The following is a 288,358-nucleotide window of genomic DNA, read 5'->3' as shown; positions in this document are numbered from 1 at the left end:
CTAAAAGGCAGCACTTTTACAGGCTGAGAACACAACCAGCTGCTGTAGCGCTGAAACTCATTAGAGCTTACTTGGGGCTCTGTGTCTTGAGATGTGTATTTACTGGGACGTCACAAGTAATTACTCGCTAACAAACCCTTGCTTCCCACTGTCATCCGCACCTTGCAATTTCTGCCCTCAGTGAAACAGTCCCAAATAGCCAAACTCCCTGTCCAGCCTGTAACCCAGCACTCACACCATTTCTTTTCCCTTTGGCAGAAAAATGGAGACGCTGGCTCAGACTATGAATATTTCCAATATTTCCAAGGTGGCACTAGATGGCAACTTCACTAACTGCTCCTCCAACTATACGGTTGACGGCTTCAAACAAGTAATTTATCCCATCACATATCTCTTTATCTTCTTCCCGGGTGCTGTTGGAAACAGCCTCTCCATTTATGTTTTCTTCCAGACATCGCAAAGGACCTCAGTAAACATTTACATGCAGAACTTGGCTATTTCAGACCTCATGTTTGTCAGCACTTTGCCCTTTCGAGCCTCATATTACCTCTTGGGATCCCGTTGGATATTTGGTGACATCCTCTGCAGGATCATGACTTACACCTTGTACATGAACATGTACTGCAGCATTTATTTCCTGTCCGTGCTCAGCGTGGTTCGTTTCATAGCCATCGTCCACCCATTCAAACACGGAAAAGTGACCAACACCAAGTGTGCCAGGATTACCTGTGTGGCCATATGGATCTTTGTGCTGGCAGCTGCCAGCCCTCTGTTAAACAAGGGAATCGCTGGCTACCGCAACCCAGTCAAATGCTTGGACCTGCACCCCTCCAGCACACACAAGCTCCTCATGATGAACAGCTTTGTCCTCGTTGTGGGCTTCATCCTGCCCTTCTGCGCAATTGTGTTCTGCTACGTCTTTGCCATCAGAGCGCTGCTCAAGTCCAGGGCTCCACAGAGCAGGAGGGCAATCTGTCACAGGAAGGCGCTGCTGACCATTGTCATCACCCTCATCCTCTCCCTCATCTGCTTCCTGCCCTACCACATCCTGAGAACTGTCCACCTGATGTACAGCAGCTGCAGCCAGGCCAGCCTGCACAAGGCGCTGGTGGTCACTCTCTGCCTCGCTGCCACAAACAGCTGCCTCGATCCCTTCCTCTATTACTTTGCGGCTGAAAATTTCAAAGCAAAAATCAGAAGTTTGTGCTGCAGGTAGCTGGTGCAGAATTGCAAACCAATATATATATACACAGTCCTGATGGGATCTCTAGACTGGGCTCATAGTATTCAATGGCAGAAGCTGCGTGCTGTGCTGCTGGCCAGCCTGCAGCTCTGCTGCTCACTGTAAGGCATATCTGGAGCAGAAATCTCTGGGACAGAGCTCTTTGTGAGTGACCAAAACTGAGTCTGAATGATCTGAAGACAAGTGGCTGGGTATGATCCCTGGTTGTCTTCTGTTTAGCAGTGTAGAGACACCTCTGTTCTTCACCCTCCCCAGGACAAGGCATTGAAAGGAATCCACCTTGCTACTGGAGTTCCATTATTTCATTTCACAATACTGAGTGACTTGAAAGGGAAACTGCTCACCTGACCACTTCAATGTCTGTGCCTGAACCTCTCAGTGCTCCATTTCCCTGCATGTGCAGGGGTTCAGACACTGTGATTCCCTACACATTCACAGTACCCTGACAGTTACTGCAAACACTGTCAAAGGGGTTGTACATTAAAGAAATATTATGCATCACTTATGCTTTCTACTGAGGCTGACTTAAAAAGCAGGAAGAGAGGAAAACAGGACCCAGCACTGGCTCAGGAAGCTCAGAAGTCACTAACCTGTCTAAATTTTCCACTCTGAGCCTGCCACCAAGGTATTCTGCTTAACGTTTCATGGGTTTTCAAGTGAGAGAATGATTTCAAGTGAGTGGCATCGTCCTGGACTGTTGTGAGTAATCTGACTGCTGGCAATGAGGGCAGGGTGAAGGTGCCCAGAGCACTGGGCTGCATCCTGCAGCTCTTCATGTGGAGTCAATTCCTTCAAGGTCATTGCAACACTTGTTTTTATGCCCACTGTTGCCAGTGCTTCTCACAAAGCTGAGGCTAAGCAGTTCCATTCCCATGCAAGGATCGAAAGACAAACTTTAAAAATTATTTTGGTCCAAAAAGGTTGCTAGGGACTGGTTTCCACTGCACAGGTAAGTCAGTCTGACACTAAACAGCTGCCAAAGGCATACCCAATTGCTCATCTTCAGTCTCTTCTGCGGAGGAAACTGGTCCCTTTTTTCATAGGATTAACTTCCTGTTGGTTTGAATTTCCTACATCAAACATGGAAGAATCCAACAGGGAAGCACTAACCCAGGTACAGGAAGGAAAACTTCATCAAATGGCTGTCTGTATTTGTGAGTCTCTGAAAATTTTCTAAAATATGTTTTCTAAAAATTAGACCTAAGTGAAAACAGGCTCCAAACTCAGTTAGACCATATTTAGATTTTGGGTTTAATTACCTCATCTTTTACTAAAAACAGAGAAGAAGTTTAGTCATATTTTCCAAGAAAGCAGCTGGACTTATATGAAAACTAACAAAAATGCTGAAAGCCTTCTCTCGCTGTGAAATTCAACAAAGGAGGGTTTCTCTCTGTGAAGATACTTCTCAATGCTCTGAACTTTTTATGTAGAAAGAACTCCATAAACTGAATGTTATTGCTCCCAAGCAAAAATAACAGCAGCAAGCTATTTTTAGCTCTGTCTGAAATATTCAGAAAACAAATCATTGCTGGTCAGGTGGAAAAGTACTTGGCAATTCACTGGAAAAGGCACATTTTTTCTTGGCTATCTAAGGGTTATGTTCAATCTGTTTCAGTCACTCGATGCTGCCTTTGATGTAAGCACAGAGTTTTATCAGAAGTCTTCACTAAAGTTCGTGCTCCAAATCCTTATTTCAATAATGCAGCAGCATACCTGAGAGCTGACCTGATGATGCCTCGTGAACTCCTTGATCCCATGCTGTTGATGAAAAAGGGAATATTAGCAGTGGTTTGCAATGAGAATTTGATTGAGATGGTAACCATGCAGATATAGCAAGCTCATAATTGGAAGGAAAGGGCAAACTCTTTTTCTGTAGTTTTCACCCATCAGGAGGAAACCTGAACAGCAACAAGTGACCAGCTTGAAGCCTCTCATGAGACACGACTCACTTCAAATACTGCAAGCAAATGCAAAAAAATAGCCACAGTCTAATCTCACCCACATGCTTCTGTCTGTATCTGTCCAGTGCACCTGAATATCAGATAATTTTGCATTTAGAGGCTATATGTATCTCACTTATAAGGTCACTTTTTTGTATTGATCACACTTACCACTTTGTTGGCAATTGAATTAACTGTCAGAACTGTGTTTTAATAAACTAGATTTACCTGTGGCTGAAGAAATGTTTTTTATTGATCGCAGAGCTAACAAGGGATCTCCTCTGAGTGCAGGGGAGAAGGAACAAGAAACAGACACTGAGTTTCTGTAAGTGGGCCATCATTTCACAAGACTGAAATGTCCTTGGATGTGTGAGAACATCCTGCTGCCTATTCACATTGCTGACAAAATAGTGGGGAACATGAGTCAAAATCCGAGGTACAGATAAAGTAATAGAATTTTAAAATTATGATTTAAGAAATTCTAGACTATCCTTGTTAGGGATTTTCTCATGAAGTTTCAAAAACACTTGTATAACATGCCACATTCCCATTTACTGCCTTTTCTCCATTTACTGCTCTTGCATGTCTCTACTCATGGAGCTGAAGATTCGGGGTCTTCACTGTAGAAGTATCATAGTAAAAAATGTAGTTTAAAAGCATTTTCTATTCTAAAAAATAAAGCTCATGACAGTTAAATTGCTTGCAATGCCTCAAGGGACCACATTCTCCTTAAAAAGTACTTTGATATGTTTCCTTAAATTCCTAGGAAGCAAAATCTAAGAATAGCTATGTGCATAGGAAGTTAAAGCAACAGTAATCTTGTGAGCTTGAAGGAGACATAAGAATAGGAAATAAAGCCTTTAAGTGACTGGGACCCCAAAGCAGCAGCAAATGATCTACTTTCACATGCACATTTTTCTGTCATTCAGGGAACCCCTGGTACTTCTAGGCAAAGTTAATTTTTCAGTTCAAAGCTACGCTAGAGTCATAGAGAGGCAGCAGAAGGAAATGCCACTCTTCACGTCAGCTTTTAAGCCCCAGTTTGACACCACGTGTGGCTGTGATTGCCCGATGGGGTCATGATTGTGTGTCTCCCCTTCAACTCTGCTCTCATGAGACCCCACCAAGAGAGCTCTGTCCAGCTCTGGGGCCTCCAACATGAGAAAGACTTGGACCTGTTCAAGTGAGTCCAGAAAAAGGCCATGAAGATGGTCAGAGGGCTGGAGCACCTCTCCCATGAGGACAGGCTGAGAGAGTTGGGGGTATTTCAGTCTGGAGAAAAAGAGGCTCCAGGGAGATCTTATAGCACCTTCCAGTACCACCTTAAGGTGGCTACGGAAGAGCTGGAAAGGGACTTTTGACAGTGTAGTGATAGCACAAGGGAAAAAGGCTTGAAACTTAAAGAGGGAATGTTTAGATTAGAAATTAAGAAGAAATTCTGTACTGTGAGGGTGTTGAGGCACTGGAACAGGTTGCCCAAAGAAGCTCTGTATGCTCCACCCATGCAAGTGTTCAAGGCCAGGCTGGATGGGGCTTTGAGCACACTGGTCTAATGAAATGTATCCCTGACCACAGCAGGGAGATGAAACTAGATCATCTCTAATGTCCCAAACCATTCTATCATTCTATGATTTTACTATTTTTATTTTAATCAATGCATCATCCCACTAATTTCCATGATACATCCTCTGCCTTCCTCAACAGTGTGTTGGGAGAAAGGGGTGCAGATTCCTCTGATCAGCACCTCCTTTCTGAGGTGCCTATTCCTTTATGCTACAACAGCACACTGTGCTGACAGCAGAGCAGGCAGCAGACTATTCCTCCATCTTAGAGGTGTTGACGCTTCTCTTGGTCACTTGAGATGGTCAAGGTAGAAACCACCTGCTGCTGATAGGAGTGGAAATAAGATTTATCCAGAACAACCAGGTGTAATGACAGTCAAGAGGAGTCAGATGCTGTTTCAACAGTGATACCATCCCCGGTCTAGTGTTTTGAAGTCTTGCATTATGTCTAAGGCAGTTTAAATGATGGTCTATTTAAAAGCCAGTGTAAATGATGTGCAAGCACAGATTTCCTGAGAGAGTCCAGGCTTGCTTGATGTGCTTCAGCCTCCTGGCCAGCACTGAGCATGACCTGCCAGGCACTGTGACTGTCCCAACATGCTGTGCAGTCCTGTCCCTCTCACATGTTGTGCTGTGTATATCCAGGAACCTTCCTGGACATCTGCAAAGACAAGCAGTATATTTAATTGCATTCAGCTGATGTTATGTAGCTACATCTGTTCATCTACAAGTCAACAACTTAAGGAGGCCAAGGAAGTTAAGTAACTTTGTTTGTCCCAATTTCCTTTTCTGCCTTTCAGAAAGACTGTCCAGAATTCCACCACTGCTTCTCCCTTTGATGTTACAGCTGAAAGGATGAAGCTAACACAGGGACCTGGTCACACAAGTCACATTCCTGTTCACAGGAGCAAAATGTGAGCCTTTGAAGCTGAGAAATAAAGCTCTGGACCTTAGTCCACCTCTCATATTGCATCAATCAAAGCTTGAATGCTCAGAGTGGTGGCAGGCAGGTTTGCTTGTCATGTTTGCTCTCTGCATTTCCAGATGCTGAGATGCTAAGTATGTTAGCTGCTGGATGATAGTATGTGTTCTGAGCAGCCATGGGAGATGCAACTGGGGATGATACACTCAGCATGGAGCTGTGTTTCATTACAAAAAATTTGGCAAATGAACCCCTGAAGAAGGGATCTTTGTTCTCTGCAGACTTTTCTTACATTATAACCAGCTTTCGGTTCTGGAGGCAAATAGCCTGTCTCTGGCAGGGCAGCTCTAGGAACCTTCTGATATCTAGCCCAAAAACCCCTCCATAACAGATATATACCTTCTTGGGTTTGGTTTCTTCTTGCAAACAGTCTCTCACCAGAGTTTCAGGATATTTAAGGATGTTTTGCTCATTGGTAAGATACTCCTTACATGCTGTAAATTAGCTTTTTGTTGGCAACTGTGAGGACAAATAATCCAGAAGGAATGAGAAAAATAATCCAGTTCAGGAACCAGCCATCATACATCTTCTGATCTTTATTACTGCATCTGGAGCAATCTCTTCTGGTGGTTCCTCACAATTAAAAAAGAAAGCATAAATGCAGATAATGAATGAGAATATGCTCTTAAAAACAATGCTCTCAGACAGGCATCTTTTTTTTTTTTTCTTAATTTTGAGTCTCACTCACCTAACCCCTAAAGACATTGAAGCTTGTAGAATTTCCCTAGTAAAGCTGCTATCAGCAGCACAGGCCCACCTGGATCCTCCAGAAGTGGAGGTGCCATGTGGAGTACCAGGCTCAGAGCTGCTACCCCAGCCTTTCCCAGGCACACAGGGGCAGCCTGTGGAGCCTGGGGGGCAGAAGGATGCCCCATGGCTAGCCAGGTTTGTGAACCTTCCCATTGCCTGGGAACAGTCCAGATACACCTGACTCCACACCAGCACAAGCCCAGCCCTTCCCACACCTGTGTGTCGTGGTTGCCATGGAAAGGAAAAGCAGGTGCAGAGACCAGATGGGAAGGACATGCTCCAGCAGGTCACCAGCATGTGTGACACAGCCAAGTGATGTGTCTGGCCATGCCACCTCCACTGACTTGTTAGTGCCAGCTACAATTCCAGATTGGCTGCTTCCCTGTTCCCTTCCCTTCAAATTCCTAATGGCATCTAGTGACACCTGAGCTAGCTGGGCTATGTAGGTGAAGTTTGCCCTCAAAAAGGTAAGTGGATGGGCACATGGCCCAGTTGGGAATGACATAGGAGAATATGCTGCCCCTTTCTCAGGGGAATGGGATGTTCAAGCCAGTGCCCAAAGACAAAGGAGCAGCCTGGCAATGGGGAGAATATGTTCTTGGGTTGTGCTGTGGGAGAGAAAAAATATGGAAGTGCTGGATGTGCTTCAGACACCAATTCCAGTGATGCACTTCATACTGGCAAGGGTCAAAACATTCTTATTACGGAAAAGTGTTATTGCTGTCTCCCCATGTATTTTCTTGGGATTATCCAAAGTCATGAAAAAAAATCAGGCCACCAAATCAAAGCCACCATCCACCACAGATATATCCCTTGTCTTTCATCCAAGGCACTGCAAATGCCCCTGGGTGGAGGTACCCCTGACCTGTCCTCAGTGGAGCTGACACCATGGTCACCAGCATGCTGAGGCAAAGACAGAGTGCATCTGAACAAGCCTTTCCCAACATCACTTCCCAAATAAGGCCTTTTTCCCTGAACAAGCCATCAGTAAGAGCTTTTAAAAGCCACAGGATCTCTTACTGAAAGGTAACTCTGCTCTTTTAAGACATCTTCTAGAGCAAAACTGTACACAGAGCTACCCATTCAAGCAACCCAGCAAGATCAATTCAGAGAAACCCACTGATAAAAGGAAGCTGCCAAACCAAAACACTGCCTCTCCCGTGCCTCTTCTGGTCTAGTGTTCCTTGCTGTTTCCACCCCTACAGTCTGTACCTCATCTAAGGACAGGGACCACGTGAGTAGGTAGCTTTGGAGACAGTTCAACACATTGACAGAGGATTTGTACCTGATCAGAAGAGAAGGGACAGCAACAAAAATCATTCCTGAGCTGCGTGGCCACCAAGAATACCCTGACACTTGCCCATCATCCCTGTCCCCCTCACCACTCAAACAGATACATGACAACTTTCTTACCTTGAAAGTCCAGTGAGCAGAGAACCAGAGGGAAAATACTGAGCTGAGCATGGCTACAACTGACTCAGCTGCATTTTCCACAGGGAACCAGGGTCACTTAGCAAAGAGAAACCAACAGTCAGGGCATGAATACCAGAGACTTTCTCAGAAAGCTGCAAAAATCAAGAGACTTATGAAACCTCTATGAGGAATACTATTTATAGTATTTCTATACTATATATATTTCCAGGAATTGGGAGGAGCTGTTGACTACCTTGAAGGTGAAGAAGCCCTGCAGAAATATCTTGACAAATTAGAGGTATTGGCAATATGGCTGTCACCAGCCATATGAAGTTTAACAAAGACAAGTGTAGGATTCTGCACCTAGAGAGGGGCACACCTGGATGCACGGACAGACTGGGGAATGAGAGTCTGGAAAGCAGCACCTTAGAAAAGCATCTGGGGCTTCTGATCAGTGGCAATTTGAACACAAGTCAGGAATGTTCTGGCAGCCAGGAGGGCCAACCCTGTCCTGGGGTGCATCAGGCACAGCATGGCCAGCCAGGAAAGGGAGGGGATTGTCCTTCTCTGCTCTGCTCTGGGGAAGCCTCACCTCAAGTGCTGGGGGCAGTTTTGGGTGTCACAATGTAAGAAAGACATGGAACTCTTACAGAGTGCTCAAAGGAGGGCTACAAATGTGGTGACAGGCCTTGGGAGGAAGCCATGTGAGAAGCAGCTGAGGTCACCTGGTCTGTTCAGCCTGGAGAAGACTGAGGAGAGAGATCATCACAGTCACAGCTTCCTTGTGAGGGCAAGAGGAGGGGCAGGCGCTGATTGATCTCTTTGCTCTGTGACCAGTGACAGGAACTAAGGGGATGGCAAGAAGCTGAGTCAGGAGAGGTTTAGGCTGGATATCAGGAAAAGGTTCTTCACTCAGAGGGTGGCTGGGCAATAGAGCAGCTCCCCAGGGAAGTCAGAGCACTAAGCTTGACAGCATTCAGGAAACATTTAGACAGTGCTCTCAGGCACATGGTGTGACTCTTGGGGTGTCCTGTGCAGGGCCAGGAGTTGAGCTTTGATGATCCTCGTGGGTCCCTTTCCACTCAAGGTAATCTGTGGCTCTGTGTTCTGTGAATAGAAAGTCATGGCCAAATCTCCATTTCAGAAATTCATCTGTTTTGAATAGCTGTACCACGAAGGAGCCTCAGAAGTCACAAAGAACTGTGTCTCTGTTGCTTAGACTGTGTCTCCCAGCCAAGAACTTTCTTTGTGTTTCACACACAGTACATTTCAAGACATTTAATTTCTGGCTTACAACACATTATCACTGCCATCACACAGTACTATAATATCCCTGCCTTCAGAGTGCCATCCTGATTCCTTATTTATTCAAGTAGTCAAGTAACAAAGGGAACAGCAGCAAAATTTTGGGATTGCTGTTAAATTATGGCAGTGCCCTGGAGAGGCCAGAGGATGGATCCAGGCCCTTCTTGGTGGTGCCAAGCAATAGGACAAGAGGCAGAAACCAATGCACAGAAAGTTCCATGTGAACATGAGGAAGAACTTCTTTACTGTGTGAGTGACCATGCAGTGGAACAGACTGCCTGTACAAGGCTTCTCATTGGAAATAGTAAAAAATGTCTGGATATAATCCTGACTAACATGCTCCAGGTGAGCCTGTTTTAACAGGGATAGTGGATAGGATGGTCTCCAGAGGTGCTTTCCACCCCATCCATTCTGTGATTCTGTGGTTTATTAGTCTTGGATTTTATACTTCCCATCTGGTAATCGAAGACAGCCAGCAGAAAAATAAAATACTTTAACCACAATAAGTAAGAGAGTTAAGTATATACACATATATATATATATATATATATATATATACACTCATATATAAAAATGCAGGAACATACACACTCCCATATTTATTTATTTATTTACTTATACATTTTAAAATGTTTATATATATATGTACATGACCACAGATCCTAATTTGCAATGTCAATGAATACATATTTACCAATCAGTCTCAAATCTCTCAAAAATAATGTCTTGTATAACCCTATTCCATTAATATCTCATGGGATATTTATAAAATAAAAATGGATTTATAAAAAGAACATATTCAGGACTAATTCTGCTCCATCATGAAATTGCAATGTAGATCTGAAGTATAAGAAAGTGAAGCTTGTTCCCTAAGTGATGTATCAAAATTCAATGCTCTGATGAGCATTCTTCAATAGGGGACAATTCAAACCCAAATACCTCTTGTACTACATCTTGCTAAATTTTGCTTGACATCCCTATTATGAGAAAATTTCTGCTTCCAGTTTCATTGTGACTCTCCCTTTGGCCTGAGGTGACAGGTAAAACCTTTGACATGCTGTCTTTTTTAAGAAGTTGACAAGCTGTCTATTTTTCACACTTGGGAAAACCATGCGGAAAAGATTTCAAAAATCTTTACTGACAGCTGTGAAATGAAGAACAGGTTTTTGGCCTGATGCTGGTATAGTAAAATAATGTTTCTTACTCTGTGGTGTGCAGGCTGGTGGGCTCAACAGACTCTTCTCAGACCACAGTGTATAAGAGAAAACATCAAATCTGGTGTTAGTCAGATCAAATGTGCTATTGGAAGGTTCAGAGGAAAGCAGAAAGCTGCCACAAAGCATCATTCCCAAATGTGCACATGTCCCTTCCCCAAAAGTTAATGTCTATGTTCTGTGAAAGCATAAACAAGAATGTAAGAGCAGCAAGGCTGACATTGCATTTTGAGAAATTCTGCACAAGTTCCTTGGGACATCACTGCTCACTGGCTGGGGTCCTGAGCATTTCCATTTGGATGAGGAAAAGAAAGACATCTAGCAAAATTCAAACCCTTCCACATCCCACTAAAGAAAGTAAAAGGTTCCTATTAAAAACTTAGGATTAAACCCACTCTCCACCACCAAAGTCAATGTTCCCAATTACAACTAATTTATCATTGTGGAGGGCATCAGGAGAATTCCAATCTTTAAAGTAGAATGAAGTGATGAAAATGTAGTACCCAAAAATAAAGATGGAATAAAATTATATTGAAGACACATGAGAAATTGAAATTGATTTGAAGGCCAATATAATCTTCCAAGAGAAGACAGTATTACATCTTCTTCTCATCCACAAATGCATAAGAAGCAATCAAATTTTATCATTTCAGAAAAGATGTACCATAAGTGAAGGTGGTAACAACAGACTCAGATTGTTCTGCTGCTCTGGGGACTTTTGCTCAGGCACTGTGGGATTGACCAGCTGCCTCTAGCAACTGTGGAAACATAGAAAATAAGATACAAATTGCACTGATGCTAGATTTTCAAACTCTAAGAAGAGTATTTAGTAAGTAAGTGTCCAAACCCAAGAAACATAGAATAAGATGTTGATCATTATCTTAATTTCTATGGGATGAGATATGTAAAAATTAAGTCTGAGGAAGAAGAGAAGTGAGGATGAAGAGCATAACTCTGAAGAAATTCGAATTCATGAGCATGAAGTTGTGTCTTGGTGTGGTCAGATGCCTTCCTGAATGGAATTAAGCAAGATTAATTGGAATTAGTCAGGTTATTTAGACCTGAATATTTCTGTACATGCTGTGGTGTACAGTAAACCTATATGGAATGGGTGTCAAGACAAAGTCAAACTTTGGACTGTGACTGTGTGGAAATCCACAGGACGGTGCCCTGAAGAGCAAGAATTTCCTTTTCCCAAACCATATTAAGATAGAAATCATAACAGTGGAAGGTTCAGAGAAATGTGAAGAGGAGACACAGGATGTGGACTTCAGGCATTCCAAGTACGTCTGTCCATGGTCAGCTATAAAACTCCGGTGCAGGAGATTCACCTTGGATAATCTTGGCTGGAGATGCATGTCCCAAGCTGAAGGCCTGTGAAGGAAGCCCCAGTATGTTTTAAGAAAACACTCCAGCACATTAAACATGGTGTCATTTCTTAACACAGAGTTCAGTGCAAAATAAGACATCATTTTCCCCAGATCTTTGGTGTAGGAAACCAGCTCCAGCTCCTCGATGTTTCCCCAATGCTCCCCATTGCAAGAACTGCTTCAGGTTGGCTCTCTCCCTCCAGATGGATTTTGCTCTGTCCTTGCAAAGGTTGACTCCTTTTTCCCTGATCTCTGCCCATGCTGGTTGCCTGCAGCACAGCAGTGCTCACTCTACCAGCCAAACATCCCAGCTGGGGACAGACCCAGGGTCAGTGCTGCTGCCAGCCAGGGCGTCCCCCCTGCTTCCTGAGTCATCCTGACAGGGTCACTCCCATTGCCTCTGATGGCAGCTCAGGGTGGTTAGCTCCATCCTTTTTCTACCTTACAAACAGCTGCTCTTGGGCAACACACATCCCATCTTAAACCTCCCAGTTCTCACTTGTGAGTACTGCAGGCACACAGCTCTGGAAGAGGTCTTCTGGGAAATGGTGCTTTTTGCTAGCAACAACATCACCATGTGTCTGGCTACACAAACGATTCAGAGTTGCCTGAAAAGGGTTACACTACTTAAGAAAAGATTTCTTTGACATTGCTTTTCCAGATGACAGTGCTTTGATGGCAAGAAATAACTTTCCAGTTCCCACTCTCCTGTTTGAGCCTCTCCTATGCTTTGCAAAGCTGCTTTTCCCCATCTAGAGGTTGTCTGCCAGGTATACAATTGAGGGGACACGTTTTTGGTTTAGTTTTTGCTAGGTTAAATGTCACATACTCTTGGCACAGTTTCTTCATTGACTTTAATCGTGCTGATTATCCTCCCCTTGAGACTGAGTGCATCTTCCTGGACATGTATGTTTAGAACTGCACATGGTGTTTCAGCTCAAGTGAAAGAAAAATCAGCAATGGCCTATTTTCTTGCCTTGTCAAGAAATTACTTGACTGGTAAATCTCCAAACCACAAGGGATTTCCTCATGGTTACATCAGGTTCTTGGGGCTCATATTTACTCTGTGGCTACCTAGCATACCTCTATACACCCCACCTTTTTATTCTGCATCAGAGAAAAATAATTTGTCTGCTTTTTGTCATTATTTTTTATGGCAATTCCTACACTGCTGGATAAAGATGACGCCAAGAAGCCCTGACCAGTCACACCTGCATTCTCATGTAGAAGTGCATTGGATAGAAGCAGCTGACATCCTCCAAAATGGAGTTGGGAGTGAAATAACAGGGTGAAGAGAAGCAGATAATCAGCCTCTGGGCTTGGCCTGGTTCTCTTTTATCTAGTGATGTAGAGACACTCAAAGAGTGTGCAGTTTCATGTTTTGCACTGCTAAAGTTGCTCCTGATTTCCATTTCTCACAAGCTTTTTTAAGAGGATGGAAGAGTTCTTTGCTTTAAATACTCTATCGTATGCCAAAGCTTGGTGCTAGGATTGCCAATAATAAGGCAAAAAAGGGTGAGTTTCATGTCTGATTCTGAAAGATCCACAGTCCAAAGCTCCTTCAAGTTTTAATCCCCTTCCCTCTGCACTGCTTGCAGTGACTTTTCCTAAGTGAAGGATAAACTTCTGTTGGTTTTTATTGGACTCATTTACCTCCAACTCTTTTGCTCCTTCTTAAGTAGCAGTACTGACTGCTGGTCATGAAATGCTCCCCCACTTGAGGGAGATACTGAAATGTTTTTCTTCCTAGTGACATCAGAACATGTGAATGTCATCACACCAACTTAAGGAGCCTGAAATGGATCCAGTCAGTGATAGGTCTATAAAATATTTGGCAGGGAGCAGGTTGCTGGCAAGACCACAATGATCAACATGGTCAAGTGGGGGCTTTCCTATCTGCTATACCGACATGCACACAATAAAAAGCAATGTGAAGAGAGGGAAGCAGGGGACAACAGAAGCAAGAAAAAATAGTGGTGAGGAGAAAGGGAAAGGAGAAAGGGAAATGGGAAAGAAAACAGAAATAGAAACTTCTTAGAGCGATAACTCATCATAGCATGAGTCAGCTTAAGGCACCAGACCTGGACTTTCTCATGGGTTCAGGGACAGTTCTCTTTGGCTTTCCTTATTTCTGTCAGATGGCAGTGTCTGAATGAATGGCTTGTCCCAGGAAAGGAAGTGTGAGCAATCAGCCAGACAGACTCGTGTTCCTTGCTGCTACTGCTGGGAGAGGGCCAGGGCCTGGCCTCAGTGAAGAGAATCAGGGAAAGATGATGATAAAATTAATACCTTGGGGAGTAAGATCTTTGTACTGGAATGGATGCAGAAAGAAGTTCCTTGGTTCTAGGAGTATGGATATAATTGTGTTTTGGTGCCAACTTCTGGCACCATGCAAACTTGCCTCTTCTGCAGCCACAGAAAAAATGGAGTGGGGCACAGATCCTAGGAAAGGAAGAGGGAAGCAAAGGGAAGGAAAGCAGACATTGGTGTGGACATGAGGACTAGGAGAAAAAGGAGAAAAGTGGGCAATATGAAAATGTATGAGCAAAAGTAAATGGACAGAAGAGAGAGGGGAAAGGAGGTAGAAAGAAAATCTTGTTGCTGAAGTCCAAAGAAGGAAAGCCATTCAGTGACAGAGAGGAAGATACATGCTGCAATTAGAGTGCTATGGAAAAGCTTAATAGCCATCAGTCACTCTATGGCTGTGACATAAACCCAATACAACTCAGCACTTACAGGCTGCATGTTAGAGAGGTAGAGAGGGCAAGAGGGTCTGGGACACCAGTCTAAGAGGGTTTGCTCACATGGGAGCAGAGAGGAAGAGAGTTCCAGCATGTGGCACAAGCTATGTTGCGCCACTCAGTCTCAGAGTGAAATAAGAGACTCCGGACTGTTCTCTTTAGTGGTATAGAGGTACAGACAGTGACATCAGGGGAAGGTTAGGTTGAGGTACTGAATAGAGTGGAAATGTCTAAAATAAGGAGAGATGAAACTGCCCTGGTGCACTGGCAGCCCACTTTGTGTTGTTCCCTGTGCTCTCTGCGCCAAGTAAACTCTATTACTTCTCCATCATGTGAGTTTGAGCCACTCAGTTAAATGCGCAGCCTTTTCCTTCTCACATAAACAAAATGCAACAAGTGCTACAAAAACCTGTATGATTTAAAACAGCAGCTATGACTCTAATATCCCATTCTTAAACTACAACTGAGGACATTTTTAAAATAGTTTTTACGAGTGTTTGAAGAATTTCAGCTGAAAGTAGGGCCCTGGGAGTATGAATAATTTCACCTTGTTGCACCAATGTACAAATTCTCTGTAGTGCCACAGAGGTCAATGGTGCTTCAGATTCCTACAGGTGAAACTGACTACAAAATGTGAGCAGTCTTGCAGTGAATAAAAATAAATAAAGATAAATAAAAATGAAGCAAATCCTGCCCCAACATGTAGACTTTTAGATCAACTTCATACTAATCATTACTGCATGCAGCCTGGCATTCCTAAACATGATTTTTCAATGCAAGCTTTTCAAATGCAGCCATCGCATAAGCAACAGACAGAGCAAGCTCCTACAAGTAAATCCCTAGGTGCAGATGACACCACCAAGCTCTTTAAGTGGTAAATTTTCACCTATCTGAGCCAAACAAAAGAAACCTATTTTCTTGCTAAAAATAACCTGTACCAGCTGTGTTGCATACAAATTGGATACACTCAAACTACACATTAAAATGCAGAGAGAGCTCTCTCGATTTGAGGACAAATATAGTCCTGTGTCAGCGCTGACTGATTTAAGGTGGTTAAAGTGATGCTGTTAAACAATTAAAAATATCTGCCAGTCCTGTCAGGATGCTCTGCTGGGCTTTTCTGTCTCCTGCCATGCTAGAGCAATTCCACAGTGTTGGGCTGGTGGTGATGCACTGGGATGTATGAGAGTGTAGGGCTGAGCTCTTACACTTCCAGCCTCCAGTACTCCAGATAAAGGACAAGAAGAGAGGTGTTTGCCAGCAATCAGAGTCCTTGGACAGCACAAAGCTGGGAAAGGTGCATACAGAAAGTTAAAAAGAACTGAAATTCACAGCCAAGACTCAAAGCTCACAATACATTTTGAGAACGTAGATATTTCAGGATGACTGTTGAGGATGAGCATTGTGTTCTCCTGGGACAGGAGAATCAACATCTGTTGGCTTGGATTTATAAGCTCCTTGTTTCATAAAATTATCCCAAATAAATTCTCAGTGAAGAGGGGCTGTATTCAAGCATACCTTGTAAAAGTGGCCCTGTGCAGGAGCAGGAAGGTGAGGTGGTGTGATATTATCCAGCAAAAACATCCAGAGCTGACCTTGGCAGTCTAATCCATGGCTGTCATGGATTTTGGACCCAAAATGGCTGGGTGAAGGTGCTGTGGGTATGCTGAAAATCCCAGATTTCCTCGTTACCTGTTTGCATTTCTAAAGAGATTAACTGTCTGAAGACTGAGAGATCAGAGATCTTGCAGGGCAAGAACTCTTCCCAGCAACCTGGGAGATGTGAGATTTTTATGTTCAGGCCTCATTTCTGAGGATCTCTGTCCAGTTATGTATGGCTTTAGCCTTGCCTTACATGGAAATGGAACAAAATCAGTCCTTCAGTGAAATGGCTGCCAGAGGCATGAATAATGTGACCCCCTACTCACATGACAACCCCCTAGCCTGACATGGTTTTCTTTTACTTCATATACCTACACATGTACATGAAGGAATTTATTCTTTGTGGTCTTTTCCTAGACTTCCAGGGATTGCAGCAGAGGCAAGGTCCACAGGACTCTGTCCACATAGAGTGGGACAAATCTCTAGAGCTCACCACTGGGAGCAGAAACAAGAACCTGACAACGTGGAAATCCCCATGATGTTGGGATGTTTTCATGGCTGAGTTCCCTCACCCACCTTTTTGGGGCTATTCAGTTTTATCTCAAGCTTCTGGAACAACAGCAGCAGAACTGGACTGAATGTGGGGGTCAGGTACAAGGAAAAGGAGCTGCACAGGCAGGTGAGACCCTTTTGTAAAGGTTGCTGCAATTAATAATAACCAGTTGTAAGGTTTATGGCTTTATTACCTGTGACCTTGCCTGTAGGGAAAACCAGGGTTAGCTGCGCCAGCCATCACCAGGTGCAGCTGATTGTTCTGAAGGGTGAAAACATATTTTTCACTATATTAGTGATGGATTTTTTAATAGCCTAGTAGCTGGGAAAGCACCCAGGTGAATTAAGACTCCTCATCAGAAAATGAAGTGCTCAGGGAGGAGAAATGCATTGCTACAGTCACTTCTGGGGTCATTTTGTTCTCGTGCTTTCAGCCATATGCAAAGAAACTCTGCAAGGAAAATACAGAGATTAAATGTATAAGGCAATGAATTATTAATTATCACAGACAAATCCCATTACCCACAGACTACAGCCTGGAGGGAGGAGGAGCAGAAGGAGCATGCTAAGAAATGGAGTTGAAGGAAATATCCTCAGCTGATCATAGGTCATTCCTGCTACCTGCTCACAGCTGAAGACTGTGAAGATACTCATGAGTGCTCCTCAGCTGCAACCTCTTGTAAAAGATGAGCCCATCTAATGGAGGATGTAGGAATGAATGAGGCATCTGAGCACCTGCTACAGCTGGTAACTACATCCCAGAAACTTCCAGAGCTGCTGGAAGCAGAGGACCAAGGAGATGAATGGATGGTGTTTCCTAGCAGCCCCTTTGGGGATAGTAGTTATTTCCTGCCCGAACAGTATCACCATCACCTCTGCTTCTCCCCAGGAGCTCAGCCCAGTAAGTGCTTGTTCTTGTCTGTATTGTTACCCCACTTCACTATAAAAGCAAAGTTAAGTGACCCTGTCACCAGCCTGCCATTTCCCTGCACTAATTTCTAAATGTGCAAGCCAGTTATGACCCCATTTGACAATGGAGAGGTGAAGGCTTTAAGAAATAGGTCTTTATATCAAAGGCACGTATACTTTATAATGATGCAGGGGAGATGAGAGACACCCAGATTCACTGCCCAAAGGAGCAAAAGGCTGCCATCACTTGTCCTCCAAACAGAGCATCAACATTCCCTTCCAGTAAGGTACACAACAGGGTGTAGGATTTGTGCACTGGGAACAGGAATCTATAGTGCCATGGTAGAAAATTAGAGATTCAGTGTTTTGTCCTATTGTAAAACATGTCATTTTCCCACAGTACTAGGAAAAGTGATTTTCTGGTGAAGAATTAATGTGTGGAAAACCAGGATGCTTTTCTCTTTATTTAGGATGTCACTGGATCTGTTAAGTGGAGGGAGTCTGGAAAGGTTTCTTCATGGGGATTGTGCAGTAAGGTCTCAAATCCTTCCCTTGCTCACACACGTACACATTCATACATGCCCAGAACTAAAGTCTCATGAGTGGCAGCTTGAAATGTTTTTCTCATCTGTGGTGTCTGGTTGGAGTCAGACACATCACCATTTGTCTCACCCATTCAGCATGCCTCTGCTTGTTCCAGCTTACAGACACCTGCCCACCTACCAAGGACCAAACTCAAGAGAACAATGATCTAAACAAAGGGACACATCAATATAGCCAGCTAATTTACCCACCTATTATTAACAGGATACTTGATAATTTATTTGATTATTAGCTTGAAAACCTGCTATATGCTGAGGACTTTGCAGCTCCAGATCATACTCACCTGACAGATGAAGCGGCAGCAGAATTGAAAAGCTGCTGCAAACCTTGCTTTTATATTGAGTCAATTTGTGGTGTCAACCTGGTGCTGATTTAAATGGTGCAGGATATTCTTCCTGTCTGGTGTAACAGAGCAAGGACCCACCGTAACCACTGTGTCCTCTCTGCCAGCTCTGAGAAGGTGTCATGGGACCACAGGGCATCTCAGAGGGCATCAGGTGAAGAAATGCACCTGGCTGGACCTGGCAGCATAGACACCCAGGTGGATGAACCCAAGCTGGACCTGGATCCCACCCCAAATATCTAAATCACAAAGAAATTTGCAACCACAATGCTCCCCCTGGGTTTCCAGTACATCTTGATCAATATCAGCAAAGCCTCAAATCAACCCACAAAACGCTCACTCAAGCACTTTTATTTTTCTCCTTCCCAAATTGCAATCCACCAAATCAAATTGGTAAATTGAGCTATTACCTCCTAAGACAAAGACTGAACAGAGGGTTTTGGCATTTGCCCATCCAGGATCCTTCCCTCATCATTAGACAAGATGTAATAGCAATATAGTAACATTTTACATTTTAGTGCTGTAACAGATCACTGGTATTACATCTGTGCAGGTAATTGCTTCAATACTGATGAGTACAACCCACGCTGCTCTGCCTGCACAAGGCACCTACTGCTCCTGCCCATACTGTGTTCCAGGTAATCAAATAAACAAATCTAAAATAACTTTTGCACTGTTAGTCCTGTGTTCCTTCCCTGCTAACTCTTCCATATCTCTTATTAATAAGCATGATATTGGGTGAATGAATATCAGGTTTTATGCTCCTAAAAGCTGTAGGCTGTTTGCTGAAATTTTGGTTCCAGTACTTCGTGCTACTTACCTTGCTCCAAAGTTGCTTCCCAAAAGCTGGGGTTAGTTCAGTGTTTCAGCAGAGTCAAAACCCAGTGGGAGATCTTTAGGTGCACCTGGTTTAGGCAACATGTCTTTCCTCCAGTGACTTTCTGAACAGCAAAGTTATGACTCTGACAATCTCACACAGCAAATCCATTCCTGTCTCATTTGGGATGTTCATAAGGACTTAGGAGCTGCCAGAAATGTGCACAGGGACAGGCCACAGTGCTAATGCAGAGCTCTCTAACAATGTCTTTAATATGGAATATGACAGAAATGTACATGGGGAAAAATACTACCATCTGGCCTGCATAAGGACAGACAGTCTTGGTTCTAGCTGCCTCCATGACCATGCCTAAAAGTCCTTCAAGGTCAGAAAGGATAGACCTGATTATTTATTTAGAAATATTTGGGAATTTTAAGCAGTGGGAAGATTAAAGTGAGTGTCCTTTCCCTCAGATAACCAAAAACCCCCTGAAAATACCTAAATATGTTGAACTGTAGTTTGTTTTTAGAAGAGACAGGTGGGTGAAAGACCATATTGTGCTACCTGAGTGTGGACTGTGTTGCCCACCAGGAGGTGAAAGTGGGAGTTTGACAGCATCTGTACAGCCATTGCAACTGGGAGGGGTAGGATGACAGCCCACAGATGGCTCTTGTTTGTCAAAGGCTGAGCTGCTTTATGAAAACCAACCCAGAGAGCCTGAAGGCAGGAGAAATAGCCCTCTGTCTTTTCTGACTGCACAGCACAAAGGATGTGGTTTTCCTTTCTCATGTGGGACTTGCCATGGTTGTCTTTTCTGCCACCTTCCAGCTGGAGAATGCTGAACAGCTTTGTGTGGCCATTTGAAGGGCACGTGGAAATTTTTGTTAGCACAGGATGGATCTCCAAGGCTGATTAGTAATGTTTAGCAGTTGGTACCTTCATTATTTCCTGCCTGAAAATGGAACTAAATCCTGCTGCAGTTTGAGGTGCAGTCTAACCAGCTCTTTTTAATTCCAGTCCTTTCTTCCTGGTGTCCTCTGTTTCTGACAGCTTCCCTCCATATTAGAGAGACAACTCAAGTGAAGGTATTGCCAGATCATCCAAACATCCAGAAAAGAAAGAATAATTCTCCTTATATACATTTAAAATATTTTTCCCCCTCCTGATTCCTCCTCTCGTTTCTCTGTTTTCTCCACTTATATATTCTCTAGTGGCAGCTGTAACTTTTCCCAGAGTTTCAGACACTGTTTCTATGGCTGAGCTTCTAACCAAGCTCAACTTCTCTTTTTCAGCTTTGCCTATAAGTCCTTCTACATTCATGCATGTCTATTCACCATTGAAATGTAAGCTCCTTACAATGAAACCCAGACGTCTTCCCAGATAATGCCTTTTCTGCATTATCTGTCACTGTGGACAACTCTGTTTTCTTGTCTCTGTCCTGTGATCTGGCCTCTCTTCTCTTCTTCAACCACACTAGATCTTGTATCATTAAATCTTGTCATTTCTTTTTTTTTTCTTATAATCAAGATCAGTCTTTTTTCACTGCTATCTCCAGTCTTAACACCTCATTCATCTTCTGTCCTTATGACAATAAATTCCTGTAATACATAGATAACTGGAAAGCTGCTAGAATGTTCAAGTATGGGAATAAATCCTGCTAGTCTACTTTTTTTTTTTGTTCCATATGAATGATTTGTTGTTTTATCGTAGCCTGACTTTTTTTTCATGGACCGAGCAGACTTTAGATGTGGCCCTGTTCTGTGAACTGCTAATAGTATGTCCAGTACCACTTTTCAACATTATTGAACAAAATTTCATGTGCTATTCTGAATTTCCTTTACTACCCCATTGTAGGGTCATTTGATCTGTTTTTTGTTCCACAGTAATTACTTCATTCCACTCACTGTAAGGGAACAAAATAATTGAGTTTATAATCTCTGACACTTCCTGGCAAAACACTTTCTCCAATGGGCAGCTTCCAGCTCGTGTTCTTCTCTGAGCCACTGACTGAATATCCTACATTGGATGTCCTGGAGAGAAAGATCTTTTCTCTTTATTTACAAAATGATTCAGTACCAGCCATCGATGGGAAAGGTGACAATTCCTCTACGACACCTCTTTATTTGAGCTCTTTTGTTTGCACAATCTGTCTCTGGCTTGTGCATTGCCAGTTCAAACCTTTGCTTAGCTGGAACTGTATTGCTCATACTCAGTGCATTTGCAGTGTGTCCATCAGGAAACTGCAAATTGTGCCAATCACTACAAACACCTCTGCTTTTCAGCCACATCCATTCCAGGCAGGCCTTTAGAATCCTGTCATTGCCCTTCAACCCTTAGGAACTGAAAGATCCACAAATCTTGTACATTTATATGTGTATGATGTTGTATTCTGGAGAAAACTGGTGGAGATTCTTCTCCTGAAGAGGTCTAAATCTTCCTCACTGCCAAGAAAATTTCATTTTGTAAGTCCAGGATAGATTTTGCTTCTTTGAACCACTTGGCCACCTGGGAAATTGCAGTGACAGCAAGGATGGAAGGATGGAAGGTGCGTGCAGGTACACATAGATGTGCATAACTTATATATATAAATATATACATATATATATACACACACACACACATCCACACACACACATCAGCCTCTGCCGGAGGAATCTCCAGCACATCTGAGCAGCACAGGACCCAGGACAGAAGCCAAATGTGTCTGATTACTCCCAGCAGAGGTCAGTGGTATCTTAGCTGCCAAAATTGCTCCCTGTGTCCAGGGCAGCCTGCACACACAACCCTGCCCCAGAAAAAGTCACCGTGCAGAGGGATGCCTCAGGCAAAGGTTTACACCCAATATTGGGAAATCTCATATGGATTTCTTGGTCTAGGCTCTTCCCATACACAAAACTGCTTAGTTTTCTCCTGAGAGATGTACTGGACTTTTCATTTTAGAAAATAACACCTGTGGCTCACAGCAGCTTCTCTTTCACATTGGTTCTTTTTTTGCCCTTCAAATCATGTTGAAAATATTACTTTGTCCATTGTGGTCAATTTAATATAAAGATCTTCAGAATACTTTTTTTGTTATTGAAAATACATTATCTATGAAGAACCTGTTTCATTTCATGTTTTCTTTTCTCTTTTTCTGGAAATAAGATGTATGTAAAATACATTCCCTCTTTCATTGTTTCCCCCATTTTTGTGCCTCCTCCAAGACTCATGCTGCCAATATAAACTCTATCTCAGATAGAAGAGGCTAGAGACCTCATTTAATAAATGGCATTGCAGAAGATAATTTTATATTGTACTTTCCAGTATCTCTTTTTCCTTCTTTCTGCAAAGCATTGCAAGTTTTATTTCACATCAGCTTTCAGTACAGTCCAACCATTGGGTCCGTGACAGAAAGTATAAGTGAATGGTAACAAACTTTTAATTAGAGCTCAGTTTGCCTCTGTTAATGTACTTGAAACACTTGATATATGGCCAACACTCTTATAATTCACAGTTACTCATCATTTAAACAGCAATAAAAGAGATGCAGAGCATTTAATAGATATTAATGAGCCTTAGGGACCTGCTTGACCTAAGGCCAAGGCCCAATAACCTCCATTGATCATAAATTCCCAAACAAGTGCTTTGGCCAGAGTTCATCATCGCTATTGGGATCTGAAAGGCAGGGAATGAAATATGCCTGTTTTCTCCCCACTGTCATGTTCTGTGATATGCATGCCCTAAATTGACCTGGAAATGCTGGGAGCTAACAGGGAATTGACTTTCCTTGTGCTAGCTCACCACATTCCACTTTTACATCTGAACTACACAATTTCCCTAATTTAGAGATTAGGTTCCAGTACCAATAAGATTGCTTAGTCCACAAGTTTCAACACACCTTTCTAGTGGTAACAAAATACATGGTATTGAAATGTACTACAGTCTTAATGTTAAAACCAAAGATGTTGAAGTCTGATCACCTACGGATTTTTCTGCTTTCCCTCTGACATAGATTTGTCAGTGGCTTTTATAGATGAATTGTCCTCTGGAAAATAATGAGGATGCCCAGGGCAGAGCAGGCCAGGGAAGGGCACAGTCCCTGGGGACCAGCAGAAGCAATGCTCACAGCTGAAGCAATATCTAAATTATTGATGGCATCAAAGCCCCAAGGGAATCTAGACACTTCCTTAGGATGGACATATCAATCAATGGCTTTGGTGTGTAAGGAATAAATCATGGAAAACCTCCTGAGTGACTGTTAGGGAAAGAGAGCAGCACAAGTTCAGGATTGTATGCTGGCATGTCCCACGCTGACATTGATGTCCCTGTGAGGTCAGGTCTGCCTAAAAAAGGTGTAAGATCATATCCATGGAAGCACATCCTTGCAAATGCTTCTGTGTTTGACCTGGCCAAGGCCCTTCTCTGCAGAGGCTTCAGTGGAGCTGATCAAGGGGGAAATTCCCATCAGGAACCTCCCTCACCTGCTTTCCTGTTGGATTCCAAGGGAGAAGCAGGGATCACCCAAAGGGAAAAGAGTACTGCATGACAGAGCAGGAGAAATGCTGTTTTCCAGGGAGGATGGCTGGGCAAAATCCATCAACCCTGAGGAGGAGCTAAAGCAACAAAGACCTGCTGAAGGACAGTGAGCTGGTAAGGCCATTAATTTTTGATCATGCTTTTGTGGGAGGTGGGGCTAGGAAACTATGAGGCACACAGGAATACAGGGGGAAAGGTGAAGGATGTGAAAAAATTGACAATTTCCTACAAAGATCATTTATTTAGCACTGCTTAGGTGTTCCTAGGGTGTCCTATATTGTACAGAAACTTGCAACAAGATCTATTGCCTATTGTGCCAAAACCATGTGAAGGAGCAAAAATATTTAAATGTTTCTCCTCAGATATATTCCTTTATCAGACTTAATTTTGTGTAACCTCTTCCACATCTATTTCTGACTCCTAAAGGATCACTGAAGTTGCACCTGGAAGATTTAAGCAGATAATCCACCTAAACATTACTGTGCAGAGCTCTTCCCTCCACCGTTTGATGTTACCATGTTTATCATAATGACACAATAGAATCATTAGGGTTGGAAGAGACCTTTAAGATCATCCAGTGCAGCCATCAGCACTAGCACTGTAACCACTAAACCACATCACCCAGGGCCAGATCCAGACTCTTCCTAAACACCTCCAGGGATGGTGGTGACTCATGGTCACCTCCCTGGGCAACCTTTTCCAAGGCCTGACCAATGTCATAGTGAAAGATTTTTTTTCCAGCATCTGACTGCATCTCTCCTGTCTCAGCTTAAGGCCATTTCCTCTGGTCTTCTCACTGCAGGCACAGCAAAAGAGATCAGCCTCACTCCACCTTCCTTTCAGAGAGATGGTGAGAGCAATGGGGTCCCTCCTGACCCTCCCCTTGTCGAGGTTAAACAAATTTCATTCTTAAAACATTTGCATTTCTTACCTACGTGCCTGATGTCAGAAAGCAGAACTCTCTTCCTATTACTTCGTACACTTGCCTGAAAAAACACACCAGAGGAAAGATTTCAGCAGAATTTCTCTCCAAGTTACCTTTCCTGATAATTTCCTAATATTTCAAAAGGTAAACAGCAGCACTAAAGCAGAGTTTTAAAAGCTGCACAGCCAACAACTAGTTGTTTTCTTCAACTAGTTTTCCTGTCAAAAATATACTGGCAGCACAGCATAAATCAGAGAGGGATAGGTTGTCAAAAAAATCTAAAATTAAGATTAGCCATTACCTACAGTTTATTACAGCTGCAACTCGATGTTTTTGGGTTGTTTTTCTGCAAATATTTTAATGGGTTTTTCTGCTTGTGTGGATGGATGAGTAGTTGGATGGATGGATAAACAGATGTCTGGAGAGGGAATTTCGTTCAAGCAAATGAAAATTCAGCATGTGAACAAGTATATTCATGCCAGAATTGCTTTCTTCCCTGTCATGGAGAGAGCCATATGACTAAATATAGGTATATATATATGGTTATTGGCAGAAATGTGAGATAAAAATGAAAGGAGTGTCTTTCACACCATAGAATTTCTGCTGTGTCAGGAGAGAAGACAGCTACTTAGAATCTGGGACCAACATAACAGGAAAACAGAGCCAGGGCAGCAAAAAAAACCTCGATGAAAGCATTGTGAAATGCTTTGATTTTTCCTAGTCTTATATTTCAGCTGCCTGTATCTGAAGTGGTGGAGTAAACCCAAGCACCAACTCATATCTCTGACCATCCCCCTCCACTCAGTTATTTGAAATGCTCACAGACACAGAATAACTAATGACTGAAAACATATTCTCAGTGAAATAAAAGAAGGGGGAAACCCTGCATTTTTCTGCCAGCTTCCCTCCATAACCTGAACACAGCAACCAGCACCCCAAAGCAAAGATTTTGTGACCAGAACCCCCTGACAAAGCAGCAAAGCCAAAACCTGAGGGCTCCAGGACAAACTCAGGTTGCAAATGCAATCACAGCTGTGATGTGTTTTAAAGAACAAAACAACTGGCAAGGGCAGAACACCCCCAGCAAATGAGCAAAGTGGGGAGGAGCAGAGGGGCAGCACCTCCTGGGCAGCTCTGTACTCCTGTACTGGGAACACGAGTGCAGAGGGATGCCCTTACACTGGGCAGCACCAGGATAGCTGCCTGCCTCGGCTGGTACCTGTATCCTAAGGGAGGCATCCGCTGATGCCCAAAGTGATACTGAGATTCAATTTCCTTAACTTTAATAGATTTTCCTCAGGCTCAGGCAGATGCCATCAGAGTATATGTACTTTTAGGTGGAAAATCTGTTCAGGTTTGTTTTCAATCTGTTTCTTTTGGTCACAGGATTTGCACACTGTCGATACAAGGGCAAGCTGAGATCTGAGTAGTGCTCAAATTATTCTTTTTTGTTCAGCATCCCATGAAGATCAGCTAGGAAATGCATTCAGGTTATGGGATGCTGTGAAAAACATGCTGCAAGCGAGTGCCATGATGCAAATATTGCCAACAGCACTGTGGGCTTTGAAGGGGTTTCTGTCGAATTTTGGAGACGATGTCCAACTCTGCAGCCACAGGTAGTGGGGGTGAGGGGGTTCAAGGTACATTAGAGGATGTCTACTAGTAAAAGAGTTCCAATAACAGCAAAAATTAACCCTGGGACATAGCATTCTAAATGCTGATTGTTTCCAGGAGATACTCATGTGTGGTCACTGATGTGCTGCATTTGTTTTAGAAGCACAGATTTCTGATCTCCCAGGTTCACATACTTCACTTTGTGCTGCAAAAAAAAAAAAAAAATCTCATAATTTTCCCCAGTTTTACTGGGGAAAGCACATGCAGAGGCCATGCCTTTACCTCATGATGTGTTTCAGTAAGTTTGGGACAAAAACCAGCCTCATATCAAGGACATAGGCCTTTGTCTGCTGGGATAGAGCAGACAAGGGTGTAAGAGCCTTTATCACTTTACAGAGCCTTATTCAGAGCCTTTATCCCTTTACAGGGACCTGCCCTGTTAACCCCAGGGGACCAAGCTGTCATGTTTGGTGTAATTTCCTTTAGCACTGTTGGAAAAGCCAGAGGGAGACTCACAAAGCAAGCTGATGCCCAGAGGGCTGTGGTTTGTAAGGTGTTTTGGTGCCATGGTACTGGGATATTTTTTCCATGGTGCAAGTACTCTGCTTCAGGGAAACATTTTGAGTCCACAAGCTTCTTGCATGCCTCTTAGTGCTTTCCAAATACAGGAATACAACACCCAGGAGGTCTTTTTATCTCATTTTTAAAACATGGTGCTTAATGCTTAAAGATGAGCATTTAAGATACCCCAATGGACCAGACCTGCCCCAGCTGCTGCTCCATGGCCTGTGCCACTGTTGCCATTCCAAACAGACATCTCAGGTGTGCTGAAGCATTGAGAGCAGAATCAGGTGCCTGTGCAGGTGAGCTAAGATGGGTGTTCAGGGAAGGGTTGAGGCACCAAGCACTGACACCCTGAGAAGCAGTGCCTCCAGCTTGCTGCTCCCAAAGGAACCAGGGCTGTGCTGGGACACCAGCAGAGACAACATTTTCTCCCAGACCAGGACAGCAAATCTGTCTCCTCAGGCAGGCTCATTTCATCTGCCTACTTTGGGCTGAAAAACTCAGTTTTGCATAAACTGCTGTGAAGCCTGGAGCCAGTTCTGAAAGACAAGCCCAGATGTACCATGTGAAGGCACATGAGCTCACAGCAATCACCAGCATTTGCCTTCCATCTGCTCTGATTAAACATGTTTGTGACAAACTGGCTGTGCATTCCTCCAGGAGAATATTCTATTAAAACAAAGATCTTAAATTGAAATCAAAACAAAACTGACAAGGCAAACCTGTTTGAGAACTGGGAGTTCTAATCTGTGTCTTTTTGAGGATGAAGTTTTTTTCAACTTCCCCTCTCTTCCCTCTATTATTTTTATGCAAGGAGGAAATTATCTTGGGAATCAAAATTGTTCAGCTCTTTTTCAATTGGACGTAGGGCACAGTGCTCTTTTAATCTTTCAAGGTGTGCACTGTGAGGGGAGGTTGGGCAGATCCTGGCTGCCCCCTTGATGGGTGCAGCAGAGCCCTGGTCCCCAGCTGGCCCAGCAGCCCCTCTGCCCATGCAAGCAGAGACCTCTGTGCCTCCTGCACAGCTCACCCCAATGGCTCCTGGGCTACTCTGTGGCCAGCATCTCAAGGAGGATGCCAGAATGGGCTATGGAGAGGCTGGTCAGCCATCCTCTAAGCCATCGTTTGCTGCTAATACTGGTTTTGGCAAGAGCTCAGGCTTGAGGGGGTCTGAAGAGAAGCAGTATTGAGGATGAGCCTTGTGTGCCTTAGATAGGGACATTGAATCTCTGCTGTCTGTTAGATACCAGGTAGGAAATGGACAGGTTCACCAGCTGGGATACAGAAGCTCTGGTGTGCATGGAGGTTTTCACCAGCCCCTGCCTGCCCAGGTGCTGTTAAATGGCACCAGGCTTCGTGATGGGATCCAGACCTTCATCTCCTCCTTTTGCCTCCAGCCCATCAGCCCATCCACTGGTAATTAAAAGCTGCCAGAAAACTACTGGTCAAAGTTCCTGCAGCACAGGAGAGGCTGCCCTTGTGTATTTCCTTCGTGGTTTCCAGCAGCCTCTTGTTATGAATGTCAAACCCCTGCATTTCCCTTGAAAAGACCTAACAAAGCCTTCACAGGGGCTGTTAGTTATTCTGCTGCTTTTTTCATCCCTTTCTCCTGACCTTTTGAACGGATTAAGAAACTCTCAGATATTTGTACCTGGGGAAATCTCAGCAGCTCACCTTATATGCAAATTCTGAAAGTTTATAATTCAAACTGTGTTGATTAGGTACAGTAAATAAGTATTGATTCCAACTAGATGGTTTATGTAACTAAGCAGCACAGCAGGAATGAAGCATTACAACTATTACAGCTGCATGTGCAAATTACAGAGCTCTCATTTATTGGAATAGTTGGAATGAACTGCTCCTGCTGTGCTGATTAGTTAAATAAGCCATCAAATCAGGGAACATAACCATGTGCCATAACACCGCGCTCAATCTGGAATTATGTATTGCACTACAGCATTTGTGATTCATACCAACCAGTCATCCCTCTACCAACTCAAGTCAGAGAGCCATTTGTCCTATCCTAAACACACAATGGGATATTTATCCTCCACAGATATTTAAATGAAGCCTTAGCCCCTGGTGACTAGCTAGGGCTCTGAAATGTTTTTGAGCATGAACTACACAGATATTAAATGTTAGCAGAGAGCAGGTGGGAAAGATTTTGTGAATAGGAGCCATATCTGAATTCCAGGCAGGGCTGGCCATCACCCTCCAAATCCAAGTGCCGTCTAATGGTGCCCTGGCAAAGCAACTCACATCTCTCAGGTGTGGCTGATCCCCCAGCTGGTCCTGCAGGAGATAATTGTACTAACAGCCCCATGGTGAATTTTGTAGCGAGTTTACTTTTTGCATTTTTACTGGTTTTTGTTGTCACACCCACACAGCATGTTGAGAAAAAAAGACAGCAATGCATCTCGCACGCAGGGGGTGGGAAGATTTGTGATTGTTCCTACTTTTATGGTCTTAGATTGTTGTTTGCTGCAGTAGGCTTGCTATCCAGCTGGAAAGCTGTACAATGGGTTTTTCCATGCTGTTTTTGCACTCTTTCCTCTGCATCAACTTCCTTCTCCATCCAGAGACCATCAGAATTCCTGCTTAGATGGACTTCTGGTCTGGCCCACCAAGGCTGTCCTCATTTTCTTACCTCTTGGACTGTCACGTCTTGAAAGTCTGCCTTTTGCAAAATGTTCAAATAGAATGAGGTGGAGAAGAGATGCAGGGAAATGTAAAGCTCTGTGTGGCTGGGTGACATTGGACTGAGGACTGTGGGTTGAAAGCACAGAAATTAATGTGAATTGATATTTTAGGCAATGCTGATAAAAGGAGCAGAAAAACCAACCCGGTAGGCTTGTGGCAGCCCTAAGGGATGCTCTGGGAAATGCTGACACAACACACAGCTTTTTACTGGGGTTTCAAAGTGATGAGTTCCTTCTTTGAGCACACCCTCCCTGTTTATTCTTCACTGGACTGTGTGCTTCTCCCATCAGCGAGGATGGAGGGCAAGGCTGGGGTGCTGCCAGCCAGTTTTATGCAACTGGTCCTGCCACAGGCTCAGAGCTACAGAAAGCCACTCCAGCAAAGCCAAGCCTAGTAACTCATTTCATCACATGGATATGCGCTTCTCCCGGACACTTAACTGGGTGGCACACTACATTAAGCTCGGCAGCATGCTTTAGTAAGCTTTTGGGGGGATGCCTGACAGCCCTTGCACAACCCATGTGCATGAGACACCGTGTCTCAGAGGCAGGGAGCAACACACACCAAGCCACAACAACAAAAACATGAGGCACCCATTAACAGACTGGATCTGATTTTGCAAAATCTGCCCAGATCTTTGGCTTAAGCCTTACAGAGATGTGATGAAAGCTGAATATCAAGTAGAGTGGAGTTACATAATGTTTTGCAGTGACTGGTAAGATTGATGACCTGGAAAATAGGATTTGGCACTGCTGGCAGCAGCTGATGAGTGTGCTGCTGTTGCATGCAGGTAACGGTGGCTGTCTGAGCCAGGCTGCCTCTGCCTCAGACCCTGGCTCAGGTTTGTTCCTTCCCTACACTGAGATCCCGCCTCACTTCAGACTGACCTCCACCTCAGGAGATGTTCTCCTGTTTTCTGTAAGCCTCCTCTCAGATGCCTCTCACTGGCCTGGTGAAGGGGATGGACTGCATCCCATCCACGTTTGTGCAAAGCTGGGGAGCGATGAGCTTCAGTGGCCCTGCCTAGCCTGAGTACTGCTCTGGCTCTGTCAGTCAGTAATGCTGCACCTGCTGTGCAAAATGAGAGTTCATGTTTTGCAGGGCAAATGAATCCTATCCTAATTGGAAGCTCAGGGGAACAGGCAAAGCTTTACTTCTGATATCCTCTGGGAAGTTCTGGAGTTTGCCTTCCAAAACAATCCAAGCACATTGCCAAAAAAAATCAACTCAGGCTTAACCATGGGTCTGTAACAGAAAATGAAGCTACAGAAAATGTAAACTTCTGATTTATGTTGCCACAAGCAGGAAGAGGATCACACTTTTGGTCTATCAGGCAGGCTTTGTGCACTATGAGATGACCTCCAGACATCCTTTCTAGCCTCAACTATTCTGTGATTCCATGATTGAAGGTGAAGGTTCCTAAGCACAAGTCATGTGGGGAGCAGCTCAAGGAGTTTGGATTGTTTAGTCTGGAGAAAAGGAGACTGAGGGGAGATTTTATGGGTCTCCAGAACTATGTGAAAGGAAGTTCTAGCAAGGAAAGGATCAGTCTCTTCTCCCGAGTAATAAACAATGGGACAAGAGGAAATGGTTTCAGGTTGCACCAAAGGTTTCAATTGGGTATTAGGAGCATTTTCCTCATGGAAAGAGTCATCAAGTATTGGAACAGGCTGCTGAGGTACTGGTTGAGTCACCATCTGTGGATGGAACCACTTCCCACAGGCACCCTTGCTTCTTCCCCAACCTCTTTTTCACTACCCTTTCACTTTCTGCTGACTTTTTCACTTCTGTTTCTCTCCATGGGACCTTGCTGTGGCCCTGCCTGCTGTATGGGATTTCAGCACCTACACACTGACTTGTGGTCAAGCTGCCATCTCTTGTAAGACTGTAAAAGGGTGGTACAAAAGCCTATATTTACAAACAAACAAACAAACAAAAAAAAACCAAAAAGAAAAAAAAAGGAAAAAAGGAGAAAAGAAAAGGGAAAAAGAGCAGAGTTTACAGCATTCAGGAGAATAAATTCAGAAGTCTATGAATTCTTCAAGGGGAAGGTGATGATCATTTTAGTTTTACTAGTGTTGCATGCCCTTGCTGGCTCTATTTAAGAAGTGGTAGGGGGTTGCCTCGTCTCTGTGAAAATTCATGCTACCTGAGCACTTCCCACAGAGCAGACATGGTTTTGCAATTTCATTTTCCTTTTCATTTTTCCTCCCTGGCCCACTGGGAAATCACTGCAGCAAGCAGAGAGCTGTGTACCACACACACACACACGGCAGGGGCCAGTGCCAGCCCTGAGGAGGGGATGGGGACAGAGAGCACCCCCAAATCAGGTCCCTGCAGCATCATGCAAGGAGTCTGCATGCAAGAGCATTCCCACCAAGGCTTTGCCTTTCCACTGTAAGAAGAAGATGCAGTGGCAAAATAAATTCCAGAGATGGTGGATTTAGCCAAATGTAGGCCTCAATTCAGATGCTTGATAGAAGATCACGCAGTAGCTCTCCTCTGCTGGCATTAGCCAAGGAACATGCAGCCCTCTTGAGTTCTGTCCTATGCTTTTTGGGCACTTTTTTGGGACACCTTCCCAACAGAGAAGGAGGAACAATATGTTTTGTATTTTTAAGTCAGCCTCTGTCCTTGGGAAAGCAGTTTATCCTGGATCATGACATCACTTCCAAGATTGATGGCCTACAGAAGCACTGGGCTGGTTCTGTGTGGCCCATGGCTGGTGCCAGCTCTGGCACCCTCTCAGCACCACAGCTGGAAGACAAGAGATGACCAGGACGATGTGATCAAGGAAGGGGAGCAGGGAGCAATGCTCTGAGGGGTAAAGCTGACATCTGTGGAGATCTATGGTGCAGTCACAGCTGTGACATCCTCTGAACTCTGGTCTGGCTCTGGGAAGCTGCTGACTAGCAAAGAAGTGCAAGCAGGTCTTCTGCACCTCTCCCAGCCTGGTCCCACTGAAGGTATTTCTCCACAATGTTTTTGGATACCATCACCTCCAAGCACTCTGGCAAGGCAAACAATGCCCGTGTTTTTTAGCCTGCTGCATTTTAGCCTGATGCCCCAACACACATCTCAGCACCCATGTGAGGCTGTGTGATACCAGACTTGATACCAGATTTACTGTGCAAGCCCAAACTCGAGTGGGTTTCTGCTTTTGAAGCTATTCAAAGCAATGACTTCAAATGCCCTTGTGCAGCTAGAGAAAGGCAGTAATGTGGGCTAAAGAGGCGATGTTGAGTCCAGAAGAGCAGGTCAACATCTCCTGCTCTTTTACAAGATTCCTGGTATCTTGGACTAAAATTGGCAGGCTTGCCTTCTCCCACATTTTTTTTTCCTTTAGCATGCACTGGTTCCCTGCCTCTGGCTACCCCAGCAGCCCTCCCAACACCTCCCACCTCAGATCTACATCTGCTGACTTTTATTGATTCTTCCATCACCTTTTCTTGGTCCCCAGAAGTAACAATTGTGGCCTGTGAGCAAATGAGCACTGTGAGGACTTATTAAGAAAAATGAAAACAGAGGTTAAAAAAAAAAAGACTCAGAATGTGACTCCTGGCATTTGGAAGGAGCCAGATTTGTGCAGCGAAACATGGAAACTCACAGTGGGAGCTGGCAGAGGCAGCCAAGTTGTATGCGTCACTGGGCTGAGTGGGGTCCCAAGGCAAGCAGCAGACCTGAGGTGACATTCCAGGGAGGAATGTCAGCACAAAGCACAGGCAGCAGGTACCTGGCCTGAAAATCCTGCTGGGTCAGGCAGTGAAGAGGCTGAATGTACTAAGGACAGGCATGGAGGAAAAGGAAGGACATACCACGCTCACTGGGGGCTGACCAGGTCCCCATCACCAGTGCTGGCTCCTCCTTCCCCAGCTCAGTGCATGCTGAGGTCAAAGGCAGGGTCTGATGCAGAGACAGAACCTTTTGGCACCAGTCAAGGGAAAGAAGTGCTGCATGGCCCAAGACTGTACAGAAGGGTGGAAAGCAGCATGTGTGGAGACACCAGGAAGGGGGAAGAAAAATGCAGAAGAGAAGCCTGTGGTAGAGCCACAGCTGGCCAGCCAACAGCTGGCCTGTGGAAGCCAGCTTCCTGTAGGCAAACCAGGGAAAGACAGGGTCTGAAACAGCAGAACCAGGCCAGACTCAGCTGCATGGCTGGATCCATGGACCGTGGCCAATTGTGTGAGGTTCAACAAGGAAAAGTAACAGGTCTTGCCCTTGGGTCACAACAGCCCCTGCAGCCCTGCAGGCTGGGTGGGGGCAGAGGAGCTGAAAACTGCTCAGTAGAAAAGGACCTGGGGGTGTTGGTCAGCAGCAGCTGAACATGATCCAGCTGTGCCCAGGTGGCCAAGAAGGCCAATGGCATCCTGGCCTGGATCAGGAACAGTGTGGCCAGCAGGACAGGGCAGGGATTGTCCCCTTGTACTCAGCACTGGTGCAGCCACACCTCAAATCCTGTCCAGTTTTAGGCTGCTCACTGCAAACAAAGCATTGAGGTGCTGGAGTCCAATGTCATCTCTATAAATGCCTTTAGGCACAACATTTGTGTTCAAAGACCTAAATCTTTGCTGCTACGATTTCTTTCCTTCATAATTAAATGTAATTATAGGTGGATGTCTTGTTAATTGCTCATGTCACATGAGTGCTTTTTCTCATGGACTTCTTGTCATCCTCTGAAAATGAGTCAGCCCTTCCTTGATCCTGTTGGCATTGGAGGAAGGAGGAGGTTTTGCCTCGGCTTCTGTTACAACAAAGGCAGCCAAATTTTGCTGACTGGTATTCTTGGTGTATTCTCAAGGCAAGTAATTTTTAGGGCTGTGCTGCCTTTGAGTGAGAAAGTATTATGAAAACTTTTATTCTCCCCTTTTGGTAGGAGCTTATTGCAACACACAGCACCCTGACTTTCAAATAACAAGGTAATTGCATCATCACCTAATCAGTTGCCTTAGTAACAGATTTCCTAAATTTCCCTGTTGCATTTGCATGTTCATAAGTATGAAAATCAGATGTGGGAAAAGGCAAGGAAACAAAAGGAAATCCAAGGCTTTCTTGTAGGATGTGGTCCTCAATGGGAAGGCACCCATGAGGCAGTTTGCTGATGGCCTGTGCTTTGTTCACTCACCTTTATGGTGGCTGTGGCCCCTCGGTGACACGGCAGCAGCTGGTGTTGGCTAAACTGTGGAGGGAGGGGACAAATCTGGAAAATTACTGGCATCTTCCCTGCAAGGTTTGGAGGCACAGAAAGAATTAGATTATGGGCAAAACGTTGTATTTGTAACTTCCAAAGGGAGAGCTAAGGCAGAGCTGGGAACCCAGCAGACAAGGAATCGTGGAATCATTTAGGTTAGAAAAGACCTTTGATATCACAGAGTCCAACAATTCATTTACAATTTTAAGAAAGCTTGGGATAAAAGACCTGGGTTTTGGAGTGCTGCTTAATCATCAATGCTTGATTCAGCAAAGGTTACCACAGCAAATGACATTTCCCTGGAATTTGCAGGAAGTGTTCCAGATTGGCTCCTGTTCAACACAGATTCAGATGGCCCCTCTGACTTTCACACTTGGAGGAGGCTCTGGAGATGCTGCTGCTTGCAATTTCTAGGGCATTTCTCCAGGCAGACCCTCTGCAGCTCAGTAACCAGCAGCCTTTCAAATCTGACACTGATCTTCAACAAGCATTTTCAGCTTTTCTTGATCTAGCCTCAGATGAGGAACCATGCAGCCTGGGGCTGGAAAGGCTGCTCTCCTCCTTTCTGGCAGGCTTCACAGTAGAAATATGAGTTGGGACTGACCTGGAAATAGTAGTGGAGGAGAAGGTGAAGGTGTTGGATGAGCTCAGAACCAGCGTTCAGATCAGTTGTAATGGTCTGAGAGCAGCAATCCTTGGGGAGGGATGGGAGCTTGTCCTGTGGGCATGAGCCCTGCTTATCCTGATGGAGTCTGCCTTGCCTGGAGATAGGATAATAAGCTTCTCCCTGCCCTGGACACTCACAATTCCAGGCCCCTGAGTCTGTGAAGCCCCTGAACTTCACTTCCTGTTTAACCTTGGGGTTCACAATGTGTGGAGACACATGGGAAATGGTTTCTTTTAGTACTCCTCACAATTTGTTACGTATCTGTCTCCAAGGAGGGAGCTAAGGGCACCAGTGAGGTGCCCAACTGCCCACCTTACCCAGCACTGCCAGCACATAACTTTGAGACCTCTGCAATCAAGAACAAGCAGCTGACAACAGCCACAGAGGTATTTTTCATCAGGCAAACACACCCAGGTGATAAGGCTGAGAACAAGCTCCAGTCACACGTTCTAAAGTACAGCTGCACCTACCCTGTAACTACCCAGGGCTGCTCCTGTGTGGGAAGAGAGCAAAGGCTACAGTGAGGCTGGGAAACACAGCAGACACACGGCCATTGTGACGTGGCTGTGATATCTGGAGCCTTGTTTCAATTCCCATGTTTAGTCTCAAACTAAGTAATATTGAGAACTAGAGCATGCCTTCCTAAAAGGTGAATGTTGAATACAATGAATTAAGAAAGCACAGTATACAGAGAAATCTGTAATTATGTCATCAGAGAATATCATGTACACTGTGCGATGCTATGATTCATGATGTTACAAGTAAATAACAAGAGATTAAAAATGTTCTTGGGTTCTCATCTGTAATATAGCCCAGTTTAAGGTTATACTTATCAAAATTATCAGTGGAAAAATACAATTTCAGAGCTGAGTCATAGAGTCACACCGAGTCAGAGCAGAAGGTCTTGCTGGGAGAGCTGGGCTTTGTTATCACAAGCAAGGTCCTGAGGTGTTCCCCCAGGGACTCCCACATACTGAAAATACTGGGGAAAACATTACTAGATCTTTTAGGAATGGCTATGACAGGCAGGTTTATCCCTATTTTACAGACAGTCGCTTGAAAAGCAGTTCCTCAAGAATAAAGGACAAGGTACTCCCTGAGCCAGGAGAGCAGGAGGGCATATCCCTGCCCCTGCTCAGTCTGGCAGGGCACACTGCCTTTGGTGCTTCCAGCTCCCTTCATTCAAACAAGCAGCCCCTCTCTCCTGCCAGCACTTTTCTTTTCACACCCAACCAGACAGGAGAGAGTTTTCTCTCTGTGCTGTAGAGAAAGGCTTCAGCAAATACTCCATGTCGAGTGGCAAGGATCATCATCCCTGGGAGCTGCTTTGGTAACTCAGACATGTACGTGAGAGAGTCACCCTACAGAAGGGCAGGAGGCTGGGAAACAGGATGCTGAAACTATGCACCAATTTCATCTCCCTGAGCTGGAAATTTTAAGAAATCATTTCAGTAATCCAGGCACAAACTTGCCACAGAAAAAAAGATAGTGCAAATACAAGAAACTTGATGGTATGGGACAGGATTTCCCTGCATATTAAGCTGAAGAAGAAGGATGCTATACATGAAACACTTGACATCTGAAATAAGGCCAGAAATGGATTTGACTGTAAACAAAGGAAATATTAGAACAGGATGTTTAAATAACTTAATGTTCATATTAATTTTTACAGCTAATTTGAGAGGCATTAACCCCCAGCTTGACAGCTAGGCAAAATACTGAGCAGGAGAGGCAGAGAGCTGAATGCAAGTGGGCTGATGACCTGTAAGAAGTCTCAGAAGGTGCAGCACTGACAGTGAGGTGAGCATCAATGAGTTCTTTGCAGCAACACCTATGGGAGAGCCAGAGGTCCCTGCCTGCATTGCAGCTCCATCCCAGTGGTCACCGCAGGGTGGCAGAGCGCCCTGCTGGTGCTCTGCTTTCCCCTGTGGCAGGGGAAGCATGCTGAACGGGGGGCCTGTTTCCTCTCCATGGTTGCCAACATTCAGATGTGGACACATGGTTACAAGTTTTCTTGCTGCCAGAGATGCTCACTACTCACCTTTCAGGCCTCTCAGTATTAAGTACCTTCAATAAATCCAAGACTTTGCACAGATTCAAGGTATTTAATGGTACTGTTGGTCCAGAAAAATGATCTCCCTTAGTGGTAAAGCTGTCTGTGGATTACTGGGTTCCAGCATCCTTGATCTGAGGTCTACCAGAATTATTTGAAAAATGCAGAGGCATTTCAGCCAGGCCCCATCGTTGCTATTGGCAAGACAAGAGACGGACATTAAACCAGTGAGGGGACAGCCATGGGTGATGTGTTCATCCAAATGGGCCATAGCATTTGTGGATGTGCTAAATCCATGAAGAAAATTGCCAGCACAACTGGGCATGTTTCAACTACCAGCTGAATCTCTGCCCTTCCAGCCAGCACGCCAGCAGCAAGGTCTGAAACAGGCAAGTATGCACTGAGCTAAAGTTCCTTGGCAGCTCCTAGATCTGTAGGGGGAATCGTGCCATTGCTGCTGACTTCAGGAACCCATGGGATCTGGGAATGCTGCTCTAGCCAGTTCAAACATGCTGTTAAAGGTATACAGCTGTAGCCAACAAATTGTGTGGTATGCTCCAAGGAAAACCTTCCTGCCTTCCCCTTGCTCCTAAAATGACCAGCATGTGGAATCATGCAGGTATCAGAAATCAGAGCTCAAGAAGAGACCCCAGGGATTGTCCAAGAGAAAGACAAAGATGTATTCCCAAAGGCAGCACCTGGATAGGATTGGATAGCCAAGCAAAGGTGTCACAGGTGCAAAAGTCCTTATGGGCTTTCAACTCCATACAAAAGCTGTATTTGACTCCCCTTGACCTGAAGACAGCAAAAAGAAGAAAACAGTAATAGATTTCCTCTCTGTGTCGTGAAACCTGTAGCAGAGCTTTACTGATGGAAACTGGGCACGTTAATGGTGCTACAGAGAGGTCAACAGTTCTGGCTTTCATTTCACCTCCAAGTTTTGATTCCAGGCACAGTTCAGTGTTGCTACAGCTCTTTCTGCTAAGAAAGGACTCAGGGCCAGCCAATGATGTCAAGTGAACACTGAAGGACATTGCTATTGAGCTGCTGCTGGCCTAAGGGTCTGTCTCAGTTCTATAACATCTCACCACAACCCAGTGGTGACTCTGAGGAAAACCTGCTCACCAGAAACCTACCAAATAATGCACTGGAAACCTAAAAGCGTTTATCCTTCACACTATTAATTAATAAGGGGGTAAACACTTTTTGTAGGCAAGGTAATTAATAGTTGTTACATTAAACCATAAGACAAAACAAGAGCTGGATGACCAAAGTCATTTATCAAAGCTGGTTATAGTTTCATATACAATGAAAGAGATTACCATAGAACAAATGCCAGTTTGGAAGAAGAACCAGAATGGGATGGTTCCCCCTTGCTTGTCCTTGGGGAATGGCAGTGGTAAATTAGCTGCTTGGGGGTGCCCCAGGCCTTTACCACCACCCAGATGTGGTTGGGAAGAGACACCCCAAACAGCACCGCTGTGATGCAGGGCATAAATGCTACTTAGTGCTACGAATAGTGCATAGACGCTGGTGGGCAGGAAAAATACCCTCCAAGGTACTTTTACAGCTATTCCCAGTGAAGTAAAAGTGACCCTTGGAACAGGCAGAGAGGGCTCAGTATCCATTGTGTCAACCATGTCCTTTGGAGCCATGTCCTTGTCAGCCTCTCATGTGAGGGAGGCGACTTCGGTGCCCCATGGATGCCTCCTGTGGTTGCTGTGTGCCCCCAGCAGTGCCAGGAAGGAAACAGCTGAAGGTGGAACTGCTGGAGGTGTCCCCAGGAGCGGGGAATCCTCAGCCGCACTGCTGAGGGTTCAAGGGTGGTGCCTTCCACACCTGCCCCTCTGCACAGGGATCCCTGAAGGAGGAGGGAGCAGCAGCATCCCCAGGCAGCCCTGCCTGCCCGTGCCTCAGTACAGCGGGCTCTCTGCCCCTGCAAGCAGCTCCTTCCCGAGTGCCAGCACAGGCCACGTTTGGGAACGGAGCCCCAGCGAGGTCAGCCTGCGGTGAAACTGCTTTTCTGCAGCACACCGCACAGATGCGAACTGACACGGGCGCTGCAAAGCATCCTTCCACTTTACCCGGACTTTTCACTATTTTTTCTTCATTTTTATCACCTAAAATAAAACTCTTATGGCAGGAGGGGGAAGTATCAGTCCTATGCCTCATAAACCAGGCCTCCAATGCCATTTGGAGCCATTCTGTTCCATGATCAAAGCTAGGCTGGATATTTTATTCATAACAACCATGTTAGGCTTTTTTTCTGATGTTTGTGCTACTTCCTCCTCAGACTCCCCCTTCTGAGGGCACTGACGTGTATAATGATTTCCTCTCTGCAGGAGCAGAGTTCATAGTATAGGAATAAACATGCACTTTAGCCAAGGGTGAATTCATGACTTTAATTCATATTTTAAAACAAGGCAAGTCTTTTGCTTATAGATAAGCAGATCATGTGGCTGCAGTTGAAACTTAGGCATCAAAACACTAAGTGTGACATTTACAGAGCAGTATCCTAATGGAAGTGGCAAAAAAAGGAGCAGGGCACAAGCTGTGTCCCTGTGTCCAGGTCCTGCCTTTGCCATTAGTGACCTTGCCAGGACATAACCCTGCACTGCTTTCCTTGTTAAACATGTGGACTTAATTTTGGTAAATTTAAAAAGGCATGGAAAGGAGATGAGCTCCCTTTGGCTGAGGAGGTGAGGATCTGCAGAGGCTGTTGAGTCACTCTGAAGCAAAAAAGCATGAAAATGAAACAACAAGATCTTTCATTGTCTGCCAGTCACACAGGTATCCTGGGAGCACCTGAGTGGGTGCCCCTTCATACCTGCAAAAAGCCGAGGCAAAACTTGAGAAGGAAGGAAATGCCCTGCAGAAAAAGAAATGTAGCTTTGAAAGAGCAACGAGCAAGAGAGTCTGGTAAAGGGAGGAAATGCAAACAATCTAGAAAGCTTTCAGAGGCATGAGGCTGTCACACAGAACAGTCTCGTTCCTGCAAAGACACACAGTTAACGTTAGAGGCAGAGCAGCCCCATCGGACAAATCTGAGCACACATTTATGCTTCTGCCACATTACCACATCTGTTTGTGGGCTTAAATGCCACCTTGGCAATGTGAAAGGCGGACTAGTCAGCATCTCTGGAAATCCAGAGTTGGGACTGATCACTCAGTGCTCCTGCCTGGATGGCAAAGCTCCCCAAAGAGCTTTGCTCACGTTCCTCTCCCACTTGAGTAGGTGCGCGGTGGAAACAAGGCTTGCACAGCTTCAGGAGTCACATCAAATATATGTCTGAAGCAGATCAAACAAAGCAGCAAACAACAAGCAAACACTCAAAATCAGCTGCATCCCAAGAGCTGAATCCTTTACCCGTTAGTTACCCAGGGTTACGACTGCAGAGATTGCTCAGTGAGCTGCAGACACAGGGAATCTTGTTTATCTGGGGAAATGTGTCCTTCATCCCCTTGCCTTTGCATGTCAACAGCCCAGCTGTCCTGTGGCCTTTAGGACATCCTCCCACAGGCAAGAGATAGCCTGATGTGTTTCAGGCTTCAAGTGTTCTGTGCCCCAGTGGCCTGATAAATAAGCAGATGCCTAGCACCAACCCAGATGCTGTGACAGACAGGGCACCAACAGCTGGATTCACTCTGCCCTTATCTCCAGCAGGAGCTGTGTCCTTCCCTGAGGAACAGCCAATTTTCATGGTACCTGTACAATAATTCACCCTACCATTGTCCGTCCTACCATCAGACTGGAACAAAACAGGGTCACAGGGGTTTGGGGAGGAAGGGAAGGTGGGAGCAATAGACAGCCAGATGGGAAGCCTCATCAGCCTTGTTTATTTAGCAAACCAAGCTAAAAATAATAACAACAAAGGACAAATATTTGAGAAGCTGAGAATAAGGCACAAATGTCAATGATGCATGTGAATCATAGGACCTAAAAGGATGCCTGGGCTATCTCAGGCAACTGCATTGTGTTACTCCTTTCACACGCCATCCTAAAGGATGGTTTGCTCTTTCATTCCACCTACTCAATGGAAAGCTTGAGTTACCCTTTATTCATCTGGTCACTGAACACATCCTCCTAACTTCCAGCTGAATTTGTTTTACTTTCTTGGATAACTTCATTGAAACTTAGACTGCACCCAGTGAATTTTAAGCTAAAAGGAAAATTATGAAGTCAGGAAAAATAACGCCAGCTATAGAAGAGCTTGGAAAAGACAGACTGCAAGAAGTCTGTTGGTTTGCCTATATCTGAATTATGTTTCTCCATGTTTGTGTAACACCTCTCACACAATGTGTTCAGGAAGCTGGACTACCACCCACATTTCTGAAGCCCAGTCTCACAAACATTGGTTTGAGGTTTTCACCCTTTCATTTTCCCTGGTGCTGATGCTATTTCTAGAGTTCACAAACCCTCTGCTCTACAGTGAGATACTGTTCTTAATAGTGCTGGGGTTGGAAAAAGATCATTTTACTGTTCAAAACCCTTTGATTGTTGCAACACATCTTAAATGAAAAGCGAGGCTGAGGGTGAAATAGCATTGAAAAGACAACCAGAAAATATTTTTATATGCTAGGAAGTACTGCCTTGTGCAATGACTTTTCTTATCAGCCTCCACTTGATTTCTTGAGTGGCAGTTTTTCATACAACAGCCACCACTTCACCTGAAATCCACAACAACAGCAGGGCTGGTGTGTTAGTGCTGTGTAGGAGTCCTGACGTTGCTACCTGGAGGAGACAGCCCCAGGATGGGACTGCAGGCAGTCAGAAAACAGGTGCTACTGCATGTCAGATGCATGCTGTGTAGTCAATGCACAAGCTTCAGCAACCTGTATTTATGTGGGTGTGGATCAAGTAAGGCACCTTTGGTCCATCTACACAGCTGGACCCTGCTTTTCCTCTTGCACTTCCCAGCAGTTTGTTTTGTAGCAGCCTGTGGAGGAAAGGGTCAGGTTGAAGGAGCTTCTCCAGCAAGTGATGCAAAAAGCCAAATTTAGTCTGTGCTGTGAAAAGCTCACCGGGCACACGTCAGGCACTGCAGATGGGTGAAATAGTATGAAAAGGAAAATGGCAAAGAGACGGCATAGGAGCAGAAGCTGAGGGACTAATTTTTTCTAATTGCAGTACTTGGATAAGGAGAAATAGAAAAGTTCAGAGTAGACTTCACATCCTAAGGCTGAGGGACTTGGGGTGAATTATTTACAAAGAATGAACAAAAGATTCCTGACTCAGTGTTTAGGTATGACAAGTAGGTGCTGTGTTAGTCAAGGACCTTTTCAGGGTGGAGCAGTCACCTGAGGACCTGTAGAGGATGTGTCATGAAGGAGAAGGCCTGAAGAGTCCTCTTGATGCCATGACCACACCAGCCACAGTCTGGACCTGCTTCGGTGGATACAGTGGATATACGGCAGTGGATACAAATCCAGATTTGCCCACAGCCTGAGGTCTTGATACAAATTCTCTTCTAGTTAATAAAATGCCTAGGCTAAAGCAGCAGTCCCTCCTCAAACCAGGATGACTGCCTCTGATCAGGAAGTGCACTCCATGTGCTTCCCAGAAACCAGCAGTTCCCATTGGAAACAAAAGACCCAGTCCTTTGTGTCAATGTCCCAGCAGCATAAGCCCAGGGAGCAGTGGCAGCATTGGCAGAAGGCAGTGGGGTGGAAGGAGCACTTGAGCACAGATCCCGGGAGAAAACCATGACCTTTCACAGGCTGGCTTTTGTTTGCATGACAGTATGGAGAGAAGGGAAGGGCTGCAGTGACGTGTCAGGTAATTATCACCTGGGTGTGAAGGGCTCTCAGAGAGGTGAACAAGGGCACATCACTGTCTGGGTTTGCCCATGTTTTGTAGCCCATTGGCATCATTGCCCCCTGCAGCTGCAAATGCCAGGCTGACCAGGCCATATGCAGGGAAAAGGCTGCCCAAACCAGGGCATGCTGTGTCTGCTGGCAGCACACAAAATGCCAGGCAGGACTGAACACACTCCCTGGGCTCCTTGCTTGCTGACAGGGCATGAGCTGATCACCCACAGCTCTCCTGGGAGACAGGCAGTGCTTTACCAGTGGAATAGGTTCAAATGCATTTAGAGGGTCACCTTAGGAGAAGAGGAACTGCAGTCTACAATTGCACTTATGCCTGACAAGAAGGGAGTGGATGGACAAATCCTGCTCAGAAAAGATGCAAGGAGAGGTCCTCTGTAAGCATCAGCAGTGTCCACTGCCACCATCCACACCTGCAGCACCATCCCACAGGTGTCCCACAAGTCTGACAGGTCAGCAGGTGGGCTGGCACAAAGCTGCACATCCATCACTTTGTCACAGACCCTTATGTCTGAGGAACCCAGAAACCCTACATCTGGGATCTTCCTCTATCTAAGGCGTTGTCCAGTTGGAGGATGAGGATGTGACTGACCTACCCTGTACAGGCAAGAGGAGAAGACAGTCTCCATATTAATGAGATTCTCTTCTTCTGTGTACAGAAAAATGAAAATACCCCCTGAAGGCCTTTCTTAGATCAAAAGGTTGTGATTCCAAGAAATAATTGGCTACTGTGAATTCCTACATTGATGGAGGTTTTTTGGGGGTTTTTTTGGGTTTTTGTTTGTTTGTTGGTTTGTTTTTGTTTCTGTTTTTGGTTTTTTTTGTTTCTTTTTAAAATAAGAAATACAGCCAATTCACATAAACATAAATTGGGTTTAAAGAGAGTTTTTTTTTTATTATTCCTGTATATTTTTGTTGGGAGGACATCTTCCGCTTCAGCAGAAGCTATCACAGGATGTGAAGCTGGAGATACAGCAGCTCAGTTCTTTGTCAGTTCTACAGCTCTAGTTAACCTCGAGTGAGAACACTGTCACTGAAATATAATAACAAGTTACTGGGCAACATGATCTCCTGTTTCTCAAGTGATCAACAAATTATTCATCTTTCTAGACTGAACGTAATCTGACATCGACCTTTTCATTTAAAGCAAATGAAAGATCTCAGACCACCTAACATAAATGATTTTTTGTTGGTATTTTTCCCCCCTTAATTAAATTAAAGTGGGTTTAGTATTTTAAACATTCCCACACACTGTTGAATGAATGCAAATTTTTTCTGTGATTATTCATGCATTGCAACAGCAGGCTGAAAACAGCAGTGTTAATTCCCCTGTGGTTCCTCCAGAATGTATAGGGTGCATACAGAGTTACAGTAGCTCCTGGAGACCTGCCACAGAGGGCTTTATTGTGCCAAGTCATGCACAGAATAATAGGAAATGGCAGAGTGTACTCCAGCATTTCCACTCTAAAGCAGAAGCTTAATGTGATGAAGAGGCTGGGAGCAACGAGAGGATACCCTCCTTTCCCCACTGCACAGCACTGCACAACATGTGCACGGTGACATTTGACAAAGCAAAGCCTGGACCATTGCACAGCTCCTTTCCTGGCTATGTCCATCCCTGCTTGGCCATGGGATAAGGCAGGGCAGAGGCAGAAGGAAAATGGAGGTTCTGGATAAAGAGGTGAGCTGTGCCATGGCTGGGGTGTTTGGGGCATGTGAGCTGGTCACTCTTGGGGCACAGCTACCTGTAGGGTAAGGCATGAGCAGGGTGTCCCCAATGCCATCGAGAGGGTTTGCAGGAGCAGTGAGGCTGCAAGGACAGCGCAGGTCCTGGCAGCACTGGTCCTGGTCTCTGCTACTGCTCAGCACTGCCAGAGACTGCGTAGTGAGACAGCCCTGGCTACACCAACTCTGGGCACCTGAGCAGGATGGAGCACTGAATGCCCTCAGACGCAGATAACCTCTTCCCCAGTGCCCTGCAAAGAGATATGAGCTCCCTTTAGAAGCAGTGGGAGACAAGGGCCAGTACAGGAGTGTGGCTGGGCTGTCCCAAAGCACCTGCAAGGCTGTTCCTCTCCAGAGTGCCCTAAGGAGCCTCAACTTCCTGTAATCCTTCCCTCAGTATGTTCCATCACCAGCAGGACACCCCACACTGCAGCAGTTTGTGAAGAACTGCAGCCCATGGGAAGTTCTTATGATGGAAAAATTAATGGATAACTGTCTCCTGTGGGAGGGACCCCCCCACTGGAGCAGGGGAAGAATGTGAAGTGTCCTCCTGTGAGAAGGAACAGCAGAGATAATGTGTAATGATTGATCACAGTCCCCATTCCCCCATCCTCCAGCTCTAGGGTGAAGGGAGTAGAGAAAATGGGCAGTGAAGCTGAAGCCAGGAAGAAGGAAGGGGTGAGGGGAAGTAGTTCTAAGATTTTGCTTTGTTTCTCATTACTCTACTATGACCTGATTGGCAATAAATTAAATTAATTTCCCCAAGCTGAATTTGTTTTGCCCATGATGATAATTATTGAATGATCTCTCCTTGTCCTTATCTTGATCATGAGCCTTTCATCATATTTTCTCTCCCCTGCCCAGATGAGGAGGGAAATGATGGTGCAACTTTGGTGAACACCTGTCATTTGGCCAGTGTAAACCCACTGGAATTAGGGACCTTCTGAGCAGGAAATTTTATCTGCAATATCATTCTTAATAATCACAGTCAGAGGTAATTTGTTCAGTCTGCCGTGAATATTTGTGTGATTTCCACCTTCACAATTTGTACAGCAACCAGTTCCATCATTTTATAGGTACTCTGTGAAAAAAGTACTTTGTTTTGTGATTGGTAATTGCCATTTGTTTTGTACTTTTGGACAAAATTCGATGGCTGGAGCCCCTCTAGTTCTTACAATGTGAGAAATAGTAAATGACCTTTACTTCTTTCACCCTTCTCTATGGCATCCCAAGTTCAATGGGCCCCAATGGGACATAGAGACCTCTACAGAACCTCAGCTGCCTTTAACCCAAGGTGGAGACTCCTGACCCACTTTGCTTCTTTTAGTCAGGAAAGCACTTTATATTCATATCCTTCTCTCGAATTTTTCTAGCTCTGAGATGAGGGAAAAGCATTGCATGCTGCATTCACAGTTGGTCTACTCATTACTTAGTAACATAACTGTTTTTTACCTATTCATGATTCATTTCCTAACAATAACCTCACGAAATCTTTAAGCCTTTTAGCTGCAGCCCTATCTTATCTCTTAGCTAACAGATTCAAACTGCATTGTCTGATATTGCATCTCAGTCCACAGGAAATGCGACCTGAGTTTTCAGTGCTTCCCACAGTTCCCACTGAAGTTGTTCTACTCAAATTTCCCTTGAAGTGCAATCAGGTAAAGATATAAGCATTCCTCTATGGAATTAACCTACATATTTCTAGTGAGCAAACAACCATCTGTCTCTAGCTGAAACATGCACACTGCAGAACATGCCTGACTAAGCCCTGGTGTTGCCTGTGCCTCCCCTGTGACAGTCCTGAGCACTGGAAATCACCACACTGAGGATGAAGCACTATTTTACCCTACAGAAACCTGTTGACATCAACAAATATTAGCCAGACTTTAAAAGGAGTCCAATCCATTTGAAATTATTAATTAAATTCCAAAAATAAATACATGCATGTATGTATGTATGTATGTATGTATGTATGTATCTATCTATCTATCTATCTATCTATCTAACTACTATCTATCAGGAAAAAGAATGGTACCTTTCCTCATGAGTTGGAATTAGGTTTAGTTGAAGTGTTAGCCCGGGTGATTGCAATTTGACTTAACCTGGTACACTACAGACCCAGACTGAGCTTGCTGTGTCCACATCCATGCCCATATTCCCCTGTGCATTCTGCTAGGCAATCAGAAGAGAAAAATCCATGTTTTTCTGTGTTTCAGCATCTCAAAACCTCTGGTTCTTCCCCATTCAGCTGCAGGAAAATGCTGTTGAGTAGTGTTGAGTAGAGGAGGGGTGTCATGGGGAGACACTGGGAAAATGCATGCCAAGTAGAGCACAGCACCAATTCTGACCTCTCCACATATTTCTTATCTGGGCTACCCATGGTGCAATGACCTCAGCCACAGTAGAAAGCTGCCATTATGGTTAAGGGTTAGGGTATGGGTTTGGAGAGCCACCATGCCTACCAGCTCCACAGCCCAGGGCTGGAAAAGGCATGTCAAGGGGAGCACATCACTGTACCAACATTGCTCTGTCCACCACTTACAGATCTTGATGACTCATGGGACCAGGGACATCACTCAATCCCAAGCCTCCATTACGGTTAAGGTAACAGTTCAGAGAGCTGCAAAAGTGGTAACTCCAGGGACACCAGGGCTGGAGAAGGCATGCTAAGGAGAGCCCAACATCAGTCTGTCCACCTATTTCTTATGTGGGCAACTCATGGTACACGCGACCTCAGTCTCAACCACAAGTGAAGGCTGTCAGTGGTCTCTGGTGAAATATTTCAGTCTCTCAGCATTGGAAATCTTGGACCTTCCCAGTCTGATGTCAATGTCATAGCCCTGAGAAGGGCTATCAGGGACTTCAGAGAAAGAAGCACAAAATTTAATCAGACCATTGTGGAAATACTCTAACAGAAATTGGTTTTTGCTCCTGTTCATTCAGAGTACAAACATGCCTTGTACTTAGTATCCTCAGCCTTTCCAGAACTCACAGAGGTTTTGCTTATTTTTTAATGTTGGCTAATCAAACTGGGTATTTCTATTGTTTAGAAAAACATCCTGTTTTCTTTTGATCCATACTAAACTCCTGGCCAGCGTGTTATATTAAAGTTCCTAGAATAATTCAGCACAAATTTGGAAATCTGGAATTGAAATTTTGTACCAGGGACCTACCTCACACAAACATTCACAAAAAAACCTATGCAAAATGATGTCTGATTCTTACACAGCACTTCTCCACAGACCTCAAAACTATTTGCAAAACAGGTCTACTGTTGGGAGTTTAGCTGACTAGAGACTGGAAAAGTACAAGGCCATGGCTAATTCCAAGTCCTGCACCTGCAAGATAGCGTGTCCTTGAGCCTAGCTGGGTGTGATAACAAGTAGACAGAGAGACGTGGGAAATAGGGAATGTAGGCCCAAAAGAATGAGGAAGAGTTGATGGTATGGTTTAACCAATAGATCGCTTGGCTTACAGAATATTCATAAGCTTATTACTTGCTGTATAAGTGTCTGATGCTCTCTTCAATAAACGGAACTTGCTGATGACTCATATTGAGTGTCCGAGTTTTCCCTCACCGACAAATGGCTCATCCCCGACAAACAGACCATTCTGCAACAGTCTACATCATTTCACTTTTCTTGAAGACTTAAATGACTCATTTTTATCTGATAAATCAGGAAATTAATTGTGTCAAACTTGTGGTCTCACTCCAGGGATCTACCAAATAGTCTACACAGTCTCTCAGAAAGTAGATGAAATTATGGACAGTGTGGCCATTTGCAGATGTCCTGACACATGTACATCTCCTGGGCACCTTTGTGTTGCACAGCCACACGATGTGCCTGCCCTGGCCTGATGAGTGCCTGTCACTGCTGAGTGTTCCTGTGTAGTGTGGGTCCTTAGGGCAAAGACCAAGCAAACACTGGGCTGTGGTAGCAAAGGCATGGCCCACAGGTCAAGTGAAGAGGCCACTGCCCTTTACTCAGCACTTGTGGGACCACAGCTAGATCAAATGCTGTGTTGGAGTTTGGGCTCTCCCATACTGAAAGGCTTGGGCATAGTATGGCAATGCCAATGGAGAGCCACCAAGCTGGCCAGGTGACTAATCCATGGCAGATGAGGGGAGGCTGAGAGACCTGGGCTTGTTTATTTTGTAAAAGACCCAAATTTTTCCTATGTTTTCATGATTGTGGGTTCTGAAGACCCTAGAAATTGTGCTGGTTTGACAGTGGGTAATAAATCCCTGGATAGGCTCTGTTTACCAGTTACCAAATATTTGAGAAGACTTTGGGGTGAAAAACACAGCATGTAAGTTAAGATAGTTTTCAAGATCTTTGAAGTCAACTCTAATGTGAATTTTGCAATTTTTCCAGCTCTTCCCTGCTAAAGATAATAAGTGGCATGCTGAACTGAGGAGCATTCAAAATACTTACTAATCTAGGCAAGGTGTCTAATGCCATATTTAGCACATCATTTAAAAGGAAGCTTGAGCCCAATCTGTCTTTTATATAACCCATGATACTAAATCCCAAAAGGTGGAATAAGGATACTAGAATCAGCTGATACGAAGTGAAAATGTGAGTAATACTTGAATGTTTCAGAAATTTTTTTTCTCCATAGTTAGCAATGTATGAGTCACTCAGGCTCCCTAGCTACTGCACTGCATGAATGACTCAAAACTCCATCGAGAACGGAGGCACAAGCAGTTCTCTCTTTGTGCCAGATTTTCTCCTTTCAAATCACCCTTGCTGTATCTCACCCACTTCAAAAAAATAAAGGAGAATCTCTTTCCCTATAACTTCCTTCCACTGTCCCCATGCAAGCCCAGATAAAGCATTGTGTACAAGGATGGTCAGTGCTTGTGTTTGAAAAAGCACAGGTTATGATGTGCTAAAGTGAACTCAGTTAACCTTTTTTAAGAAGTGAAAATGTACATAAACTGGTTGTTTTGCTGAGCTCCTCTGAAGTTCTTGGAAGAGCTAGAACATAGCACTTTTAATCATGTTAGACCTAAATGTCCTCCATGGAATTTTCCTGTATAACGGAGCTCAGTCTGGAGTCCTGGAAATTGTAGTCAATCATTTCTTTGAGAGAAAATTTTAAATTCAGTTCACTGTGGACTTTGAAACATCTCAGTTCCCAGAGACCTGTACAGTTTTACAAACTAGTAATCCTCCTTTAGTTTAAATGGGATAAATTGCTGCTGAGAGGACCCATTTTAATTTGTACTAGGTATCTCCATCAGAACAACACACACTACCCCACTTTTACTGATGGCTGGATACATGCCTAAAACCAAGTTCCCTCTGCAGAGCCTGAGAAGCTTTTCAGGGTCACAGGCAAATCTGTTCTTGGTGTCATATTCCCATTTTCTCATCATTTGATGCATCACATGAGTCATTTGCCAGGGACTGAAAGGTGGAGAGGGAAAAATCATGCTGGACTGTACATTAGCTGTCACTTGAAAAAAAAAAGCTGCATAATCTGGCTATTGCCTAGCCCCACTACCTCACCCCTAGACTGATCACCAGCTTCTTATTCTCTCATAACATCTGTGTTGCAATGACCATGGGGTATTTTGGACAGTGATCATTTCCTCTTCTCAAAATCTGTCCTCCCTAAGATCAGTCTGACCTTTTGGTCATATAGTGGGCAGAAGTGTACACAGCCATTTGTCAGAGCAGATCTCAGTAAAACAAGCCACTGGTTTCAGTTCTGCAGTCTGTTTCCTATTTATAAGAAAGTTACCAAGTTCAGAAAGAATGACTGTGAATTGTTTTCCTAAGCCATGTTTCCCATTACACATTTGTAATTCAGCTTTTTCAGAAGCTGTTTGAGTTTAATTCTCTTCAATTCTTCAGCCTTCTGGATACAACATCTTTATACAGACAAAAGCAACAGCTGTCCAAGAGTCACAAGCTCCTAATGCTGTTAACAAAGTCTTTTTGCTAGGATTTCTGTTTCAGAGTTAACCATTTCACTGGTGGTTGCCTTAACCATCTGAATCCAACAAAATGATCCAAGAGTGGGGTATTCTTCTAAGTAGGCAAAAGACTTCACTGCCAGACAAACTTCGTTTGGATGAGGCCCTTCAGCTCATCCACAGTTTATTCTGTTGTCACCATGAAATACAGAATTGCTTTGGATCAGTCATGTGTTCTTTTACCTTGGGCCTTCTGAAACAGTTTTTGATCACAGGTCTCAAATTATGGTCACAGACCGCCGGATTTGTCCTCTCCTTTGGCTAACACAGACTCCTGCTGGTGTTTAGACACCTAATTCAGGAGTCTCTAGTCATCTGAGAATGCAGATATCCAGAAGAACATGGATAGATGAGGAAAAGGAGATGGAGTTGGGCTTGTTCAGCCTGAGGAAGAGATTACTGTTGGAGTAATATCGTTGTTGAGCACAAGTACATTATGGTGTGATAGGGAGAAGGCAAACTCTTCTCAGAGGTGTAGAGGAATTGGATGAGAGGCAACAGACACAAAACTGCAAAACCAGGAATTTCAATTAGATTTTAGGAAACATCTTTTCACTATGAGGACAGCAAAATATTGATACAGGTATTGACATCTCCATTTTGGAGATATTCAAAACTCATCCAGACACAGCCCTGAGCAATTTGATGTTACTGGATGTGCTTTGAGTGAGGGATTAGACAAGAGGACCTCCAGAGGCTCTTTCCTGCCCAGATTTTCCTATAGCTCATTAATTGTGTAAGTTTGCAGGACATCTCTGATAGGCAACAAGAGTCAAAGCCACCCTGTTAAATTGCCTTTCACACGTAGCTTCAGAAATTTTACACGGAGAATTTCCACACCACTAATAGTGAATTTTTCCTCTCCTTTGTCTAGTTCAGTGAAGTTTGATTTTGTTTCAGGTGAGGATCTATTTATTTTTTAATAAAAGTGCTTTAGCCACAATGCTACCTGAAATATTTTGGATGCAAACTAAAATCACTCATTTCTCTCCTTCTTTTTAGCTCTACTTAGAGGATCTCATTTTTCTCCTTGCTCATCTTTTTACCAGTTGAATTATTCCTGTATAATATAATATAATCTCTTCTATTCATTAACTTCTGCTTGTCTGTTGGCTGCAAGGATATTTGGCATTGAAAACTGACAATATCTGTATATGTGGTGGCCTGATAACATGATTAATCAGTGTTTGGAAAGCACTTTGCAATCAGTGCAAGGCTGTGAGGGTTAACAGTGAGATCTTTTCCCTCACTTTTTGCTTGATTTGTTTTATAAACAGTGACGCAAGCAAATACATCAGGGCCCAAATTGGAAAGCCACTTCTAACTATGTTGGATTAAAGGAATAGAAGATCAGTGCTATGATTTTCCTTGCTTTCTGCAAGATATGACAGCTCTGCCTTTTTCTATACATTTGCAGTCAGCTTAGTTCTAATCAGCCTGTGTTTTGTCAGTTAAGTACTTATGTGAAACCCTTGCCCAGCAATCTTACCTAATGATGCCTTTCTCACTACTGCTGCTTTCAAAGCAAAAACTCACACAATCCTGTTTGGCATGTTATCTCCTATCAGCTCTTATTCAATTGAGAAAAATGTCTTCAAAAACAACGGGAAACCTAAGAAAATGTGATAACAAACAGCAGTGTGTTAGGGTTTAGGAAAGTGTGATTACAAGCACCATGGAGACCATTGTCAGGTCAGATCTGTCTTCTTAATTAACTGAAATAGAGAGAAAATATAATGTTAATGAGATTAACAAATGAAATTACCAAATTGTAGGTGTTAATATTGCTAAGTATAATTGTGCTAGGCATCATTTCAGATGATATCAACCTAGAAAATAATTTTCTTTCCATTTTTTTTAGTATTTGTTTCTCACTTATTTTTTTTCTTTCTCTCCATCTCACAGAGATTGGAAAACATTCTGTGAGAGCCTCCTGAGGACTGGACTGGAATTGGCCTTCTTGTACTTTAGCTCAGAGATCAAACTCTTTTGGAGAGAAGAAAAAGACTGCTTTTGGTTTTCTCTTTTTCCTAATGTACCAACTTAAAGGTGTCATCCCTTGGGAAAAATTCTAGGCTGCAGGATGAAGTTTTTCTGTTTCCTTTTGATATTTTCAGAATCATCTCCTGAAAAAATATTTTAGAGACAAGATTATTGGGATGTTTCCCCCCCATTTTAAAGATTCTTAGGGTCTTCCTTTGGAAAGATGGAAAATAAACACCTTAGAGAGAGCACAGATACACATTTCTGTGCAAAGTAGTGGCAGTTTTATTTTATATCTAAAGTCACTGCTGGCAAATGTCATGACTAAGCCAATCACTGAATAACAGATAAGTAATGTGGAAAACAAGCAGTGGAGAGGCAAAGCTAGCCACAGAGACCAATCTGGATTGATCAGCACACCTGCACCATTAAAACATAGTTTGTAATACACCACAGTGAAATTAAAGGATAAGTGTGGAGGAAGACAGATAAAGGAGGAAGGCAGATATGCCTTTCTTCACATTAAGAAGTTCTCCACTCACTATACATTTACTAGGAATATTCACACTTGTAATGAAAAAAATAAAACATGTCACTGGTACCACTGTTAAAAACTGCAGTCTTGCAACGTTTATTATGAGGCAGCAGGTAAACATTGGAAACTGCAGAGAAGGAAAGGACTCCTGCCTCTTTGATGTCTGGCAGCCTTGGCCACTTCCTTAAGCAGTGTTTTGGTGGGACTTTGTAGTCAAGAGTAACAATTCTATTTCAGTCTCATGCACCCTTCCTACTTCTTTATACTAGATGGAAAAGATTGGAAATTCTTAATGTCTTAGAGAATTTTGGCAGTGTCCACATAGATGCTAGTGCTGCTCCTTCTACATGCGCAGTCCTGTTCCAAGCACTCTCCAGCGAAAATTGACTTTCCCTGTGTTTTTTATAGTGCATGTCACAAGAGCTTACCCAAAGAAAAAGTAAATACCTGCTACTATAAGTCATACAATTCCCCTAAACCAGAGGTCTTTTCTTCTAACTGGTTTTATACAACAGAGCTATGAAGCAGGTTATTCTCAATATTAGAGAGCTAAATGCCTTCCTCCATCATGCCACACTCCTGCTTCTCAGTATTAGAGGGACACATGACAAATACAAATATGGTGTGGAGAACCCTACTGAAGTCACTAAGGTTATATGGGGCACATGAGGTCTCTGTGTTTCAATATAATTCAGAGTGCTTGCAAACACTGCAGCAACAGCAATGCCAACCCAATGCCAAAAGATTACAGAAGGGTTCTCACAGCTCAAGGTTCATAAAGGCTGCCTCCTTCAAATAAATTCTGTGGCTGGCAAAGGCAGTACCAAGATTTTTCCAACTAAATTTCAGTATAAACAATGCAAAACACATTTTCACATCATCTTTTACTATACAAGTGAGTTTGAAGTAAACATCCCATGCCAGGAAAAAGACCAAGGTACATTCACTTGCTGCCTCCCTGGGGCCTAGGTAAAGGATGTCACTAAGAAAATTCCCAGACAGGCACAGCCTTCAGACTATTAGCTGTTACTACTCCTGCACCTGGGTGGCAGAGAAGTCCAAGGGTGATGATAAGAGTCTCCAGGGTGTTAGGACAGTTGGCAAGAGAATCAAGCACACAGGTTATTTTTTCCTCTTTGCTTCCAGTTGTGGGCACCAACATTGAAAGAAACAGACAGGCCCAGTCTGCTAATACATGGCTCTGTGGCTGATGTCCCCACCACAATTTTGGGCTGACCTACACAGCACCAGACCCACAGGTGTCAGGTGGGATCCACCTCTCTGACAGGGGAAGAGGGTCTTTACTCACAGGCTTGAGTACTCCTTGGCAGAGCTCCAAACTAGACTTGAAGGGAGAGTGGGATAATGTCAGACTTGCCTTGCAAAGCTGTGGGGATATCCAGAGCAAGTTCATAGGGACAGAGTGCTAGTGAGGCCCCTAGGCCCGCTCCTAGACTGGAGCACACTTGAAATCTTATGGAGATGAGCCAGGGCCTCCTTTGGTAATGGGAGCCAGCAGGGAAACACCAGTGCAATACCTCAAAAGAATTAAGGGTTAATCCTCTAAGAAGGTGACACATTCAGCAGCGCAGCTGAAGTGCCCCTTCACCAATGCACACTGCACAAACAGCAAACAGGAGGACTGAGAGCCACTGTCCTGCTAGAAAGTTAGCTCACAGCTGCCACTACTGAACCTTGGTGTGACAAATCCAGTGTCTGGAGTGGGGCTGCACCCATCACACACTGGTGGACTTGGCAGCCCTGGGGAATATGGGTCAGGCAAAGAGTAAAGTCAGACTCCTCCTGAAATTTAGGAAAAAATTCCAGCAGTTCAAGGAGTAGATCAATAGGGCCACCTGGGAAACTGCCCTCAGGAACAAGAGAGCAGAATAGAGATGACACATCTTTGAGAACTCCACAGAGCACAGGAGTCATTGATCCTCAGGTGCAAGAAATCAGGAAAGGAAGGCAAGAGATTGGCATGGCTGTGTCTAGACCCACTGATAAAACTTAAGGGCAAGAAGGAAATCCACATCCACTGGAAGCAGGGGCAGGTACCCTGGGAAGGGTATAAGGGCGCTGCCCAGTATGTAGGGATGGCATCAGGAGCATAATACATCAATATGAGAACAGAACAACGAGTGTATGGAGACTTCAGGAGCAGTGCATACAAGTTATGCCAATTAATGTGACTGCAGTGAGCCAGTACACCCTCCTGCCCCCAGGGGCAAGGAGGAGGCACAACACACAAAGTCACCAGGTGACACAAGTCCCTCATCCCAGGAGAAAAGTTGTTTGACATTATCTATAGTCCAGGTCCTTCACAGATGATCTTCTTCCTCTTCTGTGGCTGCAGGAGGCTCAGCCTGGGAACTCACTGAGTTCAAGGTGAACTCAGAAGGACAATGTGCCCAGCTCCACACCTCAGTCCATTGGGTTGGTACACAAGGACTTGTTCTTGGGCACAAGCAAGGATTTGGCTGAGCCAGGTAGACACCACCAGTAAATCTTATAAGCTCAAGGTGACAGCATCCCAGGAAATGACAGAGGAGGAGGATATGTCCCAGAGCTCTAGCTACACAAACAGCAAGTAATTTTTCATGAGTAGATGACTTTAAGACCACAAACAAAATCTACCACTCCAGGTATTTTTTCTAGGTGAGCCTTTAGTTTTAAAATTTTAATGTTTAATCTGTCTCCTCACAGACTCAGCCTTTCTACTTTAACTAGATTCATTATGAGTTTGCTAGCAGTACATTTTGTCTTGATTTGAATCCTTTGTCTTCATCTTCTCACTTACTGTTGCCCTGGAACTTCATCACTGGCACAGCTCTCCTACAGGGATACAAAGGCACCAACTCTAGTCATGGCTCTATGGAAAAGTAAAATGACTGTCAGCTGCTTTCTTGGAGGCATTTTTGTTTTATGCAGGGTGGGAAAAATTTCTGAGAGAAGCATTCATTTCTTTAGTAATGAAGTCAGCCAGCAAGTTAAGTGCTTCTGCCAGTAACTGTCTCCTTATTTCAGAAAATAAGATTTTTAACTTTGAGGATGAAATTCTGTGAACAAAGCACTTTTTGGGAGCCTTGTCTAGACACAGTCTTCTCAAAGTATAGGGTTTTTTGTTGTGCTTTTTTTCTGCCAATACATGCTACCAAATTTTTCTCAGTTCCCTAATTGTCCTCTGCCATTAAAATCAACAGGAATTATGCTTGTATACCTGATGAAACATGTGTCTGGTAGTTCTTAGAAATGAGAGATGGATTAATTAAAATTGGATTTCACATTAAAAACAGAGGAATCAGCTGACTGTGTGCTGTAGAAAGGAAAAGAGCTGACTTAGAATGCCTTAGGAATCTGGGTTATCACAGGAATTCTGCCAAGGCATTTATCTGTAGTGGTAGATACTGCTATTTTGACTTGCACACTTCTAAAGAAATATAGACTGCTTTGTTCCCTTGTCCCAGATAGATTAGTCAAGTACTTAAACACTTTATCTTTTAATTAATTGTATCAGCTAAGTGTATATTTAAAAACTGAATTTCTGTGCAGAAATCCTCAAAATATTAATCACTTCTTGTACACCCCTCTTCTCCACAGTCTGCCAAGCACTGAATCATAATTCCATTCTATTTTATTCTTTCCATTGCTGCACAACAATTACACAGTCTATGAGAAAATGATATTTATTGTTTAATCATCAGGGGGGCCAGCCTTTCACAAGAGAAGGAGACAGCAGCCTGTGCAGATAGAGGATGACTTGAGGGAGGGTTGCAGAACATGATCCGGTAAAAAGTCATCTAAACTCAGTAAATGGAAGATTTGGAAGCTGTGGTGGGAGGTCATCTCTTCTGGCAGACTCTTTTGAAAGAAAAATTGTAAAGGAAGCATACAACTGCTGTTCTCACATTGACTGTGCCAACCTGCAAACTTTTTATTTTCCAAAACTGTGCGAACCTAGAAGAAACAGAAACTGTGTGTGACTGCCGATGAGGGTTTGGATTGTAACCCAAAATGCAAAATAAGCCTTTCCTAACCACATATTGTTTTATTTGCCCATTTCAAATGGAGCAACACCAGTGGCTAAACATGGGCATAAGTCCAGTCAGATGACTTCTCAACCTCATCCATGCCAGAAGGGGTTTTTAGAAGCTGTTTTAGAAGCCTAATCCTGAACCTGTCCCTAGTTAGCACTGCAGAGCAATCCCTCCCTCCAGACCACTCAAACAGAAGCAACAAAAAGGACATAGGAAAATTTGGCCACACAATGCTCATTTAAAAAATGCTAAATATATAAAATCTGGCTTCAAAGGTTCCAAGGTTGGACAAATATGTAAAATCTGTTTTCAAAAACTCCAAGGTTGGACAAATGAATGGATATAAAAAAATTTGTTTTCAAAAACTTCAAGGTTGGACAAATGAATGGATATAAAAAAATCTGTTTTCAAAAACTCCAAGGCTGGACACAGTGATCTTCTACTTCACTGTGAGTCAGATTGCCTTGACAAAATCAGTGTTTCAGGATGTGTTTTGCAGATATAAACATAAATTCATCATGAAACTGTTCCTGACTAGACAAATCAGATGCCCTTAGATAGCAGCTCAAAGCAACCTGCCCAGGTCAGGGCTGGGCAGGCAAGTAGCATGTCTTGAAGGATTGTGCCCAGGCTGTAATTGCTCATTAGAAAGCACAATGGAAGGACCGTGCACCACAAACAAATAAATTCTAGCTGTAAGTTTCCGTGGAGTCTTATCCCAGATGTTACTGCTCTCTTCAAGGCAGACCTTGTGGATGGGACTGAGCTCTGCAGACGTGCCTGGACCTGCTGCCAGTGAGGGACACCTGGATACCTTTGCTCCCTGCAAGCCAGCCTGGTGCTCACGGGCTGATGGAGAGTGGGCTGTCAGTGCGGGCTGGACAGACACGCTGCAGGGATGTCTGCTGCAGATCAGCAGCTTCTTCAGCCACTGGGAAAGTGCAGATCTACCATGTTAGAGGTCACACTGCTACAGCTGGTTTCTGGCAGCGTTGAGTTAGGACCAGGGTAAGTCAAACCAAAAAAAGAGGCCTCAGGTGAGAGACTGAAGCTCTGGCAGCCAGGGGCTTGCAGTTACAAACTTCTGACTCATGCTGGATGTGTGAACATGAGCAATGCAGTTGGCTCCTTGCTGCCTAATCAGCTATGCTGGATGATTGAGTCATGGCAGGACCTCCCAGAATCCAGATGCAAGGTCTGAAGTGACCTTTCTAGAATAAATAAGAACGAGTTTGCCTGTTGCCTTCAAACTCAGCATATAAGGGTTAGTCTGTGCTAGAGAGCTACAGTGAAGGGGATGAGGGAGAGGATGACATAAGTTCCCCCTTCCCTAGCACAGTGGAGAGCTTCTTGTAGAAATGAATGGGGCCTTTTCTCCCTAACACTGTGGGAATGCTACTTTCCAAGGAGTTTGCACTCAGCTTGCCTAAATTTACACTTCTCCATAACACAGCACATGAATGCATGTAGGGCATTGGAAGGAGAAAAAACCCATAGAATCATGCAAGAATGGAGGTTGGAGTGGCCTCTGGAAGTCATCCAGGGTGATCTCTACTCTCTTTACACCCCAAGGACTATTTCCAAAGTTAAGTCAGCTGGCTTACAGCCTTGTTGAGTGAAGTTTTTAATGCCTTTAAAGACTAAGAATTTGTGGGGGTTTTGAGAAACCTGTTTTAGTGTTTGACCATCCTCACTGAAGAAGTTTTCCTTATGTCTAGTCAGGATTTCCTTTGCTGCAGCTTGGTTTTCATCTTTCTCTGTGTACCCAGAGAGCTGTCTGGACACATCTTAGATGTAGTTCCCTTTCAGGTTAAAAAACAGTCTGTAGCTTTTGTCTTCTCAGGCCTAATTTCAACCCTCTGGATATTTTAGTGGTCTTTACCTGGACTTGCTCCACCTTTTCAGCATCTTTCTTGCACCGGTGTCCCTAACTGGACTCTGTAATCAGTATACAATCTCAGTGGTGACAAATAGAGGGGACTAGTCTCTTCCCTTGGTCTGTTGGCTATGCTGTTCTCTTTCTGTCTATTCCAGCATGCATCAGCCTCTGCAAGGGCACACAGGTGACATACTCAACTTGGGATCCACTTCTGGTGAGCTGCTGTCTAGCCACCCAGCCCTCATCACAAGCATTCACACAAGGTTTTCTGTCCCAGGTGCAAAACCTCAGGAGTGAATCCATGCTAATTAAACACCTATTGCCTTGGCTGGAGCAGTTCGTAGTCAGGGCAAGCTGCATATGGAGGGTATGGGGGCCCATGGAGGCAAGCTGCATATGGAGGCAGGCTGCTGAGCAACTGGAATGCAGGGTTCTGTCTGGCAAGCAAGCAAGCAGAGACATATATGAACCATGATCACAAGAGAGGGAGAAAGAGGTCAGCTGGGTCAAAGATTTCTTTTTTTACTGGTCTGGCCATCTCCTCACTCTAGATGGGCTCCCTTTACTGAATGGGCCAAGGGCTAAAGCTGGTCCTCAAAAATGGGAGGAAACATCCAAGTATATGCTCCCCTGGAAGCTGAAATCCCTGTTTTACCCATCCTCAAATGAAGCAGGAAATGTATTAGAAGCAGAAGAACTCTCTGGTTGCTGCTCTTACCTAATACAGAGTTTTGTCTATGAATCCTGTTAGATTACAGCTGTAGAGCTGGTGCAGAGGCAGGCAGGGTTTTGACACCTAGTCTGTGGCCATCCTAAGTGGATACAGATCTCAGGATAAAGTCTCTGCCAAGGGCTATGCAGGGAACAAGGGAGCATTCAAAGTCAAGAGTCTACAACTCCTCAGTTTTCAGAATCCTGGTGACCTTTAAGACAGAAAAGGGGACTTGTAATTGGCTCTTTTGAACCAACATGGGAATTTCTGATGAAAAATCCAGTGAGAACATCCTGCCGGCACCTAGTCAGAGATGACTTGAGGAGAGGACTCAGTGCCACCCATGGAGCATGAGACAATGTGAAGACTCTGCCTTCCCAAGCTGGGCCCCAAGAAAGTGTCTCCTCCATGTCTTTTCCCTGGAGTGTCTCATGTAAGTCAGTGTTATGCTCCTGCCACATCCTGTCAGTGTCACAGCAGTGACACCCAAGTTAGATTACAAGTGCCTGGGGCAAATTCACATGAGTCCTGTTCCTAATGTGAAGTCAATTAAAATCAAGTAACCAAAGAAACACATCTAGTCATAGATATTCAGGACAATAAAGAAACCCCATTATGCTACTTGTGCAATATAATTACTAAACAGCAATTTTTGAGATCACATCGGGAAGTAGCCGGAGCCGCAAAACCGAGATACTTGTTTTAAGGTGGATTTCAAGCCTTTTGAGTCTGTAGATAAATAGACTCCATTTTTTCTTCAGATTATTAAAAAGCTAGACCTTAAACACAGCATTGAGCTGTACAGTTAGTTCTGCACTTTGAACACCTACTCTGCAGTAACTCTACCAGAAACCATTACAAAGAAGTCACCTGTGGTTCTGATTTGGAGGAACGACAAAATTAAGAGAGTGTGGAAGCTTTTAAGTTGGGATCCATTATTTCAGTAACACAGAGCAACACATCAACATCTTAGTGACCTGAAGCAGCTAGCTCAGCCTGATTGCTGTGAATTTAACTTAATTTGCTCACTTTGAGCTTTTTTCTCTTTTATAATGTCTATGAATCATTGCACCATCCAGAATGGATACGGACAGAATGCTTCCCTGGCTCTGAGATAACAGAGCCCCTTGCTTAGTCAGGAGAATGATTTAAGAAAATCAATGGCTTTGCTTTGGTTACAAAATAAATTTAGATAATAACAGAGCAAGAGCTGAACAGTTGGAATGCCAGCAGGGGGATGTTTCATTTGACTTCCCTTATATACCAAAAGTTTGCCTGGCAGCAATTAGATAAACATGTTTCTCAGTAACATCAAATCTTAGGCAAAGCCCTATAGCTGTTATTCACTAAATTATATCACTAAAATGTAATGAACAATTGTATTTAGGACTTGCCTTGCCCAATAAGACAGCCCCATGCGCCCTTGCATTGTTCACTCTATTACAGAGATTAAGCTAGGACCAGCCTAGATCTTCAGGCCACATGATCTTGATAGAATGATAACCGTAACCTACAAAATGCTTGCAGTCATCTACAGAGTTGAATGGGGGTGTTGATAATTTTTTAGGCTGAAGCACAATTCAGTCCTGCTCATGGATGTTGACCTTGAGCAACACATGCAGTAATTCTGCATTTCCCAGCTCAGGGACTCCTTTTTTTTCCTGTCCTTCTTCTCCTCCTGCCTGTGATTTCAACTCCCAATATACCACAAGAAAGTGTCTGCAGCACACCTTTCCTTCCTACCCTCTGTAGTAGGACCTGCAAGCCTTTATTTTTGTCTACACTGCTACCAGCAGTGAAGCCTGGTGCACTGCCTCTGACTCCTATCCTCTCTTTGGGATTAAAGGGTGCTAAGAAGGTGTTCTACCCCATCAGTGCATATTGATCACATACATTGCTCATGAGAGATTTTCTCATTTGCTATGAATTTAAACTGTGAAATACTCTGAAAAACCACCCATGACAAAGTAGAGTAAACAATGGAGCATTCAATAACTATCTCAGCTGTCCCATAGGTTAAAATCTATTACTTGCAAGTTCATTAACTTCTAAACAAAGACAAACTTCAAACATACACAGCAAAATAAATCTTCTCTGTACTCCTAACTGGCATGCAGTTGGTACAGAAGCTGAGAGAGGTTTGTATTTCTCACAGCTTCATATTTCTGGTGGAAAAGTGCAAACAGCTGGCATGAGCAGCTTCCTCAGGCTTCAAAAGGGCTGAAGGAGAACAGCCTCATTCCTGTAGAATCCCTGACCTCGTGCTTCCCAGCAAAAGTCCTTCCAAAGTGTTCTTTTTTCTCTCATCATTTCACCTGGATGCAACACACATGGCAGGCACTGGACTAGCTCAGTGATCTGGCATGGATGCTGCCACCACAAGTTCCCTTGGCTGCCCTGGCTGGCCCCTGTAGCCCATGACTGGAAGTCTTACTCCAGAAGATACATCCACCCCTGCTGTAATTCACTTAATTGAGGCTAACCATGGCATAACCTTTCACCATGAGGTCGCTGGAACTGAGTCACCTACACTCTTTTAAAATAAGTCACTGAGCAACCGTGACTTGGTAGAATGTTCAGTCACAACAGATGTGGGCAGAGTTAGGATTAGTCATGGAGGATGAAAAGGCTTCATCAGCCACTCACCCTTAGAAATGACATTTCCATACAAAATAAATTCAATTTAAAGAGCAACCAATTTCTTATATGTGAAGGAAAGCCTCCTCCTAACTAAACTTTAGTTCATTGTGAGCATCAGTGAAGCATTCAGTGAAAACTAGCCTGCTTCGTGCCCAGGGCAGCAAACACCTGTGTTTGAAAAGCTTTCTGTTAGCCTGTAGTCATCATCTGCTTCCAGTGGGTCTGCAGGGGAGAGATGAAAGGGAAGGAAAAGCTTGGTTCCCTGACAGCAACCCAGAAAGAGCTGCCATCTGAGGAAAGTGACAGCTGAATTAACAGAGATTGGTCCCAGGGAGTGCTTATATCTCCATGGTTATACACACATTTCCTCTGGAGAAAGCCCAGGAAAATCCCTCAGTCTTCCCAAGGAGAGCAGACTTTTTGGAGGAAAGATAGGACTGAAGGGAAACAGAAACAAACAAGCCTGAACTCACAAACACCCTTAAAACTTCATGTTCAGGTTGATGTATGACTGAAAGTCAACACCTGCATTACTGTGCTCAAAAATGGAGGAAATAAAATCTAAAAAACCAAGAGGTTCCAACTGAAATCCTGGCCGAAATATTTTTCAGCTGTCTACTCAATACTGGAATTATCACTCCTTGCATGCCTTGGGCACAAATGCCACCCAACAGGGGCTGCAGAGCTGGAGCTGCCCAGTGTCACAAGGCTCTAATCTCCAGCAGGTGTGGCCACCCCAGCCATGTGTCCCTGACATTTCAACACCCCATTACTCCTTGACAAATGCAGAAGGGGTTGTTGTTTTCATCTCTGAGCACTTCTACATCACAGAGACACCTGCAGCACGGCGATTCCATCCCATGCCCCCAGGGAAAGCAAACAACGGTTTCCACACAGCCCATGTTTGTAGCCTACATTGGCAATCATGGTGCGGCCATGGAGGAATTTCATCTCATAAGCAGCTTTTCAAAAACTCACCTTTAAATGGGATGCAACTGTCTCTCCTGCCATTAAAAAAATGAAAGTAAAAAGGACAGCATGAACCTTGCTGGTGACCACTGCAAGCTGAATTCAGTGGAGTCAGGTGGACATCTAAAAAGCAAAATCATAGCTGGGATCTCACTCTTTGTGACCCAAATATTCAGCTAAAATACTTCAAATGAAAAAAGTCAGTTGGCTTGCAGTCATCAGTCCACTGTGGATTGAAGAGAATCTCCAGTGGGAGAAAGTTTATTAAACAGATGCTACAGGATACAGCAATATGGGGCAGAAAGGAAAACAATATGATGAAATTACTTCTATCTCAGATAGCCAGTACAGTTTTTATTAAAGTCAACAGGAATTGCACACATGGCTCCAGGAGCAGGCACAGTCCTTCAACAGAGCGTTAAAGCACAATCTATGGGAAAACTTGTAAGGTTTGAGCTCTATGATGGGTAAATCATAGCAACCCTTGATGCTTTTTACAAACAGTAAGATTTGCAAATCTTATGTGTGCAAAACCCTAAGTCTGACATTTCAGAAGAACTGAAATTTTGCAGTTCCTCTGTGGAGAGGAGCAGGAGAAAACCCACAGGCAGTGCCAGGCAGAGGAAGAAGTTTGGCACTTCCTCCCCTAAAAGAGAAGCAGAAGCATCTGTGTAGATGCAAGCAAGCAACAAATAAAGATTGCTGAGATTTTTTGTGCATCATACAGGGAAGAATTATATAACATGTAGTGATACTAGATTGCTTTATGCACTCTCTTGGTTTTTTACCCAGTCAGACCAGGTGAAGTATTTAGGGAACTTTTGAATTTAATCACCCATGGACTGTGCTGAGTAACTGGTCTGTGTAAGGTAGCAATTAAGTGTTGTGACAAACTCCATAGAATTTGGCAAGATTTAGCTGCACAAAGAGATCCTCTCACTCACCACTGACACACAGTCCTCTTGCATTGCAGCTGCTGAAGGGTGCAAGCAGCATTCCTACAAAACCACAGACAAGACATGTAAACCTACCGCCAGCATCTCCAGTAGATCTACCAGCACCTCCCCACACCACAATGCAGCAGGAGAGCTGTGACACCACCCAGTGCTCATGGCCCACCCCCATGGCAAGTAATGCCACCCAGCAGTAGCTCCCACTGGATCCCATCTCATGGTGACAGAAGGTGGCAACATCATGCATGTAGCCATGTGCACAGGTGATGGCAGCCCAGCTGGTGTGTGGTGAGTGCTGGAGCCATCAAGGGAGCTTAGGTGCAGGGTCCTGGTTAGATACCTGTGTGAAGAAGCACCTTTTTGCTCTGTAGGGACACACTGGCCCAGTGAAAGGTCTGAGAAAGAGACAGAGAGTCAGGTGCCTTCCTCTCCCCCCTGCATCAGAAAGAGCAGCAGCCTAAGCCTTCCATACTGTACAAAGTTACTTCATTCCATGCTCTCTTCCAAAGACTTCCACCTATTTATGCAGTGAAAAAGAAACAGAAGTTCTCAGTGCGGCTTAATGATGTCATTGCACAGCTAATTTGCTGCAAATCATTGCAGGCATGAATTTTGCCATCTAAGTTCATAACAGGTTTGTAATTCACACTGTTGAAGGGCAGCATTGACTCATGCCAGTCAGCTGAGTGTGTGCCAAACAGAGGACTCTAGCCATGTGACAAATCAAAAACACCATTAACAAGGGAAACTTCTATTGCTATGGAATTTCTTGCCTCTGGCATAAAGAACTTCTTCCTTTGGAGGGTAGTGTGCTATTGGAACAAGGATCCAGACACACAGTGGCATCTCCAGCCTGGAAGATTTTCAAGACTTGACTGTGCAAAACTACTTCTCATGTGACCCAGCATCAATGATATTCCTGCTTTTAGTGGGAGGTCAGACTAAAGCCCTTTGCAACCAACATTTCTATGATCCTGTGAGCTCTTCCTGCAATCTCTGTATATTTCCAATGCAAATAATTTTCCACATTAAAAATGAAAGGGAATGAAGGTTTGTATGGGACTAAAATATACTCAATCTTCCAATGATCTTGAAATTAAAATGATGAGCATTTGAGGGAGGTGTGTTAATGGACCCATGCAGCTGTTCACAATAGTGCAGGCTGTTTAGGGGCAGACCCTGAGATGAACATGACTGCTCCCACACGCAGTGATGCCAGCTCTCTTACCAAAGAACGGAATGTTGGAGAGGGACAGTTGACCTTTAAGATGCCAGCACAGTTGTGTTAAATTCCCCTTCACAGTGAGAAGGCTGTCAAATGTCACCATTCATTGTAGAACTGGGCAAAGCTGTTACTGCATTTTTCACACTAGAGCTTTGAAACAAGTAATTTTTATTTTTGTCTCTCATTCAGGCCAACGGCTCTAGCATGAAACTTTCCTCTGCAAAGCAAATTGAGTTGCAGAGACTTTTATACATTTTCCCTGACTTCACGTGCTTTAAGATTTCCATTAACCAGAGAACATCTGTATCTCTGTCCTTGATGGAGATAACTGTCAACACCAAGTCACATGTTATTTCACCTGAGGGCAGGCACTCTCATCTTAATCCAGTTTCATATACCACAAATTGATTTCTCTGCAGGAGAGGAAGAGTTGTTAAGTGTTATGTACTCTTTCATGTTAGAGCTGCCCCTTTTACCTTCTCATTGAAAAGTATCCTCAGTTAATCCAGGTTATGAATCAAACCTCATATTAGTCTCACCACGCTGCTCCGCACCAGTATGACTAATGCTTGCCCTTTAAACATCCTGTGACACTTGTAATAAACTTGTTTGGAACTGACCAAATTCAGCTGGGGAAAGGCAAGACTGAATAGGCCCCAGATTACAAAGCTCTGGATTTGTTCTGTTCCCTTCTCATTCAATTCTAGGGTTACACAGGTCTGGCAGAGTGGGGGTTCCTGCAGTGAAGTCAGCAGGGCAGCAGCAGGGAGTCAGAGGCAGCCTGCCCTGGAGCCCAGCAAGGCAGGGCACAGGGAGCAGGGCTGCTGGGCTTGTGAGTCTCTCTGTGCTGCACAGGCACACACAGGCAGCTCCTACCAGGCTGAAATGTTATGGCACTCAGTGTGGTGCATGGCTTTCAGGAAACACAACATGACCTCTGCTTCCCGAGGGACACAGAGCAGGACCTGGATGTGGATAAATCTTAGAGATTCTCCAACCTCTGCCTTTTTATTTCATTAGCATGTAAACTGAATGTTTTTTCAGAAAAACTCTTGTGTTATTTTCTTTTCTAAAAAGCAAGGCCTGTATTTGCAGTGCCTCTGGAATGACCTCAAAGTATGACATGTGGATGCCTGATGCAGAAGCAGAAGGAGCTTGTAAAGCACCAAACTACAGGTTTTGAGTTTTAGTTTCAGTGGTTCCCAGTCAGATGCCTGTGATATTGATTTAATTGTCAGTGTTGTTAACAATTTCACAGCTGAGAGAGGGGATAAGAATGGGAACACTGAATTGCTTTGCTAGTCCTCAAAATGTGTGTGTGCACACATATGTGCATGTGCATATATACAAATGTGTGAGCAGGGATAGAAAAAAAAGGAAAACTAAATAAACTCTATAGGCCACCACCATACATACAGTGAGTTCAGGGGCTGATTGGTTTGATTTTCTGTAAGGAATTTCCTACAAAGGGGCTTAACACTATAAAAGCTGGCTTTTAGGCTTCTTTGCCATTCACAAAATCTGGCATGAAGTAGAGAGACTCAGCAGAGGTTATGACAACTTTAGAGTGGGCGGTAAAATTAGACAAAATCAATCTTTCCATCCCTCAGAGCAGACACAGCACCAGGTGTGGGTGGGGACTAAGGGGCACCACAAGACAACACAAACAGCCCCCAAAAATCCCCTTACAAGAAACAATGATATCATATGTTGTTGCCAACACTGACATAATGTTCATGCCATTTGCAAAATCATTATGTTTCAAGCAAACCCTCCTGAAGTCTAAAGAAAAGAATAGGCACTGAGAAAAGAGATAAACATTTATTTTAAATTTTCTTCTGCATGGAACTGGCTCAGTTCTAAAGTAAGCATTATGGAAATAGCCAGGGCCCATTGAAAAATTTTTAAAAGGATAAACGTCACCTCCAATTATTTTGTCATGTACTGAAAATATCTTGATCTTAAAATACCTTGAGAAAGACCCTGAGACTGAAAAAGTAATGCTTTTGCTCTCTCCATGTGTCAGTGGTGCTTCTCATACCTCATTTTGTGAACTTAAAATTCAAAGAAAAATCTGTAAGAAAAGAAGAATGATGACAAAGACCTCAATACCCTGAAAATAATTTCTCTGCTTCTCAAGGAATATCACTGTGAAAATGGCCACACAGCTCAGGAGAGGGTAACAATTGTGTTCTGTGTTTTGGTGCTAGCAGATAGCACAGTGAAGAAATGTAAGTTCATTGATTTCTGCTACAATGATAGTGTGAGATATCATCTTATCTTTCATATGCATTAGTGAAGGTGGTTAAAAAACAGTGTATCTTCACAGCATCCTTTCTGTAAGGCAAGTTATTATTCAGTTCCACAAGGCCAAGAGCAAATTACACTAACATGACCAGATTACAAAGAGCCTTAAATCTTTCCTGTGATGTAGCAGCTTGTCCTTATGTATACGTGTCAGCCACACATCTACTGATCTACCTGTGGTTAATGTGAACCTTTTGTTTAGTTAAAGTTACTCTTTTGGGTACACTGGACTACGCAAAAAAAATTGCATGCCACCCCATACCTATCATACCCTGTGTCTAACTTGCAGTACCTCTATCTGGAGCATTTTATAACCGTGAGCATTTTATAGTGTTCAGAACATTATTAACTGGGCCACAGGAACCATAGAAAGTGTCTATTTCTATAACTTTTTTAAACACAGCTGATAAATCATAGAATCATGGTTTGGGTTGGAAAGGACCTTAATAAAGATCATCTGGTTCCAAACACCCTGTCATGGGCAGGGACACCTTTCACTAGATCAGGCAGGTATGTAATTGTAATTAGGTGTATTAGCTGTAATCATGTGTATGAATGATAATTAAATGTAATAAAGGTTAGTATTAATGTACATATGTTTGTAGGAAGAAACTGAAGATCCTTTTCCTCATTGCATGGTGAGTATGTGTGTGCCTGGGGAAGGGGACACACCCAGTCAGAGAGGGATGTGTCTGCCCTTGCACAACATTATTAATGCTTTATTCTAACAGATCCACTGGCCTTCCAAAATGCTCTGGATACAGCCTCTTACCTGGGAGTGCAAGAGCCTCATAAGGATTAATGGTTTTTTCTTTGGCCAGCAAGAGCCCTGGATCCTATTTTATAAGTGAAGAGCTGTAGTACAGAGAAATTTCCCCAACAGTCAGAAGTCATGGGAGAAATCACAGGGAAGTGGACCAGAACACGGCTAAATGAACCCAGTGTCCAGATCATGAGGCACAGCCCTGAAGAGCTCACCCAGCTGTAGCAAAACAAGTGAGGATGACAAGTGTTTATGCAATGGGTATTTGGAATGCAAATGGTATGCGTTGAGTAATGCAGAGCAAAAGTTCCCTGTGATAACAGCAGGGTTTGCTTAAGGGTATAGGGATACTAATGTCCTAAAGTAGCACCTACAATGATTTTATTTCATGTATACTCCCTCAGCCCTGAGGTGCCCACCAGGCACCTCTGACTGTCACTGTAGAGCTAGTAGGTGAAATAAAAGCTCAGTCTCTCCTTGACACTCCATTCAAGGAAATTGTTTGGATTTGGTCATTGGGTTTGCTTGTTTTCAAAGGGATGACGTGACTGTTATTGGAAAGATGAGTCAGTGAAATGAGTTTTGCCATTCTGGAGGCGAGAGTTATTGGCTGCTTTTTAAAAAAATGTAACCCCAAAGGGCCTCAGGGCAGCCTCTGAATGAAGTTCTGGCTCCACACTCTTAACATTATCCCTGAAAAAGACAAATTTCACAAGTCATTTTTTTTGTCTATATCTGTGTTTAATAGAGTTTTCTTTTGCCTCAAGTAAGAGGGGTTTGTTTGATCAAAAGTGGGTGAACCATAAATATATGACACTAAACTGTATTATCTCATAGTAGATAAGCAGAAACATGGTTGAGCACAAGGTAATGCTAAATTTGGCTGGTGCTTTTTGCTATTTTCAATCTCTGTAATATCAGACATGTGATATGGCAAAACTTTCTTTCCCTACAAAAACCCCTCTGGAATCTGAGAGAAGGAAGAAGCTAAATATCAAATTAAAGAAATTACTTCTGACGTGGGCACAGTTTTTAAACTACATGCTTTTAGTCTATTGGAAGATTATTTTTCTTGAATCAGAGTTACAACACTGAATGCAATTATACTAAAATGGAAATGCCTATATTTTAAAAATTTAATAACAGGGCAGCTACAGATATTTTCTAACATTTGCTCTCTCTTCAGGGTTTTTTGGCATATGAGCCCCAAAGCCTTTTCCTCTGATGCAAAACCTCACGTGGAATACCATGTGTGATTTCAGGCTCTCAGTCCAAGACAGACTCTGGAATACTGGAATGAGTCCTGCAGGGCACCACCAAGGTGCCTGGGGTTGCAGTACTAGTTGAATTTTGGAGGGGTGCACATGATCCTTTTCATTTGAATTATTTTATTATTCTATTCTTTCTCCATCTTTTTCCTTCTCTGCGTTCAGTACCACTCTGGTAAGCCTAATTTACTTCATCCTATTTTGGCAAATAAGGATCTATAGCCCAGGAAGTGATTTGACCTCACCAGCTTCTAGGTGTGGTTTGAGACAGTGTTTTTGTACCTCAAAAACTGAAACCTGACCCTGTGCCTGCCTGTTACCAGGCAGAGAGGGGCTGGTAGAAATCCCTATGGAAGTTTGCAAAGGTCAGTGAGGCTCACTTACTGGGGTTGACAATTCAGAATCACCCTTTGCTCTCCCCATTGCAGAGCTTCAGGCAGCATCACTGTCTTTTAGATACAGCCAGACTGGCTCCCTCAAACCCCCTTGGTATTGTCTTTTCTGTATACTAAAGACACTTTATATCAAAATAAGTCTGAATCAAGCTTCCTAGAGCACAGAGATTCTCTCCTTTGACTTTGTTCTCCTTTACTTATTAATTCTGCCTTATACAACTTTATTCTTCACTCTTCCTTTTTTCTTTCTAACATTTTACCAAATTTACTTATTGTTTGTTCTCCGAGAACATTTCTTTAAACCTACTTTTCTTACAAAATATCCTTTCTTCTAACTATTTCTGGCTTAACCTCCTTTTCCACTGCTGCAATTACCTCTCTTGGTCTTGTCTTCTTCCTTTCTGAAAACAAAAAACCAGTTCTTAAGTCCCTTTTCCTAGCTTCTCCATCCTCTCATATTTTCTCACCTGTGTTTTCTGTCTTCTTTTGTGCTGTAAACCTTTTTTTATATCAGCTGGCTTCTCACCACTCTATGCTCTCACCACTCTGTACTCCAAGTTGTTTCTCTGCTATTCTTTCCCAGTTCATTTTCCATGGCACTCACTCTGTTGCTAAATAAATGGCCTTTTCTCCTGCTGGTGTTGGCCATATGACATTATTCTTTTGCCACCAAAATACTCTCAGATTATGAGTGAAGTTGCTAAAACCCCTGAAGTTTTTTCCCCTTCAGGGAAATACACTCTAACTTTATTTCTCCTCTTCTTTGTTTCTTTATTTCTCCTCTTCTACCTAGACCGGTCTTGTCAGAGTATCTGCATCTGTCCCCTTCATTTAGAAGCTGCTCTTCCATGTTGTAAGGGGCTACCTCTGAAAAATAATTAATCCTAAATAATGCCTTCCCAAAGACTCTTGAGCAAACCACAGAGTAAACCCCTCCCAAAAATACAGTAACAGTATCTTCAGGAGCATTTTGCCCAGACAGAAGACACAAACATCCATCTCTCTGTTTTCCTAGCACTTCCACACATGTTGCTTTGAGGGAGGGACTCATGTCACCCTCTCTGTGCAAATCACATCTCAAATATTTTTTATACTTAACAGACTTTTTGACGGCAGTTAAATATACTTCCAGAAAAGCATCTCAGAAAATGAAAGAAAAGCAAAATAATTATTTTAAAACTATGCTTGGCTTTCCGTTTAGGGTTAATTTTTGGATTCTGTGAAACTACACACAGGTGACAAGAAACACAGATTATTGAGAGAGTGCAATAATTTTGTGCAAGCCTCTCACACCCACACGCTCTCCCTTTTCTGTGTCTGGCTGAGTCATACAAGTCAACTTCAGGGAAAAGAATCACTTTAAGAAAGTATCCCCCCTCAGCAACTAATCTCCCCTGGATATGGGGAAGGTGCTTCTTTGATCTCACCTTGCTAGGACAGCCAGAAAAAGACTTAGAAGTACAAATGCAAAATTAGGGAAAGAAAGCCTTGGTCAGTAGCTGATCCCTTTTCCTCAATGATTTTTGTTTTAAGCTGGCAGTGAGGGTTCAGTGGCGCAGTAGGATTAGAAGGTGAGTTGAGTTTAAGTTCAGGGGAGTTTGTAGACCATCTGCTGTGTACTGTTTGATGACATCTGTCTTATCCTTTTGGGCAAGCTCTGTGAGAAGTGTGAATACTTAAGCTGCTGGATCACTCCATTAAAATTTATTTTGCTCACTTCAGGAATAAGACATCACTCCAAACCTGATGAGCCACTTTCTATTAGCTCCTACCCAGAGGTTTTCCATAAAAATCTGGTGGTAACATATCTGCATAATAAGGCATAGGCACAAAGGACTCTGGAGGCTCACCAAACCAGCCCTGAAAACACCAGATCTGGAGCCAGGAACAGGCACATATCCAGACCTAAGGCAAGGATTCTTAATGCCATGCATAGCCCAGACACACCCTCAGATGTACACCTTGGCAAGCTCTCTTCCTCTGAGTGGAGAATTCTGGTAAATCCATTTATGTGATCTCTGATCTCAAGGAAAATACAAGGATATGTCCAGTAATAGCTAATAATCAGTTACTCAGACCACAATTTAATTCTATTGTGAGAGATCCAAGGGAAACTCTCTGTAAAAGCAGGCTTAAATAATCACTAAAATATCTTCTAAAGCTCTTTTTAACAACCAAAACTAACTTTGTGAGGTAGAAAAGACAGGTTTTCTTTTTCTTTTGCAGAAAAACACGGTTTTCAATTAAGAGAGTATCACTGTCATACAGATTTGGACATGAAAACGACAAATTGCTTTCCACATTCATTTCTCAGTAACATCTCCCATTCACCTCTGTGCTTCCCTGCAATAATGGAGATAATTGAATTCCTTCTGTGCAAGGGGGATAAACTGGAACTGTGGATCTGAGCAACTTTTCCCTACACATCCCAAAGTGCTCACAGAGAGCACCAATCAGGAAGGCTAGGACAGGATGAATGTGTATCTTGCTGCCTTGCATAGCAATGGGCAAAATACCAAATCCAAGGGATTCAGTACTGCACAGTTTGGTGGCACCAAGACATCATCTCCAATTTCCTGCTCTAAACTTGGTGGGTCCTCATCAACACCACCATCAGCAAGTATTCACTGGCCAGCACATCTCACAGGAAAATTCAGAATGACAAACCCAATACCATGTCACCATTCATGTCTCACCAATTGTCAGTACCAGACTCAGGTGCCTTAGAGCAGAAAACCACCCTTCCTACCTGCCTTGGCAGCCAGTGGGAAGGGGAAGGTCACTCCCAAGGACCGCCCAGAGTGGGCACTAATACTCAGGTGTGTTCTCTCCACTGCTTGTGTAGGAAGAGGAAGCTCTTTCCCAGACATCCACACTCAGGTTTCGTACCTTTCTTGGCCCTGCTCCCAGTCTGTTTTCTGAAGTTCCTGCAACACCAATAACCTGACAACCTGTCTGCTCTAAACCACCAGCACTTAAAGATTATTTTAAAGGGAAAATAGTATTTTACAGTTCAGATCCAAACTGTTGTCAGTACTGATGCTTCCATTAACGTCTTTAGCAGCTCTTGCAGACCAACAAAGGAAGAGTCTGAAAAATCCCCAAACCTTTCTCTGGGCAGTAAGAATTACTGGAGAGCCTTGACGATGTTCTATGCTCTCAACATGGGGCAGCAGAGCTTAGCTTGGACTCATGCATTCCTCATAACTTATGTCCCCTTTATACCCACAATTGGTTGCTTTAATTAAATATTCAAATAGAAAAAGGAACAGACAAATTAGAAAAAACAGAGGTTATATTAAAATAATGTATGACTTAGCTAGTGGACAACTGTATTTGATTAACCAGTTGTTAAATCTTAACACCATTTCCCTGTTAACTGCTATATTTTAGCCAAACAACTCTATCAAGTAGATTTATCTACTTTATCTACAGACAGCGTCTGGACTGTAAAGTCAATATTGGAGACTATGAGCAGAAGCATTGCTTGAAAAAGCACAGAAGAAGCATCAAAATTTTGCCCTTTTTCTTTTTTTCCCCTGCTGGGAGAAATTTTTCCTCATAAGAGCTGTGAAGAAGGGGAGAAAATCATGGACACATTTAAAAATTTTTGGGCACCAAATCCACTATTTCACCTATGATTCTATCAGACAAAAACACACACACACACAAAAATAAAGCCAAAACAAAACCAAACAAACAAACAAGAAAAAAAGAGTATAATTACATTTGCCCTAAAGCAACTGGAGAGTAGCTATTTTGTCTGCAAGACTGAAAATAGCTCATTTAGGAGACAGGTTTCTACAAAGGCTGAGCATTATTTTCCTGATGTTTTCCTTAAGGGACAATTGGAGAAAACAGAATTTACATGTGAAGTAACAACAATAAAATATTGTGGAATACAGGTTGGAATTCAAAGCAAAACAAGCAAAAAAATCAGAATTATTTTACAAACCTCAGGTAATAGAAATCAAAGGAACTCAATGAAGGCTAACATGAGGAAACACATCAAAAGACTCTGTGCGGATGTTCCAGCAAATATGATGAAGGAAACAAAATTTCAAATGCAACTTAATTTGTTGCAACTGAACACATCAATACATGAGTGACCACAAGAGGAGATAACACTTTCCTTTTAATTATAGGGTCATCAAAAACAACTTTGAATTTCATTAATCCCTAGAAGAAGATACTCTTGGCAAATTTTCATTAAATAGCACCCTGCAAATCAGTATCCTTATTCTTCATGTACTGTGTTTCCTTGCAGTTTTGTAGGAATGACTAAACCCAAGGTAAGAGTTTTTACATACAAAAATCTCAAAAGTCCAGGAGACCACATAATAGCACTGACATAAGAAAAGAAGAGGCAGCTGGGATGAAAAACACTGAACTTCTAAGCAGTGTAATGCAGCATATTTTACAAATATTCTGAGTGCAGAATGAGCTCTACAATTGAGAACACTCATGGTGCGAATCTTGGGGTGAAGGAGAAACCCCTGAACCCAGGAAATGCAGTCCCATAAAGTGAATAATACCTATTCCCACCAAGTAGGATGTCTGGGCATTGCATCCCAGTCACTTCTGCAAGCTGCACCACAGTTGCAGGTAGGCACTGCAGCTCTGAGCAGCTTTGTGCTACACCTGGAACCAGGCAGGGATTGTCTTCAGAACATGAGAAACTCGCAGGCAGAGAGAGCAGCCCACCCACATCTTTGACATGTGTGCCTTCAGTGCAGATGAAATGCAGCCAAGGAGTTCCCACTCCTCTCCATGACTGTAAGGAACCCTAGAGTGCCTGGCAGGAGCACAGAACATTCCCAGCATTGCCACAGGAACCCCTATCAATGTCCATGGAGAAACGACCCTCACAGGCATCAACTGCTCCTATTCTTTACTCAAAGGAACTGCACACTGTCAGATGAAGGAGCTAAGTTAGCTTTTATAGAGGTTTTTGGGCAGAGACTCTACAAGAAACAGAACTTTTTCAGGAAGAGTGGGAGGATAAGTATACATTTTAAATAGTAACAAATGAGGAAATGAGTCTCTTATGTCATGCTAACTGTGAACTCAGCCATTGAAGAATTGTAAAAATGTCACTTCTTTTCCCAACAATGAAAATAGTCTCTAAACCACTTTGAAATGGCAAATCCAGATATAACAAACCTTAAGAAGTATGGCGTTGGCTTATACTCTCAATTGAACGGATCAGAACTTACCTAGACCTTTTGCACTACAGGAATTAATCCAAGAACTTAAAAAATGAAGCAGAGCTTTTATGTGTCTTCCTACAGAATTCTAGCACAAAATAAAATAATGATTATACTTTATATTTTTCAAAAGAAAATTATTTTTAAAAGCATAGGAAAATATTGAAATACTAAGTACAGCTGTATTACATCATCTCAGAATATTGTCTGAGGGTGACAGAATGCACTCATAAATAATATGTTTCAGAACCTTCCATGGCAAATTACTTGAATAAATTGGCTTCCAAGTGGAGGAGATATTACAGCTGAAAAATGATAGAGGGGAGATGGAAATCATCACCATATAAACAGAAATTAAGCCAAAAGCCAGATTAAATAACTTAGACATTAATTCTTCTCTATATATATGTATGTATATATAAAAGGAATACCTAATAAATGAAATTTACTAATCTGAAGTAGTCCTAAGTAGATATCAGAGGTAAAGAATGAAAATTCCTGCTCCGGGGAGCTGCAAATTAGAATCACCTCTACTCAAAGGTTATTGCTGGAGCATTGAACCCTCCCAACAGGGAATGAAAATTGCTGTTACAGTATCAACCTTCCTCAACATTTTTTGGAGAAGTTCTAGTTCTCACTGAAGAGACATTGCTTCGAAATATGTACAACCCCAGTACATACAAACCAGGTAAGCACACTTCTCTGACTGTGGTCAAAGGCAATTTTATTTAGCATATTGAGTGATGAAGTAGTACAAATGCACCTATGCACACAGAATCATGACATAGCCAGATCCTGGGAAAAAAATTCACTTAGATTGTAACATGGGCGTGAGACAATAATAAGAATGCAAAGAAATCCAAGTGGTTCTGCCAGGAGAAGCTAGCTGAAATGTTCCATCAAAGGCTCCAGAGACCAGGGTTGGGCTCCACAGCACACTGCCAGGAAAGGATCACAGGGCTCTGCTGCACCCAGGCCAGAAGACAGGTGAGACCCTGTGAAGGTCTCACACTCCAGTGCTCAAGACCAGAAGGTGTGTGCAATGTCCTCTGCAACCACTATAAGGCCTCTTGGCACAGCCATGTAAACAAGAACCAAATCCTTTCATTTCAAAATTGGTGTTTTTCAAACACAAGAAAGATCCTCTCTGGGAAGGACTATGTCTGTGATAGCTGTGCTATAGTAAACACAAGCTATTATGAGCTATTGACTCCATAAACCCATAGGAATATATCTGCATTTTTGAAGAAATGCTACTTCTTCAAGTAACATAATGGTTTGGCAAAGTTCATTTTTGTTTTCTGTGTGCAAAATAAGTTCTCTTTTGAGAGATCAATTTAAGTAAAAGAGTAAATTATAATAAATACTCCTATGATTTAGCTGCAGGATGATAGCTACAACCCTGTAATTAATCAACCTAATAAAATAAGAGATTTACAGTTTAACTACTCAGAGATACAGCTTTATTGGTGCATGAAAGCTTTTTTCTACACACCTCAACTTTCATGAATCAGCTTTTGGCATACAGCCCAAAATATGTGTGCCATTGCCACATATTGTGATGGAGAAATCACTGAGAGATCACAGAGATCATCTGATGTGGAGGATCAAGGAAAAGAGGATGCTTACCTTGTGAACAAGGTAATTCTTCTTTACAAGTATTTCAGAGAGGGTGCCAAACACAGCATTCATATTAACTCTTAAAGCAGATCAGAAATCAGTGTCTCTGAAAGACCACGCTTGCTTCATATTTTACCACTTAAAAAACTGGCTGAAACAACTTTCAGTTGATTGAGGTTATTTTGTGGAAAATGACAGCAGATTGTTTTCCTTCTCCAAGGACTAATTGCATTTTTCTGCTTTCTGCACTGATGAGTGCTCTATGACCCGTTACCTTGCTGTTGTCCATTTTGGCAGCTTCCCATCCACTTTCTATCTCCTCAAGTGGGACAGACAATAAGATGCATCAGTGATGCCTTTAACAGGTAGCTTGCTCCCTCATGGTAAGTACCAGAGCAAAAAATGTGGGAATATTTAATTGCTCTCACATGTACAAATAAAAGGTACTAAACTAGGGACCAATGCTTCAATCTAACTTTTGTTACTTGGGGTGAATGGAATTCAGCCTACAGTATTTTAGGGAAATAAACTATCAGAAAACTGTCTCTACACACATAATCCTAATTAAACAAGTCAGTGGGCCTGTATTCAGATCAACAGGGAAACTATTTCCTGTTATTTCTTATGCTTGTGTATGACAAAATTAAAATAGGAGTTTCAGGGCACTAAGGTCTAAGACATTTGAGAAGGGTATTTAAATTTAGAAGAGAGCAGACTAGCAGTTGCCAAATGGGGGTTCATCTAGAGAAACACTGTCACAAATGATGACATTTGGATTGAGATAGAAAGCTAAAAAGTTGTGTAATGGACAATTCTTATTACTGTGCTTCCAGAGGAAATGTCTTCCTGACCCTAAATAGGAAGTGTCTAACTTTCATCCTGGAACATTAAGTTTTATAACTTTTTGAATGTAGTTTTCTGTTTAAGGCAGCAGCAGAAATTCTTATTCAACTCCTGCTAAAACACATGCTTGAGTAATGAGTTCTGAAAGTCTGTGTGCTTTTTGGAGAGATACATTTCATCAGTTTGAGGGATATTGCCATTTTAACCTCACCAGGAACTTCCTTGAGCTCATTCTTTCGCAGAACCTAAGGAAATTTTTGCTTATACCTACTGTATCATCCCTTGTTTGTTCCTGCACAGCATCTAATAGCCTGACCTTTCTGTCTCTGCCTCACACAGCAGCCTATTTTTGTTCCTTCCCCTGAACCTTTTCCTCCTGTATTCTTATTTCAGAGAGGATCTGACTTCAACACAGTGACTCCAGAAATACCACTTTCCAACAAGGTTTTCTAAAATGCTATTGGACATAGTCTTGCTTTCTACTAACGTGAGATTCCTTGGCAAGCTGTCTACAGGCAACAAATATTTCCTGGAAAATTCAAAAAGTGGTCCAAGAGATGTGTGCAAGACTGTAAGACAGGTCCTCTGCCTAACAGCCCACAAATTGAGTCTTGCAGATATTTGGGGGTTATTCCCATGGTATGCACAAATCTATTCCAAGAATAGATTTGTCATACTAATGACAAATTAGTATGTCATCTTGTACTGACAGATTCTGCAAAAATGTTGCGTCTTAACGTGGTCCACATTAGCCTTTAGTATTTCCCAAATAGTCCTACATCTTTTTGACATACCTTGCATCAAATGCCCCAACAGTATGTTAAAACGCCTAATCCTAGAATAGCCATAAATTCTTCAGCTACTGCAAATCAAAATTCTTTATTGAGAATATGGAAATTCTTCCTCCACTGAAAGCAAATGACTTTGGTAAGACTCACAGTTCTGAGCACAGGACCTAAAATCTCAAACATCCTATGAATTGCAGGAGGTTGTGAGGCTACAGGAGTCTTATTGCTTCTCATAAAAAACCTTGAAGAAATAAGATGCCATCACTGAAAACATAAATATGCCCTAAATGATTGGAATAGGACTTTATAGATAGGCAAAATAATCTTATCCTATGTGCACAGACAGATCTGTCTAGACTGATTTCCTTATTGTGCAGCCAAACTGTTCTCCCTGTAGCAGTCAGTCATACCTTTGAGTGGGCTCTCTGTCCAGGCACACAAAAATATCCAGAGGAGGAGCTCTGTAAAAGTCCATGTTCTGTTAGACAAAAACTGTTGGAACTGTGTCACCAGATAAAGAGAATTCTCTTTCAAGCACCTTGTGTTGTAATGGTTAATGAGCATGCCATTGTGTCAGCAGCAGAAATAAATTAAAGACAATAATCTTAAGTTGAAGTTAAACTGGTGAAAGGGCCAGAGGAGCTGAGTCCCTACAGATATACAGGGAAGGCAACAACAAAAAAAATCTATGCATTGCATCACTCTATATCTTCCATCACTAATTGCCAGTGGAAAGGAAGACTGTAAGAGACATTTATGTCTACCACCAGGCAATTTGAGCAGAGTTGTTCTCTACTCACTTTTCACCTAAAGTCTGAGGGAAGTCAAAAACATGGAAAATAAAAAAAAATTGTGGGCTGCACCACACTGAAAATAAAATAGAAGACTAGTGTCGAAATCAAAGGTATGAAAAATTATACCAAATTGAAAGGGTCTGTGACTGATCTAAGAGTATCCTGCATGAAAAAAGGAGAAAGAGTTAACCAAGGCTTCAATGACAGGCTGCACAGTGACTAGAATCTAAAATGGGGAAAAATCATATAATTTGCATGCCTTTTACTAGGAAACCCAAAATTAACATTTCCCCAGACATCTCAAATTTTGCATGAAACAAATTGCTCACTCCAGAATAAATGGTACTGTGTAAGGACCATGCTTGAATGTTCTCAGCAACATGAAAACCCAAAACACTACATGAAAAAAGGTCTGAAGCAAATGTTTTTCTTTTGAACTGTGATATTCATGCTTCATTCATTTCAGTTACTGGTATGAAGAACAGACTTACACCTAAATTGGAAAGCTGATGAAAGATGGAGAATAGGAGAATTAATTAAGAGACGTTATAATAATGATGATGCTCCTATATTTTTGAAATTCCTTTGTCTATATTTTAATAAATGGTCAGAATACTGAAGTACTTACAACAGAAAGAAAATATTTGTGAAGAAAATATGTACAAGATGGCTGCTTTTTCTCAGGAACTTGATGCCTCTTTCTCAGACAAAAGATTCAAATTGCATTTTTGCTCATAGAGAAATTCACTATATCCTGGGTTTCATCTTTCAGAGAGAGAATCTGATCTGCAAACATGGACCAGTACTTTTGCACAATGGAGGGTGAGACAGTGGTGGAATTTCCCAGCATAACACAGAGCTTAGGAGTTGTCTACTGAGGCAAGAGTGTTTATGCTATGTAGATTGCATCTCTGGACTCTTCTCACTTGCCAGGGCCTTTGGGGTGGTGCTCATCTACCCTGGAATAAATGAAGAATGATTCCTACAAGATCAAAGACAATGAAGAAGGAATATAGTTAGCTCTTTTTTACACCATCAGCGATATTTCAAGTTGTGTGACCCTTGTTTCCAAAGACAGATCCAAGAATTCTAGGGCTGTCATCATTTGGAAAGCTAGCATACAAGAAAACTACTTGAGTTACCATCACTGAACATATCCACTGCTTGGATTCAAAGAACACTGAAGTAAAAAAATATCAAATAGAAGCTCAGACTGTTTGTTTATATTCTTTTTTTGTTTATTATTCTTAATATTTTATTAGGAACCACTTGTCAATTGCCTATTTGTGAAAACATCAAAAAAAAAAAAAAAGAAGCTGCACACTTCTACAGTGGGGACTCAGTGGAGTTTTTAGTTTGCACAGAAGTGTCTGCAGTAGCCTTCCAAATCAGACACAGACAAGTTTTAACTACCTACTGTCTCAGCTTGAAGTGCATGGAAAGATTACAGGCTGCTTGGGAGAAAATTAAAGCAGAGTAAAATAGTTTACAGAGATAAAATAAAATCAGCTGGAACCGAAGAGATGCTTCAAGGTAAACAGAAGGATTTCATTTCATTAAGCAAATTTTACTGGCAAGAATCTAAGATTACAGCAGGTACTTATGTTTTCTGCTCATGCCTCAGATACACTAACGTTCATCACCAACTACACCAACATACAGAGCTGGACAAAACCTTGGCTGGGGCCTCTCATTTCAAGAGTTATTTTTCCTTACAGTTTAACACAGCGTAATTTGATTTCTTGATAGCCTATTTTTTGTTACAATCATTTTGCACATAAAAAAAATATAAAAGCAGATGTAGATGAAAAGGCACAGTAGATCAGACCAAAGAGCAGCTCTTGGTATAAGCCTGTCTGCAGCCCTGCCTCCAGCAATGGCCAACAGCAATGCAATGGGCAGCTGCACAGCAATACTTACCATTATTTTCCCATCCTTTAGAAATTAGTGTCTCAAAGACTCCTAAGCCAGGGGTGGTGTCTCTTTTTAATAGCCCTTCATGGCAAGGTTATTTTCCTTTTTTATCCTGCCATGCTGCAAAATTTTCTATAGCCAATGCATTTGCATTACCCAAGTGAGCAGCTAAATATTTCAGTTTGCTGGGAAACTGCGTGCACATTAACCAGCACCATTCTTCCCAAATGAACAGAGACCACATGAAAGCAAGACATGTTTTTTTCTGGGGGCTAAAACAAATTCACTTACAACACATGATGGTTAAAAAGGAGGGAACTACAATTCCAATAACAATATGGACAGTTTCTACTGCTTGTAGCACTGAGCTGCCTTGGCTATTTCCTGTCACAGGAACCAATTGCCAGTTGCTTGACACTGCTAACATCTCTGAGACACCTCATCAACCATGACTTGAGCTTTTCACTGCACAGAACTTCAGAAGACAAGACTGTTCTTTGTACTCATCCTGGTTTGAAGATTTTTCAATGGCTTCATTATTCTGAAGCTGGTGAAGTATACTTGATTTCCACTGTCATGGAGTTTTTAGGTGTGAACAGCATTTGTCTAAACACACAGATTATGCTTTCACATCATCTGGATCCTTCATTTGGAAGAAAAATACTTGAAATAAATATGAGAGGAACCTCCAAGCCACCATGAAGCAGTTAAGTTCTTTTGAAAAACCACAAAGAATGTTGGAGACATGCTAAATATTCAGACTTCTTGGGGAAAAACCAACCTAACAAAAAAACCAAACCAGGAAAAATCTGAATGAAGAGACTAATTAGTATTCCCTGAGCACATCGAACTCAGGCTGTTATCTTGCCAGACAAGGACTTGTGCTGCAAGATCTTTTATTGAACAAGCTTGAAATACACTCCTATGTGAAGAGGTTGATGAAAACTTTCTTCAACTTCTTTGTTTTCAAACACAACATGAGTCTGGTATTTCCAAGGGCTGGAAAAAAAAAAGAGTCACAGCACAACCCCCAAATCCAGCATTTCAGGATGAGATAATGGAAATCTTGTGCTTTTTAGAACTCCTCAACATAGGGGCATAGCTGCTCAAATAGGACCGGTAACTTCCTCCCTACTCAACTAGGTCAAAAAGTCCTAAGCACAATCAGTCCCTCCTAAACTCTGCCTGATACAGCTCTTCACCAAAAGAAAGAAATTCGCATTTGACTCTCAGTGGTCCATCAGATGAAAGCTATTATTAATCCCAAGAGCAAATCTCCTGGAAAAATCTGAACTTGCATAAGAAATTTCTGATAATTCAATAAGGAAAAAGATCCTAAATAAATGTAGTTCAGTAACATATCCACTTGAATTCTGCACCTGAATTTTCTAAGTCTTTGTTTCCATACAATGGAGCTTTTAATGTCTATCTTTTCACCACAGTTTGAAAAGGAAAGCTACAAAATTATTTCCAACCAACAGCAAGCAGAAGCACAAACTCAAAGTATGCTTCTGGTAAACACTTTGATTACAACCCGGGCTGGCTGATTATTCAACTTTATTTATCACAAGCCAACTGTTAACTAGAAGATCACTAAAGACAGTTCAGACATACCTCCATTCATAAAGGCAAAACAAACGTCAGTGTTTTTTAAAAGTGATGAGGACAATAAATATTGCTTTGTTGGTGTCCACAATCACTGCTTTAAATATCACTTCAAGGCAAAAAATAATAAGAAAACGTAGCTTTAATTCATGATGGGAAAATCACAGTTCAACTAAGTGGCCGATTTCAACAAATAAAGATTTGCAAGGTACAAAATAATCAGTTGCAAGAATGCCAAGGTCTACATTGCTGTGAGGCATTTTTCACTGTTTGAATTTTAGTTTTTTAACTCGAGTTTGAAAAATAACATTATAACAAGTAGGTTTACACCATGTATTTTTTTCCATTTTAATAAAGTAAGATAAAATAATTAGAGTTCTAAACCATGCATTTCATCTTTGTGTGTATGTACTTTGCTTTTCCTGTTGGCAAATGTACATACTAGAAAAACAAGCACCACACAATTAGGTTGCTCTGTCATATGTGCTCCAGTGAATGTTTTTGAAGTCTAAATCATTGTACTAAGGTTGAAAAATTTTGACTTGTTAATTTTTCTTAAAGAATTTGGTTTGGTTTAGCACTCGAACACCTTAAGTGCACAATTTCCATACCTTTTATTATTTTTCAACACCAGTTCTAAGAGTAATCCCATTATAATCAAGGGAATTTCTTCCAGAAAATGAAATTAATCAGTAGGAAGGAAATGGCACATTCCAGCTAACCTCTGAAGTTAAGAAACTGCAATTTCCCTCAAATTCCTGATACTGTGTTGGAGTTACTTCTGTAATGTGGAGTTGAATGGTTGAATTTTGTTGCCTCTGAAGGAATTAGTATTTTTCATCCATTTAATCCTCCCTTTCATTTTGGTATCATCATTCTAAAGTTTCAGCTGGTTCAATCTTGTCATAAAATTATTTAGTTCATCATCCGTGTCCTGAAAAGCAGGTTAAGAAGACAATGACTTGTGGATTTGTGTCCATCAGTGTTTTGAGAAAAGCATGGTAAAATATATCATACAAGACTTACTCTATAACAAGTGTCAAAAACCAGTTATAGACATGATCAACATCCTATTATATGTCATTCCTCAATGTGTTTTGAGTTCTACTAATTCACCAAATTGTGTAAAAAACACAGCTGATCAATTAAATCTGAGATTCCGTTTTCCGCACAAACACTTATTTTACCATTGAGGTGAATCATGCTTAGCATTAAACTGCTGTCAAGCAAACCTTTATTTTGACAAAACATTCTGATATTAAAGTTGGATTTTTTTACAGTTCAAAACCTTTCATACAAATCAGAAACCAGTAAAGAGTTTATACTGATTGGCAGCATCTCTGAAAGCAATCTGGACAAATAACAGAATGCTATGCAGCTCAGGTGAAGACACAGTATGCCCGATGACACAGAGGAATCAGTAACTCAATTTTGATAATGAAATTTTCTGCAATTTTTTTGCCAACACATCAAAATTAAACCTCATTCACCTTGCTGTTATCTACAACAAGTTTACTTTGAGGGAGTTATAGTCATACAAGTAACATTAGTTACTTGTTTTAGAAAATAAGCACCAGCTGTATTTCTTTAATTGTCATGCATTGCACTGATGCTACTTGTCTGGTGGAAGGCAGCAGTGCTTCTGAACTCATGTTTTCCTAGCCCACAGTCCATCCAAACTGCTCTCCTCTGGCCTGTGGGACCAGGATAAATGTTCCCACTAGTGCCTTCAGGTGAAGATTAGATGACAAACCTGATTGTAAAGACACTGTGAAGTCTGACTGCAAGTCTGCTGATCTACATTTGGCTACCACTGCCCTTACGGGCTCAGAAGCTGTGACAGCAGCAGAGCTGCCACTACTAAGAGGTCACCTTTCTCCCCCTGGCAGACGTGCTACAGGTGATTATAAATTCAGCCCAAGAGTGAAAATGGGCTGTTCACTATGGAGGCACATGCTGTGAGAAACTTGCTGAACTCCCCAACTTAAGCCATATTGTTTTAACTTTAGAACTGGTGGTTTTCCCCATTTAACTATTGAATGCTTCATAGAATAGTTTGGTTTTGAAGGGATCTTTAAACACCTAGTCCACTCCCCTGCAATGGGCAGGGACATCTTCAACTAGATCAGGCTTATTAGAACTCCATCCAACCCAGATTTAAATGTTTCCAGGGATGAGGCTCCTTGCAAGGATGGAGAGAATTGGAAGATTGGATCAAGTGATGTAGGTCTTAAAACTATCATGAGTTGCTCAGTTCTGGTCCCAGCACCAGATTTTGCTGGATAAATACAATTCAATGTAAACCTGAAATAATGGCTGTTGTAGCACCAATTCTTCTCAGTTGTCTGGAGACAGTAACTTGGTTTGACTGAAAAAGTGAGAGCCAGAGAAGGAGGGCATTACGATACACCCAACTGTATGTTAAGAGGGTACTCTGCAATACATTTTTGTATTTCTTCACCTCTTCTCTGCTGGATTTAGCTACAATATCAATTTCATAAATGCCCATCATTAGCACTTGGATGTGTATGTGGTACATTACTATAAAGAAATTCTGTCTTGAATGTGTCCTTCTGGGAAGCTCTAGAGTGGATGAAAGCAAGGTCAATCATCTAATCTATACCTGAGAGCCATATAGGCAACTTAGGTTTGTAAATAATTCCAATTTGTTTCATTTTGGTTTAGAAAAATCCATTTATTCACAAGCCCCTATAGAGAGACAAAGAGGTCCTTATACTGGTTCCCAATGCCTTCCATCCACTTTTAATATTATTCAGAATGATTTCTAGGTGACTTTATCCAGGTTTCCAGCAGAAAATGGAATTTCATAGACACTTATTTATACACCTGTGAGCTAAAAAGGAAGGAAAAGGTGAAGGACTTTTGTGTAATGCAAACTTACACACCATCAGGACCAGCATTTGGATGGGGAGAAGAATCCTAAACACCCTCATCCATCCCCTGTCCCAGCTCTGTGCCTGCACCCAAAACACAGCACAGATTTCTTGATTTTACCTGCAAGGAAAGTGCAGGGGAAGCAGCCCTGGGAAGCCAGGAAGAGGAATGAAGGGATGAATGGCTGGGAAGCCAGGAGGAGGAATGAAGGAAGGAATGGCTGGGAAGCCAGGAGGAGGAATGAAGGAAGGAATGGCTGGGAAGCCAGGAGGAAGAATGAAGGAAGGAATGGCTGGGAAGCCAGGAGGAGGAATGAAGGATGCTCCCTCCCAGGGCTCTCAGCAGTGGGGCACGTACAATCGGTGCTGCATCATGAATTCAAACTGGACACTGACACAAAGCCAGGATCTGTGGCTGCCTACAGTGGTGCCCATGGCCACGGTGCCCCTGCTGTTCTTGTCCCCACTGCCACCTGTGAGTGGTGCCTGACAAAAGGAACTGTAGAAACCCTTTGCTGTATTCTGCCACAACTGCTGGCCAGTTCTGGAAAGCCGTACTGAAACTGGAATAAGCCAGGAAAATTGGGGATTTTCCAACAGCTGTAACTGGCAAAAATCTCCAGTTTGTGCCCCTGAATGGTAGGACCCACTAATGCTGTGCAGTGGCATTTGTTCAGCCCTGACTCATAGACAGAAGAATGGCGCTGAATGAATCACCAGCAGCATTTTCCGCAGTATCTAACGAGGTAGCTCATCCAAATATTGATCCGTCCCAAGTCTCTCTAGTTTTTGAGATCTGAGATATCACAGTCTAGTATGCTATTCACCATTAAAATTCTGCATTTGGGAAAGGGAGGAACCAGGCAATGACCAAACATTGGTTGGTGCATCATTTGTTGATAGGAGCTACCTTCTGCCTGCTGTGAAGCTACCAAAATTATATGAACACTGCTGAAATGCAAGAGAAATAGGAACTTAGTAAGTTAATAACAGAGAGCTTTAAGGCAAATTAACAAAACCACTTTATAAAATATCTTGTTCAGTTTGGCCCACTGTTGCAGAAGGTCATTAGGCCAAACACTAATAATTTTGATCTGTAACAGCAGAAAGGACAAACATTAAGCAAAGGATAATCACAAATTAGCATTCAGGACACCAGCTGATCATTGCAGGTGTTGAGGGAAGATAGTTCCTCCCTGCACAAGTGCCTGGAAAAGCACATTTCTTCCCCTTTCCTCTCTGATGTTGGACACAACATGCTTGGGCAGCAGGCAGGGGACACCTCAGGTGTCCACAGTCCTGCCCTGCTCAGCGTCTGCCCTTTGACTTTCCCTGTGATAATGCCTGTATAGGAAACAGGCAACCCTTCCTACCCTTCACTCCACCCAGCAAGAGCCCAGCCTGGGCAAGTCCCATGGCTTGAGTTGCACATTACAGGAATTACTACTGCAGAAACCATATAAAATAATGGAGAAGAAGCCTTACAAGAAGCAGTGCACGTGCACCAGTGAGGTGGCTTTGGTGGCCAGTATCTCCACAAAACACACTTCTGCCATCCCAAGTGACTGCCATAACTGATGGAACCCAAAGTCATGGACTACATGAACTCAAAGGACATTTTATGGGCACTTTGCAAGGGTGGTCCGTTGACTAACAGAATGACAGCTGTGTATTGTATCAAACTGTGCCTAGTAGGATGGTGGCTAGTGAAGTTGTATTCAATAGTGTGAGGTCTGGCCACGGTGTAAATAGTACGGAATAAGGGGTGGAATATGTGCTGGGTGTGGCTGGGATGGGGCTGTGCTTTGGGTTTGCGCTGAACACAGGGCTGATAATGTAGAGACGTTTTTGTTATTTCTAAGCAGGGTTTACACAAGCCAGCCCTGAGCCCAGACGCCGGTACAGGCCGAGGTCAAGGCCCCGGAACGACCGACACCGACCCCACAGACCCCCTCGCGCCCCCACCGGCCACGCCCTCCAACAGACCACGCCCTCCAGCAGGCCCCGCCCTCTCCATACACAAGCCACGCCCACACACAATGGCCCCGCCCATTCCTCCGGCCTACGCCCCCGCCCACCCGCACGGGAGGACTCCGCGCAGGCGCACTGCGCGCCAGAGCCAACTGCCCCCTCGCGGCCCCCCAGCTCTCCCCAAAGATGGCGGCCGCGCGGCGGCGGGCGAGGCGGCGGGCAGCGCTGAGGCGGCGGGGCGGGGGCGGCGGCGGGAGCGGGGGGCAGTGACAGCCGCGGGGAGGGCAGGAAGAGGCGGCGGAGCGGCGGCGGCCGGAGGGCAGGTACCTCGAGTGGGCGGGCAAAGGGGTGGGGGAAGCGCCGCCCCTGCCCGAGCTGCGCCATCGGGAACTCCCCCTGGCGCTCCCCGCCTCGGCGCCGCTGCCCGCTGGCGGCGGAGCGCGGACCGTTAGCCGGGAGAGCCGCGGGGCCATGGCGGTGAGTAGGCGCTGATGGCGAACCGCCGCCTTCCCCTCCGCGGGGCGGCCGGAGGGGTGCGAGGGGACGGGGGCGGCGCCGCTGCCTGCCCCGGTGCCTGAGGAGCGGCGCTCCCCGCCGGGCAGGACCGGGAGCCGGCGCCTCCGACGGAGCCCCGCGAAAGAAACTTTGTGTCTCCCTCCCTGCCTCCCCTCCGCGGCTCGGAGGTGCCTCTGCCGGCCGGGGCGCGGGGATCCGCCCGCTGTCAGCGCCGGGCTGCGGTGCGGCGCCGGCGGGAGGAGGCGGAGGGTGAGCCGGAGAAAGAAGCAGATGCGGAGCGCGACCAGAACAGCTGAGCCGGCTGTGACCAGGCGGGGAGGAGAAGGCAGCGGTGGTGCTCGACACGTCTTTCTCGTTGTTTTTGTTATTGTTGTTGTTGCCCTCCGCCTAAGGCGTAAAGGTTCCCTCATAACGCCCTGCTAAAGGGATTGAGCGTCTCTATGTAGATAAAAGTCTTCCCGAAAACACGGTAATAGTCATCTTGCCGACTCCTAGCAGAGGCATTATTCTTTCTGCCAGATTTGCTCCCGATTCCCCCCTCCCTGAATGTCGCCCAAGCTAAACAGAAACTTTTCATTGCTTCCAGGCAACTTAGAAAGTGAAACCAGCTAAAAGCAAAAATGAAACTTTTCAGCTGATTTTTATTGTGCGAAGTAAAGAAAATAAGCAGCAGAAACAAGAGAAAATGTGTTTGGTAGGAGAAAATGTTATAAATGGCACCTCAAGACGTGTTAGTCATTTGTTTAACCCTGTCAAAGGCATTTTATTAGCCACCTTGCATGTCAAGTGTTATTCTAGAACATTTCGCGTTACGAAGTAATTTCTGTGAAATGTTCTTTGTTTTTAGAATTTCAGTCTACATTTGATCAAATACATACCTGATTAGAAACGCCTTAAATTTTCAAGTAGACTTAAAATGTCTAAATTTTTTGTTGCTGAGTACTTGGCAGCTTCTGTCTTAGAAGCTGTAGGAGCCAGTCCTGCTAAGCTTTCTGCTTTTAAGAAGCTATTTTGTTGTTATGGCAATGGGAAACTTTCTGCTTTATACAGCATAGAAATTTAACCGATGTGAATCTGCATCCGTAGATGTGTTTATTTTCTGTGTTGTGAAATAGTATGAGTCACAGCAAATCAGTGGTCCTTAAAATTCAGAGAGGATGATCAGTTACATTTTTTTTCTGCCTTTTTTTTTTAAGGAAATGATCTCAAATAATTATGAAATTTAATCACATGATGAATGGGGAAGTAGCAAGCTGTCAGGTAGGGAGAAAACTGTACACACATGTGAAAGTCAGAAGTAGCTGAGTATCTCTAGCACTCAATGTTGGCAAATTGGATAGAGTTCTTGACAGCCAGTGTTTCTACTAAGCATGAGGGAGCAAGAAAGGTGCTGGTCAAGTTTGAAAACATGGCATCTAATCTAGATTCACTCTGTGTACACAAGTTATCTTGTCACACATGTATTGAATCTGGGAGTTGTTTTGCAAACTACAAATGATTCATTCAAAATCATTCACCAGAATGATTTTTCTGGTGACTTTGGGGGAGGAAGTTGAGGTGCTGTATGAGTTCTACAGGGGCACTGGATTTTCAGCAGATGAAGCCCTGGTTAAGAGAGACAGAGATCCTTGTCCTCAGGAAGGCCAGGACTCGGTGATCTGTTGCTTGGCTCACTTGGTCAGAGGGTGAGCAGTCAGCTTGGAGCAGAGTCACAGGCTGACCACTGTAGATGATAATATTACAGCAGAATTAGGTGAGTGTCTCAGGTTTTTCTCAGGGCAAATGGAGCTCTTCTGAGGCTTTTTGCTGTATGACAAGCTCTGGGTGTATGAGTTTCATGAGGGTCACGTCGTTACACCCAGCACCAATTACCTGATTTTTGTCCATTAATGGCATTTCTACCTTTTTCAAGTTGAAGTTTCTCCTAGTTTGTGAACTTAAAACTCAAAAGCTGTAGATTTTTATAGGCAGTGATGTAATGGAGCTGCAGAAACTTGGATTATGATTTGGACTAGTAACTCATTTGCTTTGGGCTCTGACTCCTGTGCATCTTACGATGCTTTTCTTTGTTAACCTTTGCCTTGTGGCCATTTAATTTTACTTGAATTTGGACCTCCATCGGCTAACTCAGTGTTATGCTGATGTTCATTTTGGCTGACAATCTCAAAGAGATGCTTAGAATGATTATTGCAGCTTTAAGTGCTTAATTCAACATGTTTGTGCAGTGTTCTGTCTTAGGACTTGAGAAAAACTCTTAAAGCCTGACTTCACAAGAGGTTCAAATTTTCATCCCTAGATGGCTTTAACATCTGAATGCTTTTAGATGATGCTACAATTTCCCTTGCTGGCAGGTCACTTCTGCAATGGTGTATGCTGTTGTACTTGTGTTGGTCTCTGGAAATGCAGAATGCTGGGAAGGTGTTGTGTGCTGCTGTTCTGATTGTCTCTTCGTGGCTCTGTCAGTGGCAAATCCTGGAACCCAGCCCTGTCCCCCTTTTTGGGTTGAACTGGCAGACATGCAGCCTTGCTCATTCCCAGACAGGCAGACAGCAGAGAACACAGTTTCTGAGGATGCAGGCCTACTTCCTAGGCAGTTTTCTGCACCATTGATGCTCCTTGTCAATGCCTTCTGCAATCTCAGGAATTCATATATTCTTATTCTTCTTCTTCTTGCAACTTTGTATCTTTTTTTCACCTCCACTGTCTAATTGCTGTGGGATTTCTAGTTCAATCTTTGCTAAAATGTCTACAGATAATGTCATGTTCCATCAATGCATTTCTGTTATCTAGGATATGCATTGGATTCTCTCTGTTATAGGTGTCAATAACACTTCTATATTTTATAATTGATTTCTTTAAGACTGTTGGCTTGGGGAAATTCCCAGGCAATTTGTAGTAAAATTCAACTTCACTACAATTTAGAGTGCATGAGTTGAATTGAGAGCTGAGGTTTCTCCTGTAGGACCAGATCTCACTAAAAATGGATTTGACTTGGACTGTCAAGTTTTTAGTTTAACTAAAAGATACTGTCTGTATCTCAGGAAAGCAATAATAGTTTGGAATGAGTACACTGCTTTTTCTGTTCAGCAAACATGAACAATGTTTATTTTGCTCATGGGGCCAATGTTTCCCGAGCTACAGAAATGGCTAGTTTTTTGCTTGTTCTTTGCTATATACAGTAAACTTTGAGCTTTCTTAATGCTGGTGTTCACTTGATGTCAATAGAAAAACACTATCAGCCTTTTTCTTAATCTTCTCTATTCATGAAGTTTAATGGTTGTGTTTATGTCCAGTGGTATTTTGGACTGTCATCCTCAGGTGTGTATTTTTGTAGGGCTGATGAGGTAGCAGGATGTTTAGGAAATGTCTGTAACACTTAATACTAATACATGTTTCTTGTAGGTTGTTATCTTTAATTTTTCCAATTAATTTGCTTTTGGTTTCAGATGGAACAAAAATTTTCGAAGTCATTTTGTTTGCCTCCCAGGAATCTGGTCCTATTCCAGCTGCTGACACACTCTTGAGCCTGTAACCACTGAAAATCTGCAGACTTTCTGCTAACCTGTCCTAGATGACTTTAATGAAATGTAAATTAAAGTAGCATTTGCTATGCTCTTTTGTCAATAGTGAAATAGAATTTTTAGCTGTTCCTTTCATGGTGGACTCTTCATGTCCACCATGTCACTTGCTAGGTTATGCACTTTTTCTTGGTTGTATTGATAATCTGTTTTGGTTACAACACATGCTGCAGAAATTGTTGGTCTTCGCTTTGGTGGCACAGTTGTGTAGAGCACTGTGTTATTACTCTTCTTGAATGTATTGTTTTAGCTTTTGTATTCAGAATTGCAGGAGCTCAAGAATGAAATATCCTTTTATTTTCTAAATACTTGATTAAAACTTCAGCACCATGCTCATTTGTGATGTCTTCACAACACATTTCAAACTGAGTTATACTGGACCTGCTTAGCCCTCTTTGTTCCTGGCTCCAAGTAAACTTTCACTGTTTATGTCTAGGCAAGCACATTTGTTGGCTTCAGTCTCACCAGACCTACCAATATTGAACCAGTGTTCTTAACAGAATTTACATTTTTGTCTTCCTTTAAGTTTTTACTTTTTCAGGATATGTGGACCTTCTGCTCATGCTGTTCTGCAGTCAAAACATCACTTAGGCTAACCTTTGTATCCTCTCTTTTGGTTTAGTACCTTGGGCATCAAACACCACCCCAATACCAGTCCACAGAAGTTAATCAGGAGCACTGGATATGCCTATGGTGTACCTCCCCCCAGTTCTGCTGCCAGAGTTGTTCCAAAGCATTTAGGACACGTGAGCAGATACACTGCAAAATTCTGCATTTATAGACAGTAGAAAACATTGTACCTTACTATATATTGAAGGACTTGGGGCATAGCAAGTTGTCAAAAATTAAATTACCTACAAGTTTGCAATCCCAGTTTGACCAGTAGAAGTAATTTTTATTAGCCATTAATAGGCTTTAAGAAGAGCACAGCACTTTCTAAGATGTAATAAATGTCTTCAATAAGGTCCAAAAGGATTGATACTGTGACAGGTATGGATAGGTAGCTGGAAGTGAAAAGGAATATGCAGGGCAGGAATGTCAACTTTACCTTCTGCATAACAGTTCTTTTTGAATCTGCTCTGAGTGTTTTATACCTTGGTTGAATTTAAGTCTGTGAAGCTCAGTTCTTATTTGCTTTTGATTTTTAATAACTTGAAGTGAAAAAGAACTTAGCAAGCCTTGAGCTTAACTGTTACCAGCAGTAAAAAGTAAAAAAACTCTGCAGTTCACAAGTGTAAATGGTCCCTTGTAAATGGGGTTGAGTTTCCCCAGTGTACAGACTCAGTGTCTGTGGCATACAGGATCCTACAAGCATGGGCATGGGCTGCTGTCCAGCTGTTGTCTCATTTCCCCTCACTAATGTAGCATACTCCATTCCAGGTATTACTCCTTTGATTATAAAAGAAATCCTTCTTCTCTAAGTTCCTGTTTTTAAACTGCAAGGTTTTGGTTTTTTGTAGTTTGTTATACTTTTAACTGGAAGAACTTTATCTACTAGATAACTTCACAGAAGGAAATGGAGACAACAGAATAGCAAGTTGAGTAATTTTGCTCTGTGGCAGAAGAACACATTTTAGGTAGGGATAGCAAATCAAGTAGTAATGGTCTGCAAAAAGTGTGCAGGTATCTGGAAACTAATCTGTAAGCAGAAACTGAATGGATAAGAAGGTTCAGCACAAACTTTGGTGACTTCCAATGTCCTGGCAATGAGAGAGAGCTGTGACTGTAAATTTGCAGTAATATTTAAAAATACATATTGATGGACTGTTAGGGGAATTTCTGCAGTAAGAATAAATGTCATAAAACACAAGAGTTACCATGATTCTGCAAATCCTGTCGAGTCTATCAAAATGTAAACTGGGAGGACAACACTGTAAGACAAGTATTCACCCATTTAGTCTAGTATGAAAGTGGATTGAAGATATTGAAATGAATTACTAAGAAGTTAGGACTGAAAGAAACTGGAAGTGAGCAGTGACTGTTGGCAATGATTAATCACAGATGCAGCTGAAATGTATTTTGTTTTAATTATTTCAGGCTTGCTAATAACTTGACTGCCCCCATTTAAGAATATTAGTTTATCTGTACATCCTGCTCAATGGTGGCATTTCAATGATGAGGACAAGTTACCATAAATAAAGTAATAGAACTTAAAAGTACCCCCATGCATTTAAGTATGTACATCAAGGCAATACAGCTCAAAATAAATCCGTTTCTGACTTTGTGACTGTATTGTTGATAACAAATTGACAGCTATTCAATGTTGCAACTTCCTAAGTAAAAGAGGAAGCTAAGAGCAGCTTTGTCCTCCTGACTTGATTGGGCAATCAAACTAGTTGGTCTCATGGTGTTTTGATTAACTAAAACTTTTCTAGGAGGATGGGGAGGATGGTGTGGAACTTGGGAGAAGGGGTTGATAATATCACCTGAGAAACCTGCTATTGTTTTGCTGGTCTTCCCCTGCAGTAGTTACAGATACTCCTCTGTTGGAGAACCCTTGAATGAGTAGCACATTCAGACTTCAAGAGTTGCATTCAGTTGAGGCCCTGATTGACTGTTGTGCCTTTTTTTTTTTTTTTTCCTATGGGGTACAAGCACTTCCTCTCCGTTTATTCTTACATTTCACATTCACTTGTGTATTTGCACATTTTTTGTGTAAAGTCAGTCAGGGAGCTTCTGTGTTAAAACTGATCAGTTTTTATATGATTAATTTTAAACTGCATCTGTCCTATAGTCTAACTCACTTTGTTGACCAGTTGCTTGCAGTGGTACAAGTGGGATCTGCTAGCATGATTTAGCAGAACTGACATAGAAGAGTTTAAATTCTTGATAAGAGAACGCCCTTCAAATGTGATTGTTAGGCTCAAAAGAGCTTTTTTAGTGAATTTTTGCTCTTGGGAAGTAGTTTTTGTATGTCCGTCTTGATTTATCATGTTCTGTTATTGTCCTGTTCCTTATGGAAGCAGAGATCTACAGCTTTTCCAAAATAATCAGTGGAGAGAAGTTTTAAAGTCTCTTAGACTTGTAGCCTCATTGATCCTACGTCACCTTACATTTGGATAGCACAGTTTTCATTTTTCAGAATGAGCAGGAAAAAGCTGTTTCATAAGAGTTCCTTAAAAGCTGTTTATTCTGCTTGAGTCATGCACTCTTGGTAGCTCCAACACCAGCAGCTGTCTCTGCAATAAATTTATCTCACTGACCAGTTGCAGGTCTTATTATTTTATTAATAAAAATGTATCCGTGTTTTTAGTTTGCCTTAAAGGTATCATATGAAAAATTATTTTGGAAATTTCTCGTTGCTACTCACAGCCTCTGAGAAAAGGGAGTCAATGACAAATGAGGAAGTAGCTTGATTCTTGGCATTGAATTTTCTTGTTTGCTCAAAAACTAAGCATGTTATTAAACAGAAATGGAGGCAAAAGTAACAGTTAAGTGGGAAAGGCCAAGTTGGTTTTGAAGCCATGTGATTTTCAGAAAACAAACTGAAGGAAATCCAGTCCTGGCAGAAGCTTAGAAGAATCTAATTTTGCTGGTATAAAAGTAAAACTAGGAGGGTTTAAGGAAATTCTTGAGAGTTACAAGAGTGTAAAACAAAACATAGTTTAGATCAGTGTAGCATAAATAAAGTGGAATTGCATTGCCGATTTTTTACGAGTGGTGCAAAAAATACAGTATGCAGTTCATTCTCCTCATTTCTTTTTGGAGATGATTCCCATGAGTATCCAAATTGAAGATGTTCTCCAAGACAAAGGAGGTCACAGTATTTTACCCTGTGTGTGTTAGTGCATTGGATTTGTGTGCCTGCTAAAGACCAGGTATGGGTTTGCACCTGGCTGCTGACAATTTGCTCTTTGATTGTAAAGCGTGCACTATCAAAGTAGTTCCAAATAAAATTAACAGATAATTCCAATTTGTATTAGTTTTGCACTTACCCCTTACTAGAAGCTTAGACTTCTTTGAAGGTATAGGAGGAATGGGCAAATAAGTGGGAAGTACTGAATTCTTCATATGCAACAGCTTCAAGTTACATGTACTTCATCCAGATAAGGATTGTGGACGTTTTTAAATAACATAATAATAATAACAACATTTAAAACCAGAATGTGCTGTTTTGAAGTAGTTTTGGTTGCCCTGGTCTTGCTGTGTACAGTCAAGCGTTCAGCACTTGTGCTGGGCAAGCTGAGCTAGTCAGTGTCCATGAACATATTGTTCCTTTATGGATGACTGGTTTATAACTGTCTAGTTTTCCTCTATGTAGTCTTCACCTTCAAAAGTTTAGTTTCCTACATCAGCTACTATTAAAAACTTAGCCTCTTTGGCTCAGATTCAAAAACTGCTGGCTTATGAATACAAATGCATTAAACTTGAACAGCTGGGGTATTTCCAATTATCTACTATGCATTCTTACACAGGTTATAGTACCCATGGCATGAGTGCATGAACTGCATTTGAAGCTGCCCCTGAATCATTGCAGTTTATAGTCTGGGGTATGGAAGTAACCTGACATTCATTTACTCTAGCACACAAAAGTGTTCATTACTATAGCAAACGCCTGCAATGCTAAGGTTTGCTGTTGTGGGCTTGGCCATTCTCGCTCCGAGTAGATCAGGGGCAACTATTGGGCATGAGTCAGAGCTGGGAACTGTTTGGCTGTTGATGTGCACTTGCATTTGCTCACAGTCAGTGTTTCCTTCACAAGACTACTGCATTAATTTTACACCTTTCAGTGTTCATCTTCTGGTGGTAACTTATGAACATATGTATGAACAGAGTTGTGGATTGTGTTTCTCAGTCTTTGAAAATTATGATGAGTGAGCATCTGTGACAACACTTGAAGTATTTCCATATTGATGGTAGATGTTGTATATTCTTTTTTTTTTTTTGATAGGAACTTCCAGTGCTTATTAAAACCTTTGGTGTATCTCACTCCTAAGTGGCTGTCAGACTTTGACATTGTTAATTCACTTCATGCAACAATACTATTTTTATACTTTTCCTGTATTGCCTAGCTGCGATTTTAGTATTATGACCAGCACTGAAGGGAATAGCCATTTCACTTCCATTGTACTTAAAAGGAGGTTGACAAATTAGTGGAAGAAAAATGTTCCCCACAACATCCTTCTAACAAAAAAAAATCCCTCCTCTGTTGCGTTGGAAAGTATTGTATCAAGTGTCCCAGGAAAACATTTTTGAAACAGGAAAAATACTTTATCAGGAACAAAGTGTATATTTTAAATAAATTGCATATTAATTGAAACATTTAACTTACCAGAACTTTAAAAGTTGGTGTACTGTAGTTGCCACATCTGAAACTCTTTGACTGGAAAATGTGGTAAATGTACAGGGAGGGAGAGAAATTAAAATCCTTCTGCTCAGTTCTGATTCTTAAAAACAAACACAAAACTCTTCAGCATGCTTCATAACTTTAATAGCTCAGCTACAACCTTATGGATCTCTGGGTAATTATATTCTAATATGTTTCTACACCAGCTGCATCACTCCATCTGAGCTTTTTCCAGTAGTGCATTAAGTGATATTACTAACATCTGTTGTATATTCTTTGTTCTTTCCTTTTCACCCTAGGGCTGCATTGGAATATTCTAGAATTTTCCTGATTTTAGCATATTTGTACATCTTGGGTGCTTCTGTTTGTCCACTCTTGTCTCATAAGTTCTGAACTGGATGGCCAGTTTGACAGACTGGAAGGAATTGGCTTTTTTGCTTCAGCCTCTTGAAAGATGTTTGTTTTCAAGTGCATCTGCTGTCTCCATGTTGGAGAAGGCAGAATTAAAGCACTGAATGCATTAGGATTGGGTGATGGTTTTATGGTTTTTTAGGTTCTGTAAATACATTCCTTGGTCTTTGGCAAAACCTAAGTGTTGCCTCCTATTCAGAGAAGCTTTTATTTCATACTGGAAGTTATCTGGGCTGGAGGATGGGCCCTGCCTGTGGTTCCTCGGGAGTGTAGCTGTGTGAAGACCCAGGTGACGAAGGAATGCACACCTGCTCGGCTGTGCTGAGCCCACTGGGAAAGCACACCTTACAGCAACCTGGAATTGGCAGCTGTAATATGATACTGCTTGAAGCACGTATGAAACTGCAGTTCTGACAAAGAAATTGTGGAAAAGCCCTGAGTTTGTTACTTCTTCTGTGACAGCAACATGCAGTTTGGGAACATTTAGTATTGATTTCATTAAGCCAGTTTCTTACACTGCACTCTTTTGTGTTAGGTGCTTTTGTCTTGTCCCTGCTTAAACTTCTGTCCTTGTGTTGTGTAGAATTCACAGCTCTTCTGAACAGCTCTCTGGAATAATAAAAGTTTGTGTCTGTTGTTCACTAGATTTGACAGAATTCAAATTGAAAGAGTATTAAGTTGCTGTAAGCATTGTGATGATACGTAGGTAGGTAGAGAAGCAGTACTCTGTAAATCATAAAAACTGAGGAAAAAAGCAGCAATACAAGTTTCTCCTTCAGTAGGCACCAGTGATACTACTGTGGAGAGTGGCCTTGTAAGTCCTCTAGTTGTGAATAAATCAATTAATTATATTTTGTATCAAACTCAATAACCAGAAGCAGTGAATCTCTAGGAAAGGAATGGTCCATATGTTTTTCTTGTACATAGCACTGTCACTAGATATGACTACATTTATCATGGTAGTGCCTGTATCCCAGCTGAACTGGAAAGCTTGTTTGTGTAGGATGTCCATGTGAAAGTGTAACTTTTTAATTTGAAACTTTCCTGTAATGCAGCCTTCCTCTTTTAGGAGAAAGGCCAGATTATAAAGCAGTTCTGTTATGGACCATTATGTGTATGTCTTCCAAAGTTTGAGCCTTAGGTGTCCAAGTTTGAGTTTTGATTAGCATTGTCATAGTTGCTTTGAAATTTGAATTGAGAATCTGATAGCTTTTAAGAGCTTGGAGTCAAGCTGTGGTCCTCTCTCTGGGTTCTGACCTACTCTGAACCATTCAACTTTGGCATTAAGTGTTGAATTTTGTTTGACTAGTATTCTGGAATTCATAGGAGAATTCTACTTGTCAGGGTCTTTGGAGATTGCCTTTTCCAGCCCTTTGTTAGGACCTTACATGGTCAGGTTTTGATTTTCTACAGCACTGGTCTCCAAATTTTTTTGTCATGCACCCTGTAAGTAAAGAATATATTAAGTATGCACCTCCAATATATGTAATCTTTTAAATGATATGCATATGCTACTTTATTGAAACATTTATACTATAAAGCATAGGCAAAAAAAAAAAAAGGATAAGATAGAGATGAAAACCAGTGTTTAAAAGGTTTGTTTTTTTTTAATTTACAAAAAATATTTTCTTCTTGTATGCCAAGAGTTTGTCTTGTACTGGAGTGTGTTTACCCCTCTTTAGAGACTACTGATCTACAGGATTAAGAATTTTGCAGCTTCTCAGAGCAAGGTATGCCAGTGCTACACCACTCTCATTGTCACTATACCTTTTTTTAAATCTTTATGGACAGGCAGCATTTCCAATGGTGCAGTGCGTGCCCATCACAGAATCATAGAATATGCTAAGTTGGAAGGGACCTGTCATGATCCTAGAGTCCAACTCCTGGACTGCCCAGGACTCCTCAGGAGTCATGCCTGAGAGCATTGTCCAAACACTTGTGCTTTTGCAGCACACCTCCAGGGAGAGTTTGATTTAAGGCTCTTAACCACCATCCTTCAGGCAGTGGTGTCCAGCTAGCAGGTGACCCCTAGCTACTCTAGTGCTCTTAGCTTCTCCCTGTCTTTCATGGGCACAAGCCCAGGAACAGTCTTTGTGGCATCTCTCTTATACTGGGAGGAGGAGGAGGTGGCTGAGAAGAGAAAACCGAACGTGGTATTCCAGGTTCCAGCTTGTTACCACTGAATAGCAGGAAATAATCACCTCCTTCAGCCCATTGGCTGTACTTGTCTGCTAAAACAGCCTCATATGCCTTCATTGCTACAGGACACGTGCTGCTGACTCATGTTGTTTTACCTTGGTGATCCAGCTGATACAATGCTGATGCGTTTTTCAGAGACTATCCTTGAGGTCAGCTGCTAGTCTCTTGGAGAAATGCTGATCCTTTGCATGTGCAGAGGAAATGCGCTGAATGCACTGCCCAGTGATCTCAGCCTTACAACACTCCTTAACCCTTAGTGAACAACTGACAGTGTAAAAAGTAGTGTTGTATTGTGCTTTACAACTTGAGGGTAGTGCCACAGAAACACTAAAGGACCAAATCTGAAGGCATTTAAGGATTGAGTTAAATTGTCGTTACAGTTCAGGAAGGCAAACTTGCTTACTGAACTATGGAGTGGAGCGCAGTTTGTGAGCTTTAACATCATTTAGCCTTTTGCCTTGTTAGTGTAATTCATTCCTTAAAGGTTCCTCAGGCATAAGTCCTGGAGTCTAAACAAATCACATCCAGTAAGTTTATATACCCTTACTTTGTTTCAGCTTTGATAGGCTTCAGAAAACTCTTTCAAGGTATTTTCAAACAGCAGTTCAGGTGGGGGTCGTGGGCAGTAGCCCACTTAAAATACAAGTCTAGTACAAAGCATTAACCTGCACAATTTGGTTGTAATCTCAAGAGACGCTGTACTTTCCTTGAATTGTAGAACAGACTCGGGGCAGATTCAGTGTAGACTGAGTTTGCAGTCCTGAATTGGCTTTGAATGTCTGCTACTAGTTCAGTATATGCAGTAGCAAGACAAGAAATGAAATAGTTGTTCATGCAGCAGTTGTTGCTGTGCATAAAGCAGTGTAGATTTGTAAATAAGCATGCATTTAATGCTCCACCAGTAGCAAATTACTTCTCAGCTGCTTCTGTGCTTAGCAACTGAGAATTATCTCTCTGTTCATCTAATGTGTCCTCTTCCTTGTCTGGTCCCTTTTAATGTCCAAAAGAATGGTGCAGTGAGTAGGCCTTAAATAAATCCTTTGATTCATCCCACATGTTATTTTACCCCTTCTGAAGGCTGCTGCATCAAAGTTTTCAATAGTGCAGGAAATCTGATGATAGGCTAGTGAATTGTTTGTAGTGGTTCTGCAGGCTGAACTTTACCTGTTGTCTGAATGCAAGTTGTTTTTCTTGAGCTCTCATTAAGTCCTGAGTATATCCAGAAACTAGATGGAGTTGGAGGACAGTTACATCATCTGGGGCAGTTTTATGAGGATTAAGGCTGAAATTACGGTATGCATATACTTTGCTTTCAGTATTTTCAGTATGGAACAATATGTTCAAGAAGCTGTTGCTCACACTTGGAACAGTTAGCACCAATTTCAAGTGAGAAAATTGGAGACAAAGCTTGTGAAGTTATTCCAGTAGAGATGGTAGGTATTTGTAGCCAGAGGCAGGAAAAACATCCTCCCCTCCATGTTGCTAAGGGAGGTAGACCTGTTGATATAACTGATAAAGCCTTTTGGCAAGCTTGTGTTTGACTGTCCACTTTTATTATTCTGTCCTTGTCGGAATCAACCCTTCACAGGATTGTGTTCATTCTTTTTAGTTTTAGAAAGAGCAGTTTCACCTTTATACATGAATACCTTTTGCTATGCCTAACTTTTTAAGCTATTCATGCCATTTTAGTTGACTGAAATGACTCAGTCTCTTATCACTGTCATTGCTTGTCATTTCCAGACTTCCTTTCGACTTCCTTTTTTAAATTTTTTTTCTGGGAGGCAAGTTAAAAACATGTTCTGTAATGAGAAGCTGTGAACTGGTACCTTCCCTTGCTATTGGAAACTCACATGGCTCAACAACTCTGTATTTACTGTTAATGTTTAAGGACTGTCCATTCAGTTTTAATCCAACTGTTCTGTTTTTCTATTGAAGAGAAATGCTCTCTAATGCCAATTAAGATTTTAAGGTTGTTTTTCCAGTCCACTTATTAGTACCTTTTTCAGCAATATCCATCAGCAGAAGGTTTGTGTGAAGTTAATTGGACAAGATTTTTTCAATCAATCTTAATTGTATTTTATTTCTTTACTAATAACATCCAGTGTTGGCCTCAAAGTATCGTTTGCTAACAGGACTAGATTGTCTCTTTTACAACACAGTATTTAATGCAAACTTCAAACTTCTACTTTTTTTCCAGACCTCTGAGACTTTCCTAGGACCCAAGTATTTTGCAAGTCTTTTTCAAAGGTCTAGGTAAATGTCTTCAAGAGGTCTTGAATGCAAGCTGCTGGGATCTGCTGGTCTAAAGGCTCTGTCTGCACACACTTGAGGTCCTTGTGTTGAATGTGATATAATTTATTTCCAAGATGTGTTAATTGAGCACTTCTGTTTGTCTTGACACCAACCTTTTGTCCATTTTAGCAGACTTCTCCTTCTGCCACACATTCTGTCTTTTCAAATGGGTGTCTTTCTTTGTCCTCACAGCAAAACAAGAAGGCAACTGCAGTGGGTGAACATGCCACATCTTACTGTGTGGCTGCATTATGTGCACTGGCTTGTATGGATTGCTGCCTCCCGACTACTGATGGGGGAAAGGCTTTGATGAACGTGTGGTATAGACCCACATTGGTGTGAAGTTTAAACCTTTAGTCTTTGAGACTAGTTTAGTGACATTGCAGAGAAATCTAATATTGTATTGTCAAGGAAACATTTTTTTCCTAGATTGATTACACAGACTGACAGGTAGCACTTCTATTATTGTTGTAGAGGGTGTCAGGAATAACATTCTACATAGTACCTCCTGTCAGGGTTTATCAGTGAGCAGTGTGATCTGTCTCCAGAATAAATCAAATGCTTGAATTCAGACATGGAATTTAGCTGTGTCCCAATTAAGGCACTAAAGACTGGGTGCTGAAGGTGGAGTACTGACCTAAGCACTTGGGTGCCTGTGGGAACCTAATTTCATACAAATGAAAACATTTAACAGCTGTGCAGGAGAATGGGAAGCTGCCTGGTGGAAGAGAACCCGGGGGTGCTGGTCAACAGCAACTGAGCCAGAGTGTGCCCAGGTGGCCAAGAAGGCCAGTGGCATCCTGGCCTGGATCAGCAATGTGGCCAGCAGGAGCAGGGCAGGGATTGTGCCCCTGTTGGCACTGCTGAGGGCACACCTCAGCCCTGTGTCCAGTTCTTGGTCCCTCACTACAAGGACTCTGAGGTGCTGGAGCAGAGAAGGGCAAGGAGCTGGGGAAGGGTCTGCTGAGAGAGCTGGGGGTGTTTAGTCTGGAGAAAAGGAGGCTCAGGGGAGACATTATCACCCTCTACAAGTGCCTAAAAGGAGGGTGGAGCCAGGTTGGGGTCAGTCCCTTCTCCCAGGTAACAGGTGATAGCACAAGAGGAAATATCCTCAGGTTGCACCAGGAGAATTTTAGGCTGGATAGTAGGAAAAAATTCTGTACAAGAGGCCTGTAGTGCTTTGTTAATGTGCAAGTCCTCTTGTACTGAGAGCACTGTATTACAGCTTTCAACCTACAGCAGAGCTACAACATCTGCCCTCGAGGGGCAAGCAAGTGAAGGCAGCCCATTGGCTGGGATGAAGTTTTAGGCTTTTGAGTAGTAAGCTGTACTGGTTAACCAAATATCTCTAGAGCTTGGTACTGAAGTTAGGTCATTAAGCTGGCTTTATTCCATTATCACTCCTTCCATTTTTCCATTGCCATCAGGTATTTTTTCATTTGAAGTTAATGCTGTAACTATTAAATGTCTCTGTTTATGAGTAGACAGTATATCTGAACTAGAAGTTTGTAGGGAGTTTCAGTAGCCAGATGATACCAAAAGAAAACTTATAAAAGCCTGTAACACTGCTGGCTGTCAGGCTGTATAACTCTAAAATTGTATTTACTTTTTTTTACCAGGCTGCTGTAAGTACTGGCTGAGAGAAGCAACTCTGCTTTAGAAATACTGTACAAGCTTCTTCTCAGCCTAATCCTTATGTCTATATTTGATGTAAAGCACTGTTTCCAGATGCAAAATGGGATTGACTTGTGGGAATTCTGAATGTGCCATTCACCCCTAGTGAATTCTTTCCATCTGTCTTTCTGTTTTGTTAAGAAATATCAGTTTCTCAATTCTTGTTGATCTAATTCTTTTTTTATTTCAAAGGCTAAGTGTACTAGGTCTAGCTGGGATTGAGTTAAGACCACTACAGTAAACTAATGTAATTTAGTGATATTTTTTTAAACAAAATTAAATGCAATTTCAAAAACAGCTTCTTAGACTTGCAGTAATTATTTCCAACTTGGAAAAATGGTAATCTTCAGCTTTTTTGGTCTTAATTCTTCCATCCAGTCTTCATATACCACTAAGATGTAAAATATCAAAAACATGTTACTTATGAATTCTTAATGTAATTGAAAGGAATGCTGGGCTGAATCCTGCTTTCTGTAACCTTGTTATGTGATATTCCTTGGTTAAAGTGTATCACTGCTTTCATGGCCCTCTTGCCTCTGTGGCTTTTTTTCTTGTTATCAGGTTTCTTGTAACTTTTCAATGTGTGCAAGTGAGGGTTTTTTGTAGTGTGGTTATGAGGATTACAATTGTGTGTGGGGGCATTATCTCTTCCCTTCCTCCCCAAGTTTTAGCTGCTGATTCAAGGGCCACTGGTTATCAAAGTGACACAGCTTTATTTCTGGATCTAATGAATTTTAAAATGATGATATGTCAGATTGTTCAGAATTAATAATATTTTATTATTACTTATGTATTTGTGCCTCACTAGGACATTTCCTAGTAATAAGTTGTCCCTAAAGTATTTATCCATTATAATAATAGAAAAAGTGGGTTGATTATTAAAAAAGAAAAGAAGCAAGTGTCCCTGTTAATATATCTTGGTTTTTTACCAGTCACATAAACAAGAACACTATACATGTAGATTCTAAAGCGAATGCGGTTTTTCTTTTTTTTTTTTTTTCTTTTTAACTCGGTAGGGATTTTGTCAGCAGTGCCAGTTTGCTGAAGCCTTGTTTTGATACAAAGTTTAAAGATTCAGGTTTGTTAGCTCCAGGGTAGTGATCTATCTTCTTCTGAGGTTCAGCCGCTAGAGGGGGTGTAAACCACCCTCTCTATGTAACTGAGGCTTGTACCAGCTGACAAAAACTCCTCTTGAGGCTTGTGTGGTTGCTGCTTGTTGTGGAAACATACTTTGTTAAGGTGTCTAAGTTCATAATCTTCTGTTGTTGTTGATGATATTTCTAAAGTGACACAAGGTTTAAGGATAATTATTCAGAAATATTGATATAGTTTAACCATCTGAGTAACTTTCCTTTGCAGGTGATCTTGTGAATTAGTGTACCATCAATGATGGCAGAACATCCACCATTACTGGATACCACTTCAATTATAAGTAGTGAAATCCCTCTTCTGACTTCCCCTATTGTTGGTGGAGATGGAGCACAACAGGTAAGGAAACTTCAGTATGTATTTTTTTCCTTCCAGCACATCAGTGACATGTTGGCATTGTAAAAGATAGTAATCCTTCATCTGGAGTATATTTGTGGAGCTTTAGGCATACATGTGTGTTAGAGATTGAGGTGAAGGCAGAACTGGTGCAGAGATAAGATTTGTAAGAAGTATGAAGCAGAAAAGCTGTGTTGTGGAAGAACTTCTTCATGGAGGAATGGGACCAAACAGCTGTCAAGTTGTCAAGCCATGATTGCGTTTTAGTTTGGAAGTTATATATTTATATTACTGCATGATCTTATTAAGGCAAATAAACCTTTCCCTATGGTAGAACATAGTAGCTGAGGTACAACATATGCTGATAACTGTGGTCTCCAGACTGATTCTTGCCTACAATGGGTAGCTTGAATGGTGGGACTTGCTTTTGTATGTTGGTATCTGCCTGGACACCTGTTGAATTTGTATTTTGCAATGGCCGTGCAACTATCTAGTGCATCAGCTGCTTCACCCAGATTTGTGTCACTTGCTCATGATGTACTTTGTCCCATCATCCAGATCTTTAAAGCAGATTGTAGTCCTTGTCTGCCCCAGTCTCAGCCACTGCAGTGGGTGACCAGTGGATGGCTGCCTGCTCGACTTTGCACTGCTGATTACAGCATTTTAAGACTGGCATTTGGTCCAGTTTTCAGTCTACCTTGGTGCCTATGCTCTATCTGTGCTTCATCAGTTTCTATGTTATTCAAAAGTGTCAAAAGCCTTGCTGAAGTCATGGTGAGCATTAGCTATGCTCTCCCCTCATCCATCAACCTAGTAATTTCACTCTGGAAAGCCATCCAGGGTTGTCTGGCATTATTTACCCTTTGTGAATCCATAGTGACTACCCCAAATCACCTTTTTGTCTTTAATGCATTTGGAAATGGCTTCTAGAAAGCTTTGTCCACTCATCTTCCCAGAGCTAAAGGTGATATTGACCAGTTTCTAGCTCCCTGAGTCCTCCTCCTTGCCCTTTTTGGAAGATTGCACTGGTGTTGGCTTTTTTCTAATCCTTGGGAACTTCCCCTGTTCACCATGACCTTTCAAACATAGCTGATACTGAGTTACTTGTTCTGCCCTCCATAAAGATAAGACTCTTAGGCTGTTCTGTCAAGCTTATGATGTAATCATGCAAGATTTTGAGTCATATGTGAGTTTAAAGTTCTTTTGGATAACCGTTTTCTTTAAAATGTTGTCTCTTTCTCCTGCCAAGGAAGATTAAAACTGGAAAAAAGCAAAGTATTTCTTCAAATAAATCAATCTGTGGGAGTTTGTGTTAATCTTCTAATGGAAAAAGCAACATGTGTGCTGTTGTTGCCCTTTTTCAGTTAAAACAAAAGGCAGCTCATTACGACTACTGTCTAAAGTGGGAATGGTAGTAATCGTGTGTATTTTTAAAAAGAGAATTTTCACTGGGCATTGGTCATCAGTAAAGAAAGTAATTTTCTTTCCTAATCCCATTTCATGATAACTGGCAGTTATACACCACAATGTGTGTTTGTTCAGTGGCAGGAAACTTCTGTGGAAACCCTTTTTGCATCTGGTGATTCAAAAGCCATCAGTAGGTAGAAAATACTTTGTATATCTGAAATATGGGAAATCCAGAATGGCAGGGACTGTGTTGTGTGTCAAGGTTGCCCAGTTGAGACTTAAGCCACAGAAAGGTCAGGCAACTGCTTATTTATTTAAAAGAGTCTTAAAATCATATATGTTTGTTTTATATGGTACTTATGAAAGGGGTAGATACTGCATTTGAAAGTAAGATGTATTCAAGTACAAAACACTGTAGTGTTGAGTCTTTTTTTTTAATGTTGAACTTGGATATTAGTTCATTGTATTCCTTTGTTTTCCCTTGAACTTTGAAACTATAAGAAGGAAGAGGACTTTTGCCTTTATGATGGAGTTACTAATTTTTCTGTAAGTCCTTTTACTTAGCTACAGTACACACATTTTATAGTGGTTACTTCCTTGGTGTATGAAAAGTACTTCTCCTGTTTATTTTGTAACAGCATTGGTGTTGGATTGCATAAAATATAACTTAACCTGTAGAGCTGACAAAATTTGTATTCCTGCAATCAAAATTCAAAGCTGCATTGTCCATGTAAAGAAATGGATATTTTCTTTTGTGTTCATAGTGTATAAGTTGGTCTGTAGCTGAACTAATTAGTTTTAGTCAGTCCTGACTGAAAAGGTATTGAAAACCAGTAGAAAATTGGTTATTTAAGTATTTTGCTTCTGAAAACCAGTAGGAGATTCCTTATTTAACTACTGTGCTTCTATGTTGGTATTTTCTATGTTAGACTAGCTAACTGTATACTAAACTTGAAAGTTTTTATTCAGCTGTAAAACATCTGAGGATTTTTTTTAAATCAATTTACCCCTTCTTACATTTTACCAGAATTAACTCTTGTAATTATGGTGACTTAGGTTGTTTTTACTGCATAACTGAGTTACCAGATGGATACAGACCATTCTGTACTTTTCTGGAACAGTTCATATCTTCAAGATAATGTATTTCAAATACTTGAAGTTCTGCTAGCAAAAATTGAAATAGCAGTACAAATATTTGAACATGTTAAGATGAAAGGTCATATGCTTCAAACAGCGGAAGTGTCTGATCAGGTTAAAGCTGTAACTTTCCACCATGTTTTAAAACAAAACAATCCACAAAGTTAGAGGAATGTGTGAGTGTTCAGTCAGAAAACATGGGAACCCTAAACTGTGTGGATGTTTGTATGTCACTTAGTGCTGTTGTGGGAGATGGCCTGGTTCCCTGTCCCACAGAACAAGGGACTACGGTTAGTTTCATAGGATAAAACTAGTGAAAAGAAAAGGCAGACACCAAGCCTGCTGGCTCCTCCTCCTCTGTTAAGCACAGAAGTACTGCTTAATTTTACACCTTCCTATCACTGTGTTCAGCATGAGGGGATAATGTACCTCTTATGTCTTGATGCTGAGTAAGGTTGTAGATGGAGAATGGAATAGGATCTATGATAGAAACCAAGTGAAACTGGGAAGACATGGTATGAGGACAGAAATACTTGAGTGTTTTTCACGTAAGAGTAGCTAGTGCAGTGATGCTTTAGTGATTTTTGCTGAGGCTGGACGGGAAGGATGTGCTTGATTATGTGAGTCCTGATTTGGTGGAAGGAGAGGAAAATAAGAGGCAAGAGTTCAAACTACTTTAACACACTTATGTTAAATTGTTTTGGAAAGTTGCTACAGCACCCAGTGCTATTCCAAAACAAATCAGTAAATTGCTGACACAAGTGTGCAGCAGCCAAGGAGTTCTGGACCCTCACAGTACCTTCCCACTAAAGCTAGCAGTTGCAAAGTAAGACATTCCTGTATGACCTATGTGTCCTTTATTACCAGAAAATATAGATAGCACTCTCAAAGAGCTTATTAACCATTGCTTTTCTCTGGGGAATGGGACATAGTGTTTGACCTTTAGCTGACTTTATTTTTTGGCAAGGTATAGGGGCAAAGTAACACTTTTAGCTTGGGAGGTTGGATGCTTATCCTCCAAATTTTACTGAGAAATTTAGATGATTTGGTGAGTTTTCCAAAAATCCCACTCTGTATGTCTGTATGTGTTGTGTGTGTGTATATTGTGTGTGGGTTAAAGTAGGTATTTAACATCAAATCTACAAGTTAGTGTTCCTAAAACCAATTTCTTCTTTAAATATTTAAACTTCTGATACTGAAGTTGTTATTATTCACCTTTTGTCATAGGAGGATGCCTTCAGTCAGCAGAGTAATAGATGGCTATAAAACAAATAAAGTAATCCTCTTTTTTGGCTTTCAGATTGTTTACATATGTGGCATTACAGCAAAATATAATGGTGAAGATGGTGTTGGGAAATATAAATCAAGACTAGATTGCTAAATGAGTTTCCTAGGTTTTTGTTCTGGCACTTCTGCTTCTGAAAACCATATGGTACATTATCAAGTTCCAGCTTGCTTTGGTTTCGTCTTGCTGCTGAAAATCAAGCCTAGAACTGCAATATGTTTCATGATGTTTTTCCTCAACAAGAAAAAAAAAATCCGTGTTAAAAGTTGTTTAACAACATATAGTGTTATAACTGTTCTCACTTTCCATCACTTTCCATACTGTGCTCTTTTCCTTTCTTTTATCTGTGCTTTGATTTCACAGAACAGAGTATGGGCATGGCTGCTTCTGTCTTTTTGCCTTTTGTTGTTTTTTTTTTTTCTTTTGTACTTCCCCTTTGGCTCTCTTGAATTAGCAGATATGTGTAATTTCTCATTTTGGAGGTTCATTGAATTTTGGTTTAGTTGACAATTATTCTTCCATTGTTCAGTGACTTCATAGCACTGAAGCGCAGCAGAAGTGTGTTCAGTGGAACCATTGGAACTCTCAGGCATGCAATGCTTCAGTGCCAGCTTATGGAACCTCATTACCAAGCTGTATTTTTCCTCAGGATTGATTAGTATTTTGTGTAGCAACCATCACTGCAAAATGCATTATCAAATGTATATGAGACATTCCTTATACAGAAAAATCTTTTCCATGGAAGTTTTTAACTGCTTGTTTGCTATGACTTAAAAAAAAATCACAAAGAAAAGCTTCAAATATGTGAGTTTTGATGACTCAGGGTTAGTAGAGACTTTCTCTATCTGACTTAATCATGTTTTTTAGTTAGGAAGGGTGAAGTTTTTCTTAGTTAAGTGTAAATTTTTTTTGTGCCTTAGAGATCAGGTTTTTTTTCTAATTTATTTAAACTGTATCCTTGATTGCAGGTGCATTGAAAACTTACTTTAAATTTCCTAGAAGAAGGCAGAATCCTCAGCAAAAAGTGAGGATTCAAAGTTCTTTGATGTGTAGTAATGTATGAATACTATGCTGCTTTTGTTGAGAAGAAAGCAGCACCAGATTTATTGCACAATTTATACTACCATTCAGATATGTTTATTTTAATATTTTCTGTTTGAAAATAAATGTAGAAACAAGAGTGAAGGCTGTGTAGTTCATAGCCTTTTCTGTTTCTATTTGGTATGAACATTCATGGAATGAAGCGCCCTCATAAAGCTTTTCAGTAATTGTCCTTTCTCTCTAAAATGTCTGTTTTCATGTGCATGATATGAATCCTAGATTAATTTTGGTCTCTGATACAGTGGATTCCTCCCAAGATACTTGAGACATTCAGCCCCTGTTGAATTAAACTGTTCAGAAACTGACATTTGGGAGAATTGGATGACACATGAAAATTGAATTTGAAGTCAGTTAGTCACTGTAGGTTGCTAATACAGTCAATGGGGAGAAATAAGCATGTCCAGAAGATGATGCCTTTCATGGTGTACAAAGGTGACTAAAGATCTGTACTTTTTTGTTCTCTCTCTCTTTTTATGAGGTGAGAAGGTGCAAATTGCCTGGAGCTATAAGCATTGAAGTAACTTCATTCTTCTGTGCAGTCTGCTGCAAATGGGTTTGGTTGCTGGGTCTGTGCTCATCCATCAATAAGGTTTGGAAGGATATATTTATGCCTGAATAGTGTCCAGGACCCAGGCATGTCCCCATCTGTCCCTTCCCCTGTGACATGGGACTCTTAATGCTGAGTAAGCCATGACCTGAATGGCAGACTCCAAGACCTACAAAGTCACCCCAAGCACTTACCTATGTTTCTTCAAATCCACTCTTAAAATATGTGAGAATTACACTCTTGGCAAATAAGTTATCTGAGGTACACCCTCTGCTAGCTGAAACTTGTTTTTTCTCTAGGAAGCATTTCTTAACTGAGACAGTGGTCAAATGCTGGAACAGGCTTTCTAGAGTCGTAGCCGAAGTCCCAAACCTGTCAGTATTTTAAGAGGCATTTGGACAATGCCCTTAACATCAACTTGGTCAGCCCTCAATCAGTCAGGCAATTGGACTAGATTATCATCACAGGTCCCTTCCCACTAAAGAAGTCTGTCATATTCTATTTCCTAGAGATTGAGACTTTGCCATAAGTGGGTAAAGTCTATGAGCCCTCTCTATGTTACAGAATTATTCACTTTATAGAGCAGGCAGAATGACATTCTCTAGAAACAGACTCAGACTGTAGTTTACATTCTATAGCAAAAAATGGCAGTTGGCTTTGTTTTTTCTCCCTCTTTTTGAAGTAGAGGATAAAATACATGGGAAAGGATTGGGGTTGTAGAGATTTCTTCCACCAAGTCCTTGGTCCATTACTGACTAAGTCATTCCAATCTGATCTAATTGAGATATAACTTTTAATTTCTCTTCCAGCTCAAGTTTGTATTGTCACACTGTTTTGATATACAGTGGTGCCCGTATTTACACAAAACTGGGTATATAGGCTACTTTTTCATGGTAAAAAAGGTTTCTTTAGAAGTGATATTGGATTTTTTAACATTGGAATCTTTTTTAAGTAAATGCTGCTTTTAATAACTAGAAAACACTTCCTTTGGTGCTTCCTTTTATACTGTATTTAGGGTAAAAAAAAGAAACACATCCATCAGTCTTAAATGTTATGGACTTTTAACTTGCTATATCAGCAAACAGGATTCTGAGGTGTCAGAAGCAATGCTGGGAAATATAAAATTCTCTTCCAGTCCATAATACATTTGGACTGTTGCAAATAGGCAGATTGATCAGGGAGGATGCCTCGAGAGGGGACTAGCCCCTGTGAAGTATTAGCTGAAACCGTAGTTAGCCATTGCTACCCATTTACTGTGCAGTGTGAGCTCTCTTTCCCATCCACTTCTGCTTAGCATCATGAAGCTGAATTCCTAGGGGCTCCAAACAGCAAATCATGAAATGAGAATGATCTGATTGAAGTATTACAGTTTTTATTTTTAGAGGTTGATGTGTCTGACCACGGGCCGTGACCAGATGCCTCAGAAAGTTCCAGAGTTCAGTGACTGCCCTAACACTGCTTCTTTCTAATTCCCTGTAAACATGGATTAGCTTAAAACTTTGAAGCCTAAATGTTTGTCTGTTGCATTATCCAGATTCCTTGAAACACTGCTGTTATCCTTATGTTTATACTTTTGCTGATTTAAAGATATAATAGTGGTATTATTTTAAGCAGCAAATTTTCTGTGCACTATCTGCTAACCACAGACTGTGGAAATGCTATTGAGACAGATTGGGTTTGCTGTAAAGGAGGCAAACAAAACTTTGCTTAGGCAAGCTGTGAGAACTGAGAATGTGAAAGAGAAGGGACAAAGAAGAAGCAAGTAGATCAGAATTGTAATTATTTCTTAATACTAAAGAATGAGACAGACACTGTGGAATGTTCACTGATAGGCACTGTTATATGTGGACACTAACAAGTCTTGAACATTTATCATTGATATTCAGTGCTGAACTTAACATTTATCTTTTACTGGTTCTTCTCAAAAAATTTTGTATTTTTACAAAACAAGGCTAGAAATCATCTTCGTCTCCCCTTCTCAGTGGTCACCTTTTTTCACTGATCATCTTCTACATGAAAATAAGGAGGAGAAGCACAAGTACAGTAAGAATTTTAAAAACTTTTCATGAATAAATTTGTTTTATAGGAAAAAAAATCCCCAATTCTTGGATCTTTCCAACCTGCCTTTCTACAAAGAGCAATGAAAGTTTATTGACATCTGCAGTTTTTGAATGCCAGTGCCAATGAACAGTCTCAGCATCTTTCCAATCTCCCTGTTTCCAGTTGCTCCTAGGGATATTCTGTCGTGTTAGCACAATCAGTGGTGCTGACAATATCTTGTAGCAATGCTTAAAGATTTAATGTTTACTGATTTTATTATCTGTCAGCTGCCTTTTAGAAAAATGATGCAGAATTACTTGATGTCCTCTGAAAATACAGGCCTTAGAAGCATGTCACTGGAAAGATGGCTTCTTTCACTCCCTTTTTCCCAAATATGCAGCTACTGTCTATGTAAGCTGAAATTGTTTGGATTGTATTTGCTTTTTTTCAAAATCCCAAGGACGTAAATTGCTATTGCAACATATTATGTAACAATTCTGTATGGCTTTCCTCCCTCATCCTGAAATCTGAGATTTGTTGATGCCCTTTACTGCCCATATCTTTACTCTTCTTCATGAAGAAAGTTTTGAACTCCATATCTAGAGCAGTTAGATCCTTATAGTCAGTAATAGCAGATGCTAGGATAGAGAATTGTCTAGTCATAGGAAACCTGTAAAATGGAATTTGCTCAAAAAAATACAGTGGAAAATAGATTTACAACTTCGGTGTTTAAGAGTGTTGCTTCACGTTACTTGGACAAAGATCAAAGTCTATAGGGCACTTCTATAAATAATAACGGGAAGCCTGTTTTTGTCTGTCATTGATCCTAAAACCAGAAGATCATTTAAATTAAAAAGAAATTCTAATATTTTCTAACAGATAACATGGAGATGTTGTGTGCTGAGTCTTCTATGAATTGGTGTGGTACAAAGCTTAATCTAAATTTTTCAAAATTCTGTATTGGTTAGTAGCCAATGTACATGTGGAGAGAGGAAGCTTTTATTAAGTTTAAAAGAAAATGGGAGGCAGAAAAATCTTTTGAAAGATGACTTCAAGAAAGAAGTACTTGGAAGTAACACTTCATGAAATTCATAAGCCTTTGGCAATTTAAAGCAACTTAAGGTACTGTTTTAATTTAGCTTTTATTACTGATGTCAGAAGTTCCTATTTAATAATCATATACTCTCTGTAAGGCCTGTTACATCTTTTGCATTTTTCCATTTAATATGTTTTTTAAGTGATAGTGGGCTTGATTATGGAAAAGAGTAGTTCATAGCCTCATTAGCCTTGTTATGATATAAGCAGCAGATTTTGAACATACAGTCAATGGAAAAACAATTTGTGCTGTATTTGTAACTGACATCACCTTAGCTCGACCACAGATGTGATTCCATCTGGCAATTTCTGTGCTACTAATGAATAAAAACACTCAAGTCTTCAGTATTTTTTGACCTAGTAGCACGTAGAAACTTATAAATACTGTTGGACAAGCCTTACAAATGAGAATTCTGGCATAGGTGAGGTGACAAAGGCACAAATACAGTAAGTTGGTGTGGGAGCCACAGCAGTGTTAATATCTTGAGTCCGCATCTAGTTTTCCTTGCTCACTGGACCACACTCCGTGGAGCCAACCTAGATGTAATGATTTTCATTGTAACAAAAGATGGGTGGAAAAACATCTGCTTTGAAAACTAAAAGTAGGTGGTTTTAATAATAATAGTGGATATGAATAACTGATACTTTTTGCCTGGAAAGCTTTTACTTGGTAAATAATTTCATGCTGATCAAATGTTAGGAATAGGACTTGAAGTTAAAAGAAAGGAAAGTTACTTTATTTTAAATAGGCTATGGCTTTGAGTCTTTTTACATAAAGATGTCTGTGTCTTTGTACACTTACTTATTACATTTGAAGACATTAGATGTTAGTAATGTTAGAATTTTTTACACCTTAGATGACATTTAATCTGTAATCTCATGTTGTTGCATTCTGAATACCAAGACAATTTCAAAGCAGTTTTCTATATCTTGTCTGCCTATGGGTTAGGACTTAAACCAATGGTTCACAAGTGGTATTTGAAGTAATTTCTCACAAGAAGAGAGAGATGTGTGTTTTTCTCTGTGTAACTGTCTCTTTTCAGGTGAGGGTGTGCCAGTGGTCCCCTGCTGTTGTTGGGATTAAGAACCACAGATGTGAGGTTTCCAGAAAACAATACTGGATGTTTTCAGTTTAGCTCTGAAGTGGAGACTAATAGAGGGAAACCATATTTGTCAGCTATCTGAAATGTCTTTAATATTAATATTTAATAAAAGGTATTTCTGACTATAATACTATTTAGGGCAGACCTATGTAAATTATATAGCAAACTTCAGAAACATACTTCTTTCTTGTCATGTCTCTTAGTAAATGCATGGTATAAAGTAGCACAGTGTTTGAGGGAGTGCATTAGAATCCAGTTGATTATTTCTTTGCTATTTCTTTTTATTCTTTTACAGAGTATTTTTTTCCTCCCATCTTTCTGGCTTACTTGAGAAATGAAGTCATAAACTGTACCACAGATTATAAAGTCAGAAGTTGGTTCATCCTAAGTTAGTATAGCCTATCTGGGAATCAGGAGGCTAAATTAAAAATGCAGTTATAAAACAGCATATATTTGGAAGCTTTGTTCTCTTAAACCCGAACCTTCTGTTGACTGACGTTAGATGATCCAGAAGCAGATGCTGCAGCAGCTATTTGTTGATTTAGTTGCTATGGTGACATGATACATTCGTGTACAGCAGGAAGCTCACTGTACGTTGGCTAATTTGATAGGAAGGAAGGCTTGAGGTAGGTATTGCTGACTATATTGTTAATTGATCCTACCTTTCACATCCTGCCTCCACACGCTTGGCGGATGCACAGCTCTAGAGGAAGGTGAAGGGAGATCCTGCTGTGTGGCGTTCAGGTTTAGGTGCCCTGTTGACAGGAGGGGGGGCAGTGTTCCACACATCCCCGAAGATTACCTCAGTCCTGAGTGAATGGAACAGATTGGAGCAGCCGGAGTGGTGCCTGTTGAATCTTCCTTCATCCTTTGTCACTGTGGTAGCACCAGTTGAATGAGAGAAATAAAAGGATGCGAGCAACAGTAAGTCAAAGTGCTAAGGCTTTTGAAATGGGTTATGAGATAAAGCATGTCACTAATTACATCTTGATTGCAACTGTTAGTGGAGAAAAACGTAATTGTTCTGAATACGTGCCCTAATGACAGAGCATAAATGTGGCTCTGCCTGGAAGTTGTATCTTTTCTAGAAATACACCCTTTTATAATCTTGTTGCAGGCAGATTGTTAAAGATACAGTGTACATCTTACAAAGAGCTTGGCTGTACCACCCTCTTAACAGGTTCAGCGTTTTAAAATTTTTTGAAGTCAGAATGACCAAGAGTATAGCTACGATGTTTTCCTAAATTTGAAAAATATTCAAGAATTAATCTACCTTTGTCCTTTTGGGTAAAAATCTTCTCATGAGTACTGGTGAGCTAATTTCAGTTGCAGTATTTTTAGACAAACCACTGCTTGCTGTCTTTTATTTTTTTCCTGTTGATTTGTTTTAGCAGTGCATTTAGAAATACAGTTTTGGTGAAGTCTTTCCATTATTTGTGATTGCTGACAATCTTTTGCTACTGACTCAGCATCTATAACCATATAATGCTAAATATAGATGTTTTAAGATTAATAACAAACAAAAAAAAAAAAGACCAAACCCAAGCCTGAAACACTCTTCTATTTCCTAGTAAAACATCTCACAAAATAGTATTGTTTCTGCTAGTAGAGAAATGGTTTGTGATTCTATTATCTTTAAATTACAGTTTTAAATGTCCAAGCAAACATTTTGGAACACTTACCTCTTGCTTTTTAGGAAGTTTGTTTGTAGAAAAAAACCCAAAACTCCCCATAACCCCAAAAAACACACACATTCCCCCAAGCCGCTCCAGAATGAGGGAAAAACAGAACTCTGCTTTTTAGTAATATGGTTTTGCTCCAACTTGTAATCTTCCTTGGTGTACAGGAGCAGTCTCTTGCTATGTAGTTACATTTAAGTGTGCTTTAACCACAGTTTGTAATGTAGCATAGTCTTACTTCTTCATGTTATATATATAATATTAATAATGACTAAAATTATTGTACCATGTTCTAGCTTCCCTCCCCCTTCCACTTTTTCCTTCACATCTTACTTCCCAAATTTTTTGGTATTTTAACGTGTATGCCAGGCTAGGAATCAGCTTTGTTTCTAAAGGATTGCTTTGTTTGTTTGTTTGTTATGATATATTTAGTTTGTTATGATATATTAGCATTCTAATTATATATGTTCAGAGGCTTTTTCCTTGGTTGGAAAATTTGTCCCAGATTTCACTCATTCTGGAAAAATATGTAAATTCACAAAGCATATCTAGCTTCTTTTAGAGGAAGATACAAAGTAACTCTTTCAGTTCCCCCTTCAGAGTGAGGTGGTGGGTGGCTGGGGAGAGAGAAGCATTCAAAATGCACTTTTACACTGAAATTCAGTCTGGTTCCTTTAGTTTTCTTGCCTTGTGGCTGTAGACAGTGCTAACCTATGGAGAGAACCGTTCTCATGTGGGCTTATCCCACAACTTCACACATGACACAAATGTTTAATGTATCTTGGTTTCTTTAGTCTCAGTCAGGATTTTAAAAATTAAAAAAAAAAATTTTTTTCTCCCCTTCAAGAAGCTGATAGTCCTTGGTACCGAAGGATGGGCTTGAGAGCCAAGATATTCTGGAGACAGAACAAGCTTGATTATTTATTTTCCTTTATTGCAGATACAAAAACCTTTCTCCCATATCCCAGTAACTCTAAATTATAGTTTCAGTTTTTCAGCTAACACTTAGCTGTTTTGCAATAAACCTATAATTATTAGGAAAGCTAATTCTTTTAATGATATTTTACATTCAGTAGCTAATAGCTTCTTTTACTGATAGAGAATCTTTTAATGCTTTAAAAGCATTTATTTTGACAAGACAGATTGTTACGTGCTAGGAACGATTTGAAAATACCAAACTTGCTAACAAAGTTTTATTGTATCTGACTTGATTCTCTTGATGTTTGTGCTGGCTTAGAAGAATCAGAAACTGTTTCAGTCAGTCCTGTCCTGTCAGAAATACAGGTATTATTTGAACATAGGCTCTAAAATGTGTAATATTTAAGATTTGGTAAGGGTGAGTTAAACTCTCTTCCATAAACCATACTCAAATCTGATCTGCAGAAAATTCTGCAAATCAGGAAGATCCTCATAACTGTATAGAGCAGTATGTAGGAGAAAGTTAACACATGTCTTAATTCTGGATTTTTTTTTTTTTGTGTCTCTGTAAAAGAGTATCTAGTATACTTCTAAACACAATTGTTTTTTTGGGGATATTGAGTTATTTTGTTGTGGATTTTTCTGGGTTTTGGTGGTTTTGGGTTTTTTTTAACTTTGAACTAAATTCAAATTTTTAGAACCTAAACAATAAACTTAGAGTATTGTTAATATTTTGAATATATAGATTTTTTATCAAATAAAATTTCTTTTAGGTCCACTGCATGTATGTAATTGATAGAAATGACAAAATAATTTTGAGGCACTAGTTTTTGATTGGCTGTATGGTGTGTGTTTATTTGGGGAGGAAGCTTTGCTCTTTAGGCTTTTAAATTTTATTTGAGACCCGCTTTTGCACATATAATGGTGAGCAAAAGAGAAATGTGTCAAACTTGCTGTGAGATCTTTTTAAGTTAGCTTTTAGAGCTCTTCGATTTATTTTATTATTTACTTATCAGATTTTTTTTTCTTCCACGGGGACAGAAATAGTTTGGACTTCTAATTGTATTTGCTGTTTCTTCTATGGAAAGATGTTGCCTTAAAACAGTGAAGATGTTAATGCTTAGGGATTAGTCCTAATCTGTTTTTGTTTTTCTGCTCTGCAAGTCTTTCACCTCATCTAGGGTGCTTTTCAATTAATCCAATTTTGATATTAGTATTTCCCAATAATGTCCATAGATTTATGTTTCCGTCTTTCTTACTAACCACCTGACAGAGACCAGTTATTAATTGTGCAAGGCTATTTATAGTTAGTCACTTTTTTTTCCACTGAAAGTAGCAGGGAAACTTTTTCCTTCATGTTGCGATGTAAATACATATTAGTGACGGTGCCACAAGTCTAATGCTGCCTTTCTTTTCTGTCAGGCTGAAATTATTTTGAAACCTGTCAGTCTCCTGGTACGTCACTACTACTGTTAGGAGGGAGGATGGACGTTCAAGTAGGGAAGCCTGTAGAAGTGTGTATCTTACAGAATGAAGGGTTGGTTTTAATTGTTATTTCAGTGGAGGTAATGGGCTTTTGGCCTTAATTATTGTGCAAACAAACATATCCAAAACAAGATTAGCTAACTCCGTAGTTTAAATTCCATTCTGCCCTCACTGTGCTCCAGTGAAGAAATAAGTTAACCGTGTATTCATCCAGCATGAGCAAAATCTTAGGGTGCTTATGAAAGTATTCTGTATACCTAGTGACAAAGATTAGTAGGATAGAAATCAGCTGTGTTTTGTATTGTTGCTTTTTTGCTTTTGAAAGACACTGCCATGACCAAATTGGCAGAGTGAAATACCTCGAAGGATCTTACTTTGGCTTCTGCAGCCTCTGCTTCTTGCTGATAAAAATTACTTCTATACCTTTATGGAGGTAAGTGTTAACATTTGGCCTTAAGTTCTTCCTTTCTTTGGAGCAGCCTGCTGAGTCAAGGTGGCTGCAGCTCTGCCTCACATAGCTTTCTCTTCCACCTTTTGTTACTTGCATTCTTTCAGGGGTTTCTTTATGACTCCAGCCATTTTTATCAAATTCATTTCGTTCGTGTTAGAAACAAGTTGAGGACTTGAAAAAAGACATTAAACTCCTTTCCTGCTTCAGTCTGCAGAAACATCCTGTATTTTCTCTTGCAGACAATGAAGAGTTTTACTGAATAAAAATAAGTAACATTGAGCATTCTTCTCTTTGAACATTTGTAATTCCATTGATCCTTTAGATGCAAGATCTAAATACTTTCTATCCTGCTCACACTGATGTAGTAATAAATCCTGTATGAGATATTAAGATATAATAATTTAAAAATAATTATATCTGTTAATGATAGTATGTGCAAGTCAGTGTTACATATCTCTGTAGGATGTGATTATACTACTTGAGTTGCAACAAAATTATATTCAATTTGGAATTCTTTAGGGAGAGAATTATTGCATTCTAAAAATCTATTTGCCACATCTGCTAAGCTCAAATTGTGATTTAAGGTGAAGAATAGATTTTCAAAACCACTCTAGAGTGCATCCCTTATGTAGTCCTTCAAAAAGGCATAATATTGTAGTGCTTCTTCAGGATACTGACTGTAATTGTTTACATATTAGTACTTTAAATGTGCTCTGAATATTCATCTAGACTGAGACTGTGTCGTGAAACAAGTCAGTCTACTAAAATTGCAAACTGCCTGGTAAGAGTGATCTCAGGAACAGTTTTCAGATCTTTATGCTCAGGACTACTATAGCATGTTTATTATTGCAGGTGACTGTTCCAGCATCTGGGAATGTTCCCAAATACTGCTTACTTTGCTAATGTGAATGTGGCTTTAGGTATCACTGATGTGGTCAAGGCAATGTAGCAGTTCTCCCAGGAGAGATCAGGAATATTAAAACTCCTTGGTTTGCAGACTAGGTACAAGGAGATGGGAAATGCCAAGACTTTAAAAATATTGAAGGAGGTGGATGAAATTTATTCAGAACTGGTTTTCAGCAAATCCCATAGCAGAGAAGCTGGGGAATATGTAATTAGTAGGAGATGGTTTTAAAATGTCCAGAAAGATCCTGAAATTTTCTTACTGCCTTAGGAGGTTGTGGAGGCAATTCAAATTGTAAGTGAAGTCAAAGAGTTTAGGCAAACTCTTAGGACAGTAGGAGGGATGGGCTGCAGAAAGTGGCCTGGCTCACACACTCTTCTTGAACAGCTTCTCAGTTGGTATATTAGAGTCAAAGTGCTTGGCTAGATGGGCTGCTGACCCAGACCATCAGGTCATTTCCTATGTTCTTGCTTGGCTTCAGCTTCTGCTTGAGTTCAAACAGCAGTTTCAGGAAATACACACTGAGCTTTCTAATACATGGCACTATTAGTTTTGTTAGAAGGCTTTTTTTTTTTAGGAGGTCTGTGCCAATCTGGGCAATTAAATTAAACTACTACAAAGCTTACTATGTTGTTCATTTGGCTTGGATTTATTTTCTAAAGTAGCCTATATAGAAAAAAATTCAGTACCATTGAAAAATGTGAAATTTTACTTCTAAACCTAACAGTTTTGACAACTGATGTTTCAGGTATTTCAAACTTCAGCCATTCAGTGGCCACTTTTTTATTTATGCAAGAACTGCTTTTAACATAAGTGTGTATCTGCATTCTTGTATTGTCAACTTGTATGCTAATCCCTGGAAAGAGATTTTGTATTGTTTTTCATCAGGAACTGTATTGAGATCATGTGGATCATCATTAAACAACTGTTTAAAGGAAACAATTTATAGGCACAGTGGAAATGACATAGAACTAGTTGATCTAATACTCATATTTCTTAATGGCAATGACTTAACATGATTTGAGACAAAAATACATTGTCAAAATTCTGATCGCATTCAGAAATTGCACTTGTAAATTTTATTAGGTTCCATTATAGTTGGTTGTGCTTTAAAAGTGCCTGTATGATTCTAGAATTTGTATCAAGGGTTCAGTATCCTAAGTTCACATTATTTTGTTAAGATTGTGAAGTTCTCAATTAGTGTTTTGTTGATTTAGTAAGAGAAATAGCCCTTGAAAAGTGCCCATGCTAAAGGTGCCTCCCACTGAGACTGACTCATCACAAATGAGGTTTTTATCTGAGTATCATAGTTACCTTAGAGGAGCAGGCAAAGGGTAGAATGCATGTCAGCCTTTGGGTAGCAGAACTTTGGGTGCTGTGAGTAAAGCAACAGAATTTGTCACAAAAAGATTGAGGGACAGGAAGAAAGGCTGGACCATCAGATTTTTATGAAGCTCTTCTCTTAGTTCAAGCTAATTTGAATGTTTTGCCCAGAAGAGGAAGGAGGTCAAGATCCAGAATATTCAGTTTTCAGAAGTACTGATGCCAGGGTGCATGAAATAACATGTTGGCAGATGGGGTGTGCAAGCCTGCACAAGGGCACCTCAAACGAGATGAAAGAGCTATAAATAAGCAACTCATAGATTTATTTTTCTCTTTCTTTTTTTTTTTTTCTTTTTTTTTTTTTTTACCTAGAACATGATGCTATGTAAAATCCATGTTACGTTTTCCTTTAGATAAATTTTCTTGCATCCTTGATTATGTGCTGCAGACTTCAATTAGATAAGGGGGAATTCCTGTGAGTGACTGTCAGTCTTTTGTACTATCTCTTCTGACCAGAAAGTTACCAATCTCTCTCCATGCATAGCTTCAATTTTTCTTACTTCAAATCATGTCTGCTGAGGTGCAGAGTGTCAGAAATTCCCTTCTCAAAGCTGTGATCACTCCATGGGGTTCAGCTGTGATAAGGTTGGTTCAGAAACCCCTTTTGGTCATACACTGCCCCAACACAAAGACTGTTCATGCCAGCAGTTCTTGAAACTTCTGAAATTTCAACCTTGATTCAGAATCTCTTTTGGCACACCTGACAGGATACACAGCCTACCTTGTAATAGTTGTAAAATAAAAATGTGAATGCACTACATAAAAGCAAGGCTGAAGGCGGAAGTCGGTGAAATACAATCAGGCATCAAGTAGGCTAATTGTCCATTGACAAAAGACATTCTGTTTCCTGTTTCTGGGAACTGAGATCCAATTAAACTGCATGAAGTTGGTGAGTCTCCCACCCTTTGGGTTGGCAGTTGGATGTCATCAGAGATGTGAAAATCTAATGGCATTCTGAGTGTCAGAATGGTGCTGGACTCCATCAGTTGACCTGTTGCTGCTGCTGGGCAGTGCCTGTCTCACTGTTGGACCATGGCTGCCATGCTGAGCCTTTATAGCTTCTCAGAGCAGCTGTGAAGTGAGCAACAAAGATTTTTTTCTCCTCTCACACAGGAGAAGCTGATTTAACACAGGACCAGGAGGCACAGGGACCACTTGCTGCAGTTGGGCCAGTGTGTGTGTTCCCATGCTCAAATCCTCTCTGCCAGCTGGACCTCAGGTTTGCATGGCCTGCAGCAAGAGGTCTGGGGGAGGAAAGCCAGCAAGTTCCTACAGCAGCATTATTACCCCGATTACCAACCTCAGGCACTCACACAGGGTAAATAGGGACAACTGGGAATACAGTCAACCCTCATTCCCTGTTACTTTAAAAGCAGGAACCAAGGGCCAGGCATCACCATAAAGCATTTCTGCTTCTCACAGTTCATGTGATGGCAACCAGGAATATTGAGCTGGGTATGGTACAGATTGACATGTCAGCTGTAGCCAGAATGGCTCCTCCCAGGAGTTTGGGCACCTAAATCAGCCAAAAGAGATGGGCAAATGTAGCTATGCAGCCCACACATAACAGATGGAGAGACACTCTCATGTACCATGAAGCTTTTAGGTACTTTTATACCAGTCTAAACATCAAGCTAAAATTTTCAGTTGTAGCAGAGGGAAGAGTATATCAATGAAATATGTCTTGAAAAAGTTGTGCCTGCTTGGGGAGTCCAAAAAAGAAAATGTAAGAACTCATGTATTCGTATTTCTCTTCTTCATCACATTCTGAAGGTGATGATAGCCAGTTGTTAAAATGCTACCTTCAAACACTTCAAAATAAACTCTGGAAATACAGCATTTTCTAAAGACCTTTAAGTCTTCTTTGAAATTCATTGCTAAAATCATCTTGTTTAGATTATATTATGAATGCTAACTGAATTTTACATTGAGCCACACTTCAGAAGATCTGGAAGATGTAATAGCTTGATAAAAATGTAAATATTGATATAGTTCATTATTTTTTCTCAAACAGCCAAAGCTTCTAGAAAAAACATGTGAAACAAGATAGTATTTTTAAATTGCTTGCTCAAAGCTGAGCTAATCAGTGTTGACTAACACAGCCCAAGCTTGAAAATGTGAATGTCTGTCATATCTCATCAATATGTTAGTGTTAGAACTTGCCATCTTTTCTTTAATTGATGAAATTGCTCCACAAGAAAGGGAGGAATTAATATGATTTCTGCTATTTTCTTGTCCTTTCCTTTGTCTCTGGTATTCCTAAAATGAGTAACATTCAAGTTTCTGGTTCTGGGGAGTTTTGGTTGGTTGGTTGGTTGTGTTTTTGTAAACATGAAAAATTTTATTTTCTTTTAGCAATTTAACAAAGTAAATTTTTGGCCATAATACTCAGGAATTGTGTTTCTAAAGATTTCTTTCCTACTGATTTGTAGAGGGAAGAGGACATAGGCTCTATTTAGATGTGTACAAGCAAGACTGAAGAACATTCTGTCCAGAAAGGAAATTATAAAGTGCACCTGCTTTTCTACTTTTTAAAGTTTTTTTTCTCGTTTGTTCATAATTTTAGCTAGGTTTTTCATGTTAACAAACTTCTTTTCCTCACAGAAGGGCAAGTTTCAAATAAAAGTAAAGAAATCTAAAATGGTGACAGGCTTCTGCTTTGGTACAAACTTTCTTTTTTTTATTTTGGCTGCTGTGTGCTTTGGTATCATTTCTGCATTGCTTGGGTTTACAAAATTGGGATAACCAGCTTTCCACAAATAAAATTATACATACTGTTTCATGCTGGGCATCTGGTACACTTACTTTGTCATGACTTCTGATTTTTTTATCATTAATGAATGTACAAATATGCTTGGGTCATATGAAGAGGGACATGACACACTATTTTCCTTGTGTTGAAAACTGTTTGTCAAGTGGTTGATGTCAAGCTCTGGGAATTCTAGGCTTCCTTCTGAAGGTTTACATAATGGTTTGATTAATGTTGAAGTTAATACAATTTGTTGAAATAATTTAAGCTGTACAAATAGCTTTTTAATTGTACCAAGCAGTTGAGAAAATAAAATTTGTACAGGTACTGTTTTACTTAGTTGTTATTCTCTCCTTCATTCTTTGAAAAATGTTTGTTTAAAAATATCTATGCTTGTTCTTGCTCTTATCTATTTCTCTGTGGGATGAAGACAGCAAGAAGTGTGAAGTGAAAAATAATGTATTTACCAACCAGAAAAAAAAATTGCTTTTTTTCCCAGTAAAACTTTTTTTTTTTGCACATACAAAACTTCTGTAACATATTCCTGTGTAATGGTTGTAAACACTCTTTTATTTTTAAGGTTATTCTTGTGCAAGTTAATCCAGGGGAAGCATTTACAATAAGAAGAGAAGATGGACAGTTTCAGTGCATTACAGGTAAAGTTGATAAATTTATTTTCATATTTTCTGAGTCTGAGTCAGGATTAATAAAAGGCAATTTGTGGTGAGAGTAAAAGAAGGACAGAATTTATTTTAAATACAAGAGCTGTTTAAAGACCTAAAAGATTATGTGCTAAGGATCATTGGGATTTAGCTTTTACCACCATAAACCAAGTACTTTTTCTTATGTTATATTAGATGAAATTAAATTTCGTGGGGAGGAAAAAGGGAGGAACATTTTCAGATTGCAAAGCAAGCTCGGAAAGGCTGTTGTAGCGACTTTTGACTAAGCTCATTTACATCACAGACTTCAAATTAAAAGCTTAAACTGTTAATATGGCTTGAGTTTAGGTTTTTTTATTATTTGCTATCATGTGGATGTTGTTTCCCTGCCAGTTATCCCACCCAGTTTCTCATTATCTCTAGGAGCCAAATGGCATTATTTCTGAGTTCTAGCAAGTGCAGCTTCAAAATACAAATGTTTCATCTAACCATAGCATCCCCTTATGCAATGGCCAGTTTGGATGTTGTTTTCTATTCCGAATGACCAGAACTACCAGTTAAGTGTATCCAGAAGGTACTGTGAGAAATGAGCAATCAGCTATTGCTGATTGCTGCACAGAACGCCATTTTACTGTCATGTAAGAGAGTATCCACAGATTCAGCTATGGGGTCACATTTTTCCTTGTCATCATCTCGGCCAGTGAATCCTACCTTTTTTTTTTTTTCCCTGGATGTTGGCCCAGCTCCACAGATACTGTTCTGGGAATTTGAAGCAAATGTTTTCCCGCTCCTTTCCCTGTTCTCTCCAGTCTGAGAAGAGCTGAAAGGTCTGCTTTCCAGTGTCATAGGCAGGTCCTTTGGCTACAAAACAACTGATTCAAAGAAGGCCTTAGATGGTAATTAAGTTTATAGTGGCAGTTCTTAAAGTTTACATGTCTGTTAGCACCATATTTCAAGATTTTGTGCTGGCTGCATGGTATTCTTGCATCCTTTGATCCACCAATGGATCAGTGTTGCAGCTCTCCATTGTATACAGCTTACTTGAAAACTGGTATGTAATAATTACTTGACAGTACTGAGGGAAATAAAATTATTTTTGTCTTGCAATTCAAGTCAAAGAACAGATAAGATATATTTTGCTTCTATTGCATAAAATACTGGGAGAAGTAGCATGTATTACATGTTTGGTTTTAATTTTTGATTTACAAAACAGTTTTATTGGTGGAGAATGAATTGATACTTTCCTGGCATGATTATCTTCAAAGCAGGAATTGTTTAATGAACTACAAAAATACTAACATCATATCCTTACAGATATGGTTCTAACCTTCGATGGTACAGCTTTTATCCCTGCCTGGTGCCTCTTGCTTTTGGAGCAGGCAGCTTGCTATTGTGATTTGATTCAGCTGTGGATTTCTTCATCTTTTATATGTGAAAGTGAGCATGGGCAAGTTACTAGATGATTGTTTCTGGGACTCACTAAGTGTAAGCTGAGGTACAGTCTTTACAACTTCCCTGAAAAATGGCTCTGCAATCTGGAAAACTACATCCCAAATCAGTACCACAACTTTTGCAAACCTCCTGTTACATTGATATTCTTCATGTCTTTCCCCCTTCCTGAAGATGAAATTGTGGATTATAGTTGGTAGTAAAATAGGGGGCATAAAGTTATTTTTTATATCTGTAAATTCAGTAATATTCATACAGAACCTGAGTTGCACTTGATCTTTTGAATACTGCTTTTCTGGTCTATTCTTGCCACTTGTGAGACATATCTGTGGTTTTGAGTGCTGTGCCAATGGATCTTTCTACCTTTTGGATTGTTTGGTCTATCTTCCTTAAAGAAGAAATTCCCTTAGTAATTGATGCTGTTTCTTTTTCATTATATGTATTGCAGCTCATGAGGAGTGTCTGCTGTTTGGTTTTCTGTGCAGAGATTTGTATAAAACAAACTATTTTAGATGGTGTAAACTATAGAGAGTAATTTTGTATTGGTCCTTTTTTGTTCTGCCACAACTTCTCAGGCGTAGTTTGCCCTTGACTTGTCTGCAAAATGGATTATCAGTCTGCAAAATGGGTTATAGCTGCAGGAGTCTAGTGCATTGTCTTGAAAGTAAGAAAGAAAGCAAGCTCACATCAGTTCCTTGATTTTATTCTTTACTGTATGCACTCAGTTGTTAAGTGAAATCATAGTTATAGATGTGGAAATATATAATGAGAATGCTTTGGATAAATGTACAAAGATGTTTTTATTTAGAAAGCAAGCGTGAAGATGGCTCTGACTTAAAAGTCTCCTAAATTCTCTGACTTAAAAGTCTCGGCAAAGAACACATATGCAGTTTTTTCAGTGATGTATGATATAAAAAATTGAAATTATGTAAATATAGTACTAAAATGAAAGAGTGGAAGTTGAGAAGTAACAAGCTGCTTATGGATCCCAGATAACAGTGCAGGTAGTCAGATACATTCATTTGATTCAGTAAGTCATGCTTCCTTGGATAATTCTAAATCTCTCTTGGGCTTTATTACTGGTGAAATCACCTTGATACTATGCTATCTGCTGAAGTCTATGTGGATTGTTAATAAATCTAACCATAATGTTAATTGTGGTTTCTTGCATCAAATATTTGCCTGTTGGAGACATTCAGATGCACTGTCAATCTTCATGCTGCTCTTGTCATCTATTCCATTTTTAAAGAGGACTGTCCTTGCTTTGGCAAAACTGCACATAGGGTAAAATTTCTCAACCTAAAAATGATGAGAGTTAGCATCTCTTCAGGAGAAAGGAAAGGATTAAAGTGGCTGTTTAGAGCTGTCCTTGCATAAATGAAGTAATGTAAACTTAAGGCACTAATTAATGGAGAAGCATGCAATGTGTTTTCTGTGAGCTACGCTTCTGAAGAAAATGCTGCATTTGCATGCGGGTCTATGTACTGACTTACCACATGTCTGCTCTCACAGGTGGTCTGTAAAGCTTTGACTGGTTTGGAACCACATTAAGTGAGAAGCAGCTTCTTACTGTAGTCCTCTTCCATGGCAGTGGAATATTGAATGAATAATATTGAGTGAAAAGACTCTTAAGAATAATTCCTGGTTTGAAATCACCTAAGTATGGCAGGAGAGCAGTGATGGTTAAGGGACCCTTGATCTTTAGTGAATTCCATTCCTTTATTCTGGTGACCTTTTAATGAATTAAAATAACATGTATTTTATTCTTTATTTCTGTAGAATAAGAAGCATGGTTACTTTGTATTTCTGTAGTTAGGAGTCTTGGATCATAGTTGGGTTTCTGTTGTCTGTATTTTGACTTAAATACAGCTTTGATTGAGCACTTCTGTGTGCCAATGACCATATTTTTCAGATATTATAAAATATTTTCTTTGCCTGCCTAGTGATTTGTCTGATAGTGTCAACTCGTGCTCCCCCTCGATGCAGCTTCAATTTAAACCATTTGTCAGTCTCTAACTTTACAAAAATACCATGCATTCCTTACTAGGTAGATAGGAACATCTGTCTGTGTAACCATGTGTTAGACCAAAATGTTTATTTTCAAAAGTGGTCTTTTAAATATATGAAAATTTTCTCATATCCTAGAAATCTTTTAAATATACAAAAATTTTCTCATACACTAGAAATTTCTCATATACTGGACTTCTGTGGAAACTTTCCTTAAGCCAAAATTTTCTTCTGTTAATGTGAAGTAATCAGTTATATTACAGTGATTCAGAAAACCAGGTTTGAAATGTATGAATGGGCTCTCTTTGTAGAAGTGAATTACTGCAGATCACTCATTCATGAATTCTTCCTATTGCAGAATAAATGAATGAAGATGACTCATCTCGAGGACATTTTGTAACAGTCCCAAGTTACCGCTAAAGGCTATTAAATGTTACTTGACACAATAAGAGAGACCATGTTCTATATGTCTCTGCAAAGGAAAATTGCCCTTTTCATAATAGAATAAGAAGACTTATGTAAATTAGAATGAGTCATAAATACTTCATGCTTTGAAATTAAATGAAGTATTGGTGTTAAGGTTAGGCTCTGGAATGAAAGTTAAGCAAGCTTAACCTGATTTTTTCTCTTTGAAAGAAGAAATAAGATTTTCTGAAAAGTGTTTTCAAGGAATTAAAGAGGAAAAGAAGATACATCAGTTCTGAGACTACAGTAGGGAAACACAAACTTCAGTTCGTTCTAAGATCAGCTTGAGCTTTGCAAAACCAAACCTGTCCATTACCTAGAAAATTTTGAGAATAAAACTCATACAGAATCACAGAATGGTTTGGGTTGGAAGAGACCTTCAGTGGTCATCTATTTCCAGCTCCTCTGCCATGGGCAGGGACACCTTCCACTAGACCAAGTTGCTGAGAGCCCCATCCTGTCTGTCCTGGAACACTTCCAGAGATGGGGCATCCACAATTCTCTGAGCAACCCCTGACCGTGCCTCACCACCCTCATGAAAATTTCTTTCTTATATCCAGTCTAAGCCTCCTCTTTTTCAGTTTAAAGTGCTGCCTCTTGACCTGTAACAATACACCCTGATACAACGTCTTTCTCCATCTGCTTTATAAACCCCTTTATATAATCAAAGGCTGCAGTAAGGTATCCCCAGCATTTTCTCTTCTTTAGGCTGAACAAGCCCAACTCTCAGCCTGTCTTCACTGGAGAAATGCTCCAACCTTCTGACCATTTTTTTGGCTCTCCTCTGGACCCTCTTCAAGTCCATGTCTGTCTTGTGCTGAGGAGCCCAGGACTCGAGGTATGAGGAGAATCCCCTCCCTCATCCTGCTGGACACACTGCCTTTGATGCAGCCCAAGATACAGTCGGCTGTCTGGGCTGTGAGTACACATTGCCAACTTGTGTCTAGTTTTTCATCCACCAGTATCCTCAAGTTTTCTGCAGGGCAGCTTTTAATCTATTTTCTACTCTTTTCTGCTGTCAGGCTTGGTGTGGTTTTGATTGTTTACAGATACTGTTACAGCAGCCAGACTGAGCATTTTTAAAATCTGAAAGTAACTGCTATTTAAGTACATTTGAAGCAAAGCCCCCTACATTTATCTTGTTCAAATATCATCTTGTGCTTTGGTGTTGAGTTTTATTTTAATATTGGAAGTGGTTAAAGACCTGTCATAAATTCTGTATGAGTTGCCACAGACCCCTGAGAATGGGACTTTGTTAGTTGCTAATGGTCATTGGGAGATGCTTCCCTCACAAGACCACCATAGCTTATTATCAAATCCTAAACACTGTGGTAAGCAGAGGAAGTGTGTGCTGTCATTCTGTGGTGATTTTATAATGCAAAAATACCTGGCACTACAGTAGTGGTCACATTTATAGACTTAAAGGGTGACATCACCTCTAGAAATGCCATATCTTGTTTGGGAAATTACTCAGTATCCACATTAGCACTGGGCAAAGTTTAGGAATAAAAGAACGTTTATTTAAATACACAGCTCTAGTAATGGAACAAACTAGCAAAAGCAGTAAAACACTATTAACAAGAGTTCTCTCCTAGAGCACATCTAGTCTTCTAGGTAGCTTAATAGCCTGAGTAATGGACCCCTTACAAGTAAACTCAGGTGTGTATTACAGAGATCTAGTGCATTGGTTTTCCTGCTTCTATTAAGAACAGCTTACTGAAGCCAGCCAGAGAAGCTCTGGGTGCTCTTTTTCTTTCTGTAGCCTGAGAAGAAACTGATTTTTCATCCTTGTTTCCATTTATGTGTTTCTCATTTCTAAATACTGAAATGCAGCATGAAAACATGTGTAAGTTTATTTGCTTTCCTTTTCATCTTTAATGATGATTTGCAGCTTTTCTCCACAGTAGCCTTCTGAAAATAGATGTAAGGTTTTATGTATCAGTTAATAAAAAAAAAATCTAAAAAACCCCTCAAAACAACCTCACCCTAAATGGTAAATTATTTCAGTTGTCATCTCCATTCCTTCTATGTAGAAGACTAAACATATTACGTAAGCCTGAAACTGGATATGGATACTTAGATTAACTTCCTTTTCTACATATTAATTTTAGGATCTCCACTGGAAGTATTTAGAGGGCCTTTATAAAAGGCATTGAGGGAAGCTAAGACAAATCAACTGAAAATATGGGGTCAGAGCAAGCTACAGTGATTTGCAGCTAATTAATTATTGGTTAAGGATGTCTGTGCAGAGGGTCGGAGCTGAGTCTGTAGGAGTACTAACTCTAAAGCACCTCTTTTTGGGAATGACCTTCAATATACACAATTTTTTTAAAAATTAAGGTTTTTCTATTTCTAGATATCTGCACTCAAACTAAAAATAATATTAGTATTGGCCAACTATGTGGGAGTATGACTGCAGAGGATACATAATTCCATTTTGCATTGAAACAAGATGTTGGGGAAAGTGGTCACAAAGCGTGGTTGGAGGAGCCTGATTTGGAGCTGTCTCATTCCAAAATAATTTTAAGTAGGAACTGTCTTTTTATAGCTTAGATTGATAAACAGGGTGCATGAATGCCCTTGCAAATATTGTTGAAGACTTAACCATTCTACCTTTTACTGGTAGGTTAGCCTAAAAATTGGATTGAAATATGGCATATACCCTTCTATGGCAATGTTCTTCACTTGGGGCTCACTAAATGTAGCAGTGTTTGCAGGGGTCCCAGGACAAGGGAAGAGATGAGAATTTTGACTTCATGTTTCAGAAGGCTGATTTATTATTTTATAATATATATTATATTAAAATAAAATTATATATTAAAACTACACTAAAGAATAGAAGAAAGGATTTCATCAGAAGGCTAGCAAGGAAAGGGAATGATAATAAAATCTTGTGACTGCTCACAGCCTTGACACAGGTGGCTGTCATTGGTCATCAAGTAAAAACAATTTCACATGCTGGGTAAACAATTCTCCAAATCACATTCTAAAGCAGCAAAACATGGAGAAGCTGAAGCTTCTCAGGAGAAAAGATCCTAATGAAAGGATTTTTCATAAAATACGTCTGTGACACCCTTCTGGTGAGATAAAGAAATGATGTCTTTAAGACCTCTCTGCAGCACATGTGGAATGCTCATGTGTTGGCTTTGACACGTAGCACAAGTTCAGTTCTTAATAATAAGGCAAGTACTATTGGCAGGTAAAACTTGCCGGTAAGCCCTGCTGCTGTAGCTCTTCCAGTACAAGTGCTGAATTAAAGCTGGGGTCAGACACATCTCCTTGGTTCTGTAGGCCCTCTTGCAGCAGGGCAGAGGCAGTCTTCTAGAGTCACGACCATCTTTCAAATTTGTTGTGCTAACTCAATGAAAATTTCAAAGTAGTGCAAAACAAGGTCATTCTCTGGACAAGAATAAAACACAGCAATCCAGAATTCTCTCCCTTAGATTGGCCTCTCTCTGCTCTGAGAGTGACCATGAGAATTAACCTCGTACCAGAGCTCCCTCAGCCTTCTCTGGGAACTGCCTGACCTTGTCTTCCATTAATTCTGATGACTGACCAGGTCTTTGTGGTCCCAGTCTCATTGAGCCATTAAAGAAGCAGGCAGGGATGACACAAGAAGCTGTTATTGGAAAAACTTACTTTATCATGCTGCTTTTCTGCCAAAGCAGCTCACATTACTGTTATGCCTACTTTGTTAGTGTTATAAATACTAGACTTCCAAAACATTCTATTCCCAGAACAAATTGAATTTGGTAAAAGTTTGATTGAAAAGCAAACTAGACTTGTTTTATCCTCTTCTGCAGTAGCAAATTAAAGAAAAAAGGGAATGCATTAATTCATATCTCTCAGATGTTGACTGTAGTGCGTCTTAGGAAAAACAGTTTTCTGCCATTCATTTCTGTTTAAAATGTGTTAAAGAGAGTCAGTATCTTTATATGGACAAAACATGCCTAATATTTATTGCCTTGGTTATTTCTCTTTCTTCTAATAGATATTTTTAAACTTTTGTTCTATCTTATTTCATTCATGATATGTAAGTTCATAAAATTCTACATTCATTGTAAAGTGTTCAGTCAGGTTCTCCTTTTCCTGTTTGATTTTTCCGGAATATTCAGATCAGTTAATCTTCCCTTGTATCTTCTTTAATCTTCTCCTTTATTCCTTTTTTTGACTCCACTGCAAACTCAGCCTGACTGTAGGGAGGTTCTGGAGACATTTTGTTTGAAATCTCAGTGCTTCAGCTGCATAGTGAAGTCATCTAATTTTAGGTGTCTAAATGTGTGTTTCTATATGTGGCCTTGGATCTGAGCTCCCATTGAAACTAGTGAAGATTTAGTCACTAGGTATAGTGCACTCAGTGCTTTTCAGCTGACATCAGTTTGCACTCAATAGCTCTCCAGGCTCCACTGTCTGTACCAAGTAGGTCTCCACTTGCTATAATGGGAGTTTGAAGTCCTAACTTGCACAGAGACATATAATTTTAGATACCTAAATGAGATGTCTCCGTTTTGTAACTAAAGCTTGGCTATTATAAGCTGAAATAAATAAGGCTACATCCTGAAAGTGCCTCATTTAGGTGTGTTGATTCACAGTTGTACCCTCAGTGAATGTCTTTGTCCTCAAGCACCTGAACTCTTTGAACTCATCCATTTCCATGAGCATCTCACATCACATTTTACAGGGATGGTACTGGTTCTTGGAGGTGCGTGTTGGGAATGAATTTACAGCCCTACGTTGCAGCTGGAGAATGCCCCTAAAACTTGGTTTCCATTACTCTAGCCAGACATGTCTAGCCCCCAAGGCTGTGAAGTATTAACTCAAGCTGCTGAGATACAGGTGCTGTTATTGCCTCAGTGTGGAATCTGTTGGATGAGCCTTGTATGAAGCATGCTAGGCTTGACAGGTTTGTGTCTGGCAATATTAGAATATTCCCAGGGCACTGCAATCAGTTAATCTGATTTCTTCTCTGACTATGCTGTTGATGGGAAAGAAATAGCCCTATATTACTTGCTTTATGAGGGGGAAACTGGTAGGATCTGTTCTTGTAAGAGTAAGTAGATGTAGTTAGTAGTTTTCTCTGAGTAGAAAGTTTGTCTAATGTAAGCAGTTTGAATTAAATTTAAAAAACTAGAGCTGTGGGCATTTTACTTGGTATTTTCACTTAATGTACAAACATTTAGCGTAACTTAAACTGATAGCTTAAACTTTATCTTAATTGGATGCAATCTGATTAACTAAAATAATAAAGATTCATGAAAATTGCTAATATTAAAGAGTGGGAGAAGTTCCTTAATTTCATTATCTGATTATTTAAAAACAAATAGTGCTTTTATTTTGTAGAAACTCAAACAGTGTTTATAAGTGGACTTTGTGCTGGGTTTCATGAAAATGGAAAGGCTAGAACTTTGTGTATAAAGGACTTTTGCTGGATCCTCTTTTGCAACTATGTACAGTATGAATACAGGCTGATGTGTCATCTGTTGGAAAATGCTGTGCATTGTTAGATGAGACCTCAGGAGAGTTCCTTGTAGTTCCACCCTGTGCAATTCAAGTTGTATTGCTGAATTCTTGAAGTATAGTTGTAGCTGTTAAACTATTCAGACTTCTATCACAGAATTACTCTTAGTAAGAAATAGCTTTGAATTGACTTCGGTTTACTCTTGCCCACTTGTAGTCATGGCTGCCTTATTTTGTGCCACTGCCACTGTCAGGCCCTTGGTAGTTGTGAAGGGTTGCAGACACGCTGGGAAGGAAAAGAGTCTTCATAGTTGTGGAGCATCTCTCACGGCCATTGTTTTTCCAGAATTCCTGGAAACAAAGCCAGTTCCTCATACATGCCCAGACTCACACCCATGACAACAAACTTACAAGCTGGCATTGCTCTGCCTTAGTGCCTTCTCTGATGCCAAAAGTTGTTGGGTACCCAGGAAGTTAGTCTCCCTTTCTTTCATTTTCACCTGTGCAAGGCTAATGTGTTGTTTGTTCTTGCAAGAATGTAATATCTAACTAAATGCTGCAACTTTGAATCCAGGGATTTTTAACTCTGTTCTTGGTTTTGCTTTTTTGATTTGTTTTGTAGTAAGAGATGAATCAGCAGCACATGGCTTGATAGATGTGGCTGTGCATGTGTTATTAATAGTAAATTAATAGCTGTCTTTTTTTGACTGTCTGTGAAATGGCTGAGGTTTTGTCAGCTTGCATGACTTACATGATCATGTCACCCTTCTTCAACTTGATTTAAAATCATGGTAATGTAAGTTCCCCTTCTTCCTTTTGCAGACATGCAGCAATCTGTTTTACATCTAAAGCGGTTTATTATCCAAATGAGGGAAAGGAAGAAGAGACAGAAGATAACCAAGGTCATTACATATAGGCTAGCTGTGCACAAATATAAACAGCTCCTGTGTAATGTGAGTTAAAGACTGGTTACAAGTAAGTTCAGCCACTTAAAGCCATTAAGAAACAGTGTAATCATAAGAGGTTTCAAAGTTGGAATGGCCAAATTCACTGGAAGTGAATACAGCTATCCACACTGCTGTTCTTGTTTCTTTATGCCAGAGAGAAGCTCTTTCTCACACTACAGAGGGCTTTCTAGGAAAATCAGTTGTCTAGGGCAGGTGCTCTAGGACATCATTCAAAGAGCTTGAGATTTTTTCAAGTGACTGTATAGCATCCAGTAATTGGTAGATGGGTCTCAGGTTAATGGTACTGGAGCTTCTAGAGAAGCTTATGACACCTTCCTTCCCTTTTGAATAATCAGCTGTTCAGTGAGGATATGGTTTATCTCCTTTGCTTGTTCTCCATTTGTTTTTCCAGTAGACCATTCCTCAATAGTTCCACTTACCCTTTTGCTTTGATGCTCTATATAAGGGCCATTTTCATAAATACTATGTATAATGTGTTTCCCTTGGATAATCTTTACAGTTCAGAGGTTGGATGGATGTGCCTTTCAAGGCAGCTGAAGAAAGAGCTGCAGTAAGAACTATAAATGCAAAACCAGTAGTAAATATTATTGCTCATCAATTCTTAAAAGGAGTTAATATACAGAGAGTGGTCAGCCTTTCTTTTCTTCTCTGTTTTGCCAACAAGTTGTCTCTTGAAAGATAGCATTTAAGTGAAATGCTATTGTATTGCATCCTCAGCTGCTTTAGACTTGAAGAGTTTGTACTCTGAAAGGCATCACTCTGTGGACAGAGTTAACTCTTTTGGTTTATGCAGCCAAGAGACGTCTCAGTAAAGCTCTTAAGCAGCAGGCAGATTTGGAAAATTGTATGACACATACTTAAGTATGCATTTATCTTTTCGTTATGCTTTCCATATACTTTGTATTTTGTTTCTTGGTTTGTGATCTGGCAAAGATTTTGAATCAGATTAGATATACCAAAAAAAAGGGACTTTGACTCTTACCTAGATTTAAAATTTAGTTAAATCTGAAATCTTATCTGACTTTTTACTCTTATTTTTCAAGAGATAGCACATACAAATAAAGCTTACAGACAAATCCTTGGGGTGCCTAAATAAAGCCCAAATTCCCAAGTTTGGGAATTTGAGAAGCTAAACTTTGTTTTTTCTGAAAGAGACTTTTTTTTCTGAATTGGGCTCAAAAGCAGAGTGACTGTCTCCCATTAGTTTACACTGCTGGTGGTCAGTTTTGGGGAGCATCTGGTGGTTATGCAATACATTAATGAGTGAAAATATTTAGTAAGTTACAAGGGCAGTCAAAACAACTGGAACCAGTTAAAGTTCTTCCAACATGAATGAGTTTTAAAAATCACTTGCTAAGAGAGCTGAAAAATAAGAGTGAGTATCAACAAATATTGATCAGAGGTGTAGGAAGACTGGCTAGTGTGAGACCAACTTCCATTCATTTCCCTGATTTGTACTACAAAGGGATACAAGAGCACTGTCAAGCATGAGGGTGTTGAGATTAATTATTGATGGTTTGATCACTTTTTCACTTGTGGCCTATGTGTGTTTAGTGCATTTCTACACAGGTTGTAAATCTGACATGATAAGTATGCAGCATTTTCAATAAAATATTTATAAAAGATACTGTTTTATGCTTACTACACCCTTTTAATGCTTCTGAAAATGAAAATCGCTTGAACAGGAGGAAAATGTACCTTGGAAATACCCTATCTTTTCTTTTAATTGCAGCTATATACACTTGAAAGTTTCCTTGCATCACTTTCCAGCAAAGATATGACACATAGTAGATTGTTATTATGCCCACACAGCTTTCTTTGTTCATCCTCTTTCAGGTCTTTCAAATGCCATACAGAGCGCTGATTTCTCTACAATAGCTTTCCAATTGTGCATTATGTTCATAGAATTTCAGTGTGTTGTCATTTTTTTTTTTCATTACTGAGCCTTGTCCTCTCAACTGAAAAACAGATCCATTATTTTTGATGGGAAAGAATCTAGTCTCATGTTGGTGACAGTAGTTAAACAGAAGGGTATTGGGTTTGGAGTTCTTTTCAGAAGCACATAAATGTACATTCCTGGATCATCTTCTTGTATGGTGCTACTGTGCTGCTGGGTCTGGGCAAGTAGTACAGTAAACATTTCTGTGCAGCTTCAGAGATATGGAAAAAAAGTCTGAGGTGCCTGGGAACATTCCACATAGAAAAAGAGGCTTAATGTTGGGTAAGGTTACATCTATTTAGGATGTCGTTTTGGAGGGAAGCAGACAGGAGTAGAAAATGCAGGTCTAATGAATTGCAGGTATGTAATGGAGGCTTGAGGCCAGATACCTGCATGTTGCCAGTTCCCTTGAAAGCATAGCACAGAATGTTTTTGATCACTATTTCCAAAGAACTTCAGCAGACTCAGTATAACCTCTTTTTTTTTTTTGTTAACAATTCTAAATTGTGCATGAAATAGGAAAGGATTGAATGTTAAATCATGATGCACAGCCAGCTTAGGATGTAAATATATTCCTCCTTAATCCTCAGTAATCAATGCACTCGGATGTCTTTCAGCTAACAAGACATTCTAGAAATACTTGGTATTTCAGCAAAGCTGATCATCCAGACAGCTCTATGGCACAGGAGATCTGTATTCCAGAAGTGGTAAAAGATTAACAAGAACGTGCAGTAGTTGTTCAAAGGAGTGTTGTTTGAATGGTACCCTGAACTGGGTGAAATGCAGTTATATACTATGCAAGGTTGTGCATAAGATTAATAAATTATGGATGGGGATCTCACTTGAAACTTGATAAGGAGGAAAAAGAAGCAGGCAAACTATCTATTTGAGTCACAAGATAAATATTATCTCCAGTATAATGTATCTGTAAAGCTTAGTGTGATCATAAAATGCATCAGGACAGTTGTTAGTATAGCTAGGGATGTTTACAGGATTCTGCTGAGATTTCAACTGTAATTTGATAACTCATGTTTATAAAAGATGAAATGAAGCTGACTCCAGGTGTTGTGAATACAAAGTGTTAGGATATTCAGGAGAAAATATAAAAAGAAAGCAGAAGAGTTTAATCTGCTTGGCTAAAAAATGACTTGGCTAGAAAACAACAGGGATTTAAAAAAAATAATTAATGCCAGAGCTAGTCTAGAGTCCAGTTGGCTATCAAGTGGCTGTGAAATACTTTTATATAATTACAAGAAACTTGGCTGCATAGGAGAGTGGTGCTCCAGAAGAGCAGTCCAGTAGGGAGACATACGGATAAAAGAACTGCTTTGCTATTGGTTTTCATGCTTCTACATAGAATCCATTCATGGTGGATCTTGATGTATGATAATGGGAGAGAGGAATGAAATTGCAATTGCAGGTGAATAGACTTGATTCATGAAGTGTTTTTCAGGCCTTGAGCCCTCATGGTTCAACAACAGAAAATTTTCATCTCCTGCATCCAGACAATAGTGAAGCAATAAAAAGATTTCTGCACAAAGGGCACATTTACTTTGCAGCTATTTAGCAATTTTCTTGTCTCAGCTCCTTCATGGAGGGATATATTGATCCATACATAATGTATGGTAAGGAACTCCACTGTATGCATGTGTCGTTTTTCCTTTCTTCTGGTTTGGAATGACAACTGTTATATGTCTGAGCCAAGTTAGTTGTTTCATCCCTGGCCTCTTGTTTGGCACAGGTAAGTAGATTCCTTACACAGTTCTTTCTGGCTCCAGGTTCATTTTGGATGCCAAAGCAGTGGTCTGTTACTTTCCAAAACGTATTTGGTTACAAAGCAAATTGAATTTGAAGAGAACACTGCAATGATATAGGCTTGTCTTTGTTTCTGCTTTGTTTCCAGCTTACTGCTTTCCCAGATACTTTCTTTCTGGTAATGCATGTTTATTAACATTGCTGAAAGCTTTTTATCAAGAGAAGCCTTTGCTATAGATGCTCTTAGTATTTGAGCTCACATGCTTCCCGTATGTGTAACTTGCTTGAGATTTGTAGAAAATAATGCCTCGTTTAAGTGATGTGTAAAGAGTTCATTGACAGAATCCAGGAGTCTGTCACATAAAATACCAAAAATTTTAAACTTCAAATTCCAAACCAAGTTTAAAACATACAGATTTTAAAGTCTCTGTTAGTTAGATTGCAGACCATGTGAAAACCATTTTCACATCGCTTTGAGCAGTAAATTGTGAGGTTTGCAGTGCAAATTGGCTGATAGTGTTAAGGGATTTGTCAATAGTAGAAGCATTTCACTGCAGAAGGGGCTGCAGATGTTTGCAGCAAGCATGGCACCTTTCTGTGTTGCCAAGTCTGACTGACAATATCTTATCAGTCAGACTTAGCTTTTTTAAATGTGTATCGTGGTTTGGGGTTAATTAATTTGGGATCAAATTTCTGCAAAGCTTTATGGACATGAAAATTCTTTTATGTGGACCTTAAGTCATTAGCAGAACCACAAATCTTAATCTAAGTGTTTAAGTACTTATCATGTCAATTGCAATGATAACAGTGTTCAGGAACAGTACTGTTTCAGTCAAACTTTTATTTCCACTGTCTTCAGAGCATCCCCTGTTGTATCTGCATTTATAGGCTTGTTACTGGTGAAAAGACAGAGAAAAATATGTCTGTGGGAAGAATTGTGATTGCAAGGGGTGATCTTTAAGATGCTTGGATTCCACCTTAGTTGTAACTTAGATTTAGCTGCAGAAGTCTCAGATGCAGCCCAGGTCACCCACTAAATAATGATTTAATCCAAGGAAGCATGCTGAATCCATTGCTTCTCCTGTTTTGACCATGGAATTCCCTACATGCCTCTAATGCTTCAAAACATGAGGCCACAGAGGACAGTAAGGAGACAGACATCAAAGGCAGAGACAGTATAGAAACAGTATATAAATGATGCCTTTCTGTCTCTCCAAAAAGAAAGGCTGCTTGTCTACTTGGGTTGTATTAAGTTTGTTCTGAAATGAAAACAGTATCATCAGCAGGAAATTGTTTAAAGCACTTGCCCACAACCAAAACCAAATCTGAGCTCTGCAAGTACCACAGACTCTAAACCTGTAGCTCCCTGATTCCAGCAGTGTCCCTTAGCCATGAGGCTCTGGGAAATTCTGAGTTGACCTTTTCTTCTGTTGTCTTTTGGAGGTGGGCATCTTCACTTCAGAAAAAAAGATTCTAGATAGAGCGAAAATATATGGGAAAGCAAGCTGCCTTTTTCTGTTGATGTAATGGGGATTCCTCTATGATTTAAGTGAAGTCCTGGGTTCTTCCTGTTTTAAAGGCTGGCTCTGAATTTTCTACTTAGAAGCTCTTGGATTAAATGAGTTAAGTGTGTTCCATTCCAGTTTCTAGTGGTCCATCTCCAGCAGAAGTGACCCAGGTTATTTCTTCATTTGGTGTTCATAGCACTCTCCTAAAGAGGAGCAAGCTGTGATGAATGTGCAGAAGCAGAGACTTGTCCTCTGGAGGCAATCAGTGAATCAGGCTGCTGAAGCCAAGTGTTTGCTTTAGATGCTGCAAAGTGTAAGGTGGATGACATCAGATGTTTTCAGTTTGGTCTTAAATCTCTCTTTTGCCATATGATTCTGTACCATTTTCCTGGGTCTTGTTCCCATGCCACAGCTTGTGGCATGATAGAATGATTTCTCATCACAAATGTCATCTTTTGAATTGTCAGCTTCATGGATTGTTTTCTCCACTCATAATTTGAAACAAAACTGTGTAATGAAGTGTTACTTCAAAATCTATTTCATGGTTAAGAAACCTACATCTGAACATTTGTTTGTGGAACTGCAGAGTTACCAGAAACTTTGTTGGTGAACTCAAGTGAACACCTCACATGGAGACATAAAAATAATTGTATACAGTGAGTATGAAGAGAGGTAGGGCTGTAGGACCAAACTCTTTCAAACTCTAACAATACTGCTTAGTATTGTTACAAATAATCTTTTCATCCGATCAGAAGAGCAGACTCACCTAATTAAAGAACCACATCTGAGAGTAAAATTTCAGTGAGACAGCTGTTGGGTGGGAGGGTTTTTAGAAATCAGCAGTTGACATTAACTTTTTACCTTATACCGAGAAAAAGATTTAAGCCTGGTTTTGCACCCTTGAACTCTAGTGGTGGAGCCAATGTCTTTCTAGATTTACCTATTTTTCCTTCTTCTGCTAAATCATATAGAATCCAGGATTATGGGATTTCTGGAAAGCTGAAATACCCCACATCCTACTAACTTAGTTTTATATCTTCTAGTTGGAATGATTACTCCCAAACTGGTCTCTTTAAAGAAAGTTGTGTTTTGTATTTATTTGACATATTAGGAGGATTTCAGCTGTTTATAATAATAATAACTTTTGTTCTGCTGTGGTTTTATTTTAAATGGGCAATATGAATCTGCATTGTATTCATTTATATAATTAGATTGAAACCTAGACAACCCAAAGGTTTTCAAATGAAAGTACTTGTTATTAGTAGATTCCAGAGGCTCAGAGTAGGATGCCTTTAGAGATGTCTGCCTTGGTTAGAAATAAAAATTTGACTTGGGCACTGAATTTCTTCTTGACAGCCTTTTCTGATATGATTTTTGCTGTGTTTTCTCATGCTGTATATGATGTATTAATCCCAGTTTGCACAAATGGATGATTTTTTTGTTTGTTTTATATCCATGGACTCTTTGTCCATCATTTTAAAAGACCTCACCTTAGAATCTGGTAAAATTGTTCCAGCATTTATATGAATGCTGTTGATTTTCTTAATCAATACATAAGATTTGTATAAGTAATATTCAGTAAATCATATTCAAGTAATTTTAGGTATATTTGTATATATATATATATATATATATATATATGTATACGTAGATCTGTGTGTGTGTGTGTGCATAATAATTTGGGAAGGAGTAATGTTAAGAAATTTGCACATAGGAAAGGAGACTTCTTTGGGTGCCAGCTGAAACAGCAGAATGTGCCAGATAATTCTGCATTCTAGTTTCAAGCCAATGTAGCCAGGTAAGTAAATAAAATACCTCATTAGTGTAAAAAGTTGAATACCAGGATGATGAAAAGGCTTTTACAAGTAATTATACTATGTAATACTATTCTTAGCACAATCAGGCAGGCAGAGGGAGGAAGTTGAAGTTAATGCTTGTTCCTTCCAAGATCTGTCTCCTCTGGATCAACACAGTCTTTTGTAGAAGACACTGTCTACACACCAAGAACTGCCAACTTGTTCTTTTCACTCTTAACCACTAGCAGCTGTCAGTAGCAGTGCTTAACTTTTTAACTTCCTGGTCTGCAGTGCTATATGAGAAAAAAAAAACAAACCCACCTGATTAAAAAAATACCAATTCTAGTGGTAACAACTGTTAGATGATTAAATTGTAGATTATTCTGAATGTTATGCATCAAGTGCAACATGATTAAGCAGCATGTACAAATGCTAAATTTAAGCCTGAAAAAGTTGCAGATCTGTACTGCTCAGCATCAGTGCTAGGAAATTAGGCTCTCCTTGAAGAAAAAGCTAAGCTATATGCAGTGCAGATAGATTAGAATGAGTGCAGATTATTTTTCCTGCTAAGAATAATAATATTTTTATCAAAGCCTCTCTGTATGGTATATCACATTTGACTCCCTGTGAAATGCAGCAATTTATGGTTCACCCAATATTTAAATTGGAACTCTGTGAGGGAGTGAACAATTTTTTGACCTAACTCTTCCATATAGTTAGTAAATCATTGCCCTAAGCTGGCAAAATAAAGAGAGTAATTTAGCCTGGGCTGCACAGTACAAAGTGTGTGTTGTATTTCCACATCAGCATCTTTGAATCAATGTTACTGTTTTTTAGTGAAGTAGAATTCTTCACTGTGGCACACAGTTGCTTCAGAAAGTAGGTATAAAAAGTCTTATTATTGTAGTATCTCAAACGACTACAGTCATTCTTCTGCACATTCCCAAGTGTAACGTTGTCTTATGAAGTTTGTGCTATTCAAAGGCATGGACTTGCAGTCTTTTTTTAATTACAAAATTGCATCATGGTCATTGTTTAGAAACAGGTGAAATAAAAGTACTTTTAACATTTGAACATAGAAACCATTGTCACCTTTTTCCTTTGAAAGTATATCAGGCCATTATAAAAGAAAACTGATAGCTGCATTAGTGATAAAGTGCTATAGGAACCTGTCATCTCTGCACTTTGCCTGAGAAGGGATTTTCTTGTGAATATGTATGTGTGGTTTCATGGGAAAGATCAGGATCTCATTAGGATGTAATCTTTAGAAATACTCGAGTTAGGCTTCATAGCTTTCTGCTCTTTTATCCATTATTCCAGTCTCTGTAAAAGAAACTGATGCTCCCCCTGCCCCCCACTTTTGAAAGGAACTATGATAATGTTTTACCTTCCGCTTTTCCTTTTGTTTGCCAGCCTGCTGTCTACTGATAGGTTTCCTTTTTTTTTTCCTAGTCAGTTAATACATTTCAATTGATGTTGAGGCTTTGTCAGCTGCTGTTCCCCAGCCTTGATGGCAAAAGTAGACAGATGGGTGGGGGAAGGGAAGGGATTGTTTTGTCAGGATGAATTTAGAGCATAAGGGATATGTTAAATTGAGAGCACTGCCAGCTGAAGTCTTCTGATCACCTGTGTCCTTGCAGTGATCCCAGTTCCTTCTTGTGCTTCTTCTCCAGCTTAGGCCAAACAGTAAGTTCTGCACTTGCTTTCTTGTTTTCTTGTTACTTGCTTTTATTGTGTTGCACCTAGTATGTGTATAGATGTTGAGGTTAACTTAAAGTATTAATTTGGAAGTATTTTCCAGGCACGGCTTACAAGACAAATGTAGACCAATTGGTGGTGGTTGTTACTGCTGGATTTTTTAATTAGTTGTAGCTGTTGGGAACCCAAAATAAAATTTTGAAGTCTTACTCCTTATGTAGAAGATAGAGCGGTGCAACTGTTTGTGGCATCTGGGACTATTGATTTACTGCAGCCCATCAGTGTTAGAGGGGTGTGCTGCTACGTCAGCTGGCGCTCTATTGTTTCTGCTGCTGTGGCCTTTGTGTTTGATCCTGTCAGCGCTTGCGTCAGTGATGCATATCATCGCCTGTGTGATGTCAAAGTGTGGGTGTTCGGTTATAGAGCCATAGTTAACCTAATGTGCTGCAGTAAATCCTGAATGCTATTTCCTCCTGGGGATAGCAGTGATTCATCACCGTTCACATTAGACTAATGCTAAGTATAGCAGTGTTCATGAGCCGCAGTATCCACATAGATTACTATCAAAGTCATTGCAGCTCTCCAGACGCTGGGCCGGAAAGTGTTTGTTGCAACCAGATCTGTTTGTGCACCCCCTTTCTTAAGTGTAAACTGATTAGCAGGTCAGCTCAAGGAAAATCCTCTGGAAGGACTGGGCCTAAGTAATTCTTTAGCACTTAATTACTCTCATTAATGTAAAAGCTTTCAGCTGAATGACTGGGATCACGGCAGGCAGTGACAGTCGGCAGATTACAGTACAGAGCGGAGCGGGGACCCCGCGGGCTGGCAGAGGACGCGGCTCTCGGCGGGGCGCGGGCCCTTGAAGCGGCGGCGCGGGCGGGGCGGGGCGCAGGGCGCGGAGAGGCCGCGGGGCGGAGCGGAGCTGAGCGGGCCCGGCCGCGCACCTGAGGGAGCCGCCCCGCCCCGCCCCGCCCCGCCCGCAGCCGCGGCGCGCCGGGAGCAGCCGCCGGCCCGGCCCGGCCCGGCCCGAAATGAGCGGTAAGGACTCCTGCCTGCCCGGTTCGGCAGCCGCGGTGAAACACGACACCTGCGGGCCGGCGGCCTCTGCGCTTGTGCGGCAGCGGCGCATGGGGGACAGCTGCAATGGTCAGGAAAAAAAAATCAATATCTGTGGGCAGGAGTGGGAGCGCTGCCAGGCCCCTGTGCCGGTGCGGCGCTCTCGGAGGGGTGCGGCTGCGGTGCCGGGGGCCGCGGTGGCCCCTGAGCCGTGAGGGGAGCAGGACGGGCAGCCCTGGGAGGCCGCAGGAGCCGGTGCTGAAGCGCAGGGCCGGGCGCGGAGTGCCCCGGAAGAGCATTCCCTGCTCGGCGCTGGGAATCCGGTGTGTGCGCCTTTGCCTGGGCTTTCGTGAGCCGCTTAAAATGGAGCGATGCTTCATGGTTGAAATAAAAAGAAATGGTGTATGTGCTAGGCGAGCGGTGGCGGTATCCTCAGGTTTTCAGGTGTTGCTATGTTTAGATCGGCTTGTCACGATCCTAGCGATGATGCAGTGCTGGTAATTTTGCTGCATGTTTATGGTGGCTGTAATGAGCATAATGAGGTTTTTATAGTCTGCTCAAATAGACGCGTTGGAGAAGTTCATCAGCTATTGCTAGGGGAAGGAGGTATTCCTCCTTGGTGGGATTTTGGGACAATAATAAATCGAGACTGTGGTGAAACATCTGTGTCTCGGGTTCAGTTCCATTAAATCAACCCTTAGTGAGTTTGATGAGACATTTTTCAGTAATAAACCAGCTATGTGCTTGTTTCCATTCCCACATTGTTTCTTTTCCACTTACTATGTGAGAGAACTTGTACACCTGAAAATGTATCAAAGATTTGAGACCTCCCCTTACCAACAACAAAGTCATCAACATTCATTATACAGTGATTTGGATTAAATCAGTTCTCTTTATGTGCAATGGAAAATTAGATGTTTCCTTGACATGAACTCCTGATGCTGTTGTTTGCTGGTACTTTATAATAACTCTCACCTCATGGTAAAACACACTGGTTTTGTCATGCAGCACTCCAGCCAATACCTAAAAACATGAAAATTCCGCTTACAGTGTATTACACCACAAGAGAGCTGAGATCTTCACATTAGTGAAGAAAAAATACACGTTTTTATAGCATATTATAATTTTATCTTCAGATAAGCTTTTGCAGGTTGTAATATGCTTCCTATCAAGAAATCAGTAATCTTGCTGTAAAACACAATGTTCATTCAAAACACCTGTGAAGTCTGCCGACTTTTTGTCCCATGCTTATCATTTTCTTGGATGTCCGCCTAGAAATTTCGTTTCACAGCCACTTGGAAATCTAATCAGAAGTAAATTAGAGTTCTTGAATATTCAAATATGTTTTTGCTAATTCTGGTACTTTAAAGTGCAAAAGATGGGATGCAAATTTTGAAATGACCCATTTGACTCTATTCTAACACTGCAATACTTTTTCAGGTTCATGCACTCAGTTTATGCCTTTACTTTTGTGACTGCTAGATTATGGTATACTGAAAATGGCTTTGTGAATCAACCTTTGTACTGGATGGGAGATAACTGCTCTGTGTTTGTTAGAGAGATTAAAGTGCTAAATAAGTAAACCTTGAAAAGGTTGTTAAACAATATCCTCTAGATGTTTAAAGCAAAACAAAACAAAAAAGCCAAATACAGATAATCACCAGTTCTCAAAGAAACCGCTTGCCTGTGTGAGTTTCGTCATCCCCCAAGGACATGCTGTTCTGTAAGAAGCTCAAGTAAATGTGGTCTTAATTTTCCATTTACTTGGAAATTACATAGTTTTAAATTGTGAGTTTAATGGAAGTGTCAGTGTTGTGTACTCATTATAGAAAAACTGCAGGTAAGCAATGCAAGATACAAGTTGTATAAAATCCACCTTCTTATGTAAGAATTTAAACCATTATTTATTTCAATGGCAACTTAAAGTAAGTGTGCTTCCATTATTTTTGACCTTTTTGAATTTACTGTAGTAAGGTAATGCACTATTTTAAGTTCTCTTGCTGATTTTTACTTCGCTTTCATTTTTTTTAGCACTTCACATTCAGGAGAAACTTTTGCTGAAACATTTTTGAGTTTCAGATGAGCAAAAACACTGGAAGAATGTTCAGTTCTCAATTTATAGCTCACTGTAGTCTTTATATTCTTTGCTGTTGCACAGTTCAGTGAATAATTCATTGAAGACCTTGTTCCTAAAAAGTCTCTTCACCCCCTCCCCCTGTTGTGGGTTAGTATTTTAATGAATAAAGCTGTGGTTCTTTTTAGATAGCATATTTGCAAACTTCTGTGTCTTGTTCTAAAGAAGTTCCTATAATACATGCAATCAAGTTGGATTGCATGCTGCTTTTCTAAGGAACACTTTTCATTGCTTTTCCCTGCTCTTTGCCTTCAGACAGAGGTATCTTTATTTTTCTGTCAAGTCCATATGTATAGTGAGGTGTTCTAATCTTATTTACTGTAATTTGTATTTACTCAGTACTTTCCATTTGCAGATCCTAACAGAGTTTTAAAAAACATTAAGGAGGAACTATGAATGCCCTTTCAAAAGTATTACTGAAACTGCGTAAATTGGATTGGTACTTTTGCTAGCTTCAGTTTACTGAATTGGAAATTTGCAGAGTGCAGCCTACAGTGTCTGAATTCCAACATTTTTATCTTGTCACAAAACTTGTTCAAATTATACTGTGTTTCAGTATTTCTTTCATTATTAAAATTCAGTGTTTGTTCCCGTGTGTGTTTAAAGCACAGTAATGGAAGGACGTCCCTCTTGAGCCTGTACCAATGTGCTCACTCTGGTAGAGGCCAGTATCAAATACTAAAGAGCACAGCACAGGGATAGGGCAGGCACACAGAAGAAACTTCCTTGTTCATTAAACAAAAGTACTACTTATATTTTTTACAGCTCTTAATGGATTACTTCTCCCAAACTGAACCTAATCTTTAGTTTCTACACTGTTCTTAAAGCAAGGAGTTACACAATTTAGCTGTGCATTTTATGAAAAATTCCCTTTTATGTTTTAAAATTTACCTGGTAAATTAGTTTACTATCTCTGCTTCTTGCAAATGAGAAACTATAAATTATCTATCTTTCCATTTTTAGGGTTTTTTTTAAATAGGTCTTTTACTGTTTCTCTGCTGCCAGCCCTTAAACCATCTTCTGGTGGAAGAATCCTGAATTCCTGGTCTCTTGAATCTTTCCTGATAAACCAGCAGAAAGCCACTGTAAACATTTTTTTTTGTCCTTTTCTAGTCCTGTGCGTTCTTTTTGAAAGGTGGAGTCAAAAACATTGCTCAAGGATTGGAGGTACAACATGAATTTATACCACAGCATAATGATGTTTTCTGCTTGTTCCCTGTTCTGCTAGTAATGATTTTTTAATGTTCTCTTTCTTTCTGCGAACACCACTGAACAACCCTTGGCTGGGATTTCTTTAGAAATCCATGTAGCAACTGCATTGTGTGTTTGTTTACATCTGATTTATGGCTTATCGCTGTAAAGAAACACTTCTGGTGTTATCCAGATGCATCACTTTGCACTTAATAACATTATTCCTTCTGGGGTTTTGTCATCTGATCAGTGAGTGCTGTGAGATCCTTTACTGCTCTCTGAGAACATAGCAACAATTTATCACCTTGTTCATTTTCTTTTCTGGAAGCTTTGTCTAATACGCAGAACAGGTTCTTTGGGTGCCTGTGGGACTCTTTTCTTGGTCACTCAAAGAACTTTGAAAGGTGATAATTTACTTCTCTTAATTTCCTGTTCTCCAATCAGTTGTTAATGGAAAGACCTTCTCCCTTTTTAACCAAAGACAGCATTACTTCTTTGAGAGTCTTTGAGAGACATTGTCAAAAGCTTTTTGAAAATCCCAAGTATTTGACAACATCCCTGTGCTCTTTGAAGGTATCTGATTTTCTAGACACAACTTTATCTACAAATGCCACCTTACCACATTCCCATTGTGTCATATTTATCTAAGAGTGTGTAAACTCCTTCTTTTATGGTTTGCATGGTATAAGGATCACCATGGTGTCCTGGCTTTTCCCATTAGTTGGAGCAGACTTACTAGTTGGTAAATACACTAACGTTTCCCTGGGACCTTAAGTTCATGTCTCACCACTTATTGTGGTACTGACACTACTTTAGTTGGTAAGACCACAGTAAAAAAGAGCCATTTTGTAAGTCATTTTCTTTGTAACTCTTAACTAAATATTATCTGGTTTCAGCAGCTTGTTTCAAATATTTTTGTTGGTTTCTGTTTTATAGTCTCTTCTATTGTCTTTTGTCTTGGAGTATTTCTTTTGTCATCTGTTGAGTTTTTAGTTTTTACATGAACTCTTCTGTGAGCTTATTGATAGAGATGGAAGAAATATCTGCTGGGAATTTTTTTTTAGCTTGTTTCTGGTTTTGTTCAACTGTTTTTTAGATTTCAAAGAGTGCCCTTTGCTATAATTTTATCTGTACAGTTCATTGCCTTTGTTTATCCATGTTATCTTGTATATTTTTCACTGAGACTTTGCAACTCAGTATGTTCTTTCAGCTTTCTCAAATTATTTAATGGTGCTGTACTGAATATTTCTGTAACCCACTTAGGTCCTGCTCAGGTTCCAATGATGTCCCCAAATGGTTCAGTGCCTACTATTTATGTGCCTCCTGGATATGCCCCACAGGTATGTCACTTCACTTTCTTCTTAATTTATTTATTTTCATGCAAATTTTGGTACTGGAACCATAATTGCTAATTCAATAAAATAATTTGTTAGATTTCAGTCAGTATGATCAAGCAAGGAGATAAGAGATGTCTCTCAGTATTTCTGAGATGGGAGACTTCTCATGCTGTGTCTGTGCCTGTTCAGTTATATATTAACTATGTACATGACAGTAGCAAGCACGGTTCCTTGCTGAGTTCAGAATCCTCATGTACTAGATGCCTTCTGAATATAAAATGCAATCATGACCCAGATATCTGCTTGTGCAGGACCTGTACTGATTCCTGTGTTACTGGATATTTTCTCTTGGCAGCAATATATATATATATATAATATATAATTTATACATGTACATAGTTCATGTCTGGGAAGTTCCCTGTAGATAAGGAGAAAAACAGGTCAGTTGAAAAAGTACAGCAAACAACATGGAAAAAATGTCAGCTGTCCATTGGGACTAGGTTATCATATAATAGTGTTTCCACCACTTATCTTAAAATGGGGCTCTCATTTTTCACTGCTGTTTGATTCCTAATTTAGATGACTGGAAATTAAATGTGAGCTAGATAACCTGGACATCCTTTAAAGTAGATTAAAAGGATGATTTCTCTTGGCTATTTCTGACATGTGAGTTGTGATGAGATGTGTGGCCTTTTAGATGGTGCCTTTTTCTTTCCCTTGCCTGTAGAACAAGTCTAGGGCTTAGTAGGTCAGATCTGGACGTTAGAGCAGTTGAATGCCACTCCCCATGACGGAAGTCTCTCTCAAGACATTGTGTTGTTGTGAACAGTCTACCTCTGACTTGGTGTGCATCCAGTGGTGTACACTGGGATGGGACTACAATGCATAAAGTACAGCAAAAAAGCCCACGGTGTTGGCAGATGTTGGACAAATTATTTAAACAACATTTTAAAAATTGTCCCCTAGCAAAAGAAAAGGCTGTTAGGACAGGCAGACTACTATTCTGATTTTATTTTTCATCTCTTGGAAGTTTACTGATAAGTTGATTCTGTGTATCCTTTGTAGTTGAGTTCCCAAACAAGAAGAAAAATTATATTATATTTATATATTTACATAATTTATATTATTATATTTATATTTATATTATTAATATTTATTTATAAATAATCACTAAAAGTCCATATATCTTCAGGTCGTAGTAAAAAGTCCTGATTCCTATTAGAATTCATTTTTAAAGAACTGAAAGAAGTTTAGAGCTAAGTGAAAATTGGAATTTTACTATATTTCTTTTTGTTTTCATATGATGAAGTACATATTTTAAAAGTTGTGTGACATGTGCCAATCTGAAAAATATTTTTTGAATTAGTTTATCCTTCCTTTGAGGGCAATTTGAATCAAAGATGCTGAAGGGCTGGGCCTTGCTGAGGCCCATTCATAAGGGGTTTTCACTTTCACTGGAGTTTGTTAGTCCAAGCAGGTGTTGTTTTAGCACAGCACTGACCTTTGAGCTGAAGGAGCCTCACATCTATGGAGCTCAGAGTGCAGGTGGAATGAGCTCATCTGCTATTTTCGTGAGTTGAAGTGCCGTAGTCCAGGACAACCTGTAGTTTATAAGCCTTCTGAAGTGCTTATTACTGACAAAACATACCAGACTTTGAGGTTTATGATGGGAGCTTCTCTTACAAGCCAGAAGATTTGATAGCAGTCTTGCAAAACAGGCAAGTGTAACATTATAGAGCTAAGAGTTTTCCCAGACTTAGTGCAGTCCTAGCAAACTTCTATGGTTTGTTCAGGTATAATATATTTTTAAAGGTCAGCAGCTGCAGCTATATTTTGTGTTGAATAGGAAACCAGCTAAATGTCCTAAGCTGTCAGCCTGGAAGAACTTCAACATAACCATCTTTTGTCTCTCCATTTTCATTTAGTTCTATTATGCCTCTGCTTGCTTCAGTTCCTGTTTGGCAGTGATAGAGTGTACTGTCCTCTGTTAGAAGTTGAGGATAACTACTGAATAAAAGATTTACTTTTCTTATATCACATAACTAAAAAGCAATTCATCAGCTGATTTCCTTTTCCCTTCCTCTTCTTTTGGAACTGTAGTTGTAAAACTGAAAGAAAGCCCATCTTTATTCATCCTCTCTTAAGCCGTCTATATTTGCTGTCTGCGGTGAGTTTTCCAGTGATGTTTGGTTGGTTCACTCAACCAAACAGGCCTGTGCCAGAACCACATTTTGCTCGCACAACTGGGATAATAGAGAGCTTGTTTGCTTTTTAAACTTAAAATTATAGACTTACCATGATGCTCTGGCTTTTTTTTTGGAGTGTTTTTATCTATGTAGTTGTCTGCTAGAGGCCAACCATTGAGCAGATGTTAGATCTGGAAGCACAGTTATAGGCTTGTTAAACATAAGGTCCCTGCTGTTATGGATTGGGTGACTATTTCTAAGTTACTTAGGCTATTAGCAGGCCCGAGGAAACAAGTTGTAAACTAAGCAGCTCATTTGCTTTTTAATGGGAGCTGCTTCCTACATAATCTGAGTCTACTCATAAAATCATAATAAGTTGCAGTATTTTGGGGGTTTTGAAACCAAAAGGGACTTAAATAATTAAAATTACATTTCAGTGTTTAGAGAATTTCATAGGACAGGAAAAGTTCTAGTTGTATTTACTGCTATTATATTCTGCCTTTAGAATACCACACAGCTATGGTTACACAGATTTGAATTGTATTGTCTTTAATTACTCTTTCCTAAGAAGGAACAATTTCTGTGTACTGAAAATAACCCATTTCTTACAGTCATATTATATGCATGTTTTTTAAAGCTGTGTTCACTTAGGTAACATTAATTTCCAACTGTCTGTTAAGTAAAGTGGGGTCAGCTCTATTGTGTACACACTTCTGTGTCTTCTGGATGTCGTTGCATATGCATATCCTACAGTAGCAGAAGTGTGCAACTCTATCCACAGCACTGTTTCTCTCAGCACAGTGGTGAAGTTTTGGAACAATTTCCTGTACCAATCTCACTTACCTTGCATTGGTTCAGCTAGCAGGATAATTTGGGGCTGTACAAATTAGATTGCTGGCAGAGAAAACAAAATCAGAAGCTCTGTTCCAGATGTACCGGATGCACATCAACCCCTAATGGGGACATGGTAAAACCAATGATCCTCCAAGCAGCTTTCTGTCATGGACTTGATGGAAGCATTCACTCTAGGGTACAGGGCTAAATCTAGCCAAGCATGATTCCATTAACCTTAAACAGTGGAGCTGAAAGCAGCTTGGCACTAAGTGTTTTGATCTATTGATCTGTTCCTGTTGCACCAGGATGTTTATTGGTGTGTGTGTACATGTCCCCATCTCATTTCAAATGTCAGTGAAAACTTATGGCATAGGGTTGCTTTTTCCCCTGCTATTGAATGTAGTCATGATACTCCATTCTTCTCCCCTTTTTCTGTATAAATATTCCATCTAAAACCTTCCAGTGCAGTTTCTGCTGTGACTTTATTCTACAGCATTTTACGAGGAAATGAAGAACAGTTTATTTGTTGGCATCCCCTACACTAAAGTTACCGACACCACAATACACTCAAAATATGCCAAGATCATCTCTAGGTGTCACCAACAGTCATATATTTATGTGAATTTACAAACATTTAGAGAGGGTAATGATGTGAGGTTTTTCAGGGGCAGACCCTTGTTCCTGGTCTAGTTGATGACCCACCCTCATTTACTGAACATTTTCTGCTTCAGTACTTGTTACAGTTTGTGCCCTTGTGCCTGCTCTCTACCAGAGCCCCACGAGCTGCACAACCCAGATGTGCTACAGGTACCATGCACAGCACACCTCAGCTCCCTGTGTCTTATAGATTCTCACCATGGGATTGCACATGCTGCTGCCATTGCTTGGAATGTCTGCCAACATTGCAAAGGGCCACACTTGGGTACCTCACATAAAGGCTGCTGTCACATCTCCCATTTGCTAATTTTTCACAATCCCTTGCACTACAGTCTGCTAATGGCTGCCACAAAGGCCCCTGTTTTCTGATAGCATGGGACTTGTTCAGGATTCAAGACCTCTTTACAGGTAGAAGGATATGGGGAGGAGAAAGACAAAAAATTTTAGAACTGCTTGGTTTGTGAAGGAGTTTTGAGAGGGCTGACTACCATCCTGGTAGTTTGATGCTAACAGCTTGATGCAGATGGTGGTTGCTGCAGGGCTGCTATGGCTGGTGTCTCCTGGGTTAGTGTTGGTGGGCTGAGTTGGGGACAGAGCAAAAACCAGATACTTCTTAGCTTTTCTCTCACTAATGATGCAGAGTGAGGTCTGTCAGTTCACCAGTTCATTTCTAGGCAGCAATCTAGTTGTTAAGCTGTGGAACAAATCCTACAGCAGTGTAGCATACAGGCAGTGTATGAGGAATGAGGCAGAATGAGGATGAAAATGGGACCCATAGGAGAAGTTTGGCCCGTGCCGTAAATATAGCAGGTTGTTTGTTAGATACTCTTACGGACAGGTTTTTTTTTTAAGGTTTCTTCCCCACCATGTTGAGACATCAATGGCATTGCTGCAGTTAATACACTTAACATAGATAGTTCTTTAATGTCCCTTTTTTTTCCCCTTGATATTTCCTGTTTTATTTTCATCAGATGTAAAGAGTTTACTGTTCCTGATTTTGTTTAAGAATCTGTAGAAGCATATTTATCAGACTGTCGTTTCTCTTCTGGTGCGTGGTGTCTCTCCCTGTACAGGTTATTGAGGATAACGGTGTTCGAAGGGTTGTGGTGGTTCCCCAGGCTCCAGAGTTTCACCCTGGTGGTCACACAGTGATACACAGGCCTCCACATCCCCCACTGCCCGGCTTCCTTCCTCTTCCAGCCATGATCCCCCCTCCTCCCCGTCACATATACTCACCTGTGACTGGAGCCGGTGACATGGCAACGCAGTACATTCCACAGTACCACACTTCACAAGTCTATGGGGATGTGGGTAAGTAGCTCATCAAATATTGCAAATTTTGGCAAAGCAATAATGTTCTGCTCGTTTCCAGCCTCTGTTATGTTGTTGTGTGGGCTTTGTTAAGCAAGGCTTACAGCTTCAGTGGGGGTCATACGTAAAAAAATGTATGTAGATACCAGCCTTGATTTGGCTGAAGCTTATTGTTCCAGAAGTTCTTTTAATTTATTTGGTTGTCTCTTCAGTGATCCACTAAACTTAGAGATTACTTCTTGCATGTAAAAGTTACAGATTTTCCCAGCAAAGTGATGCAGAAAGTGTTTATAGTGTATTAAATGTTTCAGCATTTAAATCCATGCCTGAGCACTGTTTTGAGATTTCATGTCTTGCAAACATCCTGTTTGAAACATGAAATAGGAATTCTTAGTATTAAGGAAAAAAAGTGGTCCATTTTTCATAAAACTATATGCATTTAATTGAATGTCCCTTTGAAGTCCAGTTGGAGTAATAAGGTGCCACTAACATAAATTTAATAAAGTGGTTAAAGCCATCTTTGGTAGTGCTGTTGACATCTGCCTTTACTGTGGTTTGGAGGCAAAGTGTATTTGTGTTCTAACTCAGGGGCTGGTTCATTAGATTAATATTTACATTTCTGGTAGACTTGCTTTTCTTTAGATAAGGCAGGTGCCAACCTTGAAAGACTGTCGGAAAGCAGTTCTAGGTTTCTGTTTTTAGAGAAAGCTAGAAGCTATGAGGAGGGAGGTTAAACACAATTTTCAACATTCTGTGATACTACAAAAATAGCCTAAAAACGGCCTTCATCAATTTGCTGAGCTTAAATAGTTAGGATGAGCAAAGTGGTAAGCTAAGAATATACCAATGTTTGATCTTCCTGGAATTCTTAGTATTTCTGTACTTTATTTCTTTTTGCACTTCGATAATGGTACATTACTAGATGCTCTTCAGGTGCTTATTTGTAGTTTTATTTCCTGATTTCTCATAGATGGCAGTTGTTTGCTTTTAGTTTGCTAAATTAAGAAATTGGGGTATGATAATTAAACACATAAAATGATGCTTCTTAATGGAATAATATTTTTTTAGATTTTTGCTGTCAGGTTATATCACTTAAAATATGAATTCAGTGATAATTTGCTAAACTGCTAATGTAAAATAATGATAAAGTGGGATTCTTTGCTTTATTTTCAGTGTATATGAAAAATGCCTTTGGCTTTAGGAAAGTTAAGTATTAATACTGTAATTTTTTATTTATTTGCTACAGATTTCATATTTAATTCTGGATCTCTTACTTTGGCTGTAGCTTTCAAAAGTCAAAACCCACAGTTAGGCTCCTATTTCAGGAATCTAAATTTAAGGCAAAACAAACAAACAAAAAAATAAACCCACAGAAAACAACCAGATGCTCATAGAGCACAGTAGTTCCCTGACACAAGGACTGAACTCTCAAAAAGTAGTGAAAAATCACATTTCTAAATAGACACTAGCTTATCTAGAAGTCCTCTGTCAAACTTTCTGTGAATTTAGCAGACTTAAAAAAAAAAAAAAAACGGAAATGGAGAAATTCTCTAATTTTTTTTCTTTTTATCCTTGAAAGGAAGCTCTTATTTGACATTATTTTCAGTACTTCTTATCTCTTAAGGAATAACAAATAATATATTCCTCAGACTGACTTATGCAACTTACCTGAAAATGAGGAAATTCTGTGGTGATTTTGAAGGATGTTTTTTTTTTTAAAAGCTTTCAGCATTTATCGTAGGCAGGGTTACACTGAGGAAAGACTTGATATATAAAGTCTTGAGTCTGTAAAGTGTTTTGAAATATAAAGATGAAATGAATACAAATGTTAAAACTGGGCAGAGGAGTTGACCAGTTTGTCGTTTAATGCTGTCAGTAGTCTGGTACTGACTTTTTTCCAGAGGCAATTCTGACTTACAGATGAGACTTTGGTGCTACTGCAGCAGTGCCTGGGGTTACCTGTTACAAGGCCTGGCCCAGCTGTCTTCAGTGTTTTAGTGGCTTTCCACTGCCCCACAGAACACAGGTTCTATGTTTCTACGCTTTTGTGGTTGTTTTCCCTGTTGATTCCTGCTGAAGCATCATTCAAGTATTAGAGCTCTAGCTGCATTCCAAAACTTAATGGATTTTTTTATTCAACATTAGATCAAACCTCCTCCAGTGTTGTAAAGGAGCACACTTTTTCTGTATAGACTTTATCCTGTACCTCACAGCTCAAGGAAGATCATAGAAACATTTCAAGAATTAATTTTTAAGTGGAGAAAATCAGGGGAAGGGAAAGATTACACTCTCTTCCCTAACATATTGTTAAAGGCCATTTAATGTGTATCAGTTTACCTGATGGACACTTCAGTTTTCAAATAGGAGTAGAGATATCATTTTACTCACTGGTGCACATTTAACTTACATAGCATTTTTAGGTAGATTTTAAAATTAGATTTGGTTCTTAATGGTTTGTTTTTCCTTCCTTCATTTAGATACTCTGCCTGCTCATGGAAGATCCAACTTTAGAGATGAAAGGTCTAGTAAAACGTATGAAAGGTTACAAAAAAAGTTAAAAGATCGACATGGAACTCAGAAGGATAAGTTAAACAGTCCTCCATCATCTCCTCAGAAATGTCCTTCTCCTACAAGTGAACCTAATGGACTTACAAAAGGACAGGATGCAGCTGGAATAAGCACAGGTTCTACCAAATGCAAGTCTTTGGGTAAAGGAAAAAGCAATTCTCAGACAGACACAGAAGTAGAAGGTAGGTGTTATCAAAAACACTGCATATACACACATATTAATAATAAATGATGCAAGTCCAGTGTCTGGACTGGAAAAATAATCAGATATTATTATTATAGTGGCTGAACATAACATTTGTAAATAAAACACCACACTTTGACAGTCTTGAAGTTGAGTAGCAGCCTCTAACTGCCCTGACTTAGGTAGAGTGTAGATAAGGGTGATCAACCTGCTCATCACATGGGAATGTGAGCCTAAGAAAAGAAAAACTACTGGTACAGAAGTCTTCATGTAAATTTGAGGAAATATTATGAGTCGCACTTCATGACACTGTTTAAAGAAAAATCTCAAAAAGCTTTGTTTGGAGTGCTTGTATTTTAAGGAATCACTGAATATTGATGGCCTGCTTAATACTGTAGAAAACATGGAAAGAATCAAGTGTCTGAAACAGAAAATATACATCCAACTTGATAAAGAATATTTTGTAGAAGAGATACTGCTGTTACATAAAATTGATCTATCCCTACCCACTCACTGTTGAAAGACCGTTGTAGAAAAAGGCTGTTCATGTTTTCGAAGACACCACCATAGGGAGTGTGCTTATTATTAATATCTTTATTTCACTGGAAGGCTTGTGATCTCATAGATGGACTGACTTCACTCAGTCATACAGTCATTGTCAAATCTAGTGATGTGTCACTATGCAGCTTGGGGTCTCTGCCATAGTCCTTCAGATTGTGAACATAACGTCAAAGACTTGTCATCAGCCAGGAGCAGTGTTCTCAGAATAAGGAACTGTAATTGATGATGTTAAGGGAAGTAAACCATGATTATTCTCAATTCTCTAAAGTTTGCTTTGAGATAATTATTTTATGCCAGTCTATGTTAGATTGCTGTAAGCAAAATGAATTTTGAAGAACATACATCTCATCAGAACCAGGAAATCTCAACCTGTGAGAGCTGTTTAAAAACATGTGTAGATGATATTCTGGGCAAGCTTAGTACCAAAGGTCACATTTGAGATACAACCAAAAATCAGAAGCTGGGAACTGTTGCTCCAAATCTGAGTATTTGTCACTATAGTTGCAGAATAGCAGTTTACTTTCTCTTCAGCTTCAGTTTACTTTCTGTTTGTTGGTGTTTATCTGTGAGCTAACTTTAACAAGGCACAAGTGATGAAACGTACTGTTGTTTACACATTACAAAAATTATGGTGGTGTTTTCTTAGAAGTATTTTATATGAAAAATGGGAGCGTCCACTCCTCAAAATTATTTTAGGAGACATTGGGGAAAATTATGTACTGAGACTTGGGCTTGTGCAACAGAAGGCAGTGACTTAGAGTTGTCATACAAGTCAGAAAAGCATTTTATTTGTGTCAACAGCATAAATCATCTTAGAAACAGAGAGTTCAAAATAGATTTGATCTATGTTTTTTGAAGAATTTTGTCAGACTTTGTTTTTCCTTTGTGTTTAGTTTAAGGCAGGTTAAATGAATTTAAAATGCCTGGCTGCACCTTCAAAACTGAGTGGCCTGTTGACTTACACTGTTGGGGTAATAACATTTAAATATTATGGAGGTAATAAAATTTAAATATTATGTGAGAAAAGCAGATAAAATGCTTTCTGTAAACTATAAATCTTTTATAAAGCTCAGCTATACCTTCAGCTGGCAGAAAACACCTTAGATTGTTTCCCTTGCAGTTGAGAAAGGCCAGCAGTGTTGCCAGTAGGCTTCCAGCTGATTAGTAATAACATATTTAAACTACTGTAACCTGACTGCATCTACATCCAAAGAGAAATCTGTGGGAAATATCCACAATCTTAAATTCTCCAGAGGAGCAGTTGGTTTAAAGTTATACATTAATAAATGATAACCAGGCTGTCTGTATTCCGTAAAGCACAGAAGGGCTTCAGAAATAGTTTTATATTAACAACTTCTTCAGAAGCTTTTTTGGTTTCATGTTGTCCTAGATGAATGCAAGTTAGCAAGATGTTCTACTTTATAAATGCTTTCTCCTGTGTGCAGTTGTTGAATTTGAAGAGCTATTTCACTGTAAAGTTACTGCACAATATTCATGGGTACTTCTCTTTTGCTTTGATTTTGTTTTTTAAGAAAAGGATGAAGAAACAAAAGCACTGGAAGCACTTCTTTCTAATATAGCCAAGCCAGTGGTAAGTAACAAAAGCTTTCCATAAAATCAGAATATATCTGTTGCTATTTTACACAGTTGCACCTCCGTTTCTTTCTCTTAAGTTTAAGGGGTCTTTAATTTTCCATACTAAAGCAAATTCACTTAACTTCCAGTCACTATACTGTAAACAACCAAAGTAATTTTAGTGTATTAACATTTATGAAACTAAAATTATCTTGATACTTACACTGCAGAATTCTTCCTGGCTATTCTGTGAATCTCAGTTTTAACAGAATTATTTTAAAAACATAGAGATTGTAACATTGCCAGTAGCATAATGATGCTGCTTAATGGAATGTGATGCTTAACATAATATTATACTGCAGAATCTGTTCTCAATTTCCTGCAACTTTGTTTAGTCTTAACTGTTCAGGAAGCAATTTTACACACCACATATCTCTAGGCATGAGAGATACCTGGCAAGGTTTTGCAAGCATCACCAAAAATGAGGTTTTGTAAAACCTTATTTGCAAAGTAGAGAAAAAATATGACTTATTTCTCTTTTAAGAGTTTTTGGCAGCTTCAGGGAAGAGAGAAATAAAATTCACCACAGAAGGTGACTGTCAGCAGTGGACTTCTGACCTACCTACTTGAAAATTTACCAACATATTTTCAGTTTATAAAACTGATGCATTTTTTTGTGTAGATGCTCCTTAAAACATTGTTGCCAAATTCAGTAGTTTCTTGAATTTTAGAGCAGGCTAGTGGTTTTTTCTTTCGTTGTCTGGACCTTCCCTGGTCCCAGCCTCGCTATGAAGATTTGCACATCTTTTCCAAAAATCTTCACCACAATCATGAGTCCACCATCTTAACTGAGTGAAAACAGTCTGTGTTCCACATTGTAGTGTATTCAGTCCATCCAACTGAAACTCCAGGAAGAGCTTGCCATGGGTTTGTCCAGTCAGTCAGCTACTTCCTCCAGTCATCTGCTACCTACCTTCTTCCCTTCACTTTCCAGGCAACTTCGCCCCAGTTTAGTGCCCTAGTCTTGATTCTTCTTTCATATGTTTCTTTACAGCCTGATGAGGAGAGGCCAAGAGAGCTGGGGCTGTTTAGCCTGGAGAAGTGAAGGCTCAGAGGGGATCTTATCAATGTATATAGATATCGGCAAGGCAAGTGCACAGAGGATGGAGCCAGGCTCTTTTCAGTGTGCCCAGCGTCAGAACCAGAGGCAGTGGGCCTAAACTGAAGCACAGGAGGTTCCCTCTGAACATCAGGAAACACTTCCATACTGTGAGGATGTCAGCTTTGGCACAACTTGGCCAGAGAGTTTGTGGAGACTCCCTCTTTGGAGATGCTGAAAAGCTGTCTGGACATAGCTCTGGGCAGCAGGCTTTACGTGGCCCTACTTAAACAAGGGAGTTGGAGCAGATTACCTCCAGGGGTCCCTTCCAACTTCAACCATTCTGTGATTCTGTGGCTGTCAAAGCACTGAGCAGGGATTGTATAGAGAAACACCTGGTGTCCTGAACACCTGGTGTCCTGCTGTGCCCAAGTATCAGGATGGGTTGACATGTCTTTAGTGTCCCTGTGTCATTGTTGGCTGAGCAGCAGGGAGGTGGGAGCTGTCTGAAATTGGGATGTTAGCAATGACTGCATTGCCAGGGAGAGCTCTGAACTCTCTCTGAATGAGACTGTGAGAAGAACAGATCAACAGTTGTGTTCTTGTGCTGATGACATAGGAAGAAGCAGAGCAGTGCCAGTACTTACCATGTTTTCTTCTGCCCTCAGCCACCCGTGCCTTCTAGACAAGTGCTCTGGTTCCTCCCCCCACCGTGTTCTTGCTTGAACGTCATTGCACATAGCTGTGTGCCACGAGTGATCTCTGCAGGCCTCAGAAGGCATCACAGGCAGAGGTACTCTGCTACAGATTCAGAGTGCACACAAGGCAGAAAGCCAGGCTTCCAGCACTTGGGGAGGCTTATGCTTTAGGAAGGCAAGGCACTGTCAGGGCTGTGAGAGGATGGAAGTCTAGCTGATGTTGCAGCTTGGGGGAGTGTGGTCTGATGTGATAGGAGTCTGTGTTACCTACTTGGGCCTTGCAGGATTTCAAGCCACCCTCCTGCAGTTTCATCAAGGAATTGTTTTCCTCACTTTCCCTCAAGTGAACCAGGACATTGTTTTTTTCACACCTTCTCCTTGTAGTTCTCATTAGAAATATTCCTGCAGGTTTTTTATTAATGTTGTGGTTGGAGCACTTACTCTGAGGATTGTGGTTGCTGATGGATCATCAGTGCTCTGTTCCCAGGGTGAACCATGCTGGCACGGGCAGTACTGGCTGTGGTGGTGGCCATACAATCAGATGATCATGCAGGGTGCTGTCCAGCACAGTGTCCATTGCACCATGTCCTACTCCAGCCAGCCAGGAGCAGTGCTGAAGGCTATGACCTATCCTGAGCTGTCCCATGTCTCAATGCCCAGGTCCAGGGCATGCACATCTAAATCAGGTGGTGTTCTCTGTCATGATCTTTCATTCACAGATACCTTTCAGTTCTATGCAGTATGGGATGCATCAATTTTGCTACCTCCAAACTCCTGTTGGATTCTGACTTCCTTTAGCTTTCCCCCATATGGATCCCTTATCCTTTCATACATGGCAGTGTTAAGTCAAGTTGATTACATGATACTGACACCAGATGAGCCTTCTACTTAGGAGTCTTGAATTATTTATACCCAGATGTAAATTGGAGTGGTTCTGCAGATTGCACCTTGATGTTTGAGCAAAGTCTTCACCAGCTGTCATGTCTCTTAACCAAATAAAAAAGCAAAAAAGAAGACTGAAAAGGCAAAAGCCAAATGAAGAATGATGCAGAAGGCTGAATATATGTAATAAGAGGCAATAAAAGCTGTGAATTTGAGAGTTGGTTATATAGCATGTAAATCCCTTTGGAGAACATTGTATATCTGGTTCTGTGTATGTTTGTGGACTTACGGCATGTCATGCACCTCACTCACAGTTAAGTATCTTGGGTTACTGTGAATTCAGTCCAGATTGCACATGCTAAAAGTGTTTTTTTGTTTGACCCAAATGGTATGCGTAACATATTTTATGAGGAGATTGACTTTGGCAAACTGGATTCCTAATAAAGACGTGCTCACCTCTTGTGTCCACAGTGCTAGAGCCTGACCCAAGTATTATACTCTGCTTTGCAGAAGCACATAGTGTTCAGAGTTGCAACCAGAATCCATTGCAGCTGTTTGCATAAGCACGCAAAGTAATCAGTAATGCCAAGTTTTTTGAAAAAGCCACTCCCAAGTGCCTTAGAGCACATAACAGTAGTGGATTCTTCTGATCTTAAATCTTGGCTCTTCAAAAAAACTTATTTTTCCTTATGTCTCAGAGAGGTAGAAAATATCCTATGTATGAAGGAAATCTAATCTGTCAGGTGGCAGTTTGGCAATGGCAAAGTGTTAGATGGGCTGTTCTGGGCAAAGCACTAAAGAAAGTCAATCAGTAGGAGATAAGGAGAACAGTGAGAATTATCAGATTTTATAGATGAGGAGAAACTCAAATGCTAACAGTCTCCAAATGTATGAGAAACAACTGCAAAAGGAAGGGAAGAGATTTATTGTTCAATTCCATGGTGGCTAGGATTAGTAGTCTTAGCTGGTAGTAAGAGAGACACTGCCTGGACACTAAGGGAAAAAATTCAGCTGTTAAAGTAGCTAAACCTAGGAACAGATCATCTTAAAATAAATCTAATAGTCCTGAAGTACAGGAGGTCCTTGGAGAACCTGAGGAAGAATTTCTTTCCCTCAGGATCTCCTGCCACTTGCTGCAACTCAGGAGGGTGGGGTAAAGATTGTCCAGGAGAGAGCTTTATCAGATGCTTCCCACAACTCCAGAGACTTCCAGAAATGCTAGAATTTTACTGCAGCAGTTATAGATAGTGTTAATCTAGTTGGTGATTGCATCAAGATAGTAGTGGAATTTTTCTTATCAGATTTTAAAGAGAAACTTCAGTGTTTAGTCATACCAACATTTGATCCCTTTTAGGATATCCTGTACAGTTCTGCTAGTGCATAACGGTTTAGTGACATTATTTCCAAGACACTGAGGCTCACATAGTGTGATTTTTCTTCCTTTCTGTTTGCTGTCAATAAGTCATGTCCTCTCTGCTTCGTTCTTGAAGCTGACCTATTCAGTTATTTAGTTTTAGTAGATTGTAGCAATTTGAGAGCAGCAGTTGTGAAGATAGCTTTTTGATTCTGATACTCTGGTAATAGATTTTCAAAAGCAATTATTCCCAAAATAGACATACACTATGATCATATTGTAAAACTAGTAATTTCATGTAATGAAATGTGTTTTGAGTTCTCTTATAAGTTATTGGAAACAGCAGGAGGGTGCAACATATAAACCGCAATAGCAGATGTGCAATACTTATGAACAGCCACAAATTTCTAGGCATTCTTCCATAACAGATCCTAAACCTGCATGCACCTGTGCACTCACCTTCAAGCATACGAGCATCCTCAGCCCCTTGCAGCACACATGGGTTTCAGACAGTGCTCACTCTTTTGGGAGTATGGGTGCCCCTAGTCATGTATCTCCTTTGGAAGACGTGGCTGCTTCAATAGCTTTGTGTGTGACTGCATTGTTCCCTAGAATCTGTTGTTCTCTACAGTCTGCCAATCCACAGGCCATTGAGAAGGCTCTCCACCAGGTCACATGCACTCACCTGAGCTGCAAATCCATGCCTGCTGTGCCTTAAAATGCTGTTGCACCAGCTGGGGTGCACAGCATCCATCAGGCCTGGATGGATACAGCAGTGCTTGGCAGGGCAATTTCTCACACTGTTAGGCCAGATATTGATCATGGCTCTGTTCCTCTCCAGCATCTCTTACCCACCTCTCCCATTACCAATTTTCATGCTACCTCTGCACTTCTAAAGCTGATGACTTCTCTGTTTCAGGAGCACCTTGTGATTCTCTGTTTCCATTTAGCTCACCTGAGGGTCAGCTGGGACCACTTGTTGGATAGTTGGGGGTCACACACACTGGTTATACTGCTATTTCTGTCACACCAGCTGTTCTTATCCAGGCCTTTTTGCGATGGGTGGGGTGCTCAGGCAAACATGACCACAGAAATTCTTCAGGATATTGTCTCTATGTGTATGTACAGGGACCTTGTGAGCATCCCTTCATCTTCCTGTATTTCATAAGAAACAAGGAAGTGTTAGAAAAGTCATGGTACCGGTCACTTGCAAGAGAAAGGTGCCAGAAGCATGGTTTAATGGAGTGCCTGATGTCCTGGGATGTGCTTTGCCATCCCTGTGCCTGCCCACGCTCTGGTCCTTGTTTCAGCAGCCCACTGGGTGGCGTTATGTACCGACAGGTGTCTCTGCCCTCAGCCCCTGCCTGGCTTTGCATTTTTCCCATTGCATTCCTTGCATTTCCAGCGTGATTTCATCTGTGAAAACTAGTTAGTAGCTATTGTGTCAGTATAAATACTCTGATTTGCTAACAGTATGTGATTTTGCTTTCTCTTCTTTGATCATTTGTTGCAAAGTAACATTTGGATACAATAGAATTTAAATGGCAGAGATCTCAAAACTTTGTGTTTCTACAGGTATCAGATATTCAGGCAAGAACAGCGCTGCTGATGTGGTCCCCTCCATCCAGTGATACTGGGGAAGACACAGACAAGAATGACACACCAGAGGTTTATACTTACGAAGTGATGATTTCAAGTACTGGAAAAGATGGAAAGTACAAAACTGTGTACATGTAGGTGTTGGCTATTTTTATTTAGTCACTGCTGCACTGAAATATGTGGCTTAAAACCTCATTAAAAATCTGCTTGTTGTCCAGAAAGTTAAATAAATAATCAGGAGTTTTGTGAAACTTCTGTTTTGAAATTAGCTACTTTTTTCAGTAGAATTTGTTTCATTCATACTGAAGTCTCTGCCATCAACTGGAATGTAAAGATTTTGTTCTTACATGTTGGAGGCATATTTTAGCGCCTATTTTGCTGTATTTCAACCAGCTGCACTAGACACCCCTGAGTTCTCACATAGTGAGGCATACAAGTAGTAAGAAAAATAAATTGTATTTGTTACTTTTTATGTCAGCACATGCTCCTCCTCCCAGTAAGGTTATCCCTCCCTTCACTAAAATTGATCTTGATAGGAGACAGTCTTATGATATTAAAAAAGAAAGGCAAATTCACACAGAACACAGCTCATAGCAGCAGCAAAGCAAACAAAACTCTTCAATTGTTTCATTCCTAACACGATGGTTTTCAGTCAGTTTTTTGCAATTTGGAGAAATATGACAGTAAAATATAGAATTAAGGGTATAGAGTTCTCTAACAGTTATAAACCTGTGTATCTAGCTATTTTTATCTTAGTCACCCTCCCTGGATTTCATGCAATTGAAAGTTGAGTATTCCTATCCAAGAAACTAGCAGCAGAGAAATTATCTTTGCCAACATAAGCTGATGTCAACAAAAGCAGACTAACAGATCTTATTTTGGTGCCTTTTTTGTTTCCTAGGCTCTAACAAGTAGGTGTGTGCAGTCAGGTGCAGTTTTAGATCATGGTTTTTGCCAGGCTGGACTGAGCTGCTGTGTGCTCCAGTACCTCAATGGTTTTTTTTTAGTAATAACATACAAGGATGCACATGCAGCTTGTCTTACTAAGGAAAGAAGAAAATAATTGCTACTCTTTAGAAAGCAGCAAACAAAAAAATGCCTCGAAACCACCAGGGCAAAAGAACAGGAATAACACAAGAAACCTCTAAAATTCAGAGATAAATGCATTTACACATCGCTATATTTAGCAAAAGACAAACTCTTAGCAAATACATTTTATAGAAGGTATGTTGAGTTAGATGATACATGTCTTTTTTTATAAATGTGTGGAATTCTGAAACAGTCTTTAAAACAAACTTGTATCTCTTTCCAGTGGAGAAGAAAATAAAGTTACTGTAAATGATCTCAGGCCAGCAACTGATTACCATGCAAAGTGAGTATCTCACTTTCTCTTCATTAAATTCAGTGGAAATGTTTTAGAAGTTTCATTGTGTATTTGCCTGAGTCTTCAGAGATGGTCTTAAAAACTTCTCACCATCTTTTGAGTCACAATCAACATTTTTGACTTCGCTGACTGCTCAGTCCATTTTGGACAACATAAGACAAGATTGGTGCACATTCATCCTACATTCATGGTCTTTTCTTTATGCTAGCACAGTCACCTTTTTCTGTTTTTGGAGCCAGGCACAGATGCTGCTTTTCAATTATCCACAAGCAGCAGAGGAAGGTACCTTGCCCTGGAAGATGCTCCCTGCTTGGCCACCTGAAAGTCATATCTTGCTCTTTTGCTTGGCTCCTGGAGATCAGAGAACCTGACCCCATATGCATGACAAAATGTGCCCCCAGCTCAGTGTAATTCTACCCTTCTAGCAGAATTGACTACTTCAGTAGGTCAGAAGAAATAGCAGAGGATTGGCAAGATGTTGTTAGGTGTCATTCTTCCCTCTTTTTTTTAAGCATTAGAGGGTCATCTGGAGCTGAACTTGGCAAAGGATGCAAAGACTCAAGGCTTCTATAGCTTTGTCAGCCAGAAACAAAGGTCAGAGGAAGTGTATCCTCCCAAACAAGCACAACTGGGAAACTGGTAACTATGAATGAGGAAGAGGCTGAGGTACTTAACCTTTTGGCCTTAGTCTTCACTGGCAACTTCTTTTCTCACACCTCTCCAGTGGATGGGCAGCAGGACAGGGACTGAGGGAGGCAAGTCCCTCCACAGTGAGAGAAGATCAGGTTTGAGACCATCTGAGGAACCTGCATAAGTCTGCATCAGATGAGATTCATCCCAGAGTCCTGTGGGAGCTACAAACCTGTCAGCCTCACTTCTGTGTGTGGGAAGATCATGGAACAGATCCTTCTAAAAGCCATGCTGAGGCACATGAAGGACAAGGAGGTGATTCGGGACAGTCGGCACAGCTTCATCAAGGGCAAGTCCTGCCTGAAGAACCAAGTGGCCTATGAACAAGTGACTTGTATTCAATGGACAAGGAGTCTGCAGATGTTAGCTGTCTGGACTTCTGTAAGACCTCTGAGATAGTCCCGGACAGTATCCTTCACGGTAGACGAGGAATTGTTTGGTCAGTCACATTCACAGAATAGCGGTCAATGGAATGTCCAGATGGAGAGTAGTGACAAGTGGTGTCCCACAGGGGCCTGTCTTGGACTGGTACTCTTGAATATCTTCATCAGTGACATGGACAGTGGGATTGAGTGAGCTTCCAGCAGAAACACCAAGCAGTTGCAGTGTCAGCCACCAAGTGGTGCAGTTGACACACCTGGAGGATGGGATGCCATCCAGAGAGACCTGGACAAGCCTGAGCAGTGAGGCCACGGGAACCTCATGAGGTTCAACAAGGCCAAGTGCAAGGTGCTGCCCTTGGGTCTGGGCAGCCCTGTTATCAACACAGGCTGCAGGATAAAGGAATTGAGAGCAGCCCTGCCAAGAAGGATGTGGTGGTACTGGTGGATAGAGAGCTGGGCATGACCTGAAAATGTGCACTTGCGGCCCAAAAAGCCAGTTGTGTCCTGAGCAGCGTCAAAAAGAGCGTGGCCAGCAGGGTGAGGGAGGTGGTTCTGCCCTTCTGCTCTCCACCCAGGGTCTCGTGTTTAGCTCTGGGATCCCCATCATGAGAAGGATGGTCACCTGCTAGAGTAGCTCTGGAGGAGGGCCACAAAAGTTGTTCAGTCTGGAGAAATCTCAGTACTTAAAGGGGACCTGTAAGATGGAGACAGACATTTTAGTAGGGCCTGTTGTGATAGCACAAGAGATAGTAGTTTAGAACTAAAAGAGGGTAGATTTAGACTAGATATATGGAAGAAATGTTTTGCACTGAGGGTGGTAAAAGACTGGAACAGCTCGCCCAGAGATGGTGTATGCCCCATCCCTGGAAACCGTTCAGGGAGAGATTGGGCAGGGCTCTAAGGAGCCTGATCTAGTAAAGATGTTTTTCTGTTTATTGCAGGAGAGTTTGGACAAGTTGACCTTTAAAGGTCTCTTCCAGCCCAAACTACTCTGTGATTCTTGGTTGGAAAAAAAAATAGTGTGAATACAGCAGTTTACAAAGAAATAACATTGTGAAGGCAGAAATGAAGGCCTCCTGAAAAGAAGTGCCTTTTCAGGTGGTAATGGCAAGTGTAGAGTACCTTCTTAGGCATGACTGAATGTCCTGCCTCTGTTGACTGTGTGGAGAACCCCAGGATCCCTGTGTACTGATCAAGAGAAGCAATTTAGAGGCAGCTAGCAGGAAGCACAGGGAACAGAAGGGTCCCAGTTAACAATGTTCTGCCTCCTTCCACATTGAATTTAGGGTAGGATTTGCCTTGTGCAATAGCCTTTTTGACATTTGCTCAAGTGGGAGAGCTAGGTTCCCACTTGAAGGTGTGAAGGGGTCAACATCTCCCAGAGCTGTTTTCCAGTGTGTTGTCTTGGTTGTCAAACATAAAGCAGAAGAGGGTTGGTCTGTTTTCATCACACCCCTCATTTAATTTGAGCCCCTATATTGCCTGGAGCACAAGGTCAGGAGAAGGATGAATGCTAAGTTGGCTCCTATGAAAGTGTTTACCTGTGATTTTGTTCCTGTTTTTAGTGGTTTTAGGTATATTTTATCCAACAAAGTTGAAGTCAAAAATTCGTGGAGCATTAGGGTCAGTACCTAGAATTATTTTTTTTCTAAGTGCTCTTCTATCAAGCTGCATTCATATTTTTTCTTGCTTAATTCTGGTTGTTTGTAGACAGAACATGAGAATCAATGGCTTGGCCATCCAAGCTCTTCCTAAACAGAATTCTGCCAGTATGAACACTGCAGAAAATCAACAAAGACTGGAACGACTCAACCACCAAGATAATTGACATATTACATCCTTGCAATTGTATACAAGCAGAAACAACTTTGTGTTCAACTTCAGTCACTGGTTGAATGTTTTCTCTCTGTTTGTGAAATCTATAAAGCCAAATTTACTGTGATTTGCTGTTCATGCATCAAAAATTTATCAGGATTTTTGTATCTTCTTAAGCTGGCAACTCAGATCTTACATTGGTAATCAGAGGAATGGGTTTTTGTAGAGTTTTGGTTTGGGTTTTTTTCCAAAGGAGCAGATGAATACGAAGAAAGTAATGTGCCATTGACCCAAAGAAGAGGCAAGACAGCTGCACAGCTTGGGGGACAGGGGCAGACCAGACGATTGTCATGCATTTCCTTTCGGAGACAAGCCTTTTGAAAAACAAGCCATATCTCTTTGAGACAGAAGCAAAATTCACCCTTGAAGTATGTGGAGAGCTAATTCATAGCCTTACTAAAGGAAAGGACAAGGTGAACACACTCAGCAGGACACTCATTTGAGTGCAGAGGATACTCTGAAAATACATCAACAGCTTCGTTGTGCTCATCTGACGAAAGCACTTGCAGAAGAATTATTCATAATATAAGTTTATGTCTCTACTACAGATAATGAGCCTGCAAAATGCTACCATTATTTTCCAACCAAAGTACAGCTAATAACAGACATATTTCAAATATAATTGTGAGACTAAAGCTGACCAATGGTAATGATGTACATCCGAAGTAAAGGACTCTTTTCTTTCTTATTACTTTTATTGACCAAGATGTTTCCCCCAGTTATTTATTTATAACAGTGATATTTTAATAGTGAAGCAGCAAGGCAGCAACTTAATTTCAAATGCTTGGTTTTCTTTGGAAACTATACAGATTTTGAAGCAAAATGTCATTGACTCTCTTTCTTTAGAGTTCAAGTAGAATGCAACTGTGTAAAGGGGAGCCCTTCAGAAACAGAGAGTTTTACCACAGCAAGTTGTGAACCTGATGCTCCAAATCTGCCCAGGATCACTAATCGGACCAAAAATTCTCTTACTCTTCAGTGGAAGGTAAGGATTGCTTTACAGCCTTTAAAAGAAGTACTTTAAACTCTTCAGAATTGTTGTGGATTTATCAATAAAATACCCTTTTATTGAAACTGAAAATTTTTGTCAAACTTATTAATTTGAGTCACAGTTCCCTGATTCAAAATAGATTTACTGGGTTAAATGTGGGCTTGAGTAAAAAGAGAAGAATTCACAGAAAAGCAGGAGTCTTTCCAGTTAAAATTACTGAGTGCAGTACCCAATGCATTTCAAGGACTAAATTAGGAAAAAAACCATAAACATGGAGCAGGCATTTGTTGTATGGTGACTAAACTAGGAATGTCTTGGCAAGCGAAACAATTATATAAAGGGAGCGTTACTTGTCTTCCACTGTTCTTATGGTTTGATCCATACATGCATTATAAGAGGTCTTGTATCAAGTTAGAATTCTAATTTCCCTGTTTTCCTGTTACAGGCATCTTGTGATAATGGTTCCAAAATCCACAGTTACCTTTTAGAATGGGATGAAGTAAGCAAGTTATTCTATTGTATTTTTAGTCTTCTATTTTTTTAAGCAGCTGTATGTGACTGTGCACATTAAGTTATAGGAAAATTAAGATTTCTGATTAGAGGCATGTGACAATAATGTAATTTGAAGCCATTATTAAAATACAGTTACTGCTCAGTGATTTTTTTGGGGGCATATAAAATAAAAGTATCTTAAATGCATGATTCTGCCATTCTTAATAGTGGCTTTTTCACTCATAGTCCAATACCATATTCAAGAGCTGACATGGAAGGGTCATTCTCTTGTAAGTCTTTCTTTTTTAATAAGTGGGTGGGTCAACTATGGCCCTGCAATGATCTTGCAGTCTCTACCTGGACAGCTATCCTGAGATGGTAGAGGTGCAGTATCTTCGTGGCTTTTATTCTTTCAGCCCCAAGGAGCTGGGAAATGGAAAGGAAGGAAAAAAAACTGCTAATTTAATACAAAGTTTCATATGCTACTGCCTCACCATGTGGAGATTCTTGAGTTATATTTAATTTCAGAAAAGGATTTTACTTCATGTTTTATTGTACTTTAATTGATGGATGCATATGTATTAAGGTCAATAATATGATTAACTTATTACTTTTTAGGGAAAAGGAAATGGAGAGTTTTGCCAGTGTTATTACGGTCAACAGAAGCAGTACAGGATCACTAAACTATCACCAGCAATGGGGTACACCTTTAGGCTAGCAGCCAAAAATGACATGGGAATGAGGTAAATGCTATTACATACCTAAACATGGAAAGCATATGCATCCATGTGTGTGCTACTTCAGGAAAAACATGTGGTGGCATTTAAAGAAAAAGGTTTTTTGTCCAAATGGTCTGAAAAGGAATATAAAATATATAATATTTCAGTTGGAAGAGACCTAGAGTGATCATCTAGTCCAACTGCTTAGTAAAATCACAGTATGTGATTGGATTATTCGTTTTGCAGATAGCCTTTGTGCTATTGGGATATTGTCCTCTCATCTGTCTGTTAGTCTCCTGTTACCCTGGGAAATAGACAGAGTATGGCATTACCATACCAAAGAATTCTTTGGAAGTTCTAGCCCTTACTATCAATGCTTAGGATATGTGGTTCATGCTTTTAATTACTACTTTTCAGGTGTTATAGAGCACCAAACTTTGTTTTGAATTTTTGAATTAATGACATGCGACTTCAGTGGAGAATATAAGTAAGAACTTGGAAAAAAAATGTTTTGTGAAGTTATGCTTGCATTACTGGGTGCATTAGTTCTTGAGTGGGCTTCTTGGTCATCAGGTAAAGCAGATGCATCTGGCTAACAATCACACTGCCAGAGCGCATCTCCTCTACAGCAGACTCCTGGTGTCCATGCTACCTAGTAGTACTTGAACCTTGAGCTCCTGTGGGGCATAAAAATGGAGCTTCTCTCACCATCAGCATAAAATTGCTTTTTGTGTTTCTTTTTTAAATTCAAATATTATGAACACTGTGCTGCAGCTCACTAAAGTGGTCTTATAGCATGAAATAGAGGATGTGTGCTGTGTGTCCTTTATCTGGCAGAAGGAGGTGCTTGAAGGAGCACTGCCTGATTGGCCAGTGTTAAAGTACAGTGTAAAGAGTAGGGAGCCAGACTCAGGGTCATAATTCATGCAGGGCAGAAGGAATTTGCTGCAGACTATTAAGTATGTGAAAAATATAGCTGGCTCAGAGGATCTGAAGCATATGTAAGGAAGCTTTGGAGAGTACTCAGGGAATGCATTGCATAAGGTGCCTGTTCCTATGTCTTTTCTTAAGTACCTGCTTTGTGCTGCTGTCAGAGGACACTGTAGTGGACTAGAATGACTCTTGGTGTGCTCCAGTAGTCTTTATTACATTACTGCCTTCTGGATGATGTTCCTGGAATTAATTATTCTCTTGAGTTGCTCCTGGACTTTGTCTTGTTGAGATTCAGTTGGAACTGTTAAAAATAAAGACAGGGAGGGAGCTGGCAGTTAAGCAGGGTCCAGTGCTTGGGCTCTCTTCCTTTTCCCCTTTTACATCTGAGTGTAGCTGTACCCTGTAGGAATAGCTGCACATATTACAGATTCCTCCAGCGTAAGCTTTGAAGACACTGATTGGTTAAGTACCCTTCTTAAACTAATCACACTGAATAGATTTTTAAATCAGTATTTCATAGCCTTGTGAAGATGTGCTTTATTGTCTTTGTGATATTATTTAATTAAGAAGTCTCTTGAAATAATATTTATTAGTGTAGAGTGCCTGTTTATCTCTTATGAAGAGTGTTGAGAACATTAGGCATCTGGAGACAGAATTTTGTCTAAATAATTTTACTGAGAAAAACAGATATTTTATCTCTAATTTAATAATGTTTAAATTTAATTCTAACCTACATGAAATAATGGTTAAAGAAAACTGGAAAAATAAAATCTATTTTCAGAGATAGTACTGTACTTCTGAGGGAATTGTTTAGTAGTCATTCAAATATGGCTATGGCTGGAACTCTTAGTTCATTTCAGTGTATTTTGGAGTGATTCAAGCAAGTTTTAGAGATTAAATCTTTTTAAGATGTGGGGTTTTTTACCTTATATCTACTTGTAAGGTGACTCCTTCAATAGTTTGTTTTGAAAAGAGTTACACATACTACTTGTATCTAACCTCTCTTCATGCTTTCTTCAGGCTCCCTATAAAATTTTAATTGTTTTAGTAAATATATTGTAGGTGTCACCTGATTTCCATTCCAGAAATTTTCTTGCTTGTGACTTCTTACAAGAAAATAAACTACTATTCCCACAAATTTGGAAGTTTTCTCTTGTTTTTTACTTTTTCCCTTCTTGCTGCACATCTCTTTGGCAGTCCTCACAGACAATATGTTTGTTTTCTGTGCTGTCAACACTCTTGATAATATGCTGTCTGTAAGATTTTTTTCCTTTAAATGCCAAAAAATACCTCAGTGCAGACCAAAATGATAACATGTGCATCACTATAATATAGGTTGAGTAAGAGAGAAATTGAAATTGAGTTATCTTTTTGTTGAGATTTTTCACACAAGTGGGGTTCAAAACACATGAGATAGTTTACTGGTATCTTTGTTTAAGCTACACTGAGGGTTTTATTTTCAGGGCTTCCTGATAGTCACTTAGGTAATCCTTAAATTTTAGATTAAAATTACATCTTTTAATTTAGTTTCATATGGTTAAAAAAACTAGACTGGCTTTAGGCTTGTGATTTTACAGATCTGATGTAAAGCAGCAAAGCCAGCTGAGAGCAGGTGGGCCTTTTTAGTCTAGCTGGATGCATGTCAGGCTATCTGGGCAAGCATGCTGCCTGTTCGCTGACTTTTGCATCCCCCTGTTTCACAGTAGCTCTTTATATGTAATTTGTTTGTATTTTCACCACAAGGTGATTCTAATCTCAATCAGATAAGGGTAGCAGTTGTGTCAGGAGATTTACAGGTATACACTCTACTTCTTTTTCTGCAATAAGGCTTTCATTTTTATCATCTCTTAAAGTAGCTCACCTCTGAATGAAACTATTCTATTATTTTCTGGATCTCTAGAGAAACCAGTACTTCGAAGTAAGCTCAGAACACATCAGCAAAGTTTGTTTTGAAGTCTTGCCTAAATGTTTTTATGCCTTCATGTTTTCACTTTGAAAAGGAAGGACACTGTGGTGTTAGTATATTATTGCATATAGAGCTTTAGTGTTTTAGAATACTGAGTTAATATGAAAAAGCAAAACGTTTTGCTTAGCAAAACATATTAATTATATCATACAAAGTAATCTTTCAATTATGAACATGTTAACCTTGTTCAGATATTTTGTTACTGACAGACTCATGGGCAAGTATGCGTATAAGAGCTTGCAATTTCCATTGTGCATATCTCCAAGAAACTGTCATAGCTGTGTTTAGTAAGAATTTTGGTTTTTAGCTATTAATTATTGTGTCTAGTTAGTTTACATACTGTCTGTTTTAAACAGTGATTTTAGTGAAGAAGTCCTGTATCATACCTCAGGCACTGCCCCAACCACACCAGCAAGTCCTTTGCTGATTAATGCTGGAGTTACTTGGTTATCCCTTCAATGGACAAAACCCTCAGGAACACCATCAGATGAAGGAATCTCATATATATTAGAGATGGAGGATGAGAACTCAGTAAGTTTAGAATACTTATTCTCACTATATTTGATACATTATTGTATTAGTGTAGCAATTATTATTTTTGCTAGAATATTCTACAAGGAATTGTATTTTCTGAAATTAAGCTAATGACTTGTCATTGCTGTGGCCAGGCCACCTAGCTTTCTTCTTTTAATTGTGTTTAGTATTATTAAGCCCCATTTCAGCAAAGACTTTTAAATTGGTTATAACTTTGTGAATCTGTGTGTACAAGTTAAGCCTTGTGAATCTGTGTGTGCAAGTTAAGCCTTGTAAGAGCTGGAGCAAAGCAATTGCATCATGAAGTATGGTCCCTCTAGATTCATTTCAGACTAACAACATTTGCTTTAAAATCAGTACTGTTCTACCCTTTGAAAGTGTTAGGTAAAATTTCCAGTGGCACTGTATATGTCTTTCTTACTGATGTTTTATCCTCTCTTGATTGGAAAATGGTTAATGAATTTGCACTGCTTTAAAAAAAAATTGTGTTTGCACAATGAAGGCGCTCTTATTATTTTGTCAGAGAAGCTTAATAATTACACTTTGAAACAGTAATTTATTTGTATGAAGTATGTTAGATCCTCTGGTGTGCAAAGATAATGTTTCAAATAATCCTCTTTAATTCTGCAGGGATATGGTTTCAAGCCAAAATATGATGGTGATGATCTTACCTACACGGTGAAGAATTTGAGGCGTAGTACAAAATATAAATTTAGGGTAAGATTTTTTTCATATGTTTGGGCACCAGACAAGTTTGAGATTGACTCAGAAGTGGGGAGGGCCTTTTTTAAGGAAAACAGAATTTTATGGCAGTTTCTCACAATTTCAATCTCTTAAAACTGTCGGCTGAATACCTGATTATTTTTTCTGCTGAAGCAATAAGAACCTCTGCAAGGGTATAACACAGTTGCAGGTGTCTTGAAATTCCAAGTTAAAAGTACATGTTCTTAACAGCCAGGGGTTCTTATTTGGCTGATTTGTTTCATGTCCATGGGTGATATTACTTATTGTAGCTATGGGTTCTTTGATAGTAAACACAATGGAGGTGTTTGGGTAAGGAGCAGCCTTGATTAAAAAAAAAATGTTAGGAAGTCATCCATATTATTGTGGTGCAGAGCCTGTTCTAATAAGCTTGAGGGCTGAACTTTTAGTTTGGGAAGAATTCTGGCCAAACTATGAGCTTTTGGATGTGGTTAAAAGGTAGAAAGAAGCATACTGGCCCTAGGAAGGTGATGAAATAGCCACCAAGGACTACAAGAACTTTGCCAGGACAGGCAGAGTTGAAGTAAAGAAAGCTTAGGGTCAGCTAGAACTGAAATTGGCCAAAGATAACAAGAACGACATAAAATGCTTCTTCAGATATGTGAGAAGTAGAAGGGATACATACAGAGGCCATTCCTAAACAAGGCAAAGAGGTAAGTTACTAATAATGCCAATAAAACAGAAGTTCTCAGTACCTTCTTTGCCTCTGCCTTACCAGCATAACTGGACCCCAGATCACAGGATAAGGTAGCTGTGACAAAGCTGGAGTTTGCTGTCTTGGAAGGGCACAGTCCATATCTGGATCTTAAGAGAAGTGGCTGACATTGCTGCAAGACTCCTGTCTATAACATTTGAAAAGTTGTGCAGGTCAAGGAATATCCCTCGTGTCTGAAAGAGGGCAAATGTAATACCCCCCATCTACAAGAGGGGCCCAAAAGAGGACCCAGGGAGCTACAGACCCATTAATCTTACTTCAGTCCCTGGAAAATAAATGGAAACATCTTCCTAGGAAATACTACAAACCAGAAAAAGCAGGCAGTTGGGAATAGCCTACACCAAAAGTAAATGATGGCTGACTAGACTGATCATGTCCTACATCAAGGTAACACTTCCAGTTGGTCCAAGGAGATCAGTGGATGTTCTTTCCCTGAACTTCAGCAAGCATTCAGCAGTTTCCTACAGCCTTCTCCCTGGCCAAATTGACAAGACACAAACTGGCTAGGTGGTACATGAGATGAGTAGAAAACTGGCCAACAGGCCACACTCAGAGGGTGGTGATCAATGGTTTCTAGTCAGTCTGGCAGCCTGTCTGAATTAGGAGCTCCTAGGGATAGGAGGCCCCATGCTGTTCATTTTCACAACTGATCTTGAGGATGAGATTGAAAGCACCCTCACCAGTTTTGCTGGTGACACCACACAGAGTGGTCAGATGAACACATCAGAAGGCAAAGCTATCTTACAGAAGCATCTGGACAGGCTAGAAGAGCGAGGTAGCAAAAACAGTATGAAGTTCAACAAAGACAAGTGCCAAGTTCTGCACCTGGGCTGGAATAACCAAGGAGCCCACTATAGGCTTGGAGCAACCTTGCTGAAAGGTTGCTTCAAGGCAAACTGGATCCTGGGCTGACTCAGCAGTGGCATTGCTAGCAGAGATAAGAGATCCTCCCTGTATTCAGCTTGTGTCAGATCACATCTGGAGAACTGTGTCCAGTTCTGATCCGCACAATTCACAGAAGACAGGCAGAGTGGGAGTTGGTCCAAAGGAGAGTCACAAAAATTATAAAAGGGCTGGAGAACCTGCCCTTTAATGAAAGTCTAAAGGAATTATGTATTTTCTCATTGGAGAAGGCTGAGAGGGACCTCATCACAGTTTGCCAGTACCTAAAGCCTGATCTACAGAGAGGAGGGAGGTTCTCCCTTCACAGGAAGCCCCCTTGAGATGGCAAGGGGCAGGAGTTGCAAGGTGCACTGGAACGGGTTTCATCTTGGTAGAGGAAAGAAATTTTCCACAGTGAGATGTAATCACTAGAACAACCTCCCTAGAAATGTAGTGGAATCCCCACCACTGGATGATTTCAAGATGTGACTGGAGAGTGTGTTAGATAATCTCATCTAGGCTCACTTGCCCCTGAAGGGTTGAACCAGATGATCTTTGAGGTCCCTTCCAGCCTGGGCTATTCTATGTTCTCAGTTACTCTTGAGCAGTTGCTTGGGTTTTGGAACAAAGCTAAAGAAATGTCTGACAGTATGAATGGCAGAATCATTTAGGTTGAAAAAGACCTATAACATCAAGTCCAACTCTTAAACCCAGCACTAAACCACGTCCCTAAGCAACATATCTGCACATCTTTAAAATACCTCCAGGGGTGATGACTCAACCACTTCCCTGGGCAGCCTTGCCAATGATTGACTGCTCTTCCTGTGAAGGAATTTTTCCTAATATTCAATTTACACTTCTTCTGGTGGAATTTGAGGCAGAGTCAGAATAACCTCACCTGTCTGCAAGTGAAAAATATTGATAGCTGTTGTCACACATACACCTAAAACACTAAGGAAGAATACTAAGTAAAATACTCATGGAAGAATTGGGAACTATTCAAGAACAGCTTCTCTTTGCAATATGAGTGGCAGTAGTTGAAGCGTTGGTTGATTTGTTTTGAGTTAACACTAAAGCATGTAAGTACTCCTTTTCAGATGATATTTTGCACTTCTGATTATGATTTTGTTGGGATTTTTGCATAACGTAGTATTTAAATAATTTCAAATATACAGTATGTTTCTAGCACTATTATGGCTATACAGGAACTAAAGAATAGCTATTTCTCTTGAAACTAGCTTTTGCAGGACATGAACATAGTCTTCCTTTGAAAGTAATACTACACATGATTTATACTCATTACTAGTAAACGTATAGTTACTTAAACATCCTAAGTTTCTCATTAAAATAAACTCCAATGTTTATACCCTATTTTTATTAGCAAAACAATAAACAGAAGTCTGTTCACGCATTCATGGAACATAAAGGAGAAGCAAATGTTATGTTGATTAGGTCTTTAATTTTTATTATACAGGGGAAAGACTTAATTAGTAGTAATATTCCTTAAGGCTTTTGAAAGAAGCTTTATAACCATTGGAAACCTTATTATAATACGTAAATGCTAACTGCCTGTTTAACTTGATTTGTAAGGGCACAAAGACAACCAGATGATTATTAATGCTGTAAACTGTATTGGGAGACAATGTCTGAGAGACATGTTGGTTTGCATTTCCTCTTCTAGTCTACTAACATCATTTAGATTCTGCTCATTTTTAAAACAGATATAAAAACTGAAAAAAAACTCTTTTTCCCTTTTTTATTTTTTCCTAGGTGGTTTAGCTTTTTACTAAACTAAACTAGAAAGTAAAGAGTAGCAAGAATTTGTTTTCCTCAAATCACAGACAAGTCTAGGTTGGAAGGGACTCTTAGTGATCATCTAGGTCAAATTTGTGTAGAAAGCCAGGCCGTATCTTAGGCAGTTCAACCCTGCCCCAGCCCTGTTGAGCTGAGATTTCGGTACTCCAGCAAGGATGATTCAACCACTTCTTTGGGCTGTCTGTTCTAATAGTAATTAATTTCTTTTCTTATATCCAGCTAGAATTTCCTCTAACTCACTTTGTGTCTGCTGGCTCTTGTCCTGTCATTACAGATCCTTTGGAAGGCAATGTCTTCATCTTTTCTGTAAATGTCTCTTAGATGTTGGAAGGCTGTGATTAGATCCTTCCCAAAAAAACTTCATTTTACTCAGGCAGAATAAAACAAAGCTTTTTTCCAATGTCAAGTTCTCTAATCCTCTGATCATCATGCTGGCCCTCTTCTGAACTCTTTCCAGTTTCCCAGTGTCTCTTGAACTGGGAGGACCAAAACTGGACACAGTATTCCAAGCATGATTTTAAAAGTGCTGAGTAAAATGACATAATTAAATCCTTTAATCTGCTGGGTGAATTCTTACTGATGCAGCCCATGAAACAATTTGGTTTTGCTACTGCCAGTATGCTTTGCTGATTCATTTGGCTTGCTCCTACTCAAATGCCAATGTCCTTCTTAGCAGAGCTGAAAAAAGAACTGGGTAGAGTCAGACCCCAGACTGCACTGGTGCTGGGATTATTCCATCCCAGGTGCAAGACTCTATCTTTGTCCAAAGCTCATCCAGTTCTTGTTCATGCAATATTTCAGCCTGTCAAAGTCTGTATGGTGGCTCTTCCCTCCAGCATATGTTTGTCTTCTCCTAGTTCACCTTCTCCTGGTGCTATATGCAAATCTGGGAGCATCACTCGCTCCTGTCATCCAGATCACTTCTAAGGATAATGAATAGAATCTGACATTGGTTTGGCTGCTGAGGAAATCCACTCATGAGCCGCTGCTAATTTTTCTTCAAACCATTAGCCAACACTCTTTGAGCCTGGCACTCTGTCAGGTTTTCTACAGCCGTCTTGTGGTTCATCTGTTCTATCTTAAGCTTGTCTACATAGATGTTGTGGAGATCAAACTAAAATTAGGCTAGGTGATGTCCCCAACTCTCCCCCATTTGTTAAGCAAGTTGTTTCATCATGGAAGCACTCAGGCTAGTTAAACACAATTTACCCTTGACAAATATAATTCCTTGTCCTTCACATGACTTTCATGACAACCTTTGCCATAATGATCCTTGGAACTGAAGAGTTTATAAAATCCCTTTGCTGTTGTTAATGCAACTTACCCATATAAATACTACTTCTATCTCAGTATTTTTGTAAAAGAAGGCGCTGTACTGGCATGGGAGGAATTCTTTTAACGATTTGGTTTTTTCTGGCAATTTGCATGCATTTATATTTTCAGTATAGTGATTGTTTAACTATGGGACTAAGGAAAATGTAAAATGAATGTGTATAGTAACTTTAGTTTTTGTGTTAATTTGTTATGTGTCTGTCTATATATACAATATAAATTAATTTGTCCTTACCATAAACAGTGAATAGCATACCACTATCCAATGTGTTTATAGTATTTCATATATATTTGCAGGTCATTGCTTATAACTCAGAAGGGAAAAGCAGTCCAAGTGAGACAGTGGAGTACATTACTTGTCCAGATAAACCTGGAGTACCTTCAAAACCCACAGTGAAAGGAAAAATTCATGCACAGAGTTTTAAAATAATCTGGGGTAAGAATGTTTTCTGGCTCTAATTGGAGTATTTCTTCTGTATTTTTAATATATATTATATATATAAAATATTTTTTATACAGAAGGTCAGGTTTTACTTCAGTAACGCTTCAGTCAACTGAGCCAATATGATCCATTTATATTGAGAAATACTGTCTCAAAATACTTAGTGTGGCAGTACAGCTAATTATATGGGAAAAATAATATACTAACTGTGATAGGGACTGTTATTGCAGAGGACTGCAACTCTTCTAAAAGTGTGGTTAATTGATGTACTGAGAAGTTCTGTTTCCCTGGCACAAAAAGTAGGTGCATGTCATTCTGGATTCTTATTGAAAGAGAAGATTGAAGTTCAACCTGTATCCTCAAGCTATATGGTTTTGAGAGATAAATTTTTATTTGCTAAGGATATTGAGAAACTTTTCCTTAAGCTCAGGAATTTTTAGCCTTATGCTGTAAAATAGGAGAAGGTTAAACAGTACTGTGCCATGCAGTGCTTTAGCAGAAAATCAAACAGTAAAATACTACATTTATTGTCACTTCTCACCTATTTCCATTTAATAATGCTTTTAATTCTTTAGCATCAGTAATAAGAAACTTACATGAAGAGTACAAATAGTACTCAGCAGGTCCAGCCTTGTATCTTCCCAGAGTGCTTTGCTACCTCAGGACTTGATCTTTTATGTACAATGCATAATGTATTAAGTTATTGAAAATACCTGGTTTGTGTATCAAAAACGATCTAAAATATCAATTTATATATAAAACTGTTAATTGTCTTTATTTGGAACCGTGATGCTCTTTCTATGTGGTAATTATCATGACAATTTTATTTTCCATTTGGAATAATTTCCTTCCAACCAAAAAAGTGCTATCTGCCATCTAAGTCTCTTTTTATTCAGCTGGCATTTTATGATACATAACCCTTGCCTAAGAGCCAACATAATTTCATCCAGCACAAGCATAATGTGATGTTTAGGCATGAGTACCCTTCTGTGTTGAAGTATAATGCTGTCTTTATATTTGTTCAAAATGTTTTTTCACATTACTTTAATTTTGCTGTTTTCTAAGTCATCTTTGAGAAACAGTATTAGGATAATATGTCAAAGAAAGGTCTGTAGATTTGTTATCTTGTACATGAATACTGTACCAGGGGGGATAGTGCACTCAATTTCTAGTGATATATTAGAAGTTAAGAGATAAGTCTTAAGTGTAGAGCTCTTGACTATTTTATTCTGTCCCAAAATAGTTAGGTTTTTGAAATTCTGTCCTTAAATTTCAAAATATTTTTATACACAAATCCATATGATAATGGTCCAAATTACATTAGAGTCTGTGACCCTGAATCCATGCTCAGGCACTTAAGACTGAAATGTTTGTTGTGGCATCTCCCAGGGGTGATTCCCTTGTCCCTTCTCCTGTGTAGACTGTTCAGAAGGGCTGAGAGTTGGCTTTCACACAACAGGGCTTGGAATGATTTGCTGCTGCCCTGGACTAGTATGCTCTCTGTCTAAATAAGCACCCATCTCCAGCTGTCTGTTGATTTTGCCATTGGGAAATCCTCCCCAAAAGCTATAAAGCCATTTAACTTACCTCACTTAGTTGGAATATTGCTGTTTTTTATAGATCCACCAAAAGACAATGGGGGAGCAGCAATACATACATATGTTGTGGAAATGTCTGAAGGCTCAAGTGGTAAGTATTAGGATCGTACATTGGCATTCACTTGTGTGGGGATTTTTTCCTGTCTCTGTGTGCATGTGGGAAGAAATAAAATGTGTGTTATGACTGGGAAAGTTATTGCCAGGGACTGACATCAAAAAGAAAATAGAGGCACATTGATGCTTGTACATAAGAAGTTATTTTCCTCTGATTTAGAAAAGAGAGATGCCACAAAATTCTGTGACGCAAGAGCTGCTTTTTGTTTAACTTACTAATTAGGTCTATTCAGTTTTGGAAATGAAATGACACACTTGAGACATTTTAGGGCAAGAAGACAGGGACATGTAGCTTTGTTGTCTGCATGGCTGATAAAAGAAAAGCTTGTACTCCATTTATCACTATTAAAAGAGAACAATGACGCATCTGGGGTAACTTTCTGCTATTTGCTTTTCTGTTCTTTCATACAGAAAGGAAACTGACAGAATTTCTAAATTGGACATAAACCTATCTTGCTAAATTATTTAAAAATCTAGTTAAGTAGCCTTATTGAGTTCAGAAACACAGTTACATCAAAAATGAAAGTTTAAACTTCTTCAGTGCTGTGTCAGATTAAGACAGAGGACTGCCCCCAGATATGATGGGAGCCCTCTCAGGCTGTTTGTCTATTGCTTTCCCCTCTCTGTCACGTGTCCACATTAAACCACTTTGGAATGATGCACCCAAGCCTTTCATGCACATTTAGTGAGCTGTGCATTATGTTTCATTCCCAGCCTTCTAAATTCTGCGGTGTATCGAGTTGTTGGAGATTTCATTAAAAGTCCTCAGGTTCCCTGCTTAATATCTTAAAAAGAAAGACAGAGTGCTCAAGAGTTTCTAATTTAAGAGTAGCAAATAATGGAATCAGAATTTCACATTGTTCTGGGCCATTCAGGAACACAGGAACAAACTTCACCAGTTGCAAACTGTAGTTACAGCCTGCAAAATGATAATGTAATTTGAAGCTTGTTTTCCATGAAAAATTTTACTTTTGTATCTTTCCTGTTTATTTGGTAATGATGTTGAATGTGCTTGCTGACCAAGTAAGTTCTTTTCTATTTAAGGTAAATCCCAAATAAGGAAGCTATTTCACTTCAGCAGATCTACATGTAAGAAACTTTATGAAATTATAGAATCTTCCAGGAAATTCAAACCAGTCTCAATTTCTTTTTTTTTTTTTTTCATAAACATCAGGCACACACTTATTTTAGTGAAATTTGGATACCTGCTGTGGCTAGTACTGAAGTGTGGCAAATTCCACTTTGGCTCACTGCACACTTATTCCTAACCTTTCAGGGAACAAGTGGGATACAATATACAGCGGAGCCGCGAGGGAACATGTGTGTGACCGACTGAATCCGGGCTCTTCCTACCGGTTACGTGTATATTGCGTTGGGGAAGGAGGACAAAGCACGGTAATATCAACTAATATTTTTATTAAATAAAATTCTCTCTGTAAGAAAATCTGGTCCAGTAGATATTTAAGCAAATGTTGTGCAGAAGTGCCTAACAAAATAGCCATAATTAGAACATCAGAGAAGTTCCAGTATTGCTGCGCAGTGGTGTGAGTTTCTGCTCATTTGTTAAAGAGAAATATTTGAGTATTCTTTCCTGATATATTTTGTTTGACATGATAGTCTTATTTACAGAAACAGATACTTTTCCTATGTGAGACATTTATACAATGTTATTTATTAAGGCCTATCCCAGTATAGCAGTTTAAGAAGGGTACTTTCAAAGGCTCCCCATGGAATTGGTCACAGCACCAAGCATAACAGAGTTTACGAAGCATGTGGACAATAGTTTCTCACATAGTGTGATTCTTGGGGCTCTCTTGGGCCAGGAGCTGGACTTTAATGATCCTTGTAGATCCCTTCCAGCTCAGAAGATTCTGTGATTCTATGAATTTAATATATTTCCTACTTGTCTGAGTAGCCAAGTTAACCCAGCAGGCAGGGGAAGAAGTCTTCACTCAAGCTTTACAGGGTTATGCTTCCCTTGCTCTCCCAAGCACAGTTAAAATGTTTAGATTGCCCTGCTTTTCAGTATTCCCACACAATTTGCTGTGCCATGCTATTCTCCTTTACACACACACATTACACACACACACATGTGCACTGTCAGTTCTGTAGTGTAGTTCAACTGCCAGTGCCAAAATGTCTTGCTGTATTTGCTCTGCCTTCTCAACAACATGTGTAACAAAGTCACCCCTGGCTCTCTGCAGACTTCCAGCAGGGCTTTCCTGTCAAGCTGCTCTCACAAAAATCTTAAAGCCTTCCATTCTTGGTGTGTGTGATTTCTACCCAGCCCTGCCTTGTGACATGAAATGTATCTGCTCTTCCTCCACACAGAAGTCTCCTGCAAGGATAACCTTGACTACAGCCACCTTACCTTAGGAATAAATCTGGACTCCTTCAATGCTGTCTTGGCTTGCAGTGCTTTCCCAGTCATCAGTCCACAAGTCTTCGGAGATTTTTGTTCTGCCTTTTGTTCTGTACTTCCCTACAGCCCAACCCCATGATTTTAGAATTAACCTTAAGTACCAAAGAGAAAATAATTTCCAGAAAGTTCTTATACTTTCTGAAGGTGTCAGAAGTCAACAGAAGATCTATGAAGATGTAATTAACTCTTCTGCAGCTTCTCATTAACATATGCAAAACTTTTAAGTAGCAGCAGTTGTTCAGTGCAACAATATATTCAAAGGAGCTGAAAAGCAGCAGATCATCCAGTCCACTCTTTCTTGAACACACATAGAAACCAGTTGTGAAATGAGATTCTGAGATTCATTTCTTCTGTAAACCTGAAGGCTTTCCAATTTCCTATTTGTTCTGTATCAAGCTGAAGCTAATAACCCCTCATTGTCTCTGCTCACTTCTGTCTGCATCCAGAACAGTCAGTGCCATCTGCTGCATGTGTTATGTTCTTAGGTAATTTTTGCTTAAACTTCAAATCAGAGGTGGAAACTTGTTGCTCATTAGGTATTGCTAAGCAATGAAAAAGTTGAAATATCTTTTTTTTTAATTTCTTCTGGTTGACACTTCTGCCCACTTTGCTTTCTGAGAGGTTTTTCCATGGAAAGTACATAACCCTTAGAGTAAGGGTTTAGAACTCATTAAACTGCAGTCTGATGCAAAATAGATTGAATTTACATTGAATAAGTCATATTTCAAGCATCTGTACTAGGTTGTACTGATGATTAGCCATTGTTTTTAATTCTACTCCTTGCATGTGTACCCAAATACAAAAGCAAATTTTGCATATTGTGTGATTATTTTAGCATGATTTTTATTATGACAAATACATACTAGATCACTTCAATATCTTCACATATTTGAAGATGTCATTGAAAAGGGGGATGATCTTGTTTCTGACTGAGGTGTTTGCCTTTGCTTATGGCGTAGCTGATAGTTCTTGGTTTGGCCTGGATAACTTCATTAATCTATCTTTCTTTTTTAGGTAACTGATTCCTTACTGGTGCAGACACCAGCAGTGGTTCCTGGTCCATGCCAGCCTCCAAGGCTACAGGGCAGACCAAGAGCAAGAGAAATTCAGCTGCGTTGGGGTAATTTTATTGCAAGTGTTAGAGATTGTAAGGGATCCAAATGTAGTACATGTTAAAATTAAATGAGCTTTTCTTTTTCTTATTTCTAGGACCGCCTCAGGTAGATGGTGGTTCACCCATTACCTGTTATGGTCTGGAAATGTTTCAGGCAGAAAATGATGAACACAGAGAGGTTTACCAGGGTTCTGATGTTGAATGCACAGTGGGCAGCCTTCTTCCAGGGAGGATGTACAGCTTCAGACTGAGAGCAGCTAACAAGGCTGGGGTAAGGAGGCAGTCTGAAATGAAATTCATTACTGAGACTGCAATCAGTATTGAGGATTTTTTATTTCAAATGAAGCATTTAACAGTAATTTTAAAATAAGAATTTCCAAATGTGGAGTCATTTGGGTCACGTAGCATATTGTTGTGTGGGAACAGACAGTTAAACATCAGTTTATAATGAAGGGGATTTTTAGATGAAGGGAAGAGAAAACAGCTAATTATGTCTTTTATCTGAAAAATAATATTAGGAAATCATTAGGAAATGCTAAGTACTTTATTAAAGCACTGTTACAACTTCACTATTCTCAGGTGAAGTAAGGTAGCAAATTATTTTTGTATGCAGCTTTTTAAATTGATTGACCTTTAATTTTACAGCTGTTGATGTTCAGAACGTAATAATTAGTGTTTCCTGACTCTCCATTTTTATATTTAGTTTAACTTCTAAGTACATGTTCTATCAGATACAAGACTATTTTCCCTTTTTGGAGTATTAAATGTGTTTAAATCAATTGTTGCTGTAGAACAAGCTTTTTAGTTATGTACCCAAGGTCCTGATTTGTTCAGTAATGTACACTTCATTGAAAACTGTCAGGGTGCATTGACACTTTGTGGAGAGGTCTGCAGCTTAAGCCTTTAAAGCACTATCCTTTTATCTTCCCTCCACCCTGCAAAGAATGGCTCATTGTTCAGCAGTTTTTGAATCCTTTATTTCTTTTACATAGGTATAAATAGGCAGTACCAATTGGTTTATGTTCCAGTGCAGCCATGATGTAACTTCAGAATAAGGCTTTGGATAGTACTTTTCTGGTTTTCCCAAGAGACCTTTGAAGTGTCAAATTTATTCACGTTGCATTTGCTGGAGTGAAGAAAAATTTATAGCTGTTCTGGACAATAGTCAGATACTGAAATAAATCCTGAATCCACAGTCCACAGAAATTTATTTTATAAAGAAATAATACAATGTTTCAGGTTGCAGTTACATGTCCCTACTGTGGTAAACTGTTTTTTTTTTTTTAAAGTAGTAATTTCATTTTTACAGTGTAGTTGTATCAACTCCCTTTTTAACAGTTTGGACCTTACTCAGAAAAATGTGAAATAACTACAGCACCTGGACCCCCAGATCAGTGCAAGCCCCCTCAAGTGACATGCAGATCTGCTGCCTGTGCTCAGGTGTCATGGGAGGTAAGAGTGCCATGCTGTCTTAACATAATGATCTTCTGCATTTTTGAGTTCAGCTTGAAAAGTCTAATACTGTGTTTTAATCACTTTATTTGTAAGCAAACTTACCTGATTATCCAATAGATAAAACTTTAGTCATTCATCATGCCATTATGGCAGCATTAAGTTGGACAGGCTGCAGGTACTGGATGTTACTGTGTTCTTTTGTTTAAAAGTTTTGCCACAGCTGCTGCTCTGCATTTCTGAGTGATGCACTCTCTCTTAAAATTTTTCTTTAACATAGTTATAGTTCCTCAGAGACAGTGTATCCACATAATACAATAGTTAATTGTGCGCTTCTTGGTTTTATAATCTGATTTAATTTTATATAATTACATCAGTAATAATGTAGCAAAAGCCTCACAGACTTCCTATAAACCCATAGTATTTAGATATCTGATTTTAAAAAATGCAATAGATAAAAATTAAGCTTGTAAAAAGAAAGATTCTATCTGGGAATACTCTTTAAAACACAGCTTTTTAGTGGCTTAGAGATGGGGTGAAGTATCTGAGTTACAGGACTGTACAGAAAAAAAATTAAACTGCTTTACCTGGAAAGGAGTGTTCATGCTTCCTACTGGAGGAATGTCAGAGGAGCCCTCCTTACATATCTACAAGGCAAAGCCTTTTTTAAAAAACACCATAAAACATTCAGGTAGAGTTAATTTGAGTGATGTTAGATGTCTGTTTTACAGAGTCACGCAGTAATTGTCAATGTCCATCTCCTTTTGGGGATCCCAAGACAGGACATGGTACTGGAGATGCAACCTCACAAGTACTGAGTAGGGGGGAATCATTATTCCTTTTACTCTTCTTGCTGCTCATTTGCTAATACAACCAATATGTAGTTAACCTTCATCAGACATACAGTGCTGATTCTTATTCAACTTTCTCTCCAGGACACACAAGGGTTTTTTTTGTTATAGGTTGCTCCTCAGTCTGTACTTTTTTGTAGCAGTCCAGGACTTTGTGTTTGCAATTGTCTTAGTTGAACTTCCTGAAGTTTGTATCAGATTCTGCCTGTTAATTGTATTGTACTAAATTAACAATGAGCAAAGAAATGAGAGTGTAAGACTCCTCTAGAACAAAAACAAAATATAGACATGGTGAGTTTTGTTGATTTTTTTCTCGTATGTCAGTATATTTAGCTTCTAATGATTGCTGTCCATTTTGAAGGTGCCAGTGAGTAATGGAGCTGATGTCACGGAGTATCGACTGGAGTGGGGCGGCGTGGAAGGATGCATGCAAATCTCTTACTGTGGGCCTGGGCTCAGCTGTGAAGTGAAAGGGCTTTTGCCTGCCACTATATACTATTGCAGGGTTCAGGTAAAGATGTATAAAACTGTTGTTAATGAAATCTGGAAACAGGAATTGACTCTACCATATTAACATGGTCTGCTTTGGATTTGCAGGCAGTGAATGTTGCAGGTGCAGGCCCTTTCAGTGAAGTAGTGGCATGTATGACTCCAGCCTCTGTACCTGCAGTTGTGACCTGTCTTCGTGGACTAAGTGAAGATGAAATTGAAAGTCCACACTATTCTCCTTCCACATGCCTTGCTATAAGCTGGGAAGAACCTTGTGACCATGGATCTGAAATCCTTGGCTACAGCATAGACTTTGGAGATAAGCAGCCAATAACTGTTGGGAAGGATCTGACCTATTTTCTAGATGGCTTACAGCCAGATACTACCTACAGGTATGTGATGCACAGCTACTTGACAGCCTATTGTTTCTTCCACAAGAGCAGATGCTTTGTTTCCTTGGTTTTTTTTATTGTCTTCATTATTACTCTCAGAGACACATTAGTGCACAGCCATGGAGCAAAAAGAAGTTTTGTAATGATGATCATCATAAATAGACATGCTATTTTTATTTTCTTCCAAAAAATAATTTATGTTAGTTTATTGCAGTATTGTTGTATCTGTCTGGTAATGTGTCAGTTTAACTGAATTCACATCACATATTCAGATTCATAACTGATTTTGGACTGGTGGCTTCTTTGTTTGAAAAGGTAAAATCCATCCAAGGAAGGACTATGCCCAGTCTAATGACAGCTTATGGCAACTTGCAGTGCCTTATCTCAGAAAAAGTGGAAGTCAGCATGAACAGTATCAGTTTGAAAAATCAGCCAGCTGTGTATCTCTTTTGAAGAATCATCAAGGGATGATTGCTGAAATCATCCCTTATGTTCAGTCCAAGGGTTACTGAAAAATATAAATGCAAAAATCAGTAGTTTTTCCTGAAGACACTACATCTCTGTTACAAATACATGTCCTCAGTGTAAAAGGAGAATGGCAGTCCCACTGAAGTCAGACTTTTAACACACTCTGATTTCAGTATAATTAGGATATCATGTGGCTATGCAGTTTTCTGAATCCTTAATTACTGTTTTATGGTTTTATGTGAGAATACAGTGTTTCTTTGTGCTTTATAATTATTTAACAATAATGCTGGCAATCTGAAGAGCTGTTGCTCTGTGTGTCAGTAGACTGAATAAGACAGTCATTCCCATTGCAGAGATAGGTCGATACTTCTGCCCACATAAGTTTTTTTTTTTAATAGAATACATTGTCAGCTCCTTGTGCAAATGAAAAATTGCATGTATTAACCTTAGTTCTGGGCTGTAGTAAATTAGCATAATGTTAAAAATTACTGCAGTGAAGGAGAAATATTTTTTCTTTAGCCTGCATGCACATTTGTGTTTCCACATTTTGCAGTTGTATGGTTGACTGTTTCAAAATTTAATTAGTGTGATTACTTTTTTCCAGTTACCTAGATACTATTTTGGACAAGCAAATGTTAAGTCTGCAAAATTAAATTAGACACACTTTGCTCCCTGTGGCTACCTGTGAAATATGTAAAGAGCCTCTGTTTTCTGCTTTTTCCATTTCAGAAATAAATTTCTTAGCTAAGTCTTTTAATTCTTACTTACAAATCTAATGTACGTTGTCTTCCTTGGAGTATCAAAGAAGAAAAAAACAAAACCCTACCTTATCCCTGATATCAAGTTCTACAGCTTCCTCAGCTTTGTGTCCTTTGGTGACTTCTGGCTTCCCCCTCTCACTTTGCAGACAGACCCAAGGGGGCTTGTGTTTGCAAGTGCCCAGAGATGTGTTACTGGTGGATACATAAGAGAGGTGGCTGGGTACCATTGCTTTATTTTCACATTAATAGGATCTGTTCAAAAAAGTCCATAAAAATGTCTGATAGTCATCCTTGAACTCACCTGATAAAGCAGTCACAGATATGGTATCCCTCTTTGGGGTGGGCTTTTTGACCTTCCCTCATCACTGCAGCGTGGCTATCAAAATTTTGGTTTGAGGCCTGCACAGTCAGAAAGATGGACCACTCTTGAAGTAACTCACTGAGCTTTTACATCTTGTCACTAATGTGAATCTACTTTGAGTATTCTTATTTCTAATCAAGCCAGCTCCTTAAAATGTACGGAAAGTGATCACCTGCATATTCTTGACAGTCTATCAAAGCATAATATTGATAAAAGTCTTTATTGTAGATAGTACCATTCTTCTCTATTTAATGACAGTTATTTTTAGAATCTAATTTCAACTTAATTTATTCTCTCTTTCTCCAAATGCTAGGGTACGAATTCAAGCCCTAAATAGTCTTGGAGCGGGTCCTTTCAGCCACACCATAAAACTGAAAACAAAGCCTCTCCCCCCAGATCCACCTCGCCTGGAATGTGCTGCATACAGTTCTCAGACTCTCAAGCTGAAGTGGGGAGAGGGAACTGCAAAAGCATTAACTGACTCCATCCAGTACCACCTTCAAATGGAGGATAAAAATGGAAGGTTGGTTTTGGCATTGCTTTAATCTGCCCAGTGTTGCTGTGGTCTGATGCTTGGGAGATGGCAGCAAAGGGCAAAATTCCTTTGTGCTTTGGTGAATTTACAGCAGATGTAGGAGGTCATCTCTTCTGCCAAGGCAAGAAAGGCTCTAGGGTCTGTGCTGAGAAGTGCAAGACAAAAAACTTCATTGTTTTTTACTTACAGTTCAACATGAAGAGTTTAATGCTGTGTTTCATACCAGCACACTTTTCTCCCTCACTCTTGGTTAAATATTTTGTCAAAGTAACAAGTCCAATCAGTGTTGTAAATTTTATATACTTAATATCAGAAGGGATAAATGCTTTACTCCCTGTTGCCTTATATGCAGTTATTTTAGTGGAAAATTTACTTTGAGGGATTCCTTGTCTCATGTTAAATAGAATGTCAGCTGAGGTGGTACAGAAAGAACCCTTACCCAAATGGTAAAATAAGCAGTACTGCTACAAAGTGTTTCATGTCTGATGAGCAGCTTTAGCTTGAAAAAAAAGATAAAAGAGCTACACTATGTGAAATTGCTGTGCTGTAAGGAGGAAAATAAATTAGACTGTTTAAGTGGAAGGAAATTAATTTTCATTCCTAAAGACTAGATCATGTGCAGGTACCATCTGTTCTAATCTAAAAGACAAGAAAAAGCCAAAAGTAGATGACAACCCCTGCAGGAAGAGAGAAATTTGTGCTGTGTCCTGGGGACACCAAGACTGAAAATCAAACAAGAGTTGCCATGATCAGTTTGTGCAAGAATTGTCACATGAAGGACAGTGGCCAGTGTACAAAACTCCCAGAAACAGATTTGGTGTGCACTACAAGTGTGACTCTGCCCTCCTGTGCAGGTCTGCATGAGACCATCTCCAACAATGATGTACAAAAGCAACTGGATCCATGGCACATTTTTTAGGTGTCATAAGGGACAGTTGAAAAGGGGCAAAAAGCTAAAACCTAGTTACCTAATTTTGAAAAGCTAAAGATGTTGGAGGAGTAGATGGCCAAGCAGAAAAAAATGCAGTTCATTGAGAGACACAACTGCTGTCTTTTCTTATTGTTTCAAATGCAAAATAGTTTCTTAAAATGTTTAAGAACATTTTTGGTAAGAGAGAATCTGTAGTGTTCTTTGTGCAAGAGATTTTTATTTCAAAGACATGAGAAATAAAAACTTGCCCCTGGAAAATGAGCTTACTGTTTTATAACAGCCAGAACACTGTTTAACTGTGAAATAAGTGTTTCTGGGCTTTTCATTAGATTCTGGGAAATTATGGGAACACATTTCAAGACAATACTGCTTCGGAAGTCCTTGTCTGTGTTCAAAATCAGCTGCTCGTTCCATTTTCAGGTTTGTATCCTTATACAGAGGACCATGTCATACATACAAAGTTCAAAGACTCAGTGAGTCAACATCATACAAATTTTGTATTCAGGCATGTAATGAAGCTGGTGAAGGTCCCCTTTCTCAAGAATATATTTTCACTACTCCCAAATCTGTTCCAGCTGCCTTGAAAGGTAAGAGTTCTTCTTTTTTCATTTGAGGGGAGGGAGGACAGTAGGTTGATTTTGGTATTATGTTATATTTGGGATATTGAGAATATTAAGCCCTTTTCAAGTGCAGGTAGGGATAGTGGGAGAAGGCTCCTTTCATGTAGTTGCCTAAAATATTCACTCCAAAAATGGAAAACTTGGGGTGTATGCATTCTTTGACCTAAGGAGTTTGTACTTTGTTCTCCTGCTAACCAGGAGAGTGGCAAGTTAAGGTGAAAATGCTTTCTAGCATGTTTAGAATAATTTTAAGCATTGTTGGGGTCTTTCTGGTATATGATGCAGACTTACAGTTAGTACATTTTATTTGCTTTCTCTTGGGTGTTACCTAAACTAGGAAGAGAGGCCTATATGAATTATTAGTTGCTGCTCCAGAAAACACTGGAGGAAGAATAAATTTGAATCTTAATATTTTGTTTCTCTGAGATAAGATAGGAGGTAGAATATATAATTTTAAAGATATTAGAATATGACAGCATGTGGTGGGGAAAGCAGAGCTAGCTGTCATTCTTATGCTTCCTTCCTTCCTTCAGCACCAAGGATAGAGAGAATAAATGATCACACTTGTGAAATCACATGGGAGGTTCTGCAGCCCATGAAGGGTGATCCAGTTATCTACTGTCTTCAGGTCATGGTGGGAAAAGACTCAGAATTCAAACAGGTATGATGTGTTTAAGTTATTGTAGTCTTCTTGGATTATTCTTTGTGATAACTAGTTTAGTAAAACTGGTTGAGATCAGATTTAGTAAAGCTTATTGTGTTCCAGCATGGTTTTAGTCACAGTGTAAACTTTTTTATTACTAAATAATATAAGGTAATATCTCCTAAACCCATCTCCCTCATTTCAGAAGGAGATTCTGCACTAAATTACAGCCTCTCTGGGTTACACTGATGTTCACTAAATACAGCTTGACACATCGAGTGGTGAGGAAGCCATCCACTGATAGAACAACTGACAAAAAGAAATCTTTTACCTAATGGTACAGAATTGACACTGGGGAGAAAAGGGGTGACGGGTTCTCTTTACACTAAGAGTAAAGGAGCAGTTTGAAAGGCCAAGGTACAAATTATCCTGCATTCAGTGTTAATTTTGCTTCCCAGTTTGGGGTTTTTTTGCTTCACAGTTTAAACTGCCTGATATTTGACATGAAATTAGGCTTGAAAACTGTTTCATATTATTAAGCTAAGGAACTTTCCTTCCAGGACAGAAACAGTTAATTCTAGTATGTTACCATTTTATTATAGTTCAATATTAAATAAGTTTCACCTGGGTTTTGGTAGATTATAGGCCTTAATATTTTCATAACTTTTAGTGCAACACTGTGTTTATTATGGCCATTTGTTAAATTTTTCAGTAAAAGATGAACCATAAACCAAGATGTCTTTCCATGTGGATAGTCTTTTTTGTAACTTCCACACTGTAAATGCAACATTAGGTTCCTGAGGTGTGGTCAGTGTTGCTTTTGGACACCAAGTCAAATCACACTTTGATTATCAGTGTGTGTTGCCAAATGGCCTGGGCAAGATAATAAAGTTGACTCTTTGAATATGGCAGTAACAAAGTAGGCTGAGGTGTGTGATTGTTTTTGCCTCTGCAGAGCAGTCTATCATAGTAAATTAGAATAAAATGAAAAGACTAATTTGCAGAAACTAAAATTGGAACAATCAAGAAGTAAACAGTATGAAAACAGCCTTTAAGAGACTTAGACATGATGGTGGCAATTTTATTTGACGCAGACAAAAAATAAACTGCCTGGAAGTCTGCTCTAAGCTGTTCCCTGCTATTTCACTGCCAAAACTTCACTGTCCTCTCGTCCTTCTTCCTGATCTGTCATCCAAATTGCTCATGTCACTGCTCCCTCCATGCTACAGACAAAATAAGTTAATAATGTGCTCTTTGAGCTGTATACATCAGTCAAAGATCTTAAAGAGGTTAGGAAGCAACCGTATGAATAGCCCAGGAGACACACTGGAGGGGAAGGCAACTTCTGGCAAGGCACTGGGGACAAGCAGCTGAGGATGGTAAGCCCTGCTAGCTGGCATAGCTGGAGCTGGAGTAGGGTGTGTGTCAGTGGCCTGTTTGCTCACTCCCAAATGCATGAGCCACATTAGCAGAGTTTTGAGGAAGCTGCACTTCCGATGGCCTGCCCTGCCTCAGAGAGAAAAGTCTCTAGGTTGTAGATTCCAGTAAAGCTGAGCTTGTCAGAGAGCTCTGTGCCTCAGGCACAGCAACAGCTCTTCAAACAGCGGAATCAGAAGGGATTTCCTGTTTCTTTATATTTCTAGTGTGCATTTTCAGGATACTGCCTAACAGTATGGTAACTATAGGGAATGCTCCTGATGCTGTGATATTTCTGTATCGTGCTTCCAGTTAAATAAAGTAAATCCAGATATTTGGAGGTGGGAGGGTGAAGGGGTTTAAAGAGAGAAATCAAATTGCACTGTGCTACTCACCTAATACCTCCCTAACTATTGAAGTACCTATAACTGCACCCCTGTGAGGTTTTGTTGGCTTTCACAGAACCTTTACATAGCTGCAAATTTAATTAATTTGAGAAACTGGAGTTTAGATTTCACTGAAATAGGGACTCCATGCAGAAGCATGGTGAACTCATGTTAACCTGCCAACTGAGACACTTCTGAAAAGCACCCTCACAAGTTATTTCTGTCTTGGAAATATGATGAAATTAAAAATCATAAAGAGGACTCTGTGGCTTTCCTGATCCAGTGTTTATTGGGATAAATCATAATATTTTAAATACAGATAACTACAACAAAGTACATTGGATTGGATTAGACTTAATGAATTGGCTTGATGTGGAGTTAACTGCCTAAAATCCCATGATACAATATTGTATATTGCATCACATTGTGAGTGGTCACTAAAACACCTGAAGGCTGGGGGCTTGTGACAGAGTATATTTGATGTGCACTCATCACTCCACACAAGCAAGCATAGTTCTTGTGTTTCACCAAAATAACTGGAGACTTTATCTGGTATTTAAATTGTGTGTTTGAGCTTTTTGTCCATTTTTCTTTGCATGGGTGAAAACACTGGTGAGTTGTCATCCTTTTTAGTTACCTTCACCTTCATAAACAAAACCATACTAAGATACATGTGTGTATACAGTACTTTTTTACTTGAAGTATCCCTTTTCCCCCCTTATTTCCAGATTTACAAGGGCCCGGACTGGTCGTTCCGATACACAGGCCTGCAGCTGAACTGTGAATACCGATTCCGCGCGTGTGCCATTCGCCAGTGCCAAGAGGCCACGGCTCACCAGGACCTGGTGGGCCCCTACAGCGCCCCAGTGCTATTCATCTCTCAGAGGACTGAGCCTCCAGCGAGCACCAACAAGGACACTGTGCAAACCACAAGGACACAATGGTCACAGAGCGACCAAGTGTGTGCTGCTGTCATCCTTGCACTTTTTGCTATCTTTTCCATTCTGATTGCTGTTATCATTCAGTACTTCGTCATAAAGTGAAGAAAAGAGATCTATTTTATAATGCTGCCCATTACATTTTACTTTCTCATAATCTAAAAGTAATTCTGTTCTCTTGCTTTTACAAAACCAGGCATTTTGCACCGGCATTGAGACTGATGCAAACTTTCTCAGCCACTTTAAAATGCTTACTCGTAGGTATAGGCTGACACATGTTATTAAAATGCAAGCCACAGAAATATAATCTTTTCTTTATATGCCTTCATGCAGTACAAACTCGATATGGGGCAGGCACACAGTGTTTAAGGAAAAGGGTTTAACCAGTAAACAAGTGTAAAGGTGATTTCCTGGCCCACACTTCTAAGGGTTGCTAACATAACAGGGAAGAATGTGTAGATCGCATTTAAAACTTACACTAACAAACTTGTGCTGTACACAATATTAATCTGATGCTGTGAAAGCAATTTAGCGCTGTATTTCTACCTCCTCATTTGTCTTAATTATTTGGGAAGCAGGATTTATGCTGAAAAACAGAAGGGGCTTTTCTCAGGCAGCAAATAATAAACTGGATGGAAGAGTATGCATGAAGGAAGCTTCTTATCTGATAAATGTGGAGTTCTTCACTGCAAGTAGATGTTTTCGAAAGACTACAAGGGGATGGCACAAGTGGTTTATCTTACCCCCAGGATTTGGTGTTTACTTAAAAAAAATGCCTCTTTTACTTCTTCTGAATATAGAAGGGAGAGTGTGAGAGACCTTCTTAGATTTGTTATTTAAATTGGAAAACACATTTCCAAAGTTGACCTTTGATTGGATGCAGTTTATACAGATGTCTGTGCCCTCTGATTTTGGCTAGTCAACAGAATTTTGAGATAAAATTCATTATTGAATTTTTGCTGTTTCCCCAACATTCACTTGCCATATCCACCAGAAATAAGCACTGCCTTTTTTTGTTTGTTTTGTTTCTATCTATCTTTCTCTTTTTTCCCTTCCTTTTTTTCTTTTCTTCTCTCTTTCTTTGGGGCACCAAATCAGAAGACGAAGTGTAGTAATTTGCACCAGAAAACTTAAAGCTGCTTTTTTCTTGAGATCCTAATGTTTAATGTAATGTCTCTTTGGATACTGTACCAAATTGTTGATTGCATGTAGTTAATGTTGCATTAGAGCACTTTGCAATTGCATAACTCATCAATGTTTTGTGAGCTTGCATTTGTGAGTTCTTGAATGACCAGACTGAATTTTAACAAGTATCCCATTGAACATCTTGCTAGATGTCAATGATTGCCAGTGACACAAAGCTTGTAGTGAAACTATCTTTAAAAAAAATCCTTGTCTCATCACACTTATGTTATTTGTTATACACTTTGTAATTAGCTACTTTTAATTTATTTGAGTTACAAGATAGTGGATCATTAATGACTTCTAGTTGTGTTCAGTTTAGCATTTTTAATAGTATTAAACACTTCTGTCAGTCTTAATAATAATAAAAAAAGGAACCTCTGTCTTGTGCTTTGAAGATCTCTGAAGAATTTCTCTTATATTAGAACGGGCATGTATTGTAATTGTTTATACGTCCAATGATCTGTGCTGTAGAATAATGTTGCTGAGTTTCGTTTTTTTTAAAGAAAAAAAAGAAGAAATGGCAAAGAACTTGGCCTCCACGTGGCAAGAACGATCTGTCTTTAAAATGTACTGTATGTTTACATTTTATTTCTAATTTGTCATTTGTACGTATAGGCTGATACCTTCCCGCAGGATACCGCGATAACTGATGTTTTCTAGAACCTTCTTAAAAGTGCCATGTTTGGCAGTGCAAATGAGGTTGCGTGTCACAGCCCAGAGATTTCTTATGGTTGAATGTCTAAAACGGTAAGATTTGTTACTGCAGGCAACCTGCAGTGACTTACGTTTTTCATAGTAAAATTCAAATGAGCTCCTATTTTTGATAGTCATTTAATAGTGTATTTGCCATTTGAGCCTCAGTGCATATTACTGCATTGAAGACAGTTTTTAATGTAATCTTAATTTTACCTCATATACTGTACATTCCAAAAATAAATAAATAAATAAAAGAAAAAGAGAAACTCTAAAGTTTTTAAAACGCTATAGATACACTACCAAACATATCACTTTACGGTTGTACAACGTCGGGCTCCATGAAGACGAACCTGTATAGTCTGATAGAAAATACATAAAACGATGTAGCAAAGTACCTTTAAGAGTCTGTGGACAATAAAAGTACCTTCTTTTTCGCTGCTGGTGGTCAGTCCTGTGCGCGCACCGCCGCCGCCCCTCTCCCCTCCCTCCTCCCCTCCCTGGCTGGCTGAGTGCCGGCTGCGCGGGGCGGGCCGGGGGCGCGGTACCTGCGCGGGCGGGGCGGGGCGGGCCCGAGGAAGGAGCGGCGCTGCCCCGGGCACGGCGCGGCCCCCGGCGGGATGCGGCGCGGCGGCGGCGGCGGGAACGGCAGCGAGGGAGAGCCCGAGTGGCCGTGGCCGTGGCCGCCCTGCGACGAGCGGCTGTGCCTGGCGCTGCCCATGTGGGTGCTCGTTCCCATCACGGCCGTCTGCCTGGGGCTTTTCGTGGTCGGCGTGGCGGGCAATGTCCTCACGGTGCTGGTCATCCGCAGCTACCGCGACATGAAGACGACCACCAACCTGTACCTGGGCAGCATGGCCGTCTCGGACCTGCTCATCCTCATGGGGCTGCCCTTCGACCTCTACCGCCTGTGGCGCTCCCGACCCTGGATCTTCGGGCAGCTGCTGTGCCGCCTCTCGCACTACCTGAGCGAGGGCTGCACCTACTGCACCATCCTCCACATCACCGCCCTCACCGTGGAGCGCTACCTCGCCATCTGCTTCCCCCTCAAGGCCAAGGTGGTCGTCACCAAGCGCCGGGTGAAAGCCACCATCGGCGTCCTCTGGGCCTTCGCCTTGCTCTCCGCCAGCCCCTTCTTCTTCTTGGTCGGCGTGGAGCAGCCCGACAACCACACTGACTTCAGCCGCGAGTGCAAGCCCACCCCGCAGGCGCTGCAGTCCGGCCTGCTGGCCACCATGTTCTGGGTGACCACCTGCTACTTCGTGCTGCCCGTCACCTGCCTCAGCGTCCTCTACGGCTGCATTGGCCGCGAGCTGTGGCGGAGCAACACCCGCCTGCGGGGCCCCAGCTCGCTGCTCCGGGAGAAGGGGCACCGCCAGACTGTCAGGATCTTGGGTGAGTCCCCCTACCGTCCCCCCGGGCTGTGGCTGGGGCAAGGACCGGGGCTGGGGGGCCGTGGCAGGGCTGAAGCACCCGCAGCTCCCGTTCAGGATAGGGAGGATAGGGAATAGCACAGGGGGACATCCCAGCCACGCTCCCGGGAATGCCACGGCAGGGATTTCGCTCCCTCCCGACTGAGGCTTCATCCGCGTGGCGTTGCACATCCATCAGCAGGACTGCCTTCCATAGAAATACCTGTTTCCTTTATTTTACCAGCTAGAATCAAGTACAGGCTACCATCCTGCAATTTCAGAAAACTCTGGTAACATCATCAGCCTCTTCCAGTTGGCAGCAACACCTCTGCACAGAAAATTTCTGCTTCTGAAAACCAAGTTCTTAGTGGTCATTTGTAGCTCTCCAAGGAGTAAATCCACTGATTGTGCAAGGAGGCTGAAAAACAGTAACTTAGCCCCTACGAGCTGTTTGGAGACAAATCCCATAAGACCAAAACACTTCCTACAGGTGTAGGATGCTGATAAATTTTAGTTCATTTTCCGAGTCATACATTCAGTAACCCAGCATCAGACTCTGGAAAGTTAGAGTTCTTAGTCTGCTTTGGGGCTTTAATGTTTGTAAGTCGTGAGCAATCTGAAGGTAAGAAAAAAGAAATCCAGCTATAGACTAAGGAACATAAAACAAAATGCCTCAATTATTATTATTGCCTACCTTTAGTGTAGTTTTTACATGTCACATGGGAGACTTTTACTGAGAGTGTAATCAGCTGGATGGAAATAGCATAGCTCAAAGGAAAGAAATTAATAAGCCTGAGAGAATTTCACCAACTTATTTGAGGAAGGTACTTACACTGAAGTAGGCACAAGGTTTTCCAACAGATACACCCATATCCATGATCTCAGAACCCACTGAATGAGACCAGTGCCCCCTTATCTCAAAGATCCTGCACCACTACATGTGTGGTGTTTTTCAGAAGAAAACTTTCTTTGGCTGCATCCCTTTTATTTAAGCTGTGAGAAATGCGGAGGATGCTCTGCAAATGATTGGTTTAGTTACATGCATTTATAAAAAAAAATAATTATAAGTATGGATACAATAATACACTTATGTAATTGTTCCTCATCTGCTCCTGCTGTGTTGCCATCGCAAGAGGGTTTGTATTTGTTCTCATTGTTCTAAAATGCGGCACAGGACCAGGCGAACAGCTGAAGTGACTCAGGCTAGAGATCCATCCGGGCAAATAGCTGTCTCCAGCAGTAATGGTCTGGGGATGCATGAAAAAGCTTTAGTGGAAAAAAATCAATAGCTCAACTACACTTGGAAGTCTTTATGTTAGATACCATCCCGTCACAACAGAGCAAATGCTGTGGGAGCTTGGGTGACTGAGGTGCAGCCCGGGTCTTTTTCGGTGATGCAGGCAAGTTAAACAACAGCTCTGGAGCAATTGGAGCTGCTGTGGAGCGTCCACAAAAACTCCTCATTCTGACTTTTGTTTTCCTGTCTCATATGTGGCATTACAGACATAACCAGGGGTGATTTCTGTAGTGCCTGATGTTACTATACAGATGTTACTCTGCTGCTGTTCACATTTTTCTCAGCAAACCTCATCTCACAGTTTAGCTTAAAATTTTGCCTTTTACTTCTAAGACTAGCAGTCAGACTTGATGCTATTCCCATTTTCATGGTTTTTCCAACGATTTAATGCCATTATTTCTGTATATCATATGTATCAGTTAGAAGAACCTGCAGAATCAGCCACGTGAAGTTTAGTTTACTGGATGGTTGAAAAGTTAACTCACTCCTTAACTGCCGCATGTGTTATTTTGTCTTATAGCTGTGGTGGTTCTGGCCTTTGTAATTTGCTGGTTGCCTTTCCACATTGGCAGGATCATATTTATAAACACCCGGGACACGAGGACGATGCTGTTCTCCCAGTACTTTAATATATTCGCCCTGCAGCTTTTCTACCTGAGCGCATCCATCAACCCTGTCCTCTACAACCTCGTTTCCAAGAAGTACAGGGCGGCAGCCTGCAAGCTACTGCTGCCACGGCGAGCTGCACAAAGGGCTCTCACGGGAACAAAGGACCCTGGGGGCTACACAGAGACCAGCACAAGGCACGAGTACACCACCAGCTTCTGAGACTGCGGCCCACACTTCTTCAGGCATTCTTGCCTAAGGCAAGGAACTTCCTTCTCACGGGACAGTCGCAAAAGGATGGACATTTGTTAGGGCATGTGGTGTTTCATAACTGTCTTGTTGTGGGATAACAGAGCCAGCAGGCACCACGAAGTACGGAGAATGAAGGAGCACGTCTTGGGAGGTGTAATGGGTAAAATTCCCAGACAGCCTTCACCATTTTAAAATGGTTTTCTCATAAACGAGATTTTACAAAACACAGTCTCTCACAAGGAGATGGACACCAAAAAAATCACCCACCAACCTTAACAGCCGTGGAAGAAGAGGCGTATGCTTTTAGCACCTGGTCTTGTAATCATGAAGGGGACTTTCCTGGGCAGTTTCACTAATTTCCCTTAGGAAAGCATATACTGCACACAGCAGTCTCTGGGCTTAGCCCTATTTGATCCCACAGGATCAAATAAGGTCTTTTACTTATATATTAACAACTTGTTGTAAAACTTGAGATATCTCTGATCACTTCCCTTAGAATAGATGAGCGGTGTTTGGTAATTGGTAGCAGTGTGTCTCCACATTGTGCATTGCATTTGCAAATAATACACCAAATTAACCCACCTTGCCACAAACAAGACCCATCACTGAATGTGCTGGACTATGCCCAGGACTTCATGCTGCATAACACTGCACTGCAAGTCAAAAACCAACTCACTAATTCTGCTCCAAAAGATTTTAATTGGAAATTTCAACTGTTCAACTTAGGAAGGAGGTTAGTTGTGAGGAAGAGCTAGAAGAGGCTGCAGCAGTGTTTTCTGTGGAGGATCATTGCCTCTGTACATTTTACTTGTTACATTATTGGCTCTAGTGGTGTAAATCTGGACCAAAATCAGTGATGTGGCACTGCACTTACGAGAGCATCACTGTCCATGCTTGCCCTTAGTTCTCTGTTAACTTCTCCCTTCAGGCAGTTGTAGAGAGCGATACAATCCCCTCTGAGCCTCCTTTTGTCTAGGCTAAACACTCCATCTCCCTCAGCTGCTCCTGAGTTGTGTTCCAGAGCCTTTACCAGCTCCACTGCCCTTCTCTGGACATGCTCCAGCACCTCAATGTCCTTCTTGTAGTGAGGGGCCCAGAACTGGACACAGGATTTGAGGTGTAAATCCACGCAAGTGCTGAGTATGAGGGGACAATCCCTGCCCTGGTCCTGCTGGACATACTATGGCTGATCCAGGCCAGGATGCCATTGGCCTTCTTGGCCCCCTGGGCACACTCTGGCTCATGTTCAGCTGCTGCTGACCAGCACCCCCAGGTCATTTTCTGCTGGGCCACTTTGCAGCCACTCTTCCCTAGGCCTGTGTCGCTGCCCGGGGCTGCTGTGGCCAAAATACAGGACCCGGCATTGGCCTTATTGAGCCTCAGGCCATTAAGCCAGCCTGTCCAGATAAATCCAACAGAATTCAACAGCTAGCTCAGAGATCTCAGGGCAGCAAAGTTGAACCCAAGTCTTCTCCAAGTTTTAAAAATATGACCAGTTATCCATTAAAGAGTCTGTAACTCTGAGTCACTGAATAAAAACTAAAAAAAATCTAAAGACAGAAAAAAAAAATCTATCTCACTGCATACACAAGGTTTTCTTTTCCTATCAGCTTCATACCGGTGGAGAGCAGTTGTCTGCAAGGCTTGGGTTAGGTTGCTTTTGCTGGGAGGTGACATTAAGATGTTCAGTTATCATAAAGAAACAGCTGTTTTTGGGGGGGGGATTTGGACAAGCTATTATGAATAGTAATCTCCGTACGTGTATGTAGACCAACGCTGGGAAAAAAGCTTTATCACATAGTTATGTGGCCATGGAGCTGCTTCTGCATGCCTGCAGTCTCCTGATAATGGCTTTTCCTTTATCAATTGCTGCTAAATTGCACTGGGGGTGAAACACTTGCTCATCAGAAATTTCCCCAAAAGCAATTGCCTAGGTACCCGAAGCACAAGACTGGTGGAGGAAGGAGGGAAATGCCCTGGTGGGCTGCTGCCCTGAGCCCGCTGTTCTAGGGTGCCCTCCGTGGCACAGACAGCCCTGGCAGTGCTGTGCTCTGCTCTGTGTGTGTGCTGGGTGTCCAAGGCAGGTCCCTCTCAGGCAGGACTCCAGCTCGCTGCTCCCAGGCTGCTCATGGAATGCCTGCATTTCTGCAGGGAGCCCCAGGCTTGGGCTGCTCCTGCCCAGCAGCAGATGCTGCAGCAGCAAGCTTCTGCTCTGCTGGCAGACTGCATTGGAGTGGTCAGGTTTTTTGGGAAAGTCGTCGTATCCCTGTTAAAAGGTATCCCCCTTGCATGCTTGGTAAAATAACACAGGCAGCAAAATCCCACCTGTGAGCTTGCGGTGCCTTCTTGTTAATGCTCCCTCCCCACCAGAACAAAGGTTTAGGAAATAGATGAAGTTTGGGGTGTTTAGCATTAACCAGGCCTGGCACTGCTGTCTCTGGCATTCAGCACTGGATTGTGTAAGCAGGGATGCTATAAATAAAATAGCACTAGGTATTTCAGAAGTAATTTCCATACCACGAAGCCTATAAAATACAAGAGAAAGCAGACCAGAAGGAGAGAGAAAATGAGGCAGGGATGTAAAAGAAAAGCACAGAGACCAGATGACAAAAAGGGAAACATGGTGAGTTAGTCTCTTTCTTAAAGCATGCATGTAGTTACATTGAAAATCACAGGATAGAAAATCACAAATTTGACAGAGCTCTGAGATGGATGGATGGATGGATGGATGGATGGATGGATGGATGGATGGATGGGAGGGAGGGAGGGAGGGAGGAAGGAAGGAAGTGGCGGAAGGAAGTGGCGGAAGGAAGTGGCGGAAGGAAGTGGCGGAAGGAAGGAAGTGGCGGAAGGAAGGAAGTGGCGGAAGGAAGTGGCGGAAGGAAGGAAGGAAGGAAGGAAGGAAGGAAGGAAGGAAGGAAGGAAGGAAGGAATAGATGTTTTAGACAGGTTTGCTGCACTCATGTGAACAAAGACCTGTCAAGTTTAAAGCTGCTCTTGTACTTGCTGGAGTGATGCTGTCTCCAAGGGCCATGTGCAGCTGGCCTGGCAAACAGAGAGGTGCAGGGACTCGTTTCCTTCCCACAGTCATTGCCCTTAAAATTCCATTTGTCACTGTGCTCCATCACTCCCACAGGAAACACAAAGCCTAAGGCTGTCTCAGCAAACAAAGGGATTATACAAAGTAAGAGGGAAAGCAAATAGGTATAAAATGGCCCAAATTGCTCTGAATTAGTTAAACCAACAAACATGGTCTTGGCCTTGGATCAGTCGAGTCTGATGGGAACAAGCCCCAGCATCCCCAGCATCTCTGGGGTGCCATTTCCTATTTGGTTTAGGAGCAGGCTTAACATTGCCAAAATAGGCCAATTCTATGATAAAATTAGTATCCAGAAGTATATTTCACTGCTTTAGGGAACTATGTACAAACTGGTTTACTGTTGCTATATGCTCCTGGTTACCTGTGATGCTTCACTTCAGCTTTGGTGGAGATTTCCTGGAACTCAGAAGAAAATTGGGGGAAAACACTGCAACTCCAAGGGTATATACCCAGGATAGGGGTGGCATATGTCCTCAGAGAGGACAGTGGGGCTGACAATTCTGTCCTGCCTCTCACTTGCCTCATCTTCCCCTCAGATCACCCCATTTGCATGCTGCTCCTTTTCGAAAATGAGTCCTTGCTCCTTCTATCTCCACTTCTGGACTTCATCTTCCTTCCCCTGCCGTGGAGGACAGATAATGCTGTCTGGTTTCCCTCCTTTTCCCTTCCCTTCTCCCAGCCAGAATTCACCAGATGGATTCATTTATTTCTCTTTCAGAAGCTGTCTGTGATGAACATCTCTGCCAAGGGGCTCATCCAGGCTGCCAGGGATTGGTAGGGAGCCAGATGCTTCGACCACAGCCTGTCCCTGTCAGCCATGAGCCTGTATGAGCTCACATTGAAGTTGTTTAAAGTTTTAACAGCACCTCTGTGTGAGCTAATCTTAAAAATAGATTAACCCTTAAGAAGGGCTGGGTCAACTTTTTCCCAAGATATGAAGGCCATGTAAAGCCCTTGCAGAGGTTCCATCGCTCCCCATGGCCCCTCATGGACACTGTCCTAGGGCCCACAGGCAGGGCAGGAGAGGAAATTCAGAGAGTTTTCCCTCAACTCCAGCATGTCTCCTGCAGGAAACCAGGGATGTATCCACAAGGTCAACCTTCAGTGTGGGCTGAAGTCAGGTGTCCTAAACCTGAGACTCCATCAAATACCACTGTCCTTAGCAAAGAGCCCAAATTCAGCACAGTGAACCAGCCTGAGATGGTTTTAGATGCATCACTAAACCCCACTGGCAATCACTAAAACCAGTGTGAAGTGACAGGACTGCAAGCCAGATGGGAGGGTGTATTTACCTGGAATGGAAGAACCAGCACCAGTGTGTTGTTGCAACATGAGGCACTCACATCCCTGCAGAGGTTGGTGCAGCTGCTGTATCAGAGGTGACAGCTACTCTGGCCAGAGTAAGAGAGAAAAGGCAGAGAAAGAATAAAAGTAACCTTTTTCCCCCTCCAGAACTTATTTGACATCATCCCCTGTGACAAGGAGCGGCATTTCACCACAGCAAAAGCAAGTCAGCTCTGTGACTCAGAGTGCTCTCAGAAACTCACCTGTGGTGTCATCTCACGGAGCCTGTGACAGTTCACAGGACTGTTGCTGTATCAGGGGTATCCAAACACACCAGGCCTCTGCAAGTGGGTTCAATCCCTGTTTGGGCCATTCCCTTAAGGGTTAGACTCAATGATCCTTGTGGGGGCCTTTCAGCTCAGAGCACTCTGTGTAATTCTGCGTAATGTTTCTGCACTCTGAAGCTTTGCAGAGGTTGCAAAGCAATGTCAGGAAACCTTGAAAGGAACAAAAATGACCTGGTGTCTGCTATAAATCAAGGATACCACCACTGCCCAGCTTGCAGCTAAACTGATTATAAAGGGAAGCATATGCCCAACAAATGTGTGGCTCCTGTGCAACAAATTTTCCCCATCTTAACAAGGAAATCAGTTCCCTAATTTGAGTACAGGTCTGCTTTTTGTCTGTGCTGCACAAATACACCCCAAAGACAAGTTGTGTTTTGAACAACTGTGGAAGCACAAGCTGTCCACAACCACAGAAGAAGAGGAATGTGCAGAGAGGCTGAGTTTCCCCCTCTCCTGCAGCAGCTGAGCACAGCATAGGGAACATTCTCTTATTCAAGGGTTTCAATTCTGCCAAGTCAGGCAGCATTCCCAGCCCTGGACTTCATTCGAGGTTTGTAGGCATTACCTCTTCACAGACTTCAACAGACCTCAGCAGAGCCTGCTGGACTGACCTGGACAAGCTGTATCTGTGCCAGGGAATCATCTCATCCACCTGCCCAGAGCATTCTGCTCCTCCAGAGCAAGCCTGTGAGATAAGGCAGCTGAGACAAGGGAAGCTGCTCCCACAGAGTGGCAGGCCAATTGTCTGGCCTCTGGGAAGTTAGCACAAAGATACAGAAGGGACAGACTCAGAACAAAGAAATGTTTGCTCCTTCCCATGCTGCCTGTTGGGAAGGGAGATCTCTCCTGCAGAGCCTGGGGACTAGAAAGAAGCAGGGAAGGATGGGCATGGCTCAAAATAGCCCTGACTGAGACAAGCCTGAGAAAGGCAAAGTAAAACACAGAAAAGCATGGACTGCTCCAGCAAGGAGTTGGTCCCATGGAGCAGAACTCCCCTACCACACATATGGGATCCACCCAGATCCATTTCTTCCCCAAAACGCTTCCCTCCTTATGTATTTTCCCTTCACTAACTGATTTGGTCTTCAGTCCATTTTACAGCTGTTGTTGAGAAACTACAGCTCACCAGAAGCTTGTACTAGCCAGAGTCCTCACTTTCATTTGGTTTCCTTCTTCTCAGACACCTCTTGCTTTGTGAAGTGCAGTGTGTGTGAGGAGTAATATGCCTCTATGTGGAAATGTCAAATGCATTACATTCTAGTCTGGGCTCTAGGAATAATGCATTTATTCCTAAATAAAACAACAAAATTGATTTATTGCCTTCTTGTCAACCAAACATGGGACAAGGCTGTCAAAGGAAACACATGTCATTAAAAAAAAATTGACAGGTAATTTCTGTTACATAAAGAGAGAAATATCCAAGTTAGCCCATTTGACAGCACACATCACTGCATTACAACTGATGGTCATCAAAAAAGACAACCTTGGAAGAAACTGCCTCTGTGAGCTGGCAGACTGGAAGAGCAGAAAGGGTGCTGGTTTTGTGCTGGGCAGTCTTTGGGATATTTCCATTTATTAAAACCGAGCTTTACTGCACAAAATACAGGGAGCAAAGTCCCACACCTGTGTTCAGGGAAGCTGGACCATGAATAAGTTGGGTCACAGACCCACAGGGCACGGTGGTGGGGAGTGACCAGGACCTCACACTCATGTTGGAGCCAGTGGAGCAAACTCAAAGGGGATGCTGAGCTACAAAGGATCCTGATAGTGCTTGGTGCCATTTGGGAGCAACCCTGGTGCAGCCAAAGGATGTTCACTCACCACCCCAAAAAACACCTCTGCTGTGCCTCAGTGGCTGTTGTTTACCAGAAGGCATCAGCAGGACAGTGTTTGACTCCAAGTATCTGTAGCTAACTGCAGAAGCAATTGCTTCCAAGCTGGCTGCACAAACCTGGCCCTGCTTGGAGGAAAGAAGAAAGAGGCATCACTGGCTGCTTTCAGTCACCCAGTGAGGAAAAAGCTGCTCATAAAAAAAGTCTCAGTGGTGCCATGCACCACCAACATGGCAGGGCACTGCACTCCCCCTCACAAAGCAGGGACTGGGGCCTACAACATCTACAGCTGGAGACAGGCAGAGAATTTGCAAAACCATTTTTTTTGCTTCCATGACATAGAGTTGACAGATGCTGCCTTCACTGTTGTCAAATTGACTTTTACATGATTCCTAATCTTGCTGTTTTACAAAGCAGTGGAAGAGGCAGTGAGGGATAAAGACAGAGGCTCTTGGAGGGGCTCCTGCTCAGGGCAGGTTTCCCTGCTCAGCAGCACAACCATCTCAAATCACGCTCCTGCCACCACACACTCCAACACTTCCCTTCCCACCGCGCGTACTTCAGCACGCTGCTTTGTAAAGCAAGCACATCTCTTCCAAGGTCATTTATGCAAGCGGTGTTAAGAGATAAAAAGAGCACCTGGTTGTGTTTGCATGGTACTAACAAATACCAGATATTTCCTACATGAACTGATGGGCCTAGCTGTTACAGACGCTTAACAGCTCACAGATAAAACTTTCTAAGAGGACAGGGTTTGATTTTTAATCCAGAAGGCAAAACAAAAGTCAAAGTAGAACTCCTAGAGATTAATAAAGATCCAAATCCCCAAGAATAAGCACTATAAGTTCTTCTTACTAGTCTTTAAACAGATTAACAGCTTCACTGTTTATCATTATACTCCAGATAGAATTTTGAGGTAGGTGTGAAGTCATCTACCTTAAGAGAGTTGATGGTAGTGCAGGAAACATGGATCCAGGATCTGAAACCTGAATCCAGGATCTAAAACCTGCAGAGCACAGATGCAGAAAAATACTGCAAAGCAAGTAACTGCAATGCAGGAATAAGTTTTCTCAGCAAATCAACCCCAAAAGAGATGGGGAATGAGATTTTCAGTCCACTGATACCATGAAGATGAGGGTGCAAAAACGTACTAACAGCGATACAAGAAGCACCATAAAAGCCAAGCAAAACATCTCAGTAAATTTAAACAGTGAGCACTGTGGCTATACCAAATGGCTATTAAATTATTGCAAAGGATAAATCCTGAAAGTCATCAGCCAAGATGATCACACAGCTTCGTAGGTGTGTATCAGGAGGTACCTGCACAAATGGGAACACACCAGGCGTATGAGAACACAAGGGGTATGACAACTTCCAAAGGGCCTTGTGGCAGAGAGAGCTTTTGTTTTCTCACATCTATCAGATCAAAACACAACATATCAGCAATGACAGCCTTCTGGGACACTTCAAATGGGACATCCAAGCAAACGGGTCTGCTGAGTAAAGAAAAAAGGGGTGAGGGGAAAGGGGTGTTAAGCAACCAATCACTTGAATGAATTGGGTTTGTAAGACACAGATGCAGGAACAAAGTGCAGCTGTTGAGAGAAGCAGTAGGTTTTTTCAGCAGGTCCCTTTCAAGGAGAAAAGGCCCATCCAGAAACTCTTGCCAATCTGTAAATTATAAAAATTGAAGCTCAGAGGGCAGCATGCTGGTTAACTAGAAATGTTGAATTGCCCTGAATTGTATATAAAAGAACAGTAAGACTAAGACCCACTTTTCCTCATTACTACCATCATCTTCTCCACTGTAATCTTGCCAAAAGAAGCCCACTTAGTCCCTGGGCAGGAATGATTTCTGCAGTGGGGTTGGTGCCATTTTCCTTTCAACAAATATTGGGGAATGGCATGATTTCTCCTGGTTCTGGAGCGAATGAGTACCCTCTTCATGCTCCACAGAGATGCTGTTGTCTGCTGCCCTCTAGCTTTTACCTGCAGCTTTCGATGCAAGGCAAACAGAAGCAGCAAATCCTTTGGTCCCAATCCAGTCAGTGGGAGCTTTCCAATTCAAGATCATAATTAGATTAAAAGCCATTGTAAGATGGGACCTTTCTTTCTTTCTTTTCTTTCTTTTCTTTCTTTTCTTTCTTTCTTTTCTTTCTTTCTTTCTTTCTTTCTTTCTTTCTTTTCCTTCCTTTTCTTTCCTTCCTTCCTTCCTTCCTTCCTTCCTTCCTTCCTTCCTTCCTTCCTTCCTTCCTTCCTTCCTTCCTTCCTTCCTTCCTTCCTTCCTTCCTTCCTTCCTTCCTTCCTTCCTTCTTCCCTTTCTTCTATTTCTTTTCTTTCTTTGATTTCCACTGACTTCAGGCTTACTGACCCTCAAACAGCCCACCTCCATGCCCAGCTCTAAACAGAAACCCTAGAGCACACAAGTCAAATACTGTGTCTGAATCAGCAAGCTACTTGTGAAAAAAGAAGCTTCTATAACACAGGGAGGGGGGGAAAACCTTCTTCAAGGTGTAACAGAGCAGAGAGACTTCTGGCAAATCTTGGTTTGGTTTTGGGATACCAGGAGAAAAATGTACTGAAAGGTGTTACCCTTTTGCTTGATACAGTCTATTTTAACACAGAATCCAGCAATGGTCTGGTCAGGAATTCCTGACCTAAATCCTCAGGAGTTCTTTTATTAATTTTTAGTCCTTCTAATCCTTAATCTTTTTTGTCTAGATGGTCTAAGATTTCTGAAACTCTTCAAGATGGGATTCTTTTGTCACTGACTCAGAATAATTATTGGGGGTTTTATACATGACAGCAGTTTATGGATATAACTCCAAAATACATCCACAGAGAAGCTTTTACATACCCTGATATTTAGAAGAAAAAATGGTAGGGACATTAAACACCACCTTCAGAGGCTCTGACCGAAAAGTGCAGAGGTCACAAGCAGATGCCTTGGTTTATACAGATGCCCAGCAGAGCTCTTTAATGAAGGCTGGTCCCTCTAGACACCTCTGGTGAAAGCTGAATAACCTGTCAGAGCACATCCCCCAGGTTCCTCACAGCACAGAAAGTACAGCACAGCAGCAGAGGCTCTGCTCTTTGCTCCACCTGCACCATTTTGCAGCTGAGCCCCCTGTTGCAGTAAATAACTTCCTGGGATCCCATTCAAGCAAGAGCTGGACTTGATCCTGGCGGAATATTCCAACTCAGAATATTCTGAGAGTCTTCTTCTGTGGTTCTGTTGGAGAGTGCCCAAAAGAGAGCTACGAATACAGGCCTTGAGGGGAAGCCGTGTGAGGAACGACTCAGGGCACCTGGGCTGTCCAGCCTGGAGGAGGCTGAGGGGAGCCCTCATGGCAGGCACAGCTTCCTCGGGAGGGGAAGAGGAGGTGCAGGCACTGATCCCTTCTCTGGGGTGACCGGTGACAGAACCCCAGGGAATTGCCTGAAGCTGTGTCAGGGGAGGTTTAGGTTGGGTATCAGGAAAAGGTTCTTCACCCACAGAGTGGTTGGGCACTGGAACCCGAGAGAGCTCGAGAAGCGTTAGGACAGTGCTCTCGGGCGCATGGTGTCACTCTTGGGGGTGGCGCTGTGCCGAGCCAGAAGCTGACTGGTTGATCCTTGCGGGCCGCTTCCAGCGCGGCGCACTCCGTGTGCCCTTCTCCCCGTGTCCCCGTGTCCCCGCGTCCCCGTTAACTTCCCGCTACGGAGCGCGGATCCCGCTGGCAGCCACCGCCCCGCCCCCCCGAGCCCCGCCCTCCGCCATTCCCATTGGCCAGAGACCCCGCCCGTCAGCGGCCGTTGCCGTGCGACCGGCCCCGCCCCGGGGGCGGCCATGGGGGCGGTGCCGCCCTTGGGGAGGTGCGGGCCGGCGGCGGGGGGTGCTCCGGTACCGGCACCGCATCCGCGCCCATACCCATACTCATACCCATACCCATGCACGGCGCGGAGGAGACGGCGGCCGGGCCGCGGGTGAAAGCGGCGAGCACGCAGACCGACAGCATGGCCGGTGAGCCGGACTGCGGGGGTGAGAGGGAGGGCGGGCCGGAGCCTGGCCCGCCGTGACGGAACCGCGGCCCCGCGGCGCTGTCGGCGGGCTGGGCCGGGCCGGGCCGGGCCGGGCCGTGCTGTGCCGGGTGGGTGGGTGTATCTGAGGGAGGTGTGCGCTGACCGGCCCCTCGCGGGTCTCGCCTCACCCACCGGGTCCTTCCAGGGGCCGCCTGGTCTGTCCTCTGTTCAGGGAACACACTCAGCCTCATTCCGGGGCTGTTCGGAGAGCCCGCGCCTTCCCTCTCTGCCGGTGATGCTTCACAGAGTGCTCCTGACCGCCACAGACAGTGCAGTAATGTGTATATATATGTATAAACATACATATATCTACATATGTGTATATATAGGCGTATATGTACGTGTGTGCATATATAAAGTATCTGTGTACTTATATGTACCTATACTTTCATAAGTAAATATGCGTATAAGTATAGATAGCATATCTCTAGTAGGTAAGCATATAGATACTTTATATATATGTATTCATACTCACTTGATACTATATATTTATAGTGTGTGTGTACATTTATGCTACATATACAGTGTATGTATATATACATAAAGTATATATATACTTATTTGTATAGTATCTTTAGCATATATCTATAAATTTAAAAAAAAAATATATATACATATATTCTCCATCCTCCCCCACTCCTTCTTGACAACACCCTTCTCCACGAGGGCCTTTTGATAACATAGGCTTGTATTTTGCTCCCCCCTTCCATCCCATTACAGCAATTTCTTGCCCTATACCAGGTATATTTAATATGCATACAATGCAATGTGCAGGAAAGTGCTCGCCTGAGGGGTGTTTTAACTAACTCCACAGCAAGCCTATGGTATGGGTTTGGTAGAGAGCAACTTTCTCACAGGGCTAGGGGTGCCCAGGAGAAACAGATGCTGGTAGATTGCACAGATCCCACTGCTGTGTCCCAAGGGAGTGGTGTGTGCGTACAGATGTGATGTATATGTGGTTCTCAGACTGAGCACCATGGCAGGGCAGCCAGCTCTCCTGGGTGGGCATATGAGTTTTATTTCATCCCAGTTTCGTAGAAAGCCTGCTTCCAAGCAAGCAAAATTTATTAAATCTGAAAATGGGTTTTAGTTTCCTTTTCCCAGGCAGCAGAGTGATGTCAGTGGAAGCTTCCTCCTTGGTGTCAAGCACTTGTTAGAAGCTTTCAGGCTTTGGGCTAGGAACTCCTGCATTGCTGGCAGGACACAATCCTGGATCCGAGCCATGTCCGGGTAGGCTGTGCCCTGCTCCTGTGTGCTTCCAGGTGCAGCAGGGTTTATGGCACCAGCCTCCACACACACACACACACACACACACACACACACACACCTTCCCTGGAGCTTGCCTCGCCTCACTGAAGTAAGATCAGTAACTAGGAGGAATAAAATCATACCTTTATGCAAAGTGGGCCTGATGCACCTGGAGAGAGCACTCCTTTCACGTGGCTTTGCTCTCTGTAGCAGAGAGCCTGATTCCTTTATTTCCCCAGTCTTCTGCAGTTGCTTTTAATTCTGTAAGGCATCTTCTGCCTTTTTTCCAGTCCATTTTAACCAGCCTTCTCTTCATCCTGTTGAACCTAAGGGAATGTTTAACTGCCTGAGGTAAGATGCAAACACTCAGATATGATAACTGTAACTAAAGATCTTTCCTTCTTCAGAATGTTTTCCTGCTTCTCAATATAAATTCATGTCAGGATGTTCTCCAGTTTGTTTCCCATGCATTTGAGAGGTCACATTTGGGTTAGGTGCAAGAAAACAAAGAGTAATTAAAACTATTTTATGGTGCATGCGGTTTTAAGTCTACTCTGTGTGCCACATTGTGGGCCATTGTAGAAAACACAAAGGTGTGTGTTTGCACTGGCAGAAATTGCACTGTTGGTTTCACCTTGCCACTTGGGAACTGTACGTGTGTGTGCCATGACAGGAGCAAACAGGGGCTGTAATGAGAATGAACTCAAGTGCCCATTTAACAAAACAGATTCTGCTTCTTTAGGCGTGGCTTGTAGACTTTCTTTTTACTGTTTGCTTTTAGTACAGGTGACAACAGCTCTTGGTGTGTGCCTCTTGCCGTTTCTAGCACACGTATCTGACTGTGCTAACCAGGTGCCCCTTGCAGTGCTGGTGCCAAGTGGGGTAGCAGAGCTGGGCAGCCTCAGGAGCAGTGGACAATGTGGAATCAGATAGTGCTGCTGACAGGCCCATATTTGCTTTCCAAACCACACTTATGTGTGAAAAAAGCTGCTAAAATACCATCTGAAAATGGTGTTTCAGTCATGGATTGCATATGTTTATCTGTTGTTCTAATTGTTTGGGTTCACAGACATGTCATTAAACTAACCTCTCCCTCAGCTAGGCAATCTTAGTATCTGATTATATCTCTTCCAAGCTGCTACACCTGCTTAACGAATGTTTTTCTCCATTCTGTTCCATTCTTGCCACTGCCATTACCTCCTTTGCAAACTCTGTAACATTTGTGGGAAAAGATAGAAATAATACTATTGTCAGACAGCACGTGTGAGACCTGCAGAGGAATATGTGTTCATTACAGCTCTCTGTAAGCACCCCTGAAGTGGGGACTGGAGATATTCCCAAGACTTTATAAACTTCTTGCCAAGTGTGAGGCAAGATAGCTTTACATCTGGAGCGGTGCAAGCTTTACTGAGCAGCACAGTCAGTGCTTCCTCCTTTTTCCTTTGTGGGGAGCTCAGTAGTGCTGAGTTGTGCTGGCCCTCACAGCACAACTTCCAGATTTGGAGTAGAAGCACAGCACAAGGTGGTGCTCTGAGAAAGGATTTTTGGATTTGGATATTTTGTCAGAAGTGACAGCCTGAGCAAAAGGTTTAAATTTTTGTTAAAAAGCTAGCCAAAATCTAAGCAGACTGTAAGAATCCAGAAGCAGGATCTCCAGAACTGATGTAACTGCAAGGTTCCACAATAGCTCATCCTCTCTTGCTGCAGGCATCAGTGTAAGATCATGATGTGTGTGCCTGGATATTTTTGCCTTCTTCTGTGGTGAGCCTGAAGCTGAATTAGAACCTGTCTCAGATTTCTCTAAGCATCTGTGAATCATTTGAGCACATTAAGTTGTGTGGGGTCTGATGGTCTGATCTGTGATTTCTGCTCTACCCCTCTGAGTCCAACAAACTCACTGAAGCTCAGTGAAAATTTCATCAGTTCCTCTTGTTGTGCAAATCTGATCTCTGCATCTAAATGTGAGCATCCTGAGTTGGCAATGACTGCCCTGAAAGGGATGGTGTGGATGTAGCTGCTGCAGGAGTAGAACCAGCTTCTGTAGCAGCTGTGGTATAAAAGACTTGAAAAATAATGTTCAGCAATATGGAGTTTCTTTATAAATATTCTCTAATAAATATTTCTCTTTTTTTCTTCAAAACAGGTCAAATGCCAAGACTTTCTAAGGTCAATCTTTTTACTTTATTAAGTCTCTGGATGGAGCTCTTTCCCTCACATGAGCAGCAGAAAAAATCCCAGGTAAAATGTCTGTGCTTATTGTTAATTGGTCTTTCTGAAGGGCTCCTTCAGTGAATTTAACCCAACTGCTCTTTAGATGGCACATAGTCCGGATGAAGAAAAAAACCAAACAACCAAATGTAGTAAACTTTTTTCATATATTTCTTAGAAGAAGAAAAAAATCCAGTAGTAGGAGAAAAATAGCAAGATGGCTAAATAGCATGCTCTTTCTGAAAAACTGTGAAAGGCAAGATACTTACCCCAAGAGGTGAAGCAAGTACTAAAAATCAGCCAGTGTTATAAAGAGCACGACAAAGGAGGTGTGGTATGTACCCTGTGTGGAAAGTCAGTGTGGTTGTTGGTGCAGAGAGACTCTTTTGGAGTTACAATGTTCATGCCTGTAGATGAGCAGTTCCTTTATACCGTGGAGGTGTACACGAGTACTTGAAATGTTTGCTGGTCAAGAACTTCTGGTAACTACTTTAGTGACAAGGAAAAGAAGCTGCCTTTGAGAGTGGGTCTTCTAAACTGTAACCAGTTACTCTTCAAAGTCAAGAGGCATTTTCAGACTGACCTGGAACAGGATGTTTCCTGTTTTGATCAGAGTTGTTACTGGGCTTTTAAGTGATAACTGCATTGTGCAGAGCATACCCATGTGCTAAGATCTATAGCACATGTATCAGCCAGGGCAAGAAGAGATAGGAAAATAACCTGAGTGACAATTAGGCCTAATTTTCAGAGCTGGGTATGTCCCAGGCTAGATCTGAAGGAGGGATAGATGAGCAGCAGCTACAGCCTTCAAAAGCAGTTTGAAATTTAGTAATTCAGTTAGAAATGGCACTTGGCTTGTACGTAGGGCTTTAGTGAAGTCTCATTTCTGTAAGCGCAAAGCAGTTGAATAATTTATGGATCTAAGGCAGCAGTGTTCAGTAGAAGCTGGAATTCATAAAGAGATCTGTTTCACCAGCTTCATCAAACTAGTTTGTATCCAGTTTTTTCACAATACATGGGAATCCAGATGTAGTAGCTCTTGTCTGTGGTGTGCAGACTTCTTCCATGGAAGATTCTTTAGAACCAGGATTCATTACATAAATGAAGAGATGAAATAAAGCTAGGGAAGCTATTGGCTCCCAGGATGGTCAGGCTTAAGACAGAAATTAAATTCATGAGCATTTCCAGATGCTGGCTGATTCAGAGAAGGTTTCAGCTATAATTGACAGAATTTTCTATGCTGCTTCTGGATTTTGCTAAGGGCAAACAAATGACCAGAAAAAATCAGGAATTTGTGACAAGTCCCTCTTTGGAGTTTGACAGAGACACGGCACCCTGATATTAACCGGCACATGTGAAAACAAAACAACAAGAAAAAATACTTAGGAAAGTGCAGATTGTTTAATGATTGGCTTGTAGTGAAGAGCTCTGTGCTCTACTGCTGGTTTGTTACTATTATCCAAGGAAGAGATGTAACATCTTTATGGAACCAATGTTGAAAAAAAGTAAAATAATAATAATGCCTTTTTCTGTAGGTGAAGAAGAGTGGTCTGGTTGTGGTGAAAAATATGAAGATTATTGGTCTTCATTGCTCCAGTCCAGACTTGCATGCTGGCCAGATTGCACTCATTAAACACGGATCAAGACTTAAAAATTGTGATCTTTATTTTTCCAGAAAACCATGTTCAACTTGTTTAAAAATGATTGTAAATGGTAAGCAATGACTGTAGTAGAGTGGGAGTAAATGTTACACTTGTGATTGAAAACAGAAAGCCTGTTTTCTCTTTGGACTGTCCCACTTGTGAATGCCAATCCCTGATTTGTGTAGTGTGCATTGATGTTTTCCATAAGGAAAAAATGAATGTACATGTCTTTGAGCTGATGGTCAAGAAACTGGGGTTTGCTGCCAAGACCCTGTTTCCCTGTAATTTGCAACCATTATTACTGGTGGTACTTGTCTCTTGGCTGGGATGCACTGCTGAGGTTCTGACTGTCCTTTTGCACTCTGCCAGAGCAGCCCTAAGCCTCATGACAAGGCCTAGATGGATGTATTTTCCCTTGCTTTCCCTTTGCTTGTCACTGACCCCAGGGAAGAGTGGGTTTTTATGCAGAAATCACAGGGAGTACTTAAGGGTTTCCTTTCCCATGAGATAGGAAGACAAACCAGATCATTCACTTCCAGAAATGGGATCTGCTGGTACAACCCTTCTGCAAATATTGATTTTTAATCTCAGCAGCAATGTGCTGCTGAGTGCTAACTGTCAGTGCTAACTATTTTTGTGTGTTGCTAATTTATCTGTTGGATGTAAGATGCAAAATTAGGCAGTCACAAAGATCTGGGAACTTGGGTAACTCAAATTTTTATCTGTAGTCTGATTATCAAGTTGGATAGCCCTTGATACTTGTAACTACCAGCATTTTTGTTGTCTAGACAGCCCTTAGAGAGGACTTGGGGCCTTAAAGAAGCAAAACCAGGGTTAGGCAATAGTGTGTTGAATATGAGCTTTGTGTTCCACTGCACTTGCATGGTTCCTTCTGCTGCATTATATTCTCTTCCAGCTGGGGTCAACAGGATTTCCTACTGGCCTGCAGATCCTGAAATCAGCTTGCAGAGCGAGGTATCCAATCCAATGAGCACTGAGGATGCAAAGCTGGATGCCAAAGCAGTGGAAAGACTGAAGTCAAACAGCCGTGCTCGAGTGTGTGTGTTGCTTCAGCCTTTGGTGTGCTACATGGTGCAGTTTATTGAAGAAACTTCCACCAAGTTTGATTTTATTCAGAAAATAGCAAAATCACAGCCTGACTCTAACACTGACTTTTATACTGCGTGTAGGCAAGAGAGAATAAAAGAGTATGAAAGTTTATTTCTAATTTCAAATGAGGAAATGCACAAGCAAATATTGATGACAATGGGACTGGAGAACCTTTGTGAAAACCCATACTTCAGCAACCTTAGACAGAATATGAAAGATCTTGTCTTGGTCTTGGCATCAGTGGCTGCCAGCGTGCCTGTGTTTGGATGCTTTGGGTTTTACAGGAGCGGATCCCAGCGAACAAATGAGGCAGAGGATCAGTGTTTGCCCCAGGACGTGGCCAGGCACTGCATGATACAGGCCAGGCTGCTTGCCTATCGGACAGGTGAGTCATTGCTGGGGTGCAGGAGTGATCAGTAGGGGGCTCAGCAGTAGAGCAAGTTCCTCATTTCAGTCTTGTTCTTCCAAATACTTCCTTGAGCAAGCTGCTCCATGCCATTCCTACAGGTGTGAAATGAGTGCAACAATAATAGTAAAGACTCCTCAGGGGCACACAGTATTGTGTGTGAAAGCTTTCCATGAGGAAATCAGTGCAGGTGTTTCACATACAGTGCTGGCAAACCCTGCCCTGCCAATGTGTCCAACGCCCAACTGAAAATAGAACAGAATGACATTTCAATTCTTCAAGCTGCTCTGAGGCTCTTTTTACTGAAGTCTCACAAGATGCTTCTGTTATCAAATAAATGTCAATATTTCAAGCAGATTATGTACACTTCAGAAAAAAGCACTGAAATAATATCCTTCAGTAGGACATTAAGTACCATTATATTAAGTCTCCTAGTCCTAATGTTGTTAGTGGAAGTGCTTATATGTCTGGTGGGGATTTTCTTTGTACAGATGCTGGAGTTTTATGTCCAGTTTTCTGATGTAGAAAGATAGTTATTGATTCTCTCTTGATAGAGATGACTTCTGTTAGCTTCTTTATTCTCTCTGGCTACCAATGCAGGAAAGTGATAAGTTCTTCCAGAGAACACAAAACTTGGTGGTACTCCATAGAGATGTTTTTGTACTCTAGATATGATAGCTGCTTTTTTTTAAACCATTGTAAGCAAACAAATAGTACATGTACAAAGCTTAAACCAAAACTAATCCCCCAACACACCCATCCAAACCCAACCTGTTAAGTCAGGTACCCTCAGCAAATTCTGTCTCCAAAAATTGCAGAAATGACATTTTTTAGATGTAATTCAGAAGTTTCATGTAACCAGTTATGAGTTCTTTGTACAGTTTCCATTATACAGAACAAGATGGAATGACCAAGCTTGAGTACTCTTGGGGCAGCAAAATTCAGGTTTAGCTGTAGTATTTAGCCTGGACTCAGGTCTGGGGTTTGAGCCAACTTTTATTGCACTGCAATGAAATTAAAATAAATAGCAGCTCACACACATATTTAGGTGCTTTACACTATTATATAGGTGCATATAAAGGGAGCAAGAACATAGGATGTTTTCTGTGCTGGTTTAATCAGTCATTATCATCATCTCTTCATCAGTGTCTAATAAATATGTAGAATATAGATGAAGACAGCTTTGATAAAGTACATCTTTGGCAGGAAAAGCCCTCTTTGAGTTACTGCATATGGTAGTGATACTAAGGATGATGGAAATGATTAATGGAAACTGTGTTCTGCAATATTAATCAATGGAAGCCTGAAATGTTTTTCTCCTTGATATGCTCAAGATTCTCATCAGTAGCTACTGGGGAAGATTTTCAAGTGCCATAAAAACCATCCAAATCACATAAGGAAAGCTCTGTACCAGTTTTCCTATGGTGGTGATAGACTACACCACCAAAATCCAATTGTTAATATTTTGTCTCTGAATTTGGTATAAAATAGGACTAATTTTTATATGACTTCAGATCAAAGAAGCGTAAACTTAAAGAGTAGCAAAAATTAAGTCATTAAATTAATGACTTAATAAGAAGGTTTCTGTCAGTTAGCTGTCTTACATTTGTAAACCTGCCTACACATATTCTTGGCATGCATTTTCTTATCCATGTGTTGGTTGCTTTATCTTATTTGTGAACAGATGTACACAGCAAAATCTTAGAATGACTGCCTTGCAGTAAGAGCACACTCAGCTTTTACAGTAGGATCATATGATTTACAAGCTTTTAATCTTTCTGCATTTCTTTCCTCCTGTTCCCAAAGCAACAACAAATGTTATTCCTTGCTCTAGGATGTCATATGTTAATGTATAGGTAACTCAGAAGTGCTTTATTTGTTATTTACACCTAAAATGTTATGTATTTTAGAGGATCATAAAACGGGAGTTGGAGCTATTATTTGGGCAGAGGAAAAATCAGTAAGTATTGAAAAAGTTACTTTTTCTTGAACTCACAATTCATACACTGGATTTGCCCTTGTTATTTTCCTTTAAGTTTATACACTTCTGTTTTTCATGCACACACATGCAGGTTTAGTAACTAAGTTGACTGATTCATTGTAATGCTTTAAGATGAAGGAGAAGTAGAAATTATTTTAGTAACTACAACAGTTACTAAAATAAATGGGAATCCAGATGTAATAGCTCTGGATTTTCAGTGCACCTGCTTCCCCAGTCATTGTCAGTTATTCCAGGTATCCTGGCTACAAGGTGTTGCCACAGCTGCTGATCAGGCAGCATGTGTCCTGCACAGCCCCTCTTTACAGCTTTTTAGGAGAGGTCTCGGTGCAATTATAGCCTGATGGTCTCCTGAGGATATTTTTTGCAGTGAAATGCTGTATGGGCTTTAGCACATTCCTTTTTAGATCAAAGCTGTATTTTTCTGTGAATATTGTTACAGTGCTTTTTCCCATCCAAACAGAAAGTTTTTGTTCTTTGTGTCTCTGCTTATGCATGTTACCAATCCCAGGAGGCCTCATTCTTCATGCAGCTGCAACATACTCTTAATTTGTTTTTAACACTTTCGTCGTCAGCTGCTTATGGCTATTTTGTTTCTTTTTCTTTCTTCAATCGCCAGTTGCCTCTTATCAGCCCCCTGGTCACTGAGTCTGTTAAAAGACTGGCAAAACACCATCTCTGGCACATCAGGGATGAACTCCAGCTGTATTTAATCATGTGCATTGTTAAGGACTAAATCCTTCCGACTTCTTGTTCCTGCTGTCAGTATTACTTGCCAAAAGGAAAGCCTCAAAAGCCTGGTGCAGGTAACAGAGGTGTTACACTTCACCTGAGCAGCTCCTACAGGGCTCAGTGGAAAAGCTTCAGACAGGCATGGAGCAGTTGGCAAGAGCTGAGCTGTCTGAGCATGCAAAAGTATGCATTCCACTGTACTTTGACTTAGAACTCAGTTAAAATACCATCCAAATTTGATGCTTTGTTTACTGTTGCAGAGAGGCTGTGATGGAACAGGAGCAATGTATTTTGTAGGCTGTGGTTACAACGCCTTTCCTGTTGGATCTGAATATGCTGATTTTCCACACATGGATGATAAGCAAAAAGATCGGGAAATCAGGAAGTTCAGATACATTATCCATGCGGAGCAGAACGCCCTGACATTCAGGTAATGGGTTTGTTCTCACCACGGAGAAGAATGAGATGGTTTGGAAACAATTCCACAATAAATGCATGTTGTGGTTTAAGCCTGTGGGGAAGATGCACACCAGGCAGCCTCTTGCTCACTCCCCTGCCCCAGTGGAATGGGGAGAAGAATCAAAAGTAAAACTTGTAGGTTGAGACAAGAACGGTTTAATAATTGAAACAAAATTTATTAATAATAGTAGATGATAATAAAAATGAAACCCAAGGTAAAAACAAGTAATGCACAATACAATTGCTCACCAGCCACTGATCGATGCCCTACCCTATCACCAAACTCTGATCAATGTCCCTTCTAGGTAACTCCCCCAGTTGATATACTGGGAGTGACTCTGTCATGGGATATCCTTTGGTCCAGTTTGGGTCACCGTTCCTGCCTCTTGTGCAGCTCCTCACTGCCAGAATATGAATCAAAGCCCTTGATTCAGAGTAAGCATTACTTAGCAACAACTAAAACATCAGTCTCTTTTCAACATTATTCTCATACTAAATCCAAAGGACAGCACTGCACCAGCTGCTGAGAAGAAATTAACTGTATTCCAGCCCGAACTAGGACAATGTATGATGTCACTGTGATGAACTGTGGATTGCAATCACAGTCTTTTTTATGCCTGTGATGTAGAATTTGGATGTATATTGGCACAGTCAGCTCCTGGGGTTTCTTGAGATTTCTTGTATGAACTTGGGTTTTAAAGGATATTGGCTCCTTCAGTTATCCTTCAGATACAAACCACTGGCTCTGGTTCTTGCTAGACCAAAATGAGGAAGTGTGACAGTTGGTGAAGCTTCTAACAATAATAGGTGTGGAGACATGGGATGGGTGTTGTTCACAGATAGTGATACCAAGCCAGATTCCATTGTGTACTTGTGCACTTGATTGGGAATAAGTTGCTTCTGAGAGTAAATACCACTTTTTTGCTTGCTTTTTGAGGTATCAAATTTGTAATAATTGAAAACTACCAAGATACAAACTCTGAAATTCTGTTTTCTGACTGCTTGTAGGTGTCGAGAAATAAAGCCAGATGAGAGAAGCATGATATTTGTAACAAAATGTCCATGTGATGAATGTGTCCCTTTAATTAAAGGAGCTGGTATCAAGCAGATCTATGCAGGAGATGATGATGCTGGAAAAAAGAAAGCAGATATATCTTACATGAAGTTCGGTGAACTTGAGGGTGTAAGCAAATTTACAGTAAGTGTCTAAATGCACTGTATTCTGAAAACTGGGGGCAGCATTGGTGGGAGAGTAGAGTGAGCAGTCATCTGCAGCCAGCACAGAGGAGTGCTGTGCTGTTTAGTCAGGTGAGTGGAATTGAGAGGTTGCTCTGTCACAGTTCTGGGGAGCACTGCTGTGCCACGTGCCAGAGGATGGGGCAAGACCCTCTGTTTTCTCTGTCTACATGGAGGATTTCCCTCTAACTCACTGTTGTTGGAGGTGGTCTCTCCACATGGTGAAGTTCTGTCCGAGCCTCCCCTGTCACAGCATGACAGCTGATTTCAGAGGTCACTGTGTGATTTTGTTGACCCTTCCAGCAGCTCCCAAAAGAGCTGTGGTGGGTTTCAAATGTGGCCAAGTGCACCTGCAGTTATGGCACTCTCCATAACAAACTGCAGCACTGTAGGTGTGAGCAGCTTTAACATCTGCATGCTGTAATAATCATTTGTCCTCAAAGCAAGAGTGTTCAAGAGGGAGTCCTTGATTCCCCACCTCACAGGTCATGCCTCTCAGTGTGTAGTGTACTTTTCCTGTCTCACTTAGCTCCTTATTCTGTCTTCTGGAATAAGTAAACATTTTCTTCTTGTTTTACCAGTGGCAGTTAAGTCCATTGCACACTAATGCACTTGAATTCCATGACCCTACAGCCAGGGAAAGTAAGTATTTTTTTCATTAATTCATTTTATGACTGCAGTCAATAAGTGAGATCACATTTTAAACCAACCTGATTCCCTCTGAGATTGTTTTGTCTTAGTCTCGATTTCAGTGAGTTAAATTTTGCTATGAAACATTTTCTGAGGTTTTTGAATTGATGAGCTAACTGTTACAGTAATAGCTAACTGTAATAGGTGAACTAACTTGTAACAAAATGCTTGACATTGACACACATTGCAAAATCTAGCAATGCTACTGTGAAGGTCAGCAACATGCTGTTTGGCACGTAGATAATTTTAGACTGCTTTATCATGTTTTAACTTTTGTTCTAGAAAGACTTTTTAGATTGTGTTCTATAAAGAGTATCATTATTTTTCAAGATAAATTGGACTGGACTCCTTAGAGTCACAAAATCCTTGTTGACACACACCCCTGTAGCAAGGGAGCTGTCATCTTTTCAAAATAGAGTTTAGATAAGTCTTACTTTGAAGTCTTACAAAAGAGACTCATCATAGGCATCTACTGTCAGCTACCAATCATTAAAATGTTACTCATCCAGAGGGGAAAACAACATGGAAAATGGCAGCTAAATAACTTTTGTGCTTCAAGCTTGAAGATGCAGTGTAGAGATGCATTGAGTACCGTGTTAGGAGCATAAGACAGACTGAAGGTAGTTTTTGTGGCACACAAATAGCCACGTACTCCGAGCAAATTCTTATCATGTACTGAGATAAATTAGTGAAGAAGTTGTTTTGTTAGCTACTTCCTTGTGGGCTGGGGGAAGGGGGGGAGGGAAGGGCTCAGAGTAGTGCAAAATGTTAGGGCTTGTTTGTCCCTCTCTCTCTTAATGACCCAGCTGGAGAAAGATTAATCCTGGGGTACTTTGTTTGACAGCTTTTAACAGGGCTCATTTCTCTAACAATTTTCTTTAATGTGGTGTGCCTGCATTTTTAATACTGCACTGGTTTAAGTTCCTCTCTTTCCTAGGTGTATTCCTGTTAGCTAATGATTATTGCATGTTCCTCTGTAAGGAGAAGAAGACAATCTCCACCCCATTCCCCACCCCCAGTGTTACTCCAGTGTCCCTGTCCATGTTGAGTATTAGGCTATGCTTGCTGTTGTATTAATGGTCCATGCATGTTTTTTTCTTTAGATGGGGTCCAGAAAACAAAATCGCTGGATGACCAGCAGCACCAAAGCAAGAAACTGTGTCTAGGTCATTACTGAATAGTTAAGCACTTCCTGCAGTCTTGCTTCGTACTTTTTATAATACAGCCTGTTTGCACTTTCAAATAATGAAGAGTTTTATTTATTGTTTGGAAAGTGAATTTTAGAATAAGTTTATTTATGATGTCTTAAATGTTTTACAGCGTTACCTGAAGGTCTTTTTAATTTAGAAGCTCCTGGCGAAAAAATGCTGCTTGTATTTTCTGTGAAAGTAACTGGGTGGCTGATCATTTTTAACACATTAAAAAAATATACTGAAAGTTCATTGGTGGTAGATCAGAGTAACAATAAAATGGTGTCTCATTTGCTTGTGGTATGGATTGAGGGAATGGATTTATAAGTTCTGGGCTAGAAAATGGCAGAAATAAGCTGTACTTCTTCAAATACAATCATCAAGGGAATCTTCTAGGAAATGGTAGGTAAATAATCACCAGCAACTCTCTCTCTTCTTGAAAGTGGCTTTTACTTCTCAGTCTGCTTCTCAGTATAATGGACACAAAACCATTGGGATAGCAGTCATTGCTAGCTAAATGGTTTGGAGACAAATCTTGTCTCTCATACACACTTCTACCATACAGCAGAGCTGTTTAGTTTTCTGGTACTTGCCTTACTGCTCTGTGTGCTTCCTCACATGCAGTCTATCTGAATTAATGAAGACAAAAATTAACTTTTCTTTTTCTCAGTTTCTGGAGGCAGGCATAAAAGCATTTCACTGTATGTATCTCACTGGCACCTACATACCTGTGAAGATTGCTAGTGTTGAGGTTCTGTTATCTTCAGTGACAGGCTCCAAGGACTACAGGAGCTAATAAACCATCAGTGTCTGTCCTGTTGTGTCTTAGATAGGATGATCTGTACCAGTGAAATAGCCCAAATCTTTTCAGGTGCTTTTCTCTTGGATGACTGCACTACAAGGGTGACATTGAAACAGCCCCTGAAACTGCAATCTAGTGTTGCTAGTTTTGAAGGGCCAAGTAATGCATAACCAGAACAAAGAGTTGTACCCAGAATCTTTTGATTCCCATCTGTTTCCTGCTTTGAATCTGACCTCGAACTGTTTTTTTTAGCAGATGTCCCAAGACTTTCTGTTCACTCCTCTGCTGAGCTCTCCAGTGCAAATGCTTTAAATCTTTTCCTGTTCTTGCTGGTAGGGTATGTAAACAGCCCTTTCCCAGTTCTTTCATGCATCTTGTCTTTGCTGCCCTTCCTAAAGTCCTGGAAGGGGAATCATGTCCTAAGATGCATCTGTAGGTTTTTTTTGTTTCTTTTAGGTTTTGGAGAAGCTTGGAACTGCATAGCAGGGCTGTGACTGGATAGCGTACACTGTCCAAATTAGAATAAAAAGTGTGCTCTAGTCCACCCACTGAAACCTTCTTGTTTCCATAATCCATTGGCAATGCTCATCTACTTGAAGTAGAAACAAGGAAAAAAACAGGGCCAGATTTAAGGCCCCTTCAAGTTTTATACTGGTCAGTTTGCTGGTATCAAAATCAGTAAAATCTGTATCTTGATAGGAACAGCTGAAATTGAAAAATCCCTTAAACCTCATAGGTGGCCTGGGTACACAGAGAAGTAAATGAAGTCAAATATCACACACATGAAATAAGTCCAGTGAATGCTGCTGCTAGTCTCTGCTTCAGGAGGAGTTAAGATTCTACCTTTACTTTTATTTACTTTTTTTAAAAAGAAGATTTTTTTACAAAACTTTCTGTGAAACTTGTAATCCCTTGTAAGGCTGAAGGCTTGGAAGCCTGGCTTTATTTCTGTCTTACTACATTCTACAGAATCTTCCAGAGGCTGAGAAATTTCTCTAGGCTCTGATCGTCAGTATAACCCTACCTTAATTTTTACTGGAATTACGAAGTAGGGACTTTATCTTGACTAACAGGAGCAATGCAAATGGGGTTCCTCTCTCAGCCTATGGACTCTGTAGGTGCTGCTCAGCTTGTCTGCTTACCAGGGAGAGCTACAGAATACTACATCTCCTTCAGTGCTTATTTTACAAATCAACTCTAGGATGTTTGTTTCTTACATAAAAGCTGCAAGGTATTTACTCAAGAAATGTAAAAGTTATATATTTTATACATTGTATGAAATTTGCATATGCATTTTGAGACTCATTCATTTCAGAACAATCATTTTAATTGCAGGTATTAACTATCAGTAATAATTTGGCCTTGTGACTGAGAATTACAGAAATTCTCTGTTAACTGTCTGCCTTACAGCAAAACATGCTTCCTGCTAATAAATTACTCTGACAGTAAGTACTGAAGTGTATTTTTAAGTACTTTGGGTTATTAGGAACATTACAGAGTGCTTTGGAATGTTCACACTCCTTACAGGCCTTCCTCTGCTCTGCCTGAAGAATTTGTCTCAAATGAGACTGTGCCTCCTGGGAAAGTGCTGGGATCCCATTCCTTGGCCCATGAGGATTAATTTCCTCTCCCTCGGGAGAATGGGAACTGCATTAGGGAGCACTGCAAGCTGCCACCTCCATGGCCTGTTCCTTGGTTGGAGAGGATCAAAGTGGACGAAGCTTTGACCGTCCAACAGTAAAACTGGTTCCTGCCTCACCTCCTGCCTCGCTACCCTGGATTGCCTGTATGGGCATCCCCAGGGGCCCCACTTCCCAGTCCCCACAGAGCAGAGCAGAGCGGGATCGCTGCGGTGACGGGGCCAAGGACAGAGCCCGTCCCCAGTGCAGCTGTAGGGCAGCGAGGCTGAACCATCAAGTGGGTGATGCTGGGGCTCTGGCCCACCGGGGGTTTCACATCCACCTGGTTCCAGCCCAGGCATTTGGACTGAAGGCCCAAGAGCCAGTGGAGTGTATTACAGCTATTCCTACAGTTTTCCTGTTCAGCTGAAAGGAATCCACTCAATGCCCTCCAAGACTGGCTCATGTTGCAGAGCCACGTACAGTATGTGGGAACAGATGGGAGATGCCTTTCAGAAGTGCTCTTGAACTGAAATGTCACTGTAGATCACAGTGAGCAGTCAGTGGGACACAGCCAGGCTGGCAAAGGGACAGGCTTCCCAGAGCCATATTTAATGTGGGGACTACTCTGAAAAGCTTTGTAGTCCTCTAAATAGGTTTTTTTGTTTCAGCCATTGTGCCTGCAAACCAGACTCCAAATATCTGGCTTTAATTTCTTGGATCCAGTAAGTTACATTGCTTGGAGAATAGGAATGCAAAGAAGGCTGATGGTATGTGCTGATTTCAAATAGATCTGGGTTACAGTTGTGTTGGGTTAGTGTGGCAGGATTTTGGTCGTGGGTGGCTTCTGGGGTTGGTTCTGTGAGATGCTTCCAGAAGTTTTGCCCATATCTGACAGATCCAATGCCAGCCAGCTCCAGGATGGATGAAGCTCTGGCCAAGGATAGGCCCAGCAGCCACCATGATGGTGCCAGTGGTCTAATAGATTTAAGAAGTGGGGAAAAGCTGCACCATTGCAGCCAGGGAGAGGAGTGGGAATATGGGAGAGGAGCAACTCTGCAGACACTGAGGTCAGTGGAGAAGGAGAGGCAGGAGGTCCTCTGGGCACAGGAGCAGAGATTCCCCTGCAGCCCCTGGTGCAGAGCATGGGGAGGCAGCTGAGCCCCTGCAGCCCAGGAAGGTCATTAGGGGAGCCTGGATCCCCCTGCAGCTCAGGGAGGTCCATAGGGCAGCCTGGATCCCCCTGCAGCCCAGGGAGGTCCATAGGGCAGCCTGGATCCCCCTGCAGCCCAGAGAGGTCCATAGGGCAGCCTGGATCCCCCTGAAACCCAGGGAGGTCCATAGGGCAGCCTGGATCCCCCTGCAGCCCAAGGAGAACTCCACGCTGGAGCAGGTCCATGCCAAAGGAGGCTGTGACCCCGTGGGAAGCCCGTCCTGAGGGGGCTCCTGGCAGCGTCTGTGGGCAGTCAGTGGAGAGGAGCCCCTCTGGAGCAGGTTTGCTGGCAGGACTTGTGACCCACAATGGAGCAGTTCATGAAGAACTGCAGCCCGAGGGGGGAAGGATGCATGTTGGAGAAGTTCATGGAGGACTTTCGCCCGTGGGAGGGATCCCAGGATGGAACAGGGGAAGAGTGTGAGGGGTCCCCTTCCTGAGGGCGAAGGAGCGGCGGAGACAAAAGTGTGGTGACTGACCAGTTCCCATTCCTCTTCCCCCTGTGCTGCTGGAGGGGAGGAGGTAGAAAATTCAGGAATGCAGTTGAGCCCGGGAAGAAGAGAGGAGTAAAGGGAAGTTGTTCTAAGATACGTTTATTTCTCATTACCCTGCTCAGATTTGATTGGCAATAAATTAAATTAATTTCCGCAGCGCGGCCGCCCCCGGCAGCCGGCGAAGGAAGGCCGGGAGAGGGCGCTGGTGGCGGGGAAATGCCCGGGGAGGCCGCGGAGAGCGGGACCCAGGGAGTGCCGGGCTCCGCAGGGATGCTGGCACTCGCGGCGGGCCTCTGCCGCTCAAGAGCCGCTCCAGCTCTCGTCTGCACACAAAATTTGTATTGCATTATTTACATATATTATATTAGTGCAACAAATGTCTTAGGGCTGGGTGTGTAAAGATAGGGAGGCCACACTCTTTCCAGTGGATCCCAGTGACAGGAGAAACGGGTACACACGAAGCACAGGGAGTTCCATCTGAATATGAGGAAAAATTCTCTGTTGCATGGATGACAGAGCACTGGAACAGACTGCCCAGATAGGCTGTGGACTCTGCTTCCCTGGAGACACTCAAAACCCACCTTGGTGCAATCCTCTGCAACCTGTTTCTGCTCTAGCAGAGGGGCTGGACAGGGTGGTCTCCAGAGGTCCCCTCCAACCCCAACCACTCCATGATTCTGTGATTGTGATCAGTACCCAGAGAGTCCTGCTGCTGCAGACAGAAGAAGACAAAGGTGTGCTGATGGTCATTATAAACATCAGAACACTCGAGGCAGCTCTAAGCTCATAAATGGGAAGAGGAAAAATCGTGGCTGGCACATCTGCTGTGTAGATAAAGGGCCTTCTTGCTTGACGTGCAGCAGCACAGGCTTCACCGTGCTTGGGCTGGGAACAGACATGCAGAGGAAAATGCTGAGCATGGTTTTTTCCCTGGGGTATATTGCAGTGTGACGTTTATCTTCTGCACCCCAAGTATCAGCTGTTTGTACAGGAAACTTTCCACTTTGATTTCCCAGGAAGCCAGGCTCTGCCTCAGGACTGGGTGGTTTCCTGTAACTACAGGATCATTGTTGGAGGGATGGGGTCTGTTCCAGCTTCACCGTGTTCCTCAGTGGCACAAGACAGGTATACTTAAAAACTAAGCCTGACTTTTTCCTCCTTCACCCTCATTGCTCAACTATCTGTACTTTGGCTCCAATGAAGTCACCTCATTGCTTTGCCAGTAAATTTTCCATCAAGGCAGCTAAATTTCTAACTTGGAGGAAAAACAAGGGGTTGGAGAAATGTGGGGAAACCATGAAGCACTTGGACAATAACTTCAACAAGAGCCATTTCCTCCTCCCCAATGTTATTTCAGAACTACCTGAAAGACGTATGTAAGATAATGTGAATGCCAGTGCATTCACCTTCACTTAGTCTTTCATTCCTGTTGTGAGGCAAGACAGATTTAGCTAGAGAAAACAAAAGCCAGCAGGAATCAGAGGAGCTTAACTGCATGGCTAGAAGTGGTGTGTATTAGCAGGAGAGCTGGGTCTTTTGTTGGAATGAACATATGTCTCTCCTCCCTCTGCACTGCCTGCTGTCCCCTGGGACGTCCCGCTTTCTTGCCTGTTAGTCCCCAGTGTCACTTTCCTTTGAGCCTTTGACAGGAAGGCTGTCAGCCCACAGCAAGAACCTGCTCTGTGCTATGAGCTAATTGTGGCTCTGCCCTTGACGTTCCTTGGGGCACAAGGCGAGTTCATCTGTGGATATAAATGTTCCCCCACACCCAGTTTTAAAATGGGGAGGAGATGCCTTTCTCCACTTCCCCCATGGGATTTTGAGAGCCCTGCTCCTTGCAGGCTCCCTCTTGTCCTAGGCACACCGAGCCTGTTGGGCATCTGACCATCTGCCTGAGCAAAGGCCGGGTTTGTTTGCTCCCCGCTGGCTGCCGGGGCAGGGCTGTGCCGGGTGTGCCGAACAGCCAGCCCTGGCTGCGTGTTTGCGCAAACAGATGCAGAGGGCTCTGCTTTGACAAGGGTATTTTTAAATCCGCTCCAAACGCTTGTCAAGCCAGCTGTTCTACAAGGGAGTTGAAGGGCACTGCCAAAGCTGAGTGCCAGTAGAGACAACGTACCCAGCAATTTGGAAATAAAGGACCTCTATTCGTAAGAGTTGGGTAAGGCACTTCATGGCCCCAAAGACAAGGTCCTCTCTTCTCCGTGCTCTCAGAAGGAATAACTCTATTCACTGGCATACTGGTAGCTCTTCCCAGGAGAGCTGCTTTGGGGATTTGGGTGAGTTTTGTTTCTTTAACTGTGAGGAGCTGGGCTATGATGCCATGGCTGGGCTGGTGTCTGTCATGCAACCAAAAAACTGCTCCAACCTGTCACCTTGGCAGTCAGGTGCTGGTTGTGTCCAACTGCTTGTCAAACTCAACATGCTGGAGGTGTTGTCTGCTGGCACAGTGTGGCAGTTAAAATACATGGGTTACATTTTTGGCTATGGGACAATGACATTTGGAAATTCCATTCCCAAATCTGTGCTTGGGGGAGAGAGTGGCTCTGAAGAAAAGCACACCATATCCCATGGCCCTGTGGGCATCAATACCAAGATGCAGACCAGAGCGTACACCAAGGGAGGGAGGAGGTTGAGACACGTGGAACGCCTGGCCATGCCTGCTGTGCCGTGCCACAGCAGAGCTCTGCAGGGCAGCACGGGGCTTTCCTGGGCCAGTGCTCAGCAGCAAAGCCCTCCCAGCGGCTGCCAGTGCCCGTAGAGCAAAGGAAACAGCCACAGGGCTCTTGTAGCAGTGGTGAGAGTGCAAGGCATGCTGGTGTGTCACAGGATGTGCTGGCACCCCACCCGTGCCGGTCCCCAGTGCCCTGGCATTACTGAGCTGGGTGGGGGGAGCTGCTGGCCATGGCTGGGCCATGGCTGGTGCTACACCCCTGGCACAGGCTGTCCTGTGCTGCCACTCAATGTGACACAGCCTGAGGTGGGAAGGTAATTTTTACCCCCTCTCAAGCAATGCCATAGGATGGGGGTGGGTTGTTTGATTGTTTTTCCTCCTCTCACATTCCTGGAAAGAGAGGCCAGCTCAAGGCAGGCGCTGTGGAGCAGGACCCTGAGTCAGGAGGGTTGGGCTCACTGCCTGCCTCTCCCTGGGGTTCCTGGGGAGCTGGGCCAAGTCACAGCCCTGTGAGACACTTGGCTTAGAGCTGAACCACATGGCCAAAACTGCTAACCTTGTTTTGGGTTTCTCCTTAGCCTGATGCCACGTTGCCTGCCCAGCACCAACTGTGCTCAGAGCTGGCTTGGGCTGCTGGTACCTTGTGGCCTTACACATCAGACCCTGAGGGACTGGAGACTTTGCTGGTGGCAAGGCTTCCCTTCAGCATGGGCAGGGATGGCAGGGATTTCAGCTCCTTCTTTTCCCCAGGCCACAGCAGCTCTTGCTCGCAGGATTGCCTCTCACCATGGGGCTGAAGCTCCCACTGGATGCTCTGGGACACCTTACACTCAGTCCATGAAAACCTGCATCTTTGTGCAAGAACACTTAGTCAAGGAGTGGGAGAGTTACATACAGTCCCTTTTATGTCATAGGGACCAAAACCTGTATCCTCTCTGCCTCAACTTTCACTGCCAGGCATAAGATGTTCTGCAGAAAGGCACTTTCTGCCAAAATGTTGAAGTGCTACTGCTTCAGAAAGAGAAATGAAGCATTTGTTGGCCCAGAGAAAAAGCTTCTCTACTGACCAAACACCACTGCACCCCTTGGAGAGAGGCCTGGGTTCTCTCAGCCCTGCTCCAATTTCACAAGCAAGAGCAAAGCACATGCTAGAGAACAAATGGGATCTGGATCTCCTCTCCCTCTTGTGAGTGCTGTTATCATTAGATAACAGCAGAGGCCCAAGTCATTCTTTCCTTCTCATCTGATCTTGTCTCTGGAGAATGCAGATTAAGAGGCTCAAGCGGTCTTAACGCCCACATTTGTGGAAGGCCGGAGTCCTTGGCCTCTCTCGGGTTCACACCTGCTGCTGTACACACCAGGACACTCTGGGGAGCCTGTGGCTGCCTCTAATCAGATTTTCCTGATTTCAGCACAAGCTGCCCAAATCCCATGACAGAAGCTTATGGTTCAAAGATTCCTGGCACTCTGCTGTATCAAATAAGGTTTGACATTGTTGCATCCTACATCGTATGTCGGCAGAGATTTCTTCATGTGATCCAAACCCCCTGAATGCTGTGTGCAGAACAGAATGGAGAGGCTTCCTCCAGCTTCTTTATCTTTTCAGTTTTTCAATCTTCTCTCCTGCCTTCACTCTGATGAACCACGTCCTGAAATCACACAGCTCCCTCAGATAGTAATTTCAGATAAACTCTGAGTTCCTGGTGGGAGCACTCCCTTAGGCAGGAGAACCACCTTGACTGAATTCACCAAAGGAAATTCAGAGTTGTGTCATTATTTCAAAGTCACATTAGAAAAGACTTCATATTCATTTACTTATTGCTGTGTCCCCACCTGCTTTTAAATATTACTGTGGTGCTTAATTTCATCTTCACCAATTTTTATGCTTTTTATTCTTTCAAGGATCAAAGCAAGTTGAGCTTGGGGAAGACTCTGAGATGGGTTGTGTGATCTACTGCAGGACCAGCTTCTGGTAAGACAAGCTGCAAGGGCCCTGGCATGTGTCATTTTACCTGTAAGACCTCTTCTTCCCCTCCCCATTGCAGACACACACACAGATCCCCTTTTTCACAAGCCCTCCTTACCACCTGCTTTCTCATGTGGTACAAGGTCTCTTTGCCCTGGAAAAGGCTTCCTTCGCAGGGCCAGGGCCCATCACTGTTTCTTGACCTCTCTGCCCATGCAGACACCAGGGTGGAGCCTCACTCCTTGTGTTACCGTCAGGTTTGGGTCTCTTCAAGTGCTCCTCTGTGTGCAGACCATGCAGACAAAGCACTGCCAGTGTGACCCCTCAGGACTCTCTGGGCACCTCTGTGTGGGTCACGCTCCCTGCGTCAAGGGCAGGCATTCCCCAGCAACACACCATGAGACACTTTTTCCTAGCACGGGCTGGAAGCCCAGTGTTCTCATGTGACTCGAGAGGCTGAGGCAATGGACATGTGTCTCTGTGTTAATCCAGCCCTGGAGACCAGCCCCACCCCAGGAGCTCAGAACACAGCCAAGCACCCTTTGGATTCAGGCTCCAGATCTCAGGATCAGACTTAAATGACTGGCTCCAACCACTGTGATTCCAGAGAAGCTCCCTTATCGACCTGCAAGTGACCACTGCCAGCAAGCAACACCTGCAGGCAGGGGCTGAGGCTCATGGCCAGGCCAAGCTGGGCTGGGGTTGCCAGACCCCTGCCAGCCAGGGCTGCAGACCTGATGCTTCAGAGAGCATTGGCTTCGAAGGCAGTGCTCATCCCTCTCCATCTGCTGAAACAAGTTGACAAAGGAGAGAAGGAATTTAGCACTATATGGAATCTGGCTATCCTGAAAGACAAGAGAGAAAAAACCCCAGAGACAGAAATAGAGTGATCAGTAATCATGCCTTTAATAGCTTGTAAATTTTTTTTTTTTTATTCCAGGCAACTAAGATGTACATTTGTTGTGTGTATCTGACATCTGAAAAAAACCAAGACCACAATCAGTTCTGTTTCTTCCCTTTTCTAAAGCACATAAATTAAAGTATCAGTCACCTCAATATACAACAGTTTAATGAAAGAAAAGGGCTTGTTCTGTTTTTACAATTCAGTGTCACCTGTTACCTGAAGCATTAGATAGAGTTTTAGCTAGAGAACTTTCTTACAGCAAATAGGAAAACTCAGAACTTAGGCTGTCCAGAAAAATTCAAGAAATTTCCACTTCCTGCTCTCAAACTCCACTTCCTACTAAAGCATCAGAATAACATTTTCCCGTTAGAAAACAAAAGACCCCAAAAACTCTTCAAACACACCAGGGAAACAGTCTGTACCATAGAGCTTATTAAACTCAAAACATTTATGGTGCAACAACCTCCTCTTCCACAACTTTAACACTGAACCTGAATTCAGGTCAGGATGAACAAGGGCAGAAAATGCCAAACTACAGGTGGCCTTTGGTGCCTGTTGCTGCTCAGTGGCCTCCCAGGCTCAGTATCCAGTAAATGCTCTCAGCTGTGGCAGCACCTGCAGGCTCAGGGACCTCAGCCTACTCAGCAAATCTGGCTGAGGCCTTTTCATGATTGCCTTGCTGAACTTAGCTCAACCCCGCCTCACACAGCCAGGACTGGAATTTATATGGAAAGACTCTAGGGACCCTGCTCTCACTCTGATGCTGAGGCTCAGCCCTTGTCACAATTCAGCCAAGCAGCTCTGGCTGCCACCCAATATTCTTGACCGTGGATAGTTTCTGTAGGTTAGGATCACTTTATCAGCAATACAGCATGGCCTTTGATGGAGGGGCGTTGCCCTTGCCTTTTCCCATTACGGGGCATGTAAGCACTGTGTCCATGGGGCTGCTCCTCATGAGACCACAGGGAGCTGGTAGGAAAAGCCTGTGCTCTAGCACAAGATAGATCACACACAGGGAAATGGGAGTTAGGCAGAAACAGCTCAGATGGCTGATATATCCATCCATTCCCTAGCACTGAATAGAAAACTTCTGATCTAGGGGTGGGGGGAAAGGATGAAAGAACAAAAAATGAAGCAAAAACGTGACCTTTACTGCTTTTTCATCTTCCATAGTTTTGACTAAAGAACCTGACCTATAAGTGCAGCTAACTCCAGAGACCAATGTACTCTTTCACAGTCTTGTGTGTGTGCAGCGCTAGAACCAAGTCACAACTACAGGTGTGAAGGAACAATGTCACAGTCCTCAGGAGACCTGCTCTGTGCACTTGCCAGTGCCTGAGTTTGCCGATAAAGTTAAGCAAAGAGGTTCATTCTTCTTGAGCACAAAAACTTCTGTCAAACCAGCTTCTATTACAGAGAGATTCTAAACTGACATAAATAATATAATCTTGATTAAAAATAATATATTATTCTGGATTTTTTGGTTTTTTAGTTCTCATGTAAAACCCCTATACTCTTGACATCTAGGAACAAAGACAAAATAAAAACCAGGCACTTGCTGTGCCTTCTCAAGCACTATTGTGGTGTTTAAGGGACACAGAGGAACTTAACAACTGGATTAATGCCTACAGTGGAAAACAAGAGGTGTTCTTCATGCCGTTGGCTTTTTCAAGTCTCGGATTTGCTTAATCAGGTAGTTCTTCTCATCAGTGAATTGTTCGTCGTCTGTCCTTTCCTTCTGGAAATTGCTCAGAAACTCAATTAGCTTGGGTTGGTTTTTCAACAGTATCTCCACAATAGGCTGTGTTTTGTTTGGACTGGCCACAAAAACCTAACATGCAAACAAAATCAGGCACAGAGAGACAGCAAGGGGGTGGGGACAGAGAGAGAGAGAGAGAGATAAAGGAACATCAGTCACAACATCCCCACAAGTTACAGGCAGATCCTCTACTGCTACACACCTTGTTCCAGGGCAGTCAGACATGAGTTCAAACATGTTGGTTCCACAGCAAACTGAAGCAAAACTATGCCCGTGTGTGGTATCGTTTCCCTTTCACTTTGCTCTTTGGTGACAAAAGCTTTTGACTGTAAATCCAGCTGTTGAGAGGGAGGTATCAATCCTCAGCCTCTTCCCACCCACAAGACAAATACACAGAAATTAATTATCAGGAGAACGGAAAAGCTTTGTGTCAGTATTGATATCATTTCCGTATTAAACCAGGCCTAAAATTAGACTTGCCAGCTTTGTTTTGGTTTGGAAAATTATGTCAGAGGCCTCACTTCCCTCTGCCTAATCCATTCATGGGAGCATGGAAACTTACAGCAGCAGGAGCAGGAGGATTGTGGTGTGCCCAGCACCTTTGCAGTCCTTGCTGACCAGAGGAGGGAGGCATTGCAGGAGGGTGAGGTGAGACACAGATACTCACCTGGCACAGCCAGCCCAGCACTGTGGCTTACTGGCCTTCTTCAATGCTCTGATTTTTCCTACTATAATCACTAAAGCTGCAGCTCTGAACATGACCCTTCATGCCACAATGCTGTTCCTTTAACATTTTCTCTGGGTTAAGTGCAAAGCTAAGGCTGGCTGCAAAGGCCAACAGTGAAAGGCTCTTTCAGGGACCCCGGGATGGCACAGAGATGGGGCTCTGTTTCCTGGATGTGGGTCAGGAGGGGCAGGTGGGGCATGGGGCTCGCAGTGGGAGCACATCTGCAGCACCCCGGCTGCCCCGGGAGCAGCTCCCACATCTGGCTGGCTCCGAGGTTTCCATGGCTGGGCAACAAACACCGCCCGAGCGCTTGTGCAATGACAGAAATAACTCCAGTTAGTCTCTGCGCCATGAGAAGAAATTAAGGATGGACAGAGCTGGAAATCATCCAGTTTCCCTCCAAGCCTGTCCAAAGCAGAATGAAAACAAACATCTGCTGACAGCACAGAATGGCATGTTGTCCTGCCGAGCACAGGCAGCACCACCGCTGGCTCCCGGTCTGGGGCTCTTCTGCAGGTCCTTTTGTCTCCCCTGAGGTTGTGCCTGCAGGAAAACCTGGGCCACATCCAGCTGCTCGGGGAGGAGCTGTGCTACCTGATGAGAATCACACACACTCTGTCCTGGGGGGGCTGTGCTACAGCCCCTTGTCCCTAAGACAACACCTGGTAAAGGCTGGGGCAGGGCTCAGGCTGCACCCACCGCTAGGCTTCATATTCCAAAATCAAAGGATGTTATACAAGTGGTGGGGAAAGTGCCACATCAGGGGAACATGTGGAAGGAGTGGGGTTCAACACACACCAACAGTATCCCACTGAGCACTTCTGCCCAAACAGGAAACTAGAAGTACTTTTTCATTTCACAAAGGTGAGACAAAGCATCTGCTCTTAAACTCTGGCATCCTGATGCTAGAGTAATCTTAATCTGTGTCTATGTTTTTGTCTCCCCTGGATCCCTCCTCCTCAGGCTCCTCCTAGAAGTCCCTGCTTCGAAGTACTTTGCCCTTTGCTGTGCAGGAAGAGCTGCAACCTCTGCCATGCTGGGTGAACACTTCCCAAGTGCATTACAAAGTTTTCCTTGATCTGGTGTCCAGGTCATGGTCCCAGTGACAATACACTATCTACAGTTACTCACAAAGGCCTCCACCTTGCCCTTCTCTAATTTCCCTGAGCTATCATCTTAAATGATTCCCACTTGCTACCTAAAACTTCTCAAGTGCAGCACTAACAGCCCCCAAGGATCCCTTTAGAGCAGCCCCTTTCCTGCACAATGCCCAAAGTACTCACAGGGCAGCCTCCTACCAGGGGCACACCTGCCTGGGATGTTGCTGTGAACTGGGATGGCCAGTTCACAGCAACAGCTGCAGCATCTGAAAGCAGCATCTCCTCCTTTGCAAATAACTTTGCTACACTGCTATTGATGCATTGGTTCCCCTCAGACTGGGAGAAAAAGGGTTTGGGGATGTAAATATGAACGTGCTTTACAGCTTTCCACTCTTGCTTTATCTACACAAATCTTGAGATCTCCTGAGCATGGACATGTGGCTCTGGATGAGGCTGCAGCACTTCATGCTCTCAGCTGGAGCAGCCCCAGGATGCAGCTCCCTGTGTGCTGACCAACAGCAGGTGATCATGCCCATGGAAGCTGGATACTTCCAGGAGTTGGACTATGATAAGCCCCCAGTCATCTGGATGAGCTGCCATGGGGAAAAGCAGGATGTAAGCCTACAGACAGGGATTTACAGATCTTCATAAGAAATTTTTATTTTGGAGTTCAGTTCACCCTTGGTGATGAGGAGAAGAAGCCATCAGATACACAGGCAAGACCCACATGCTCAGAAATCATCTGATGACAATGCAAATGAAAGCCATCAAAGAAGGCCTGACCTTGAAGTGCTGAACATCTTCCTTCAATGAATATTAGGCCTCCCTAATATTTATCTGAAGGGTGACTCTCAAAATGAAGAAATCTAAATAATTCTTGTTGTAAAAGCTCTCTGCTCTGCAAACAGGACTGGAAGGTAGGTGGTAAACCTAGTAAATAGTATTTCATATTGGACCCACCACTGGTATTACCATAACAAATAATAAAGAACCTAGTTTCATAGAAGCCATCACATCCTGTTTGTCTTCCTGCTCAACTATTTATAGATTACAATCTTCCCCTTGCAAAACTGGCAAAGTGAACATTCAAACAAAGATCATCTCAGCTGCCAGTCTTGCTCAGTGTCAACAGGGACTAGTAAAGAGAGAATGCTCAAGGACCAGAAAATTCCTGAAATGTTATTCAATACTTTGGCTAAGCAAACAAAATCAATTTTGTCAGTATCAACTGACCAGTTTCACAGAGCTCCAGAGCAGGACCACCACGAGACTTTATGTTAGAAAGGGTCCCCCTCACTCAGAACTCTGTATTGGCATAGAGAAGAAGATCAGTCCCTAAAACCAGAAACATTATTAATGCTATCTGCAACATTTCAACTAAAATGAAGTTGGATCAAACCACAGAGAACTTGGTTTCACCTGTGGTTTTATTATGAAAAGATATATGTTCTAGAGCACTAAATTCAGACAGATGAGAGAGACAGAGACCCAAAATAAAGACAGTACCCATATAAAAATTCCAACTCTAAATATAGCTGTCTCAAAAAGAGAAAGCTCCATTTCATGAGTATTTGCAAAAGACCTGGAATGAAAATCAACTCTAAAACTCATAAAGTTATTGAAAGTGGAATAGTTGTTACCTTCTCCATTAAAAGTCTTAATGTATTTCTTCAAACAAACATCAAAATTACTTGACCAGAGAATTTGACCTTATTTCCTTACAATTAATAACCAGGCATTACAACTTTCTGGGGCAAAAGCAGAGTAAGAGCAATTACAGGATGCCCTGGACTGAGCATTTTAGGACTTGCTCTGGGGTCACGCACGATGTCACTGTCAGGACACTGCACACACAGAACACACAAGGTTCATGCTGCTTACAGAACAATGCTTCACAATATAATCCTTGTCCTTTAGATTATCCAGCTGAGAAACAGAGAGGACACATCCCCACAAACACGGCCTCAGCTTCGTACCAAGAGCAAACTTGTCAGTATGGTCAAATTATGTGAGGCTGTTTGCAGAGCAAGCTGCAGGAGGTAGCTCGTAATGTGCACGAAAGAGAATGGAAAAATGAAACTGAGGTCACAAAACACAATGTACCCATTCTATTTTTAGATTTAAGCAGTAAAATATATCTTGCTAAATGTCCCCTTAACAGCAAGAAAGTCATATAAGCCCAGCTCACTGCTACACGGTGTTTTCCTCAAAATCAGCAAATTGTTTATGTGAAATCCAAGAGAGCTGTTCCTATCCTTTGTTTTTGAATATTTGAGGTCAGAGGAATCCCTGCATCACGTTCACATAGGTCTGAAAGATACAGCCTGGCCTACAGCCAGGCAAACTTGAAGGAGGCTCCACTAATGGAACACATCCCAAACCCACCAGAGGAGCTGGAGAGCCCTTCCCAGTATTTGATCCCCAAAGTGTGTGCACTTGAGACCAACATCTCTCCACTGAAATCACTGCAGAGAAGAGCCTGTGACTCTCAAAGCCCACAGCTCTGAGTGATCCCCTCGGATTATTTATGAAGGAGGAGGGAAGGGGTGAGGTCTGTTAGCTTTTCCTCATGATTTAACACTGGGTAATCCTTATGCATACGTTGCCTGGGACATCCAGTTTTACAAAGCAGCTGCAGACCTTTAGGATGGTGCTGCAAGGCAGAAGGTCCATTTTTTTTCAGGCAAAAGAAGAGAAGGGGCTGGAATTAGGAGGAAGATCGACCATCTCCTAAGTGGAGAATGGAAAAAGGCACTCCAAGGGGGCACTCTGTCTTCATTTTCCCACTCACAGTAAGTTGAGTGAATTAAATATTCTCAGAGCTTGGGGGTATTGGCATTTTCAACCACAAAATGTTCCTCCAAAATAAATTTGCACTAGAAGTGGTCATCACTTTCATCTCTATCTCACAGTTTCAAATTAGAAATTGCCTCAGGCAGTAAGAGTCATAAGCCTTTTTTTGGGTCAGCTGGAGCACGGGAACGTTGGAATCTGGATGCTTACAATACAAACACTTTTTCATTTCAACTGTGTCTAACTGGTAAAACATCTAAATCAGGTAATTTAAACCTAAATCTTTTGGCAGCTCAGACAGAGCAGCAAGTATCCACTTCTCAGCAGACCTTTCATTCCAAATCACTGTGGTTAGTCTACTGTAATTTCAGCCAGGACTGCATAGGTATTTTGCAAGCATAATTTTAAAATGCAGGCACAGTTCAAAATTTATGAGATTAGAAGCTGAGGACAAGATTCCTCTCCCAGTTACATTAACATGGAATTCTACAGCTGACAAAAGAACTGGGCTGAGGGACACAAAACCAGAAACAGGAGTCAGGAACACTGCAGAACTGGGCACAAAAGAAACCTTAAAGACAAAGCCAATCTTTAAATACGTAAGGATTTCAGTAGAATTTAGAATTCTAATTCTTTAATTCTCAAGAATTTAGAACTCAATTTAAGAAGTGAAATCAGGGAAAAGATCTTCTCTGACCCTCTCTACAAAGCTAATTCACAATGCAATTTCCTGTAACAGACCCTATAAAGACCTTTCCCCCTGGGGAGGAGCTGGATGCTGCTGCATCCAGGCAACCCAGATCCTCAGTGAGGGGGATCCTATAAGTGGAGCTGCCGCACCTCTACAGTTACTCTATAGTGTGCTGCTGGAGGTTGTGAATGAGCAATTTCCAGCTGATCAGGTTGTGCTCTGAGTCTGCAGCTCCTCACCATGAGCCCTGTGCATGTGAGGCAGTGTGAGGAATGCCATGGGAATGCCCTGGCCCCCTGAAGTGCTGCTGACTGGCACCACTGGAAAAGACCCACAGAGGTGTGTGAGGACAGAGTTTGGCCCTTTGAACTGAAGAGACACAACACCACTGTTGTTCATGGTTTGTTCTGCTGGCACTCCAAGGTCCAAGCATTATTTCCACATGGCAGCAACTGCAAGTGGTCAAGCAAGGATGAGCCTGCAATAACCCCACTCTAATTGGAAATGGGATGCAACACACTGGAAAGGAGGAATGGGAAGGCAGAATAGGAGGAACAGCAATGTGTGACATGGTTGCACACTGGCATCCTTTTACATTATTCCAAGTCCTTTTAAATGTCTCCTAAAATAAGTGAAATCAGCCATTCTCAAGGCCTAGTCCATGCCTCTCATTAATTCAGGAATTCAGGAACAGCAACTCATGTCCTTCATAAATAAAAATCTTGCATTTATTCACAGAGTGGCTAAGAAACCCAAATCCTCTGATACCTTCTCTCCACTGGCATCTCAAAGGCTGCAAGTGTCTGGAGCCAGACTGCTTGCTTATCTTGGAGCCACACACCTCCTGATAAGGAGGAAGAGTACAAGTTACTCACAGTAGTTCAGCTAACTGGAGGAAGTCAGCAAGGGAACAGCTTACCAAGCCACTTATTTCATGAAAGGAATTTTCTTTTAATCCTCCTTGAAGATTTTTTTTCTTTTACAAAACTAAAAGCTTTTTGAAGAAGCTGCACATTCTCTAAGTCTCCACACTGAAGATCTGAAAGCTTTTTTCCCAAATCAGAAATGGCAAAAGTACAATATTTAACAGGTCACTCTGAATTTGTGGAGGGTGTTGTAACCTCTTCTCACAGTCATTTGGTGTTATCTGGTATCTTTCTTAGCCAGCTTAGGGAAGGGATATTCTTAGAGGCCCAAAATTCCTCTTCTGATAATCATTAACAACTCTATTTATAGTTTGAAATTAACGTGTTCATTCCAAATTAGAGTTAGTTTTGCATAACAATCTGACTCACCCTCTGTTTCAGAGCAGAGAACTCTTTTGATAGGAAAATTGTAAACTTCTAACTTATTAACATTGATCACCATGAAAAAAGGGACACTGGTTGGGCCTGGGGTAATTTTTTAACTCTGCAATAATGTCACTGCAAAATGATGGAAGGATAAAACTCATTTCAAGCACAGATTTACCAAACCTTTCTAATACCTTTAAAAGCATATTGTGCTTGCACTGATGCCCAGCACCAGCACGACCTACTCTTAATCTAAGGTAGAGTTTTAAGGCTTTTTTTAATCTTTACTCAGAATCATATGGTAAAATGATCCAGGAGTGGGGAGAAGATCCCCTGGATACTACCTAGAGGTTGTGTACTACTGTAGCAATGGCTACTTGACTGACTACCCCCAGGTTAAACCAAAATGATGCTGCTTTAGGTCTCACCTGAAGGCCCTTTTCAATTATGACACTCTCAAATACTGCAAGTGACTGTAAACCTCAGCCTTTGCCTCAATTTCCCGGACTTCTTCTTGCCTACCTTGAAAGATCTTTTTATGAGGAGAAGAGAAAGTCTGCCACCTCTACAACTCATACTGGCTCACCTTGAACACATGGAATGCTTCAAACTGAATGTTGGGGCTTTTATCTCGCAGCAAGTTCATCATCAGCTTCAGGTTTTCGGGTTTGCTGATGTATTTCGTCATGATGGCGAAGTTGTGTCTGTCCAGGATCAGTTCACCCAGAAGCTGTAAACAAAATTAGAAAAATAATGCTCATCTTCTAAATACTACAGAGGGAGATCCTGTGTTTGGGCTGGGTGTAACAGGGGCTGAGTGTGAGAAGCTGGGACAAAAGCAAGTATAGACAAAGACACCTTCATTTAATTGCCATGTTACATTCACACCCCCCTCTGCCTCCATGTGCAGGCCTTGTCACACTTGGTGTCCCAGACAGAGACTGCCACGTTACTGCCAAGCTCATTGTAACCGTGTTCTGAACCAAAGCTCATTGTAACCATGTTCTGAACCAAAGCACAGATCCAAGCTCAGAGGAGAAGGGACAGCACTTGTTCCATAAAATGGCCCAGTGCATCCCCAGAGGCCCAGGAAAGAAAAGACACAGTGAGCTCCTGTGCTTTTCAGGAAGAGCATCACAAGCCCTTAGTCCTTCTGTTGATAGAAGAATGGCTGCTCCATTGCCATACATGCACCTCGATATTCTGCATAACACAGAGTACAAATTTAGGAGGAAAGTGCTGAGAGACTTTACCTTCAAAGACTGTCTCTTTGTTACATAATTCTCAGAATGAAGGAGTTTTTCATAGTCCTCAAAGATCTAGAGTAACAAGAAAACACAGCATCAGATTAATGTCCATTCTTCCTTCTCTTGATCCTTCTCACTGCTGCAGCAGTGCCACCCTCTAACACTTCACTGCAACGCCAGGCCAGGCTCTTGTGGCCTTTCCTCTTGGCTGGTTATCGCACAGGGAATTAACTAATGCCCAGGAACACTCCTCTTCCAAGTGCTGCAGAGGGGGAATACCACATATGGACTGGATGGAACTGGGGCTGGTGTGAGCCAACTGGGACAGAAGCAAGCCATTGCCTGCACAGCCTTCTCTTACAGACTGCTGCCAGGACATGTGGGCCCAGCACATGACGTCCACTCACTCATATCATGGTCATGCCTGGCTGTGTGACTCAATGCAACACCCCAAAATGGTGATGCGAACTCCCAAATGCTCCTTTTGGGAGGTGCCACCTCATCTGCCTTCAGTACCATCACTGGTTGAAGCTCTTTGCCCAGCAAGGGTCACTAGGAGCAAAGTGCGTGCTGGATTTCGCAGGGATGGATCAAGGGGGTATTGTGGTCAGGAAGACTGAGACACAAGGCTGCAGTATGTTCAGACTACCTACCAAACAAGCAGGAAAAATCAACATGGCCATCCAATTGTCACCAAAAAAATCCCAAACAAAAACCCAAAAAAACTTCCTTAGCCAATTGATACTCAAAAATGTAAAATGTCAAATAAATGTCGAATGGGGACTGTTCCAGTGCAGTGCTCCAGTATTAAGAGAAAAGATTAGCAGAGACACTTATTTTGCTCCAGCTAAGCTGCATTAGTGACTCAGCAATAATAAGCCTGCTCTTTATTTAACCTTCATGGTAACCAGAATGAAAGAAATTTGTCTTTTCATTTGGCAGTGAAATAAAGAACACCTCAGGTAACACAAAAATGTGACCCACAGTCTAATTCTGTGATCTGTATCAATCCAATTTTAGTTGAATCCAATGGAATTTTTCTGACCCACATTTCGTCCAAAAGGGAGCCAAAAAATCAAAGTGAAAAATAGCAGCTAACCAAAGGGCTAATTGCCTTAGGAAGACAATAGGAATATTCAGACCTCAGTTCCTCACTTAGACACAAGGAATTTCCAGTAATGCTAAAAGTTGTTTGAGTAACTCTTCTCAAAGAGGAGTAAATAACACCTGTATGGCCCTGTCAGTGCTGGGGTATCACCAAACTGGTTAAAACCACGCACAAGTTTTCTCCCATGATCTGTTTGCAAGTTTCAGTTCCATTCACACTTGAGGAGATCTGATGCACACGGCGAGAAATAAAACTTGCTCTTAACCTGTGAGTTCTCCTGAGACCTTGGCTGTGTCCCCAGCTGTGTGCAGAGGGGGCATCTGCATTTCACATGCCAGGCATGGATTCTGCTCCAGCACAAAGCAGTGTTTGCTTTTACAGTTCTATGTGAGGAGTTTATGCAGAACACGAAAACCGCTGTGCTTTTTTTTTTTCTTTGCAGCCAAGCATAAACAGATTTTTTGAAAAGCCTTTCAGCATTGATACTTACTACATCATAATTTTGTTCCAGAAATTCTGCCACCAACAATTTGTGTCTCGTTAGCAGGTCCTGGGGAAGAACACAGAAAGGTTAGCTGAGAGAGCAAGTGCCTGTGATTGTCTCTTGATTCTCAAATGTATTTCAGCAGTTTTGACCAGAAAGCATTTACAACATGATTTCTATCGGACTTTAGGACTATAGAACTCAATTAATGTAATGCTAACAGAATCAAGACAGACCTATTCTAATACCTTTTCTTTTTATTGCTGTTTCCCTCCCACCTTCTCTTGTTGTTGATAGATCATAGTGCACAGTAGTCACATTAAACAGGGATGGGCAAAAGGAAGAAAGGAAATTAGCCCTTTATGGAGGATGAGCTATGGTCTCCAAGCCAAAACTGGCCTACATGCTACCCCAGAGCTGGGGATGATGCTAAGCCTGAACTGCTATTGCTCATCTCCAAGAATACAAGGAAAATTGTAATTCAACCACTGTATATGCACCTAGCTATTGAATAATGAAAGCTAGGCATCAACTTAAGCGAAGCCATCCAGGCTCCCTCCACCTCCACTCCCTTGCCTGGAAGGAGTCTCAGGTAGGTGAGATGAGTCTCTTCTGCAGAGCTTTTTCTGCCCAGGGCTGGCTTTCTGACACAAAGCAGCAGCAGACCTTCCAGACAGCTGGACAGACTGCCTCCCACTCCAGAAGGCTAATTAATTCAAATTTAAATTAAAAGAACCTCTCCCACAGAATGGTGATGCTGGTGCTCAGTGACAGAGATGCAAACATTCAGCTCCAGAAGAAAGTGTGTCTTTTTCACTGGATGAATAGCTGTGAAATGAGTGGCCAGTGTGGGGTATTTAAGTGTGATTTTTGTCTCACTGTTTCTTTTAAAATACAACATTGATCTCAATAAAGGCCTGATGAAGTCCATTCAAATTGGTATTTTTCAGTGAATCAAGCTGGTATTTTTCTGCTCTTTTTAATAACCTTTTTCTTGGTTTCCCTACCCAGGCAGAGACTGAAGCTGATCAGGAGCTCAAGCTCAAGCAGATGCACAGACACATCCTCACAAATAAAAGAAATCCTTTACATACTAATCCTTTAATTTATTTTTACCATCAATTATAAGAGGAAAGCAGAGCGCTACAAAATCCAGTGCCTGTTTTAAATACATCCCTTCATTTAGCAGGACTGCAGTGACAGCACTTTTAAAGGCTGAAGTGAAACACATGATTCAGGAGCTTTAATGCAGGGCACTTGGAGGCAAGTACAAGTCCTTCAATAGGGGGCACAAATGAAACATAATCCAAAATGAGTTTTCCACAGGAAATGAGGAAGCATGGAGCAGCAGCATTCAGCCAGCACATTCCAACTGCTGCTTGCACCCTCCACAGACAGCTTGTACCTTGAAATACAAGCCCTTTTCCTCTGCATTTTTAACAACTCTGCTTCCTCTCTGCAGTGCACCTGGATAACTTTAATTAAGAAGTACATCTTCAGATCATAATTCCAGTGCTTCCCTACTATAAATATCCTCAGACTTTAATGCACATTTAATTGAGCCCCCCTCTGGTGCATAGACTATCCAAGGCCTTCAGCTCTGAACCAGACACCGCGGTGGCAGCTGCAAACCCAACATGGGGACACCAGAAATGAAAATGTGAGTTCAGTAATGCAGCAAGCAAACAATCATAGCACTTCTTTTCCCAGCATTAGAAATGAGGTAGCTCCATATTTCAGTTGCTTCCACATCATCTCTTGCTGTTCCAGCTATTCCGAGTAACAGACAAACAGGAGATGAAATGAGCAGCTGGTTTCTTTCCAGAACTGACCATGTATCAGGTGCTCAGAGATAATTTAAAAAAAACCCTAAAAATGCTGTTTATACATTTACCCTAAGCATTTTTAAAGGTGAACTCTGTCCTTTGTCTGAGGATGAACTGCCCTCACACTCTTCTCTTTCCAGTGCACGCGAGGATGTAGAATCCTATTTTTAAATCCTGCTAAAAATACACTCAGTTCACAGGGGACAGGAGTACATGCTACAGCTGTAGATCTGTGAACAACATCAATCTCTCTTCTTTTTGGGAGGATTGTAGCAGTCTACAGTCCCTGCCACAACTTAACTGACCCTTATCCCCATCCTGCCTCCTGGCTGGGGTGAACACTGCTCATCACCACCAACACACTTTGCTGTCCTGCTTCAGCAGGACCTGGGGAGAAGATGCAATTCTCTTCTGTCAAGCTGGGAACTGAGTCCAGGAGCACTTTTTCTGACCAGAAACAAATATTCTTCTGAGCATAGGGTAAAATGTTTCATGCCAGAAACAGAAGAATTAAATACCTCAGTTATGTTGCATTTTTATACCTTGTCTGTGTTTCTGTGCTACTTTGAATTTCATAACCTTTACCTAATGGACACCACAACAGTGAAACTTAAAATAATGGAAAGATGCTGCAATTGATTAAGGGGTGATTTGAATTGCTAATCCTGCTCAAGTCATTACTGAAGAATGCAATGTTATCTCCACTATGCAAATCTTTGTCCCATTCAGTAGGTTAGTAAACACCAGTAAAAAGCCAGGCTTCAGTGTATGTAGAATCACTGAGCTGAGCTCTAACATTCCTTACAATTACTCCTGAGGTCTATCAAATCATGTTTCTAATTAGCTTTGAAAGGAAAGAATAAACAATGTGTTTCTATGACAGCAGGGAGCTCAGTGATAGAAGAAAAAAAGGAGTTGGATCTATATTTAGAAGAATCTTTGACTAAAAAGATTTTCCCTCAGCTTTCTTAAACTGTTTTTCAGAAATAAATTAATCTTCCCTGTATGTGGAGTTCACAGGCATGGAATTTATTTTGGTTTTTTTTTGCTCAGAGACTGTTCTAGCACCTGGTGGGAAGGATGATGGTCACATACAAACTCCAAGAAATTTGGCATCTTCACCCAACTAATTTTTAATGCAACACAAACTCTACACAGTACACTCTGCTCTGCACTCTACAGAGCCTATGCAGTACTTCCACTTACTTGGCTTTCAGCACTACAGTCCTTACCCTGAACCATGGGTCACAAAAATAAGACTATGAATACACTGTAAAATAATCAGCAGGCTTGGCATTCATCTCTACTTGACTGCTGAGCTCAGAAGGGACAGCAAAAATTACAATTATTTCAAATGTTAGTTTTAAATGTTGCCTTCTATTCACTTGTGTGGTCATGATGGGCAGTGGGTTTGTGGTGGGGGAGGGTAGGGAGAGAAGAAGGTTATGCATTTTACAACAGCTGTAGGTAATACATGATTTATTTGAGTTTTAAATGGTAGCATAAAAGACTGTGAGTTATCAAGGTGAAGAGTGTTTATTAAATACAGATTTACATTTCTCTAAAGATTCTTTGCAGAGTTGATCACTGTTGTGAATCCTGCTACAATCAGACCAAGGGTTAATTAATTATATCCTTTACTGAACAATAAACAAGCCACCCAGTTCAAAGGCACACAGTGCTTAGTGATGACTTCTGATGGAGGGCTGCTTTTGACACAAACTATGATGCATGTACTGAATAATTTACCTTGAATGTAGCAAAGGCATCAGAAGCAATATCAAATGTTGACATTTCCACATATTTAAAAAAGTCTCTGAACTGTTCTGAGAACAGTATGATTTTGGCCAAGGGCTCATGGCGGATGCACTCTCTCAGCATGATTCCACAACGTAAGGCAATATTTGGGGATTCATACCTGGAGAATGAAGAGAAACAGAAAACATCAAAGCATAGTAGAGAGAAGATAAACGGGCACCTTTCTAGCAACAGGGAACTTTGTGGCACAGAAACAGCAGCCAGGAGGGACACAACCCACCGAGGGCAGCTCCCAGACACAGTGCTGTGCCCAGCTGCAGGACCTCATCCCAAAGCTCAGGAGCAGACACAGACAAGGCTGCCAGAATTCTTCATTGCAAACCTCTCTCTTCCCAAGCCAAAACACATTTTGGTGTAAATTTGCACTACTCCCCCTCTCTGTGGAAAGACCATGGGGAGTGTGCAACATTTCAACAGAAATCCTTCACCCTTTTGGCCTTGTGAGAAAGCACAGCCTGTACAATATAATAACCTCCCTTTTCAGATTCAGTTCTGAGCTCCTCAGTTTATTCAAGAAAACTGCAACACCTCATGACCATCCACCACCTCCCACTCCTCCTCTAGAGGACATCACTCTGCAGTATTAATGAGGAAAGTAGGAAGAGTCTCTCCAGGCAGTCTACACAGGATTAAGCTTTCTGTAGCTCTGAAATTTTTTTTTTTCTTCAGTTTAGGAGGAGTTGGGCTCAATGCCTCTTCTGCAGGGGCTCTGGCTGTGATAGGACACAAGCAGCCATTCCCCAAGCCACAATCCTGCCATGGCACAGGAGGCCCTGCAATAGCCAGGAGCCAGCACACGTCTTGCCCTTGGAAAGGAAGGAAGAGAGGGAGGGGGGAGGAAATTCAGATCATCTTCAATTTCTATAAAGTCTTGATTTCTTTAAAGCTGAGATTAATCTGAAACAAAACTGTTAGAAACATATTAAAAAACAAAAAGGATGAAATCCAACAGTCAAGAAAGATTTAAAATGAATTTTTTCCAGCAGTCTCCCAGAAATCATGTGAAAGTGGTGAAGTCCAAGGGGATAGAAAGCACTCTCTGTTTCAATAAACTGGTTATATTATATCAGAGCTGTGTATTATCACCCAGAGCTTATCAGCATCATTTTTCCTTTGCACAATGAATTCCTATCACTAGGCCAAAAGAAATACATTTTTTTTAAAAAAAGGAAGAAAAACACAAAATGCCATCTGTGCTGTAAGTGAGTGGGCCCTCAAATTTACCCCTAGCACGCAGTTTAAAAGAACAGTTGTGTTCTGCAAGCATACCAGAGCTGCATACTTCAACCTGCTGTCAACAATAGTTGGCTTAATGGAAATGGATTGCTGTTCCAAACAGGCAAATGAAGCTTCCCACCCTCAAGGAAATGCAGGCACTCAAGCCCCTATTTGTTTTGGTTTGAGGAGGCATTTGCAAATTTGAATTTCTAACTCTTCAGACAGCAAAAATTCACTGATGTTTCCCGTTGAGGCATCAACTCCATTAACAGGAATACTAATTTTTAAGGAAAATGAGGCAGAGCTGCTCCTAGGAGTGCAGCCAGGAAAATATTTAATAGTTGGCTAATGAATATTTTGGTTGGAATAAAAGCAAATTACATTGTTTCCAGCACAATAACTTTTACAAACATTAAGTATCAACAGAATCATTCTTAGTCAAATGCTCCATTATCTGGAAGTGGGTTATGGACCTTTGGCTGTTCACACAAGCGAGGGAAGTTGGGTTTGGTGCCTGGAATAAGCCTGGAAGAAGTTTACAGGCTGCCCAGTCATAGCTAGCATGTCCTTTGCACCCACACTTACATGCAAAGCCACCAGGCAGGAATGATAGAAATGTGATTCAAATCATTTCTAATGAGCAATTAGTGCTCTATGCTGATGTATTTCCACAGCAGAAAAAAAAACCCAACTGAGTTCTTCTCTGTTTGGATGAACTTACAACCTAAAGAAACCCCCACACAGTGAATACTGGAGAGAACTAGAAAATGAAACAATGGACTTGAAGTATTTCAAAACACTTATTGTGAAGTTTGAAAGGGGCAAGACTGAGAGCAGAAAAGCATTTCTGTGCAAGGGGAATCATTCTTCCATGGTTAGTGCAGAAGATGGTACAAGGTGAGGAGCACAGGCAGGAGATTTGGAAGGCATCAAGCCTGGGAGACACAAGGTCTTAAACAGATGCATTCTGATCTGACTTTACATTACTTGTATAGGCCGAGTTTATCCTTGGATAGACCCAAGGGGAATTCTCCAACATCAGCCAATACACCACCAAAGCTTTTACTGGGTTGTGATATGAAGAGGTCATCACAACACAGGCTGGGGCAGTGTCTAGGGTAGAGATAGCATGTGGCATGAGATATAGATATATATTCATAAAGAAGCTTCTGAATTTGTCACTTGAGAGAAACAATGCAAGTGCCATAAACTAAGTCCTCAACAGTCACTGTCCTAGAGGGAAAGTATTTTAACTTACAAAGGACAAAGTTATTTCTGGGCTAATGCAATAGGCTGACACCAGAGCAAAAAATTGGCCCAAATACAACTGGTTCTCTATGCACACCAAATACTGCACTCATCTGAAATCCTACACACAAAGCCTGCACACAGAAAATAAGAGGCTATTAAAGCAAGTGCAAAGCAATCCTTAAAGCAAGTGCAGCAGCAAAGTCAAATAACCTACAGGAAAGAAAGAAAGAAGAAAAAAAGTGAACTATGTGCTGTGTGTTTTCTGAAGCTGAGAAGCTGGAAGGAAGCAGGCAACAAGTGAAATGAAGCCTAAAAGGTAGGAACTGTTATCTCAAGTTGGCAGTTCCACTGGAGTTTGAGACAGGAAACACTGGGTGGGAGCTCTGATTGAAGATCCTTCCCACCTAACAGAGCTCACATTAAGCCACAAAAAAGGAACCTCTTGCTTTTGGGGACTGACACAGGGCAGAGGAAATTTTGCATCCATTGGAAGTACAACAGTCACAATAATCTTGGGCCATTTCTTTTATAGTCATGGTAGAGGTGATTTTTTTTCTCTCCAGGTAATATCATGATGTCATGTAACAAACACAAAACGGCACAACTCAGCCAAACCCACTTTCCTTTAGCAGAGTTTGATTTCCTGTATTTCCTACAGCATTATATAAATATATATCTATATAGTATAAATAATATAATTCATTCAGCATTAAATAAATAAGAAAACATGTCCTTAAGTCACATTTTCACGTGGTGGTGCCTAACATGAGGTGCTTGTTTCCCAGTCCTGCAGCTGACGCTGTGGGCATGCAGCAATCTGTGTGTTCAGGGCCCTGCTCTGGCTGCAGGCACAGATTTTGGGCCCCATTTTTAGACAGTCTCAGCAGCAGGACACAGGTAGGGAAGGCATCATCACGTCTGACATCATTACACTCTTCTGCAGCAGCTGCTCATGCTGGGCAAGACTGACTATGGGCTCCTACTGATGGATTCAACTGCACTTTTTAACAGAAATTACAGAAATGGCAATTCTGAGCCAGTGCAGTGCTGCAGAGGGCCAGTCAAGACATCATGAACAAGGAGCTCAAGGACCACAGACACTACTGCATGCAGCAAGATTCTCAAAAAAAAAAGCATCTAAATGATGCTATTTAAATTCATCCACCAGCTCAGGTCACTTGCTGTAAAATGTCTGTCAGAAGCATATATGCATAAAAACTTTACTATCTTCTTAATATTCCTGGTTGCTGCAGATGCCAAAGAAAATCTGGCACATAATCCAAAAATATTTTTATCTTTAAATAAAGCCCAGACATATGGTAGTGATACATGCTCAATGTGCAAGATCAAAATGAGTGAAAAACTGAAAAAGCAAAGACAGAGAAAAGGGAAGAAAATTATTGTATATACATAGGAAATTAAAAACAGTTTGTAATAATGATGGAGAGAATTATCATCGTTGTCCTGAGATTTAAAAGACCAAAAAAAAAATTAATGCTGAAAGTTGTGGAGTTAATTACAGAAAGAATTTAAAGTTGAAGTTCACTTGTGGCCACAAGTGTTGGAGAAGTCTGTCCCACAGGCCCAACTACTTTTTTAATGCATTTTTGCTTCTCTCTTTTCTACCACTCAGTTATTTACAGACACCACAGCTGGTCACTCCTGCAATGCAAAAAGGTCTAAATGAACCTGAGCAGTCACCAGCAATGCTACACAAGAGTCCACAGTGAGAAATGGAGTACACATCACATGGGGTGCAGTCAAAAACAACCAGCACATAATTATTTCAACCTTAAGGTTTTGGTGAAGAAATAACAGCCAAATGAAATAATCTGATCATTAAAAAGTATAGAGTTCCATAGAAAGAAAGCCAACAGGAAAAAAAAAAAAAAAAGAGTAAGAAAGCTGGAACAAAATCTGAAACCCCTTTCTTTTTTTTTTAACTAAAAGTGAGAGAGTAGATGAACTGCAATGCCAGCATGTTCCAGGCAATGCTCTTTAATGAAACTCAAATTAAAGCACCTACCCTTTAAGAAGCATGAATAGGATATGTGGATGGGCACTAATGTATTCCACAGTAGGGCTGCGTGTGCCAATTTGTCTTCTCAAGATGTTGTTGAATATCTGGGAAACATCCTTTTTGCCCTGTTACAGAAGCAAAATATATCTTTGCTTAGAAAAACATGAGCAAACAACCATTTACTATATCAATTTAAAGTGCAAATGAAACTGAAATCAGAACAGCTCAGCCTTTTTTTTCCTCCTGAGTCTGCCTTACATTTGCTGTTCTCCAATGCCACAGGAAGGCTTTCTCCTTCGGGCAGCTCTGACGGCTCCCAACTTCCCCACTCCCATTTGCACCTTGTTTTCCCTAAATGACGATGTACATTCCTCCTACACTGCCATCCTGGCTATTTCAAATAGGAGCACTAAAGCACATTAAAAGCAAGCCCCTACCCCGAGCCAAGCCTGCTGCTGCTGTGTGTGCTGTTACTCCATAGCCTCCAAATGTGAGTAACAGAGCTGGCACCAAACCACTGCCACACTGCCTACCCTTAAAAAGCCAAAGCTTTTTATCAGTCCAGTGCAAACAACTCCAAGTGTGATCACATTTCTGAAAATCAGGGTTAAATTTAACCTGTGCCCATTATTTACCATGGAAAATGGAATAACTGCTACCAATAAAATGGCTGCCTCACGTGTGTGTCTCTGCTTCAATCAAAGCTAAAGTCCTTCTCTTTGTCCTGATGTTGTGCTGTATGCATCCATCTACACAGTCACAGCTTGTTTCCAAATGCTTCCCTGTGCACACAGCTTTCCAGAAGGTCTTTCCAAATCATGTTCTGTTCAGTCAGAGGGCTCACCAATCCATCTTGCATTTGAATTCCACATCCTCCCCCACCACTTTCTCCCCTGGCACAGCAGCCAGATTGATGTGAAGTTAAGGGAGGTGGGAGATGCTGCACTCAGGAGCAGTAACCAAGGCACTGAGTCAACAGCAGGTCACTATGCACAGGGCAAGCTAAAGCAAAAGGTCACCTATAATCTGTACATGCTGATTGATCTCTCTTGGGAGGACAAACATTCCTTGGCAGAGAAATTATTGAATGTTTGAAGCCAAGGAGCAGATAGTTTCACACGGAGGAAAATTCCCTGGTTTCACCTCTACAAATAAATCAGTGCTGAGGAACACAAAATATTCTGCCTTCCTACTTGTTCCAGCCCAGCTGGCTTGGAGACTTGGAGACTCTGGGAATTAAACAGGAGAATCAAATCAGTGCAGGCCAGTCCATCTGCCTTTATCTGCAACACTTTCTTTGACCCTTGGACATAATTTCAAATAGGCTAATTCTGTATAAAGTCATCCCATTCTCCCCTATCTTTACAACACCCATATCATATGCCTGGAATCCTGTGATCCCCATGGGCTTCAGCAGTTATTCCAAGATGAAAACAATTCAGACAGAGAAGAGCTGTTGAAAGGGTGAGGTAAAGATGGCCAGAAATTAAGTGATCCTCTATGCTATGCCAAATTTTATATTGGTTACTCAATACTGTGTGCATTGCAGCACAACATCCATGAGCAGAGAGGAGATAGATACAGATATATAGATATATAGATATATAGATATATAGATAGATATATAGATATATAGATATGAGTATCCAATTATAGCTAATTTTCTAGAGGTCAGTGACAGGGAAAGCCAGAGTTGATCTCCATGGGTTCTCCAGGAGGGAATGGAGGCAAATAGAAGAGAACCATGACAGATTTCCCTCACCACCTGACAAACATTAAAATTGTAGGAGTACTTTTGAAACACTCCTTACTTGGATCTGCAACTGAATTTTGCCTTATAATGAAATACATGTGGCCACTGAAGCACAAGATAAGGCAGCATGAAGAAAAAGTGGCTAGCCAAGAACAAAAGAAACCTGACAAGGATGCATTATATAAATAAAAAATCGTATAATACCTATACTATAATTTAGCACATGTTTCAAGGCAAAGTAGGGGAAAGATTATAAAATGTCCAGTCCTGGGCTTGTAGTTATTTACTGTCTATTTTAGGGGCTTTACAGTTTGTGAACCTTTAGGCTTACACACAGTAACATGTACATTTTTAGTTGACTTCTGCTGTTTGCACATTTGCCTCAGTTCTTTAAAGTTCAAAAATAAATTTCATATTTTACATTTCTGAAAAGCCCAGATCTTGATTCTGGGCTCCTGCCCAAACCTGACTTTATTCTTCAAAACAATATCATCACTGAAATTATATCTTGTTTGTTGAGTGGCAGAAGCAATAAACCTGTGTCTTCTATGTATGTGTGATGGATGTGTGATGGAAGTCTCCCCTACACTGTCTTTGAAAACACATCTTCAAAGGGAAGTTCAGCTGTGAAAAACTGGGATCAAAGTGGGCAGCAGGGTTGGTGAGGAGGACACAGGGAGTCAGGACAAAACAGAGTAACATTATTGCCTGCAGAAATCAGATTTTCAGTAGTTTATGATTTGCTTTTTACCATTACGTACGGATCAAAAAATTAACTTGCACGTTACAGTGAGATGAAATTGCTTGTTCAATGAAGCAACTGAAATACCAGCTGTAGCCACCAATATAACAAAATGGAAACAGAAAAGTTGATAAACTGGAAAAGTCAGTGGGAAGACATGAAGACAAAGCAGCACATGCTCTCACTGCCCTCTTGTTCAGTGATGTTTGGTTTCTAGTGTTTTGTCCAAAGAACATGTATAACAGCTTGGCTAAATGATTGGAAAGCTTTTGCAATTAATAAAAAATATATTTTGCAGTAAGAATTATGAGAATTGTTTGGAATAACAGCAATTCAACAACAGATTAAGTATTTCATCCAGTGCTTGCTTTTTAGGACTGTGTGTTCAATATGTTGATACAGAATTTTTCTCTGGCAAAAGCAATACAGACTTTGTAACTAAAAAATGTAACTAAAAAAATGCAGAAGTCTCCCTTCTGTGCTTTCAGTATCTTCTCCTCCCCTCTTCTCCATTTCTCTTAGAGGGTTTTTTAAGGGCTGGGTTGTTGAGTTTTTGAGTATTTTTGTAATTAGGCATTTAACAGTAACCAGAGGAGGCACAGAGAAGTCAAAGCATTAAAAAAAACCCTCCTGAACTTAAGACCTGAGGCAGAGTGAGAGAATTCCACTAAAACTTTTCAAAAACTGATACATTCCATTTTCAAAAATTATTACAAAATAAATAAATCAGTCCTTGATCCTGGATTTACTGGCAGTAGGGGGTGGAGTGGAAAAAATGAAATCACCCATTTTCCTCCATTTCATTCATTTACAAAATGGAAAGAAAATAACTTCTACACATGACTCCCACAAAAAGTGTCTCTGAGAGCATCAGATCTCTTTGAGAAGCTGATTTTTCTCTCCAGCAGCTGCCTGTGCATTGGGTGCTGCTCCTGTTCCAGGCTCAGTAGTGGAGGTTTGGCTCCTGGGCTCGGGGGATTTCCCGCTGGTGGTTGGACACTCGTGAGGAATCCCCAGGGGCCACAGAAATCATGGAACCCATACCAGCAGTTATATTCTTTTATTTTTTAAATTGAAACAGCTAAGTGGGGGACAGCCAAATTACCTTGTGACCTGCTGTCTGTTTTTAACATGTTTTTCAATTCCTTTCCTCTCAGCTAAACCCTTTTAATTCTTTCAGTCTTTGTCACATGAAATTCTCCATGCTTCCAATTATTTTTATTCCATGTCCCTGAACCCTCTCTAATTTGGACACTCTTCAGAGACAGCAGGTAGCTCTAGTAGCACTATCCCAAAGATCATCCCTGCAGTTTACAAGGTTGGTCCTAGACAGTATTCCCAGCACCATGACCTATCTTGTTTGGATACACATGGAAATATTTCTTTATATTTTTTGTTTTAATTTTTAAATTTAAATTAGATTTACTGCCGGTGTCTTCAGGACACCAACCAATCTAGAGCAGCAACTTTCTTCAGCCTGTGGAAAACAGTTTTGAATGCAATGAAGTTATTTAGACTTCAGAAAAATATGTCTCTAGTCACTGAGAGCACCAAGACCAAGGAGTTGAAAAAAGTTTATGAATGTTGACCTACCTCAAAATCTATCAGCTGCAGGTTGGCAATGAGTGTCACTAGAAGGCCACTGTTGTAGAGCTCTTGTGCCAGCTGGGCCACGATTTCTGTGGGTGGCTCTTTGTCTGTGGTCCCACACAGAATTTCTTTCATTGCTTGCAGAGATTTTGACACTTCCTCCGATGCCTTTTTGCCGGCAGATAATGGGTTTTGTTTTAAAAAAATGAAACAGGAAAAAAAAAAAAAGGTGTTCTTTTAAAAGGCATGCATTTCAAAACAAATGTTTCTAAATGTACTTACAATGATCATTATCTATTGAAAAATGATATCATAATTCTAGGTAATCATGGAGGCTGGAGTATCCATACTATACCCTGCAGGCCTTACACAAGATAAATTCAATTTATACATGGCATATCACCATTTACAGACCATGAGCACAAAATAGGGCCAAGAGATCAATTACCAACCAGCACCAGCGAGATCCCTTAGCAGGTTTGGAGGCAGGCACAGCCCTGCAGAGGCAGCAGCAATTTCGCTGTTGCTCCCCCTGTCCTCCCCAGTGGGCTCCATGGCACTCGTGGGGCAAGAGGCTCCAGATGAAGGTGCCAAGCCTTCAGGTGGCTGCTCCCACCAGAGGGGTGCTGCTGGGCTGCCTGCCCACCCAGTGCTTCCTGATGGGCTGTCCCAGCTCCTCTGCTGGGAACCCAAACAAACACTCACAGCCCTGTGGCACTGCCTAACCCAGCAGGCAGCTGAACACCACACAGCCATTTGCTCACTCCCCTCAGCAGGATGGGGAAAGGAACTGGGGAGAGGAAATAAACTTTTAGCTTGAGATAAAGATAGCTTGATAGGATAGAAAAGGAAGGAAGAAATAGCAGCAATAAAACAACAATAACAACAACAAACACCAGTGATGCACAGTGCAATTGCTCAGCAGCCCATGCCCAGCCAGTTCTGAGCAGCAGCCCTGGCCAGCCTTCCCCCAGCACTGTGTGCTGATCATAATTCCATGTGACAGGGAACATCCCTTTGGCCCACTGGGGTCAGCTGTCCCAGCTGTGCCCCCTCCCAGCTCCTTGAGCCCCAAACCACTCTCTGGTGGGGTGGGCTGAGGAGCAGAAAAGGCCCTGACCCAGTGTAAGCACTGCTCTGCAACAACTAAAACATCAGAGTGTTACCAACTTCATTCTTATCCTAAATTCCAAACACAGCACTCTACCAGCTACCAGGAAAAAAAAATTCACTTTATCCCAGCCAAGCTTGACAGCTTCACATTGCCTCATCTCATTTCTCCTCATCAGGTGTTGTTTGAGCCAGCATCTTCCACATGGGATTTGCTCATTGAGCACACAGGCACTTCAGCCTCAGGTTGAGAAATTTAAATGAAACTATTTGCTTTAGTAAAGCTCCACAGCTGCCACCAAGTGAAGTAAAATAGATCTTTCACATCTTTTGCTCCCACCTAGAGTATACTAATCCTGTGCAATGTTTCAGGTACCTAATGTAGAGGATGAATCAGAATTGCCTTACAAAGAACCTTGACCAGCAGGATTGCAAGAGGGAAAGGAAAGAGCCATGCCTGTAAACAGGTAACAGCTCAGCATTCATGCAGTCAGCAGGTGAAAATCAGATGTGAGTGATAATACAGATTCCCAAGGAAAAGAGCCACTGGCTACAGCATGGCAGCTCTGGCTCACACTCTCCTCACAGCCATGCTACACTTTGAACCAATAAAGACTCTGTGGAGGAAAGGAGTAATTTTTTTTTCATGTGGATGTGTGTGCTGTAAATCCCACCTGCTCCAGCCACGGGGCTATGGAGGCAATGGCTCCTTCTGTGTCGGGTTATATTTAATACACACATCACCTGCAGCAAGGCTGATTGGATTCTTTGGCAGGGAGTGGGAAGGAAGTAAGGAACAGGTCTGAAGCAAAGCTGAGAATGACAGCAAACTGCCAGGCAGGATGCTGAAGACAGCATTTCACATCTTTGAAAAAACTTAACTTGAAGTTAGCCTTTTGTTAGCATAGCAGGGAGGAAAACAATCAAGACAAACACAGAAAATCCAAGAGCGATTTGTAAAAGCTAACTGGAAATTAATGGGTGTTCAAAGCCACATCAATATTTTCTATATATCTCTCACATACATTGAAAGGAAAAACATCATGCTTTCAAATACCACCCCATCAATCTGCATAATATAACCCCACAGTGCTCTGAAGAGGCATCTCCCACCTGATGCTGATCTCCCAACATTTGCAATCACAGCTTTTATTCAAATTAGTGAGTAAAAATGATACAAAAAGCTAGAAGTCCTAAAAAAAACCCAAAACCAAAACCAACCACACTAAAAAGCAACTTTTACATTGCAGCTACCTGGAAGATTTAAGCATTGATTTTGCACAGCATAAAGAACTGCTCTCTCCCAACCTCTTTGTACCTACTTGCAGTTTTCTGCTGGTTGAGATAGGCCAGCATGAGCAGTGTGTAAATGAGCATGAATGTGTGATAACTTCTAACAGCAGAAATCTTGATGTTCCTTACCATCACTCAGCAGAAGAGCCTATTTTTACCTCAAATGTTAGTCGTGTGTCACTTGAGATGTCCCACAGAGTACAGATGGGATTAACAACAGGGGCTCTATCTTACAAACTAAAGCTCTAAATCTTTATAAGAGCTAGGGAAATATTTTCATTTCAAAGGCAAAGCCCATACATTTTTGGCTTTCCACCCCTTCTGCTGGGCTGGGTGTGAATAACTCTGGCATTCTGTAGTTAAACCATTAATAACTTTCCTTTCAAGTATAAGCAGTCCTTTCTGATATGTAGAAAAAAGCTCTGCAGGACTCAGATTTAGGTTTAATTCTCAAAAAGGAGGCAAAAAAAAGCAATGTGAGAAAATGAAACATAGAACACTGGTGCTGGTGGGCAGAAGTGGCCACCACAGATGCGTTTCTCTGATCATCTGCCATCCCCTCCACTCGTCTCCTCAGCTTTCCCACATGCAATTTACATTTCATGTGCCATTTCCTCCCCCTTCACAGCCTCTCCATGGTCTGTGTTTTGATGTGCAACTCTCCACCAAAAGTTATTCACAGTCAAATCTAAGGACTGCCCCTCAGTGGATATCCCTCACAATATATCTGGAGGAAAACCATAATCCCAAACACAGATTCTTAAATTAACAGCCTTCATTTTGACATTTCCACTTAATCTCACAGCAATTTTAGAATAATACTTTAAGTACATAAGCACTGTTTCTGGGATGGAAACTTTCTTAATACTCAGAGAAAAAAGACATTCCAAGATCCAAAGACCCAACATCTGTCCAAAACAAACAACAAAGCACATTTATTCACTCAAATACATGGAAAATACAAGATGACAGAAACATATCTGCATGAGAAGTCAGAGCAGTCCTGAGCCTCTTTAGGAAAAATTGCAAAAACCAACAAAAAGCTTCAGCAAGACATCCTCACCCCAGCTGCATCACAAACAGAATTTCAGTGACAAAAAATAAAAAGGATTCGCTAGAAACCCCTAATTCTGACTTCTATGCTATTTTTTCTTTTCAGTGGCAAGAGCAACAATAGCAAAGTGCTGCAACCATCACTCCAGCAGAAGTTACACTGCAAAAGAAACAATTTCATGAAATATAAAAGCATTTCAGCCATTTGCCTCACTCTTGCAATTAGGCACAATCTTATTTCCAGCAGATTTTCCTTTAATCCCTTAGGTACAAGTCCTTTCCATCATGACTGAATTTATGCCATTATATCTAGAGAGGCTCTTGTGAATAGAGAGGAAGAAAGAAGGAAAGGAGAAAACTACACACACAATCCTAAACAGAACAGCTTATACATAGACAAACTAATGTCAAAAGTGGGATATGCTGAACTTTGGACAGTCAGAAGTTGCAGGCAGGGACAAAAAAGTGAGACTGAAATGCAAGCTGATTCCCAGCACACACAGATGAGTATTGCTGTGCCTGCACAGGTGTCAGGATGTCAACCTCCTAAGCCAAGTTTCTGGTCTTTCCAACAAGAACTGACTCTGCATCCACAGAATGTAGTTTATAATGGCCATCAACCCACAAGAGGTTTTTGGGTCCATTTTGAAAGACAGGATTTTGTGTAAATGTTGAAATCTAACAATCCTTGGGTTACTCTGCCAACCCTACTGGACTAGATGATCCACAACAGCCTTGGAGGTGGAAAACAGACAGTATAGATAAGCCTGCATAACTTCTCTATGTTAAATTATAAATATGTTCAACATCCCCTCCTCATAAAGCTGATTTTTTGTCAATTTTTATGTGTCTTTCTAAACCTACCAACAGCTTCAACCAGAGCTGGAAATTTTATAAGTTGAAGATTTTTGTCTTGGTTTATTTTCCTCACACATCAAAGTTTTGTCACTGTTGACATAACGGGAACATAACAGAAAGAAAGGAGCTTATGGAAAAACAATTCCCTGAAATTCCATATGAAAAAAAACCTTCCCTGAAAGACTGATTGATCTTCAGTTGTGGGATTGACTGTGGAGAGGAGAAACACAAGAATATGGCAAATAGGCACATACAGGTTCTGTCTGTGTACCTAGCACATTTCCAGGTCCAAAATCTCTCTATAAACTGTTTCTCTCTTGCACAGCAGCAGACAGTAACACACAGAGATGCCTGCCAGTGCCATGTTAAATACTCCAATGTGTGATTCAGTGATCTGCCAGTACTCCATGCTATATATTGCAACTAAAAGCATAAAGCTCCTTGATTTGGTCTTATCTGGTTTAAAAATATTCTCACTGTGTGATTCAAACCAATTTTTCTCCTAAAAAGCAGTGCCAATGCAGCTCTCTCTACATGGAGGATTCCCAAGAAAAGCCATTAGCAGAATCTGAATCAAGCAACCACGTAACCTCAGGATCACCCCAACTGACTTATTCTTGATGCAATTTCATGCTGAATGGATCTGCAGGGACAAACTGTGGGTATTTTGGATCAGGAGGCCTGATGCTATTATTTAGCAAAACATTATGGACCTGTACTCAAGGAAGCTGGCAAAAACAATTTGGGCAAGCAAGCACAGCAGGGAAACGCCTTTTAAAAGGATGTATGATCAAATGGACAAGACAGGTTTGCCCCACCTGGACTTAAATTCCTTTCCCACTGTTAAGGCTGCACTTTAGACAGAACTAAAGGTTCTGAAGGTCCTTAAAAATAAAAACAACCAGAAGAGACAGGTTTAAACTCTTGGCACCAGAATCTGATAGTATCTGGAGTTTCTCCCACCTCTAGAGCAATAACAGGCCTTAGCAGAACAGGGAAGCTGAAACATGAAACGCTGCACAAAACCCCAGGATACACAGAGCTAGGGGGAAGGGGTGCCAAACCCTTCTTATCTCATTCCCTTGGTTTCAGTGTGCAGCAATGAAATGGAAAGCAATTTTGCAACTGGCTCTGGCAGCTGCAGAATCGCATCCATGGGTATTCACGTTCCCGGCAGTCACGCAACTGTTCTTCCATGCAAATGCACACAGAGCCCTCTGCATGCACCTCATCTCACACACCAGTCCCCAGAGCTCTACCAACACAGCAGCCAGCAAGGTGAGCAGCAGCCAGGAATGGCTTCCTTGTTGCTATGTAAGAAAGCCGGATTTATTGACAGAAGTATTTGTTCCAGATATCTTGAAGTCTTTTAACTGTAGCCTTAATAAAATGCTGCTCTCCTGACCCTTGTGAACAGCACCAAATTTGTTACAGCACGTGGAGATGAAAGAGAGGACAGATTGCAGTGACCTGCCTGAAGGAGGAGTCTCGTTAGAGAGATTTAAGTGAGAGGGGCAGAAGTGTGACACTTCAGGTTATTTTTACATCTCGCTTCACTGTGCTTCTGAGCACTGACTAAAGACACTGCAGCCTGCAGTTCTGCCTGACAGGAAAGCACTTAGCACAGTGCTCTGAACCTGCTGTAATGCATTTGGGGTTCATTTTCCACAATAAACCCTTGTCTTGGATCAGCTATACCAGAAACTGCAAATCTTTCAGCCCACCTAGACCACATACAAAGATTACGCCAAGTTTCAACCAACCTCAGATCCGTTTGTTGCACTAAATTAAAAGCCTGTGACACTTGGAAGGCTTTTGCTGCAGGGCAGGTTCAGAAAATGTTACCCAACCTGTAGGCACCACAGATGGCACTGAGTCAGGCTGCCACACCCCAAGGTGTTTGGTTAGCAGCGGGAGGGCCATGTGCTCAAGGATGTCCTTCAGTGACAAACTGGATGCCACCTGCACTGCTTGGTGCTGACTGGGCCCAGCAGCTGAACACAGGGCTTTGAGAAGTCAGGATATCACACCCCTTTTTTTGTGAGCTTGGTCAGGCACTTTTCTATCAATGTTCCTTTACAATAGCCATCAACAAAGACACAGTGACACACCAGCAATAAGTGAAGCAGTGTGACCAGAGCGTCACATGATGTCCATTCTTCCTCAGGTTCAACAGGTGTGGCCTCTGGGTATCATGGCTTCTCTTCATGCCTACTTACAAGCATCCTCCAAATGCTATAGGAGTTTGTACCAGAAAGAAGGGAGCCTAAGCTCTGAAGGCTTTCTTTCCTATGTATTTAAATACTTTCCTGCTTTTCTAGGTAGTTCCAGATTGGACATTTCTCATTAAATTCAAGGACTGATCAATTCTACATAACTGAGATTAAATTGTAATGACATTTATACAATACTGCAATAAAAATTAATTAATTGTTCTTCACCACATCAAAGCCCAAACAGGATGTCAGCAATTGTATATGCTTGAAGAACACCTTATTTCCTTTCAGATGTAAGAGAGGAGAATTATTGACAAAGAACATTTTAGTCCACTTTTCCAGCTCTGTCTTACCCTACTTAATCTCCCAATTATTGCATTAAACTTGCCAGTGCTGCAATCCCTCATTTAAAATAGATATTATTTTTTAAAATTTGTAAAAACAAGGTATTAGAAAGAGCACTTGAGAAGAAAAGGAGAACCAGATGATGAGCTGGCACTTCTCAACCTGTGGTCTGTCAACCATCAAAATGTAGCTGAGAAAATGGCAAAGCTTTAAGCACACATATATCCATGCAAGCAAACAAACAAGAAAGTCTACATAAAAAAATAAGAACCAAACATCAAAACTTAATCTATTTTTTCAGCTGGGAGTGTTAAAAAAGAATCAGAAAGCACTATGGCAACACAACACATTAATAGTTTCAAAAAAATTAGACACATGGAGAAAGTGGGTCAAATTCAATCCTTATCTAAGGAGACAGATGCTAGTGCAGTCAACAGAGTTTAGCTAAAGCTTGAATGGGTACTATTCCATGAGTAACAAAAAGCATCATGAAGGAAGAGTGCAAACCCCTGTATATTATGTGTGCATGTGGAAATGCCTCAGAAAATATGTATAATTTCCTTTACACTTACAACTGGCTTCTCTGCATTCTGTCTATCAAGTTATATCCTCCACCCTCTTCCCATTGCCTGAGAAGTCTTAACTGCTCTGCTGCGAAGTTCCCTCTAGCTGTGCACTCCATACCTTGGCAGGAATGATCCTTTCTGCAGTATTTAAAAGCATCCCCTCTAAGACACAGATGGTTCCTGCTGAAAGTTGCACAAAGTTGTATTAGAAGCATCAAGCCCCTCTCTGTCTGATCTTATGCCCTCCTGGCTGCCCATGGCATCTTCACCTCATACTCACAATTTCTCAGCTGGAAAGGAAAGGAGGTTCTCTGCCAGCCCTGCAGTTAATTCAGGCTTTGTCCCACTTCTCTGCCAATTCTGCCTGTATTAGCAGCTTTTAGCTGTCTCAACCCACATACCACATTGGCTGTACTACAACAACAGCTTAATTGTCACAGGATAAATCTTCTTGTTTAAGCATCTGAAGCAAGTCCTAGTTGGAAACTACTTTGCACACAAAATCAGGGATGCTCTGGAGTTGTACCCTGGAAGTACAGCTGGGAACTTTGGTTTTATGGTGAGACATAACAATACTCTTTTAGTTCTTACAGCAGACTAGAAGCTAGAAAGCTGAAACATAGGACGGCCCTGAGTCACAAACTTCTCAGTCACAGGGCTACAGGGTCCAAACCCAGCTCTGAGACATCCAGGGTCTCTGGCTCTTGCAGTAGCTAAACCTCTAGGCCCTTTCATGAAAGTTTGACAAATTTCTTCTCCCTCCAAAAATCAAATTTGAGGTGAAGTTAAAAACCTTGCTAGGTTTCCAAGAGCACAGAGTACAGCATTGTGCTTTGTTTCTCTTTCCTTTTGTTTTCTGTTGCATTTCTCCAATCATTCTCATGAAAAGACATTACTCATTAGCATTACTGAGAATATTTTGAAAACCTGTGGGCCACTGAAAGTCTTCCCATTGTCTTCTCTTCTCCAACTCAAACTGCAAACAGAAATGGCATTACTAAGCTCACAAACCTGAATGGATAGCAGCAGGTGTGATAGGGCTGGGTGGTTTTGCAAGAGCTGTATTTTTCCTACCAGTTTTTAAAGTTTATCACCATCTCAGTAGTAAAGACAGTCCTTATGATTTACTTCCATAAACTCAGGAGAATAAATTTAACTGTTTTCTTTAACAGGTATTTATTTCAGGACCGCTCAGTGGAACACTGCAGATGAAAGGCAGAACTGCCAAGGAGTCTCTAACCTTTCCTTCTGCAAGGAAAAGGACGCTATGTGCTTCCTTGACATTACAGTACAAAGCCCTGAGTCAACAGGCCACATAAGCTTAAACCAACCCTAAAAAAGGCTTTCCTCACCTTCTGCCTTGCTGTTGAAGAGAGTGCCTTGTCCCTCTCTCTCCTCTCCACCAATTACCCCCATTCACCCCAGGAACAGCCTCTACTCCATAGCAATGAAGTACACAAAAACTAAGTGAAAATCAGCCTCTTCCTGTAAAATAGGCACCACTAAGTTCATGAGCTGTTTCCATTCTAACACACCAGGGAAGCATTCTGTATCTTTTGCTCTGGGAGGAAAACACACACCAGCTGTTCTGACTTTCACGAAAAATTTACATTGAGCACTCAGTTTTCTAAGAAGTCTGAATTTCTCCTTGTCACTGACACCCAAATATACAAACCAGCTCAAAGCCAAAAATTCTCAAAACCACAACCCTGAGGAGTCACTCTGCAAAGCAGATCAAAAAGAAACCCAAGTATGTAGCCTCTGCTTTGCAAGTCTTCTTTAATCAGGCTCCAAAGATGAATTCAGCAGGGCAGAACAGATTCTGTTGATTTATTTAGTTACTTTTTTTATGTTTTAGTTCAGAGACAAATTCTTTCCATTCTCAGGTTACTGAAGGTATTTCAGAATGAAACATCTAATACCAGAGATCTCCCAGAAATCCATGTGACTTACCTTACGTAATTAACACACTCCAAGCTACTTGCTTTGAACCAAAAAGTTTCAAGAGGATTTCACTAAGGGTGCAAAGGGCTTCATGCCTACTTTTTGGGTTGGGTTTGTTTTCATACAACTTCCTGCACAAGGTGGGGGAAGCACAACATGCACACATGCAAAAATCAGCTCCATGGAAAATGTATCAGTGTCCCTTATCAGCTATTTTTGCTTCCACTGAAAATCACTTTTAACTTAAAGTTAGTCTGTTGTTAACTAAAACCATATATTTCTACTACAGCAATAGTGTAGAGGGCCAGAGTCTCAGATGCAAAAAATAAAAATTAAAAAAAATTTAAAAATTTATACAAGCTCAAATTTCTAACTGGGAAGATTTTGTGTGTTGCATTGTACCTATTAAGTGGTCACTGGAAAAGCAGCAAAAGTAACTCGAGTCTGTGTCATGGAATTAGGAGAGAGCAGTAATATTAGCAAAAGCCCAGCACTATAAATAGAAAATGAGTAGCACAGCTCTTTTAGGAAGCACTGGCACCCAGAACATTAGAAAGGATGAACAGAGTAAGATCTCTTTTGTACACATCTGGACACATACAGCTTTCCTGGTTTCTGGAAACAGTGTGCATCAGAAGTAGAATTTTTCTCTGTGGGTACCAACACATTAATTGGCAGCCTCATTTGTTATCCTGCTAACACCATTAACAGTACAACAGCTTTCACACAGCCTTCCAAGCTGTTTTGCTAGATTCATCTCTGTTTAAAGTAGTGGGAGATTACCCTTTGTTTTGGCTGAGGCTCCTGGATCTCAGCATTTTCTGTCTGAGCCCCAGATTTTATGTATTTTATTTATGCAAAAGCCCCCTGATTTCAGCAGAACCATTCAAACACACAGCTACATCCACAGGCAAGCACTCACAGAACCAGGGCAGTGACCAAACACAATGTCATTCCCATTATTCTGCTGTTCTCCCAGCATAAAAACCTTTTTGGTCTTCTACAACATTACCTCATACCTTGTCTGTCTTTTTTTCTTGTTTCTCCAATATGGCCATGTTTTCTTTCAGAACTTTCACAATCTCAGCAGGATTTTTGTGCGATTTACTAAACAAAGGCATGGTCTTCCTCCACCTGGCTTTCTTCCTTCAGGATAGAAGAGGACTGCCTTAAATCAAACAACAAGCAAAAACAACTTTTAAGGCTTATACAAAAACACAATAAAACACACATAGACACTATGAACAAGAAAAGGTTGCACCTCAGGCACTACATTTTGCTTCAGCCTCCCAGTGGAGCAGTGAAAGTTCTCATGTGTAGTTCTTGCAAGTTCATTGAGGATTCACAAGCCACCATTAGAACATGAAAAGCAACTACTCAGCACCTGCACAGGAGCTGGATGCTTCCTGCAGGGAGCTCTGACCTACAGGTCAGCACTCCAGCACGTCCATGCCCATGCCCAATGTGTTTTGGACGCTGCACATCTGGCAGGTTCCACTGGATTTCACATATGGGTTTCTGTCAGACTTCACCAGCTCCATCACAGGGCAGAAAACCAACTGTGGGTGCCAGCACACCAAAAGCACCCTTTGTTTAAAGCATTGCAAAATGGAGTCCCAGCTTCTCTGCCATCCCTCCTTCTTCTTCCATTGCTTTGCTTTGTCAGCCTAGGGGACCTTGAGAGGAAATTATTTAAACTATCCCCTAGGTGTGACAGACTTCAAGAATCTGTGGGTCAGATCTCACTTGTGTAGAACATTGCCTGAATTGAATAAAGAACAGAGGATCAGCCCCAAATATAAACACAAACATATTCATTACATTCAAATGACAGACTGAGCATTTTAATGAAAATGGATTGTTTGTTTAATTTGAAACATTCTTCTTCTGTATGGTTAGAAAGGCAAATACTACATCACTGTATTTATATATAAAAAAAACCAAGTAGCTCAGTTTCTGCTTAGGCTGTGAATTCTTATGGGTTTTGCTGAGGGTCCAATACAAAGATCTACTGAAGTCAATGACTGACTACAGATGGGAATATGTTCTGGTTAGAAGCTCAGCACTGTTCTGGACTGCATTCCAGTTTGTACAATAAAAAAGAGGTAAAAGGGGGAAAAAAAGAACAAAAAGCAAAAAATAATCTCAAACTTTCATCTCTTTCCACAACAAAATAAAATCACAATTCCTCCACACACACATTTGTAAAATTAGTTGTGAAAACATAAATACACACACAAACCACTTCAATCCCATTATTCTCCAACATTTGCCATTTAAAAAAGCTTTATATGAGAGGTTTCAAATGAGAGAACTAAAGAAGCACAATACATACACAGTGTAAAGAAAACCCAGTGGTCACAAAGAACCAATTCCTCTCATGCTTCATTGTTACTGTGGGCACACTACAGAATCCATCAGGAAACATGATCCCATTTGAGCCATACATCCATGTGTTACTAATCCCCAAAAAACCTATGGAATTAATATCCAGATTAGGCATACATTCTATTGCAACTATAAATAGTAACCATATAAAACCGCCAAGTACAAAATGAATTCAAACTTTAAAAGCAAAATCTATACAGACTTTGTCCTAATATCTTATTAAAATAATTTCAAAACACTCCTGCAGAGTATCTTTACAAGAAGAGTTTCCATGACACACAGGAAATATTTTTGAATGTCTTATTTAAACCAAAAGTTCTTTTACAGTGTCCAAAATAGGTGAGTTTGTATATAGCTTCTCATTTGTTGCTAGGTCAGTTTTACAGGGATATTTTCACATTCAGTGCCTGAAACCTCACCACCTTCGCGTTCCCATTCTCAAGCTCCTCACAGTCCTGCTCCAACTCATTTTTATTTCTCCAGCTTTGGCTACATGACCTTCACTGCTCAGCTGAGCTCCCAGCTGCAGAGTCCTGCCCCCATGCAGCTCAGAGGTGCAGGTTTTGGCAGCACCAGTCACCAGAGCAGAGTCTCAGCCTGACAAGGTGCAAGGTTGAAGCCTGGGTGCACTAACAAGTCACCCTTTGGGGCACACACAAGCACTGACACAGACTGTGATACCAGAATTCCACAATAAAATTGTTTAGGTGCTGCTAGCAAGCACCAAGCACTCTGTAGTCCCAAATGTGGTGCAAATAGAAGATTAATAATTCACAATACACTTTGAGAAGGACCTGATTCTGCATGTTTTTATTATCCTGAAGGCATGGCATGAGGATGTGATGATGCAAGAGACACAGAGTCTGAAATCAGGAGCTTAGCAGGCAAGTTGCATTTCAGAAAAGAATTCTTTTCATCCAGGGTGGGGTAGGTATATTCAGATTGCTAAAGCCATCCCTTCATCTTTTCCTCTCAGAAGTCTTCACACAAAGGAAAGAAAAGGGGGAGATAACTTGATTTTTTAAATTAAGAGCTCATGAGCTAAAGGCTCTGAGATTTTTAAAAACGGAAGTTCACATTTCTAACAGAAATGCTGACAATAAACTATTTTTTCCTCTCAAAAGTAACTTACATGGCTGTCTAGAGTAATGTGTCTGCATTTCAAATAATCACTAATTTTACCATAGAACCAGCACTTTTCCACTGCACAGTTCCAGAATCACCAGCAAGTCACCAGAGCACTGCTCAGTGATAAAACACCATTTTTTCCCACTACATTCCCTACCAGCAGCTTAATCACAACAGCAAAAACACCAATAATAGGGCAGAAAGGGACTCAAGAAACTGTTTAATTCATTGCTCTGTTGAACAGAGGCAAGTCTCTGCATTACTTCATTAGATACAAAGTTTTAGATACAAAGCAAAGAGGGAAGAGCCACAGATGTGCATGAAATAATATTTTGGATTCATCCCTTCTCAGGATACAGTTTTTAACCAGGCAAAAGATGATCATCTCTTCAGAAAATGCATCCTGGCAGCTGCAGAACCTTTTGGTTGCCCATGCAGGAATCTTCTAAGGGGACACAGCTATCTTCTAGCTGTTCACAACTACAGGCAGAAGCACATGGGGGTAAAGTCACTCTGCTGAGATTTAGGATTTGTATTCCTTAGTCTTATGGCTGGCCATCCAATAAGGCAAGTGGCAAAAGGAGGACTCCTCTCCTCCAGCTTTGCTCCCCATGACTGGATTTTCCAGAATCAAAGAAAGCACAAGCTCTTATTAAAGAATCTTTTATCACAGCTGGGCATTCCTGTCCTGTCCTCCTCTTTGTACCAGCCCTCTGCTCTCTAAGCTTTTTCTTGGAAGGTTTTCTGTTCAGTAGAGGCACTAGTTTGGTTTAGAGGCCCTATTATTTACATCACTTATTTTCAGTATGTTTTTTGGAACTTGTTTTTTCCAGGCACCTAGTCCTCTCTCAAGGTTGCTTGAAATTTTCCAGTAAGTTCAAAAGTTACCATGAGAAAAGAATTGGGATGAGAAGTGGACAGTGTGACCACATAAGCCTCATTCTCTCAAGAAACCAGTCTAAAAATAACTTAAAAACTAAGATGAATGACAACTGAAAAAAAATGCAACACAGGCTCACCAAAGGTAGCTCATACAATAATCCCTTATAAATATATTTTAAACAGAGAAAACAGAGTAGAATCCATGTATCTAATGTGGAAATGCACCAATTTGAATACAGTACCAAAAAATTAGTTGAAGAAGAAAATTATTGTGTCATTTGACTGAGAAGGCAAGAGCAATCTGTGGATAGGATCATATTTAGAGAGGCATAGGAATTAAGAACCTATCAAAAAATTGTGGTGACTGAAAATAGAAAGATATTATCAACACATTACAGGACTGGAATATCATTACCTGGGAAACTGGATGGAGTCAAGAACAAAGGTAATAAAAATGGGATAAAAGTTAAGAGTAGAAGGTATCGGATAATGCTGAATGGTAGATGAGACACAGTTTGTAGATGTTCCAGATCCTCAGAAACATTCAAGATCAGATTGGACAGGACTCTGAGCAACCTGATCTAGTTGAAGACATCCATGATAGAGGGAATTGGACTAGATGACCTTTAAAGGTTCCTTCCAAACGAAATCATTCCAAGAATATCTGCTTCAAGCTGAGGACTTGCCATGAGGAATGATGAAAACAAGCAGCTGGTGACATACAAACACACAAGTACTTTACAGATGTGAGAAAGACAGATGCAAATTTGTGATGAATCACAAAAATAATGGTCAGTTGAAATCCAAGGGTATCTATGCCTTTGAACACAGTGTTGATAGACCTTCATACAGAACACTGTACACTCAGAGTCAAGTAGAATCAACAGAGGTTGGAGTGGGTGGAGAGAAGCACGCTGGATGGGCAGAAAAATGGGAAGACCAGCATGTCTTGGAGGCTAAAGGTACTCACCTTCATAAGTTTAGAATAAAAATACAGAAAAGCTGAAAAAGTTATTTCAGCATAAATAACAATAACACTTTATTTATGCAGAAACAAATGGCTAAAAACTGCTGATGTATAAACTTCAGCTGGAAATGTAAAGGTTTCCACCCATTGGAGCTTTGAGGTTTTGAAATTACCTAATCTACCAGGCACACTACAGAGCATCTGTTCATAAATTTTTGACAGGGCTGTCTGGCAGCAAGGGACAGGACTGAATGAACCCCTTTCTTTCCCACTTTCTAGGAAAACTTTTCCATCTAATGGTTATTCAACATATGTTTTCATAACATCAAAAATGGATTGTGGACACTCCTCAATTCATAATGGAGAACCAGCCAACTTGTGAAACATTTAGTTTTGATGATGTTATTTCAATGGTGCTCTTGAGAGGAGCTTATGAGACCAAGGAAAGAAACAGCTGTATCCTACCAGACCAACTCTCCTGGTCTCAGAGATTGCCTCTCCCAGTTATGATGAAAATGCCTTGGCAGTGCTGTAGGAGGAAATGAAGTTTCCTAAGCCTGCTCTTTCCATCAGTGTGAACATGACATTTCAGACACCAGAGTTGGAGTGTCCAGCACATTTTAGAAATTCTACTTTTACAAAAGTACTTCGTGGAATACCATTCCATCTATGTTTGGGAGAAAAAAATGGCACTGATTTTATGTTAGATAAGCCATAGAAACACCAAAAGGAAACAATAATTAACCACTTTCTAAATGTCAGCCTGTTTCTATTCAAGTCAAGAAAAAAAAAACCACACAGACCAAAGCAGTGAATTGAATCCAGAGCTGGATGTGGTTTACAAGACATGACTTTTAGGGTATTCAGTAGATTGTCAAAGTTAACATCCCTTCATATTGAGGCCGTACAGACTCTCAGAGGTCTCCAACTCCACACACATTCAACAAAGATGGAAAACACAATTTCAAAAAACCTATCTACCTACTTTTATTCTGTCTCCTCTGCAAAGGGAGAAGCTGAAACACAGAGAGATGACAAGACTTACCCAAGGCCACAAACAAAAAAATCAGTGGCTGTGTCAGGAATGCAACCTAGATCATGTGACAACAAAGCCAACACTTTATCAGGCTTCAAAATATCTCTTCTGCCAGTTTATCTGCTCATAAAGAGAATGTACTAAAAAAAAATTCAGCACAGCTATAAAGTACAGAAAGAGATCTAGGTCTGATTGTAGGCACTCTCCACAATTTCTCTGCTTTTAAGTCAAATACTTCCTCAAAATATCATAGTGCAACTGAACTTGGAAGCACAATGAAATAAAAATGCACACAGAAACACCACTCTGCTCAGCAGCCCATCCCACTATGAAATGCTCAGTGAAGCAGCCCAGTAGCAAAGGCTTCTTCCTGCCCACAACAGCAAGAATGGAAGAGAGCACATGAGCCCATCCATGCACTCTTTGCAGACACTCCTCTGGACAAAACATTTGGTCTCCAAAAATAAATGAGAAAAAAATTTTCCTTCCCATGGAGTATCAGACATTGTCTTGCCTTAGCTCCCAACCTTCAGCAAGTTATTGATCAGAATCAAAACACTTCAATAACTCATATTGTGTGAGAGTTTCTGGAATGGAAAAAAAGACCTTCATTTCCCAGTCACTGCAGTGTCCCCATGACCCACATAGGTCCTGGTCCCCAGTTGGAACACTTTCTTCATCATTTTGTCTAATTCAGTCTCCACATAATGGAAGAGGTCCTCATTTCTCCCTCCTGCCACATTTGGGAAAGCTGTTGCAATGACAGAGCAATGTCCTCAGACCAGGAGATGGAAGCCCTCATGTGTGGTGAGCACCCAGAGAAGCCCAGTGCAGTCTCCTCACACAACCCATGTTTTACTTGATATGCAGAAGGAATCTAGGCTATGAACAAGAAAGTACTCTGCAAATTCTCCTTATGAGTTGCAGATTTTGGAAGGTACACTGCAAATGAGACAAAAAATTAACAGAAGATGGGACAGTTTTGTGGTTAGGGTGAATGAATGCCATCCATCTCTGCTTGGCAACTTGATTTTTCCAAAAACTCCAGAATTTACTCATCATAAGCTTTGATGTTGCCTTCTTGTTGCATTACCTGAAATGAAGATGGATATTAGCTGAAACTTCACCTGGACACACAAAACATCACAGTAATGCCTACCATCACCACACATGTCACTTTTTTAGCAGATGGTAAGCATCCTGAAGATCAGACAGGGAAAAGAAGTAGGCAGCTCTGCCCTTAATCTGATCACCTCTACAGAATGAGAATGATAATATCACACCATTGTCCAATTCTGTTATGAAACTGAAGGCACTCACAGTGATGCTCCACTCAAGTGCTATGGTGTAGCTCTATGGAGTCACTTAAAAAAATTATTCACTCTTTTTAACTGAGTGCTTGAATGCCACTTTAATAAAAAACAAGAAAAAAAAACCCTATATGTACAGTCTTTCAGCAAACACGGGGGATAAAATGAAACACCAAAAAGCAATCTGGTCACTGAGGCACTCTATTTTGATAGATGCTTTGTTCTGTGATGGTGACACCTTGCCCCACATGGATTCACATCCCTACAGCCTCTGTGGGAGCCATTCAGCTGTTGCAGGGCCACATGGAGAGCCAGGTCAGGGAAGTGATCCAGGTTAACAAGAAATAGCCTGCTGGGGAAAAAAAAGGTTACACAGGTTTCCAGTCCAGTTCTGCCCAGATAGAGTCTACCAGCACAAGAGGGAAAGAAGGGCATGGGAGGAGGATAGGGACAGGGCTGCTGGAGCAGATGCTACAGCTCAGATGTTCACCAACCATACCCAGAATGGGGCAGTGATGATCATAAAGGGGGTATAGATGTGTGGCAATACAAACAAAATACTAATCATAGAATAGTTTGTGTTGGAAGGAACCATAAAGATCATCTGGCTCCAAGCCCCCTGCCATGGGCAGGGACACCTTCCACTAGACCAGGCTGCACAGAGCCCCATCCAACCTGGCCTTGAACATTTCCAGGGATGGGGCATTCACAACTTCTCTCAGCATCCTATGCCAGTCTCACCACCCTCACCATAAAAAATTCCTTTTTAATACCTAATCTAAATCTATCATGAGTGGGGTACAGAGGACAGAATTGAAGTTAAGGACATTTTGCAACCTTGTGTCCTTCTATTGGAAGTCCTGTGTTTTCACATCCACTATTATTATTATTACTATTAATTTATTACAAAACAGCATTTGCACACTGCAATGCCAGGTAACATTCAGATTCTCACCCATGCAGAAATGGCATCCTGTGGCACCATATTCACACCACCATCATTTATGTGTATCACAGGATCACACAGGCTCTCCCAGTCATGCTAATGAACTAGCTAGAAGTGGTAGGTTATTACTTCACATTCAATAAAACTAGAAATATACAAGAGGTTTTAGAAATATACAGAGGTTTTACAGCCACCAAATTTGTAGGATTGATGAGTCAAGAATATTTGGAATCCCAATTTGCATTTGCTACCACAGAGATCTTTAAAACCTAAAGGATTAAGAATTCAGTTCCATGCCTATCTGTAGTCCATAGCAAAACTCCCAAAAAGTCAGTCATGCAGAAAGAGCTCTCTTAACAAACGTCTCTGAAGTGCACACAATTCTAACAGAAGAGCCCTTAACAGCTTTTCATTTACTTAAGTAAAAGGAAAACCAAGTTAAATATCCATTTCTAGTAGGAATAGTATCTGTAGAAATAATGGAAGCTGGTAACATAATTTAAATAACACAGGCAGCAGCCAAGAGGGAATAGGACTTCCTCTAAATTCATTAGTGCGGAAGATGGATACTATTTTTGTATTTGGTCCAATAACTCTAAACTTACCTCTCTACACAGCATTCACTTGATCAAGTTCGTAGCAAGTCCGCTGTGTTACTTTCAAGAGCTTCAATAGTAATGGATTAAAATAATTTTCTATAGCAGTAATTTCACTTCACTCATGATATTAGTCCAAGAAAGAGCCTTTGCTTTTAAGAAAGACCCCAACTTCCCTTAAGCTCCATTAAAGTTCTGCCTGATAAAGACTTCAAGCATCGCCCATGGCACAGAATCAGCATTTCCAGTGGACAGGACCTGTGGGCTGCAAACGAGGAGGAGCTGGGACATTCACACGGGCTGTTCCTTGTGGCAGCTCTCACGGGCGCTCATCTTCCCTCCATCTCCCTCCTTGCCCTGCCTTATGCAAGTGGCCACGCTCTCATTCCTCTGCATCTCAGGAGCCAGCCCGCAGCTGCAGGCAGCCCGCGGAGAGGAGCGGGAGAAATGATATATTGCGGATATTTTATTTTTGGAAACCACACTGTAAATAAAGCCATTTCCAGAGATATTCCATGGACACGGAGTGCTTGATCGCAGAGCCAGCGCCTTATGTAACAGGAGGAGCATTGTTTAGGGTTGCCTGCGTTAAAGAGCCACTCCTGGTAACACAGTTTACAAAGCTATAAAAAGCTACCAGCCTAACTATCGAGAGCGAGCAGGCAAGCGGTTTGTTACCAAAAGGTTGGGAAAAAAGGAAAGTTTCGTTAAATCCCTCAACTTTCCGCGGCTCGGAGGCCATCAGCCCGGCTGGCACTTACCGGGGTGGGAAGCTGGGGGCTCCTAGCGCAGCCCCATGGCCAGGTGCTGAGGACAGCTCTGCCGCCTCCCGCCGCCGGCAGCGCCCTCAGCGAGCTCCCATTAATTCCGCTCGGCTCCCCGCGCCGGTCGCCCGCGAGCGGCAGAGCGCGGGGATCCCTCGGTTCGGCCTCCCGCTCCTCTCCCGCCGGGCGCCGTCAGCCTCTGGAAAAGCGCGAGCAGAAAGGATCGCTTGGACATGCACAGGCGCTCACAAGCAGCTGTAAATTTCCACTCCCCGCTGCCTGCGGCTGCACTCCCGGCTCCTCGCTGTTCCTGCTCCGACGAGCTCTGTGCCTGGGTGTGCGTTTTCCCCCACTGCCCTCCCCGCTTCCCACTCCCTCGCTCGTCTTGCTCACAGGCTCACACACACACACACACCCCAAACTCCACGTCACAGGAACGCGTGGAAAAGCAAGGGATGAAGCGATCACTCCGCCGAGAGATTTCCCCAGGGTTAAGGGAGGACATGCGACAATTTCGCATCACTTCTGTAAGTTTCCATTCCTGCCCAAAGTCTGCCGGTGCAGGGGGAGGCATCGCTGACGGCTCCTCGCACCATCACGTGGCGGAGGCTGCTGGAATTAAATTATTCACCTTGCCGTCCTGCTAGGAATGCAAATAAGGGAGCCCAACAGCGGGTTGTTGTTACAAGATAATAAAAAAAATCAACATGCTCACGCACCACATCTTTCGGCAAAGTCCTGTCCAGAAAAGCTGCTTCCTGCCTGACTATGTATTATTACACAAAGATCCAAATACTTTTCCACAACAATACTTGAGGGGATAAAAACACCCACCCATCTGCAGTATACTCTGAGCAAAATTTAAATCCTGATGAAGAAAAACATTACCCCTAAGTATTTTTTCAAAGGCTAATGTGATGGGGAAAAAATCATAAAGTATTCTGAAACAAGCACTACCAGCTATTATCAAGTGTACAAATACAGCAAAATGTAATTAAAGGAATTTTTAGTGCTCCATTTTTCTCTCTCGGCAACAATTCTTTGGCAAGCACCACACATTCCCAAAGGGAATGGCAAGTGCTGTCCCCTCTGCCCCCAGCTGTTAAGAGCAGGAGAAGACGGATGCTTTACTATAGGCACTTCAAGGTGGGATTTAAAATGTATCTTCATCTGGATCTTGGCCGAGTCCCAGCTGGGATGTGTGCCCAGCATGTCTTTCTGCCAAGCTCTCCAGCTTGGGGGGAAAACTTTACCTCCCATCACTTCTTCCTCAGGGCATAGCCTAGCCAAAGTCCTACATTATTAAAAATCATTTGCTATGCTACATTTGCTTGGGGAGCTGATCTCAGAGTTAGCAGCACTATAGTTGCATCAGATCTTGATTTAAGGCTCACCTGCAGTAGCTATTCACAGCTCTACATTACAGGCAGCCAAAAGTGCATGAGAAACCTAAATTCGGAGGAATACAGATGAAACAGACACCTTTTAAAGGGCTACCAACCTTTGTTTGCAATGCCAGCTCCGAAGTGAAGCACACAGGAGTATCCCAAATCCTCACCTTGAAGAGCCACTTGTCTGTCCCTCCTGGGCTCAGGGAGGCAGAAGCCACCCCTGCTCCCTTAACCTCCTGCATTTTCTCCTGCCTTTGCACAGGAGGCACCAAGCCAACCTTAGATCAGCATATTTGTGCTCTCAACTTATCAGTAAAGCACGTCACCACCTCTGCTCACACTTTACCTAACAGATCATCAAGATACTGCATTCCTGTGTTTTCGGACTGCCCTGAACAGCACTGGGAACAGGCATTAATTAGTGCTGCTCCCACTGCACCAGAAAGCACTGCAACAAGTGACACCAAGTGGCAATTTCTGCTCCAAACCCCTTGTGAAATATTCTTCCAGCGCCAAATTAAAGGCTTCACATTAGCCACCACTGAGCAGGTTTCCTCTCCAGGCCTGCTCCACAGACAGCTCAGCAAGGGACACTGCAGATGCCAAGCTCTGAACAGGATGAGCCACCCACAAAGCTCAGGAGGCACATGAACGACCTGAGGAGATGTGTCATGGCATGAAGCACCTGGGGAGAAAAACTGGCACTGGGCACCTTTACAGCACCAGCTGGGTGGGGAAGGGAAGGGAAGCTGGGCCTTGTGGGACCTCACACCCACTCTGACATTGGACCTTTATTTTTCGTCAGATACCTCAGCCTTTGGATAAACAGTGAAAGTCAAATGATAAACACTCTACCCTTGGGCTGCTGCTGACAGTACTGGCTTTTCCTAAGGCAACACAACAATCCAAGTGCATCACTGCTTCCTCTGTGTGTTTTTAAGAGAAAAACTTTTTTCCTCTACCTGTCCCAAGAAAAATTTTATCTTTTCTATTGTAAATACACCATCTCTTCAACAGGTAGAACCCCAACTTTTTTGTTGTACTATGGAGTTCAACAGTGGTAGGTGTTACCCTGAAATCAAACCATCACAAAAAAGATTGAAATATCACAACAAATGTGTTTTAGCTGCACATAAGGAGCCCCAGTGGGGATAATTTGTGTATCACTGCACTCCATAAAATATTCACAGACCATTCTGAGTATCCCAGCTTTCTGGAAGTATAAGAAATTTATCTACAAAGTAACCATCCTTTGTTTAAGACTAAATATGCCTGTTTTCCTGATTCAGAAAAATAAATTGAATTTGCACTCAATTACAGTTCAACTTTTCCCATCTTCTACCTGAAAATCTTTTAGGGCTTTAATAGGAGCCCTCTTGAGAGCTGGAGAGCAAGAAACCCACCCACCTCCATCCCTGCATTGCAGCAGAAGAAACTGCACAAAACAAGGTAGCTAAAGGGGCAGGAGAAAAAAAGATTCTCTGCTATTCCAAAACTCTGTTTCATCTTAAGTAGAGTTAATTCTCAGATGACAGGAAAAGGCCCTGAACCATTCAATAGGAATTAAGCCATAATTACTTGGTGCTCTTATCTGTTTGTTGGGATTTTTTGTTGCCAAGAGGTTATTAAATATTTCCAAAATATGTTTTCTTCAATTCTTAATTTGTAGCCATCTAAAATCTAGAATTATGTAATTATAAAGAGACAAAAAATCTTTACAGTCCTGAAGTGCATGGGGAAAAAAAATCTCTGCGCTGCTAAAATACTCCAGCTTCCACATATTTAAATTTCATTATATTTGTTTCCTTTAAAGAGGGCAGAGTCCTCAGGCTAAGGCATGGTTAAAGTACTTTTGAGAAATGTTTGTCCTTGCTTTCATAACTTAAAATCATTCCATCTAATAAAGACCAAAGGAAGAAAACCCCAGTTGATTTTTTCCTGCCCTTACTATTTATTTTCTAATGTAGAAAAGAGAAATTAGGGAACTTCAATAGTGAGTGAAATTGCAATAAATTGCAGCAGCAGATGATAAACACACGGCGTATATATATTAATTCTGCTTATTTAATCATCCATTTCCAGTCTGTCTACCTCCTCTGAGATTACTTCCAGCATTCCAAAGCCCTAAGCAGCCTCTAATAACAATAACAACAACAACATCCTTCCTTCCCCCCAAATTGCTCAGTGCCCCAGGCCATCAAAATTCAGCTCTCCACAGCAACAGGTTTAGTTGGGTAATGCTGAATATCAAGAGGAGAAGCTTTAGCATACTAAAAAGATTCCCCCACCCTCCAAAACCTGGAAATTAAAGAACATCCCCCACAGGATTTCGTGCTATTCTTACAAAGCCCAAGATACCAACATTTTGATAGTTTGGCAGTTTATTGGGGTGGAGGGGAACTAAAAACAAGTAACTTATATAATCTACATCGTAAAGCTGTTACACTTTAACTCAAAGCATTTAGCATTACGGCACAGCAATATAAAAAGTGCCCAACAACACTTCTAAAACCTCATAAAATAAGATGCTTTACAGTTACTTCATACTTCTGTGTTATTCTGTGAGTCCACAGATACTCAATTTCTTCAGATCCCTGCAAGAGCACTGTGGCCACTTCAGATTGATGCAAATAAATTCTTCTTCCTGCAGTAGATCCCAAATACAGACATCCAACACACACTTTCTCTCTGTGTAAACTTGGAGGGACACAAGCTTGGAACCGAGCCTGTATACCAGTCCCCCCAAAACAGCTACCAGCACCAAAAGGCAAATTAACATTTGGCTGCTCATCCAAATACAAAATAAGGCAAAAAAAGGGGTACAGTCTACGGAGGGGCAGGTGGTTTTCCCTACAGCCATGTATAAAGCAGCAAAGCTTCTGGCCTCTCTCGGGACTAGAAAATTTATATTCCTTCAGTGAAGTGTGGGAAACTGAGAGCAGCAAGATGCAGTGGCTGACCTGTAGCTGCATTTTACCTGACGTGAGTGGAAGCATTTAAATGGATGGTTTACATAAGCTACTCCTAAAAATGCAGACATGTCTTACACGATTATGTTCCCCTCCTCTTCCTCTTAGCTCCCTCTAGCGCTTTTAAGGGCATACGGCCTTTTCCCTCCTGATTTATTTAATGCAAATACAGCTGCTAATATGTTGTTTGGTTTAGCTGGGGTTTTGGGGGGTTTTTAAGATCTGCAATAGTTCTTATAAACTGCTCATGAGATTTTGCTGAATGCGTTATTCATATGTACAATCACTCCAGAAACCAAACACTGACACTGGTCTTTCTACCAGAAACTTTTGTATATTAATACTTCATGTACAGGCCAGTACATTTAAAAGTTTACTCATTTTAAAGGGCATCCAGCTCCATCATAAGAGAAAGTCAATTAAAATTAATCCCTTTCCTTGAGCATTCCCTCTCCCAAGTGAATTGTGTCTAAACAGAAGGTTACTACAGCCCAACAGCTGAAAAATATAACATATTAAAATTTTATGTCTGCCCTAAAGTCACTTATAAAATGTTAATTGTGCCCCTTATCTACTGTGTCCCAACATAAAACACAAACAAGAACCATACCTGCACTCCCACTTTTATGAGCAGAGGAACACAGCCTCATGACCACATTGGGCTTTTTACCTGCAGACTCATGCAAACAGAAACTAGGCCCCCAAAATCAGTGACTGCCTGAAGAGCCAAGCAAGTATTTTTAAAATAATTAAAGTTTTCACCTCTCCAAACTGCTTCTATCCCAGTTCTGTACAGTCAATCACCTTAGTGGTTATGTTTGTTTGTTTCTTTAAGGTCCAATTGCAGAATTAAAAATGGGAAGAGGAAAGACCATTTCAAGAGGTGCAACAAAAAGAGCTTTGCTGAAGACCTAAAACCACTCATCACATGTGTGCCAATCTTGCAGTTTCTATAGCAGCACACTAAAAAGCACTTTTTCTTCATGGAATTGAATTTTAAGTGTATAAAAGTATTTATCTGTGATCTCCAATTTCTGAAACAGTCAAACAATATTAATAGTGTTTGGTCTTCTTGAAATGATTGAATTCAGTTACTGATCTCCACATAACTTCACCAAGCACTTTTCTTAATGTTAGGCAGAACAGGTTAAGACATCTCCTTCCACCAGGCTCACTAACCAAAAGCTCTATAGATGTTCCCTACAACTTCCTTGCTGGTCAAAGACAACAGAGCTTTAAACTTCCTAAGAGTGCTTGAAGCCAAAAGCTGAAAGTTATTGCATATTCACCTCAGCTATGGTGATATGCTGTGAAAATGTTGGGCAGATCAATTTTGATGCCTATAATTACTTGAAACACAATGTGTGACTGTTTCTGACAAGCTGGAAGGCAGTTTGGGATTTAAGACTTTTCCTCTGCTGACCACTACTATAGAAGGCTAAAGCATTTTTCATCAGATGCTTTCCAGATGACTTGCAGACAAACAAAATTAAATTTAAAACACAAGTTAAATGCTCCTCTGAGGCACTCACTGTAACACCCAACTTTTTATTAGGAAAGTGAGGTGGCACCAAGCAAACACCCAAAGGTGTGCAGTCCAAAATATACTGTTAAAGGACATCAGGAAACAGGAATCATTATTCTGGATAAGGCAAAGCTCCACTAAATCCCATCTCTAAGAGGGGCTGACACCAAGAGCAAAGTAGAAAAAGAAACATATACCATAGGAAGGACTACTCTACTCTTCTTCTGCTTCTGGCAATCAACACCTTTGAGGTTTCCTGAAGCATCATCCCAAATCACCATGATGGATAGTTACACACCTTTCACTTTTAAGATCCCAAAGGAGCACTATTACCCATCTAGGGGTACTCTTAAATCACTTCTGCATACTCAGATACAACAGATTGCTCAAGATTGCTTCTGACTGTCAAGACTGAGCTACCAAGACAGCTCAGAGACTGCTATTTCCTGTAGGTGAGGGACCAAACAAGACAAGCTCCAGCACCAATTTATTGCTTTCCAGTTAGTTCTGGGCAGCAAAACCAGGATTTACCCGCAGAACCATTGTATTTTTCAAGTGGCAACCCCAAGACAAGAGAACAAGTACTACCAGAAAGTCCCATACAGAGGCACGGTGTCATACCCATGAAGAAGATGAGTTCAGATCTAAGTGTCAGTTCCTATTTATGTCACACTCTGTCATCTTGGAAAAGCCACTTAGTCTCCCCACTGGAAGATTTATGCATTCAAAACCATAAGGTGCTTTGACACTGCAGTGATGGAACCCAAACAAACATAGCAGGCAGTACCCAGCTTGCTTGTGTCCTTTTCCTGCAGACAGTCTGCAGTTTGTGTGATGCAGGTCTCCAGAAACCATGCCTACAGACACAACAAACTTCTGAGTCTCTTCTCACACAGGTTAAGAATCCTACTAAAGCAGAACAGTTGAAACAAAACCAGAATAATACTAGTTTAAAGGTCTAAATTGCTGCTTTTAGTTGAAGAATTACAGTTTTTTTTCCCAGTGTCAAATAGTGAAACCCAAGCATTACTACAATTTTTGAAAAGGAGCTGTTATACTTAAGCAAGTGTTGCCCTAAATTGACTTGCCTAAAGTCACACAAGAAAATCTCTGGTGCCAACACTGCTCCCCTGGAGAAAGAGAACCCACATCTCTCACATTTTGCTCTTTACCAGTTTTGTCCTGCAACGACATTAGTTTAAGACATCGGAAAAGGACAGGGAGCCTTGAGAACTCATCAAGCTCAAGTTGCACAAGGAGAGATTGTCTTCACAAGTACCCCAAAGTCATTCCTCCTGACAAACAATTAAATATATTCATCACTTGTCAGACTGCAAACATATTTGCTTTCATGTGATAGATACATGGCCAGTTGATGAAACACAGGGTACTTGCACTTCTCAGTCCCACAGTGAGTATTTTACCATCACTTCAGTGTTATCTTCCTGTTAGGTGGTGAACAGTTCCTGTCGTCACGAAGCCCCTATCTCAGATTTTAGTAACATATTTTTCTGGTCCCAGGAAGGAACCTCCAGTGCCTTCCTAAAGACCCCTGTAGTCCATTCTGGCCAAAAGTTGACTATATGGAGCAAATTAACCTGTAGGGCATTCTTTGAAGTCCAACACTGTTATTCCCCAGTGGGGAAAACCTGTCCATGCACATTCCCACACTACTAAAAAGCCATCTGCTGTTCCCCCCATCCATGTTGCCCAACAACTGACATTACAAATTAATTATGTCAGACACATACAACTACAAAGTGTCCAATTAAGGGCTGAGTTCCTTTTGTTTTAATTAATAAACCAGGGTCATGCCTTGAAGTCCTTAAATGGCAGCAGGCATGCTGCAGACTGGCATTTTTTAGCCAAGTCTGTCCTGAACAAAGACCGACATGAGCAGTGTGTTCATCTTCTGGACAATTTCTGTTTTGGAGGAAGAGCAGCTCTGGCACCTGGGTGTGCTTTGATTCAACTCCATTTCTGTGTAGTCTCAACAGTGGAGATCCCTGACAGGCTCTGGATACCTGGAAGAAAAGCACTCACCGCATGACATAAATGGCAAGGTCCTATCTATATATAGGTTGTAACAGGTCAAATATACTCACAGAAATCTTAGCAAACATCACTCCTTGAGACATCTCCTAATGAAATCTGACAGCTTCAACCTCACACAGATCTATACTCACAGACTTTGTCACACCCTCTGAAAACAGTTTAAGAAATCAGTTTTCTCAGGCTTTCTCACATACCTGTTCCCTTCCCACAGAAGCAATTGATAATTTTCTTCTCTGTGTGTGTTTTGGTAGTGCGCATTTGCAAAACAGCTTTATCTGCCATCAAAATCTACACCTCTGAAGGGTAAAAGACTGCTACTGTCCACTTATAAAAGTCATGTTTAGCGCTGAAAATAAGTAAGGTGTACGCCTCTCAAATGAAAAAAGAGTCTCAAGCTGTAGCAGCCCAGACATAAGTTACCTATTATCTTTGTAAAAAAATAACATTTTTAGCTAGATGCTATCTGAGCCTGATCACCTGCAGAACATGTTTTCTAATATATTTGCATGCAGTACCTTGAATTTATGAAAGCTGTAGGACCAATAGCAGAATTCAGGGAGCAAAGTCTCAAAACCGTTTCTTTCAGAACTGCAGTGCTCATAAGGACACAAAATTATGTCTGGCATTGTTGCAAACTTTGGAGTTTCCACCCAAGTACCACTGAAAAGAAATGGCTTGTTTTCTGAGAGCAGGCAGAGCCCCGTGAGAAGGTCACCCAGCAAGAGCAGTATCAGTTCAACTTTCCATGACCACAGCAAGTGCAAGACAGCCTCCCCCAGCTGTCATCATGGGATGAAATTACTTTCACAAGCATAAGAACTTCCATTGAAATATTCCAGCACACAAAGGCCTGTATCCAGAGAGCTGCATGGCAGCCAGGTAACCAAAGATGTGAACCTAAGCTATTTAATACCTTGGCATTTAACCCAACAACAACATTACCTATTTTTATGTTTTTCAATTTAAAAAAACTCCTAAAAACAGATGACATAGAAGTTCAAAAGTAATAAATAGTATGACACTGTGACACACTACACAGACTGGCTTTTCTTTCAATACTAAAGACAGTTCTATATGATTCCTACACTTAGGAAATAAGACCTTATTTGGATTTAAAATAAGTTTGAAATAGATTTTTTTTGTTCTTCTCAAAACAATAAATGAATGTTGTTACTATCAGCAAAGGCATTTAAAAATTTCAAATATTTACTCTGATTCCCCAAAGCTTAACAGCTTCTTGAACAAGAGCAGCTTTTTAAAAGATTTTGTATCTTTACACTAATTTCAAGTGCTGGAGAATCTGTGAAGTCCATTAATAACATAGTGCAACAGTTAATTGGTTACCGCTTTCAATGTTTCAGGGTTTTTTCCTTTTCTGAAAATTCATATTCTGTTTTACTTTCTGCTCTCTGAAGCTGTGATTCCTATGTTTGCAAACATGTGTTTTTTGAAGGCTCCTAATTT

At 41.5% G+C, this 288,358-nt stretch overlaps 5 protein-coding genes across 9 annotated transcripts; 4 read left to right on the top strand and 1 right to left on the bottom strand.

Moving 5' to 3' along the window:
• Nucleotides 1-262: 262 nt before the first annotated feature.
• Nucleotides 263-1,216, top strand: CYSLTR2 (cysteinyl leukotriene receptor 2). The gene has a single exon (XM_054272100.1). The coding sequence runs from the start codon at nt 263-265 to the stop codon at nt 1,214-1,216; it is 954 nt and encodes a 317-aa protein (XP_054128075.1).
• Nucleotides 1,217-88,683: 87,467 nt separating this feature from the next.
• FNDC3A (fibronectin type III domain containing 3A) lies at nt 88,684-199,790 on the top strand. 4 transcript variants are annotated; one of them, XM_054271376.1, is made up of 26 exons: nt 88,684-88,734; nt 105,728-105,856; nt 125,718-125,793; nt 150,486-150,562; nt 155,310-155,547; nt 158,025-158,297; nt 160,393-160,451; nt 166,044-166,201; nt 167,380-167,439; nt 171,246-171,384; nt 171,836-171,889; nt 172,501-172,625; nt 175,857-176,031; nt 176,665-176,751; nt 181,838-181,976; nt 183,603-183,671; nt 184,971-185,089; nt 187,131-187,236; nt 187,326-187,501; nt 188,569-188,682; nt 189,895-190,044; nt 190,131-190,414; nt 192,318-192,527; nt 193,891-194,057; nt 194,624-194,751; nt 197,264-199,790. In XM_054271376.1, exons 2-26 carry the CDS (start codon nt 105,755-105,757, stop codon nt 197,576-197,578), a joined length of 3,600 nt encoding a protein of 1,199 aa, XP_054127351.1. In that variant the 5' UTR covers nt 88,684-88,734; nt 105,728-105,754; the 3' UTR covers nt 197,579-199,790. The 4 variants fall into 4 exon arrangements, with proteins under 4 accessions (XP_054127351.1, XP_054127350.1, XP_054127352.1 ...); XM_054271375.1 differs by lacking the exon at nt 88,684-88,734 and adding an exon at nt 88,813-88,888; XM_054271377.1 differs by lacking the exons at nt 88,684-88,734; nt 105,728-105,856 and adding an exon at nt 116,296-116,492.
• Nucleotides 199,791-199,971: 181 nt separating this feature from the next.
• Nucleotides 199,972-202,888, top strand: MLNR (motilin receptor). The gene is made up of 2 exons (XM_054271380.1): nt 199,972-200,746; nt 202,581-202,888. The coding sequence occupies exons 1-2, from the start codon at nt 199,972-199,974 to the stop codon at nt 202,886-202,888; spliced, it is 1,083 nt and encodes a 360-aa protein (XP_054127355.1).
• Nucleotides 202,889-213,395: 10,507 nt separating this feature from the next.
• On the top strand, nt 213,396-226,716 carry CDADC1 (cytidine and dCMP deaminase domain containing 1). The gene is made up of 9 exons (XM_054271379.1): nt 213,396-213,484; nt 216,935-217,029; nt 218,535-218,712; nt 219,559-220,137; nt 222,069-222,118; nt 223,150-223,319; nt 224,357-224,546; nt 225,166-225,226; nt 226,378-226,716. Exons 1-9 carry the CDS (start codon nt 213,412-213,414, stop codon nt 226,449-226,451), a joined length of 1,470 nt encoding a protein of 489 aa, XP_054127354.1. The 5' UTR covers nt 213,396-213,411; the 3' UTR covers nt 226,452-226,716.
• Nucleotides 226,717-236,111: 9,395 nt separating this feature from the next.
• Nucleotides 236,112-279,492, bottom strand: CAB39L (calcium binding protein 39 like). 2 transcript variants are annotated; one of them, XM_054271969.1, is made up of 10 exons: nt 279,370-279,492; nt 278,952-279,153; nt 269,957-270,105; nt 259,556-259,720; nt 255,474-255,592; nt 250,910-251,078; nt 247,341-247,400; nt 245,749-245,814; nt 245,082-245,225; nt 236,112-237,964 (listed from the first exon to the last, which is right to left on the bottom strand). In XM_054271969.1, exons 3-10 carry the CDS (start codon nt 270,056-270,058, stop codon nt 237,785-237,787), a joined length of 1,005 nt encoding a protein of 334 aa, XP_054127944.1. In that variant the 5' UTR covers nt 270,059-270,105; nt 278,952-279,153; nt 279,370-279,492; the 3' UTR covers nt 236,112-237,784. The 2 variants fall into 2 exon arrangements, with proteins under 2 accessions (XP_054127944.1, XP_054127945.1); XM_054271970.1 differs by lacking the exons at nt 278,952-279,153; nt 279,370-279,492 and adding an exon at nt 278,200-278,422.
• Nucleotides 279,493-288,358: the final 8,866 nt, after the last annotated feature.

Source organism: Melozone crissalis, unplaced genomic scaffold (genome assembly GCF_028551555.1).
Source record: "Melozone crissalis strain CALT ecotype California unplaced genomic scaffold, PUWL_Pcris_2 ptg000013l_1, whole genome shotgun sequence".
Lineage (NCBI taxonomy): Eukaryota > Metazoa > Chordata > Aves > Passeriformes > Passerellidae > Melozone > Melozone crissalis.
The sequence above is the reverse complement of the archived record's forward strand: the minus strand, read 5'-3'. Positions and strand labels throughout refer to the sequence as shown.

Excerpts from the sequence above, each read along its gene's own strand:
- CYSLTR2 (XM_054272100.1), top strand. The coding sequence starts at position 263 with ATGGAGACGCTGGCTCAGACTATGAATATTTCCAATATTTCCAAGGTG.
- FNDC3A (XM_054271376.1), top strand. The coding sequence starts at position 105,755 with ATGATGGCAGAACATCCACCATTACTGGATACCACTTCAATTATAAGT. Across the intron at positions 166,202-167,379 it reads AAGTACAAAACTGTGTACAT|TGGAGAAGAAAATAAAGTTA; the intron begins GTAGGTGTTGGC and ends ATCTCTTTCCAG. Across the intron at positions 187,502-188,568 it reads GAGCAGCTAACAAGGCTGGG|TTTGGACCTTACTCAGAAAA; the intron begins GTAAGGAGGCAG and ends CCTTTTTAACAG.
- MLNR (XM_054271380.1), top strand. The coding sequence starts at position 199,972 with ATGCGGCGCGGCGGCGGCGGCGGGAACGGCAGCGAGGGAGAGCCCGAG. Across the intron at positions 200,747-202,580 it reads CCAGACTGTCAGGATCTTGG|CTGTGGTGGTTCTGGCCTTT; the intron begins GTGAGTCCCCCT and ends TTTGTCTTATAG.
- CDADC1 (XM_054271379.1), top strand. The coding sequence starts at position 213,412 with ATGCACGGCGCGGAGGAGACGGCGGCCGGGCCGCGGGTGAAAGCGGCG. Across the intron at positions 217,030-218,534 it reads AGCAGCAGAAAAAATCCCAG|GTGAAGAAGAGTGGTCTGGT; the intron begins GTAAAATGTCTG and ends CTTTTTCTGTAG. Across the intron at positions 224,547-225,165 it reads AGGGTGTAAGCAAATTTACA|TGGCAGTTAAGTCCATTGCA; the intron begins GTAAGTGTCTAA and ends TTGTTTTACCAG.
- CAB39L (XM_054271969.1), bottom strand. The coding sequence starts at position 270,058 with ATGCCTTTGTTTAGTAAATCGCACAAAAATCCTGCTGAGATTGTGAAA. Across the intron at positions 255,593-259,555 it reads TGCAGCTGATAGATTTTGAG|GGCAAAAAGGATGTTTCCCA; the intron begins GTAGGTCAACAT and ends CTTCTGTAACAG. Across the intron at positions 245,815-247,340 it reads TGGAACAAAATTATGATGTA|ATCTTTGAGGACTATGAAAA; the intron begins GTAAGTATCAAT and ends TTGTTACTCTAG.